Source organism: Myotis nattereri (genome assembly GCF_964212035.1).
Source record: "Myotis nattereri genome assembly, chromosome: 12".
Taxonomy (NCBI): domain Eukaryota; kingdom Metazoa; phylum Chordata; class Mammalia; order Chiroptera; family Vespertilionidae; genus Myotis; species Myotis nattereri.
Window position 1 is genome coordinate 34,119,721 of NC_138087.1, and position 274,651 is coordinate 34,394,371.

The window sequence follows — 274,651 nt, forward strand, 5'->3', positions numbered from 1 at the left end:
ATGGCAGGTGATCCACAGATAACAGCTATTCTCTTTCTTCAGCTGTTCATGGAGGCAGTGATAGTGCTGGTTTCCTCCCACGGTTAAGATATGTGGAAGCATGAGGCTAGGCCTCCTTTGCGCGGTCCTATTTTTTTTTTTTCACTTTAAGAGCCTACAATGGCCAGAGCCGGTTCAGATGCTCCTTAGGAGAGTTGGGCCATGGTCTTCTTCCTCTGCCTGGTGCACCGCGTGCATTCTCTTAAAAGCCATCTCTCGCTTTCCTCGCCTTTGTAGGTGGATGGGTATCTTTCCATTTGGAAATCTCCATCCCACACCCGGCAGGGAAGCCCAGCAGGAGACAGGCACACCCACCACGCCCAGCTCGGGCCCGCCCTGCCGCGGCGCCCACCGAGGTCCTGCCCGCAGAGCCCGGGTCTCCGCGCGGCGGGACGGGCCAATCAGAAGAAGTTTGGCCCTCTGCAGTTTCCGTCCGCTCACTAGGCGGCGCTGCGGCGGCCCCGGCTGCTCCCGGGCTGTCGCGGGCTGGGGCTGTGGGGCTGGCGGCTGAGGCTCGTGGCCATGGAGTGGGTTTCGGAGTCGGCGGCTGTGAGGCGGCACCGCGTCGGAGGCGAGCGCCGGGACGGCCCGGCCGCCGCGCCGCCACCGGAGCGGGAGGCCCGGGCGCTGGAGACCCTGGTGGACGCGCGCGGCGGCAGCGGCAGCGCGAGGACGCGGAAGCGGAGCGGGGCGGGCAGCGGCGGCGCGAGCGGGGCTGCGCGGACCGGGCTGTCCGAGGCGCGCGCCGCGCTGGGGCTGGCGCTCTACTTGCTCGCGCTGCGGACGCTCGTGCAGTTGTCGCTGCAGCAGCTCGTGCTGCACGGGGCCCCGGGCCACCCCCGGGAGTTCAACGCGCGCCAAGCCAGGTACTGGCCGCCGTCCCGCCCGCGCGTCCCCTTGCGTCCCCTCGCGTCCCCTGGCCGGAGCCCGGGCACCTCACCTGGTGCACCCACCCCTGCGGGACCGCCCGGGCTCGCCGGCGCCTCCTGACTCCACATGGGGTGGGGTGCCCTTGCGCGTCCCTCTCCTGGAGACCCCGTTTCCAGGACGCGCGGCCGGCTTGCATCGCCCCTGAGAAGCTGGTGGTGCAGGTGGGGTGGCCGAGGGGCCGCGCCGGCACGCCGCTCGCTGTGTGCCCCACCTGCAGCCGGTTTGCTGGTTAGCCGTCCCTCATCTTCTGGAGCAGCTTTCACTTCTTACGAACCCCTCTGCTTTCCAAACGAGATGCAGGAGCGTGAAATGTGTGTACCTTGCCGGTTTTGTAAATTCGGTTCCCGGGGAGGTGTCGGAAGGGGACCATGCAGTCAGTGGTCCAACTTTTTGAGGGTCACAGTCCTCACGTCTGAAAGCCAGGGAGGCGCAGCCTGGAAGACTGCACTTCAAACTTTGACAATTTCAGAAGTTCTCAGATTCCCGGCGGTTATCCTTGGGTCCCTGGTGTGTAAGGTTTAACTTTTTTTTTTTTTTTAAATTAAAAGACACCATTAAGGCCCTGACCGGTTTGGCTCAGTGGATAGAGCATCGGCCTGCGGACTAAAGGGTCCCAGGTTCGATTCCGGCCAAGGGCATGTACCTTGGTTGCGGGCACATCCCCAGTGGGGGGTGTGCAGGAGGCAGCTGATGGATGTTACTCTCTCACTGATGTTTCTAACTCTCTATCCCTCTCCCTTCCTCTCTGTAAAAAATCAATAAAATATATTTTAAAAAATAAAATAAGAGACACCATTAAGTGTGCTAGAAAGGTGATGAAGTCACATGTATTGTAGCATAAGTGTAAGCTCAGAATCTTCAGCTAGCTGAGTTTTCAACAACCACTGTGATTTTAAAAACTTTTTTTTTTTTTTTTGAATACAATGTGCTGGAAGCTTATTAAGGACTTTCCGGAACACCCTTCTCCCCCTCCTCCTTTCTCCCCACTTGGAATGCAGCGAAAAGACAAAACATTTTTTTGTTTGTGTGTTTTAGGAGTAGAGTTAGTTTTGGCCTGAATTGAAGGTATTAGGCCTTCTGTGCACAATCGGAGGGCTGAGTCCATTCCTTACAATAAAAAAAGTTTCGTTTGTTTATTTAACCTCTTGACTTAATTGTCTTTGCTCACTGGTTTCCCCAGCCCAGAATCAGTAGCCCTCCAGAGTGTGGCACAATGAAGTTGCACTCTGTGCTGTATCGTCTTCAGCATTTCCACATTTTGAATAGAATCTCTAGCCTTTGTATGAGGATTGAGAGGATTTGGGCGTGGGTGGGTAGAGAAAACTCTGAAGGGATGCATTCGTGGGAGATGAAACGATGGAACGTTCCTGAAATAATAAAAGGCAACCTTTTTAATAAAAATTATGTTTTATTTTAAAATTAAATTTATTTTTTCCAATTGCCGACATTCAATATTCTTTTGTATTAGTTTTGGGTATACAGCAGAGTGATTAGACATCATCTACTTCAAGTGTTTCCCCCAGAAAGGTACCCCTTTTTTATGTGAGAAGTGAAAGAATGTGTTTTGCGGGGTGAGGGGAATTGTAGAGGAGAAGTTGTTCTGTGCTAAGTGTTAATCATCATTCTTTTGGTGACTTCCAGGGATCATCTTGAACACATAACATCCATTGGCCCCAGGACTACAGGAAGTCCAGAAAATGAAATTCTGACTGTGCATTACCTTTTGGAACAGATTAAACTGATTGAAGTTCAAAGCAGCAGCCTTCACAAGATTTCCGTCGATGTACAACGTCCCACAGGCTCCTTTAGCATTGACTTTTTGGGAGGTTTTACAAGCTACTACGACAACATCACCAACGTTGTGGTTAAGCTGGAACCCAGAGATGGAGCCCAGCATGCTGTTCTGGCTAATTGTCATTTTGACTCTGTGGCAAACTCACCAGGTATGGACCTGTTTTTCAGTCTACTTGAAGTCATCCCAGCCCAGAAAGCTTATGAATGCCAAGCTGCTTGGCAGTTCTGGAATATCATTTTCTTGGACAAACCTTTTTAGTTTTGGCAGGTAGGATAATTAGAATAGTGTCGTGTAGTTTAAGATCTAGCCCCTCACTATTCTCTCAAGTGTTTTATTGTTATTATTATTAAACACTAGAGGCCCAGTGCATGGATTTGTGCACTGGTGGGGTCCCTCAGCCTGGCCTGTGCCCTCTCTCAGTCCAGGATCCCTCGGGGGATGTCAGAGGCCAGGTGCGTGGATTCGGCCCAATTCCCACAGGCCAGACGGAGGGACCCCACGGATGCATGAATCCGTGCACTGAGCCGGTTTCGGCCCCATCCCTGCAGGCCAGGCTGGCCTCTAGTATGCATAAAAGTCCTTTGGTTAATCTCTTCCCACCCTCCCCCTTCCCCACTTCCTCCTGAGAATCATCAGTCTGTTCCATGTTTCCATGCCTGTTGTGTTGAGCATCTGCCCCCTGGTGGTCAGTGCGCATCATAGCTACCGGTCGAATGGTCGCTTAGGCTTTTATATGTAGAGATTAGTGCCAGCAGCCCAAGGATAGGACATGGCATGTTGGTGGTAGACGAAAGCAGCTTTATCAGTGTTACCAGTATGTGTCCCTGAGTCCTGGAGTTAGGTTCTGCCTCTTCAAGTGTTTACTCACCTAGGTATTGTACTAAGCTTTGGGGACATGGGATAAAGGGGCAGTCCTTGCCTTCACAGACACAGGGTTTGGAGGACATCTTTCCTAGTAGTTCCTGTCAACCTGTAAAGTGACAGCCCACTGGGGATGCCATTCTGTTAGAATACCTCATTAATCCATAAGTCTTCCTCTGGAAATACTTTGTCAAAATAGGATACTTGATTTTACGACAGTGCCTGACACAATATTTTGAATGAATGAGAATCCCCTAAAATGAACTTTCATTTAAAAATGTAAGATTCACGAGAAAAATGTTTTTAGTGATTGTGAAAGAGATTGTAAGCAGGAAGGAATAGAAAATTGTAGCGTTTTACAATGGAATCATAGCAGGTTAGAGGTTGACAAGACCTGAGATGGCATCTGGTACAAACTCTGCCTCCCTTCACCCTTCATTTGACACAGGAATAAACAACTGATCAACACTGATCAGAGACAGAGGTAGGACCAGTTGCTGGGTTTCCTGGCCAGTCCTTTCATCTACATTTGAAAGGAAGGAGAGGTAATGCTCCCTTTGGCAATCTACTTAACCTCTTCTCTCCTCAGTTTCTGATCTGTGAAGTGGAGATAATAGTGCTTTTCTATTAGCATTTCCCCCACTATTAATTGTTATTTAATATTGACATTTCTGGGTTGCTTGAACCTACAGCAGGCCCAATAGGATAATCTAGAACTACACAAAATATAAAATAACATTTATTTGCTTGATTCATCCTAGGACACTTTTAATCAGGAAGCCTGTCAATTGCATTTAGAATGTAGCATGCTTTTTTAATTTAATGTTTTTATTGATTTTTTTTTTTTTTTAGAGAGAGAATGGAAGGAAGAGGGATAGAGAAATAGAAACATCAATGAATATTGATTGGCTGCCTCCTGCACCCCCCTGCCCCCCCCCTTACCTCCCCCGCCCAATTGGGGATTAAGCCAGCAACCTGGGCATGTGCTCTGACCAGGAATTGAACTGGTGACCTCTTGGTTCATGGGTCATGCTCAACCACTGAGCCATACTAGCCAGGCTGTAACATACTTTTTAAAAAATCATATATTTCCAAGAAGTTTACATGATAAAAGCAACTAGATTTGAAAAAAAATTTTTTGAGTTTTCAACAAAACAGTTGAGCACATTGAGTACAGAATGATCTGGTGAAAAAAGGTGAATTATTGGCTGTCAATAGAGAGGTCAGCAGGACCAATGTGAATTGCTTAGGGTAGGAGAGATTCACATGCATTTGTAGTACGAAAAGAAATGGACATCATCTCTCACTTCCATATTGGCACAATGTCCCAATGACATGCTTATTATGGAATTGTCTTGTTTCTATCAAGTATTTTTTCAAATGTTAAAAAAGTCAGTATATACCCATTTGTTTTTATAAAGTCAGAAACATCGTTGTGTGTGCCATAGAAACCAGTGGTCTTTTATGCCTGCTTCAAAGCAGTAATAAGTGTCACCTTGTCCCCACTATTATGCTTAAATTCTAGGAAGGGACAAATTAACATCAAGGTTATTTAAGAGCATTATATAAAAAAAGATGTGCATACAAGTATCAGAAACATAGTGCCAAATGTTATAAATTATATATATGGAGTCCAATAATGAAAGGATGGCATTTTTGTGAGTCATTGGAACTCATTTTATTTTATTTTTTTATTTATTTATTTTTTTTATTGCTTAAAGTATTACAAAGGGTATTACATATGTGTCCATTTTATCCCCCCGCCCTAGACAGTCCCCCAGCCTCCCCTACCCCCCAGTGTCTTATGTCCATTGGTTATGCTTATACGCATGCATACAAGTCCTTTAGTTGATCTCTTACCCCCTCCCTCCTGCCCCCCAACCCTCCCCGGCCTTCCCACTGCAGTTTGACAATCTGTTTGAGGCAGCTCTGCCTCTGTATCTATTATTGTTCAAAAGTTTATAATGGTCTCTATTATCCATGAATGAGTGAGATCATGTGGTATTTTTCCTTCATTGACTGGCTTATTTCACTTAGCATAATGCTCTCCAGTTCCATCCATGATGTTGCAAATGGTAAGAGTTCCTTCCTTTTTAGAGCAGCATAGTATTCCATCGTGTAGATGTACCACAGTTTTCTAATCCATTCATCTACTGATGGGCACTTAGGCTGTTTCCAGATCTTAGCTATGGTGAATTGTGCTGCTATGAACATAGGGGTGCATATATCCTTTCTGATTGGTGTTTCTGGTTTCTTGGGATATATTCCTAGAAGTGGGATCACAGGGTCAAATGGGAGGTCATTGGAACTCATTTTAAATTAAAATTTTATAAGATCATCTATACCAACAGTCCCAAGGACATTTCTGTCAATAATAGATTGTTAAAAATAGTTTTAAAAAACACACTCATAAAATAGATGATCACCTACATCCTTTCAGTGGGTGAACTGTTTGAAACATGGGCATTCTTTTAAGTTGTTCTCAGCAACATATCTGGACCTTCGGGATCATTACCAATTAGAAGTAATGTTACCCACAGAAAGGACTTAAATGTCTTCTTGGGTTTGCTGCGTGGTTCCAGGTTGTTGGTAGAAGAGACATTGAGTTATTTTAGGAGTGGCTTCAATTTCTGGGTTAATTCTAAATAGAAAGAGATGTTGGTTATCCACTCAGCCATTATAGATACTGCTGTCTAACTTGCCTTCACTTTCTTAAAGATATTTGACCCTCTCTGGTTCTATTCTCAGACAACAGAACTATTAAAATGAAGGAAGATAAATGGACAGTTTAACTTTTAAATCAACCCTGTATAGATATGTCTCTTTCAGTTTCCCTTTCTCTTTGAATAAAGAACATTTTTATGGCTTGATTTTTATTTTAAAGTAACTCACAGTCTCAGAGTGTAAAAACCATTAATTTCATTTGGGTCCTGGAAGGTGGCACTTTTTACTGACTGCTACATAGACTTCTGGTTTGATAGCAGTTAGGTAGTCATTACTTAGTTTCACTTGGATTTAAAATGCAATTCAGTATTCACTGCCAAGACAAGTAATAGTAGGTAATAAGTAGTTTCTTCTTGAGTAGGAGTGGAGTCTGGAATTTAATGACCCCACAACCAGCGTGCTAGCTAGCTGCAGAGCCTGCCTTAAGTTTGCAAAGAGAAGGAAAGCCCAACACTGAATGCAGGCCACAGTATTTTGTAATCCTCACAACACAGCTGTGAGGTAGATATCATTAGCCTGCTCTCTAGACCAGGAAGTTGTAGGGTAAACGACAGAGCTAGAATTTATTTCCAAGTCTTTCTTACTTTAACACCCATACTAAATTGCCCAGCCAGGGTAGCTCAGTTGGTTGAGCGTCGTCCTGTGCACACGTAGGGAAGGCAACGTATGGAAGGCACCGGATCGCTGTTTCTCTCACACAGCTGTGTTTCCCTCCCTTTCTCCCTCCAAGCATGACCCTTTGGTAAGAATTGAAACACAGAACAAAACCCATGCTAAACTCTGTAGTGCTCTGTCTCCCAGTGGGTGAACCTGAAGATGCTATTGTCTGGCTTATTACTGTGCATATTTACTTCGATTACGCTTTAAACTTATTATTATGGAAAATTTCAAATATGTATAAAAACAGAATTGTTTAATGAACCTGTTTAATGTCACCCAGCTTCAACAGTCTGATCTTGTTTCTTTACCTCCACCCCTGCCATTCTTAATTATTTTGAAGCAGATCTCGGCTGTATCGGTTTCTCTGTATTTCAGTCTAAATCACTGAAAGATAAGGATTCTTTTTTGACATGCTCATAATACTATGAATTACCTCATTAAAAAAAATAATAATTCCTTAATATCATCAAGTGTCTAATCAGTTACTTTACCTCTTATAGTGCTTTAAGAAAAACAAGGCACTAAAGCCATCTTTATAGTCACCTTTAATTCATACGTAAAGCTTCTGAATCAAGTAGTGAAGTAATTTGATGAAGTCCTCTGCTTTATCAGTGTTGGGACTAGGGATACTACTCAATTCATTAGTCTCCTTTCCTGTCTTATTAGATTTGGTGTCTTCTTTGTACCTTTTTTTTTTTTTTTTTATCACATCTCCTTGAGGAAATCTTAAAAAATGCTACACCATCCCAACTGACCCCTCTGTAAATGCGAGTGATCTGAAGATTTTATGATTTTGGCAGGAAAACAGGCAGGAAAGGAGTGGGTGGCAGGGGGAGATGATCTAGGAAGCTGTGAGCACTAGAAGTGAGAATATTATAGAGGATGTGGAATAAGGATAAAGAAGGGAATAAAGTACTTGGGGTTGATGAGATCAGATTTTATTTTTTTTAAAATATATTTTATTGATTTTTTACAGAGAGGAAGGGAGAAGGCGAGGGATAGAGAGTTAGAAACATCGATGAGAGAGAAACATGGATCAGCTGCCTCCTGCACACTCCCTACTGGGGATGTGCCTGCAACCACAGTACATGCCCTTGGCCGGAATCGAACCTGGGACCCTTTAGTCCGCAGACTGACGCTCTATCCACTGAGCCAAACCGGTTAGGGCAGATTTTATTTTATTTTAATCTTCATCCGAGGACATGCTTTTATTGATTTTAGAGAGAGAGGAAGGGAGATGGAGAAAGAGAGGAACATCTGTGTGCGAGTGAGCATTGATTGGTTGCTTCCTGCAGGCGCCCCGACCAGGATAGAACAGAAACCTGGGTTGTGCCCTGACGGGGAATCGAACCTTTGACCTTTCTTTGTATAGGATGATGCTACAACCAACTGAGCCACAACAGCTAGAGCAGAGAATGCCAGATTTTAGTACTAATTTAGGTCCAATCTGGTTGGTTATTCAACAGACATTAATATTCTGGCCTAGGTATCGGCCTAGACATTGAGATTAAGTCAGCCAGCAAACCAGACAAAGATCCCTGTTCTCGTGGCGTTTACTGCTGGTGGGTATGCTTGTCACCTGATGGTGACAGGCGGAGCTGTGCTTCTGGTCTTGTAGCTGTGTGATGCTCCCTGATGAGAAAACCCCATTCCTTGCCCTGCTGCTTCATACCGTAAAGATTTTAAAATCTGAGGAGCAAGTTTGCTTTTTTTATTTAAAGGTGCCAGTGATGATGCTGTTAGCTGTTCGGTGATGCTGGAAGTCCTCCATGTCTTGTCAACGTCTTCAGAAGCCTTGCATCATGCTGTCATATTTCTCTTTAATGGTGCGGAGGAAAATGTTTTGCAGGTGAGATTTTACTGTTGTAAGTACTAGGCTTGGATAATAATGATAGTAATAATAATAAACTTACGCATTTATCATAAAATCATATACAGAAGAAATATTGTACCTGGAAGTACTATAAAAATTCTAGTCACTTATATATACACACGAGAGGCCCAGTGCATGAAATTCATGCACTGGAAGGGTCCCTAGTGGCTGCTGGCTGCTGGCACCGGGTGAGCATTCCCTCCCTTCCCTGGTCACCTGCTGCCGCCAGCCAGGGCCTCCCTCCCTTCCCCCAGCCAGCCCCGCCCCCTGGTCGAACTCCCGGGCAAGGGGACAATTTGCATACTATGCTTTTATTATATAGGATGTTCAGCATTTGAAAACTCAACTTAGAACAGGTCATCTTGTCAGAGTTTGGTTCATGTCAGTGTGATGGCATAATTATCACCTCAGGTTTTCTTTGACTGGAGTTTCAGAGGTGTTTTGAGGCAGGCACGCAGCATGAGTACCCAGCCATGGGGATCGTCCCTTCTCACATTTGTTTGTTTTTTGTTCTTTCCTTTGCGTAGCCTCACACTTACTGAGGATGTTGTTTGGCGCCACTCGCGGAAACCAGGATGTTCTCTGTGGTGGTGACTTTCCACTCAGCAAACTGCACACAGCCATTATGCATTGAGAGAGAAGCAGATGTGTGTCTTTAGATATATTGCCTTTGAAAAAAATGATTATTTTCCTGTTCTGCCCCTTGTCAGCATAGACGTTCTGTCTTTAAGATAACCAAAATAGAGACTTTGATAATCTCAAATTGTTTAACGTATATTTGTTTTCTTTCTTTCTCATTCAGGCCAGTCATGGTTTCATTACTCAGCACTCCTGGGCCAATTCAATTCGTGCATTTATTAACCTGGAGGCAGCAGGTGTAGGAGGGAAAGAACTTGTATTCCAAACAGGTATGTGAGACTACAGGGTGGGACAAAGTAGTTTTACAGTTGTGAGTACATGAAACACAGACTGTATTCTTGTATTATTACTTATTAATTATTGTATTATTTCCCATATGAACAACTGTAAATCTACATTTGCCACACCCTGTATTTTATATTTGAATGCAGTTGCATTGTATACTTTAATGTAATTCTTGTTTTTATAAAAATGGAAAGTGTGTGAAAATAAGTTATTTCTCTAATGAAATGAACATTCTTTTTAAAGCATAAGATAGGTTTAGCTTGTCTTTGTTAAAATTCTTAACCAAATATTAATAGCACCTAATGCTTATATAGTGCTTATTATATGCCAAATGTTCAAAGTACTTCATATATATATATATATATATATATATATATATATATATATATTAGAGGCCCAGTGCATGAAATGCATGCACTGGGGGAGGGGGGAGTCCCCCTCAGCCTGGCCTGCACCCTCTCGCAGTCCAGGACCCCTTGGGGGATGTCCGCCTGTGGGCTTAGGCCTGATCAGGCCTAAGCTGGCACTCAGACATCCCTCTCGCATTCCGGGGCTCGTTCAGTCCAGGACCCCTTGCTCCTTACTGCCCGCCTGCTGTGGAGGCGGGAGAGGCTCCTGCTATCGCCCCTGCTCTCGCCAGCTGTGAGCCCGGCTTCTGGCTGAGCAGCGGAGAGCACTGCTCAACCAGAAGCTGGGCTCACTGATCCTTAGAGCTGGCCCCGCACCCTGCCCACTGGTGTGGGGGGTGGGGGGGGAGAGGCGCGATCGGGAACCGGGCTGGCTCGGGGAGTGGCCGAGGGAGGTTGAAGCGCCACAGTCACGTCCCGTCCCGCCTATGCGGAGGCACAGGGACCATGCTGCCCCCTCTCCCACTGCCTTTGCAGAAGTGGTGACGCCAGGACCGGGCCCATGCTGCCACCTCTCCTGCCACCTCTGTGAAAGGGGGCGCACTGGGACATGGCTGGCCTAGTGGCACAGGCTCGCTGCCCCCGCCCCTGCCCACTGGTTGTTCCGGAAGGATGTTCTGCTGTCCGGTCTAATTAGCATATTAGCTCTTTATTATATAGGAGATATATGCCACTTAATCCTCAAAACACCATGAAAAAATGACGGCTAAAAACAGAAAAAAGAAAATGATAAAAGCAAAAACCATGTGATTATCACTTTGTTGAACTTGTAATATGGAATTGTATGCCTCTAAATAAAATTAAATGCATATTAAAAAACAAAACAAAACCAAAAACCCCCCAGAATCCCCAAAATAAAAAATACAAATAAAAAAATAAAAAACTGACTCATGCCATGGAGCAAAGAAACACATAAGAAAGAAAGAAAATAAAAGGTCAATGAGTGGTGGTAAAACAAGTTTCTCTGATGGGGGAGAGCGAGCACATTCAACAAGCAAATCTAGAGCTGGCATACAGTTACTTTATCTGTCAACATTAGTCAGCTTTTTGCTAAATTTTATTGTAACAAACAACCCTGAATCTCAGTGGGTTACAATAAATAGCAAAGGCTTATTTCTTCCTCATGTTACATTTTGGTTCCTGGATAAGTGAAGTTAGGTTTCATGGTTATGATGTCCCATGTGGCTTATTCATTCTGAGATCCAGGCTGAAGGAGACGCCCCAGTCAGGGATGAATTGATCTCGTGGCCAAAGGGATGGACCATGTGATGTCTCTCGGTTAAATTTCATGTCTCTCCCATTCAAGATTAATTTGCCACAGCAATTCATGTGGCTGAGCCTGCAATTAATAGGGTGAAGAAATGTATGTGCTGCTTCCACAGGGAGGCATTACAAGTTACATGGGAGGGAGGCGTGAGTAACTGGGAACCAAAATACATTTTCTCTCACGATCCTAAAGAGAAAACTGCCACATTGGAAAAAAGGTTGTATATGCATGAAGATATGAGTGCAGAATTATTAATAATGATAAAAATTATAAATAGTAATAAGGAACTTTGTGGTATATTCAGTGTTTTGCAGTTATTGAAATGACCATTGTAATATCTAGCAATACAGGAAAAGCATTGAACATGATGTTTAGTGAAAGAGCAATTTACAATTATATGTACCCTGTGAGTATAGCTACATACACACAATCATACATTTTTTTTTTAAATCACTCTATTCCTTTTTTTTTTTTTTAAATATATTTTATTGATTTTTTACAGAGAGGAAGGGAGATAGAGAGTCAGAAACATCGATGAGAGAGAAACATCGATCAGCTGCCTCCTGCACATCTCCCATTGGGGATATGCCCGCAACCAAGGTACATGCCCTTGACCGGAATCGAACCCGGGACCCTCAGTCCGCAGGCCGACGCTCTATCCACTGAGCCAAACCGGTTTTGGCAACATTTTTTTAAAAAATTGAAGATATGACCCTTGCCAGTTTGGCTCAGTGGATAGAACATCGGCCTGCGGACTGAAGGGTCCTAGGTTCGATTCCAGTCAAGGGCACATGCCTGGGTTGTGGGCTTGACTCCTAGTAGGGGGCATGCAGAAGGCAACTGATCAGTGATTCTCACTCATCCCTGATGTTTCTATCTCTCTCTCCCTCTCCCTTCCTCTCTGAAATAAAAAAAATATTTTTTAAAAATTGAAGATATGAAAATAAGTTATCTTAGGATGATGGACTTTTGAGTGATTTTTAATTTTTAGACAAAACTTTTTATAGCCATAATCGGTTTGGCTCAGTGACTAGAGCGTCAGCCTGTGGACTGAAGGGTCCCAGGTGTTCGATTCCAGTCAAGGGCATGTACTTTGGTTGCGGGTACATACCCACTAGGGGGTGTGCAGGAGGCAGCTGATCGATGTTTCTCTCTCATTGATGTTTCTAACTCTCTATTCCTCTCTCTTCCTCTCTTTAAAAAATCAACAAAATATATTTTAAAAAAACTTTTTAGTGTTATTTTATAATTAAAAATAATTTTATTTTCTGAAATTTTATGTTGTCATGTTTCATTTCAGGTCCTGAAAATCCTTGGTTGGTCCAAGCTTACGTTTCCGAAGCCAAACATCCTTTTGCGTCTGTGGTGGCTCAGGAGGTTTTTCAGAGTGGCATCATTCCTTCCGATACTGACTTCCGCATCTACAGGGACTTTGGGAACATTCCAGGTATTTTGTCAGTTGTGGGCCTCAGTGTGACGATGCTTAATTAATAGCAAGTTTTACATTTTGGAAGTCTGTGAGTAAACAGCATTTTCTGGGAGCACATTCTCTGAGAGCCGTGTATTCTGACTCAGCTCCTGATATTTTCCTTTTCTTTTAAATTCTGCTCCAATTAAAATGCTTGCCTTTTTTAGAACATGTCATGTCACCTTGCCCCACAGTGTGACAGAAGGACCGAGGAGAACTGTTCAGCAGTTCATTCCCAAAAGATGGTGATAGATTTTTCGGGGACTTTTCACTTTCATTGCTGTTTTGCTTTGCCAGCAGCATTGGTGGACTGTATAGCTTATTTGACGTTAAATTTGGCTCTGGCCTGGCAAGGCTATAGATGGCAAAGTTTCGAGGATGTCCCAAGCTCAGTATTCCTGCTCCTTGCTGTGGGACTTGTAATGTGCAGTCGTGTGCCTCCTCACTCGTGTATTGATTACGTACCACAGCTATAGATTCTGTAAGCATTTGGAAGGGAATGTCATCCGTAAATGTGACAAAGCAATCATGCTGCTGCTTTGACATTCTGTCTTTTAGGAATTTAATACATTAAACAAATAGGCCTAAAACAAGTGGATCTTTACAGCAAAATGACCCTTTTTGTGTATGTTTTAGGAATAGACTTGGCTTTTATTGAGAACGGATACATTTATCACACCAAGTATGACACAGCGGACAGAATTCTAACAGATTCCATTCAGAGAGCAGGTTGGTATTCTAATTTAGACTTTTTATATGTGTTAAGATGGAATATTAGGGATGACCTATAAATCTATAAATATTTCGTGGCCTGAGCATTAGGGAGGCAGTGTATGGTGTGACTGAACTGGGGCTTTGGAGTTAGAGATCTGAGGACTTAAGTTTAGCCTTGAAGACTAGTTTAGCAATTAAGAGCATAAGACTCTTCATTGTGGGGAATTGGGAAGGGGTTGACCCAGGGTAATGGTAGGGCTGCTGAGTGATGAGAGTCTAGCCAGAATGGAAGCTGTGCATTGGAGGCGGCACCAACACATTTGGGCAGCTTGCCCAGGTGCAAAAAAGTTACATTGATTCAAGGTTGGGTGGTGAGGGCAGGTGAGAGGGTTATAGGACATGTGTCAGGAGAACCAGGACAAGGGAGTTCAAGTGCTCTCCCGAGAGATGTGGGGTAGTGAGGGCAGGTAAGTCTGATACTGAGCCTTAAAGAGTTGTTGGGATTTGGCCTAGTGGGGATTACATTCCAGGTAAGAGCACAGCATGGGGTAGGATGTGCTTGTGTGTGGGGTTGTTGGTGAGTAGATTGTCAGATTACAGTCTAAGGCAGTGGCCAGCAAACTGTGGCTCTCGAACCACATGCGGCTCTTTGGCCCCTTGAGTGTGGCTCTTCCACAAAATACTGACTTCTGCGCATGGACCATGAGGTTTCAGTCGCACTGTACGTGCATGCCCGCATGTGGTATTTTGTGGAAGAGCCACACTGAAGGGGCCAAAGAGCCGCACGTGGCTCGTGAGCCACAGTTTGCCGACCACTGGTCTAAGGGAAGCTGTACTTTCAGCAATAAAGAGAAACGAGGTAGAAGTGTGAGGGTAGAGAAAATTGCAGAAAGCTTTACAAATCATCCAGAAGATGCTGTAGAAATAAGGGGTGATGAAAGGCCTGAGTACATGAATGAATGATGGCTTTAAATGCTGTTAGTCTCATGATGCTATCTGGAGTGGATGGTGGAGAGTGGGGAGAGCCATGAATGAGGTAATTTAAGCCAGGAGACAATAACTTAAGTGTGGAATAATGAAGATCTAGACTGTGGTGCTGACAAAAGATAGAAAGGAAAGGGGAGGGGTAGAAAAGTAGATTCATTTTTAATGTAAATTCAACAAGACTTGACAAGTTAGATAGAAGGGATGAATCAGATGGACGGCAGCAAAGATGATGCCATGGACTGTAATAGGGATGTGGGAAGGTGAGCCTCATCCAGGGCAGCAACAGAGAAGGGAAGGACACCATGAACCTGTGAGACCCACAGGACGGGGGGGTGTGGGGGGGGCGTCTGTGAACCGACCAGATGAAAATACAGGTACAGTTTAGAGATCTGGGAGGAACTTGGTATATGGGTTTGGGTGTGAAAGGCGTAGAAAATACCACAAAAAGTATGGAGAATGGAAACGTTTTTTTGGAAGAGCAAAGCGAAGGTAGAAGACTACACTTGAGCTTTTAAAGTCCCATTAGCACATTTTTAGGGAGCCAGGAGAGCCAGTGTAAGAAACACTGTGGTACGACAGACAGTGTGGAGTCTTAAGTGAAAAGAAGAGAAAGTTAAGGGTGGGATGGGCAAGCGGAAGAAATGCCAATCACTCAGGCTTTTTATTACTCCCGTGTTAAAGCTCAAACTCACTCATCTTTTCATCGACATAACAAACATTCGCTACCTCTGATGTGCCGGGTTCTGCGTGATCATGACTCTCCCCGTCACCGCTGAGCAGTCTCTCTCCTCATCCAGGACTCCTGTTTCTGTGTTTGGAACTCGCCCTCCTCAGGGCCTGCATCTTTACAGTTCCCAGCCTGGACAGTCTCCCCACTGTGCGAGCTATAAATACCACTTCCTCGGGGCTGCTTCTCTGACCGCTCAGACTCCATTAGTCTCCCATGATATGTTTCTAGGGATCTCTAATACCTCTCCTTATTAATTATTTTTATTCAGATACAATGGGCATTGCTTATTAATTCTTAATAACTTGTACACTCACTTGTGGTTTGGTGTCCGTGAGCTTCACGAGAGGTTTTGTCTCTTGGCTTACCACTGAATTGTGCCTAGAGCAGCGTTTGCTGCATTACATATATAGTAAATGAAGAGGCACTAAGAAACAGCTATTGAGTTTGTCAACAGCAAGGGAACAGCTGATCGCAGTAAATACAGTTCTAATAGATGGGAAAGGATGAAGGCCATTTGGCTGAGTTTGTAGGTGGAGAGGAAACGGAGTATGAGCTTGTAGCTTATTTGAAAAATTTAATAAGAAAGTGGGGTCGAGCAATAAGGTGGTAGAAAGCTATTTCTTATCACATTCTTGCTAGGTGTTTTTTTACTCGGATACTGGATGGTTTATTCAACTTTGTCTTTCTTTTCTTTACTAATAGGTGACAACATTTTAGCAGTTCTTAAATATCTAGCTACATCTGATGTGTTGGTTTCTTCCTCTAAGTACCGGCATGGGAACATGGTCTTCTTTGATGTGCTCGGCCTGTTTGTCATTGCCTACCCCTCTCGTGTTGGCTCCATAATTAACTGCATGGTGGTAATGGCTGCTGTTCTGTACCTGGGCAAAAAGTTGTTGCAGCCCAAACATAACAGTGAGTATTTCCCCCTAAAACTACAATCCTGGCATGGGCGTAGAATTTGCCTGAAGTTTTTTAGTCAGTTTGCTTATATCTTTCCAAGACATTAAAAATCCTAAGAAAAATAATATTTGATTTGTAATGTAAGAAATTTCTTAATGAATATCAGATTAATGTGTGCATTATATTTTTAGTCTTGGTGAAGCAGACAGTTTTTATGTACTAATGCCCTCCTTAGAAGTCCCACATTGGAGCTCTTAAAAAATGGTTCGTACAGATTGACTTTTACTGAAAAGTCCCACTGAAACATCAGGTCTGCACTGCGGACCACTAGCACAGTGTTCTGACGTATGAATGAACTGCTGCCAGTTAAATTGGTCCCCTTCCGCTTGAAATGGTTTACAGTCTAAGCTGGTATCTGCTGTTATGAGATAAAATATTCAGCAGCTAATTTAAATAATCCTTAACCACCAGTTATGTTCTGTGCTGCTTCTTTTCCTGTGATAGCTTCTTTTAGCAAAATTTTAGGTGGAACTTTGTTTTCCATTCTTGCTGATAGTTCGACACACAAAGCAACCCGAACGGATGAAGAGTAAGACGACCCATTTCCCAGCTAGGAATGAATCTGAAGTAGGCCTGAAAGACTTATCTCTGAGTCTTTAACACCCAGAAAACTCTCCGTCAGTGTTACTTGAATATTATTCTTTTCTACCTTCCCTGTCCTAGTGTTTAACAAATCTTATCCCTGGGTCGTTTCAATACTTTTCAATTACATGGCAAATTTTCTGATTTAACGTTTGCCCCTTTAACTCTACTGATTGGTTATGACATTGTTTGATAAAGATGGTAGGCTCCACACTGTGTTTCTCTTCCTTAGCAGCTAACTACACGAAGGACTTCTTCTGTGGATTTGGCATCACTCTGATAGGCTGGTTCACTAGCCTGGTGACCGTCCTCATTATAGCCGTGTTCGTCTCTCTGATTGGACAGTCTCTCTCATGGTACAACCACTTCTATGTCTCCGTTTGTCTTTATGGAACTGCTGCTGCAGCCAAGATAATATTCATACATACCCTTGCAAAAAGATTTTATTATGTGGTAAGTGGTAAGCGCATTTATTGATTTCTTTTTGCTGCCTTCAAGGATTGAAGACAAACTCAGTGGGATTCATTGTACAGTCATGTGCCACTTAGCCATGGGATGCATTCTAGAAAAGGTCATTAGGCGATTTGGTCATTGTGTAAACCTCACCCAGTGCACGTACACAAACCTAGATGGCATAGCTGCTGCTGTAACTGCATGTGCTGTGCGCTCACAGAATGGCTGTGCAGCGTTACCACAAATGCTGGGCGGTGCATTGCGATGTCACTAGGCGACAGGAAATTCTCGGCTCCATTATAATGTGATGGAACTACCATCATAATGTGGTCTGTCCTTGACTTCCTCATGTGGCTTTTCCCTGGTGGAGGAAGAGCACAGATTATATACATGGCCGATTTGGCCTTTCGAGCTATCAAAAACTGTATGGCATGGTCATAGAAAACTGGCTCCCAGAGCTGTGTTAAATTTCTGAAAGGCTTCTTATTCTGAGAGTTTTCTTGCAGACTTCAAATGAGGTGACAAAGCTCTAAGTGGTGTTAGGGGTGATAGTTAGCACTGCTGCATCTGCCTCGGTTTTTGTAACCATGCTCTTGAATCTGCCAGCCCTCCCTGGGCTTACCTAATTGCTTATCTATACTAATAAAAGGGTAATATGCTAATTAGACCAGATGTCTTCTGGATGACCATCTGGACGTCCTTCCTGACAAAGTCGGCCCCAGGTGAAGTCACATGCCTCACGGTCCTGGGCACCTTAGGCTACAGCCTGGGCGAAGCCACCCACCCACGGTCACCTGCAGCTGCAGCCAGCCAGGGTGAAGCTGGCCTGGGTCCCGGGTGCCTGTGGCCGGCCAGAAGGAGGGAAATACGGGTCCTGGGTGCCTGCGGCTGGCCAGAGGAGGGAATCCTGGGTCCCGGGTGCGGGGCTGAGGCAGAGGCAGTTAAGGGTGATCAGGCTGGTAGTGGAGCAGTTAGGGGGCAATCAGGCAGGCAGGCAGAGGGGGTTAGGAGTGATCAGGCAGGCAGAGGTAGTTAGGGGAGATTAGGCAGGCAGGCAGGCAGGCAGGCGAACAGTCCCAGATTAGGAGCCAGCGGTCCCAGATTGCGAGAGGCATGTCCGACTGCCGGCAGTCGGACATCCCCCGGTGGGTACTGGATTGGAGAGGGTGCAGGTTGGGCTGAGGGACCCTCTCTCCCGTGCACGAATTTTGTGCACTGGGCCTCTAGTGTTTGAATAACTCTGTTCCCCACTGGACTGTAGGCTGCATGAGGGCAGGGATTGTTTTGTCCATTATCCCCTGGGCTGAGGCAGGGTCTGACACAGCACTAACACAGTGTTTGCTGCCTGCAAGAATAATGTACTTACAGCTGCACTTAAAGTTTTCTCCTTGGTTTCCTTCGCTTTTTTTAACCTGTATGTTGTTGATGTAGATTCTGACAGTTTCCCTGGTGTGCTGTTGGGGGCACTGCAGCATCCTATACAGTCATCCCTCAGTGTCCCTGGGGGATTGGCTTCCGGGGGGCGCCCCCTGGGATATAAAAATCCTCAGATACTCAAGTCCCTTATATAAAATGGTGAAGTATTTCACATAAACCAACTAAGCACATTCTCCTTGATACTTTAAATCAGCGGTCGCCAACCTTTCGGACCTCACGGACCACCACTGGTTGGCGACCGCTGCTTTAAATCATCTCTAACTTTACTTATAATGCCTAATACAATGTAAATGTTATGTCAACAGTTGCTGTATTGTTTAGGGAAAAGTGACAAAGAAAAAAGTCAGCGGCATGCTCAGTACACTTCAGCAACAATGTAATATTTAAAGGAATTTTTCAATCCGTTGTTGGTTGAATCCACTTAATGCAGTACCCGAAGATACGGAGGGTTGACTGTACCGTCCTTCACAGGTCATTTCTCTAGTTTGCCTGAAATTCTTTGGAAGTTGTGTAAATAGGAAAGCTTCCAGAGGTGAATGTTTTTAGGAGACTCCTTTTTCTATTTTATAACATTTTCAAAGTTTACTTATAGCCCGGTGGAGGAAAAGCAGAGATTATATACAAGTAATGATGTTTTTTTACCCCATCTTGTTAAACTCCCCTTTCCTGTGCAGCAACTTGAATTTATTGCTTCATGATAGGAGGTAGCTTTGTTTATAAAGGCTAGATCCCCACTTAAAATGTGTAGCTTCTCTGAGCACTGGGAACTGTGTTACAATAGAGTATCTTTATGAGTGGCCCATGAATACGACTCTTGAGTATTTTTCTTTCTTTCAGAACGCCAGTGACCAGTATCTGGGAGAAGTGTTTTTTGACATCGCGCTGTTTGTGAATTGTGGTTCCCTTATAGCTCTCATTTATGGAGGATTTTGCTCGGCATTTATCAGTGCTGTCTGGGTGGCGTTTCCATTGCTCACAAAGTTTTGCGTGCACAAGGACTTCAAGCAGCACGGTACGGTGTTTTTGGTTTGGGTACAAATGGGAAAATACCTTTAAATACGTAAGATAAGGCTTTCGGGGACTGTTTCTTTGATCTCTTTGGGAAGGTTTTCTAAATGTTTTTCTTTTTTTTTTTAATTTATTGATTTTTTTATGGAGAGGAAGGGAGAGAGATAGTTAGAAACATCGATGAGAGAGATACATCGATCAGCTGCCTCCTGCACATCTCCCACTGGGGATGTGCCCATAAGCCAGGTACATGCCCTTGGCTGGAATCGAACCTGGGACCCTTAAGTCCGCAGGCCGACGCTCTATCCACTGAGCCAAACTGGTTTTGGCAATGGTTTGTTTTTTTAATTTTCAGATCCCACAGATTTTTCTCTCATACCTCATACCCTATCCCATTTTCACGTTTACAAACACATGCTAATATATTATGTATTTTTTTAAAATATATTTTATTGACTTTTTTTTTACACAGAGGAAGGGAGAGGGATAGAGAGTTAGAAATATCGATGAGAGAGAAACATTGATCAGCTGCCTCCTGCACGCCCCCCACTGGGGATGTGCCAGCAACCAAGGTACTTGCCCTTGACCAGAATCAAACCTGGAACCCTTCAGTCCGCAGGCCGATGCTCTGTCCACTGAGCCAAACCGGTTAGGGCTGTATTTTGTTTCTTAATTGTACTTTAGCCTCTCTGAGTGACAGTGATTTATCTCACAGGATAACATGAACCCAAAGGGCACGAGTCACATCTAGCCCAGTTTCTGATAGGTGCCGAGGTACACCAGCACTGTAAAAATCCTTATCGCACGGACGCGTTTCGGAGATCTGTCATTTCTTTCTCTTTTTCCCTAGGTGCCCGAGGAAAATTCATTGCCTTTTACCTCCTGGGGATGTTTATTCCTTATCTCTATGCGCTATACCTCATCTGGGCGGTGTTTGAGATGTTTACCCCCATCCTGGGGAGGAGTGGTTCGGAAATCCCACCGGATGTTGTGCTGGCTTCCATTTTGGCTGGTTGTACAATGATTCTCTCCTCTTATTTTGTAAGAAAATTTTTCTTCTTTTTTAAAAAAAATATAGATATGTGATGAGTTTAGCCATGCCATTCTGTAAAATAGTGTTGCTGATAATTTATTGAGAAATTCTTAAGCAAAAGAAATAGTGAATGGCTGTGCATATTGTGGGTTTGGTGTGGTAAGAAAATGCAGAATGGGTTTTTGTTATTTTTGCCCCTCATCTGATTATATCGCTTTTCAAATAACTTTTCAAACTGCCTGAACGTGAATTTTCAGGGTGCATACCAAGTGAGGACTGGTAGGGGTGGCTTAGTGGTGAATTTTTAGAATGATTCCTAATAGTGTGCTTTGAACTTACTCATTGGAGGCTAGTGATAATACATAGCAGTTTTATTGGTGCTTGTTAGAGCGAGTAAAGGAAGACTAATTCTGATGAGGCTTTTTCCGTGACCATTTGGCTTACAGTTGAGTCTTGTCTCCTCGAGGGATGTACACCTAGGACACCCACGGTGCCTTTGCTTAGCAGTGATGAAAAAGTATCACAGGCTTGTCATTTTGCTTATTCAGTATTCTGCCCTCGGTGAGAGTCCCGCCCTTGCCACCCGTTTCCCTTCCCCGGGACTCTCCAGCGGGAAGAAAGGACATGAGCAGAGTTGATGGCTGGACCCCGTTGGTTAGAACAGGCTCCATGCCGAGTTCTGCCCTGTGAGGTGCAGACACCGTCCAGGACTCCGGACGCTGGCCTGGCCCCGCCAGGGGAGGCAGGTCTCTGTGTGGCACTTCTCGTCGGAGTTCCTAAGAATAAGAAGTACTTACTGAATACCCGTGGGCACACTCTGAAATGTGGGGCTAGGGGACCAAATAGAAAAAGTGATTGTGGCTTTACAGTGTTCTTTCCTCTGTGGAGATGATAGTGAGCTTTTTCATATTTGATTCAGTAAAGGGCTTCTGTGTGGAGGATGTTAGGATCTAGCCACAGGCCAGCAGGCCACATGCCTGACCAGCATTACCCACGCAAGTCCCTTAAGTAGCCAGTAAGTAGCTGTATACGCAACAGCATACATAGTCCTGTAGATTCCTATGCACAGTGTTGTTTGCAGTCGTCGTACTAGTCCTAAAAAAAATCTGAGCCAGTTTCAGCCATTTTATATTTGATATAATGATCAAGTCCTTATTGGTATTTGCAGAGATGGATGGAAAATCCTGAAATGTTTCTTGTTACCTTCAGGGTTTACGTATTTTGGTTTTAATATTAAGCCTCTAAATCCTCTGTACATATTACTAGATAGGTTTGCTGTTGTGAGGATTAAAGATGGTGGAACATTGTCTTGTAGAGAAGTTCTGATCTAGAGTCAGCTGAGTTATGAACTGGATCCCTCAGAGTATTAAGTCGTAGTCAGTGACTGGATATTCAGTTCTTTTCCACATGGAAGGGTTCAAAGTGAACTCTGAGAACCTCACTGTGGAAACTGAAAATGACCCCAAAGCATGGAATCTTGGAAACCATAAGAAAGGGGATTAAAGCATATTATCTTCTAAATTATATTTTCTTAGGAAAGCTTTGATTTTATTAAAAGTGCCTCTTGGCACTAACCAGTTTGGCTCAGTGGATAGAGCGTTGGCCTGTGGACTGAAGGGTCCCGGGTTTGATTGTGGTCTAGGGATATGCCTGAGTTGTGGGCTCGATCCCCAGTAGGGGGTGTGCAGGAGGCAGCTGATCAATGATTCTTTCATTGATGTTTCTCTCTCTCTCCCTCTCTGAAATCAATAAGAATATATTTTTAAAAAGTGCCTCTTGGAATACTTTAAAGCCTCATATAATTTTCATTACGTGAAACAGCTCTGCTGCTTTTTGATGCTGCGGGTTGTCATTCCCATTATTTCCTTGTGTGTTGAGTGTTAAGGATAGTGGCTTATTAATAGGGTGAGCCATCTCTTTGGTAATGGGAAATGGAAGCAGAAAGCATACTTTGGAGAGCTTTTCTTCCAGTCCTTAGGGATTTATTAAATGTATTTGCTAGAAAGCAGTTGAATTCCTGTCAAGTGATCAGTTAGCAGGTCTCCGGGGATTCTGGCGTGCTGCGGCTGTCATGGTTATGTGGGTTAAATGGGGTAGCAGATTGTTTTGCTAACTCACTGCTTTGAGGCCTGGGGAACTTAGTTCTGTGCTCACAGTAGTAAAAACGTAAGATCCTTTATCTAAGACCAGTATTGTTCTGGAGATTACACTGGATGGGATATTGGTACACTGTAGATATAAAGTTCTTTAATTTTATGTAGTAGAGTATATGGTAGGTTATTTGCTTAATTTTCTATTTTCATCTCAAAAGTATTTGCATATTTATGTTCTTTTCTACTTACTGACCCTAGAGGGTGGGTGATAAGGGGGAGAAGACAAAAGGGGGAGCTGGGATTAGATCATGGTTTCTCAAAGGGGTTCCTTCAGAACCCCTAAGGCGCCTGAGTCATGTGTGTCCCCTATAACTTTTAATGTAGTGATTTCATTACAGTTAATAAGCTTAGTTAGGATTTTGGCTGCCGCATTGAGATTGAGACACCCGTGCCGTTGGGAGGGACACTGTTACTTTGTGTTGTAGTTTTTCCTCACGTGCAGGAGCCAGGCAGAGTCTTGAAAGCCCATCCAGAGGGATCCCACACCTGGGCATTCTATGCAGGCATGATGAGTGAAGTGGGAGTCTTGTTGGAATAGGCCTGAAAGCTTACCTCCGTTTCTTTAATAAAGGCCTGATGTCACGAAGTGCTGGTAGTTAAGTCATCTGTGTTAACAGCACGTTGACAGAACAGGAAATAAAATGAGGTCATGGTTTGGTGATGGAGCTACGTCCTCCCGTCTCGGGGCCAACTGAGCAGACACACGGATTGCCCCCTTTCTCCCACTGCTGTCTGTCGGGAAGGCTCCGCCGTGGCCGCCAGCGGGGCGTTCTCCCCCATCCAGGTTCTGACGTGCGATGGGAATCCCTTATAACTAGTGCTGAGTTTCTGGGAGTGTGTGAGCGTGTGTGAGCACCTGCTGATAGATTTTCTTCATGATCTGTCGTATAGCACCTGTCATAAAATAGCTAAAGCCACCTTTCTGCCAGTGGTAATTTTTCCTTTTTTGTGTTTTGTGTTTTAGATTAACTTCATCTACCTTGCCAAAAGCACACAAAAAACCATGCTCACTTTAGCTCTGGTGTGTACAATTACATTCCTCCTTGTTTGCAGTGGAACTTTTTTCCCATACAGCTCCAATCCTGCCAGTCCAAAGCCAAAGAGAGTGTTTCTTCAGGTAAGAGCAGTTTTGCGTGAGCTATTTGAAATTCTGGAGAGGAAAGCCTTGTGTGTTTTGAGCTTCACTAGTCAACAGGAAAACCAACTGACATTCCTACTGTTGACCTTTTGAGTTGTACTCGACTATTCTGGGTAAGACAGTGAGGAAAAGACTGACCATCAGGAGGCATTCTTACCAGCTGGATACTTCCCAAGAGACCAAATTGGAAATATCTGCTCGTTGTTTTATCACTGTTCAAATTGTAAAAATGCACCCACTTTGAAAAATAAGAGCAAATATATATCATGGCGTAATGAGCTTTTAGAAGTACAGATTGTAAGAATTCCTGCAGGCCAGTAAAAATCTAAACTATCAACTGGCAAAATAAAATAGGTATTTTATTTACTTATTAAATTTATTGATTTTTAGAGGAGAGGGAGGGAGGGAGGAAGGGTGGAGGTAGGGAGGAAGAGAGAAACATTGATTTGTCGTTCCGCTTATTTATGCATTCATTGGTTGATTCTTTTTTTTTTTTTAATATATTTTATTGATTTTTCACAGAGAGGAAGGGAGAGAGATAGAAACATCGATGAGAGAGAAACATCGATCAGCTGCCTCCTGCACATCTCCCACTGGGGATGTGTCCGCAACCCAGGTACATGCCCTTGACCGGAATCGAACCTGGCACCTTTCAGTCCGCAGGCCGACGCTCTATCCACTGAGCCAAACCGGTTTTGGCCATTGGTTGATTCTTTTATGTGCCCTGACCAGGGATTGAATTCACAGTCTTGGTTTATGGGGACGATGCTCTAACCCAGCAGTCTCCAACCTTTCGGACCTCACAGACCGCCGGTTGGCGACTGCTGCTCGAACCAACTGAGCTGCTTGGCAGGGGCCTAAAATAGATATTTTTAAATGCTAGTAAAATTGATCTTAGTTAACACTCAAAGTAATATGTGACAATGAAAATATAGTGATTTGGAAAAGGTTTAATAAAATGAAATTTAGAATTTTCTTATATTTCAAGTCTTCCTGGAAACTTTTAGAACTGGCTCTATAAAGCAGGAGGAAGGACTGAGTTGCTTTATTTACAGTCATCTTCTCTGCTAGAGGTTGTTCTGAGTCACAACCTAGATAATGATTCAAGGACTTGCATAAGTAATAATATTTGAACTTAAATATCAGAGAGATTTTGAAAAAGGGCCAACCAGTCCTTGTTTATATACTGGAGGACATAGTGATACATTTTATGTGACATTTTAAAAATATATATTTATTGATTTTTTTTTTTACAGAGAAGAAGGGAGAGGGATAGAGAGTTAGGAACATTGATGAGAGAGAAACATCGATCAGCTGCCTCCTGCCCACCCCCTACTGGGGATGTGCCCACAACCAAGGTACATGCCCTTGACTGGAATCAAACCCGGGACCTTTCAGTCCACAGGCTGACACTCTATCCACTGGCCAAACCAGCTAGGGCTTATGTGACATTTTATAGTTTGCAAAAAACCTTTGGTGAAGAACAGCTAATTAAAAAAAAAAAGTTTTTATTGATTTCAGAGAGGAAGGGAGAGATAAATAGAAACATTAATGATGAGAGAGAATCATTGATTGGCTGCCTCCTGCATGGCCCCTACTGGGGATTGAGCTGGCAACCCCGGGCATGTGCCCTGACCAGGAATCGAACCGTGACCTCCTGGTTCATAGGTTGACACTCAACCACTGAGCCACACCAGCTGGGTGAGAACAGCTAATTTTTAGGAGATTTAATATTATCTGTGACTTGCTAAATGTTTTCAATTTAAAAGTATAGTTAACATACAATATTAGTTTCAGGTATACAACAGCATGTCTAATTTTTATAATTAAATCAGTACTGTTTAGGACAAACCATATTTTTATTTTTAAAAACTCCTGTTCTGATTGGAATTGGGGTTTGCGTCAGTGCCAGAAGTTGGTGAACTTTTCCTGTGAGGGGCCAGATAATATTTGAAGATCTTCCAGCTGCTGTTTTTTTTTAGAGGGAAAGCAGCCACAGACAGCACCGAAGCCCTGTGCAGCCCTTTTTCTTCTCCCGTATGATACTCTTCAGGCTGCTTTCTGCTGTTAATAAAGCTATTCCAGAAGGAACTTGGTGTCCTTTCCCAGAATTCTGTTAAGCACAAGTCCGCCACCTCTTGGTGAGCTGTGATTCCCACTTTTCTCTGCACGTGAATTAGTCTCATGCAACACTGAAAGGTAGATGTGTGTGGACTACGTAGGTCCTTATCTAAAAGGAGTTCTAGTGTCCATGGTTTTCAGAATTTATATGAAATTTAAATATATAAATATATTTGTAAGAAAAAAGCGGAAAAAAGTCAAAATGTATTTGTAAGAAATAATAAAACAACCCATCTTTGAGTTTAAAAGAAAGAACATCAACAGTCCTTAAGAAAACCCAGTTGACCCTTACCGATCCAACTCTTTCTCCATCTCCCTCCTCCCAGCCCCTAAAGCACTCACCCAGCATCTCGAAGTGTGGAGCTAATCATTACCTTAGTTTTCTTGATTTTGCCGCGCATGTATAAATCCCGGAACTACAACACATAGTTCTGCCTGCTTTTGAATTTCTTACAGGTAAAGCCATTCCATAAACATTCTTCTGCCCCAGAGCATGAGAATCGTCCACGTTGATTTGTGTCGCTGTCGTGCGTTGTTTTTCCTTGCTGAGCCGACTTCTGTTGTAGGATGACTCCCCAGTTTGCTCACTTCACTGTTAATAGGCATCTGGGTTGTTTCCGGGTTTTGCTAAGGTGGGCAGGGCAAAGGCTTCTCTAAGGTGCGTATTCCGGAGTGGGATTGCTGGCTTGAAGGGTAGGCGCGTGTTCCCTTCGTTAGGCAATGCTAAGCCGGTTCCTAAGGTGATCGTGCCAGCACACACTCCCTCCGGCAGCGTGCAAGGCGCCTGTGCTGCTCCACAGCCCCTCATTTCTGGTTTTGTCTGCGGTGGGGATACGGGTGAAGGAATTGAAACAGTAGTTTTCTCATTAGTCTTGTTCTCTTCAGCACATGACAAGGACATTTCATGACTTGGATGGAAAAGTAGTTAAACGGGACTCTGGAATATGGATCAATGGGTTTGATTACACTGGAATGTCTCACATCACCCCCCACGTCCCGGAGATCAACGACACCATCCGAGCGCAGTGCGAGGAGAGGGCCCCCCTCTGCGGTTTCCCATGGTACCTCCCAGTGCACTTTCTCATCAGGTGGGTTCACTGCTCCTCTGCTTCAGCTGGAGGTGGGTTTGTTCTCAGGTCCTATCGCTGTATCCACACGTTATTATTGACACTGGTTTACACCAAAGTCAGGTCCGTTCACACTGCTTTTCCTGTCACTGCAACGGTTCTGTTTAGTGGGATGAAGCACTCAGAAGAGTGGGTTTGCTTTTTTTTCAAATTTAGAAAGTCCTCTAGAAATCTCAGTAGTTAGAGAGGGCGGCCTCCTTCACTGAGCTACTGGACAGCAGTTAAGCATCAAGTTCAAATCACGTATTTCATTTCTGGGGAAAAATTTTGTTGTTGTTAATCCTCACCTGAGGATATTTTTTTTCCATTGCTTTTCAGAGAATGGGAGGGAGGGGGAAACATTGATGTGAGAGAAACACATCGATGGGTTGCCTTCTGCACATATCCCAACCTGGGACAGGGAGCAAACCCATAACTGAGGTATGTGCCCTTGACCAGGAATCCAATCTACAACACTAACCATTGCACTGCACTGGCCAGGGCCATTTCTGGGAAAGTTCTAGTGTTTGGCAGTGGAGGATTAGATGAGAAGAAATAGTTTGGGTAGTGGAATCAAGATCACCTACAATCCTCTATTCTTAACTTAGGGAAGGTTTTATTCTGCAATTACCTGGGCTTCAGCAGAATTGGCATTATTTATTACTAGAGGCCTGGTGCATGAATTCGTGCACAGGTGGGGTCTGGCTGGCCTGCCCAGATCAGGGGGAGGGGACACAGGAGGTTGGCTGGCCGCCCCCGCCCCCTGGTCAAACTCCCAGTGGAGGGGACAATTTGCATATTAGCCTTTCATTATATAGGATTATATTCATCAGAGTTTATTTTCATGCCCCAAAATCTGTTTCAAATATTCTGAACACAAGCATCCTAAATATTTTTGCAATAGTGAATATTGAATTCCTTTCCAAATAGGAAAAACTGGTATCTTCCTGCCTCAGAAGTTTCTCCCAGAGAACCTGTTCATTTCAGACTTATATCCAAAGAGCAGACCCCCTGGGATTCTGTAAAGCTGACCTTTGAAGCATCAGGTAAGTCATACGGCAGTTCCCTTCTTGTCTGTAGTTCTTTAAAATTTTAAGCATGAATGTTTTTTCCTTAGGTTTATAATAGTGACCAGTAGCTTAATGTTTTTAAAAGCAACTGTAGTTGATGATTTTTTAAAAGAAAATTTAACAGGCAGCACTAAAAAATACCCAAACCTTCCTCCATCCTTTATGCACAATTTGGAGAATTCCAGTAAAGGCACGTTCCTGGCAGGCAAGCTGTACATCACCCACCCTATGTTTTGTGATTACAGATGTCAAGAAATCAGAAACTTTTTTTTGACTGTTTATATGTAGGTCTGTCTGTGTACCAGTTACCACACTTTAAATTATAGAAGCTTATAGGTAATGATTGGGAGAGTTAAGATCCTTTGTAGTTTTTTTCATTGTTTTGCAGTTACTTTGAGTTTCCTTATCCATGAACCTGGAATGTCCTTTTATTTATTCAAACCTACTTTTTTGTCTCTCAAAAGTGTTAATAGAATTTTTCTTATCTAGGTTTCGTTGCTATTATAATTGGGTTTTTCTCTACCTGTATGTCTTTTAACTGGTTATAATTTGTATGTGTGAAGACAATTGACTTCTGTATGTCAATTTTTTATCTTGCTACCTCATTGGATCTTTTATTTTTTTTACTCTGGAAACTTAAGGGTTCTCCAGGTATACCAGGAATTGCCAAACTTTAAAGGGCCAGATAGTAAATATTTTAGGCTTTGCCATAATTGTAAGCCTGACGGAGTGGTTCAGTTGGTTGGAGCATCGTCCTGTACACCAAAAAGGTTGCAGGTTCAATTCCCGGTCAGCATATACCAAGGCTGTGGGTTCAGTCCCTGGTTGGGGTGTGTTCGGGATGCAACCGATGCTTCTCTCTCTAAATTTAATTTTAAAAAATCCTCAGGTGAGAATTGAAAAAAAATAGGTTAATAAATAAAAAACCCCAAAAACATAAACCATTTTTAGCCTGAGAGCTATACAAAAGCAGACCTCAGGCATAGCTTGTTGACTACTGCATAGCATCTGCAAATGCAGTATTTCTCCTTTACCAGTTCTAAGTGGTTAATACTTCCAGCATCGTGTAGAACAGCTGTGAGATGGTGGCATTCTTGCCTTGTTCTTATACAAAGTCTGTAGTGTTTTCCCAGGATAGATGATTTTTTATCATGTTAAGCATTCATCAGTTGGCACTTCTTGAAATCTTTTTTAAAATAGGGAGTTATTTTAAATTTTGTGAAAGGCCTTTTTTTTTTTTTTTTTTTTTAGCCATCTGTAAAGATGATCATAGGTCTTTTCTTCCTTGGATATTTTGATATGATATATTCCATCAGGTCGTGGCCTGTTATTTTCTTAATGTGATCTTGGATGTTTGCTAATATTTTCTTTAGAAATTTTGCATATCTCATGAATTATATTGGTCCGTGTGTGTGTGTGTTTTACATTCTATCGGGTTTAAGTACCAGTGTTATGCATTATAAATGTAAAAACATCATAAATGTGACACATCATGAAAACAGTTGGTAAGTTTTCCTTATTTTCAATGCTTTGGAAGTTTATGGAGCATTGGAACCACTTGGTTGAAAAGTTGGCTTGAATTCCTCTCTGAAACCACCTGTGTCTTTTTTTGTGGAGTAGCTTCTTAATTTTTCTAGGGTAATTGGTCTACTTAAGCTTTATGGCTATGTTCATTTTTGGTCGCCTGTATTTTTCTAGAGAAATCTCTATTTCAAATGGGTTTTCAGAGTTATTAGTGTAGAGGTCTTCAAAGCAGTCATGTGATTTACAAACTTCTGTTTATTTTTATTTCTCTTTCTGCATACTTGTTTTTGCTCCACTTCCCTCCCCCCCACGCCTCTTTCCTAATCAAGTTAGCTAGTGGTTGTCTTGTTAATTTAAAATAGTAGCAGACTTTTGTTTAAGGTGGATCTGTTTTGTTCTCTTCTCCAGTTCATTGACTTCTGCTTTTATCTATAATATTTCCTAACTTGTGCTTTCTTTTTATTTTGTCCTTTTACCCATTTTATTGAAAACAATGTTTATTGCTATGAATTCTTCTCTTATCATTGATTTACCTGTATCCAGTAGTTTCTGATATATGTAGTTATTTTCATTATTTAGAAAAATTTCCATAATTATTCTATTTCCTTTTACCCATGAGTCTTTTAAATAGGACACCCTTAATTTCCAGGTAGAAGGCTGTTTTGTTGATAATTTCAAGCTTTGATTTATGATCAGTGTCATTAGTAACCTCAATTTTATAGAATTTTGCTATTTTAGTGATCTAATATTTTACTCTTATGAATATTTTATGCTCACCCAAGATGATATATATCCGTATTATCAGCATGTAAAATTTGATACAGATTTCATATGGTCTATTTCACTGATCATTTTGTTTAGGTCTTTTATATAATTTTTTGTTCAATTGGTGTCTTAGAGTGAAATATTATAGTCTTATATGTATTTCTATATATACATTTTGCATCCCTTGTGTAGTTTTGCTTCATTAAATAGTTGCTATTTTGTGTACAGAATTAACAGTTTTTATGTGAACTTGCAGCTTTGAGTATCAAAGTACCTTTACTTTTAATGCTTTTTGTCTTGAATTCTATTTTCTCCTGACATCAAAGAGCTCTCTGTAACATTGTGTTGCCTATAATACCTTTGTTCATACCTTTATTTTCACCCTTTCGGAATCTCTAAGAATATTCCTTGAATATAGTATATGATTGGTCTGGCTTTGTAAGCCAAGCTGAAAACTTTTCTTTTAGTGGCCGTGTTAGATCTAGTCACATTTTATGACTGATGCTTTCCGTCTTTGTCAGTGTTTTGTAATTACGTGTGTAATACTCCTTTTCCTTTGATGTCTTCTTTGCTCTTTAATTATCTGGCACTTAAGGTTTATATTTCTGAGTGTCGGGGGTGGGTGTGTGCTTACTGGACTTCGCTCTCCCTCTCTGGTTTGCTACATGCAGCACTTACACAGTAGTTTCCCACCCCGGTCTCTGTTTTAGTAAAACCCTCAGTGCCAGTTCTTTCGCTATGGCTGCTGCAGTTAAAACTTGGTTTGATGACGCGTATTCTCTAGATTTCTGAAGAAAGGCTCTCGTGAGTGCTAGAATGTTTCAACGACAGGACTGAGACTTGAGCCCAGGTTTCTGCTGCACCTCATTACTTACCTAATTGATCTACACAGATTGGCAAACCTCCATTCGGTTTGCAGTGAGTGTCTTTAAAGTGATAAAAGGCATGAACTTCATAGTCTGGTTTGATGGTGGCTTACCTGCTTTTCTTGCAGATGCTGTTTTAAAGATAGTTATAACGGACCTTTCTTCCTCTTCTGTTACAGGACCAAGCCATATGTCATTGTATGTTCGACCCCACAAAGGCTCCACACTTTCTCAGTGGTCTCTCGGCAATGGCACCCCGGTCACAAGTAAAGGAGGGGACTACTTTGTATTTTACTCCCATGGACTCCAAGCCTCTGCGTGGCAGTTCTGGATAGAAGTACAGGTGGGCTCTCCCAGCACTGCTGGTGTCACTGGTCAGGTTCCCTGGTGGCAGTTGGCAAGTATCAAATACTCGGGCTCAGTATGCTGCCTTCACAGAGCTAGAAAACTAACGGCTTTTCTCTGCCAGGTCCTGGAAGAGCAGCCCGAGGGAGCCGTCACCGTGGCCATCGCTGCCCACTACTTCTCTGGGGAAGACAAGCGGTCCCCCCAGCTGGACGCCCTGAAAGAGAAGTTCCCGGACTGGACCTTCCCGTCTGCCTGGGTGTGCACCTACGACCTCTATGCGTTTTAACCTTGTGAATGGGCTGAGCCAATGCCCTGTGGGATGCTTCAGGTGACATGGTCTCTCCTTAAGCTACATGGATATTTGTAATGTAAGGCAGTGAATTTTAGCAAGTTTTGTGGGCTAGCCCTCTCGGGGCCAAGCACGGTAGTGGTTGTGCTGTGGGGTAGTGACACATGGCCTTTTTAAAACTTGAAAATGCCAGCTTTCTGGCACTTAAGCACACGTGGGTACTACCACTACACTAACATGTCATTTTATATGACCTTACGGACAAAAGCCAACAGACCACTTCAACAGCTGTCCCCGGAGAGTCATGAAAGATGCTGAAAGTACTACAAGACCATTGTTAATGAGACAAATGACATTTCCAATGAAAGCCCAAGACCATTGTTGTGTCATGGATGTGGATAAATTGCCAGTCACTGGAGTAATGATTCCCCTGGAGGCCTACTGTAGGTCACTAGGAAACTATTACAAAAGGACGGGAAGCAGCTTTGGGCTTTTGAGGCCCCAGCCTGTGCTGGGAGAAGTGTCTGCAGGCAGCTTCTAGGGTGTGCGCTGGAGCCCAGGACCCCTGGTGTGGAAGCCGGTGTTCAGCTGGTGGTTCCTCGCCTTCTGAGGAGTGGTCAGTGCAATCCTTGTTGCAATGCTCATTTCCCTCTGGAATATCTGTCCCCCCTCCCCACCTTATCGATCCTCTACCCCCTCCTGTTTTCACAGGTTCTCTTGGTCCAGAATATCAGTTGTTTGTGCAAGTACAGGACTTTCACTTCCTGCCCCAGAGCCGGGTTGCCATGGCGTCTGTTCTGGGGAGGGAGGGTGGGTAATAGTGACTGAGCATTTTATACATACTTATTCTCTTTGTTTTGTAGAAGGGAATTTTCCAAGGTTAATCCTTAAGGGCATAATTTTATTGATGCATGGGGTCCTTATTTTTGTCTGTTTTCTAACCAGCTGAACAGATTGATTTCTCAGTAACTTAGTGTCCAGCAGAACGGCTTCCCTGTAGCTGCTGGGGTTCAGACCCTGCATAATGGCAACCCTAGGACTTAAGAGGTGCTTTTTGTTTTGAAGAAGGTGGCTGTGAGCATATCACAGCAGTGCCCCTGGGTTCCTGGCGCCAGCAGTGGAAGGGCTTGGTGAGATCCCTGGCAAATTTTGCTAGCTTTCTTTTTTCTGTTGAGAGATGTAAAAAGTTGGACTAATTCTGCATTTACTAAGCATAGGCTCCTCCCCCCCCCACACACACACATACAAAACATTTTAAAGAAAAGCTACAATAAGAATTGGCACTTGGACCCATTTGAACAGAAAGATTATAGTAAGTGTGCATCACGGGAGGAAATTCTTCTTGAAACACGATGGGATTTCTGATCATGCTCCTCATATTGCCTGCCTAATTTGTGGCTCTTTAAAACTCACTGGGCCCACAAACAGGGCTGCAGCCAGAGCTGAGTGATGACATGCTGGCTGTGACATGCATGGGCACTAGAGCCATTGCTTTTTTTTTGACTTTGTAGAAACCACATATTTCTAGCCTCAAGTGCCTGACTCCTGCCACATTTATCTGTCAGGCGGTAATTAAGTGTTTATAGCTTGTATGAAATCACAGTTGTGGAGGAAAAGTTAGAAACTTAATAGCTCAATGAATTTTAAAATACAGTCAGTCCTCCATATTTGAAGGTTCCACAGATGGAAAATATGCAGGAAAAAAAGTTACATTATTGTTGACATGGACTAGCTAGGCCTACAGTGGTGGTGTCAGTAGTAAACATGTAGACTTTTTTCCTTATCCTTAAAAAATACAGTATAACTGCTGCTTACATTAGGTATTACCAGTATAAGTAATGTAGAGATGATTTAAAGTATATGGGAGGATGGACGTAGGCTATATGCAAATACTATGCTATTTTATATATGGGACTTAAGCATCTATGGATTTGGGTATCCAAGAGGGTGGTTCTAAGGGATGACTGTACAAGCATATTTTTGTGAGTAATCTGAAATTATTTTTAGGTAAAAAAGGCAAAACCCCAAATGTGTTACTTGTGATTAGTTTCCTTTGGGAAGGATGTTGTTACTCCTTTTTTCAGTAACAATCATGGTTTTCTTTTTGCCCTTGAATTGTACCTTTATATGTAAACAATTATGTTTTTAGGCTTTCTTTAGTATTATAAAGCTTCCACATTATGCAAGGTTGGTAACAAATCTCTGGGCATGCTTAATCTTCTGGGATGTTGATTTAATGGCAGAAATGGTTAAATAATTCCAATATTAGTGGCTCTATTAATAAGCACACCACTGTTGGAACCCCTCTGAAATGAAAGAATTTTGTTTTTTAAGTATCTGATAATTTGAATAACCTTTTAAAAAAAGTCTTTGCAAATTCTAAAATACATGATTTCCTACAGAATTTAAATGTAAGTAGCACATTCAGGGAAAGTGTAAATAATTGTGATTTCGAAGGAATTATTTCTTAAAATTTACTGTGTTGTCCTGAAAAAAAATTATTGATGCATGAAGTATCTGTTTACAGCATGCTAGGATTCTTAAAATGTTGCCGAGGGGGCCATAACCCAGCTTGCTGACTCAGGAAGCTACAGAAAAAATGATTATGTCTGTCCATTACTTTTCACTGGTTTCACTTGAGAATTAATTGTTGCCTTACAATGTTACTGAAATAAACTTTAATATACTAGTTAGTATATTAAAATAGAAAAATATATCTTTATTGTATTCTGTATCCTCATATTTGAAGTTTTTTAAAGTCTTGTTCTTTTTAATAGCTGTTAGAAGGCCTAGACAAGCGGTCACGAACCGGTGGTCTGTGAGGTTGGTGACCACTGGCCTCGATGGTTCCTGTGGTTATAACTGCTATTTTAATGGGCCATGTGAGCAAAGAACTCAAAATGGAAATGTTAGTTTTACTTCAACTGGTATCCTTTTGGCTGTGGAATGAGGCTGTGCATCTGAATTTCACAGAAATTAATGACCAGCTACTTGGTAAATGTTGAGTTTCAGCATATTTAGCAGTTTTAAATCATATCTATTGGCAAAGGAAATCACTGAAGGGCTAATGAAAATGGTATTTTGTTGGATAGAGCTCATTCTAATCTCCACACAAGAAAAGGACATCACTACTCAAAACAGTCCAGTACAAGGTGTAATAATAGCAGAATGACATTCCTAATACAGTTTACAGAAATTTATGGCCAATAGAGCAAAAATGCACTTAATACCTCTTTATTTAAAAAGCCTAGCCAATTTGGAAGTACATCAATATATATTTTTGATACTACTACATTATTTGATTTGTAAAAATATAACATGTTGATACTTTCATTTATCCCAAGAATGCAGAGTTGGTTTAATACCTGAAAAATCAATGCAATATACCATATTCATAAAATAAAGGACAACTACCGTATAATCATCTCAATAGATGACCAATTATTTGGTAAATATTGACAAAGCCTAACACCTTTTCATGATGAAAAAGAAACTAATAGATGGGAACTTCCTCAACCTAATAAAGTAATTTGTGGTTAAAGACTGAATATAATGCTTTCCACCTAAGTTCAGAAAGAAGACAAAGATGTACACTACTCATTTCTGTTGAATACTGTGCTGGAGGTTCTAGCAAGAGGCATCCAGATTAGCTGCAGATGACATGATCTTTAACGAAAACCCTATGGAAGCCACAAAAACTATTACAGTTAACTAATAAATCCAGCAGTGTTGTAGGATCTAATTTCAACATACTAACAAAGAGTAATTCTATTTGCAATAGCATGGAAAACAATAAAATACTTAGGAATAAGCTTACAAAAGTACAAGATTTTTATAATGCTAACTATATAAAACACTGCTGAAAGGAATTAAAGACATGTCCTAAGACCGACAAACTTAATATTAAGTTGGCAATATTCTCCAAATGATCTATAGATTGAGTTCATATCAAATCCCAGCTGCTTTTTGTGTGCACACACATAACTTGACAAGCTGATCCTGCAAGGGACCCAGAACAGCCAAAACATTCTTGAGAAAAACTTAGGACTCACACTTTCAAAACTTCCTACAAAGTAGCAACAGTAATCAAGACAGTGTGGTACTAGCAGAAACAGACACAGATCAGTGTAATGCAATCAGCCAGAAATAGACCCATACACTCACAGTCTACTGAGTTTTGACAATGGGAGAAAAACTTCAGTAAATGGTCTGGGACACTGAATCGTCACATATAAAAGAACAAAGTTAGACCCCCTCAGGACATAAATAAAATGAACTCAAATAGATCAAAGACTAACATGTGGAAACTAAAATCATGAAACCCTTAGAAGAAAATATTGGCATTAGTACCTGCTGTTGCTAACTGAAAGAGAGGATTTTCACTTTTTTGAAAAAAGCTGTTACCGTACTAACGTAGGTCTTTCAAAAAAGCCGAGTGCCACAGCACAAACTTTCAAAAAGCAGGAACACGCTACTCTTGGATAGTGGGGGAATGAAACCTGTATCTGATAAGCATCTAGTATCCAAAAGATAGAAAAACTCTTGCAAATCAACAAAAGAAAGATAAATGACCCAAATATGAAGTGAGCAAAGGATGTGAACTTTTTTATCCAAAGATACACAAATGGCTAATAATCATGAAAAGACAGTCATAAGGGAGATGCAAATCTATAATGAGATACCACCACTTATTATATTAACGCAGATGGCTATAACCAAAAATACAACAAGTGTAGACTGGAGCCCTCCTCCACTGCTAATGGGAATTAAAAAAAAAAAAATAGCCCAGGCACTCTGGGAATATGGTTAGACATTTCCTCAAAGAATTAACTCACATCACATGACTCGGCATTTCCACTCCTAGACAGAACTGAAAACATGTCCACACAGAACCTACTTGTACATGAATGTTCATAGTAGCATTATTCATGATAGTCAAAACGTGGAAACCACCCAATTCCTTAAATAACTAGATAAACAAATATAGTATGTCTATAAAATGGAGTATTATCCAGCCTTGAAAAGGAATGAAGCATTGATACAAAGATGAACATCATGCTCAGTGAAAGAAGCCAGACAGAAAAAAGCCACATATAACATTATTCCATTTATATGAAATGTCCAGAATAGGCAAATCCGTAGACACAGCAGATTTAGGAATATAGGACAACAGGAAAAAGTAATCAAATTGTTAATCTCACCTATTAGAGATGATGCCTGGTGTCCTCTACACTTTTGTATATAAAGTTTTGCTTGGTGGAAATCATATGGTATGCATGATTTTGTATCATTTTTCATGGTAGTTTAAAACATTTTCCATGCCATCAACATGAATCATTTGTTCCAATCTTGCATTGTCAAGCATCTAGGATGCCACCAACTCTTGAGGCTCCTATCCTAAATAATTCTGCATATAAATAAATATTAAGTCTGCTGAATTTCTAAGTTATTTCATAAGAAAAATTCTAAGAGGTGGAATTATATGATCAAAAGAATATTTATGTGGCTTTTAATACATATACTTTTTGCTGTTACCCTGAGATGGTGAGCAAACAAAAGTTAATGTAATGGTTTTATGGCCCTTTACCAAGTATACATTACAGAAGTAGCAGCAACTTTAATTCAAGCAAAGGTTGACTTTATATCCCCAAATGACTTCTTGTTTTGGTATTAGCAAATAATTTAAACCTTTAATAGTTATACTGAATATTTAAATTCACTGGTTAAAAATATGGCTTAAAGAGTTGATACCTGAACCAAACAAGGCAAAAAAAGATTGAGTTTTTAAATATTAAATTATATTAACAAATTATCAGATAAATTTCCTATAATTTTTTTTTTTTTTTTTGCCTTGGGGCCACCCATTCCTATTAGTTGAAAAACAAGTATTTTCTAGAGGACTCATTTATGGCATTAACCCTAGGAATATAGCTCTTATTGACGCCTGCTTGGGACAGTGCAAGATGAACCCAGCAGCACATTAGGATATTTGAAAAAATGACAGCTGTTTAAATGGTAAATCATTTTTATTGATGGAATATTCACACCAAGCACAAAAGTAATGCTAGGTCTTCTCCTAGTGGACTAGGGCAGAAGAAATTTCAGTTTAGTTTCTTGCTGAGCTCATGATGTACTCACCTGGGAAACAGTTCTATCTTAAGATTCAGGGAAAGGTGGTTTAAAACAAAGGCTTAAATAAAAGTAGCACCAGAAGGACCAGGTCAGGTACCAATAATCACATATTCCACCCATTCAGGAGTTTCTGTATGTGAAATTATTGCACTTGTGAAAAGTAAATGATAGTAAATTACCAAACCCAATAATTTAAAACAGTTTGATGAATTCTGAACTAAGCAATTTCAAAATAGTCTTGAGTTTCCCATCAAAGGAAACTTGGCTAGGACAACTAAATCTAGCCACTTCCTTTTAAAAACAAGGATAGAGGACCAAGTTTTATTTCTAAACTCTAATTGCACTAAGAGGAGAGAGGCTGTTTTACATAGTGGTATGAATTTGGTCCACATGAAATACATTGTTATTATAAAAATAAACAAGTTTGTTTTTGTAAAAAATAACATTGCATTCCTTTGTTCAAATTGCACAATACAAACAAGCTATCTAAATTAATACTGTTATAAGGTAATTAGAAGTACATACACAGGGTATGTGTTTAATCTGAAGCAATTAAGGAGTATGCAGTTTTCATAATGTATGAAAACTAAAATTAAGTCATATCTAGAAATACATAAAATATTTTAAAAATTACAATGAAGAATGCATTCTTTACATACTAATTTTTAGTTAGCCGTGATAATACAGGATTCAGTATATTTACATAAAACTCCATTTTTACTCAATTTACAAAAGCAATAAATAAGAAACTACATTAATTTGCACAAAACGTGTTTCATTTCATGATTGGTGTGACCATTTCTGTTATTTTATGACCAAGCCAATAAAATAAACCTGTCTTCCTCTATGAAGACTGCTCATATATGGAAAGAAGAGCAAGCCCTGTCTTTATTCCAAGAGTGACTATAAATGTCCATGCAGAATCCAGCATAAAACCTTACAAATTATAATAATACAAGCCCTAAAAATATGAACAGTGCCTTTGAGTATATTTATACAAGAGTATTCACAAAGATAAAATTCTTGATACAAAATGGTTTAGTGGTATCTAACACATAATTAGACAAGAACCCGTCCGACCTCCGGTCCAGCAGGAATGCAGCTGGCACACTGCCTCACAGGTATAGCGCTCCCATCATTCAGGACTGGCATGTGCTGTGCCAGGGCAGACATCTGCTTAGGAGGCCCAGTCAGAGTCCAGTGCTCTCAATCTAGGGCATTCCAGGTAGCTCAGGTACCTGACAAGCTACAGCAAGCACATGAGCATTTATTTTTAAAAAAGCAGTCTGGACACACGCTGAACCAGAAAACGTAAGAAGCTATATGTAGTGAAAAAGCAAGCTCATCTGGGGCAAAACAATCCCTATGGTTTAAGAGCTACCAATCTTAAGAATAAAACCAAAATATTCTCATGTACATCTGTACAGTATTCTTTATTACTTTCCACCAAAGCTTTAAATTTTCTTTTTAAATGAAAGATGATTTATTCTGATATATTTTTCTGGAGTCAAGGAGATTTCTTAGAGAAGAGTTAGTTAAAATTTAATACCTTACCAGAGTCTCTGAGCTGAGCTCCCTGGTTAAATCATCCAATGAGGTCACAGTGTCCTCAGTTGCACGCATGCTGCTGCTAATTAATACTGCCGTGGTGACGGCACCTCACCGTTGTTAGGACACACAACAGTCGTAAGTCCCATCCTGAAAAGTTTCCTCCTCCTCTGCGCGGGTTGTGTTCTCCTCTTTCCCGCTGACCATACCGCTACCTCCGACCTCGCCCTGGGGGATGCTTCCATGGCCTGAGGAGCCCCTGCTCTCCTCTGCCCGAGGACTAGTCTGTTCAGGAGTCTTACCCACAGTTACTGGCTGGAAAGCTTCAGGATGGACCTGCTCTTCTGTTATCTCACTGAGCTTCTGTAGTTGTGGCTTAATGATGTTCAAAAATGGCTTATATCCAGGACTAAGTAAAGGAAAGAGGAAATTAGTTCACCTGCCATATTCAAAAGGCTCCATAGAGTGTTATATATATACTAGAGGCCCAGTGCACAAAATTCGTGCATGGGTAGGATCTCTAGGCCTGGCCCGTGATTAGGATTGATCAGGGCATTCCGCTGTTGGCCAGGGCCTTCCTTCATTCTGTGCCGCCCCCCAGTGGTCAGCGCATGTTATAGCGAGTGAGGGAACTCCCGGTGGAACTCCTGAGGGAACACTTTGCATATTAGCCTTTTGTATATGCAAATATACTTTTTCTATTGATTTCAGAGAGAAAGGGAGAGATAGAAACATAATGATGAGAAAGAATCATTGATTGGCTGCCTCCTACATGCCCCCAACTGGGGATTGAGCTCGCAACCCGGGAATGTGCCCTGACAGGGAATCGAACCATGACCTCCTGGTTCATAGGTTGATGCTCAACCACTGAGCTACACTGGCCGGGCATTACAGTGTTATGGAAAAATTCGTACTAAACACAGATACAGTAAGGTCAGTGATTGATTATGAGGGGAGAGGAGGCAGCACAGGGAGGTAGGAAGGGAAGGTTTCTTAGGTGCCCTGGCCAGCATAGCATTAGCATGAGTCTTAAATTTCAGCACACTAGGAGCAAATTATCTAATATTACAATTAAAAATCATATTCCACAGTGTAAGGACCAACAGGATTTCATACCTGAAAAAGAACTTTCAGAGAATCTGAATGAATTTTCCAATTAAGGAAAACTAGATCCAAGTAAGGCAAGACCCCAAATCCACACATAATTGGTGAGTAAGGGCTAGAACCCCAGGTGCCTAACTTCTATCCACTTTTTTTTTTTTTAAACTAAAGTGTCCTTTATTGTATATGTCCTAATAGAGTTTTATTAGCATCCACTACTATCTTTAAAAAAATATGTTCTTATTGATTTGTAGAGAGAGGAAGGGAGAGGGACAGGGAGATAGAAACATTGATGAGAGAGAAACATAGATCAGCTGCCTTCTGCATGCCCCCTCCTGGGGATCCAGCCCGCAACCCAGGCATGTGCCCTGATCTGGAATCAAACTGGTGACCTCTTTGTTCATGGGTTGATGCTCAACCACTGAGCCACATTGGCCGGGCCATCCACTACTCTTAATTTGGTTTGCTAGTAACTGCCATGGAATTTGTTAAATTCATATAGACTAAGCTTTTATTTTTTCAAGTAGAAATTTTTAGATTATTTAATTCCACAGAACCACAAACCCTAAGTTCCAGTCTTAATGCATAAGCCAGTCAGAAAAAGATAAATATCACATGATCTCACTCATTTGTGGAATATAATGAACAATATAAACTGATGAACAAAAACAGATCCAGAGACAAGAGAAGCATCGATCAGACGGTCAAACCTCAGAGGGAAGGTAGGGGAGGGTGGGGGTAAGGGGGAGAGGTCAATCAAAGGACTTGTATGCATGCATATAAACCTAACCAATGGACACAGACACCAGGGGAATGAGGGCATCAGTGGGGGTGGGTGGGTGGGGGGAGCAATGGGAGGATAAGGACACATATGCAATATCTTAATAATGAAAAAGAAAAACAAAAACAAAAAACCATCATTTGTGCTGCATCAATTTTAAGTCAGTGATATGCATTCCATTTTAAAACGACCAGCCATCTCACTGGACATCACTCATCTAAATGTTTGGTACAGAACAGTAACTAAAGAACACAGCATTAAAATGAACATATTAAAGCATTTTTATATTGACCAACCTAAAATCTCTAAATAAGTAAACCAGAGCTAAGCCTTAATGGGAAAGGACAGGGTTCACCAATGAAGAGCAGAGAAACAAGCTGACAGAACCAGCACTTACCAGTCTGCAGAGGCCCATCGGTCCACCGCATGCAGCCCTGTCTTTATGTTCTGTAACATCTCTCCATCTACCTCTGTCGTCTGTATAATCACCAAAATCTGGTTGATTATTGAGGATTCTCTAAGAATCAAGCCTATGACAATGCACCAGTCCAGACATCCTGCCTCCATGAAGATGTGTAGCAAATACCTGTACAGAAACAGAAACAGAGTAACTGGGAAGGAAATATGGAGCTAAGAAGAATCTAGATGCCAGAGGGGCAATCTACCAGGAAAGTAGCCCCTGCACCTTATTTGCCCAAATATCCCAAGTAGGGATTCTGTACTTTCAGAAGGCCGAGAAACTCACCGCAGCTGGACCTGGGATTTGTGAGGCCCTTTACTGGCCAACTCCATGGAGATGTGCTCTAGCTCTGACTGCGTTAAACTGAGTGTGGAGAAGCTTTCATCCACCACTGTCCAGTCCCCATCCACCATGGAGCTGCTTTCAGTCAAGTCTGTGGCTGAACCAATACTGCATTCATCACCTGATGAAGAAGTGCCAAACGTTATAAACTAACTTCATATGGAAAATGTTTTAACTTTAGTTTTAAATATTGGCTGTTTTTTAGATGTTGATTTCTCTTGAAGAGTTTGAAACTAAAACATAAATCCATTGCTAAAATTCCCAAGCTAGATTAACAGTAGGTATTTTTAATTTATTTTTTAAATATATATTTTATTGATTTTTTACAGAGAGGAAGGGAGAGGGATAGAGAGTTAGAAACATCGATGAGAGAGAAACATCGATCAGCTGCCTCCTGCACACTCCCTACTGGGGATGTGCCTGCAACCAAGATACATGCCTTTGACCGGAATCGAACCTGGGACCCTTAGAGTCCGCAGGCCGACACTCTATCCACTGAGCCAAACCAGTCAGGGCAACAGTAGGTATTTTTTAAAAAGCCATTAGAGTTTGGCCAGTGTGGCTCAGTGGTTGAACACTGACCTATGAACCACGAGATCATGGTTCGATTCCTGACCCGGGCACATGCCTGAGTTGTGGGCTCAATCCCCACTGAGGGGTATGCAGGAGACAACCAATGATTCTCTCTCATCGTTGATATTTCTATCTCTCTCCCTCTCCCTCCCTCTGAAATCAATAAAAACGTGTATTTTTTAAAAAGCCATTAGAGAGGTAACCAGGCATTATGTGCCTTCACATGGAAAAACATGCTACTGCCTATTAAAAAAAACTATAATCTGATCAAGTCTTTAGATTCGATTACCAATTGGCAAGAAAAACAGAGGAAACAAACTAAATCACCAAGATGTAATCACCAAAATCCACATTAAGGAAAAATCCATGAAGCAGGTCTCTTCAATGAATAAGTAGAAAGAAAAAAAAAAAAAAGATGGGGAGGGGAATAATCACTAAAAAGAGAATTAAAAACATAACAATCACAATGTATCAACCTTATTTAGACCTTGAGTCAAGCCATAAAAGACAATTATGAATTAGAAATAATTGGACTCTGAAAGCTTACTGGATATTTGATGGGTTAAAATTTTAGAAGGATGATATGGTATTATGGCTAATTTTTAAAGTGTCCTTTTAGATATAAATACTGAAATATTCACAAAATACATGTTTTGGATTTGGTTAAAAAAATACCAAAAGTGGATGAAACAAATTTGGTCATGAGTTGGTAATTGAAGCTGGGTGATGGATACGTGGATCCATTATCTCAACCTTCATGTCTGAAATGATCTCTAAAAAGTTTCTTAAAAAAAAAAAGCAATGGGCCCTGGCCAGTTAGAGTGTCCGGGTTTCATTCAGGTCAAGAGCACGTACCTCATTTGCAGGCTCCTCCCTGGTCCAGGGGGCGTGTGCAGGAGGCAACCAATCGATGTATTTCTCTCACATGGATGTTTCTCTCTATCTTTTCCTCTCTCTCCCACTCTCCCCCCCCAAAAAAAATCAATGGAAAAATATCCTTGGTCGAGGATTAAGAAAAAAGAGCAATGGTACCACCTCATGTCCATTATGATGGCTAATATTAAAAAAACAAACAGCAAATAAGTGTGGGCAAGGATGTGGAGAAACCTCAACACCCTTGTCAACATTGGTGGGAACGTAAAATGGTATAGCTGCTATGGAAATATGATGGTTCCTCAAAAAAAAAATTAAAAACAGAATTATCATATGATCTGGAAATCCCACTTTTGGATATATACCCCAAAGAATTAAAAACAGTGTCAAAGAGATATATACTTTCATGTTCACTACCACATTATTCATAATAATCAAACGTGGAAGCAACCCAACTATACATCAGTAGATGGATGAACAACATGTGGTATATACATATAATGAAATATTACTCTACCTAATAAAGGAAGTTCTCATGAATGCTACAACAGGGATGAACTTTGAGAATGTTATGCTGAGTGAAATAAGCCAATTACAAAAAGACAAATACTGCATGATTCCACTTACATGAGGTACCTAAGGTAGTGAAATTCATAGAGATAGAAAATAGAATGGCCCTGACCGGTTTGGCTCAGTGGATAGAGCGTCGGCCTGCGGACTCTGGGGTCCCAGGTTCGATTCCAGTCAAGGGCATGTACCCTGGTTGCAGGCACATACCCAGTAGGGAGTGTGCAGGAGGCAGCTGATTGATGTTTCTCTCTCATCGATGTTTCTAACTCTCTATCCCTCTCCCTTCCTCTCTGTAAAAAATCAATAAAATATATATTAAAAAAAAAAAGAAAAAAGAAAATAGAATGGTATTTGCCAGCAGTTGGGGAGTGAGGAATGGGAAGTTGTTATGAATAGGTATAGGGTTTTAGTTTGTAAAATGAAAGAGTTCTGGATACTGGTAGAACAATGTGAATGGGAATTGTAAACACTAATGAACTGTATACTTAAAAATGGTTAAGAAGGTAAATTTTTTATGTATTCTACCACACTTGAAAAAAATAATGGCATCTATAAGCCTACCCACATAGCAGAAGCTCAGCTTATAGTGATGACAGGTGAATACCTGGCCATTAAGAAAACTGCAGAAAATCAGATTAGTTACTACTAGTTGCTCCTAATTATATAAACCTAAGCAACATAAATCACTTTAAAAATTCCTGAAATTTTATCTTACCCATTTCTTTAATTTTTCCCTTTATTGATTTTTAGAGAGAAAGCGAGAGGGAGAGATAGAAGCATCATTGGTGAGAATCATTAATTGGCTGCCTCCTGCATGCCCCCTACTGGGAATTGAGCCCACAACTTGGGCATGTGTCTAGACAGGGAATCAAACTGGTGACCACTTAGTTTCTAGGTTGACGCTCAATCGCTGAGCCACACCGGCCAGGCCTTACCCATTACTTTAAGAGCAGAGGTTGGCATACATATTTTGGTAAAGGGCAAGAAGAGTAAATATTTTAGGGTTTAAAATCTAAGAGGCAAAGTTAAGGATATTATGTAGGAAGTTAAAAAAAAAAAAAAAAAGAAAATGTCCACATTTTAAAATAAATGAAATAAGAAAGATAAGTGAGTACAATTTTTTATGATACAGGTATACTTATGAGAAAAATGGAATTCTTATATGGGGATAGATAACATTCTGCTTACATGAGATTCAAAGTCAGTGTTTCTGTACATTAAAATCTACTGCAAAAGTTCAATTATTAGTGCTGATTTGTAATAAGATTCTGCCTATTTCATTTTACCTAAAATAAATATGGTGGCCTACAGCCAAGGACAACTGGCCTTGTTCTAGTGACCCTCACCTGCCTGGCAGATACTAATGGGTAATCCTCAAGGAAGCATCTTCAGAGAAGAATGAAACTCTCTCTCTGAAGTGCTGCAGCACCTCAACACCCTCCCAAAGGAACTGAAGAAGAGCTAGGCCTTAAAGTGACACTCACCTTTGTTAGATAAAGGTGACAGGAAGGCGTCTTGCATTTGTGGTCCCTGGGATGAGGCTGTGTCTATCTCATGGTGGGTAGGGCCAATGTTGCTGAGCCAGCTCTGACTTCGCTGGACATTAGAGAGGCCAGCATCTATCTCAAGGTTTAAGAAACGGTCAGCTGATTGAGATTTTAACAGCTGCTCTCCCACTGCAAGGCAGGTCCAAAAACAAAAAAATGGAAATTCAACATGCACACACTGCCATTTCCAATTCAGTCCTTTCAGCTTCTCTTTCTGCACTTGCTCAATATTATAAGTTAAAAGCCAATTACTGTCCTACACTGCATCCCCCACCCGTAAACCAGGGCTATGGGGCTATAACAAAATGGACTGACTATATAATGCCACCCAAGAGTCATCTAACATCATCATATCTTACTAGAACTAGGCAAAATTTTACTCTGTTCATCTTTGATGTGATTTTCCTTGGTTCTAAGATGACATGAAGTTTCCAAATGCCATAATTAAAGGCTTTTGTTTCAATTTTCTTAAGTGACAATTAGAACAGTCTTCCTTAAAAAGACCTGAACTAAAAAACTTTCTCTCTTAACTTTTCTTTCACCAAAGTGCAGTTTCTCTTTGTCCTCTCCTAGTTTAGAAGATGGGCTCTCAAAGATGCATTTTTACCATTTCTCTGGAATGAGCTGTCAGGTAAGGAACAATTTAGCTTATTTTGATTAACCAATTCCAAAACTCCTTCCCATAGTAAGTGTGGTAGTTCTATATTCAGTCAGTTCTCAACTTGATGAGATAACAATGGCTATATTTATACATCGGACTTCAAGGTCACAGTCTCTGAGACATAGGTTCTACTTTATTCACATCCTTGATCAAAATGGTGGATGATCTGACTGATGTACAAAAACTTGGCTTTTATCTCTTCCTGAGTTTGGAATGAAAAGACTTCTTTGAATATCAAATATCAACTAACTGCAAAACGTCTAAGTTCCTGGAGTAAAATACACTCGCCTGTACCTTGACACAAGCTTGCACTACCTGTTCGGAGTTTGCCGTTCTTGAAAGGAGAACTGAGAGAAGAGGCTGGGATGATGGGAAGTGGCCACAGGAAATCTTTGTGGAGTCTCTTCAGGGCTATCACAAAGTTGTCCACCCGGGCAGCTCGGGCACGCTCCTTGCAGAGCCAACTAATGAGTTCAAAGCCCAACTGGGCTGCAAAGCAACCCAGGTCCTTGAGCCGAACTTCTTCTAAGAGACGCCGAGCGTGCCTCCAGAGCATCATGTCAATATACATGTTCTCTGCACAGTCGCTGTCCTTACTCCATCTGTAAGTGGGAACACAAGGAAGCTACAGAAAAACCTTTACTGGAAGGCTTCACATACTTTTACGTAGTAGCACTGAGTGTGCTGATAGGGAGGTGAGAGATCCAAGATCTAATTCTGATTGAAGAGGAGGATAAAGTATTAGGTCTTCTCCTCCCTGTGATACCACAACCCGCTGAACAATGCCTGGAACTCAGCAGGCTTTTACAACGTAATTGTAGAATGAATACATGGAATAGGAGAAAACAGGAGGCAAAGCCAAACGAGGCAAGAGGAAAGAAAGGGAGGACATAAATGCTATATTTAATTTAAAGACCAAGGAAAAGAGGGGAGGAAATCAGATCATAGAAACTAATAAGAAGAAAGGTGAAATGCAGTCTCATAATGTGAGTTATGTAGACAACTTAAAAAATACAAATAAAAAAATAATTAAAAAAAATTAACTTCACTAAATCCAGTCTATCTCCCCTTACCCGTGGGTGCTGGTGTGCCCACCGGGTCTGTAACAGTATGTGGTGCTTCCGTGAGAGGCAGCACTGGAGCAGGCGGCCTGGACTCAAGTCTCAGCTCTGCACTCATTAGTTGTGTGAACATAACCAAGTTTATGTTCTGGACTCTGTTTCTCCACCTGAATCATGTGGGTAACAACAGTACCTACTCTTATGTACCCTTAACAGTTGTTGAGAGGATTAAAGACCTACACTTGTAAATGCCAGAACCATGCTTACTTAGCACATAGTGAGCACTGAGTCTGCGTTCGTATTTAAATTCAGGGTATGGCTGAGAAGCTTCTGTTTGCCTGACAATTGTTTATAGGTTGCATTTCACGTGTATATAGCCCAAGATTGTGTGTATGTTGCAAGTGGGGGTGATATTAATGGCTGTGATAAGAAAAAGCAGTAAACATCACAATAAAAGAAGTTCAGTAAGCTCTGTGTGTCAGGCACTGCAGGCACAATATGAACAATATGAAGGGATTAGGGAAGAGAAAAAAATAGGAGCCGAGAACATGCAACACAAGAAGGAATCATGGATCTCACAAACGGGGAAATTCTATTTTATAATGTTCAGTGTGAGTCCGCAGCTGACCTCTCAGAAGCAACAGCCCACCCATGGGGGATGGAGGTTCCCATCTCCAGATGCACTTCCTTGTTGCTCTCCCACTGTTTTAATGGCCTCTCCAATCAGAGTCACAGGACAGTCAAGCATAGGAGGACTGAATTTTATTTATTTTTGTCCAGTAGTACAGTTAGAAAGGAGGATAAAACTGTTGACTGTAAGAAGACTTTTGGATTACCTGCAACTTTATTATATTCCTTTTTATCCTATAATCAAGTAATTTAAAGTTAATTACATTCAGAACAGGTATATCGAGACCTCTAGTACAAGTAGCAGAAAACTGAAGAAGTGAACTTTGGAGGAAGAAGGAAGGGAAGTTTTTTGAGAATTGCAAAAGGAAGTGCAAGTAGATCAAGCAGTTATTTTCATGAGATCTGACTTTACAAATGCCCTGAAATGCAATGTCACTCAATGCCCTAAAAGCATAATGGCTTTTCATCCTTTTACCTTTTTCCCGAAGGCCCAGATGGCATACTCAGTGTTTTCTGTAAGCTGAATTTACTAGCAGGTACGCTGTCAGCTGACTGGGACAAACTGATGCTGCGATTCCTGAAGAACTCAAATCCTCCGCTTGAACTGGGTTCCTGCGAGAGCACGCAACGTGCAGTGCGGTTAGAGGGGATGCCACACGGGTATATGCCCAGAGAAGCTGCCAAATTTGCAACTAACCTGAGCTGTAGGTGTGGATGGAGGTGTCTCAGATTCTCCAGAGCCAATGGCTTTAAGAAATCGAATCATGTGCCGACATAAGTCCCACTTGCCTTGCTCTAGGGCTGTGTTGAACAGAAGGGTGGCATGTTGCCTGCTTACTGCTGGGACTTCCATATTCTACAAAAACAACCAAGGAAGACAAGCATTCCTTTTATGCTGCAAATTATTTGGGAAATGATGAGCAACTCTTTATCTCCATGGTTCCCTAAACCCAGATGAGAGATGCAGCTGCAACGCTGCAGTCCCAGTTTAACAGCAAAATTAAAGGAGCACTAGAAGTATCAGACAAGAAGAGCTGAGGTGCATACTGTGCTGCGTAACATAAACTGTGAATATTAAACTCCCACTACATGCCAGAGCGTTATATAAACCTCACACACTCTCTTTCATTTCTCCTAGTGAATCGGCAATATGGTTACGTCATTCCTATTTTACAGATGAGAAAACTGAGTTAAGTAACTTGTTGAAGCAAGAATAAAAATCCAGATTTGCCAGACTCCCAAAAAGCCCAGGTCTGTTCTCCTGGGACAGCTTTCTGAGGATGGGACTTAAAAATCGTTGCTTTGGGCAGCAGTATGTAGTACTGTTACACAAACAGCATCCTAAATAATTCTTTCACAAGTTTATTTATTTGTTATCCTCACCCAAGGACATGTTTGATTTTAGAGAAAGAGGAAGGGAAAGAGAGAGCAAGAAAAACATCGATTTGAGAGACATGGATCAGTTGCCTCCTGTACTCGCCCTGACTGGAGATAGAACCTGCAACCTAAGTAAGTATGTGCCTGGACCAGGAGTCAAACCTGCAAACTTTTGGTGTTTGGGACACCACTAGAAACCAACTAACCCACACGGCCAGGGCTCTTCCGCAAATCTAACCTTACTGTCTGCTCTGGCCTTCATGGAATGGTGACTAATAGATAAGTTTAACTGTAATTAATCCACAGCAACTTAGGGATTCTGATAGAACAGAAGTTTCCAATTCCATTGCTTCAGAGATCACTGAAAGTCTAAGGAGTGACCTGAAAAACAACACCTGCATTAATTTGTTTCTATTTTTATGATTCTGTGGCTCTTTCTTTAAGATTAATCAAGGAATCAGAATTTCATGGCCGTCCAGCCTCTGCTGGAGTATCTCTGGTTTCAATCAGTTGTCACTGTAGACAGGAAATCTGCTTCAGGCAGTCTGAAACCAGGTTTATGGTTAGCTTCTTATATCAGCAACAGAACTTGGCAGTCATCGAAACTTTAGTGCAGCCTGTCAAATCCACATCAGACACACAGGAACAACAAACTATCAAGCAGCCTTGTCAAATATATAATGAAGCAAATTTTCAAGAGTCTCAAAGGACACATTTTGAGAAGAACTGCAATGAGAGTAATTACTGCGGCAGGCCTGAGTCCTCTTAACTAACTGTGGGGAGCCTCAGGTAAGGTGCTCTGCTATGACCCAGCTCTAACCAGAGTCCCTGCATCAAGTCCACACTATAAGGAAACACCTATTATGTAAGCTGGGGCGGCTCAAACCCAATAATATTCATGTTATATGTACTATAATACATATGATACTTCTTCAGTATTACTCAAAATAGTATTATAAACTCATCAGTCTGTTTTAAGCCTAATTATGGACAAACAGGATTTTTAAAACTCTGCAATGTTACTATCAAGCAATGAATACATAAGTGGAACAACACATTGATGTTTCACTCTCTGTCTCCCTTCTCTCTCTGAAAATAAATAAAATTAAAAAACCTGCAATGTTCCTTTTTAATATTCAAAGAAATTTTCTGTTATTTGATAAAAATAAGTTCTTCAAAAGCAAAGATATAAAATGAATAGAAAACAGGACTGAATTAATTCCTTAAACACAATCACAGTGTCAAAACAGGACATTTCTTTTTTCCCCAGAAGTTTAAGATCATTAATTCTTGTACCTTTATAAGAAGAGAGCTGTTACCTGTAAGATAATAAGGTAAGAGGCAGCTGTGTCCAGATCCTGAGCCATCAAACATTCCTCAAACAAGTCCTTGGGGTTTCCAACAGCTGCAAAAAGGTAGTTCCACAGGGCATATTCGGTCTTCCTGGCACAATGCACAACGGTCTGCAGGAAGAGGGGGAACTCGGTGATAAACTTTGCCACCGTGGGAAGCAGAGGGTCGGGAATGGGCTCCCGTGAGGTAGCTTCCTCTTCCAGCACTTCGTGGAGCATGAGCTCCAGCACGTGAGGGAAGTAGGGTAACGCGGAGCAGGACTGGGCCAGGAGCAAGGCCTGCTCCCCGAGGTTCCTGACCAGCAGCTGACGTAGGATGTGGTGGAGGTAGATCTGCGAGGTTCTCTCCACGACACAGAAGGGGAAGAGCACCTCCAGCTGCTCCCTAGCACTGCTTCGAGTGTACAGAGAGTCGTAGAGCACAGTGTCATTGACAGCACCGAGGACTAACGCATCTTCAAACAGAACCGCCAGCGGGTAAATGTTGATGTGGAAAGGCAGCATGATCCGCTGGGACAAGAAGGAATGGGGCTTGCGATGGTCCCTCGGGAAGAGAGGGAGCCAAACTTTCATCCCTGCCCCTCCACAGCTCAGCCAGAGGGCCTCCAGGAGGTGCCGCTTTTGTTTATTTGCTCGACACGTAGTCCATACATTTTCAACAGACTGAGCTAGTACAACAGGAGCACAGAATGGCAGCTGGAAAAGGAGACAAGAATCAGTTTTTTTTCCTATTAAATCTGTAGGTTCAGTTCCTAGGCGCTAATTTCCCAAGACTTTCAAAATGCGAGTGCAACTTTTTAGGAAAATTACGGTAACTTATTTAGAATTAGAGTTAATAATAGTCCCCTGGCCTTTCAGAATATGTGTATTTAAATTTAAAAACCAAAACCTATGAACTTCACCAGTTTATACTATTTTCCCATTAGAATTTGGAAATAATGTCTTAGCAATAACATCTGGAGTATGGAACATTTTATTATTATTTCGGGACCTTATCCTTCACCCTTCACAAATTGTTTTATTCCCTGAGGCTTACGACTATTTTCACGTACTTTCTCAATGTCCAAATCACAAGACAATACTCTCCTCTTAAATTATTTTATTCCCTCATCCTGATGCCATACATTCTTAACGTTCTAGACGATGTGTATTCACTTACCAGTTTCCTCTGGTTCGGGTTACTGTCCTTCTCCCGGATCTGCGGGCCTGACCGGTCTCTCTGCATCATGATGAGCTGCCCTGCAAGATTCAGCATAATGCTCTCTGCATCACGAGCCTGAAGAAAAAGAAATTGAATCCATACTAAATTTTAGGTATGTTTTCAGCATTTTCTCCCCAATCCCTAAGGTTTACAGTTTAAACGACCAACAATATTTATTGAGTGTGTACCCTGTGTAGCTATTCTGTTAGGCTCTGTGGGTATGTACAAGGAGATTTGACTAGGCTAGGAAATGCTTAACACAATGTAATTAATGAACATGCAAATCAATATAAAATTGAGGGCTGAGCTGAATTATCTTGGAAAAATTGAGACCTTCAGAAGTTCATAAAAATGAGAGTTCAATTCAGTGATCTAGGTGGCATAGCTAGAGAAGGCTTGAAGGATGAGGAAGACATACATGGGTAGGTGGGAAAGGTTTGGTACTCTAATTGAAGAATAAATGTAAATTACATGGATAGGCTGGAACAATTCTTTTGGGAAAGTGAGAACAATCTGTCTAGATTAGGGGTATTATGAGAAAAACAGTGGGTGGTAACAAACCTTCAGTTGTAAAAAGGAAGAGTAATTTGACTAAAAAAAACCCCACAAAACGAAAGCTTACTGATATCCTAAACAAAAAGGGTAGAAAAAGAGGACTGAAGCAAATTCTTTTTTCTTCAGTTGGACCCATGCATTCAACATTTTCTAATGATAATATTACAATATGTAAGAATAGGTGACCACAACAGCATTTTCAGGCAATTTTAATGAACTCTTCAGAAACCTATAACCCAAAAGAAGGGACAACCTGTATCCTTTAAACCTTAAATCTAAAGGAACCCTACACACCATCTCTTACCTCCCCAAATCCCTGGAAGATTATTCTCATTGGGAGATTATTCTCACGAGGGAGGCATTTGACTGTTGACTTGTTCTCACTGCTAGCTTTTTAAAAATCTTTAATATTAATGAAGCCATGCTTTGCTGTAGCCATCTTGGTCTTCCCTCTGTGGAAGACGTATTCCATCTATTTCCTATTAGACAGTTGGAACTCAATCTGCTCGTTCCCAAGTTAGATATCTCCTCGTTGTGAAATGCCCTCCTGAAGCAGGGCACCCAGCACTACTCATGCTGATTGCCTATGGTATCTGAGATATCAGGAGTCCTTTTTTTTTCCTAATATGAAAATGGCAAACATAATTAAAAGTATGGAGAATAGTATAATGAACCCCATATTCCAATCATCCTAATCCACAATTATCAAGAGTTTGTTGTATTTGTTCTATCGATCCCTTTTTTAAAATTTATTTTGCCGAAGTATTTTAAAGATAGCATGCCATTTTATTCCTATACACTTAATCTGCATCTCTAAAATATATGAATGTTTGCTTATATAATCATAATGCCAATATCACATCTAATAAAATTTACAATTCTTCCTTAGTGTCATCTCTCAGTCCATATTTAAATATCTTTACTTGTTTTAACAGTGTCTCTTTATAGTCACTCTGACTCAGGATACAAATGAACTTATGCATTACATTACCTGTTATGGCTCAAACGTCTTATTTAGAAGTCTCCTCTTACTATACTTTTCTCTCCCATGTCATTAACTTGTTCTAGCTGTTCTACACTCTGTTTCCTGTGGTGTTAAACTAAAATTCCCTGTATTTCCTGTGAATGGAAGATGACTTTATACAATTTGGGTTCAATGTTTTTGGTAGTAACTCGACATGTTGCATCATCCAGGAAGCATGCCACACCTCACTCTCCCACTCTAGTGGTAAGACTTATTAAGACTAAGGTATGACCACCTCATTCTTTCACTATAAAGCCCCAACCTTTCGTCTGATGATTTCACCTAATAACCATTGCCTGAATCAGTTATTTCCTTCGGCGACTCTTTAATTCTTACATTCCTCCCACATCTTTTACCTAGAATTCTTCTGTAAAACAGAACTTTTCCTTATCAACTAGGACTATCTGGTTACCATGACATATTTTGCAGAGGAAATGGGATCTTTATTTTAAAGGAGTTTCATGAAAGTGCCTTAATAAGAAGCAAAAGACAGACTGAGCAGACAGGGATGACAAATCTACATGGAATTTTTCTATGAAAATGGGTTCCACATTGACATGAAGTTTGGAAACCATTGGTTTAATGTAAGGAGCCTTGGAATAGAAGGTATGCAACCTGGGTCCTGGTGGGACCACTACATGCTTTTACCATAAAATATAGCATTCTCCTTCTTCTTTCCTCATCATTAACTGATGGGAGTCCTCCAGACTTAAATCCATGCTACTTCTTTCCATCTTCTTTGTCATTGCCCAAGTTTGGGCCACTAAATGCAACTCACCTAGATCATTACAATGCTTCCCAGAGACTCTCCCTACATCCTGTTTTGTCCTACTCTAGTTCATTTCCTCCTTAGAGTACATTTTATAAAGTTTACATGTAGTAATATCCAGCTTAAAATTAAGATAAAGTCTGAAGTCTGTATCAACAACAGGACTCATGTTCTGACATTCTATGCTTCAGTCACCCTGAAACTCTTCCAATTCCCTGAACGTGTCATGTTCTCTCTTATCTACGGGTCTTTGTTCTGCTGTTCCTTCTGCCTCAACTGCCCGCCGCCCCCTCCCCATACCCCCCCCCCCCCACTTTACTTAGATAACCATCACTTGTTCTTCAGGTCTCCACCTGAATGGTACAGAAATCTCTGATTGTTCAGACTACTCCGTGTTTTTGTTACACACTCTTAGAGTAACCTGTACTACTTTTGGTATACACCTTACAATTATAATTACTTATGTAATTACTTCTTTATTATTGAGCAGAAACCATGTTTATTTAGCTTGTCACTGTAACTCAGCATCTACATATAAGGCATATACTAGACACTTAGTATTTATTTAGTGAACAAATAAACAGTTCCCAATATCAACTTAAAAAACTAAATACTGAGATGACAATTTTAAAGAGCTCATAACAGAATGATACCTGCTGTGGCATTTTCAAGGTGATTCCATTCTCTGTACTCACTGATGTCAGAGTGACAGATACTACCAGGAAAGGGTGAGGAATGTAGCGTGACATGGAGACTTCCTGAAGAACCTGGATACCAGCAGTAGTATTTGGACTGTAACAACAAAAGAGAAACCCACACACCTCAAAAACAATGCTAGCAAGGTTGCTCGCCCCATGCCCCGCTATTAAAAGTATTAGTTTCATACTATGGATGACCCGGATTCCTTCTATCTATTGTTCCCTCTTCCCCAAGTATCCTTTAAGCAGCAGACTGACAAGGTTGAGTCATCCGCAGGGAGATGAGGGAGAAAGAAAGGAAGTAAGATGTAAAAGGGAAGAAAAGCTAGGGAATAATGTATAAAAACAGCTTAGTTGGTTGAGAAAGGATATAAGTTCTATCTAGACTAGTTAAGATTTCTTAATTTTTATCTTTACATTACTCCTCAATCACTATGCTACTTTACCAAATACACACTTCATGGCTGCTTAAAAAAAGAAACAAACAAATAAAAAACCTGAGAGCAAAACAAAACTCGAGAGGCATGATCTAAACGCTGCAAGCCAACCAGATGCCAAGAGGAATGCAGGCAACACACAGCAGCAACAGGACTGCCCGCTTCTCCTGCCCAGACCACAGCCACCAGCTCAGGGGAAAAGGTGCATCTGCTGAGGACATGCCTCCTAATGCCTTCAGGCTGCGGAGTCCTTAACTTTCCCCACGTGTCCGGGATACTCGGGTAGTGACTGACCACTGCTTTCAAGGTTGTGAAAAAATTAGTATCTGAAAGGTTTACTCCATCCCACACTAGATATTTTTTTCAAACGAATCCAGTAAAATTACCCGAAGAAGTTAATGCAGGCTTATTTATTTATTTACTTGTCTTGGTAGCTAAAAAATACTGTATGAATATCACTAATTAAAACTCCTTGTTTTTAAAACAAAAACCCCACTAAATATGAAATTAGAGAAACTGTTTTAAAAAATAAAAACTACAGAGGAAACATGATACACAGGAGCAAAGAGTGACTTGTCACATGCTCTGGACTTACCCCTCAGACTTCTTCTCAATACTGTAAAGGCATATTGAGCAGTCAGCTCTAAACACTACCACCATGTCCCGGAAGACACTAAGCAGTAAGCTCTCTGCTTGGGCTTTGGTGATGTGAGCAAAGGCATTGTCCAGATTCGATGTTCGCAAATAAACTCTCAGCTGCAGAAAACAGAAATAAAGAAAACTGGAATAACAAGATGCCTACTGGAGATGCTTAAATCCATGCTCTTTATCTACTGATGTTTTTCAAGTAAGAGAAGTTAAAAGGCTAATGTGAGCATTAATAATAAATGGATAATGTTTATATTTTGACAGGGAAGGCTCATTCTACAAATAATCAAAAGATGAAGTGATCAAAACTGAGACTGTACTATTAGATACTCCTTTTAGATCTGAATATTTAGACCTGATTTAAGGAGACAAACAATTTCTCAAAAATAAACACACAAATCAATAAACAACCTTTACAAACTTTTCTTCTTTTAATTTATTTTTTAACTATTTACAAACTTTATAGAGAATGTCTAACAGATAAAAATCATTAGAAAAAGTATCTAAAACTCCTTATTATCCCCTTAAATTTTTTTAAAAGTAGTAACCTGATAAAGGAATACACTATTGATAAACTCCAACATCGAGGAATCTCTAAATAATTATGAGTGAAAGAGGACCAAAAAAAGAGTATGATTCTGTTCATAAACATTTCTAGAAAAATGTAAACTAATCCAAAGTATCAGGAACAAGGTTGCCAGACAATGAGGTGATGGGGAATTGTAGTTGGGTATGTGGGACAGAAAGAAAAATTATAAGGAACCCAAAGGAAACTGTTAGGGGTAATGGATATATTTATTATCTCGACTTTGGTGACTGTTTCTTGGTGTGTAAATGTTATTACATCCTATATAATAAAAGGCTAATATGCAAATTGTCCCCTCGACCAGGAGATCAACCAGGGGGCTAGACTGGCCAGCCAACTGTCTGCGGCCCCTTCCCCTGGCCAGCTAGCCCCAATTGGGGCGGGTGGGCTGGTTGGACCCCACCAGTGCATGAATTCATGCACCGAGCCTCTAGTTAAATTATATACTTAAAAAAAAAAAGTTGTAACCTGAAATGAAAATGCCATGATTTAAAAACTAATTCTTGATTAAAAAATAAAAAGTTTTATTTATTTTCCAATAAATTACTTTTATATAAAACAAAATAGTGCTTAGTATCTTTAAAAATATAACAATGCTATTTTTTGAGAGAAAAAACTTACCTCTTCTTGATGGTCACTTATGTTATAACATGCAAGGACAATAAAATCATTCCACCAGGCTAAGCCTCCTGTCACAATCATATTTTGCTCCTTAAAAGAAAAAAGAAAAATTACCTTTATTTATGCTGCCAGAAATTACATTAATACATTAATAACATATTCTAAACAAATAATGAAAGCTGAAGTTATTTCTGCTCTAGTCTCATATTCCCAATTAAACATTACTCTAGGGCCTTTATTACTGATTCATATTCTATTGAAAAATATGAACATTTCTGTACGACAGAAAATATATCATTCAAAATTATGGGAATAATGCAGCATCATTATTACCACATTCAAAGACCCTCATTTAAATTCTGGCTTTATCATTTATCAGCTGCTTGATTCTGAATCCTAATTTCTTCTATAAAATGGTAAGTAACAACAGTGCTCTCATTGGGTTGATATGAGGATCAATGCACTAACATATATGAAAGTATCTTAAAGTGCCTGATATTAAATATTAATTTCCTATTTGTTCATGCAAAATCCAACTGCATTTGTATGCTACCCAAATATTCATATCACATGCACATAAGAAAAGCAGAAAAATGATCTCAAATTTTGTGGAAATATATCCTGATGATATCTGATGAACTCAATCTAGGATGTAAAAGTAAATCCTCAAGTTAAAAAGTTATAGTCTCTGATCTTAAAGAAAATGAAAGACAAACCAACTATCTCAACACAAAATCATAAAGTATCAAACACTTTATCAGAATTGACTCATACATAATCCAACATCACTTAATATTTGATTTTATTTCTAAATAAGCAAACAGTGATTTATATTGTAGTTATTTCATACTGTAGTCTTCTTTTACTTTAATAAATCAATTTTTAATTTAAAAAAGACTAACCTGGGTAATGTTTCCAAAAAGTTTCCATTTTTTGGTGAGTAAAGAGTAATGTGCAAAACCAAACTTGCCAACCACAGCAATATTCTGTCCAAGCTTATCAATCGCTGAAAACTGATTAAAGAAGAATAATTAAAAACTCTTCTTTACAAACCTATATTTGTTATTATATATAAAGAGCTTAGCATTGCACCAGGCAAACTGACTATTAATAAATGAAATGTAAAATTTAAAGATCTATGTATTTATATACAACTTACATTTAAGTAAATTATAGATGTTATACACTAACAATGTAAAAAGGATCAAGTATTAAAATCTTTACTTTTATTAATGCACTTAGTGAAAGGGTCAGTTCCCAGAATGCCTCTTAACAGCAAATGCTATCCAATGAAAGTTAACACCAACAAAGTAACTTACCCGTATAGGCCAATTGGTCTCTAGATAGGTGCTGGAAATCTAAAGAAAATAACACATTAGTTTGGTAAGATTTATGAAATGAATTTAAACCTTAAAGCATTAACGTTACAATATGAGATTCATTTTCTTATACAATGTTTAAAGAGTGTCCAAATATGGGTATACCTAGCAGAGTACTTGGCATTTACCATTTGTATACCAGCCAATATTTCACATCTTCTCTCTCAGTCATTTCATTCTATGTTTCTAGACACCAGGCTTTTCTTATCTTTTGACTCTACAGTTTTTGCTGGTTTTAAATATTCAATACTCAGCAAACATGGACTGACAAAAGATTTTTAGAGATGCACCCACAGGGCCGCCAAGCATTGTGTCGATGTTATCTACAGTTTGGGCTTGCTGGTCGGACCTGTCCTCAAAACAACCTTCCCTAATAAAATTAGAGCCCCTGCAAGAGTGCTGTTTTCATTATTTTTATATTTTTTCATTTCTGAATAAAAAAGCAATGCATGCTTATAAAAGAAATGCTCCTGTTATAGCACTGCTCAGGGCTAACCACTGGGTAGTTTTTACTCTATCTCTAAACCAACATCCATGTACATGTAATATTGTGTGTGAGCTACCATTTCTTATTGAGGTGTTCAACTTACTCATTTATAAGAACTTTTAGTATATTACCCATATTAACTCTTTATCTGCAACCTAAACAGTAAAAATGCCTCATGTTGTCTTTCTTACATCTGTGTACATGGGGTCTTTGTATCACTCCAATAAGAATTTTAAACTTAACGAATTCTCTATGAGCTATCAATGTAGATTAAGTAAATTATAGCTTTACAGAGACTGTGATGTTTTTCACTAGCCTACTGATTAAGACATTTTCATGAGCATGTGGTGAATAGTGGTGAAAATTAACAGAATGAGAGAACAAGGAAAGAATCTTCTGATCTTGGAAAAAGAGAACCTTCAATTTATTTAAATTTATATCCATTTTACTCAAAGAAAAAGTATTACATATTCAAAAAAAAGAAAGCCAAATTAAAAAGCCAAGAAAATGTCATCAATCCAGTGGGATTCTTTGCATGATATGAAGATAAAACGAAACCAAGTAAAAATAATATGCTGAAAACATCTGCATTAACGTGGACAAAGTTTATTTATAAAACCACTAGTTAGACTTCACTTGTTATTTAGTAAGCCAACCTATATTCTAAATAAATTACTAGCTGTTTGTACATTAGAAAAATTTAACTCCAGTGCTGGAATTAAAGATAACGGTGTCAGCCCTAACTGGTTTGGCTCAGTGGATAGAGAGTCGGCTTGCGGACTGAGGGGTCCCAGGTTCAATTCTGGTCAAGGGCATGTGCCTTGGTTGCGGGCACATCCCCAGTGGAGGGTGTGCAGGAGGCAGCTGACCGATGTTTCTCTCTCATCGATGTTTCTAGCTCTCTATTCCTCTCCCTTCCTCTCTGTGAAAAAATCAATGGAATATATTACAAAAAAAAAGAAAAAGAAAAAGGTGTCACAATATATGCTTGAAGAATGCTTAACTTGTATCTTAACGGATATGCCATACTATTCAGCCCAATAATAAAACTCACTTGATAGATGAAATTAGTTCAGAATAATGATAATCTAAGGTTATGAACAGGTGGCAAAATAAAAGATGAAAGTAGTTTTGTAGGAGGCTGTAAGCAAAATTCTTTTATTTTTTTTTTGGATGAAGAAAACAGTCACCTGAAGGATGTATCTGGAATATAACTGGGCCAGCCACCAATGACACTAAAAGGATCCCCTTCCCCAATATCTTGGTATTTCATAAACATTTATGAAATGTGTGGGTGGGTAGAGCGCGAGGTGGGTGCCAACACGAGGAGTTTCTAATCATGGAAACCTAGGTTAAATCTTTTATGATCACACTCTGATGAATATCTGTAAGAAACAGTTTATTCTTTGAAACCTCAAAAGTCTCTGGGGTGCCACAAATGGTTTATTTTCAAAACTCAAAGTGCTTTATTACTCATGTAGTTTTGTATCTGAAGATGTCATAAAATAATAAAAACTTTTATTTTTACCCCAGTAGGTCACCTTTACTGATCTGTGCCACCTGAACTTTGAGCTCTGCCCCTAATACTGAGAACAAAAAATGGCAGAAGTAAGGAAAAGCAGCAGCTAACAAAAACTGCAGAAACTCAGGTCAGGATTCCATACTCAGGCCCAAAGTCATGCCCGACCACTGAGAAACTGAGTGCTGGGGTACAGAATCTCTACTCCTAAATTCTTAGGATTCTCTTCAGTCTCAACCTAATTTTTTTCCCTTAAAGTCATTCTGCTAAAACCCTGTCTCCTGCCTAGACCCACTTCTGTCTGTAACTGGTGAGACTGTGAGAGCCCTCTTCCTAGAAGATTTGATCTGTGCCAACACCACACCTGGTACAGAGGAATGAGAGTAAATCATTTATAAATAAAATAGCCTTTAGAATCCTTGCTGCTGACATGCTTAACACATTGTAGGTGTTTATCTCCCACATTTCATGAAGCTTACTCTTTCCAAATAGTTAGCCAGGTTAACTAGAAAACCAACATTTCAGAACACTGGATGGTAATGATTCGTGCACCTTTCAGAAATAAACATTTATATTACACAAAATGCTGAGTATTAAAATAAATGGCAATCAAAGAAGGAACATACCCTAATACCACAAGCATACTGTTGTTATTTTTGTTTTTAATTTCATATTATTTGTGCTCCATCTGTCAACAAACTACTTTCAAATTTTTAAAAAATGTGTAGCTAGGGAAACTAAATTAAAACAAACAAACACCATCTCTACCAGCAACTACCAACCCTGCTTCTGATAAGTATCTGTGATGTTTTAGTTAAAGGAAAAAACATAACATAGAATCTTCTGATCAGGAAACTAACAAACACAAGGGAGAAAACTTAAACAAAACACCCAGTTATCTAGATGAGGAACAGACAGAGCAGCAGAATGAGCTGGAGCCTATTTGATGAACTCTAGCTGCACAAAAAGCATACAAACAAAGCCACTCTGATGGAGTAAGTGGGCATTTATCCTAGACAAGAGCATATGTTGAAGGGGAGAATGTTGTCTTGACCTCTGTTTCTTCAGAAAATCATTACTAATGGCTAAGGAGCTGAAAAGTAAAGCATGAAATTACATGAACGTTGTAAAACACCCCACCAAAACATCACCACGCTGCACTGACTCATGTAGCTGGAGTGCCAGCAAACAAAATACAGGGTAAATCCAAGTAAAAACATTGCCAAAAAGGCACATTCTAGGTTTTAGCTCAAGGTCAGCAACATATTACATGATTCAGTATTTAGTACCTAGGTTTTGAAATAGGTTAGACTATTACTTTAGCTTACATTATGGTAAGAACAAGTCTGACACTACTCTGCTGTGTGACCTTCGGCAACTCACCTAACTTCCCTGAGGCTCAGTTCCTCATGTATAAAATCCAGTTGGACTACATGATCTCTGAGGTCCTCCCAGCTCTAAAAATTCTATGAGTCCATTATAACTTAATTGTTGTGGGAGTACAACCCTGGCATTATTTTCATGAATTTTAAGGAACTGAAAGAAATTAGGTAAAGCTAGAGTTAAACGAGTTCATTTTTCCAAATACTATCGGTATCTGAAGAATAGAATGACAAGAATCTTGCTAGTACCTACTTCGTCTAAAGCTGTAAAATCAGTGTTAAAGGATTCTAATATGGGATACTTCATAGATGGTTAAGAATCACAGAATCACTGAATTTTTGAGCTGGAAGGAAATTCAATTTTTGTTATTGCCTGAGGGATTTTTGAGTTCCAGACCTACCTTCTTTGATCCTCTGCTCTACTTGGCTCTCTGGCAACACAGACCTGGCTAGGCAGAACTGGCATTGATGCTAGGTCAGTGTAGAATGAATAGTTCAAAGTATGGGGAAATGAAAATAGCAGAGAAATGGCTATAGGAGAGAAGGGAGCAGTGGAAAATTTTAGTCAAGGAAGTAGCTGATGCAGTTTTATTTAAAAATTGTTACTAATTATAAAATGGTATGCACATTGTTTGATTTTACTAATATAAGTTAAATACACTTTATATTTTAGTGTATACCACATGTCAATGTAGGAGATTTTCTTCCTTTAATTTTTCACCTAATGACCATTCTTCTGTCTCTCATTATCTCTATTCAGAGTCAACTGAAAGTGACATGGGAGCTGAAGTAAGCTAGTGAGGGAAGAGTACAGAATATAGAAGGCAAAGAACTGTGGAAAGAGAAACTGACTAAAACCATAATTCAAGAGTAGGCACTGATGTACCTAAGGCATTTTGATATCAAAAGGTGAAAGAACACTCTCAGGTCTGAAATTGTATATTAAAGTTTCTTTCAAGAAACTTCAATTTATTGATTAAACTAATTTTATTTGGTATCAAAATTCAAAATTTTCATATTAAATGCCAATTTATCAGAATTACTATAAGAAACTAATTTAAAGTTGTAGAATGAGTAAATAATTTGGAATAAGATTAAGTAATAACAAAATTAGTAACAATAAAGTTCTATACTGACCAGAAGTCTGCAAATTTGGTTTAAAGTCAAACAATTAAACTCAATATGTCCCAAGGACTACAAGGTCAGCTGCTGCACAGGGTACTAATCAATACTGTTAGTTTCCGTGAAATTACTACATTTTTGCCTATGCAAATTTACAGAGCTAAATTTATATCCCCCAAAAAGTTTGGAAGTAAAATAGTTTTGCTCAGTAAGAGGGCAAAACATAAACTTCCTATTTTTGAAACTGATTACTGTTAAAGGACTTAAAGAGGGTGGTAATATGCTCTATGTCAAGTGGAAAGAAAGGAAGCAGAAGACAAGAAAACAAGAACATGGAAAAGCAAAAGAGAGACATGACAGTCAAAAAGGTCAAAAAAGTTCTCAGTTTTCTAAAGCAACAGAGGAAATATTTAAAAATCTGCTCCAGGTGCTGTCTTACCAAGGATAAGTCAACAGCCAATGAAGACTTACTTGGACCACATGCCAATGTCGATGTCCGAGTAAAGTGCTTAAACTCTGAGACTCAAAACCGCCCTCTGCCAACGAGCTGGGCTTATAGTGAACTGAAGAACTCCTGGGGTTCTGAGTTTGTGAGGCCTCTCCACAGTTCAAGTACAATCGATCCTCCCCCTGAAGCAACACCTGCTCTTGGTTACTCTAGATGAGGGGGAAAAAAGGAAGCAGCAGGGCAAAGAAGGAAATAAAAACAACTCAGTATTAGGTAGGGGAAAGTAAGTAAGTACGTAAATTCAGTTTTATTACAGGAAATGTACCACATATCTTAATGGTCATTTTCCTCACAGAAGACACGACTACAAAATGATCTAATATACTATTATATTTCAATACTTGCTTCCCAGTGTAAATGAAAATTTTAAGTCCTTTTGTCATATAGATTCCAAAACATGCTCAGGTTTGCAACTGCTATAGCAGTATCTTTGATTACTACTCCAACATGGCAATGCTATGAGACTGTCCATCTGAAAACTAAACCTAACTACTCATTATCTAAGTTTATGAGTTAGTTTCATATAAAATGCCTCATGAACGGTGGTAAGAGAACATGTCTGGTTGAACAGCTTGTGTGTGTGCTCACTTGTGCCCACATGGCAGGAAGGGGTGGGTTGGGGATGGGGTAACATGATGCTGGAGGATCTTTAAGCCACAGGAGGAGGAAGGACAGGCTAAGTCCGTGGTCCTGGTTTGGAACAATTCAATGATCACTTGGTAAATGCTTGGTTAGTGCCAAGGACTGTGTCAAGTTCCGAGGATATTTAGACAAATAAGACAGCTTCTTTTCTTAATGATTATGCCCTGGTTTTCAATCAAAGACCAGTGTTCTCCAACACAGGCAAGATTCTTCACTGGCTATTCAAATCAGATTAGTGCCCCAGAGATCCTCACTGTCCCCTTGTAGTACAAATGTCTTGACATAAAGCTCAATGGTGCTTTTAAATTATTATTTGGGATGGGGAGAACAAGAAATACTCTGTTTTTCTGGGCATCCTTATTCTTCAACTATAGTAGTAAGATAAAAGATTCAGGCTATGTCCACATTCTTTGTACATGTATTGTAAATTTTAGCTGCACCAAATATTTTAAAACCCATTGGTGGCAGATATTTAGATATGCACTCCTAACATGTAATATATACTATTATTACATATTAACAATCCTATCTAATAAAAGAGAAACATGATAATTGGCGTACGACTGCTACCCTTCCCATTGGCTAATCAGCGAGATATGCAAACTAACTGCCAGCCAAGATGGCGGCTGGCAGCCAGGCAGCTTGAAACTAACATGAGGCTTGCTTGCTTCAGTGACGGAGGAAACCAATGTTCCCCGCCTGCCTTGCAGGCCTCTGAGCCTGCAGTTTGAAACATAGTTACAAATATAGAAGCTAAACAAAACCCCAGAAACCTGCTTTCATCCTGCCGGGATCTCAGAGCTGGAGTTGATACAGAGTTTCGATTATAGAACCTAAACAAACCAGATACCTGTTTTCAGGAGTGGAGGCCTAAGAGCTGGAGCCAGAGCTAAAGCTGGCCCAGAATAAAAAAAAAAAAAGAAAAAAAGGAGCAGTTGGGAGCTTTAGTCCCAGCCTGAAAACAGCCCTCAGCCCCTCACCCAGACAGGCCAGGCACCCCAGTGGGGACCCCCACCCTGATCCAGGACACCTTTCAGGGCAAACCAGCCAGCCCCCACCCATGCACCAAGCCTCTATTCTATATAGTAAAAGGGTAATATGCCTCCCAGCACCGGGATCAGCGGAGCCACGAGGCCTCCCGGAACCAGGATCAGCGTGACGGGGGCAGCGCCCAAACCCCCTGATCGCCCTGCGGCTCTGTGTGTGACAGGGGGCGGGGCCACAACCTCCCTATCTGCCCTGCTCTGTTCCTGACAGGGGAAGGCACCCCAACCCCCTGATCGGCCCTGCTCTGTGCCTGATAGGGGGAGCTCCCCAACCCCCTGATCGCCCTGCGGCTCTGTGTGTGACAGGGTGCTGCGCCCCAACCCCCCACCCCACGGGCCCTGCTCTGTGTGTGACAGGATAGAGCCATAACCTCCCCATCGGCCCTGCCCTGAGTGTGAGAGTGGTGGCGCCCCAACCCCCTGATCGGCCTTGCTCTGTGGGTGATAGAGGGCGGCGCCTCAAACCCCTGATCGGCCTTGCTCTGTGTGTGACAGGGGGCGGTGCCCCAACTCCCCTATCAGCCCTACTCTGTGAGTGACAGGGGGGAACTCCCCAACCCCCTGATCAGCCCTGCTCTGTGTGTGACAGGGTACGGAGCCCCAACCCCCGTTGGGCCCTGCTCTGTGCGTGACAGGGGGCAGCGCCCCAACCCCCTGATGGGTCCTGCTCTGTGCGTGACAGGGGGGAGCTCCCCAACTCCCTGATCGGCCCTGGTCTGTGCGTGACAGGGGGGAGCTCCCCAACCCCCTGATCGGCCCTGCTGTGTGACAGGGTACGGAGCCCCAACCCCCCTGTTGGGCCCTGCTCTGTGCGTGACAGGGGGCAGCGCCCCAACCCCGATTGGCCCTGTTCTGTGCGTGACAGGGGGTGGCGCCGCAACCTCCCCATCGACCCTGCCTTGAGTGTGACGGGGCAGTGCCCCAACGCCCCAATCGTCCCTACCCTGAGCGTGACTGAGGGTGGCATCGCAACCTCCCAATCCGCCCTGCTCTGTGCATGACAGGGGGCGGCGCCCCAACTCCCCAATCGGCCCTGCTCTGAGCCCGACCAGGGGCTGCACCTAGGGATTAGGCCTGCCCTCTGCCACCCAGGAGCAGGCCTAAGCCAGCAGGTCGTTATCTCCCAAGTGGTCCCAGACTGCGAGAGGACACAGGCCGGGCTGAGGGATGCCCCCCTCCCCACCGAGTGCACAAATTTTTGTGCACCGGGCCTCTAGTATATAATATTAATATATGTTATTTCAGACTGGTAAAACATGAAGAATTTACATTATAATTTGGGGGAATATTTCGCAAAACAGGTTCCTAGGCATCTTTTCTTCAATGTATTCCTTAACATTTCATAGTTACATAAGCTTGGGAACTGGTTTTTATACACCAGCTCCTGGACTTGCATAATGTCCACTAGCATGGAAAGGCCCTGGAGACCCACAATGAAGAAATCGCTACAGCTTTAACTCCCTTATTTCACACATAACATAACCTTTTCTTATCCTGTGTAATTGCTATGGATATTTCTCATAAAGCCTGCTGGAACACACTTTGGGAAATGCTACTGAGATAAAGACTAAATTTTATTCAAGTTATTTAAGTAAATCTGTAAACACTGCTTTTCCTCAAGTTGCTTGTGACCCTTTCTTTTAAAAAAACAACAGTAGCTCAAAAATAAAATTTTGGTGTAAATTTAATAGCAATTTAAAAAAACAATACAGAATCACAGAAAATATACAAAAGAAGATAATATGCCAATTTTAAGAGTATACTCAACACATGTGTGTCCTAGGAAAAGTCTGATTCTAATATGAAAGCCACTAAAAAAAAAAACACCACCCAAAAACAGTTATAATTAAATAAACTTACCATACAAGGGTTTACGGTGAGTGCACTCTTGATAAACTGAAACAGCAGAATGCCAGGCTGTTTAACTATACTCTTGGGCTCAGGCTCAATTTCAGTGTTTTGAGAGCCAAATCCGCTGATTACCCATAGGTGATAGCCTTCTGCACCCCAGCTCTGAGAGAGAGAGGAGGAGGAAGAAAGAGAAGGAAAACGGGGGAAAATCAAAACACTAAAAAGTTTGTTGTTCTTTCTTAGCTTCAAATATTCAAATTCTGAAATAACCAACAGCAGCATGGTTAATGACTTTTGAAGGTTAGAGAAACTATGACAAACAACCCAGACAAGAATCTGCATCCACTACAAATACCTACATCGACCACATGCCAGCTGTCTCAGTGGAAACCCCCCACCCTGCTCTCTACCTACAATAGTGAAAACACTACACATCAATCTTAACTCTTCTCCATTAATTTAACTGACTCTCAAATACAAAGACATTCCTTACAGAGGAAGACCCAGTTGCCTATCAGTGGTCGGCAAACTGCGGCTCGTGAGCCACATGAGGCTCTTTGGCCCCCTGAGTGTGGCTCTTCCACAAAATACCACGTGCAGGCACGCACTACAGTGCAATTGAAACTTCGTGGCCCATGCGCAGAAGTCGGTATTTTGTGGAAGAGCCACACTCAAGGGGCCAAACAGCCGCATGTGGCTCACGAGCCGCAGTTTGCCGACCACTGGCCTAGCTGAAGCTTGAGAAAAAAAAAAAAAAAAAAAAGGCACCCAAAACAGGTGCAGTTTGTATGGAGTAAAGAAGGATATGGAAGCAAGGTGGAGGGTTTTCACTCTACCTTGGCCAATCTATTTGGTTTTTCAGAGTATAAGTTTCTTCCTCTGTAAAATGGAAACGTTCAAATAAATTCTCCAGGCCCAGCAAATTGTAATATTCTATAAATTCCATGATAGTAAAAAACAACAACAACAAAAGAAAATCAGTGATTTCCAATCTGCAAGGCCAAGAAAACAGTAATGGTAAGTCCAAGAATTGTTACAAAATTTCAAAAGTGTAATAGTTTTGCTTTCCCGTGATAAAAGTTGCACAAGCTAACTAAAATGCTTATTAAGGTCTTAGTTTGTGACTGAAATAACTTAGTGAGGTTGATAACACTGGCTGTTGCATGCCATTCAGAAGCACTGACTGGCAGTTACAGAAATGGCATTTGTTCAAAACCTATTTTAAAATATGGAGGTAGGACTAGACATCAACTGGGGTTCTTGGTTGTGAAAGGTTAGGAACCACTATTCAAGTCCCATGGGGATTTTAATTATTAAAGAAACAGAAGGTCAGGAAACCTCTTCCCATGTAGAGCACTCATAGCACTAACATCACAGAGATGGTACGCAGAGGGACTGCAGTAAGACACTGCTTTTATGTAAAGACGGATTACACCTCACTGCTTTCTAAAGAAACACATGAAAATACTGTTGTGAAAGCAACTACAATTCTCTTGATACACATTTATGGAAAGTTCTAAAAATATGCTCAAATAATGCACAAGAGCATGTCCTCCAGGAAAAATAGTCAATGAGCATTTCATTTCATGTTAAAAGGAGGTCATGAGAAGTGGGTGCTAGTGAGCCACATAAGAAATGGAGGTATATTTAGGAAATAGAGTGGTCTCGTTTCACTATGGCACTATATTCTCAATGATGATGGGGCTTGCTAAGAAAAAACAAAATTGAATACTGAAAGTTGAACAGCTTCCTGATTAAAACAACAAACAAAACAACCTTTTTTTTTTTTTTTTTCAAAGCAAGAACTACATGAGAAGAGTTTGCTGAGACTAAAATAGCTTTGTAATTTTATCAGACCAATGTGAGGGGGAAAAAAGAAGAAAAATCCAAGTTTTCCACACTATATCAGTATTTCATAGACAGTACTTACCATAGAATTGATCTTAAGGGGATCTTTTTTGGTACCATCAGACCTATAACTAAAAGAGAATAGAAACTTAATTAAAAAGAGTCATCTAATTATATATAACTAGTGGCCGGGTGCACGAATTCATGCACATTGCAATTAATTAGAAGAAATATTTTAATATTGCTATTTGCTCTTTCTCTATAATAGAAATGTCAACCGAATTCACAATTGACAATGACAGATTGAAACACATGTGTGCGATTGGCACCAGCAAGAGCTTTATATGTATCGTGCATGCATGAATCAACTTAGACTTTTATATATATAGAATAAACTTGCTTAATTAGACCTGCTTTCTGATGTAGCTAAACATTTTCCAGCCCCAACTTCTCTTCCAGGTAACTGTCAGCAACACAGCAGTAAATATCAACATGAAACAGATTATTATTGCAGATCACGCAGGGAGAACAAAGGGTAAAATATTTAACTGCAGCAGTGCTTGACTATATTCTGTGCAGTGAGAAAACCTAGTCATTTTTAAGGTCCACCATTTCTTACTTCTTTCCAGTTGGGTCAAGTTTCTAAATTTTTTAAATCTCCGTTTTCCGGCTAATGAAAAGAAAATAGGATTCCACCAAGTCTCCAATCTACCTTCTCCAGGAATTCTGTGAGGATCAAATGAGATGAGGCATAGGAAAACGCCTCACAGACATTTGGTTAAAGTGTAAAATGTTTGCACTTGGCTATAAAGCAAGTCGTTTTCTTGGGCTGAAGAAATACTGGGCTTTGCTACGTGAAGTCATTACCCGGCACCCATAGTGACTGTTTCTGGGCTGGGCTGTGGTCCACATTTTGCGCCATGGGGTCTCAGCAGCATCGGCTGTGATTTGGTGGGGTGTCGCTCTGGGGTGGTGGTGGGGCCTGTGTCCGACTTGGGAGAAGCCGAATGTTGCTTTGTCAGTGCCAGGCCATGGTGCCGTTTCTGTGTAAATAACCCATGGTCGGAGGGATACTTAGCTTATTAACACACACACATACTAGAGGCCCGGTGCATGAAATTCATGGACTGGGGTGGGGGGGATTCCTCAGTCCGGCCTGTGCCCTCTCACAGCCCAGGACCCCTCGGGGGATGTCTGATTGTTGGTAACAGGCCTAAGCCGGCAGTCAGACATCCCTCTTGCAGTCCAGGACCCCTCACTCCTTACCACCCACCTGCTCGCTGCTCCTTACCGTTTGGCTTGCTGCTCCTTAGAGCTGCTGTGGAGGTGGGAGAGGCTCCCACTACCACCGCTGCACTCAGCAGCTGTGAGCCCAGCTTCTGGCTGAGTGGTACTCCCCTTGTGGGAGCGCACTGACCACCAGGGGGCAGCTCCTGCCTTTAGCCTCTGCCCCTGGTGGTCGGTGCATATCATAGCAACTGGTCGTTCTGGTCTAATGGTCGCTTAGGCTTTTATTATATAGATACTAATAAAAGGGTAATATGCTAATTAGACTGGACGTCTTCTGGATGTCCTTCCTGACAAAGCTGGGGGCTTGGCCGGCCTGCACCCACCCCTGGCCCCTCACCCAGGCTACCCCACCCCCCAGTGGAGACCCACCACTTCAATCAGGAGTGTGACCAGCCTATAAGCCACCCCAGGCCCCTCGCCCAGGCCAGCACCATCCTCCAGTGGGGACCCTCACCCTCATCGGGGTTGTGGCTGGCCTGTAAACCCTGCAGCCCCTGCCCCAGCGGTCCCACCCCACCCCTCAGCGAGCTCCTCCCACCCCATCTGGTACCCCCTTCAGGGCAGGCCAGCTGGCCCCCACTCATGCAGCAGGCCTCTATCCTCCTATATAATAAAAGTGTAATATGCAAATTGACCCTAAAAGTAGAACAACCACTGGACCAGTCACTATGAGGTGCACTGACCACCTCTTGGTACCTTTCTCCAGCCAGCAGGCTCCAATCGCCTGATGGTCACCACTGCAGGGCTGGGGCTGGTGAGCGGGCAGGAACAGCTGACCTCTCGGTCCCTTCCCCCAGCCATCAAGCACCGATCACCCAACAGTGAACGGGGAACTGGGGTTGGGTGGTGGCGGGGGGCAGAGCCAGCTGTGGAAGATGGCCCTGATCACAGGCCTAGGGACTGTACCCATACACAAATTTTGTGCACTGGGCCTCTAGTATAGGATATCAAAGCCTAATATGCAAATTGTCCCCGCGGGAGTTTGACCGGAAGACCGATCGCTTGCTATGACATGCGCTGACCATCAGGGAACTACAAGGAATGAAGGGAGGACCCGGTCAGCAGCTGGCAGGCCCTAATCAGCCTGATCGCTGGTTAGGCCTAGGGATTCTACCCATGCATGAATTTTGTGCACGGGGCCTCTAATTAAATAATAAGCTACTTGAAGAGAACCATATTCAACCTTGAATCTAACATGCTATCACATACACAAAGAGGTTCAATAAATAACTACATTTTTACTGAATAAACAGGAAGTTTTAAGAGGATGGATATTTGCAGTACCAATACATTCTGAACAAATTAATTCTGAACCTTACAATTGTTTTGGGGTTAATAGTCAAGGCAAAATGGTAGCTATATGACAAAGTTTCTGAGTGTGTGTGTGTGTACTGTCTGAGAGATAGTAGAGTTATTTTATCTAAAATTTGTCTTTATTGACTCACGCAAAATCTCCTCCAAGTGTACAAATCAGCTGAGCTCCAAACACACTCCATAAAGAAAAGCCTCCGCATTCCCAGGTCACCATTACAACACTATTGTCAGGAGACCACCTGACCAATTTAACTGCTCCTGTTTTGTTCCAAATATCTGTTAAGAAATTGTGAGAAGAATTCAAAATAAATGATTGCTTCAGAAATACGTATTTTTTAGTCTGTATTTTCAAGGTGAAATAAACAGAAAGGCATGCCTGCTTCAAATAATGAGATGAATCTGCTCATTTAGGGTTAAAGACTGTAAGGACATTAGCCTTGACCTGACCCCTGACCTAAGCAGAACTAACTCAGTGCCCAAGTTACTTATAAGGTTTGGCGTAGTATCAGCTTGAATAACTACAACTGTGTATATAGAGTTAAAAGTGTTTGGATTTGGCCCTGGCTGGTATGGCTCAGTTGGTTGAGCATTGTCCTGTGCACTTGAAATGTTGCTGGTTCGATCCCCGAGTGGGGTGTGTGTGGGAGGTCACCAATGTTTCTCTCTCTTTCTCTCAAATCAATAAAAAACATTTTTTTAAAGGTCTTTGGCTTTGGGTGAGTCAGTTTCTATAAAATTGGGATAAGCCCTTCCTTGAATGATTTAACATAAATGTGAAAGTACTTTGTAAAACATAAGGTATCTTAAAATGTAAAATACTTTCCCCCTGCTATCTTCATGCTCCACTGACAATATCAGAGGGATCCAAGTTAAAACACAATTGAAGTTTAATCTTACATTAGAATTAAGTAATCTCCAGTTTGGATACTCCAGGTGCTCATATTATCCTTTAATTAACAATTGTTCTTTCACCCTCATATATAGCTACTAAAGGAGAAAATTCCAATGTGTAGTAAATTCCAAATTTTGTTACTGTAAAGTCAAATAAAACATGCCAGCATTTCCATCAGCAAGTCAAGAATATCTATAGTATCAGTTGCTTTAAAATTAAGTTTTTCCACCCTAGCTGGTTTGGCTCAGTGGATAGAGCGTCAGCCTGCAGACTGAAGGGTCCCAGGTTCGAATCTGGCCAAGGGCACATGCCTGGGTTGTGGGCTCCATCCCCAGTAGGGGACCTGCTGGAGGCAGCCAATCAATGATTCTCATCATTGATGTTTCTCTCTCTCTCCCCTTCTCCCTTTCTCTCTGAAATCAATAAAGAAATATATATATACATATATATATATTTTAAAAAAATTAAGTTTTTCCATTTGCAGAATTAATACATTTTTGTTATAAGTACATGTGCTACAAAGCGGAGGTATATAGATTTTAGCCTTATAGAAGACAGGCTCTGTTAACAGAGTAAGAACTTTTTCCCTCTGCCTCACATTAGCAATTCCCAATAAAATCTACATATATAAAACACTAATACGCAAACAGACCGAACGGCAGAACAACCAAACCACCAAACAATGGGTTGCTATGATGTGCGCTGACCACCAAGGGGCACACACAGAACATGGCAGGCATCGGCCGCAGTGGGATGGTAGAGTAGGTGAGGGGGGCGTCAGACCAAGGTGGGGTGCCAGTTGCCATCATCGGAGAGAGCCTCTGGTAGTTACTGAAAATTCTTTGCTCCCATGCACCATGGTCCTGCCGGGCATTTGCACCTGCTGCTGGCGGCGGCCCCACTCGCACCCATGGTTGGCACCAGAGCTGCCGCTTGCACCCGCTGCCAGTGCCCAGTGCCGGCCCCGATTGCTTGATACCATCAGTGGGTGCGAGCAGTGGCTGCCGGCCCCGATTGCCTCTCAGGGCTTCTCCAACTCACCCTGCTCCTGAGGGGAGATCAGGGCTGGCAACCGCCAATCGCACCTGCTGCCTGCAATGGCCCTGCTTGCACCCACTGCCAGCGCCAGAGCTGCTGTTCACATCTGATGTTGGCATCCAGCGGTGGTCCCAATTGCTTGGCACTGTCAGCAGGTGGAAGCAGTGGCTGCTGGCCCCAAATGCCCAAGGGCTTCTCCACATCCCCCTGCTCCTGAGGGGCAATTGGGGCAGCAGTCGCCGCTCGCCCTGCTTGCACCCGCTGCTGGCGCCGGCCCCAATCGCTCCATACCAGCAGCAGGTGCGAGCAGGACTGGTGCCGTTAGCATGTGGGAGCGGCGGTGATGGGAGAGGGACTGCCGACAGGTGACCGGGGGCCCATGGTGGGAGGGGCCAGGCGAGGGCGTGGAGGATGGGCCAAGATCCGCCCCTGTGCCCACCCTGGCCTCGTAGCCCACAGTCCCTTTCAAAGTGCACAAATTCGTGCACTGGGCCCCTAATTCATATATATGAATAACTATGTTATTTATGTAGATGAAATATAAATGGGAACAAACAAAAGAAACATAATACCTTATTAGTATACTTTATACTTGTCCAGGAGAAACTGAAAACCAAACCAAGAAACATATGAAATCAAACCAAAGATTACAAAATGAAAGTAATCCAAAGTGCAAGAAAAAATAAGGTTTAAATGTGTTCACTGTCACGAAAAGATGTTAATGTTCACAGAAAAGGACAGGTTAAACAGTATTCCTATTATCTTACATAAAAAGAGATATACACACATATGTACCTAATATGTTTATCCATTTCTAAGTTTATGCACATATTAAAATATAGTAGAGATATTAAAAAATGTTAATGGTAGTTAACCTAATTTTTGGGTGGCAGGACTATGAAAATTTTATCTAGCTGGTAAACTACAATGACACAGATTATGAGAATGAGAAAAATGCTAAAAGTAGTTCAGTGGGAAAATGGAGAATATCTGTAATACCATCAACAATAAAATAAAAAATAAAAAAGAGTAACACTAAGACTTTTCGTTAACAGGATTGAACTTCCAAGAAAGAAAGAAAGATCTCCAGGAACACAAAGAAAAGAGAAAACTGCCTAGGGTGGGTGGTGGAAGGTGGGGAGAAAGGCTAGAAATACAGGAATAGAAGGTTGGGATGAGACCTAGCAATGACTAGGGAGTTGGAATCCACATTCCATATACAAAAAGCAAAAAGGGTCTCAGGCCAGTACGAGTCTAGGAATCAGAATGGCAGCTGCTACATCATATAAGAACTCTCAAAGCAACACAACTTGTAAAAATCAGCCAGTGGAACAAAAAAAAAACAAGGATGGCTATCTCTGTTTAAAATGAAGGACAATACAAATCTCCCTACATCTTACACAGGTTTATAGCCCAAAGTTATAAAGCTCAGGGAGGCAGAGTTCTCCCACAAGAAAGACCACAAGAGTGAGAGCCGCCGAAACCGGTTTGGCTCAGTGGATAGAGCGTCGGCCTGCGGACTGAAAGGTCCCAGGTTCGATTCCGGTCAAGGGCATGTACCTGGGTTGCGGGCACATCCCCAGTAGGAGATGTGCAGGAGGCGGCTGATCGATGTTTCTCTCCCATCGATGTTTCTAACTATCTCTCTCTCCTTTCCTCTCTGTAAAAAATCAATAAAATATATTAAAAAAAAAAAAAAAGAGTGAGAGCCAGTAGAAACCAAAGGTACAACTGGCACTCCAAGAACCCAAGTAAAGAGAACAATCTAAAAAACACAGTACAGTGCTGCCTAACAGAAGCAATCAACACAATTTCCTGCAGTGACATAAATGTTCTACATCTGTTTGGTCTAAAAGCCACTAGCCACAAGTGGCTCTGGAACATTTAGATGTGACTATGCAACTAAGGAAATAATATTTTCATTTTCTTTAATTTCAATTAGACTAATTTAAGTAGCCACATGTGGCTGGTAGCTACTGCACGGGATAGCACAACGTAAGCATGGATTAAAAAAATAAAAACCCTTTCAAGGGCCAAAACCACAATCAAAATATACATTGCTCTGTTCTTGTAAATTGCTGCAAAACTGTCCTTAGAGAAAAATACTACATGTAAGCCTCAGACTGTGCGACCCTCCTGCCAAACCTGCTGTTTCAACACTGGGCCCTGCACCTCCCAGCGACTGGGCTCACCAGCGAGTCTCAGACTGCGTGATCCACCCACCAGGCCCACTGCTTCAACCACAGACCCTGTGAAACTCAGTGCCTAGACCAGGGGTGGGCAAACTTCTTGACTCGAGGGCCACAATGGGTTCTTAAACTGGACCGGAGGGCCGGAACAAAAGCATGGATGGAGTGTTTGTGTGAACTAATATAAATTCAAAGTAAACATCATTACATAAAAGGGTACGGTCTTTTTTTTTTTTTAGTTTTATTCATTTCAAATGGGCTGGATCCAGCCCACGGGCCGTAGTTTGCCCACGGCTGGCCTAGACCCTTTGGTGAGAGGAAAAATGGGGAGACAAAGAAACAACTCCCAAAGTAAAGAAAAGGAGGACTCACCAGAAAAGGAACTAAATGAAATGGAGGCATTCAATATGTCAGAAAAATAATTCAGAGTAAGGGTCATACAGTTTCTAAACCAGCTGGATGAAAAAATCAACAACTTATGCAAGAATCAAGAGGAAATAAAGAATGATATAGCTACAATAAAAAACAAGATGGAAGGTTTCAATATTAGATTAGAAACGGAGGACCGAATTAGCGAATTAGAAGACAGGACAGAAAAACACACCCACTATAAAGAGCAATTGGAGAAAAAAAATTAGAAAGCCAGAGGAGAGCCTAAGTGAGCTTTGGGACAACATGAAACAAGTAATATACACATAACAGGGGTTCCAAAATGACAAGAAGAGGAGCAAGGATTAGAAAACCTATTTGAAGAAATAATGACAGAAAACTTCCCTGATTTGGGAAAGAAAAAAGTCACACAAGCACAGAGAATTCCAAACAAGAAGAACCCAAAAAGACCCACACTAAGACATGTTGTAATTGCATTGGCAAATGTTAATGACAAAGAGAGAATCTTAAAGGCTGCAAGAGAGAGACAGAGAGTTAACTACAAGGGATCTCCATTAGATTATCAAATGATTTCTCAACAGAATCACATCAGACCAGAAGGGAATGGAATGAAGTATACAAAGTGATGCAAAGCAAGGGACTGAATCCAAGAATACTCTATCCAGTAAGGCTATCATTCAAAATTAAAGGGGAAATCAGGAGCTTCACAAACAAAAAAAGGCTAAGGGAGTTTATCACTACCAAGCCAGCAATACAAGAAATGCTAAAGGGACTGTCATTAAAAAAGAAAAAAAAAAGAATTATAAATAGAAAAGAAATACAAGGAACATAAGCACAAAGAATAAAAATGGCTACAAATACCTACCAGAAATAACCTTAAACATAAATGGATAAGAAAACATGACCCATATATATGCTGTCTACAAGAGACCCATCTCAGAACAAGGGACTCACTCAGACTGAAAAAGGCACGGAAAAATATCTTTCAGGCAAATGGAAATGAAGAAAAGGCTGGGGTAGCAATACTTATATCTGACAAAATAGACCTCAAAGTGAAGGCCATAATAAGGAAGGCCTTCATAATACTAAAGGGAGAGATACAACAAGAGGATATAACTCTAGTAAACATATATGCAACCAATGCAAGAGCACCCAAATACATAAAAAAAACTCCTGGAAGAGACTGACAGCAATACAAACATAGTAGGGGACTTTAATACTGAATTGACATCACTGGATAAATCCGCTAGACCAGCGGTTCTCAACCTGTGGGTCGCGACCCCTTTGGGGGTCAAATGACCCTTTCACAGGGATCGCCTAAGACCATCGGAAAACACATATATAATTACATATTGTTTTTGTGATTAGTCACTATGCTTTATGTTCAATTTGTAAGAATGAAAATACATCCTGCATATCAGATATTTACATTACGATTCATAACAGTAGCAAAATTACAGTTATGAAGTAGCAACGAAAATAATTTTATGGTTGGGGGTCACCACCACATGAGGAACTGTATTAAAGGGTCGCGGCATTAGGAAGGTTGAGAACCACTGCTCTAGACAAAAATCAACAAAGCAGCAGCAATCCTAAATGACTCACTAGATCAGATGCACTTAACTCACATCTTCAGAACATTTCACCCCAAAGCAATGGAATATACATTCTTCTCAAGTATATGTGGGACATTTTCAAAGACAGAGCACATAATGGGACACAGGCAAAGTCTCTCCAAATTCAAGAAGACTGAAATCATATCAAGCACCTTCTCAGATCACAGTGGCATAATACTAGAAATCAACTACACTAAAAACAATCCAAAAAATTCAAACACTTGGAGGCTGTATAGCATGCTATTAAACAATGATTGGGTTACCAAAGAGATCAAAAAAGAAATTAAAAACATCCTGGAAACAAATGACAATGAAAACACAACAATCCAAAATTTATGGGACACAGTGAAAGCAGTACTGGGAGGGGAAGTTCATAGCATTACAGGCCTACCTCAAAAAACAAGAAAAACTGGTAAGAGATTATATAACTCTACAACTTAAAGAATTAGAGAGCAACAAGAAAAGCCCAGAGCGAGCAGAAGGAAGGAGATAATAAAGATCAGAGCAAAAATAAATGTCATAGAGACAAAAAAAACAATATAAAAGATCAATAAAACCAAGAGCTACTTCTTTGAAAGGATAAACAAGATTGACGAACCTCTAGCCAGGCTCAACAAGAAGCAAGAGAGAGGACCCAAATAAACAAAATCAGAAATGAAAGAGGCAAAATAACAATAGACCCTACAGAAATACAAAGGATTGTAAAAAAAAAACCACTATGAACAACTCTATTCCAACAAACTGGTCAACCTAGAAGAAATGGACATATTCCTAGAAAAATATGACCTTCCAAAACTCAATCAGGAAAAATAAAATCTGAATAGGCTGATAACTATGGATAAAGTTGAAGCAGTAATCAAAACACTTCCAGCAAACAAAAGCCCTGGGCCAGACGGCTTTACAGGGGAATTTTACCAAATATTCAAAGAAGAATTAAAACCTATCCTCCTCAGACTATTCCAAAAAATTCAAGAGGAAGGAATATTTCCAAGCTCTTTCTATGAAGCCAGCATTACCCTAATCCCCAAACCAGATAGACACTACAAAGAAAGAGAACTACAGGCCAATATCCCTGCTGAACAAAGATGCTATAAAATCCTCAACAAAACTCTAGCAAATCAGATCCAAAGTTACATTAGAAAGATCATACACCATGACCAAGTGGGATTTATTCCGGGGATGCGAGGCTGGTACAATATTTGCAAATCAATAAAAGTGATACATCATATAAACAAATTGAAAGACAAAAATCACATAATCATATCAATTGATGCAGAAAAAGCATTTGACAACATCCAATACCCTTTCTTGATAAAAACTCTCAGCAAAGTGGGAATAGAGGGATCATACCTCAACATAATAAAAACCTTACATGACAAACCTACAGCTAACATCCAAGAGATACAAATCAAAACAACAATGAGGCATCATCTCACACCTATCAGAAAGGTTATCATCAACAAATCAACATATGACAAGTGCTGGTGAGGATGCGGAGAAAAAGGAACCCTCGTGCACGGCTGTCTGGAATGCAGACTGATGCAGCCACTATGGACAATAATATGGAGTTTCCTCAAAAAATTAAAAATGCAACTCCCATTTGACCCAGTAATCCCACTTCTAGGAATATATTCAAAGAAACCAGAAACACCAATCAGAAAGGATATATGCACCCATAGTTCACAGTAGCGCAATTTACAATAGCTAAGATTTGGAAATAGCCTAAGTGCCCCTCAGCAGATGAGTGGATTCGAAAACTGTGGTACAGCTACACAATGGAATACTACATTGCTGTAAAAAAGAAGGAACTCTTACCACTCAAAATAGCATGGATGGACATGGAGAGCATTATGCTAAGTGAAATAAGCCAGTTGGAGGAAGATAAATATCATGTGATCTCACTCATTTGTGGAATATAATCAACAACATAAACTGATGAACAAAAATAGATCCAGAAACAGAGAAGCATCAGAACAGACCGTCAATCCTCAGAGGGAAGGCACGGGAATGTGTGTGTGTGTGTGTGTGTGTGTGTGTGTGTGTGTGTGTGTAGGGGGGGAAAGGTCGGGGGGGGGGATTTGTATGCATACCTATAAGCACAACCAATGGACACACACTAGGGGGTGAGAGCATGTGCTGGAGGGTGAGAGTGGCCGGGGAGAGGTCAATGGGGGAAAAAGGAGACATATCTAATACTTTAATCAATAAAGAATAAATTTTTAAAAATTCTACATGCTGACCTTTAAAGTCTATACAAAAAGAAGGATAAAAAACTGAAGGAGCAATGGAGCAAAAGAGGGAACAGTATTCTAACCAGTTCATTAAAAAAATCTTTCCATTGGAGCTGTAACTTGGAAGATGAAAATGTACCCTCCATGTAGAAATATGGGGCATTTCAGGTAAAGAATAGGTGAGACAAAGGCTGACTCTCAAGGACCTGCAGGTATTTTCACAGTTAAATGAACCGTAAGACTGCAGTTCCCATCCTGTGCCAAAGTATCCCACTGTGGAAAACTCACAAGGGGTTCCAGGAGATAATTTTCAATCATCTGAAATTAGCATTCACTACACATATCTGTACATTAAAATGTTAAAATCAGAAGAACAAAGAAAACTCACCAGGATACTGTTTTGCTGTTAACTCTAGTTTATGAGACAGCAGCATAGCTCCAGTGGTGTTATCTATTGTATAAACCTGTACAGAACCACTGTAAAAAACAAACAAACTTCAGTGAAAAAAGATAAATGCAAATATAAAAAGCATTATTATGGGAATGCTTATGTACTGCTGTAAGTATATAAACTAGAACAAAACGAAACTGTAAATAAGTTGTAGTCATCTCATAAGTTTGATCAGATACATATTCTGTAATCTAGCAACTTCACCTCTAGCTATACCAGAACATCCTTGTCATGTATAATGTTCATCATCGTATTCTGTAAAGTGCAAAACATGGAAATCTGAATGTTCAACAATAACAGAAAGGAAAATGAACTGTGGTATAATCATACAGTAATATACCACATAGTATTAGAAAGAAATAAAATTTAGTTGCATGCACTAAAATAGGTAGCATAGATATACAGTATAATTGTTTCTAATAGTAAAAAGCATTCAAAACATAGTAGTTAAATATACTGTGGTAAAAATGCAGCAAAGTCCTAAGGTACACTAACTGCAGACCAGTGACTGCGCTTGTGGAGAAGGGGGCAGGCAGGGCTTCATCAGCTTTGGTAATGTGCTTTCTCATGTTAGATGGTAATTTATATAAATTTTCATTTTATTATTGTTACATCTCATTATTTTTAAAATCTATACACATGATACACGCTCTTTTGGGTATAAGGTATATGTAATTATTTCATTTAAAACATCTTTACAGCCCGGCCGGTGTGGCTCAGTTGGTTGTCATCCCATGCACCAAGAGGTTGCTGGTTCTATTTCTGGTCAGGGTACATGCCTAGGTTATGGGCTTGATCCCCAGTAGGGGGCGTGCAGGAGACAGCCAATCGATGCTTCTCTCTCCATTTCCTTTTCTTTCCCCCCTCTCTCTAAAATCAATAAAAATATATTTAAAAAACAAACATCTTTACAAGGGTCAAAATTATGAAGGACCAGAAAGCAAAAGAAAATATGTTACTTCTAAAGTACATTTCAAAACTAAACTTAATGACCATTTAAAAAAACATTTCTGCTTATGAAGTTTTTAAAAATTTTTTTAACACAAATATTGTTTGGGGCTGCCAGAATATCCTGGCACTTATGCACGCTTCTCTGTGGCAAGAGAAGTCAGATGGTTCCCACAGCAACTCTGATCCACTTCCATCCAGGTCCAACTTCCCTCAAGGGTTAGGAATGGGGCAAAATAAAACACCTGCAATAACGGGCCACCTGCAGCTACCTCACAGCTCATTAATGCTCTATTTTTCTATTTATTTAAACTAATTTCTCTTGCCGAAACTGGTTTGGCTCAGTGGATAGAGCGTCAGCCTGCGGACTAAAAGGTCCCAGGTTCGATTCCGGTCAAGGGCATGTACCTGGGTTGCTGGCACGTCCCCAGTGGGGGATGTGCAGGAGGCAGCTGGTCGATGTTTCTCTCTCATCGATGTTTCTAACTCTCTATCTCTCTCCCTTCCTCTCTTTGGAAAATCAGTAAAATATATTTAAAAAAAAAATTTTCTCTTGCCACATCCTTCAAGTTAACATTAATCTGTTTTTGATTTGGGTCTTTTTTGTATCTTTGATGCCTCAGTTTAATACTCAAATGGGACCCTCTACAGATCTCTGGAGTTCTCTCCTTGTGCCACCCTCTTTGGTGTCTGTCCTGTGAGTCTCAGGTGCTTTGGTCTCCCCAAACTCTCATTTCCAGGTACTCAACTCAGGGAATCTGCCAGGCTCTATCTTCCAACCTCATGTTATGCCCTGGAAATTCTCAAAGTAATTAAAGCTGGGGCACTTCTAGAGTTTTCTTATTTTGTTTCTCATCTTTCAGAGATTGCTGTCTTTAGTTACCTGATGTCCTATTTCTTGAATTCAAAATGCCTGTTTCATATTTTTGTCCATTCTCTTGTTTTAATTTCAGGTGGCAGAGGAAATTTGATCTGTTATTGCATCTCAGTCAGAAGCCAAATGCCTAAATGTATCTTTCCAGACCACATACCCAAACACCTGGCTGAAAGACAACACTAAGTAGCTAGCAGGTTTCTGCTTTGCATCTGACACACCGTCAAGTGCTAACTCTGGGTTGCTGAGCTCTAACACGTCAGTGAGGAGTTCAAATATTTCTAATTTAAGTAGTAGGTATTAAGTCACTACTTAAAAAGACTGAAAATTAACCCTTTAAGTATTCTATAGTGCCTATACTCTTTAAATTATTTTTCTTTCCATTTCTCAGCCCATTGTAAGAGAACATTTTTTCATTAAAAGATACTATTTACTAATCTTAAAGCAAAAACATCCTATATAATAAAGAGGTAATATGCAAATTAACTCACGCCCTCACAAGATGGCTGCCTATGACAGATTGGCAGGGGGGTTAGTGAGGGACAACCAAACGACTGAACAAGCAGGCTGTGTGGGGCAACCAGGCCAGCAGAGGGTGAGGGATGACCAAACGACTGAACAGCAGGCTGCGTGGGGTGACCAGGCCAGCAGGGGGGGCTGTGAGGGGCAACCAGGCTGGCAAGGGGGGCAGTTGGGGGCGACCAGGTCAGCAGGAGGGAGCAGTTGGGAGCAACCGGTCAGCAGAGGGGGTCAGTCGGGGGTGACTAGGCTGGTGTGGGGGGGGGGCAATTAGGAGCAACCAGGCCGGCAGGGAGGGGGCAGTTGGAGGCAACCTGGCCAGCAGCAGAGGGCAGTGAGGGGTGATCAGAACGGCACTCAGAGGCAGCGAGGGGCGATTAGGCCGGCGGTGGGGGGGGTAGTTAGGGGTGACCAGGCAGGTGAGCGATTATGAGCCAGTGGTCCAGGATTGTGAGAGGGATGTCCGACTGCCGATTTAGGCCCGATCCTGGGGGTTGGGCCTAAACCGGCAGTCGGACATCCCCAAGGGGTCCCAGATTGGAGAGGGTGCAGGCTGGGCCTCTAGTCTTTCTATAACAGAGATATGGCTACTACCACCATAAGTGATCAAAGTTAGCAGTATTAATACTAGGACAACTCGACATTACTATTACACAATGCCATAGGAAGTACACAACATCATGAATGGCAAAAATGTTTAGCCAAATCTAAACAAACCTTTAAATATAAAGGTAAATGTTAGGTTGTAAGACTGATCCCCTGAAAATTGGCATCCTAAAAGAAAGATGTCTTCTTACAGGATTCTATAGGAAAACCAATTCCTAGAAAAATACAGCTACAGTCTAGTGCTCAAGGGAATTAATCCTGGTAAGTGATGGCAGAGCAGAGCTAAAAGACACTAGGCTACAATGTCACACAGCTATAACCACAAAACTTACACCCCAGCCCATGGTCATGACAGATGGGTTGGTACTCTCCCAACCAATGAACACTTTGTACACCGTAAGAGTCTACAGACACTAAATTCAAAATATTGTGGCATGTGGGGATGGTTTCCCTTTTGGGTGTGTGGCGGTTAACTGGTGAAAACTGAGACGAATAAAAGCTGAAGGCCAAGACTCTACCTTCATTACCCTGGGGAGAGCTAGAGCACCTCTCCTGGATTCTCACATCGGCCTTGATAGACCCTTGGGTGCCAGCCCTGAATGTAGGTGATGTGAAACTATATCTGCCACTGCTCATGTCTCTGAGTTCCCCCTAAATGATGACATGTGAGCTTCCTAGTCATTAACTATATTGGCTCAATAAGAACCAGCTTCAAAGTTCCAGTCCATTCAGGTGTTAGAAAAACTAATTAAATGGCATTATGAAGAAAGAATAGAAATTTAGAATGTGAGACATTCTATAAACAACTGACATGGACTCTTAAAAAAAGTTTATGTCATACAAATAAGAAAAAAAGGTGTAAGGATTGTTATAGGCAAAAGGTGACTAAAGAGAAATAATAATCTACACTAACAAAAGAGAAACATGGTAATTGGCGTACGACTGCTACCCTTTTCATTGGCTAATCAGCGAGATATGCAAATTAACTGTCAGCCAAGATGGCGGCCGGCAGCCAGGCAGCTTGAAACTAACATGAGGCTTGCTTGCCTCAGTGACGGAGGATCTTTGGAGGAAACCAACGTTCCCTGCCTGCGGCTGCAGGCCTCTGAGCGGGCAGTTTAAGAAACATTGTAACAAATACCGCTGGACTTCAGCCAGCAGATTCGCAACATTGTAAGCAAAGGCCAGAAACCTACTTTCAGCCGCGGAGGCCTAAGAGCTGGAGCCAAGCCTCAAGGTAAAGCTGGCCCAGAATAAAAAAAAAAAAGAAAAAGAAAAGAAGGAGCGGTTGGGAACTTCAGTCACTCCCAGCCTGAAAACAGCCCTCAGCCCCTCACCCAGACTGGCCAGGCACCCCAGTGGGGACCCCCACCCTGATCCAGGACACCCTTCAGGGCAAACCAGCCAGCCCCACCCATGCACCAGGCCTCTACCCTATATAGTAAAAGGGTAATATGCCTCCCGGCACTGGGATCAGTGTGACAAGGGGCAGCGCCCAAACCCCCTGATCACCCTGCGGCTCTGTGTGTGACAGGGGGCGGGGCCCCAACCCCCTGAGCAGCCCTGCTCTGTGCCTGATAGGGGGGAGCTCCCCAACCTCTCCCCCCACGGGCCCTACTCTGTGTGTGATGGGGTAGAGCCATAACCTCCCCATCGGCCCTGCCCTGAGTGTGACAGTGGCAGCGCCCCAACCCCCTGATCGGCCCTGCTCTGTGGGTGATAGAGGGCGGTGCCCCAACCCCGATTGGCCCTGCTCTGTGCGTGACAGGGGGTGGCGCCGCAACCTCCCCATTGACCCTGCCTTGAGTGTGACAGGGGACGGTGCCCCAACCCCCCAATCGGCCCTACCCTGAGCGTGACTGAGGGTGGCATCACAACCTCCCAATCTGCCCTGCTCTGTGCATGACAGGGGGCGGCGCCCCAACTCCCCAATCGGCCCTGCTCTGAGCCCGACCAGGGGCTGCACCTAGGGATTGGGCCTGCCCTCTGCCACCCGGGAGCAGGCCTAAGCCAGCAGGTCATTATCTCCCGAGGGGTCCCAGACTGCGAGAGGGCACAGGCCGGGCTGAGGGACCCCCCCCCCCGAGTGCACAAATTTTTGTGCACCGGGCCTCTAGTCAAATATAATTCACGAATTTTGCTTGATTACGGTTGGAACAAAGAAGCTATAAAAAAACCACCTTGGTTAATTTCAACAAGGCCCTGATTGGTTTTCCCAGTAGTTAGAGCATTGGCCCGTGGACCAAAGGGTCATGGGTCCAATTCCCAGTCAAGGGCATCTACCTCAGTTACAGGTTCGATACCCAGCCCCAGTCTGACGAGTGTGGGAGACAAACAATTGATGTGTCTCTTTCAAATCAATGGTTTTGTTTTTTTTTCTCTCTCTCTCTCTCTGCTCCTTCATTCTTTCTAAAAAATAAAATCAATGGGAAAAATATCCTTGGGTGAGGATAAAAGGAAAAATAATTTCAACATGAATTGAGTATCAGATCTTAAAAGGGGTTTATTAATTTTCTCATATGTGATAAAGTTATTGGGTTTTTATAAGAGAATGTCTTTTTTTTTTTTTTTTGGGGAAACCAAGAAATAATATAAATGTCCACTAACAGCAACAGCAGATAAATTATGGTATATTCATACACTGTAACATTATTTATAAATAAATCAAAAATTATTTCAGCTACAGGCAAAGAACTTGGATAAATTTTACAATATTGACTGAAAGAGTAAGACATGTAACATAGAATATAATTCTATTCATATAAAGTTCAAAATCAGGTGAAACTAAATTATGTTCTTTAAGAACACATACATGGGTGATAAAACTACAGAGACAAAGAAATGATTATCACAAAAGACAGAAAATTGGTTACCTTTAAGTGAGTCGGGGAAGGGACAAAAGTTGTGATTAGGATGTAGCCAGGGTAAAACTTGTATTGGCTGGCAATGTTCTATTTCTTGGCCCAGTTGTGAATAGATATGTGTTTGTATTAAATATATTTGTAAAATGGAATATTTGCAGTATGCACTTTCCTGAAAGTATATTTTTATTTTACAATATGAAAATTTAAAAGGATATTACAAACTTTATGCCAATAAATTTAACAGTGCATATGAAAAAAAACCCAATTTTCAGAAAAATATAAATTGCCAAAATTACTTAGGAAGAGATAGACAATCTGAATCTTCTTAAATCTATTCTTAAAACTGAATTAAACCAGTAACACAAAAAATTCCCATACAGATAATTCTAGGTTCAGATGGCTTCACTGACAAATCTGACTACAGAGAAGAGAACTGAGAAGGACAAACACTCCTCAATCTGTTTTATAAGGCAAGAGAGTTACAAACTAGGAGAGTAAGAAAAATTATAGGCAAATGTACTCATGAACATAGACTTTAAAATTCTAAACAAAATATGACCAAATCAAATTTGTGAATATGAAAAAAATACGCTTTTTCTTCTTTCTTGTACTAAGTTTACTTATATTTCTACATTTACCTCTTTAATAAAAAGCAGTGTGAGAGGATGAAGATTCCTCACTTTACAAAGAGATTGAGAGTGTAATGAAGGTGGTGATGAATTATACATGTGAATTATTTATACTAAAAAGATACTCTGACACTTGTACCTGGAGATTATACCAGATGTATGTTCTACAGAAACATTAAGTCTCATTTTTAGGGCAAATGGAATTTTATATTTAAGAAAGTTTTAAAGGCTAACGAGCACTATACATACTGTAAGGGATTACTGTAAATATCTGATACAGGGTGGGACAAATAGGTTGCCAGTTATTCATATGGAAAATACACGTTAATAAAGAATAATACAAGAATAAACTGTATTTTGTGAACTCATAACTGTAAGCCTACATCGCCCATCATGTATAATCTTTTTAATTGAGCTAAAATAGCCTGATAGTCAGATATCATTGCTGTTTTCTAATGTATCCCAAGTGCTAATAACTGTGCCTGGTACATGACAGACACAGAGATATGTACTGAATAACTATTATATTTTACTTCTAAAACATGCAATATTTGTATTAAAACAAGAAGCTGATTTTATCTATGAGCTTTAAATTTGCTCCTTCACTAAAGTATATCCACTGATTCAAAGACAATGTCAACACTGATGTCTTAAAAAAAAAAAAGATTATATAAAAAAAGGAAAAAGTATCTTCCTGATCCTGTTAAATAATAAAGAACCTACATTTTAACTGATTAAATTTTTTAAACTTGTAACTCAATTTCTTACCACTGAAGAAAAGCTCACTTTTACAAATTAAGATAATCTCCAAAATCTGCCCTTTACATTGGTTGTTCCAACCTAAAATACTGTTAGATTTGCCCTAGCTGGTTTGGGTCAGTGGATAGAGCGTTGGCCTGTGGACTAAAGGGCCCTGGTTTGATTCCTGGTCAGGGTACATGCCCAGGTTGCAGGCTCAATCCCCAGTAGGGGGTGCACAGGAGGCAGCCGATCAGTGATTCTCTCTCATCACTGATATTTCTGTCTCTCTCTCCCTCTCCCTTCATCACTGAAATCAATGAAAATATATTAAAAATAAAATAAAATACTGTTATATTTTATATTAAGGCTGATTCATATATTATAATGGGATGACAAACTTGACAACTATATTAGGAACATCTGATGTTTTAAAAAACATTTTTTGCAATAACACTTAAATTGCAGAAGTCTATATATTACCTCGCACAACCAAATGCCATTAGTCGATACTTGTTATTTACAGCTACACAAGTTCCGTCAACAACATCTTGTGGCCAAACTCCATGAAGCTGCTATAATAAAGGAAAGCAGTTAAGGTTTAAAAAGTGTTCTCCAAAACACAATGTAATCAATATAATTCTCCTTCAATAAATGTAGTTTCATAAGGTTTTATCTTATTTGGTTTCAACTGGATAGAAAAATATTCCATCAGAACTACTATCTGAATTTTCTCCCTTAAAACATCAATTTCATTAGTTGTTTCAATAAATATTCCCCAAATGAGCTCAGTCCAATGCTGATCTATTTACAGAACACTAAAAACTGGATATTTGATCTCTAAATTCAAATTAAATGATGATGACTTTCCTGTTAGGATATAAACCTCTTGACAGCACAAACTGCTAACTTGTTCACTATTATTACTCTTATAGTCAACTAGCACACAGCTCTAAGTACACAGCATAATGGTTAGACAATCATACACTTCACAAAGTGTTCCTCCTGATATTTCCAGCACCCACCTGGCACCATACATAACTATTACAATACTGTTGATTGTATTTCCTATGCTGTACTTCACATCCACATTATTTGGTATATTCTTACCAGCAATTCATAATTTGTCAATTGCTGACTATTCTCTATTATTCCTTTGCTTTATGGAATAATGGTTAATAGCATAGTATCCGGCAGCCTGATATCTTAGGTCTACCACTCATTTGCTGAAATGATTATTTCACCTTTCCAAGCTTTGGTTTTCTTTAATCTGTAAATTCCTTACCTCTTAGAGTATTTTAAAGATTAAATGAGAGTGTACACACATGTAAACCACTTAATACAATGGCTAGCATTAAATAAATGAATGTCACTATTATTAAATTTATATGCTATTTTATTCTGAATAAGAAATATAATAGGCTCAGCTCCATTGTGCTTGTCAAATCAAGGACATCTTAGATTATAAATTCTAAGGCAAAGCTCATCATGACAGTTTAGTAAGCACAAAAAAATAACACACTACAATATACACTTTACTTTTAGATGATCCCAATAGTAAACATTAGAAGACTCAATATAATTATGACTTTTTTGAAAATATATTACTACAGACTTTATTTAATTACTAAATGAGCTTTATAACGTACTATCTAAACATGGAATATTTGCTTCTTTTTGTAGAAATTTAATTTTAAATTTTAATAATAAAACTGGCATTATTTTAGATTACAAAAAATGGTAACGATTGCATTGAGCATTATTTCTTTGGATGACTGCTTACTGAAATTCATTCCTGCAACAAGTATTTTTCAGATGCCCATTATTCACCAGGCACTGCTCTAGGTGCTGAGGAAACGGCAGGTATTTAAGCACACCTAAATCCCTACTTGTATTCTGCCTTACATTTGTTAAGAGGCTGACAAATTAAAATAATTATCCAGTATATTGGAAGTTGGCAAATGCTACAGAAATAACTAATAAAGCAATTATGTGGAAGAGGGAGTATGGGGGAAGGATGTAATATTAAGTGGATTTGTCTGTGAACATGTGTTTTAAGGCAAGTACGGAAGGAGCTATATCAAGTACAAAGGCCCTATCAGAGATTGCATTTCTGGTATGTTCAAAGAACATCAAAGAGGCCTGTGCAGAAGGGGTGGAGTGAAGGAAGAGGAAGTAGAAGATGAGGTAACAGCTTTTTCTCCAATTTATATATTGGGAATCATTGGAGTGCCTTTATTTTTTAACCTTTTCAATTATGAATTATAAATACATTAGAGAAAAATACACAAAACAAAAATGTACATCTCAATAACATCACCAAGTAAACACTTGTAGAATTACCACTCTACAAGTGGTAATTGTGAGTACCCAAAGGTCTCCAACAGTGTCCTTTCTGATCAATACACCCTTGCCCCATCACAAAAGTAACCAATATCCAGACTTAGATGGGAATCACTTCCTTCTTTCTCTTTAAACCATTACCACTTAAACATGCATCCATACAAACTGTTTTTATTTTTCCTTTAAATTTACATACAATAGACTCATAGCACGTATCCTTTTGTGTCTAGCTGCTCTCACCCAATGTTTGTGAGATCCATCCACGTTGTTGCACACAGTCTTGTTTGTTCATGCCCACTGTTACCTCAAACACTGGGCTTAGCTCACTAGGCCTCTGGCCTCCTCCAGCCTGGTATTCTTTATTGTCTAATTAGCTCTCTAAAACCTTTAAGCACTTTTAAAAAACATTTTTTCTTCAGCTTTTCTAGTTGCCCTCAGCAGGTTTTGTCCTAATTATACTAGGTGTACCAGTTAATAATGCAGATTTTTTTCAATAGATGGAGTTACACATATGTTGATTTGATATGTATGCTATTTTGTTGTATTGACAGCAAGCTTCAAAACTCCATATGTGAAATTTGCTGAAAGTGTTAACATCATAGATATTTTTGCACTTAAAAATGTCGAATTTCATGCCAAAAAAAGAGCACTTGTGGGAAGTTTTAATTCATTACTTCATTTTGAAGAAAAGTGCTGCTGAATACTTTGGGAAGCTTATGGTGAACATGCTCCATCTCAAGATACTTGTGAACGCTGGTTTAAACACTTTAAAAGTGATGATTTCGATGTGAAAGACAAAGAACGTCCAGGTCAACTGGAAAAGTTTGAAGACCAACAATTACAAGCATTATTGGATGAAGATGCGTGTCAAACTCAAAAACAACTTGCAGAAAGATTAAACACTGCTCAGCAAACAATTTCCAATCGTTTACAAGTAATGGGAAAAATTTTAAGGGAAGGAAAATGGGTGCCACATCAACTGAACGAAAGACAAATGGAAAACTGAAAAGTCATCATCAGTAAATGTTGCTTCAACGGCACGAAAGAAAGTCTTTTGTGCATCAAATTGTGACTGGCGATGAAAAGTGGATTTATTTTGGGAATCTCAAACGCACAAAATCATGGGTTGATCCAGGTCAACTATCAACATTGACTGAAAGGCCAAATCACTTTGGAAAGAAGACAATGCTCTGCGTTTGGTGGGATCAGGAAGGTGTGGTGTATTATGAGCTTCTAAAACCAGGTGAAACCATTAATACTGATCGCTACCAACAACAAATAACCAATTTGAACCACGCTTTGATTGTGAAATGACCAGAATGTGCCAGAAGACATGGCAAAGTAATTTTGCTTCACGACGACACACCATCACACACTTCAAAACCAGTTAAAGACACGTTAAAAGATCTTGCCTGGGAAGTATTAACCCACCCGCTGTATTCACCAGACCTTGCTCCTTCAGATTACCACTTGTTCCGATCGATGGCACACGCACTTTCTGAGCAGCACTTCAAAATGTACGAAGTGGAAAATTGGGTCTCTGAATGGTTTGCCTCAAAACAAGAAAAGTTCTATTGGGACAATATCCACAAATTACCTGAAAGATGGGGAAAATGTGTAGCTAGCGATGGACATTACTCTGAATAAAAGCACTTTTAATGTTTCTCTTGAAATTATCGTGTTTTCTTTGATTACAAAATCTGCCATTATTAACCAATACACCTCGTACAGTCCTACTGAAGGGGTTTTGAGCAGAGGCGTGGCATAATCTGACATATTTTATTTGTTAAATATATTAAACAATGCTGAACAGAATTTTTATAAAGGATTTAAATAATATCTAATATAGACTGGTCGGTGTGGCTTAGTGGTTGGGCATCAACCTATGAACCAGGAGGTCATGGTCCAATTGCCATATGACTGGGTTGCAGACTTGATCCCCAGTAGGGGGTATGCAGGAGGCAGCTGATTAATAATTCTCTCTTATCATTGATGTTTCTATTTCTCTTTCCCTCTCCCTTCCTCTCTGAAATTAATAAAAATATATTTAAAAATGAATAATGTCAAATATAAAGATGCCAATGTGTTTCCTAACTACCGGTAATACATGTGTATTGTTTTCTTCTAATTTATATTTTCTATTTATAACATCGATATATAAAGAGCCGGGTTCCATAACTTCCAAAACGACCAAACAGACAACCGAACGTTGGAAGTCAGTCCTGAAGTCAGTGCTGGGTCGCCACTGCCACGGGGGCTGCGGATCAGGCCCAGAGAGAGGCCCAGAGACAGAAGCAGGGTCTGATCCGCAGCCTCCATAGCAGTTATTGATGAGCCCTTGCCCCTCTCTCTCTCCAGGCCTTGACAGCAGCCGTGCCTTTCTTTCTCTCCGGGCCTTGCCAGCAGCTTCGGGGGCTGCCGATCAGCCCCGCCTCTCTGACTTGATACTCAAATCTGGGTGAATTGCGAGGAGCCAATGGTTGCCTAGGAGGCAGAGCTTTTGATGTTGACTGGCATAGAAACCAACCAATCAGAATCTAATCTAGGTGAACTGCAAAGGCAGAACTAAGGTGGGGGCTGAGGAGGGGTTTTAAGGGCAACAGCTGTTTGGTGTAAGGTGTAAGAAAGTGGTTCCATTTTTTAATGACCGCTTTGGCAGTATAGTGCATATGGCTGGCTATCAATCCGGACATAGGGATTATGTATTTCTGTCTGCTAAGAGCATCTCCTCCTGCTGAAAAAGGCTTTTTCTCCCCCATTTAAGCAAGCCTATCCTATATAATCTATCTATACTAATAAAAGGGTAATATGCTAATTAGACCGGGTTGACTGGACAACCGACTTCCTTCTGGTCAAAGCCATGGTGGTGGGAGCCGAGGCAGAGGCAGTTGGGGGCAAGATCAGGCCGGCAGGGGTTAGGGGCAATCAGGCCGGCAGGGGAGGGCAGTTGGGAGCAAGATCAGGCCAGCAGGGGAGGGCAGTTGGGAGCGAGATCAGGCCTGCAGGGGAGGGCAGTTGGGGGTGAGATCAGGCCGGCAGGCAGAGGCAGTTAGGGGCGATCAGGCAGGCAGGCAGGTGAGCGGTTAGGAGCCAGTGGTCCCAGATTGCAAGAGGGATGCCTGACTGCCGGTTTAGGCCCGATCTCACAGTCGGACATACCCCAAGGAGTCCCCAATTGGAGAGGTGCAGGCTGGGCTGAGAGAAACCCCCTCTCCCCCGCACAAATTTCATGCAGCGGGCCACTAGTTTCATAATGCCCATCTATTTTCCATTATATTTTAAACCTTAATTGACTAGAAAAATTTCTTTAATCAAATACTAACAAAAATTGATACTCAGAAAAGTCATTTTCAGCTCTAATATTTTTGTTTTCAGTAAAAAACATTTAAATCCCAAACATAATTACAAATATATTTGTACCTTGTAAAAAAAAAGGTTCTTCAAAAGCTTATTTTTATTCTAATTTACATACTGATATGTTATTACAAATGTATTAGTTAGTACCTTACTACCTGAATAAAGTCAGTAATGAAAAATAGTTATTAGAAACCTTAAAGCTGATACCATGTAGAAAAAACATACCCTCAAAAACTAGCAATCAAAAACACCTTAAAATCCTTTCCAGTTAAAAAGAGCACACTGACCACTAATATTTATCTTCTCTGACTACTGGAACAGAAAAGATTTTTTCAAAAGCATTAACCGCAAGAACAAAAAATGGGAGATGAGGTAGTATCAGAAAATCCTGGAAGCTGGAAAGTATAAGGAAGGGTAGAATCCTTAACTGGCAGTAAAGAATGTTGAGAAGCAGCTAAGTTTACATTATAGGGCACACAAAGGCTTGGGAAGTTAGATGTCTCTGAAAGGCTGTACTGAAAGCAGGACTGGTTCAAAGACTGTGTAAGCAGCAGCTGGGTCTTTAAGAAGTACCTCCCCGATTTGAGCTGCTAAGAAACATTCCACTTCCACTCTAACAGAAAACTGGAGGCTTTTCTTTGAAGAAAAATAAAACAAACAAACAACCTCCAGTGATCTCTGGACCACAATGAAAACAGGGATAAGTAAAAGTTTACATTCTGAATCTGGACCCTCCAGTCTAACTCTTCCACAACTCAAATTCTAGAATACTTGGTCAGCCAGGTATATACTTTCTGGAAAGGACTGCAGGACTCTCCTCAAATGCACTTTGGATACAGAGATGGGAGGAAAGGAAATAATCCAGTTAGCTCACCATATAGTAAAGATCATAGTCAACCAAACCCCACAGAGCTTATCAACAAACCCAACATTTTATTTTGGGTCTCTACACAGCAACCAAATTCATAAATTAACTGATCATATATGAATTAACCATTCATTGTGAAATAATCACATAGAAATAAAGGAGTAAAGGATCCTCTGGATGATGATGGAGAGCCTCAATACACCTGTGTTAAAGGCATGTATAGTGAGCAACACTCCAGACTAGAGCAGGTCAGAGGCTCCAAGAGAAATTTCTTCAAGAATATGAAATGAGAGGAACCAAGATGGCGGCATAGGTAAACACTGGAGTTTGCTGCCTCAAACAACCACTTCAAAAATACAACTAAAAGACGGAACGGACATCATCCAGAACCACAGGAAGGCTGGCTGAGTGGAAGTTCTACAACTAGGAGGAAAGAGAAAAGCATACCGAGACTCAGAGGAGGCGCAGTGCTGAAGTAAAATACTAAGGTGCGGAGTGCATGCGGAGTGGGCTGGCAGCTGAGGGCGTGGTTGTTGTTTTCAATCGGGAGGGAGTCTCAGGCTCTGAGCTCCACTTCCGGGCGAGTCTCTAGGGACCCAGACTCATAAAGGAGAAACAGGACTGTCTGGCATCCCTCAGAACCCTAGGGCAGCTTTCTCTCCGTGGGGCTTGTAGCGATTATTGGGACACTGAGAAACAGAGCCTCTGAGGGCAAGACTGAGAGCAGCCATAACTGCTAACCCCGCCCTGTTGATCCCGTGGGACCTGCCCCGCCCAAGCCCTGCAGGGAAACTTTTGGTGGATAGCCTCAGGCAAAGGCTAGATTAGCACCTCCCTAGAGATCCAGGAGCCAGGAAGCCCAGAGGTCAGAGTGGGACCATCCAGTTTTCAACTCCATGGAACCATAAAAGACACACTCAGGGGGAAGACTCAGTGAGCACCAAAGCCCCATTGAAGCAAGTCTAGCCCCAGAGGGGTGTCTACAACACAGAAGTTCTCCCACTGCAGACACAGCTGATTCTCACAGCCAATTGGCCTGGAGGTCAATTCCTCACAGTGATAACTACAACAATCAAGGCTTAATTACAACAAGACTGTGCACAAAGCCCACAAGGGGGTGCACCAAGAGTGTCTACCTCAGGTAATTGGGACCCTTAGCACAGAAAGGCACTCTATCGACACAGCGAAGCATAAAAAATGCCAAGACAAAGAAACAGGACACAAACGACAGAATTGGAGGAAAGCAAACTGCTGGATATAGAGTTCAAAACCACACTTTTAAGGTCTCTCAAGAACTGTCTAGAAGCCGCCGATAAATTTAATAAGGCCCTCGAAAAGACTGGTGAGACCGCCAATAAATGTAGTGAGATCCTGAAGAAATCTAATGAGACCCTCGATGTTGTGATAAAGGACCAATTAGAAATTAAGCATACACTGACTGAAATAAAGAACATTATACAGACTCTCAACAGCAGACCAGAGGATAGCAAGAATCAAGTCAAAGATTTGAAATACGAAGAAACAAAAAACACCCAACCGGAAAAGCAAAATGAAAAAAGAATCCAAAAATACTAAGATAGTGTAAGGAGCCTCTGGGACAGCTTCAAGTGTACCAACATGCAAATTATAGGGGTGCCAGAAGAAGAGAGAGACTAAGATATTGAAAACCTCTTTGAAGAAATAATGACAGAAAACTTCCCCTACCTGGTGAAAGAAATAGACATACAAGTACAGGAAGCGCAGAGAACCCCAAACAAAAGGAACCCAAAGAGGACCACACCAAGACACATCATAATTAAAATGCCAAGAGCAAAAGACAAAGAGAGAATCCTAAAAGCGGCAAGAGAAAGAAAACCAGTTACCTACAAGGGAGTACCCATACGACTGTCAGCTGATTTCTCAACAGAAACTTTGCAGGCCAGAAGGGAGTGGCTAGAAATATTCAAAGTGATGAATACCAAGAACCTACAATCAAGACTACTTTATCCAGCAAAGCGATCATTCAGAAGTGAAGGCCAGATAAAGAGCTTCACAGATAAGAAAAAGCTAAAGGAGTTCATCACCACCAAACCAGTATTATATGAAATGCTGAAAGATATCCTTTAAGAAGAGGAAGAAGAAAAAGGTAAAGATACAAATTATGAACAACAAATACACATCTATCAACAAGTGAATCTAAAAATCAAGTGAATAAATAATCTGATGAACAGTATGAACTGGTGACTGTAATGGAATCAGGGACATAGAAAAGGAATGGACTGACTATTCTTGCGGGGGGGGGGGAAGGGGTGTGGGGTGAGGGAAGAGATTGGACAATAATCGTGCACCTATGGATGAGGACAGTGGGTGGGGAGTGAGGGCGGAGGGTGGGGTGGGAACTGGGTGGAGGGGAGTTATGGTGGGAAAAAAGAGTAACTAATGTAATAATCTGAACAATAAAAGATTTAATTAAAAAAAAAGAATATGAAATGAAAGAACACCTATCTATGTGCTTGAAAAAACAGAGAGGAAATTTACACAACCAGCAGACAGTCTGGGGTTGAGTTAGTGGTAAATACATAAAAACTAAGCAAAGTAAAAGAACTAAGAATTATTAATTCCAAGTGGGAGAAAAAATCTACAGGAAAAGAAAAATATAGCATCTCACATGGGGCAGGTACTAATATAAGTGTACAAAGCAATATCAATGTAAACAATGAATAGTAATCTAATCAAAACACAACAGCTATGCTGGAAAGTATGTGGTGGAAGCTAGGGAGAGGGAAGTATGTGGTCATTTTCCACAGTTGGAGGTACATAAACACAGCCTAAAAATGAAAAATTAAAGAAAATACACAGAGTAGTGAAGATGAACAGCAAAATACACAGTAAAGGAACAAAAAGTAGTTGCCTACAAGAATGAAAATTGGGTGTGAAGAGAGCAGGGAGGGCAGGAAATCTCATTTTTCTTTAGCGTGTCTAATAAACAATTATTGGTCTACTTATACTATATATATATGTGTGTGTATATATACATAGTTTTTATTTTAAAAATTAATTCACAGGTGAATGGGGTGGAGGAGGTTGGGGGGGAAGGGGATCTCTGTAATACTTTCAATAAAGATACTAAATAAATAAAATTAATTAACAATAACCCATAAAATCATAAATTAAAAAATGGGGGAGGGATTTAGTAACAGACTAAAATTACTCAATACACAATAAATAAAATAAACATTCAAAGTAAGCCAGTCATACCTCTGAAGTAAATCTACTGGACATTGGTGTAATAAATCCCACTTTACCATCGTTAAACACCACAGCAAACCCATCAAGTGTGGCACAGTATTCCATGTCTCTGATGTGCACATCTGCAAAGCCCAGGAGTGAACCTGCTAATAAAATAAGTACATGAAATATAATAAATAATTCCCTCAATTTTTGCTTAAAAACCCTGTAAGGATAGTTAAAAAGGCAAAAATAATGACCTAAAAACATTAAACAATGCAACCACTCCTTCCTACTGAGACACACACAAACAACTCCCTTGCATAATTAATTCCGAAGTAGAAAAATCAATGTTCATCCACTGCAATATCTAACTAGGTTATATAAAATATTAATCATCTGGTTCTACCCCATGCAGAAAGTATAACTACCTCTAGATGACTGTAGATCTAGTGAAAAGGGTACTGTGGAAAGATTAATAGCTTTCTTTCCATTTGTCATTCCTTCCCAGTGAATAAGATGAAGCTGTCCATCAGAAGTAGCAACCAGGAGATCTTCCAGCACAGACTGCAAACTGTAGGGAAGTAAGCAATTTGTTATCAGTTACCTTTTAAGAGAGTAAACTGGGAAATCAATGAGTATGAATATAATTGCCCTAGAGAATATTCATTCAGAGAAGATAATGAAACCACTTACAAAACTGTCATTTATTTACAATTTAGTTATATAGTAACTTTATGTGTAATTTAATCTAGAATCAGAAATTCTGTAAGAAATGGAAGACTATGAGCAGCCATAGTCACAATTTGATGAACTCAGTTAAAAACTAGAAATACTGGAACAACAAATTAGAAGATGGAAGGAAGAGTGGTAGCTGACAAAAGGCAGAGAAAATATAAAAAGAACAACCAATGAAAAGATGACGATCTGGAGCCATTGAGCATAGAGTAACACTCCACTCACCCTGTCCAACAGAACTTTCACCGGTGATAAAGTGTTCTGTATCTGCACTGTCGAGCACAGTAGCCACTAGCTACACATGATAACTGCACTCTTGAAATATGGCTAGTGTGACAGAACTGAATTTTAAATTTTGCTTACTTTTAACTAATTTAAACTGAAATGAATTCATTTCATTAGTGGCTACTGTACTAGAGAGCAGTTTTAGACCACTGTGTTTCCAAGGTTATCATGAGTCTCAATTTGTTCATCTACTGAACAAATATTTATTAAGCCTATGCTCTGTAGCAGGTGCTATGCTCTCTGTTGGAGATTCCAAAGTCAATAAAATAAGTTTCTCCCTTTAGAAGAACTCTCAGTTGATTATTAAAAAGTAATTACAGACAATCCTCAGGTTATGTTGGACTCGATGTACGTCGTTTTGCGGTTACTACGTCGCCATTTCCCATTTTTTATAAGAAAAAAAGGTTCCATCATTTCAATGTACGTATATATGTGCTTTATGTCTTTTATTATTTACTTACCACAAGGAAAGGTCAGGAATTGTTATCTTTCTTTTACTTTTTTTTTTTTTTTTTTACTGTTTTCACTTCATTACTGCAGTGTATGTGCTCCATGTGAGTGATGCAGGTGCTTATGTAGGTGGGTTCCGACTATGGCAAAAATCGAGTTACGTCGCACGGCGGGAACGGATCTCCAACATGACCCGAGGACCTACTGTATGTAGTATAATCTCAGCACTTATTGATATTTGCAAAGAGATTTATTTTTTTATTTTTATTTTTTCTAAAATATATTTTTATTGATTTCACAGAGAGGGGACGAGGGAGAGAGATAGAAACATCAATGATGAGAGAGAATCATTGATTGGCTGCCTCCTGCATGCCCCACACTTGGGATCTAGCAGGCATATGCCCTGGCCAGGGATCGAACCGTGACTTTCTGGTTCACAGGTCGCGTTCAACCACTAAGTCACACTGGCCAGGCTGCAAAGAGATTTAACATTTACTTACCGAGTGGCAAATAAATGCCTCCTTGATTTACTCTTACATGCCCAGGCCCTAGGGCAGTGCTAGTTATATTTGGCAATAAATGTTTGTGGAAGGAGGGGAAAAAAAGGGGAATCCATAAAGGAAACTGCGAAAGTACTGGCAGGGAGAAAGAAAAAGAGAATAGGGGAAGAAACAGCAGAAATTAGTACCAAGAAAGCCTAGGAAATAAGATGAATTTAAGAAAGAAAACTCAAGAGTATCAAAGTAGAATCAAGAATGATAAAATGTTGTGTGTCTATAATATATACTCTAATATACACTATTAAAAAAGAGTATAATTCATAAACATTTAAATCCATAATGGTAAAAAAAATGTTTTAATTCTTAAATTAAACCTTCGATTCTTTGGAAAGTTGAGTTAAGTGACTCATTCCCCAAGGATTTGAGACAATACTGAAACAGAGTAGAACATGTCCCCACAACCCAGATCCATCTCTTGAACACCAGGGCATTTGTAATCAAGTAAAATTCCCAGTTTTAACTTTCACCTTTTAAAGTATTATACGTGTTCTTTCATTTCAAATTTATATTTTTGTGATAAAGTTTATATGTAGCATGTGTTGAGCAGAATACAAAAACTTACATTTTAGATCTGCTACTACATGTGAAAAGAGGCGAATGAGCAGAACAGTCATTATTTTACCAGTGATTTTCATTCTGCAGAACTCAGCCTAGGTTTTTTTCAAACTATATTTTCTCTCTCTCCCCTGCTCCTATCTTCCTAGAATTACTGCATATGACCAGGTTATCCTGCAGCATTTTAACTGCCTGCCAGGCAAAACTCTTCTGACAAAGTTAACGTAATTAAGAATCTCTACATCATCACCCACAGTGCTGTGAAAAAATATGACCACACATGTGAGTAAACAGGAAAATGTGACCAAGAGTCAAGAGAAAAAAAATCAACCATAAACAGACACACACAAAATCCTGATGTTGGAATTAAAAGATAACGACTTTAAAATAATTGTGATAATGATTTTAAAATGATTTTAAAAATGAGGAAAAGATATATAGCCTCATTTCATTAAAACTAAACAAACTCATTAAACAAAGGCTGAAGTCAGTTGTTAAAGTACTGAATAGTTCCAAAGAAGTTAAACAGGCCTTGTTCCAAGCCACTCAAGTGCCTGTCCATCACTGATTGCCTCACTCACAAAAATCTAACTACTAAAGGATTAATGCTTGGCATCACGGGATATCAGGACCCTGTACCAGTAACCAATACCCCATGTCTTTTCATTTATACTGGTTTTTTAATATTTTGAAACCACATAAATATACTCTATATCCTCAGTGAGCCTCTCTAATTACTAACTTCATCATGAACTTTATAACAACTACCTGATATTCCAGAGGTGTTTTTAAAAAAAATATAATTCATAATTATCAATTCTCAAATAAGCAAATATATTTAATACCTAATTACTATATACTACATACGGCTTTCTTAAGTGCCTAGGATGGAACAAGATATGGAATAAACTATGGTATTTATTATCATTTATTGTGTGGTAATGGTTAGTACTTTTAGCTTTCTATCCTCAATTAATAACAAAGTTTGGATGCTTAACATTAATCCTATACTTTTTTTTCAACAAAAAATTAAAAGATGGCAATAATGTTTGGGGAAAACAAATTTAAAAACACTAGAAAATAAAAAATAAATTAATTGAAAAAAAAGATAGCAGTACTTTTGCCATCTTATGCCTATAAGCAATAGTGTAACCATTACCCATAACTTTATATGCCATATTTTTGGTAGTGGGAAGGATAATTTGTACAAGATGGCAGGAATTCTTTCTTTTAAAGGCTTTTTTTCTATCCCATTTCCATGAACCACACAATTATTACCACCAGGTGGAGGTAGAACACCATGCTGTTCCACCCTGTTTGGAACTCACAGACATTCAAAATCCCTTTGCAACAAATTACATTCTTGAAAAGAAATCTATATGCTGAAATAAAATCTGAAGTAAAGAGCAACTTTTTGACCAAGGTGATGAATAATGTGTACTCAATATTTTATAACCCTGATCACATTTAAGCAAAAACCAAACGCATTTTTTTTCTATAAGAAGAATATATAAAAAGATAGATTAAACAAGCCTGTATACAATTTCACTTAATATGGACCAGTATCTGTACTATATTCTAACAAAACAGTGAAAGAAGCTGTTCATTAGAACTGTGAATCAGAAGAATTTGAAAAACATAGGTATTACATTTTTATAGTTCAATATATTTACACTAGAGGTCGGGTGAATAAAAATTCATGCACTGGAGTGGGGGGAGTCCCTCAGCCCAGCCTGCCCCCTCTCATAGCCCGGGAGCCCTCAGGGAATGTCCTACTGATGGTTTAGGCCCGCAGTCTGGCCTCCCTCTGTGGGAGGCAACTGGGCCAATCAGGGAAAGGCGCTGCTCCCATCACCCTGCTGCTGCTGCTGCCACGATGCAGCTTTGTCCAGAAGGACATCCTGAAGACGTCTGGTTTATGTGATCTAATTAGCATAATACCCTTTTATTAGTATAGATATTACATCCATATAGTTCAGTATTTATTAACAGCATATAGTAAAAAGTCTTTTTCCCAAAACTGTCCTCCAGCCACTCAGTTCTCATGCCCAGTCTTATGTATTCTTCCAGAACAATACAAAGTCTACCACCACGTGCTCCTTTTAAAAAACAAATAATAGCATTCTTGTATAGAGCACACCTTGCTTTTTCTCCCAAAAAACATATTTGGGAAGTTTTCATCAGTAAAGAATACCCTCACTGGTTTTACAGATGCATCTTAGTCCCACTGTACAGATATAAGAAAATGTATTTAAACAGATCCCTACTGATAGATATTTAGGTAGTTTTCAACCTTTTACTACTGTTAACAATCCTATATAATAAAAGGTTAATATGCAAATTGACCAGTGAAACGACTGGTTACTATGACATGCACTGACCACCAGGGGGCAGAAGCTCGATGCAGGAGCTGTCCCCTGGTGGTCAGTGCACTCCCACAGGGGGAACACCACTTAAAAGCTGGGCAGTGGTGGTGGCAGGAGCCTCTCCAGCCTCCGTGGCAGCGCTAAGGATCCCCCAAGGGGTCCTGGACTGCGAGAGGGTGCAGGCCGGGCTGAGGGACCTCCCCGACCCCAGTGCACAAATGTCGTGTACCAGGCCTCTAGTGTACAATAAAAAACCCTGTATGTCATTCCCAATATGTATTATTATATGTGCAAGATTAATTCCTAGAAGTAGAAATGTGAGGCAAAGGTCATGAACATTTCTAACTTTAATAGATATTGCTTAATCAACTTCTATAGAAATAACATGTCAAATGTGAAGCAAATAAGAAAATAAAATTAAATTATAGGTACAGTAATTTGTTTTTCTATCAATGAATGTAAAATAATTTTTGCTATTTTGGTACTCTGGTCTTCTTATTACAAAACCCTACTGACACTTGGATCAGAAAGCTCAACCTTCTCCCAAGTACAGACATAATTCTCCAAAAGTTATAAAAGCTATAGAAACAAAGGCACTTTCTTTTTCTCAACCTTTACTCATCAGTATCTTTTAAGTAATATGGACTACGTCATATCGTTCAAACAACTTATGGATCTTACCATAAATACAAATTTCTAAAATAACATTATAGTTAGTATACCCAATTTATGGGCTTTATTATAATAATTTAAGTATAATAATGTACCATCTATAAATTTTCACATTTTCATAAGGGTTAATCAAGAATTTCTAGGGTTAAAAAAGTTATCCTCAATGAAAAGAAATGAAATCAATCTTCTTATTGATAGTATGATTAACCAACTACATCGCCTACTGTCATCACAAAATGCTATAGTTAACCAAAGTACTGTACCTTGTAATGGGTGCTTGCAAATCCAATACTTTCCTCATCTCTAAAGTTAATGCGGGAGCACACTGTTCTTCCTTAAAATGGGGTGTCCCCTTCATTTGTGGGCTTCCTCTAAAGCATAGCAAAGATAAAGAATTAAAGAAAAAGAAATTGAATTCTTATTCACTCTTTAATATATACCCAATTAAATAAAGAAAACTTAATCAGACTTTTAAATCAGGTGTTCATTCTGTAGGTTCTCAGTTGAAAAGCAGACCTACATTCTACTATAGCAGACGTATCTGTTTCTCAATTAGAAACAAATGCGTTTGACTGATGTTGGAGAGGTGGGAGTGAAGGGAGAACAAAGAATCTTAAGAAAAAACACAAGATAAAAGTGAACTCACAAGAGAACAGAGATTTTGTTTTAATTATCTGATGGCCCTTACTGAGATGAGCAACTATGGGAAGACATACACCATTCTATATAGTGCATGTCCAAAGTGATCCAAATCCTTGCCTCATCTTACCTTACTCCATAACTCATCCTTCACTTCTATCCTTTGCGTATGTATTAGAATTCAGTTCAATTCAGGGATGCAATTAGATGTTTCACAAAACACTTGGTAATAAATAGCAAAATGGCTAAATTTGAAAATTTTGTGGCATTAAATGACTGCAACTAGAGTGCTGAATCAATGTCAACATAACCAAGCTGTTCCATGCAGCCACTTAAAAGGATTATAAAACTGCCCTGGAATCCTTATCTCCACATGGCATAGGACCATCATTCTCAATGCCTGTGCTGGAATTTAATAGCTGTCTCTTTTCTTACTATCAGCTATCACGTACTCTTGGCAACAATTAGCCTGCCTAAGTCATCTCTCTTTTTCTAGTCATCGATAATCCTGGAAACCAATTTGTTAATACTGTTAAAACTATGTGCAAGGAATCTAACAAGAGCAATAGCTTCCAAAGTACTTCACTTTGTGAAAATTACTTTGATGCTCAGAAAGCTTCTTGCTTACTTTTTGAACTCAGATTATTTTCCATATAGAAGCTTGGTGACAATCTAATGACTGATGTGCTTAGTTTAGGTCTGGAAAATGTATGTTTTATTTCCTTAATATACTAATGAGGTTCTCCAGTTCTGTTCTCTTTTTCTGGAACTCCTATTAGGTTAGATATTGAAGCTTAAATTAACTTCTAATTTTCCCTTGACTTTGTCTTTTGTTCTATATCCTGAACTATTTTTTTCCAATTCTTTTATATTTGCTTATTATACTTTTTATTCCAGGAACTTTCTCACCCACCTCCCCTTTTTACTTATAGCACCCATGGTTTTCTGTTGTTTTAATTAGTATCTGAGGTTGTTTATCATTTCCTCAAAGTGTTTTTGTTTCCTGCATTGCCTATTTTCTTTGAGTTTCCCTTTTCTCTAATGCCTCTTTTTTAAATTGGCCACTTTCCTAAAATGGCTAACAATCTTTGGCCATTAGTTAACAAGAACAAGTTAACAAGAACAAGCTAATTATAAGCTCTGTGTGTTCAAGCTGGGTTTGAATTTTAAAGCAAATTTAGGTAAACCCTGGCTTTTCAATTTTAGAAAAGCAATAGCATGTTTGGGTTGGTAGAAAGGAAATGAGTTAGGTTTAGACGTGATGAACTTGACATTACCTAGAGATACATCTAAATGGATATAGCCTGCAAGGTGGGCCTGAAGCTCAAGAAAGTGGTACTGCATTAAGGAAAAATTAAAATGTAGAACAGAAGAGAACAAATAACAAAACCCTAGGGAATAAAGCATAATTTAGGTACAATATAGTAATCTAAGGTTTTGATTTATACTTAATGAATAACATCTTTATGAAGTAGATGAAATTAACTCGTTTTCAGATGAGTAAAATAAAACTCAAATAAAAGACAGCAACATGATTAATCCTGAAAGCTAAGGAAAGCCACTGAAACATTTTATGTACGGAAATGGCATGTAAATTTTATGTCAGCAAATTCATTTAGGGGAAAACTATAAAGATGGTTTAAGAAGATATTACAGCAATCCAAGAGAAAGCTAAAACTAAAGTAGTGTTGCTAGGAGAAGGAAACACCATACAGATTACATCCAAGGAAAAACACACAGGATGCACAGAAGGTGAAATAGAGGGGACTTGCTACACACTGGCTAGTAGAGCCATGAGGCAGACAGAACAAATAAAATCAAGTAAATGGTGGTGTCATTTACAGAAAAAGGAAACTGGCCATAGGCTTTCCTGGGATTAAGTTACTTAAAAATAAGAATGAATTTTTTTTACACTTAAAAAATTTTTCCCTTCTGATTTTTCAACTATAATAGACAGACCTAAAACTTATTTCAGTAATATCTTTCAGAATACTCTTCCCTGGGTGTATGTTTTATTTCCTCACCTCTGAGATCTTTTTAAATGTTATGTCTCAGTGAAGATCCTGACCACTCTATTTCAAGTTGTGTCCCCACTCACTACCCCTTGCCCTGCTTTATTTTTCTTCATAGAATGTATCTCATTTTCAATTTATTTTACTTATTTGTCCCTGTCTACTAGAAGAACACAGCTCTCTGCACAGTTTTTGCCATCCCCACCCCCTTTGTTTCACTGCTGCATCCCTAGTACCTATAATAGTCATGGAACTTGGAAAAAATTCCATACTTAAACAGAGATGGATGCATGACAATAAGTTTTCAGAAAGAGATAGGCACCCTTATCACCAGGCATTTATATATTATGTGTGTGTTTTTAAAAAAGCTTTTGGTTTATATTATTACACATCCAGACAGCCTTCAATCTGATAAGAACTATATGCAGGGCTCTCTGAAGTGGGCAGATCTTTGAACACTTCTATCATTCTTTGGGTTTAGGTGCCAGTCTTTTTTTTTTTTTTTAAATATATTTTATTGATTCCTTCACAGAGAGGAAGGGAGAGGGATAGAGAGTTAGAAACATCGATGAGAGAGAAACATTGATCAGCTGCCTCCTGCACACTCCCCACTGGGGATGTGCCCGCAACCAAGGCACATGCCCTTGACTGGAATCGAACCTGGGACCCTTCAGTCCTTAGGCTGACGCTCTATCCATTGAGCCAAACCAGCTAGGGCTTAGGTGCCAGTCTTATATCTGTGGTCAACAGGGTATTTATACAATAACATCCCTAACAATATTATTAGTAAGTGCTCATGCAATTATGAGGTAAGCTAATGGATACATAAAATGTACAAAGTTCAGCTAATGGTTGCACATGTACATTAACAGAATACATACATATTGAAATCAAAGTACATTTTGATGTTTTGATAAGATCAAGGAAATAAAAGAAAAGCAGTTAGTTTATTCGCCAGAAAATTAACACTAAAAAAAAAAAATTTTGAGGGAAACTTTCACATTTTATAACTAATTCATACCTCCTTTCTCCTCTAAACTTGATGTAATTTAGTACGTTTCTGGATTTTTGAAAAAGTTGTGTTAAGGTTAGAAACCTCAAGCCTTGGTTAGTTATCCTTTTCTTGCTTCCCACCTAGCACTAATTCAATAACAGTCTGCTAAATTCTCAAAATCTAATGAAATATACTGGAGTGGGGGACAGGAAGTTTTGATAGTTGTTTTAGAGATAATATTTATATTTTAAATATTTGATAATTAAATGTACTGAAGTTTAGAATGTACAATTTTTTTAAAAAAGAACTTTGGCATCAATAGGCTAGTCTTTTAAAAATATGAGGTTAACAGTAGAAGTGGAAAGATGAATAAGGGGGGAAATATCTGCATTCATGCAGATAACATATTTGTTGAAATTATTTTCATTATAATGAAATAAATTTGATTTGCAGTTTCAAGATCTACTAAACTCATATTTAAGGATAAATACATCAATATATTCTAAAGCTAAACACACATTTATTTTCTGATTTATCCCTGGCAATTTCTTTTATTAATTTCACTGCAAGTTGCAAGATACAACAAAGAAGCCAGACGACTTTCAGTAGATAAGTCTATCCATAGTCTGAAGGGATAGTTTAATATACAGCAGAATTTATAAAGACACAAAAGATAACAGCGAAACATTCATTAATCAAAGAATAAATGAACTTTGAGGCATAAAAAGTCATTTAATAAGACTGCTATCATTGTTGAAGGCTGACTCCCAACTCTTGCTGGAAACAGCACTCTGGAAACTATGAAAAGATCACGGAGGCATCTGACCTGTCTCAGGTGGAGCACACTGGAAAATGACATGCGGTCTGAGTTAAGATGCTGTCACATAATACTGGGAAGCGGAGGTACTCTAAAAAAACTCAAGTGATGGACTCGTAAGATTTAGAGCACAGAAATAAGAGACAATAGTTTCTATAACTGAGAAGACAACTACTAACTATTGGCCTCGATTATGATGCTTCTATTCTTCAGAACTATAATAAAACATTCCAGATCATTTCTCCTCTTTTTTATTCCCTATTTTCCAAATAAATCCTAAAGTAGACAGTTAGATAGGCATAAATATAGTTTAGGCAATGTAGTATTAGTAATAAAGAGCACAGACTTTGAAGATACAACAATTATGTCTGAGTCCTGTGCCACTTAGTAGTGTGACTATGAATGAGTCACTTGGCCTCTCTCTCCATCTCTGCTGTGGTTTGCAGAGTAACTGTACCTAACTACCTTGCAAGATTGTTACAGGGATTAAATGAACTTGAAAAACTGCGTAGAATAGCATCTTGAACTGCATAAATATTTACAATGACACAAACGATGACAATGATACACTGTCAAAAATAAAACATTTCTGCCTGGCTTGAATGGCTCAGTGGTTGAGCATCGACCTATGAACCAGGAGGTCATGGTTCGAGTCCCAGTTAGGGCACATGCCCAGGTTGCAGGCTCCATCCCCAGTAGGGGGTGTGCAGGAGGCAGCCTATCAATGATTCTCTCTCATCAATGATGTTTCTATCTCTCTCTCTCCCCCTCTCCTTCCTCTCTGAAATCAATGAAAATATTTTTTTTTTTTAAGTAAAACATTTCTAAAACCCTCCTTAAACCAATATATGAGCCACCATTTTCCAGGCTTTAAAAACCTGAAATTATATAATCCTCCAAACAATTGAAGAAGAAAGTATTTTTATTTCAATTTTACAAATAGGTTCTGCAGAAAAACTACCAACTCAGACTAAGTAACTCAACTAAAAAAGTGGTTTAAAACGCAAATATACAACAGGCTGACTCTAAGTCCTCGCATTCACTTTGCTCTGCAAAACTGTTTCCCTGTAAGAGATTTTTAGAAAGTTTATGCAGCAGTTACTAAGAGTATAACTCTGGGGAAAAAGTACCTTATTATCCAGCCAAATATAAAAAAATAAACAATTACTTAATACATGGTATATATTATATAAAACCACTTAAAATATCACAAATGAAGTAAGAATTTGGTGAAGGAAAAATACATTAGTGATAACAGCAGCTATCCTTTATTAATTTTCCCATGAGCAGGGCACTTATCTGAACATTTAATATGCATGATCTCACTTAATCCTCGGAAATAATTACTACTGTGATCTCGTTCTATGGATGAGGAAACAGGTTTTGGAGGTATTAAATAACCAAATAGAAGTCATACAGCTGAACAGAGGCAGAGCTGACATTTAATTCCAGGTCTATCTGATGCCAAAGCCTGTTCCTTTAACCACTAGTGATTCATGCTGCTCTAAGGTTATACACATTTTATTGAGCTCATGTACTCAAACTGAAAATCCCAATATGATATGTGAAAGAACACTCAAATGAAAACTAAAAACAATGCTCTTTATTAGTTCTCTAGACCAACATACACAGTCAAATACAGCCAAGTTCATGCACTGTCAGGACTACTAATTAGTTAAGTGGCCTCCCCCCAAGTCTTAGAAACAGAACGCAAGAAATTCTAAAACTTTTCTGGAACACAAAAGTGATTTTTAAAATACTATTCCAAAACAGTGTATATGTATATATGTAAGTCATGTTTGTGAGTTGGAATAAAGAAAACAGTATTTTTCACTGTTTCAAGACCCAGCCCAATTATCCTATCTAATAAAGAGTGAATATGCTAATTGACCCCCACACCATTGCAAAGATGGAGGCACCCACAGCCAATTAGGAGGGAATATGCTAATTTACTGCCCCGCCCTCAAAGATGGCGGCACCCAGTCCCCTCAGCCCTGCCGGGGCACCTGCCTCCGGAGTCCCCCAGTCCCCTCAGCACCCCAGGGCCGGCCCGAGGTGCAGGCAAGCCTCAAATATTGGCTGTCCAGCCGCCCAGGGCTGCCCGAAGTGCAGGTAACCAGGGCCGGCCAAGGCCTGTGCTACCAGCAGTGGCAGCAACAGAGGTGAGATGGGGCATCGACTTCCCCTGACCGCCAGGTCACCTCCTGCCCCTGAGGGCTTCCGGACTGTGAGAGGGGGCAGGTCAGGCTGAGGGACACCTCCCTCCAGTGCATGAATGTTCATGCACTGGGCCTCTAGTAATAGTATAAATGACTAGAGGCCTGGTGCACAAAGTTCATGCACAGGGGACGGGTCCCCTCAGCCCAGTCTGCACTCTCTCCAATCCGGGACCCTTCAGGGGATGTCCGACTGCCTTCAGGGGATGTCCTGGGGATCGGGCCTAAACCGGCAGTCAGACATCCCTCTCACAATCCTGGACCGCTGGCTCCTAACTGCTCACCTGCCTGCCTACCCTGTTGCCCCTAACTGCCCCCCCACCGCCAGCCTGGTCACCCTTTACTGCTCCCCCTGCTGGCCTGGTCGCCCCCAACTGCCTCCCTCTGCCAGCCTGGTCACCTCACGGAGCCTGCTGTTCAGTCATTTGGTTGTCCCTCACTAACCCCCTGCCAGCCCGGTCACCTGACACAGCCTGCTTGTTCAGTTGTTTGGTCATCCCTCACTAACCCCCCTGCAGGCCTGGTCGCCCCATGCAGCCTGCTTATTCAGTCGTTTGGTCGTCCCTCACTATCCCCACTGTTGGCTTGGTCGTAGGCAGCCACCTTGTGAGTGTGTGAGGATTAATTTGCATATTACCTCTTTATTATATAGGATTACAGTTAAGTTCAGATTATCCTGATTATTGCTTTTTATTGACAGGAGCATGTCTAAAGTGGACTTGGATGCAGTAGCTTAAAATGCACAAGTAAATGACATGTTAGACACTGATTACAAGTTTTTCATAAAATTCAAAAAATTACTACTTAGAATGAAAAAATAATAAGCTTTATATTTAAAATTTATAAATATATCAACTACCTATTACAATGTCCATCTTAACATTATACTTTTTCTGCCAAAAGGTCTTTGCATTGAAGATTTTTATTGAAAAATAATCAAATTAAATTCCATCATCAAAAGAATTTGTTCTTTTCAAAAGATTTCCAAAACTCAGAACAGCTCAATTAACACTTTATTTCTTACAAAAAGAAGTGAACTAACAGCATCAAGGAAAATCTGATTTCCTAAAACCTATGAGCTACATGATGTATGTTAGCCTTTCCCAAAATGTATTCTCAAGAATATTAACAAATGTTATTTAAACAAACACTTTCACAATGCCATTTTTTAAAAATTGTGGCCTTTTTGTTTTAGATTTTCAAATACATGGATTATCATTATTTTTTTTTACCACAGTAAATATAAAAAATTTTGGAAAGTTCAAGAGTTGAAAGAAGCTGGAAAATCACTATAGTTTTACCATTTAGGAGCAATAACAATATATGTATTGTTCTAGCATTTTTCTTTAGATGATTTTTTATGTTGGTTTTTTTTTTTTTTTTTACAAAGTAGTGGTCATATTACGTATATAATTTTGTATGACTTGTTTCTTCACTAGGTATTATATGATCAGATTCTCAAGTTTTAAGTTTTTCTGAGACATTATATTTAATGATGCATATTATTTTAGGAGAATGTACCACAGTTGACTCCCACCTTTGTGTATATCTACTAAAAGCGTGCAAAATACATTTTACCATTCTTCCACAACTATTTTTATATACTGAAGTGTGTCTTTTAAAACTGTTATAATGTTTTGCTTTGAGTTACTGTTTAGAGTTACTAATGCAGGTTAATTATATTTTCCCTTTTGAGATTGCTTTTGCTTATTTATCTTTCGAAACTCTGTGTTACTTAGCAATTTATATGGCTCCTTTATAAAAAGAGTAAGCTTTGGTCCTATTTACTGCAAAATTTTTCACAGTTTGTTACTTGCCCTTTTAATGTTCTTTTTCCCCCTATTCTCAGAAATGTAAATTTTCACATAATAAAATCAATTTTCCCTTTAATTTCTTACATACACGATAAACTTTGGCTGTCTTCCACCACTTAGAAATGAGATGTTTATCTATATTTTCATACACATTAATGACTTGATCTTTTTTAAAAGATATTTTTCTTTAAAATTATATGTTCTTTTATTTCTAAAGTTCTTTCAATAAAACATTCTTTCACTTCAAAAGTAAGGTTAAAAAAAGGTAAGAAGCCCTAACCCAGCCGTGGGCAAACTACGGCCCGCAGGCTGGATCCGGCCCGTTTGAAATGAATAAAACTAAAAAAAAAAAAAAAAGACCGTACCCTTTTATGTAATGATGTTTACTTTGAATTTATATTAGTTCACACAAACACTCCATCCATGCTTTTGTTCCGGCTCTCCGGTCCAGTTTAAGAACCCATTGTGGCCCTTGAGTCAAAAAGTTTGCCCACCCCTGCAACTGGTTTGGCTCAGTGGATAGATCGTCGGCCTATGGACTGAAAGGTCCCAGGTTCGATTCCGGTCAAGGGCATGTACCTTGGTTGCGGGCACATCCCCAGTGGGGGGTGTCCTGGAAGCAGCTGATCGATGTTTCTCTCTCATTGATATTTCTAACTCTCTATCCCTCTCCCTTCCTCTGTAAAATATCAATAAGATATATTAAAAAAAGAAAAGGTAAGAAAACAATGCAAAATGTACAGAATAACATAGTTTAAAGATCAAAGTCCACGTTCCCTCAAATTCTTTTCTATTCATATACAAAAATATATACACAAGAAAAAGTGCCCTTTCAACTTACTTAAAACATTTCACCTTTCCCCCTATGGTCTCTTAGCAGCTCCTTGATAAGAATGGGAGAATGCTAGAACTGGAGTATATTAATAGTAATTCTGATTGTCTAAGAAGGATAGTACATTCACCCAAGGGTCTCAGACTTATTTAACTACAGAATTCTTTACTCAAGTAATGACAGTTCAAAGACCTGGTAATTTTTTAAACACTATTTTGGAAATACTAGCTTAGCTTATTTTAATCACTTCAGACAACCCAGAATTGTAATGTTTTTGTAAATTCAAAGTGAACATATCAAATATTAAAAGAATGAAAGATGAACTTACTTGGGATACACTGGTTCATAAAGGTATTTGTCCCCTCTTGTAGATTTAATATGAAAAAACAAGATGTAGCCATTTGCCGTCTGAAAGATAAATTTTATTTAAGACTATGAGAACCAGGAGAATCACACAATAATCACTTCCAAAACAGTTCTGTCATACCAAGATGAAGGGAAATAATGAGATGAATGTGTACTGGGTACAGAATTGCACTGCTCTGCAAGTTGCTATATTCCACTCCTTTAGAAAAGTGCTCTCAGCTGTTATTTGGTGATTCAATACTTTAACATGCTGGGAGGGAAAAATATCACAATGAAACAAAGAAATTCTAAAGTAAATTGACATCTTTCCTTTATTCCCAAACAAATTACATTCTAATTCATGTTACAGTGACTCTGAAGTTGCAGTGGAACAGACTTCCATTTAGAAGGGTGTGAAGGGGAGTATTAAAGGTAGCAGTGGGAAACAGAGTTGGAATGGCAGGTTGGGGCCAGATCACAGGAGACCCTGAATACTAGGCTAAGCAGTTTGCAATGTATTTTGTATGCAATCAGAAGCCAATGCAAGATTTGAAAATAATAATGTAAGAGCTGTGACTTAGCTATACATAATTAAGATGCATTTCAAGTGGAGAAAAATACTAGCTAAAAGTTTTGAGTTCTAGGCAATCTACACAAAACATAAAAACGGCCTCTATTAAGGTCATGGCAATGAGAATAAAGAGAAAAGGATGATAGTAAACTAGAGATAGGACTTAGCAGCATATTGGTGACTAGATGGGAATGCAGAATCAAAAGATGCCAGAGTTTTTTCCTATTATAAGCAAGGTTACAATGAAAATACACATATGCCTAAATACACCAGTGCTATTCTGGCTGGTATGGCTCAGACAGTTGGAGCGTTGTCCCATACACCAAAAGGTGGTGGGTTTGATTCCTGGTCAGGGCACATACCTCAGTTTCTGGTTTGATTCCCATCAGTGTGGGTATGGGAGGCAACCAATTGATGTTTCTCACCCACATCAATGTCTGTCTCAATCTCTCTCAAATAAAAAAACACAAAATAAAATAAATAGATAAATACAATGGTGTTAGTATTTGTCAGATATAATCATAGAAATGAAGAGAGTACTTAAAATTGATTTCAATGCTCTTTGTGCCTGAATATCTATTCGTTGTTTAAAATTTAGAAAACTGCCCTAGCTGGTTTGGCTCAGTGGATCAAACGTCGGCCTGTGGATTGAAGAGTCCCCAGTTCGATTCTAGTCAAGGGCACAAGCCCGGGTTGTGGGTTCGATCCCTAATGGGGAGTGTGCAGGAAGCAGCCAATCAATGATTCTCTCTCATCATTGATGTTTCTATCTCTCTCTCCCTATCCCTTCCTCTCTGAAATCAATAAAAATATTTTTAAAAGAAGTTTAGAAAAACATTAGGAATAATTATGGCCCGCCGTAATAACTTGGAACCCTCAAGTAAACAGTTAATTCATAATGAATATATTTCATGTCACAGATTAAGAAAATGTACAATACATTTGAGGAAAAAGGACCATTAAAATTAGTAAAGCTTCAGAATCCAATTACACTTTGGTTACCAGGAAAGTTCACTTATCCAGTACCCAGTCCATGGTAACATTTATTTTTATTATACCTTGATAGATTATTTTTTAGTATAAATGGCTATTTGTAAAAAGTGGCTGCTTTGCTGAACGGGTAATACAAAAATATCAGTGAACCTTCTCAATTATTACCATACTAGAGGCCCAGTGCACGACATTCGTGCACTGGGGAGTGTGGGGGTCCCTCAGCCCAACCTGTACCTTCTCCAATCCGGGAGTTTCTGTCTGTCTTTGCAATCATATGAACAAATTGTCTGAGACCCCAACTCAGTTTGGTTTGTTGCTCACAGAATAATAGAGGCATTTTTTTTTTCTCTGCTTCATTGGTGGAGGTTTCCTGGAAGTTTTAGGATATCTTCCCTTTAATTTTTCCTAGACACTGTGACTTTACTTAGGTCTCTCACCTTTGCTTTCCCTCCATCCCCCACCACAACAGTAACTTGCTCCAGGCTCACTTTCTCTAGAGTCTAGGACAGTGGTTCTCAACCTTCCTAATGCTGCGACCCTTTAATACGCCAGGTACTCGTATGTGGGCGTATCTGCATGTGGGCGGACCCGCCTGGAGATGGATAGAGGAGCGGTGTCTCGGTTCCTAAGACCATCGAAAATGTTTTCCGATTGTCTTAGGCGACTCCTGTGAAAGGGTCGTTCAACCCCCAAAGGGGTCGCGACCCACAAGTTGAGAACCACTGGTCTAGGAGCTCCATGTGCCACCAGAACTATGATTCCCAGCATTCCTGGTGCTACCCGTGCTCTAGGCTTCTGCTTCAGGTCCTGGGGCTGCCACCAGAACTACTATTCCCAGAATTCCTGGTGCTCCCCACACTCTTGGTTTTCCTACTCTGTCTCCGTCCCATGGCCTCCCATTCTGCCAAGTCCTCCAAGCTGCTCCACTCTCTGCCAGCTCTCCCGCTCTGCTCTCCAACCGGCAGCTTGGGGGGAGTGACCAAGAAAGCCACGTCCCCACAAGCCGCCAGCTCTCTCGCTCTGCTCTCCACCCAGTGCTGTGTATGCAAATTAACCCACCATCTTTGTTGGGTTAATTTGCATACTCACTCCTGATTGGCTGATGAGCGTAGGAGAGATGGTCAATTTACATGTTTCTCTTTTATTATATAGGACTAGAGGCCCAGCGCATGAAATCGTGTGGGTAGGGTCCCTAGGCCTAGCCTCCTGTGATCAGGGCCATCTTCTGCCCGTTCGCCAGTCCCCAGGCCAAATGCCACCTCCGCCACAGGGCTGTCAGGCCAGTGGGATCACCAGTTCATCCCCGGCTGCTCAGGGGCTCAGGCCTGCAGGAAAGCGTGTGCCGGTGACTTCACCTCCATGTGCGTGCGCCGGGCCGGCCGCTGATGGAAAGCACTACCTGCTCGGGGCAGCTCACGTGGGCACCGCTGCTGCTGGAGCTTGAGGTGCTGATGGAAGCTGCGGGGCACGCCCGTGACCTACCCACCCTGGTGTGAGCAGCCCTGAGCGGGCAGCACGTTCCATCAGCAGCCAGCCAGTGCACGTGCATGGAGGTGAAGTTGCCGGTACCTGCTTTCCTGCAGGCCTGAGCCTCTGAGCAGCCGGGGATGAACTAGTGATCCCAACAGCCTGACAACCAGCCCAGTCCTCACGCCACCCACCCCGATTCCCCTGTTCACCATCACTGATCCATCAGAGCCTGCCAGCCGAGGTAGGGACCAAGAGATCAGCCAGTCAGCCAGCTCGCCAGTCCCCAGTCCCGCCCCATCCGTCACTTGTGGGATGGGGGGGGTAAGGACTGCGAAGTGGTCAATGCTACCTCATGGCAACTGGTCGAGCAGTCGTTCCGGTCATGACGCTTATGGCCTCTGGCCTCTTATTATATAGATAGATAATGATTCTTCTGCATTAGTCTACATTATAATGTAAGAAATAAAAACTTAACAATCTCTTTTGTAGGCAGAGGCAAATAAGTTGAACAGGTAAAAATGGTTTACTTTAAGTTTCTGGGTTCTGGTGAGATGGAAAGACAGTGGACACATTTTTAACCTTTTTCTTCTCAGAGTACATTTACCAAAATGTATGTGGATGGGCCTGGAGGATGCTCTTGAGTTCCCGTGGGGGAAAATGGGTGCTGAGGGACCAGGATGAGGGAAAGTTCTGCTCTGCCACTCCTCGAGGCTCTGGTTCCCTAAGTAAGCCTTAAAAGCAGAAGCCCAGGGTTGAATGTGACTGCTCCCAGAAGTGGATATTGACAGAGCTGTCCACATAATCCCATGACTCCAGCCAGCATAGAGGTTGCACTGGTGAACCACATTGCTCCCAGACGTCAGTGTCTGGAGGAGCCTTCCGTTTAAGGTCCTTCAACTAGGAGAAACTGCCTGAGAGTAGAGGAGACTCATCCTAAGCTTCAACACAGGAGAAGAGTTTGTAAGCTGTCTGCCTCTGCAAACTGAAATTTGAGCTAACACCTGCTGGTTTGCATGGCCAGAGAGACCCACAGGAAAGCCTGACCTCTATGGGTGGCAAACAGAACGCAAGAAAGGAAAATTCCGCTTTATGAGAGCTCAGTAACTTTATAATGGAAGACCTAACTACATGGCTAAAATATATGGATCCCACTAATGAGTTACATAGATGAGAGAGAAAAATGCAAGTAAATTAAGAAAAAATATATTTAGGATTTTCAAGAGATATTATTAGAAGATAAGAGTTTTCAGAGCTAAATATTTCCTAATAGAAAAATTCAACAGATGAACTGAAAAAGAGTAATTATTTTTGTGGGAGATGAACCTTTTACTCCAGAAGATTAAATGGAAACAATCTCAGAATATATAAAGATGAAATAATTACTGAAAGTTTAGAGACTTGGAGGGGAAATTTGGGAGGTTTGCAAATAGTGAGTAAAAAATCAAGAAATAACATAGGACAGGGCAAATCTTGTTCTATTCTTCTATTATTTAAAAAAAAAATAGAAGAAAAATTGCCTATCTGCAGAAACAGTTGAGTCTTCAGAGAGAAGAGGCTGAGATTCAGTTTTAAGGGGGGGAGGGGGAGGCTGTAGAAGGAGACAGAGGGAGATAGTTTAATTTAAAAAATCTATTGATAATAAGCAGAGATGACTAAATTTTAATGATAAAGAGAAAAATCATTCAGAAAAAAAGAACAGGTTGCCTGCAAAAGAAAAAGAATCAGATTAGCACTAGACCTATCATCACTAACACTGGAAAACAGAGGGCATTAGAACAGTATCTCATGGCTGGAAAAAAAGAATCTCAATCTAAGAATCTTATACTGAGACAGGATATCCTTTACCATGGTTGAAGAATGGTATGTTTAGACATTACTTATTTCATTTAATCTGTGAAGGACTACCATATGTGCAGAAAATGCTCCTGGCACTGGAGCCACAATGAAGAAACCTAACATGGAACTAGGTTTGAAAAATAAACAAACACAGGCAACCTGCAGAAGAACAACTGCAAAAGGCCAATAAACATGTGAAAAATACCAAACCTCACTAGCAATAAAACAAAAGAAAATTAAAATGACAAGACCATTTTTTATCAATCTAATGCAGGCATAAATGCAGGGTAATGGGAATCTTAAAAACATGGAAGGAGTAATTCTGGAACTGATACAATTTTATTGAAAAATAATTTGGCAATATTTATTAAAAAGGAGATATACATATACTTTGCCCCAGCAATCCCACATAGGGGTAAGTGCACTAAAGAAATAAATACACTAATATAAAAGGATACATGTATAATAATGTTTACTGTAGCACTGTGCATAGTTGCCAAATTTTTAGCAAGTAAAAAGTAGCAAAGTTAAATAAGAAACTTCCATACTATAGAATATTACAAATACTAAAATTAAATTAGAAGTATATATATTAATCTAGAAGGATAGTCATAGTATGCTAAGTAAAAAAATGAAGTTGCAGAGTAATGTGTAAATTAAGATCCCAATTTTGTGTGAAAAATGATAAAAATTCCTGTGTCTATTTATCAATTTAAAAATACACTCATCTGTAAGTCAGAATCCTATGAAGACATTCAAAATCAAGTGACAGAAGAATGTTGAAATGAAACAATGTTCACAATATGTCAAAAAAGCAGATTATCAGAAAGGATATATGCACCCATATGTTCATAGCAGCACAATTCACCATAGCTAAGATCTGGAAACAGCCTAAGTGCCCATCAGTAGATGAGTGGATTAGAAAACTGTGGTACATCTACACAATGGAATACTATGCTGCTGTAAAAAAGAAGGAACTCTTACCATTTGCAATGGCATGGATGGAACTGGAGAGCATTATGCTAAGTGAAATAAGCCAGTCAATGAAGGAAAAATACCACATGATCTCACTCATTCATGGATAATAAAGACCATTATAAACTTATGAACAATAATAGATACAGAGGCAGAGCTGCCTCAAAGATTGTCAAACTGTAGCGGGAAGGCCGGGGAGGGTTGGGGGGCAGGAGGGAGGGGGGTAAGAGATCAACCGAAGGACTTGTATGCATGCATATAAGCATAACCAATGGACATAAGACACTGGGGGGTAGGGGAGGCCAGGGGATTGTCAAGGGCGGGAAAAAAAAGGAGACATATGTAATACTCTTTGTAATACTTTAAGCAATAAAACAATTAAAAAAAATAAAAAAATGAAAAAATGAAATAAAATCACTAAGCCAAAAAAAATAAAAATCAATAAAAACATTAAAAAAAGCAAAAAAAAAGCAGTTTATACAACTTTGTGAGAGCTTTCTATAAAGAAAAAAAATTATCTACACTAATAAAAGAGAAACATGCAAATTAACCATCACTCCATCACTCCCACCAGCCAATCAGGAGCGAACATGCAAATTAACCCAACTAAGATGGCGGCGGCCACGGAGCTGGAGTGAGCAGGAGGCTTAGGTTGCCCCTGGCGATGGAGGAAGCCAAGCTTCCTGCCTGCCCTGGCTGGACCTGGCCTCTGCTCAAGGCTACAAAGTTTCAATTATAGAAGATAAATAAATCCCAGATACCTGCTTCATTCCATTCAAGGAGGCACTGGAAAAAAAAAAGGAGATGCTGGGAGCTTGGGTTGCCGGGGGGTGTGGCCAGTCTGAAAACAGCCATCAGCCCCTAACCCAGGCTGGCCAGGCACCCCAGCGGGACCCCACCACCCTGAAGGGGCTGAGGTCAGCCTGAAAACGGCCCTCAGCCCTCACCCAGTCTGGCCACACCCCAATGGGGTGAGTGTCCCCACTGGGAGGCTTGACCAGCCTGCAAACAGCCATCAGCCCCTCACCCAGACTGGCCAGGCACCCCAGTGGAGACCCCCACCCTGAAGGGGGTTTGGCCAGCCTGAAAATGGCCCTCAGCCCCTCACCCAGGCTGGCCAGGCACCCCAGCGGGAACCCCCACCCTGGTCCAGGACACCCTTCAGGGAAAACCCACTGGCCCCAACCTGTGCACCAGGACTCTATCTATACTAATAAAAGGGTAATATGCTAATTAGACTGGGAGACCTTCCAGGAGACCTTCCAGACGTTATTTTGAACAAAGCCGTGGTGACAGGGCCCTGGTAGAGGCGGTTAAAGGCTAAGAGGGAGGGCAGCTGTGAGCGATCAGGCCAGGATGGGACAGCAGTTGTGGGTGATTAGGCTAATGGGGGGCGGGGCCTTTGGGTGTAAGCAGACCCGCAGGGGGGGCCAATTGGGTGCAAGCAGGCCATCAGTGGGGGTCAGTTGGAGGTGATCAGGACAGCAGGGGGGTAATTTGGAGTAAGCAGGCCAGCAGGGGGGCAGTTGGGGGCGAGCAGGCCAGTGGGGAGGGAAGGGGCAAGCAGGCCAGCAGAGGGGACAGATGGGGGCAAGCAGGCCAGCAGGGGGGGACAGTTGGGGGCAAGCACACTGGCATGGGGAGCAGTTGGGGGTGATCAGGCAGGCGGGGGGCATTTGGGGGCAAGTAGGCTGGCGGTGGGGTGCAGTTGGGTCGAGCAGGCTGGTAGGGAGAGTTGTTAGGGGCAGAGTGGAAAGGGTGCAGGCCGGGCTGAGGGACACTCCCTCCCCCACCCCCCCGCATGCACGAATTTCGTGAACTGGGCCACTAGTGTTTCAGATAATCTTCTACTTATAAAACTCACAGATTTACCAAATCTGTTCCCCATCAAACATGACATTACCAGTCACTTATAGTAGTATCACTTTGCATTTGAAAACAAATAGACTTCGCCCTAGCCAGTTTTGCTCAGTGGATAGAGCTTTGGCCTGTGGACTAACGGGTCCTGGGTTCGATTCTGGTCAAGGGCACATACCTTGGATGCAGGCTGGATCCCTGGCCCTGGTTGGGGTGCATGACCAAGAAAAGAAGGAATAACAGTCATGCCAAAAAAGGCCGAGGCCATGTGCAGCCTATTCGTTGCACCAACTGCACTCAGTGCGTGCCCAAGGGCAAGGCCGTTAAGAAGTTTGTCATGGGAAACATAGTAGAGGCTGCAGCCATTAGGGACATCTCCGAAGTGAGTGTCTTCGACGCCAATGTGCTTCCCAAGCTGTACTAGTATGTGAAGCTGCATTACTGTGTGAGCTGTGCCATTCACAGCAAGGTAGTCAGGAATCATTCTCGTGAAGCCCGGAAGGACCAAACATGCCCACCCTGATTTAGACCTGTGGGTGCTGCCCCATGATCTCCACCAAAGCCCATGTAAGGAGCTAAGTCTTTTAAGGAGTGAAGAAAAGTTCTCTGGGGGAAAAATAAATGGAAATTGTACTTCAAAAAAAAAAAAGGAAAGAAAGAAAATTGAGTACGATTTTTCTCTGTAATACACATGCACTGCAGAGAATGAAATTAATTTATGGGAATAACATTTTTGTTTAATTGGGATTTAAAGTTGGTGTTCCCTATCATCAAAATAGACTGCAAAATTTCCTCTATTAATTCTGGTCTGTAATGAAATTTTACATACTTCATATTTGAAAACGTCTTTTCACACAAGTCCTGTCAAATACTGGTATCAATCTATGAGCCTATTATTTTAATTGACTATATATAGCAATAGGTAGGCAATTATAGAAGTCGAATAGTTTCCTCTCCTGATGTTTGCCTTTTAACATGTCCTTACCTTGTAGATTAATTACTTCCAGCTGAAGGTGAGGTGGAACACTCCTCGTTTTCATGATTAAATGGATTTTGAAATACGAAAATTTCCTTTGCGATTGCAACAAGGTCTGAAAAATTGTATAATTTGGACTCAGGAAATATATCTACTGCTAATTTTTGTTGAAAGAGAAATAGTACTTCTTTCGTTTGAACTTTTGAAAACTGTGGGAGTATGAAAAGCAGTCTGACATTACTTGCGATTCAAAAATCAGTTGTCATCAAATGACTTTACCATACATACATTTCACATACAAGCACTGTTTTGCTTTGTAGTTTTAGATTGAAGACATTAGACAGTAATACCAAGAATGCAGCAAAAGCTATCTTCCAAAGTAATTCAGTGTCTGATAATTATCTGCAGGTGGTTCTTCAAGTTAAAAAAAATTTCCATCTCAGCCCCAGAGCTCAAAAAATTCACAATAAACCTTCACCACTGACTGCTAAGCCATCAAATAGCTGTGGGGTTGAGCAAATCGGGATAGCTTGTATTTCTGAAAAAAAAACCTAAAGTAACCATAGGCTTTAAGTGCTTACATGTGCACAAACTTTGTAAATCTGTCCAACAAAATAATAAGTTTTTTTCTGTCCCACACATATTTTTACCATCATCAGTTAAAACACACCTTAGTGAATTCTACTTCAGCTTGTCCTGAATTAGTGTTTTCTTAACTTCTTTGAAAATCTTTACACCTGATGTGTTCTACCCATGCTATATTCATAGGGAGCGATTCTGTGTCACTGTACACTCTACATTGATTATTCACATAAAAAATTGAGCAGTACTGGAACATTTGTCACTTTATCAAGAACCAAGAAAACTTACTTTGGTTGCACTTCCTTTTTCATTTTGGTGAAGAATTGCTGGTATGATGAGATATTTTTTTCCCTTTATTTTTTTCCCTTATTAAATTTCCCTAAAATTTTCTAACTATTAATTTCACTGTGTTGGAAATACTGTGATTAGTACTTAATTAAGTACTAAGTTGGATAATGTTAACTTATATTCTTTTGGCTTCACTCCAGTGTTACTGCATAATAATATTTTGCCATCTAATTCAATAATAAAATAATCCACACTCCAAAGTCTATTTTCCCCTTCTTCTGACATAATAAGTATGCACTAGTAATAAAAATAATTTTTAAAAAGTCACAGTATGGAGATATGCATGGCACTTGAAACATTGAATTTATAAATGTGTTACTATAATTTATTAGAGTCCTGGTGCACGAATTGTGCACCAGTGGGGTCCCTGGGCCTGGCCTGTGGGATTGGGCTGAAACTGGCTCTCCAACATCCCCCGAGGGTTCCTGGATTGCGAGAGGGAGCAGGCCAGGCCGAGGGACACCACCGGTGCATGATCCAGGCCTGGAAGGGATGCAGGTTGGCCAGCAGGGGAGGGACAGCGGGAGGGATCCAGGGCATGTCCGGCCCATCTCGCTCAGTCCCAATCTGCCAGATCCAGCAGCAAGCTAACCTACCAGTCAGAGTGTCTGCCTCCTGGTGGTCAGTGCACATCATAGTGAGCAGTTGAGCTGCTTTAGCATATCATTAGCATATTACGCTTTGATTGGTTGAATGGACGACCGGACACTTAGCATGTTATGATAGTAAGTGCTGAGCAGGAGAGTGAAGAATGGAAGTGTCACATGTGGTCACTGTCAGGACTACTCAAGTCAGTTGTTGCAGTTTAAAAACAGTCATAGACAACATGTAAATAAATATTTTTATGCTCCAAGAAACATATTTATAAACAATGAAATTTAAACTTCATGTAATTTCCAAGTGCCAAAAATATTATCCCTCTTTGATTTTTTCAATCATTTAAATTCATAAAAATATTCTTAGTTCATGGTTCATACACAAACAGGCTGCAGGGTAGACCTGGTGTATGGCTGGTAGTCTGCAAAACTCCTACTGTAGGAAGTGAGAAACTAGTCAATTATTTTTAACCATGTGGATCATTTTCAGATGATCAATCACCAGTATATAGCATGAACTAGAAAAGAACATAAAGCAGAGAGATAAGTCAGTGTAGTAGTACACTGTGTAAGAGTACAGTAAATGGAATCTGAGCACCTAAGTTTAAATTCCTTCTCTTTAATATACACTGTCTATATATAACTTTGGATAAAACTTATTTTCTCAGAGCCTCAATATACTTATCTACTATAAAGTATAATTATATCTACTTTGAAGTGTTGACTTAAAGATTAAAGGAGATGATCCACATAAACTAGTTATAAAAGTACTTATGTAGGAGCTGCTCAATAAATATTTAACTATTTACATTATTGCTAATTCAAATTTGGTAGTGATGACAGTCCAAGAGATGACAGTGACAAAACATAAACTAAAAAGGTAAAGTTAACCAAATTTAAAAAAAATAGAAAAAAGAAATGCAGAAATAGATCCAAATGCAAATGAGAATTCAGTATGACATAAACGCAAAGTTTACCATTTTTATGAGACATCTTTGGGAATAGAGGGAAGAACTTGTATAAATTTGGGAGTACTGTGTGAATATAGATAAAAGCTTTAAAAATCTGAATTAAATAGACTTCAAGGACAAAATAGGAGTTAGAAGAATAAAAAGAAAAGGATATGGGCACTACATTTAAAATGAGAGGAAGTAGAAGAATCAAGAAAGAAGATATAATAAAAATAATCTGAATAGAAGATTTGGTTCAGCAATTTCTATCACAGAAGATAAACACTAATGGGTATAAAGACTGAAAGGAAGTCACCTAAGAGAATCAAGTTTAATGCAATGTAATAATTTCATAAGAAAACACTGTTAAAGTTGAAAAACCTACTTACTGACACAGCTATCATTGTACTATCTGGCCTCCATTCAGCTTGCTTGTAGGATCCAAACTGAGAAGATGATTTTGCAGGTTCCTTGTAGGTTACGATTAACACACTAGGCTGGAAGAAGAGAGTTGTGTTTTATTAATGTTTTATAAGAATATATACAAACAAATTTAAGAAAATTTATCATGAAGTACTCAAATATTTTAATGATTCTAAAAGTATAAGAGATAACAATCAAATACTAAATCATTAATTACCTTAAATTAGTCCAAGAAAATCAACTAAAAATAACCAAAAAGAAAGGTAATCTAAATAGGCCTATATTTATTAAAGAAATTGAATCTCTAATTAATAATCATAAAAAAATAAAAAACAGAAATAGGCCCAGACGTGCTTACTGGTGAATTCTACCAAATACTTAAGGAAGAAATTTAAGGAACAAATTCTCCACAATATCTTCCAGAAGACTGAAGCAGAGAGAACACTTCCTAACTCTTTCTACAAGGACAGCATCACCCTAATACTGAAACCTGACAAAACCATTACAAGAATGGAAAAGAACAGTCCAATATCACTCATGAACACAACTGCAAAAATTCTTAACAAAATATTATCAACTCTAATCCAACACTGTATAAGAAGAATTATAAAATACAAACAAGTGGGATTTATTCCAGGTATGCAAGGCTGAATCAACATTTGAATATCAATTAGTGTAACCCATCACAACGAGATAATGGAGAAGCAAAATACCCCAAAATGGCCAATTCAATGTTGAAGGAAAAGAACTAAGTCGGAGGGCTGACATTATCCAACTTTAAGACTTACTATCCTAATATGTAAAGAGCCAGGGTCCGTCACGACCTAAATGACTGGACGGACGACTGAACAGCAGGCTAGGGTCCCAGCCAGAGTGGCGGGAGTTAGTACTGGGTCCCGGCCACCCATGGTGCGGCGGTGGGAGGGAGCTGTGGGAACTGAGCCATGCTGCCATCGACGGGCCTCTGGGTCCCTCCCCCAGCCCGGAGGCTCCGGGGAACCAGAGCCATACTTCCATCGGACTGGACTCTTGGTCCCTACCCCAGCCCGCAGGCTCCCGGAAGCGGAGCCATAGTGCCATTGGACTGGCCTCTTGGTGTGTCCCCTCACCCCCCCCCACCCCCCCCCCCCCCGCCCACAGAACCAGAGCCATGCTGCGATGGGACTGAACCCTACCCGAGGGGGTCCCAGATTGTGAGAGCCTCTAGGCCAGTGGTTCTCAACCTTCCTAATGCCACGACCCTTTAATACAGTTCCTCATGTTGTGGTGACCCCCAACCATACAATTATTTTTGTTGCTACTTCATAACTGTAATTTTGCTACTATTATGAATCATAATGTAAATATCTGATATGCAGGATGTATTTTCATTGTTAGAAATTGAACATAATTAAAGCATAGTGATTAATCACAAAAACAATATGTAATTATATGTGTTTTCCGATGGTCTTAGGCGACCCCTGTGAAAGGGTCGTTCGATCCCCAAAGGGGTTGCGACCCACAGGTTGAGAACCGCTGCTCTAGTCTATAATAAAAGCATAATATGCTAATTAGACCAGACATCCTTCTGGACGAAGCCAGGGCTGTGAGGGAAGCTCAGGTCCCGGGTGCCTGCTGGTGGCTGGAGGGAAGCATGGGTCCCCGGTGCCGGAGGGATGCCGGTGCTGGCAGCCAGGGGAAGGAAGGCCTACTCTTGCATGAATTTCATGCATCAGACCTCCAGTAAAGATATACTGGCAAAAAAAAAAGAAAGAAAAAAAGAAAGAAAAAGAAAATATAGCAATTGAACAGAATAGAGAGTCCAGAAATAGACCCATATAAATATAGCCAAGTGACTTTTAATAAAAGAACAAAGATAACACAATAGAAATTGGATGATCATTTCAACAATGGTGTTGGAATAACTGGACATCCACTTTCTGCACACAAGAAGGTTCCACAGGGTTATCTTGTACTTTCTCTGCTCTTGCATTAGAATTAGCCATTTTTTTCCAGGCAATCCTGTTTCTCTTTTTTTCTGTTAATTCTCACCCAAGGATACTTTCTCCATTGACTTTTAGAGAGAGTGGAAGGGAGGGAGGGAGAGAAAGAAACATTGATGTATGAGGGACACATAGATTGGTTGCCTTCCACAGGTGCCCTGACCAGGAGTAGGGATTGAACCTGCAACTCAGGTATGCGCCCTTAACCCAGAATCAAACCACTGAACAACACCGGCCAGGGCTCCTCTTTCTTTTTATTAGAGAACTAGGGACCCAGTGCACGAAGATTCATGCACTGGGGGTGGGTCCCTCAACCCGACCTGCACCCTCTCCAATCTCGGAGCCCTCAGGGGAGCCCTCTCCAATCCGGGAGTTTCTGTCTGTCCTTGCAATCATATGAACAAATTGTCTGAGATCCCAACCCAGTTTGGTTTGTTGCTCACAGAATAATAGAGGCTTCTTTTTTTTTTCTTTGCTTCATTGGTGGAGATTTCCTGGAAATTTTAGGATATTTTCCCTTTAATTTTTCCTAGACACTCTGACTTTACTTACATCTCTCACCTTTGCTTTCCCTCCATCCCCCACCGCAATAGTAACTTGCTCCAGGCTCACTCTGCTCTAGTGTCTAGGACAGTGGTTCTCAACTTTCTGGCCCTTTAAATACAGTTCCTCAAGTTGTGACCCAACCATAAAATTATTTTCGTTGCTACTTCATAACTGTAATGTTGCTACTGTTATGAACTGTAATGTAAATATCTGATATGCAGGATGGTCTTAGGCGACCTCTGTGAAAGGGTTGTTCAGCCGCCAAAGGGGTCATGACCCACAGGTTGAGAACCACTGGTCTAGGAGATCCGTTTGCCACCAGAACGTTTCCCAGCATTCCTGGTGTTCCCGCGGTCTGGGCTTCTGCTTCAGGTCCTGGGGCTGCCACCAGAACTACTATTCCCAGAATTCCTGATGCTCCACGCGCTCTTGGTTTTCCCTTCCTGCTCTGTCTCCGTCCCATGGCCTCCCACTCTGCCAAGTCCTCCACGCCGCCAGCTCTCCTTCTCTGCTCTCCATCTGGTGGCTTGGGGAGCCAAGTTCCCCAAGCCACTCCACTCTCTGCTGGCTCTCCTGCTCTGCTCTCTTCCCGGTGGCTTGGGGTAGCGACCGAGAGAGCCATGTCCCCCATGCTGCCGGCTCTCCCGCTCTGCTCTCCACCAGGCACCTGTGCATGCAAATTAACCCACCATCTTTGTTGGGTTAATTTGCATACTCACTCCTGATTGGTTAGTGAGCGTATCAGAGGGACGGCCAATTTACATGTTTCTCTTTAATTATATAGGATTGTATTTAGAAAACAAGATCTGGAAACAAGATACTTGTTGCTAGTGAGATGTCTTCTAGGTCAGTGATGGTGAACCTTTTGAGCTCGGCGTGTCAGCATTTAGAAAAACCCTAACTAACTCTGATGCCGTGTCACATACAGAAATTTTTTGATATTTGCAACCATAATAAAACAAAGACTTATATTTTTGATATTTATTTTATATATTTAAATGCCATTTAACAAAGAAAAGTCAACCAAAAAAATGAGTTCACGTGTCACCTCTGACACGTGTGTCATAGGTTCGCCATCACTGTTCTAGGTCCTCTCAGAAAACACATTGTAAAATACATGTACCTATACTATCCCATATATACACATATACTTCTTTATATTTCTCTCTATATATACAGTATATGCATGTTGTTATACACAGAAATACATGTGGTTATAATCAAGCACAAGGTGGTTCATGCCAGCTTTCTCCCTTACTTACTTTTAACTTTTTTAAGACAGGGAGAAACCGGGCTATTATTTCGTACAATTAATTTAGTTCTTTGTTTAACCCTACTATCCTATCTAATAAAAGACAAACAGGGTAATTGACCGTACCTTCACTACACCTCCCATTGGCTAATCAGTGTGATATGCAAATTAACTGCCAACAAAGATGGTGGTTAATTTGCACACGTAGGCTCCAAGCGGAGGAGCGAAGACTGAAGGTGAGCCAGAGCAGCGGAGATGGAAGGCGGCTCCAGCCGGGGTGAAGACGGAGGATGGAAGGCGGTTCCAGCCAGAGCGAAGGCCTGGGTCCCAGGTGCTGGAGGAAAACCGGTGCCCGCAGCCAGGAGAAGGGAAGGCCTATTGCATGAATCTCTTCGTGCAACAGGCCTCTAGTCCTATATAATAAAAGCCTAATATGCTAAGTGTCACGTCGACCGATCAGCCTTTCAACCAACCAAAGCATAATATGCTAATGATATGCTAAAGCTGCTCAACCACTCACTATGACATGCACGGACCACCAGGAGGCAGACACTCCGACTGGTGGGTTAGCTTGCTGCTGGGGTCCAGCCGATCAGGTCTGAGCAAGATGGGCCAGACAAGCCCTGGAGCCTTCCCGCAATCCCTCCCCAGCTGGCCAACCTCCCATACCCCTCCCCAGCCCTGATAGTGCACCAGTGGGGTCCCTCGGCCTGGCCTGTTCCCTCTCACAATTCGGGACCCCTCAGGGGATGCCAGAAAGCCAGTTTGGGAACGATCCTGCAGGCCAGGCCGAGGGACCCCACTGGTTCATGAATTTGTGCACTGGGCCTCTAGTATATATAGAATAGTTTGGAATTGTTATCTATAACCCTATAAGAAACTAATTTACAACCAGAATAGTTTTTATGAATAGCTTTTAGTTTAACCTTAAAATAACCAGTTAAAACACTGTTTTCCAAAGTTATATAGGCCATCTCCTTAACACATTGTGTACCACATAGAAATTTCTAAGACATACGCCAGGGACCGCACATTTTTGGGCAAACTGCACCTTATTTAAATCATCATAATGCACTTTAGGTGTTGTTTTTCAATAATTATAACATTCTTATTTACAAAAACAAACAATTAAAGTTCCTAGTACTTTTTTAATGTATGGTACTGCGTAAAACATTTTCCTCTATGAAGAGGGACCAAACAAAATTTACATAAGTATCTAGATTCGCTCCTTTTTCCATGGGCGTGAAAAACGAGAACACTCATGAGCGGTCCTTAACAGATGGCGCGCGAAACACGAGAAAACTCCTGAGCGGTACGAAATGTGTTAAAAGCTTTCTTTAATGTCTAAAAATGAAATACAAAAGTTTCTAAGAAGCTAACAATACTCCAAACACATTAAAACTCTAGGCATTAGCTGTTTTTACTTCAAATATCAACTAAAAGTTAAAAACAAGTACCTTGGGAGTAGTGACATCAGCAAGATGGCAGAATAGAAAACCTGGACTCTGTCCCCCACACACAGATTCAGCAACAATTCACAGAAAAAAAATCTGCTTCTGAGTAATCCAGAAACTAGTTGAAAGGCACCTGAATGCTGGGTACACATGAAATTACTCATCAACACTGGCCATGTGGTCCAGGGGGAAGAGCACTGATCTCAGAGGAAATTACTCATCAAACTTGGTAGGGAGATTCAGAACATCCCTGACAGAATTCCTACTCCCAACATAGTGCCAAGAAATCCTCCAATTCCCAGCTAATCCCCAAGGAGCAAAAGACGTAAACTGCATGTCCAATGCCCCTACCTTTCCACTGGCTTCTGTCTTGCCAGTCTTGGAAGGCTGACAGCACCAGCATAATCTAGCCACCCGAGGGAGAATAGAGACAGTGGCGTGGACGGATAGTCATCATGTCTCATCAGCACTGAGAGAACAGAAAAAGATTCACAGCTCTTTCCTGGGCAAAGAAATCATTCGTGCACAAACTTCTATGGAGGCTACCCAAAGGAATGACTTCTGTCTTGCTGTTCTTAGAGTGCTGATGAGATCTAGAAAAGTCTAGCTGTCTGTGGGGGAAGTGAGAATAGAAACAGAGATTTAGGCAGGCAGTTGCCATAGCCCTTCCTCCTGGCTTAGCACAGAACAAGTAGACAATAAACCCCAGCTCCCAACTTCTCTCTGGAGAACAAGATAGTCCACAGCTTCAATACCCAAACTTTTCTGGGGGCTGCCCAAAGTGGGAGGGGTTTCAGCCTTGCCTTTCACAGGGCACTGATGAAACCTGCCCAATCTAGTGAGAACAGAGACAGAGGTGTACAAGTTGCCACAGCCCCTACCCAGCTCAGCACAGAGCATGGGGGGAAAACTTCAGGTCCCAGCTTACCCCTAGGGAGGGAAAGAGTTGGATCCAACTTTTCAGGATGCCTGATGAACCATTTCAGTCTCACTTGCTTTAGTGCATTTAGGAAATCCAGCATACCCTAGACACCAGAGAACTGCAAAGAATAAAGGAAGTGCGTTGGATTAACATGAGGTTTAAGAGGCTATAAGAAATCTCTGGCTGGCTGATGGTGGGAGACATTTAATATATGAGGCTAGTTTGTGAAGAATGGGAGAGGTGGCTGCTCTAACACACAGCCACCAACACAGAGAGTTAATGAAGATGAAAAAAACAAGCAAGCATGTTCCAAACAAAGGAAAGAAATCTCCAGAAACAAACTCCAATGAAACAGAGATACATGATTTACCAGACGGGTAATTCAAAATAACCAGCAGAAAGATACTAACTAAGGTCAGGAGAACAATGGATGAACAAAGTGAATTTCAACAAAGAGATAGAAAATTTTAAAAAGTTACAAACAGAAATCATGGAGCTAAAGATAATTATCTCGAGTTCAACAAAAGACTAGATCACGCATAAAAAAAGGATGCGCAAACTCTAAGAAAGGTCATTTGAAATCATTAAATCTTAAGAGTGAATCAAGTTTAAGGGACCAACAAACAGACTAATATACACATAGAAGAGAGAAATGACCAGAAAGCTTATTCCAAGAAATAATGACTGAAAACAGAAATGGACATCCAAATCAAAGCCCTCTAAAAAGAACTCAAATCCGCACTGAGAGAAATTATAAACTGTCAAAAGTAAAAGCAAAGAGAATATTTTGAAAACAGAATAAAAAGGCAACTTGTCATCAGGGAATCCTCATAAAACTGTAAGTGGATTTCTGAGCAGAAACCTCGCAGGCCAGAGAGGAGTGAAATGATATATTCAAAGTGCTAAAAGAAAAAAGCTGCCAAACAAGAATATTATTACACCTGGCAAAAATGTCCTTCAAAAATAAAAGATAGTCTTTCCTAAACAAACAAAAACTCAGGAAGTTTTAGACCTACTTACCAGAAATGCTAAAGGAGGTTCTTTATGTTGACATGAAAGGTCACTAAACAGCAATACAATAGCATAAACAAGTATAAAAGTGGTTGCTATAGGTCACTAGGTAGACAAATAATAGAATATTGTAATACTGTAATGGTTAGGTCACAAAACAAATCTTAACAAATTTCAGAAGATTGAGATCATATCAACTATCTTTTCTGACCACAATGGAATGCTACTTGAAGCCAACAGCAAAAAAGTAGAAAAATTCACAAACATGTGGAAATTAAACATGCTCTTCAACAACAAAGGGATCAAAGAAAAAATCAAAAGGAAACTTAGAAATTATCTTGAAATACAGGCTAAAATGCAATATACCAAAATCTATGGGATGCAGCAAAAGCAGTACTAAGAAGAAAGCTTATAGTGGTAAACGTCTACATTTAAAAAGATCTCAAAACAACCTGATTTTATACCTCAAGGAACTAGAAAAAGGACGAGTCCAAAGTTAAACAAAACTAGAGTAGAAATAAGTAGAGAATACTAAAACAATATAGAAATAACTAAAGAGTCGGTTTTTAAAAAGATAAAATTGAGGAAACTTCAGTTAGACTTGAGGCAGGATAGTCAGATGTTAGGGGACATTTGTTGGGAAAAGGGAAACTGTGGCAAACGGTTAGACAAATAGAGCCAAACAAGTCAAGCAATTTGCAACCAGATAGTAAATCATAAGCGCTTATTCTCCCTAACCAAGGTCACTAGAAAACAAATAGTTTACACCTCTCCTCCCCAACCAAAGAGTTAATAGCTTAAATCACCCTGGTCAGGGAGATAGAAAATAGAGGCCCAATTAGAGCATTACTGTCAGCCAAATGCGAAGACCAATGGAGTCCAGGGAGTAAGTAACAAAAAACTCAATGAGAGAGTCAAACAAACCCAAGATAGAGGCAAAGCTGACCAGAAATGACCCTAGTCTCTCTATGGTGTGGCTCAGTTGGTTGGGTGTTGTTTTGTACAACAAAACAAAAGGTGGCGGGGCATGTAAGGGAGGCAACGTAATGATGTTTCTCTCATTGATGTTTCTCTCTTTCTCCCTCCTACCCTTTGTCTCTCTTCCCCTCCCCCTTCCTCTCTCTCAAATCAATAAACATATCCTCAGGTAAGGATTAAAAAAACACACAATAAATACCAAAATCTGAGTGGCTTAAAACAACCAAAATTTATATTGTCCCAGTTTGGAGACAAGAAGTCCAAAATCAAAGTATCAACAGGGCCAGGACAGCTCTATGGGAAAATTCTTCCTTATTTTGTGTAGCTTCTTGTGTTTCTTGGCTTATATAAAAATATCACTCCAATCACAAGGCAATCTTCTCCCTGTGTGTCTTCACAAATGTCTTCACCCTGTGCATGTCTTTTTCTGTGTTCAAATTTCCCCTTTTTATAAAGACAATGTCATATTGAATTAGAGCCTAATCTAATGAACTCATTTTAACTTCCCTGCCTTTATAAATAGGAGCACATTCCTGTACTGGGGGTAGAATTTCAACATATCTTTATGGGGGAACATGCATCAACCTTTAACATTCCCTCTTTGTAAATGCTCCATAATATTGAGAAGTAGGATGCTAAGAGTAAATAAAAATATCTTATGACTGTATGTCAAACTTTCTGCAATGAGAAAAATGTTTTATATCTTATCTATAGAGTACATGGTTGTCCCATATGACTACTGAGCACCTGCAATGTGGCTGGTGTAAGAAACTGATTTTTTTACTTATTAATAAATTAAAATTTGTAATAACATGTGACTATTGGTTTCCATATTGGATAGACCAAAGTAGGTTCTAGAGAACTGATGATTATTTACTTAAATAAAAAGACTGAAGACCAATTCAGCCTCAAATATGCTGTGCTAAAGTTCAACAAGTCTCTTCATTACAGAAGTTTAGGAAATTTTGGTGGGCTGATGTACTCTGTAAATCTTCAATAGAATACAGTATGTATCATTTCCCAAGCTTACATGGTTAAACAACTCATCCTTCCCCTAGATTTATCACATAGTATCAAGAGTTCCTGCCTGGCCAGTGTGGGTCAATGGTGAGCATCAACTAATGAACCAGGTCACTGTTCAATTCCTGGTCAGGGCATCTGCTCGGGTTGTGGGCTTGACCCCCAAAAGGTGGAAACAACCCAAATGTCCATCAGCAGGTGAATGGATAAATACAAAGTGATATATCCATACAAAGGAATATTATTCACTCATGAAAGGAATGAAGTACTGATACATGCTACAACATGGATGAATCTTAAAGCATTAGGCTAAGTTGCTGGGAGCCGGTCCATGCTTGCTGTTTCAAGGGACCTGGCATATATGGCATACTATTCTTAATATGTTTGCTCACCTTCTTGGCACTATGTGTTTTAACCAAGGTCTCTGAGAAAGGTTGTTTCCCCAGGTAGGGATTTTCCCCTGAAGTTAGGGAGGGAATAAAACCTCTTAACTAAATGCCAGGTGGGTAATTAATCACTTTAACTACTAACAATCATGCTTAAGCTACATAATCTTTACTCCCTGGAATGGAGATAAGAAACGCCTTAACCTTTGTAATAGAGATTGATAGGATTGGAATCAACTGGTATAAATACAGATGTAAGAACACAGAACTTAGAACACAGAAAGAAGAAGACAGAACCAAGAGAGACAGAACCTAGGCACAGAACCTACACAGAAACTAGACACAGAAACTGGACACAGAACCTAGAGACAGAAGGACTTCGCTGGAGAGAACATGGCAAAAGATCCTGGACAGAAACTGGCAACAGAACCTAGAAACAGAACCTAGCGAGGGAACATGGCTACAGAACCTGGCTGGAGAACCTAGCGAGGGAACTTGGCTACAGAACCTGGCTGGAGAACCTAGCAAGACAACATGGACACAGAACCTGGCTGGAGATCCTAACCAGAACTTGGCTAGAGATCCTGGCTAGGCTGCTGATCAACTGAACGCTGTCTCCATGTCATTCCTTCTTCGCCGACTCCGTCTATGCCTTTGGGGACCCCTGGAACTGCTGGGGCTGGACCCCGGCACTAAGTGAAAAAAAGCCAGACACAAAAGGCCACATATTGTATGATTTTGTTTACATGAAATCTCCAGAATAGGCAAATTATAGACACAGTGGGGCAAAAGTAGTTTATATGGAACATAATATAGTAATTAATAAATAATACAGTAAATCCTAAAGATCATTTGTTACAGTACAGTTTCAATAGTTTAAGTCTCAGGATCACATAATTTAAAATACTATAAAACAGAGGTGAAGGAATTAAGACAAAAAACTTCACAGACAAGAGTCTAATGATTACCAAAGAGAAAGGGGGTGGGGGTAGAAGAGGATAAATGAAAGGGATAAATGGTGATGGAAGGAGACCTGATTTGAGGTGTTGAACACACAATACAATATACAGATGATGTATTATATAATCGTACACCTGAAACCTATTTAATTTTATTAACCAACTAGAGACCCAATGCACAAAATTCATGCAAGGGTCTTGGCCCTCGCAGCCCCAGCTTCATCCAGAAGGTCGTCCGGAAAGTCATTCTGCTGTTTGGTCTAATTAGCATATTAGCTCTTTATTATATAGGATGTCACCCCAATAAGTTCAATTAAAATACTATAAAACAAAACTCCCAACTGCTCCTTTGAAATAATTTATTCAAAAGCTCCTACTTAAGATAACAGTAATATATCACTTCCTGCTATATATAGCTTAGTCATTGATGACAAGAACTGCAGAACATTCTGGAAGGACAGGGCTTGGAACAAGGCCAACCACTACATAGGGGAAAAGGGCAGCAGACCAATTGGAAGTGGGCATACAGGACTTACTGGAGTGATGGAAATGTCCTGAATCTTGATGGGAATAGTGGTTAGACAAGTATATACACTTTCCCAGCAAACAAAAGCCCAGGTCCAGAGAACTTCACATGGGAGTTTTACCAAACATTCAAAGAAGAACTAACACCTATACTCCTCAAACTATTCAAAAAATTCAAGAGGAAGGAACACTACCAAACCCTTTTTAAGGGGCCAGCATTATCCTAATTCCAAAACCAATTAAGACACCACAAAGAAAGAGAATTACAGGCTAATATCCTGATGAACATAGATGCTAAAATCCTCAATAAAATATTAGCAAATTGGACCCAGCAATATATTACAAAAAAAATCATACACCATGACCAAGTGGTATGTATTCCAGGGATGCAAGGCTGGTACAATATTCAAAAATCAATAAACGTGATACATCACATACACAAATTGAAAGATAAAAATCACATGACCATATCAATAAAGCAGAAAAAGCAGTTGACGAAGTCCAACACCCATTTCTGATAAAAACTCTCAGTAAAGTGGGAATTGAGGGAGCAAATCTCAACATAATAAAGGCCATATATGACAAACCTACAGTGAACATCATACTTAACACGTAAAAACTAAAACCATTTCCCCTAAAAACAGGAACAAGAAAGGGATGTCCACTTTCACCACTCTTATTCAACACTAGAGGCTGGGTGCACAAATTTGTGCACAGGTGGGGTCTGGCCGGCCCACCCCAATTGGGGCCGATTTGGCTGGGCTGGCCAGGGGGAGAGGCTGCGGGCAGTTGGCGGGCCGGCCCTACTTCTGGTGGAACTCCCAGTTGAACTCTCAGTTGAACTCCCAGTTGAGGGAACAATCTGCATATTAGCCTTTTATTAGATAGGATAGTACTAGAAGTCCTAGCCACAGCGATCAGACAAGAAGAAATTAAAGGCATCCAAATTGGAAAGGAGGAAGTAAAACTCATTATTTGCAGATGACATGATATTGAACATAAAAAACCGTACAGACTCCTGAAAAAAAAAAACTACTAGATTTAATACATGAATTTGGCAATGTAGCAGGATACAAAATCAACACCCAAAAATCGATGGCATTTTTATACACTAACTAGAGGCCTGGTGCACAAATTTGTGCACCACTGGGGTCCTTAAGCCTGGCCTGCAGGATCAGGCCAAAACTGGCTCTCTGACATCCCTCAAGGGGTCCCGGATTGCCAGAGGGCACAGGCCAGGCCGAGGGACCCTACTGGTGCATGATCGCGGCCAGGGGGACGGGGAGGACACGAGAGGTTGGCCAGCTGGGGAGGGACTGCAGGAAGGCTCCAGTGCGTGTCCAGCCCATCTCGCTCAGTCCAAATCAGCTGAACCTCAGCAGCAAGGTAACCTACCACTCAGAGTGTCTGGCCGCTGGTGATCAGTGCACATCATAGTGACTGGTCAACCGGTTGACTCTGCCCCCAGGTGGTCAGTGCACATCATAGCAAGTGGTTGAGCGGCCTTAGCATATCATTAGCATATTATGCTTTGATTAGTTGAACGGACAACCAGATGACCGGACACTTAACATATTAGGTTTTTATTATACAGGATAGTGAACTCTTAGAGAAAGTAAACAAGCAATCCCATTTACCATTGCAACAAAAAAATCATAATACAGTGGGACCTTGACTTACGAGTTTAATTCATTCAGAGACCGAGCTCGTTAACTCAAATTATTCTGTCAACTCAATGCAAAAAAATCGGCCGAGAGACAGCTGGTATCTCAAAAAACTTGTTAGTCGGGACATTCATAAGTCAAGGCCCCCCTGTACTTAGGAATAAACTTAACCAAGGAGGCAAAAGATGTGTACTCGAAAAATTACAGGACGTTGAAAAAAGAGGTAGAGGAAGACATAAACAAGTGGAAGACTATATTGTGTTCATGGATTGGTAGAATCAGCATCATTAAAATGTCAATGCTACCCAAGGCAATCTGCAGATTCAATGAAATACCTATTAAAATACCAAAAGCATATTTCAGATCTAGAACAAATACTCCAAAAATTTATATGGAACTCAACAAAGACCCCAAATAGCCACAGCAATCTTGAGGGGGGAAAAAAACAAAGTTGGAGGAATCATAATACCGGATTTCAAGTTATACCACAGAGCCACCATAATCAAAACAGCCTGGTACTGGCACAAGAACAGGCATATAGATCAATGGAATAGAACAGAGACCCCAGAAATCAACCCAAGCCATTAATATTTAATGGTGTTGGGAAACATAGACAGATAAGCATTTCAGTTCAGTGCTATGTATGTACACAATTGGACATAATTAGAGGTGGAAATTTCTATACACAAATTCTATATAGAGCTGAAGGTAAATAATCTCTATAATTTTTCTCAATTTCCTACCATATAGTTAAATGTCAACTCTGGGTCAGAAGACAACATACCTCAACATCATGATATTAATAATGCAGACTCTAAGTATTACTATATGGCTCACAGTCTTCACTATTACATATTATTTACATGCTATATAAAGAAAAATACATTAATAGGCTTCAGAAAGAGTTTTGTAAAAACTGGGTACTTTTTAAAGTGGACTTAAAAGTTTATTTAACAGAGACTGTTCACTGAAAAATTAACTTAGAGAAGATTACCTAATTTTCATATTCCAGAAAAATAAACATTTTAAAATATACTAAATAGTACACATTATTCTAGCTTGAAATATACATCCATGTTGAAAGAATTTTCTTCTTCCTATATATACTCTTTCCAATGCAGTTTCATAAGTTTTCCCTAATTCAACACAATAACGGTAAAACCCAGACTGAACCTGCCTTAAAGCCTCATTTTCCTCATTTATAAAATGAAAAAGAAATGTATATAATGGGAAGAAAACCATTCCAGTTCACAGTATCCTTTCATTTAAAGGACATCTATAATAATAAAAGCGTAATATGCAAATCAACCGAACAGCAGAACGACTGTTTGGACAACCTTCTGGACGACCATGCTATGACATGCACTGGCACCAGGCCAGCCAAGGCAGGTGCAATGTGATTGGTTGGGAGGGGGCCTCCGCCATCGCCCCACGATTGATTGCCCCGCAGAGGGAGGCCCAGGCCACCCGACTGGCGGCGCTGCAGTGGGTGGGGGGACCTCCCGCTGTGAGGCAATCAATCTGGGGGCCCTGCGATTGATCGCCCCACAGAGGGAGGTCCAGGCCACTGGCCAGTGACGCTGTGGCGGGTGTGCAGGGCTGGCCAGTGATAGCCCTGCAGAGGGAGGCCCAGGTCAGCCAAGCAATCATACCCCACGCCTGTCGCCCACAGAGGGAGGCAACCGGTGGCAGGGGAAGGGGAAGCAGCACCGCACAGGTGGCAAGCAGTGGCAGTGGCGGGGGCGGGCCAGCTTCGGCAGCCAGGGGAAGGAAAGCCCTGATCACCAGCCAGGCCTAGGGACCCTACCCAAGGTGTCCCAGATTGCAAGAGGGCGCAGGCCATGCTAAGGGATTACCCGCCCCTCCCCCCCCCCCATACGAATTTCGTGCACCAGGCCTCTAGTAATATACTAAACGGTTCTGAGTATTGTGCTTGGAATTTAGTGAGCATTTCTTAAACAATCTTTCATGTGAATATAACTGTTTGAATACGTTTTTTAAAGTCAGCTGTTGCTAAGACAGCTTTCAAAGAGATTTTTTTTCAAGTTGCATCATTCCTACTTTATATGAGAAACTAGAGGCCCAGTGCACAAAAATTTGTGCACTTGGGGGGGGGGGTCCCTCAGCCTGGCCTATGCCCTCTCGCAGTCTGGGACCCCTCAGGGGATGACCACCTGCTGGCTTAGGCCCGATCCCCAGGGGATGGGGCCTAGGATGGCAATCAGACATCTTTCTGGCAGCCCGGCAGCCCTCAGGGGATGTCCACTTGCCAGCGGGGAGCAGGCCTAAGCTGCAGTTGGACATCCTTAGCGCTGCGGAGGAGGCGGGAGAGGCTCCCACCACCACCACTGTACTGGCAGCCATCAGCCTGGCTTGTGGCTGAGCAGAGCTCCCCCTGTGGGAGCGCACTGACCACCAGGGGGCAGCTCCTGCATTGAGCGTCTGCCCCCTGGTGGTCAGTGTGTGTCATAGTGACTAGTCATTCCCAGTCGTTCTGCTGTTAGGGTCAGTTTGCATATTACCCTTTGATTATATAGGATAGAGGCCTGGTGCATGGGTGGGGGCCGGCTGGTTTGCCCTGAAGGGTGTCTGGATCAGGGTGGGGGTCCCGCTGGGGTGCCTGGCCAGCCTGGGTGAGGGGCTGATGGGTGTTTGTAGGCTGGTCACACCCCCTTCAGGGTGAGGATGCGCACTGGGGTGCCTGGCCAGCCTGGGTGAGGGGCTGATGGCTGTTTTCAGCTGGTCACACCCCCTTTAGGGTGGGGGGTCCCCACTGGGGTGCCTGGCCAGTCTGGGTGAGGGGCTGAGGGCCGTTTTCAGGCCAGCCAAGCCCCCCGGCAACCCAAGCTCCCAGCCTCTCTTTTTCTTTTTTTTTATTCTGGAGTTTATTTACCTTCTATAATTGAAACTTTGTAGCCTTGAGTGGAGCTCAGAGCTGGCCAGGGCGGGCGGGAAGCTTGGCTTCCTCCATCGCCAGAGGCAACCCAAGTCTCCTGCTCGCTCCAGCTCCGTGGCCACAGCTGGCTGAAAGCAGGTATCTGGGGTTTATCTTCTATAATTGAAACTTTGTTGCCTTGAGTGGAGCTCAGAGCCAGCCGCGGCAAGCAGGAAGCTTGGCTTCCTCCATCACTGGGGCAATCAAGCCTCCTGCTTGCTCCAGCTCCATGGCTGCCGGCCGCCATCTTGGTTGGGTTAATTTGCATATAGTTGCTCTGATGGGTTGGTGGGCGTGGGTTAAGGTGCTGTGAAGGTACGGTCAATTTGCATATTTGCATTTTATTAGTGTAGATAGCACAGAACAACCTCCACAAAATAAGCTTTAGCATTAAATGTGGATTTGTATCTCAGCTCTGCCACTTACTAAATAATTTCTCCTATCATAAAATTATTTAAGTCTCACTTTTTCTATTCGGAAATAAAATTAAGACCAAACACCAGCCCTAACCGGTTAGGCTCAGTGGATAGAGCATCGGCCTGAAGGGTCCCAGATTCGATTCCGGTCAAGGGCATGTACCTTGGTTGCGGGCACATCCCCAGTAGGGGGTGTGCAGGAGGCAGCTTATCGATGTTTCTCTCTCATCGATGTTTCTAACTCTCTATTCCTCTCCCTTCTTCTCTGTAAAAAATCAATAAAAATTTTTAAAAAAGACCAAACTCCAAAAGTTACTGTAAGAAGTACATTAAATAAGATATATGATTGATAGTGAACAAAAATTGTATCATCCTTGTGCTTCAAAAACAAGCGATACTGCAGATGTAAAGGAAATGATAACAATCATAGCAATGGCAAACAAATGAGACCTAACAACTATTAAATATTGTATTATAAATAGCCAAACTGCAAACATACTGTCTCCTTACTACCTACCCTCCACACAACACACACACAGAGGAACCAAACAGCTCAGTCTCCCCAAGGACAAGGCAGCAGCCATTACATCAAAAACTGAATAGGCTTGAAGAGGTAACTAAGAAGTATTTCTTCTAAATGTATGACTGAGAATTATGACACCAATAACTAATTTGATCAGTTTTAATCCACTAAGGAAAACATAAAACTGCCAGCAAAAGTCAAATTACAACGGCAGAGTAGAAGTTGGCAAGTCCTCTCCCCAAAAACAAACTTAAAACTAAACAGAGTCAAAACAAATATTTATAATATTTGGAAATTGATCAAAGGCAAACAACAAGTTAAAATCCTTTTGTTCCTGAAAAACTGCTGAACTTTAGGTAAGAACAGTGGGAATAAGTGGTATTCTTGTTGGGACTGTGCTAATCCCCTCCCCAAAGCTTGGCAAACAGCAGAGCCATCAGGATGGACCTGTCAGTGAAAAAATAGCAGCTTTGCTGCTAGAGGTGGGCTGCTTTGATATGGAGTAGAGGGCAATACCCTAACATTGTCAGTTAAAATAGGAAACTCCCTAGAAAACAAGCAGTCCTGCTAACAAGAGGTTGCAGACCCCATTTGGGCAAGGAGCATATCCCTCAACCAGCTAGAAATTTATCACTGGTGCACTGGGAGACAATACTTACCCACAGGAAAAACCCTGAAGGACCCAAGCTCTCCACTCATTCCTGTCTGACAGGGAGACTGTGTACATGCAAAGACAAGACAAAGAAAGGCCAAGCTCGCCACACATCACTGGCTCACTGGGAGACTGTTCACAAGGAAATCCCAGAAGGGTCCGGTAGGAAGTAAAAGCTGGAACAGACATACCAACATTCTGAATTTTGCATCTACTCTCCAACCCACGAAGCAATCAACAGAGAATGGATGCCTTACAAGCTTAAGATATTTCAAAAAAACAAAAACAACCTGTAAACACTCACTATGTAAACACAGAGGCAACCCCTTGGAAACCATGATAAAAATAAAATAAACAGAGATGTGACTCAGTGGTTGCATACCGCAGAGAAGATAGATTTTGTAGGTTAACTCCATGTAAGTTACTAGGAAATACTTAAAAAAAAAAAAAAAGCAGCAACAATGACTCTGGGGGGAGTGGGGTGGGGGGAGGGGAATAAAATAGACTTAGGAGCTGTTATAATAAATTATCTAAAATGCCCAATTATCGAAAATCTTGCCATCCCAAATATCGATGGGCACAGGCCACTTCCAGTGTAGCCAAGGCAGCTAACACTGCCACTAACCTATTGCAGCCTCTGCCTCTAGAGCTTGCGGATGAGAATTCACACGGCCGTGAAGAGTGACAAGGAAACTGTTGGCCTACTTCTAGGATTTGATGACTTTTGAAATCACAACCGAAGGAAGAGAATTACTAAATTAGACCAGATTTTGCTAAAAGGAAATAATATAACAATGCTGGTTCCTAGAGAAGGACCTGAACTATGAATGGATTTCCCTTGACTTATGCTACATTCTGTTTTGCTTTATATGATAAAAAATATATAAACCTTTTTTAAACCTTTCAATGTCTGTCTGGATCTGTGAAACTAAGTTTCCCATTTAAGGGGAATGCTTTTGTAAATGCCATTATTATAAGTTAATAATGACTATCTTGGGAAAGAGAAGTTTGCTCTTTGAAGACTAAAATAAAGGTAGTTTTGGCTTAAAAAAACCTAAATATAAATAAAATGCCCAATTATCAATCAAAATTCAAAAGAAAATACGAAACTAGAAAGTGTAACCCAGATGGAAGGAAAAAGAAACTATCTCTGAGTAGGCCCAGAATAGCAGATGAATTCAAAACAATTACAGGTATGATAATATATTACAGAAACAAAGGAAAGTATGTTTAAAGAATCAAAGGAAAATATGATAATACCTCAACATGCGGGGAATTTCAAAAAAGAAATAAAAAAAAGAATTCTAGAGTTTAAAAGTTTAATACCTGAAATGGAAACTTCATTATATAGGCTCCACTGCATATTTGAGATGGCAAAAGAATCCAAAAGCATTAAAATAGTTCAAAAAAGTTATCCATTCTAAAAAAAACAAACAGAGAAAGGACAGAGTGGAGAGAGATCTGTGAAACATCCAAGTGCACCAACATATGTATAATGGGGCTTCAGGAGACAAAATTAGATAAAAATATATTTGAAGAAATAATGATTGCAAATGTCCCAAGTTTGATGAAAGACTTATTAAGCCCCAGCTTCAGAATGCTTGACCAAACCTAAGTGGGATCAACATTTACATACATACACCATACACAAACCACTGAAAGCCAACCATCAGAAAATGTTGCAAGAGCAAAAGTAAAATGCCTGATCACACACAAGAGAACAAAAAATATAATTAATGGATGATTTGTTATCAGAAACAATGAAGGTCAGAAAGCAATAACATGTCATATTTAAATGCTGAAATAGAAAAACTGTCAACCATGAATTCTGTATCCAACAAAACTATTCTTCAAAACTGTAGGCAGAGCAAACATTCCTAGGTAAAGAGATTAGGATTTGTTGCTAGCAAACCGGCCTAACAAGAAATACTAAAAGAAATCCCTCAGAAAAAAAATGAAAATGACATCAAATGGTATGCAGAAAAGTGTTAATAAAACAGGCCTGAGACTGCTATACTAAAAAGGGTCTGTCTGGCAGTTTTCCTAAAAAGCTAAACATAATTTACCATATGACCTAGCAGTTCCATTTCTAGATATCTCTCCACAATAAATGGTAATATATATCCACACAGATTATAAACAAATGTTTATATAGCAGCATTACTCATGATGGTCCCAAATTAGAAACAATCCAAATACCCATCAACTGGTGAATGGATTTAAAACTGTGATCTATTCATACAATGGAATAATACTCAGCAATAAAAAGAAATACCACAAAAGCATTATGCTAAATAAAAGCCAGACACAAAAGACCACATTATTATATGATTATATTACATGAAATTTCCAAAAAAGTCAAATCCAAAGGGACAAAAAGCAGCTCAATGGTTTCGGGAGCAGAGGATGAATGCAAATGGGGATAACGCTTTTTGGATTATTATAAATGTTCTTAATCTAGACTGTGATGATGGTAGTACAACTCTATAAGTTTACTCAAAATTACTGTGCACTTATACATTCATAAACCTCAATAAAGCTGTTAGACAATGAAATCACAGCAAATCCTATTGTAAAACCACAATATAACCAAAATTTCATATGTAAATTTATGATTTATGATTGAAATAAAAAATCACTTTGGGAAACACGTAGGTTTATAATGGCAACTCAAAGAAAAATAATTATTATAATGACCTTAAAAGAAAAATAAGATACCTTGACTCCAACCAATTAATGCTTGCTGGTCAATAAACAAAACAAAACAAAAAAAAAAAACACTTTAACTTGTAGCAGGTCTGAATTCCAGAATATTTAAAAATATTTTTAAATTATAAATTTATTTTTTCTAATTTCATAAAGTGCATAATAAATGCTTTATTTAGCATTATGTGAGATGCTTTAACACAGCATTTCCTATACCAGCATTTTAGGTGACAAACACTGTATTAAATGTTTAATAATATAGTGAGAAAGTAATTTTTTCAATTCCCTTTTTAACCCTTTAAATTTAGATAAGGAGGAAATCTGTATAAAGTGCTAGTTTACTTGTAAACCTTTCTCATGTATCTGCTAATTGCCCTTTTTAAGAAAAGGGCAAGAGCCTTTTAACAGTGTTTCTCAACCTTCCTAATGCCGCAACCCTCTAATACAGTTCCTCATGTTGTGGTGACCCCCAACCATAAAATTATTTTCGTTGCTACTTCATAACTATAATTTTGCTACTGTTATGAACTGTAAATATCTGATACGCAGGATGTATTTTCATTGTTCACGACCCACAGGTTGAGAATCGCTGCCAGGAAGCGATTTTCCTAACATTGTTTTCATTGTATGCCCCTCAAACAGTAACCCTCTACTCATACAAGTGGTGCTAGCTTTTCCATTTTGTAGTAATGATATAAATTGATGTATTTTGAAAGATAATCTCAAGTTTAAGAGTTAGACTGGATATGTACTATGAGAACAGGACAAAAATCATGAATGAGGCATGTGAAGGACCTAAATTCAGGAAACTGCTTCCTATGATGTAAGGCACCAAGTGCACAGAAAACTCAGAATTTATGTTTACCTATAATAAGGATCATGTCAATGATTCAAAAGCACCTAAAGAAGAGTGAAATACCTTTATTTGTTTATGCTGCTTTTTTGTGTGTCTTTCTTTTTCCATAGAGTATCCTATATAATCCTATATAATAAAAGTCTAATATGTGAACTGTCCCCTCGACTGGGAGTTCGACCAGGGGGTGGGGCCAGCCAGCCAACCTTCGCCCTCCCCCCCCCACCACCACCCCCACCAGCCCCAGAATCAGGTCACATAATTACCATTTCTTTTTTGTGGTGAGAACATTAAGATCTATGTCCTTAGCAACTTTCAAATATATAATACAGTACTATTAACTATAAATCACAATGTTGTGCATTAGATCCCCAGAACTTACTCATATTACCGGTGGAAGTTTGTACTCCCTGACCAACATCCCTTTTCCCCAACTCACCCAGTCCCTGGTAACCACCATTCTAACCTCTGTTTCAATGACTTCAGCTTTTTTAGATTCCACATATAAGTGATACCATGTAGTATTTGTCTTTGTCTGACTTATTTCACTTAGCATAATGCTCTCAAGGTCCATCCATGTTGTTATAAATGGCAAGACGTCCTTCTTTTTAGAGGCTGAATAATATTCCATTGTGTATATATATACATCTTTATCCATTCATCCAATGACAGATATTTAGGTTTCCATATCTTGGCTATTGTAAATAACATAAACTACTTTTCTAATATAATGTGGACTATGTGTAAAAAATAGTACTTAATTCACCTGCACTGATATAATCCTCTTTAAAGAAGTTTTTCTAAATTTAAACTGAAATTTACCATACCATATTTTTAAAATTACACATCAACACCTAAAAATCTTCCAATTATTAAACCTTCAAAAAATTCTATGCTACACATAGGGCAGATATCCTGAATTCATTTATTTATTTTACAAATACTTATTAAGCACTTTTTATGCAAGGCATTATTAATAATACAAAATAAGATCATTTCTGCCCTCCAGACAGTTATAATCTAGATAGAGAAATAAAGTATGTGGTAAACTTACAATACAGTTTATAAAAAAATGTACATTCTGGTTATGATAAAGAATGACTCATATAGAAAGCAGAATTTCAACAGAAGCTAAAGGATGAATAATATGCTGATAGGCAGAGATGGTGCAAGAAAGCATTCCAACAGGGGAGTGTCTCTGATATCAAACTAGGTAGAGTTTGAACTTCATTCTTTAACCAACACTGAACCCTAACAGACTTCCAAACAGTGGTTCATAAGGAAGATTCTCTGAAGGCAGCAAGAGAATAGATGTGGAAGAGTAAGAAATGGGAGAGTTGGGAAACCATGGGACAAATTAAATGTCCTTCCTGAGATCACACGGTTAAGCACATACCTGATCCTACAACTTGTTTCTCTGAACACCTAACTCACTATTTTCTATTATTAGCATACACCAAGGAGAACAAGATTCTAATTAGAGTTGCTAAAGACACATAATTTACTTCATAAGCTAATTTTATTAGTAATCTTCACAGTGATAACTCACAAATTTTCATTTACTATCATATTAACACACTAATATCTTTGGATAAAATGTTTTGCTACATAAGAGCATGCCCCTTCATCCCTTTCATACTGGTATATAGCCCATTTAGGCTTTCTTTCCCAGGAGGTGTTCAAGAATACTGCTTAGGCTAATATATATATTTGAAACAATCAATGTCCTGAAAATTGAGATAAGACTAATTTAGAATTAGAGCATTCTAAGGTATCATTTTGTGATTCACATTTACATATGCAGACTTCCATATTAACAGTTAAATGTATATTATAGGAATAATTCTAGTATCTTTGGTACAATACAAAACAATTCATTTCACAAAACACTCATGTCAGTCATGAATCATAACGTGTTTTAAACAGCAGCTTCATTCTCAAAGCTGACGCAAGTCCTTTTACAATACCCTTGGCAGAAATACATCATCAGTAGTTCCATAAAGTCACATCTCTACCACCCCAATTTAACATATACATACCAAATCTTTTTTGAGCACCCTTTTTAGGGGTTCCAAAATATCTAAATGATCTTTGTTGTAAACTCTTGAGTAGTGTTTAGAACTTCTAAGTAGAATCACAAAGTATAAAAACCAAATTTATATAAAGTTACACTGAAAACAAGTTACAATCTCACACTAAAAATGAAATGAAAAAGCAAAGTATCTACAGAAACTCTTGTTCATTAACACATCTAAATAGCAGTATACTATATTTCTCAAATTTGGAGTCTGGGAAGAATTTTGAAGAGATATGACTCTATAACACTGGGACTCCATTAGATACTTAGGCTATATAATCTATAATAAAAGTATAATATGCTAATTAGACCAGATATCCTTCCGGATGGCCTTCCAGATGAAGCTGTTGCCAGCAGCCGGGGGAAGGAAAGCCTACTCTTGCATGAATTTCATGCATCGGGCCTCTAGTGGTAGTTATAAGGAATAAGTAAAAGTTCACGAAAAAATCCATGAAATGTACAGAAGTTATTCTTAGTGATTTCACTTTGTTTCCACAGTTTAATGACTAATCAACCTTTTATATATAACAATTCTTTTGGATATTAAAAAAGCCAGCTTAGGCCCAGCCTGGTGTGGCTCAGCACTTGAGTACTGACCCAGGAACCAAGAGGTCACAGGGTCAATTCCTGGTCAGGGCACATGCCCAGCTAGTAGGGCTCAATCCCCAGTAGGTAGTGTGCAGAAGGCAGCTGATCAATGATATTTTTCTCTATCCCTCTCCCTTCCTCTCTCTCTCAAAATCAATAAATATATATGTGTACATATATATTTTTTAAAAAACCAGCTTAGACTATAAATGCATGTTTCTTCCACAAGGCTATTTTTCTTTTAAAAAAAGATACATCCTCCTAAGTGAGTTTAACTTACTAACACCCAAATTTGAAGTAAGCAAATTGTATATCCTCTCATCTCTTTGATGTCTCTCTCCTTGTCTCCAAAAGCCTTCAAGCAGCTTTTAAAACCTCAACTATTCCTCAAAACCCTTTAGATCTTCAAAATTCACTTTATTTTATAAAATTACTTGCATATACAACCTCTCCAAAATCAAAGCTTTCATGTTCTCACCCAAACACACTATTTTACACCAATTCACTCTAAATTATGTGGGACTGATAGCTCCTCAATTTAGCTAGAGGTGTCTTCATGTTTTAAAAAAGTTTAACGTAAATTTATTTTAACATACACAGTTTCAGTAAGTTTAGACATTTAAAAACCAAAATAAAAACTTTGATTTAGTGGGGGAAGTGGGAGGGGGGGGGGAAGCATATCTCAAGAAAAGGAGGCTGGAAACGGGAGTCTGACACCTGTTCCTCATTCACCCAGTTATAGGCACCTGTTCCTCATTCACCCAGTTATATCATTAAAGACCTTAAAACCATCTGGTTCAATACTTCATTTTTAAAGGACAAAGCTGATGCCAAAGAGCAAGACTAACCACTCATAAACCTACAGTACTTTATGGTCTCTCCCCCACCCCCAAGGTATTCTTGCATTTCATTTTACCTTATACTTCTGAACCCATGGCTTCCCTACAATCTAACTTTTTATACACAGGACCTTAATGGTGGTGGCCCCAGGACTTCTGTAGAAAGTAGCTATCTGTATGTAGGGTAGGAGTTTGAATGAAAGGAATATGAGTACTTTTAAATTCTAGACTGTCTTAGATATACATAGTATTTACATGGTAACTCCAAAAGCAAGCAAACACACACAGATATTCTCAATATTCACAAAACTGAGGCATATTTTTGTTTCTTTTACAGAGGATTAAAGTAACTTACAGGCTTCTGGTCTATTCATCCCTCATATTAAGTTTATTCTGCTAAACATAAGTTACGTCTGCCTTTTTAGAGATAAGGGAAGCTAAATATTAGTCTTTTAAAACGTGTTACATTAGTCCTAACCGGTTTGGCTCAGTGGATAGAGCGTCGGCCTGCGGACTGAAAGGTCCCAGGTTTGATTCTGGTCAAGGGCATGTACCTTGGTTGTGGGCACATCCCCAGTAGGAGGTGTGTAGGAGGCAGCTGATCGAAGTTTCTTTCTCATCGATGGTTCTAACACTCTATCCCTCTCACTTCCTCTCTATAAAATATCAATAAAATATATTTTAAAAAAATAAAACATGTTACATTAGAGTGAAATTAACCACTAAACCAGCGGTTCTCAACCTGTGGGTCGCGACCCCTTTGGGGGTCAAACAACCCTTTCACAGGGGTCGCCTAAGACCATCGGAAAACACATATATAATTACATATTGTTTTTGTGATTAATCACTATGCTTTAATTATGTTCAATTTGTAACAATGAAATTGGGGTCACCACAACATGAGGAGCTGTATTAAAGGGTCGCGGCATTAGGAAGATTGAGAACCACTGCACTAAACTTAGAAAACAACTGAAACAATTTAAAATTCAAGGTATAATTATTTTTTTTCATGTATTTAAAATAATTAGATACTCCCAAATAAAAAATTTATTTAACTGGCATACACAATGTAAATGAATTAGTATATCATTTAAGAACCAAATGATATATATATTCAAAAATGCAACAAGCAACAGACAGAAGTCATGTTGTCGTATTTATAACAGCCTATTTTGTTTTAATATATATATTTAGAAATTAAATCAGCCAAAACTTAATGGTAAAAATCTGATTTACAGTTTAGCTACGATAGTTATATAAGGAGATACATTACCAGAAATGTCTAAATTTCATCATCACTTTTACTAGGGTTGTGTGTGAGGATAGCCAAAGACCTTGTAGGCATTCAAATGGCTAAACACAGCAAGCTGGGGGTTTTAACTAATTTAACTAAAACCAGTATTTCATATAGATCTAATAAAGCCAAGGTCACAACCTACTTCCAGATGGTCAAGCAACCTCTGAAGAGAGAAAAACTTCACTCGGACATCGACTAGTACTGCCTTCTTTAAAAAAAAAAAAAAATAGAACAACACTTTTATACCCTATTCTGTAGCTTTGTAGACAGCTCTCAAAAAAATAGTGTATCCCATCCACTATTTACTTTTGCAACTTTTTCTTTTATCTACTCGGTAATTAGATACAAAGAAAAAAACAAACAAACCAACCCACAGGATTCCCAGAAAACAAGAACAGAACTCAGCTTCATGCTCTACCCAAATCTTATTCCTTCCCGGTGTGACTACCTCGGCGCAGCGCGGACAGACTAGAGCTCCAGCTCTGCTCCTGGAACTTCTCTCCCTCCGCTCCCCACACACAACCCTCTGCCCAAGGGTCCAAGAGCAGCACAGAAAAGGACTAGCCTCGAAGTGGGGAGATGCCGGGGAGCAGCGAGGAGCTGTAGAACCCGGCCTTTAGGGGGGAAATGGAAAACTCTGGCGGAGCTGTCGCTGCTGCAGGTAAGTTGTCAGAGGCCTGTGAAGTCTGGCACCGGGTACGCAGCCCACAGGCTTTCCCTGACTCCAAACCAACGGCCTTCAAACCGGAGGGCTGGGGACAGGCAGCGGCCGGATTTCTCATGGTGGGAAGTTTAATAAACAATCTGCTCCGGGGAAGGGGGAGGGCAAATCGGGGCTCAGCCACGGGAGCGCGCGGGGTCTGCCCGGTGCAGGGCGGTCGGTCCAACGCGGTGGCACCGGGGTTTTCAGCAGCAGCGGCGGCGGCGGCTGCATCCACCCCGGAGCACCCGTCGCAGGACTTGCCCGGACCCGGGTCCGAGGAGGGGGACGGCCCAGCCCAGGGGTCGGGGTCCCGGACTCGGGTGGAAGTTGAGGGCTGGGCGGCACCGGGGCACGGGGAGGGAGCGGGAGGCGGCGGCGGCTCTACTCACGCGGCTGTACCAGATGCTGAGGCGGGCCGCGGCCAGCACGGCGAGGAGAGTCCTCTGCGGGTCGGACTGGACGTGGACGGGCGCCTCGGCCGGGCTGCCCACCGGGCAGAGCAGCCTCTTGGGCCAGCCGCTCAGGAAATACATGGTCCGCGCGGAGCCGCCGACGCCGCGGCGCCCGGCGGCCCCCAGCCCCGTCCGTCCGTCCCACTCAGCGGCCCGGGGCCGGACGCCCGCCTCCCGCACCGCCGCCTGGGGCTCGGGGCATCTGCCCGCGGGCCGGGCCGGGCCACCGCGATGCCAAGCTCCGAGGGCACCTCCGCGCTGACGGGGCCCAGTGTGGGGGAGGGAGAGTCGGGACTCGGAGGGGCGGAGGAGCGCGGGGGCCCGCCCCGGCCCCGCCCCGTCCTCGGACCGCGCGGGCGTCAGCACCCCGCGCCGCGTGGGAAGGCGGCCGCGCGCGCGCACTGGCGGCCTCTCCCTGCCCCTCCTCCGCCCCGGAAGCTCCGCCCTCATCGTCTCGTGCGGCCTCCGCGCGGCGTGCGGACGCCAGCGGTTTTGCCCTCTCCTGCCCGCCTGCACCTCCCGCTCCCCAGCCGCCGCGCGCAGGCCGGGCCGGGAGGGCGGGGCGGTCACGTGGGGCTCGGAGGCAAGTCCGGCAGAGCCAGGCGGGACCCTGCGGGGAGATGTCTGGGCCTGCGGTCCACGCCCCGCCCCCGGCCCAGCCCAGCCCAATCAGGCTTCCCCTGTGGACGGGGGCGGGGGGAGGGGGGGGACAGAAGAAGGGGAGGAGGGAGACGGATCACGTGACCATCCCTTCCTGCTTTCCCACGCCGGGTTCCTGGCCGCGACTTCAGTGCCGGGCTGCTGGGTCCTGGGCCCCGAGGTCCCTCCTTGTGTGCCAGGGGCTGCGGTGAAAATTGGTGGGGAGGTTCCTGCCCTCGTGGAGTTGACAGCCTCCTAGAGGGAGCCTTGATTCAATCCGTAAATAACCGACGACGCAAGTGCCGGGAGTCCTGTCCTCTGTCCTTCAGGAGTTCTGAATCTAGTATATATTTTTTAGTTCAGTTTGCATGCATCTGTCCTTTTACCACGCATAATGTGAGACAAGGCGAGGCTGTCTGGGGCATGTACCCGAGAAGACTTGGCTTTCGTTTTAGAGCTGGAAGGGACTTTAGACATTATGCAGTTCAGTGTTTTAACTTCCGGACCACAGGGATCACCTCACCTGTTTCTTTTAAAGCAGTGGTTCTCAACCTTGGCTGCACATTCGAATCACCTGGGAATCTTTTTAAAATCCTGATTTCTGGGGCCCCAAACAAAGAAACAGAATTTCCGGCGGATGAGGCCCAGAAATCAGGATTTTAAAAAGGTTCCCAGGTGATTCGAATGTGCAGCCAAGGTTGAGAACCACTGTTTTAAAGCATTTTAGACTCACCGATTACCTGTGAATAGGAGGATAGCACGAGTGGGGGATAGAGTGTGGAGTGGGAGGAGGGGGGTCTAGAATAAAAGACTTGTTTCTCATTGTTTGCCTTTTTAGTACATTTTGAATTTTTCCATATGTGTATATTACTTTTCAATTAAAAACACTTGAGTTAGCTCAGGTTGAAAACAAGAGGTTAACTCGAATAAAAAAAGCGGTAACATAAACAACAAAAAACGTCAGTAACTTAATCCATATCAGAGGTAGCATTGTAGCTAGTATTCATAACAAAATATGTAACTTTACATAATTCTCCTAAACATTCGCCGCATTCCTCAGAACGTGATCAAAGAACCAGATTCCTCAAATCAAAGTTGAAACTGTTTCACCACTCGCCCGCCTCTTGTGGTCAGACTGCGAGACTGTGTCTCCTTCCTGGTGGTCCTCCCATCCCCCCAAGCCAGCACAGCAGCCTGGAGTATAGTAAGAATAGTAAACAATGAAAATAATTGTCAAATGAAATAATTGGATGAAACCCTGATCCAGCTGAACTACACCATTAGGCAAATAAGCCCAGAGAGGTTTCTCGACTTGCCAATATAAAATTGTAGAATAACAGTTGCATCATACTTTCTTCTAACTTACTCAGATTCATTTATGCACTTGGCAGAAAGAGAGGGGACATGAACATAAGTTACATTGCAGCAATTCCACTGGCAATTTTACTGAGACGGTATCTGTCTCAGCTCTTGGTCAGAGGGTCTTTGCTCTCAGACTCCTAAGTGTGAGCATCTTTCTGCACTCCTGCAGTTCAAGGAACTTCTGAGTGACTTACTGCAGTCAGTTTTAACTTCACTTGTTTTGATGACTTTAGCATTTAATTCATCTGCCACACTCCTTTGTAACAGTTACAGTTTACAAAATATTTTCAAATGTATGACTTGATTTAGTTCCACAGTAAATCTTCAAGATAGGTGTGATGTCACCCTCAATTTCTTAATGAGGAAACAGGGTCAGAGTGGTAGAAGAGCCTCAGGTCACAGGGGTGGAAAAGAACTTGTCTTCCTTCTACAGACCTGGTGATTTTTAGACTGGATTGAACTGACTTGTGGTCATTGCTTCTTTCAGTGAGAGGGTGAGGGGGAGATTCTCTGGATCTTTCTCCCTGAGGGGGGTGGGGGGTGGGGGGGGAGGGGTGTAAAATATCTGACTCTTCACAACCCTTTTCTGAAACCGGTTTGGCTCAGTGGATAGAGCGTCGGCCTGCGGACTGAAAGGTCCCAGGTTCGATTCCGGTCAAGGGCATGTACCTGGGTTGCGGGCATATCCCCAGTAGGAGATGTGCAGGAGGCAGCTGATCGATGTTTCTCTCTCATCGATGTTTCTAACTCTCTCTCTCCCTTCCTCTCTGTAAAAAATCAATAAAATATAAAAAAAGTTCCCCCATTGTGATGGAAACCTTATGGACTGTATTTTTCAACTTTTAAGTATCATTCCAATCTATATATATGAAAGGCTAAATGTCTGTCTGACCAGTAGCTATGATGCATACTGACCACCAGGGGGCAGACACTCAACACAGGAGCTGCCATGATGCGCACTGGCCATTTAAAAGGAAAGGGCACCATGGACCTGGCGCTGACAAACCAACACTCGGCTTCCCCAAGTGGGACACAGGCCCCTGCCACCACCCTGGAGCGACATCCTGCCAAATCGCAGCCAATGCTGCCAAGAACCCATGGCACAAAATGCAGCCCACAGCCCAGCCCAGAAACGGTGGCTGTGGGCGCTGGGTAGTGATGTCACGTAGCAATGCCCAGCTTCCTCTCCCTAGTGACTAGCCTCCTTGGAGTTTCTTCAGCCCAGGAAAATGGGCTTTATAGCCAGGTGGAAACATTTTACACTTTAACCAAATGTTTGTGAAGCATTTTCACGTGCCTCATCTCATTTGATCATCACAGAAGTCCTGGAGTAGGTAGATAGGAGACTTGGTAGAATCCTATTTTCTTTTCATTAGCCGGAAAACGGCGATTTAGAAAGTTTAGAAACTTGACCCGACTGGAAAGAAGTAAGAAATGGTGGACCTTGAAAATGACTTCAGGTTTTCTCACTGTGCAGAATATAGGCAAACACTGCTACAGTTAAATATTTTACCCTTTATTCTCCCTGGGTGATCTACAATAATAATCTGCTTCGTGTTGATATTTACTGCTGTGTTGCTGACAATTACCTGAAAGAGAAGTTGGGGTGCTTCACTGGGCTGGAAAAAGTTTAGCTAAATCAGAAAGCAGGTCTAATTAAGCACATTTATTCTATATCTATAAAAGGCTAAGTTGACTCGAGCATGCACGATACATATAAAGCTCTCACTGGTGCCAATCACACACATGTGTTTCCATCTGTCATTGTCAATTGTAAATTTGGTTGACATTTTTACTATAGAGAAAGGGCGAATAGCGATATTAAAATATTTCTTCTAATTTCCTTTAAATGTGCACGAATCCATGCACCGAGACACTAGTGTTCTTTTATAAAATACATTAGCAGTTCCCATATCCTGGATCTTGCTTCTCTTCCTTCCCCTACCCCATCACTATCACACTCTAGTCAAACTTATTAAACTCTATTCTGAACTAAGACTAAATGGATAAAAGAAAATTAATATGTGCATGTTTTCATAAACTAACAGGTTTGTTTTTTTTTATTACAAGAAATAATTTTGGGCCCAGCTGGTGTGGCTCAGTGATTGAGCACCAATCTATGAATCAGGAGATTGCAGTTGGATTCCAGCTCAGGATACATGCCCAGGTTTTGGCCTGATCCCTAATAGGGAGCATGAGGCAGCCAATCAATGGTTATCTCTCATCATTGGTGTTTCTATATCTCTCTCCCTCTCCCTTCCTCTCTGAAATCAAAAATAAGTGGGGAGAAAAAAAAGAAGAAATAATGTTGGTAAGGGTACACAGGAACATGTACATTTATAAACTCTTGGTGAGAATATAATTTGGTGCAATTTTTCTAAAGGGCAGTTAGCATTACATCTAAAGAAAAAAAGAGAGATCTTAAAAATATGCATACCCTTGGCCCCAATTATTTTTTGCCTATGATTATTTTCTAAGGAAATAAATACTGATATGTACAGAGCTTTAGCTTTAACAGTGTACCCCACAAAGGTGTAGCTAAAAGGAAATAATCTAAATGTTTTCCAAAAGACATTAATTATAGTCCTTCCTTACAATGGAATATTTTGTAAGAATAAAAAATTATCTTGGGAAAGAATATTTAACTATATAGAAGTATTTCACTATATACTCTGAAGTAATGAAAGCAGATTAAAGACAGTATGTAAAATATCCTATGTTTACACACACACACACAAAGTGCTTAGGAAAAAAAAGGGAAGAAAATGCTCTATAATATTGGTGCTTACCACTGATTGCAGGTGTTTGTGATGTTCTTTTTTGTATTTTCCAAATTGTCTGTAATGAAGTCACGACTTCTGCAATGAGGAAAAAAAGTTACGTAAAACAGAGTTAAATTGCTCATGACTGAAAATGTCCCAATTGTCCTGCTCTCAGTCGGCCCAGCAGTGCTGGCAAACCATTGGGAGTGATGTTGTAATGTGGCATTTCAGGCACAGTCCCAAGACTGGTGAGGAGAGGCTTTGGAGAAAAGGTACCAAGTCACAAGACTGAAAGTAAGCCCTGTGTACTTCACACAGTCACAGACTTCTGATGACAGCACAGAACTGGAACCAGAACTTGGTTCTGAGCACACTACTCCCAGTCTTTGGTGACCTCCATAAGAGCTGATGATAATATTTACTGATGATGATGTTGCTTTAGTGTATGACTTTTCAATATGCTTTTAATATTCAAACTTATACTTTCATTATGTGCATCTGATGTATTTGCTTCTGCGTTAGACTGTGTGTGTGTGTGTGTGTGTGTACCACACTATCATATATGTTAAGTGACCACTGAAAATGTCCCTGTTCTTCATATGTATATGATTTATTTTAACAAAAATAGTTCATATGTGACTATGCTGGATTCTTGATTATCATTTTTCCCCTTCTGAAGATTGGTAATGAATATTTCAGCTTAAATGATATGATGTCTGTGTTTTGCTTCAAAATAATCGGGGTGAGTGCAGAAGTTGGAAATATATATGAAACAAGCTTGTCTATGAGTTGATAATTTTTGAAGCTAAGTGATGGGTTCTTGGGAATTTAGTGTGTTATTCATGCTCCTTTTCTATATGGTTGAAATTTTCAATAATAGAAAGTGTAAACCTTTAAATTAAAAAGAACATCTTAGTAACTCTGGTCATTTGTGACGAACCAGTCTACCTTGTCCACAATCCTCCTTACAGTAAAGTGTTAACTATAACTTGAAAACTTGTAATTAACCATAAAGGCAGGATGGTTTCTTATTAATAAGCCTCAATGGAAAATAAAGCAAAGAAGCACCTTGTTCCTAATCAAGCAAAATGGGAAAAGCATCACGATTCTTTCTCTTAACTTCAGTCTTTTTAGATATTAAAACATCGTTGGAAACAGATCTGATTCCATTCAAATTAGCAGCCAACAATAACAATTGTTCTGTTTGACTATGTCTCAATGAGTTTCCAGTATAAAAAAATGCTATACCTGTGCATTCTTTATTAAAATAGCAAGAGGAGTTGGAAAGAAAAAACGTTTAACCTTACAATGTGAAGCAGTAAAAAGTTCACCACAATTCTAATCAGATCTTTCTCTCTTCTTTCTCCTTCTCTACCTCTACTTCCTCCTCCTCCTCCTCCTCGTCCTTCTCCCTCTCTATTTAGACATATATGCCTTCATTAATTTGGACCAAAATTCATATTCATTACACTATCCAAATATTATAAAAGGGCAACATTGTTCTTTTTATTATCTTTTTTTTACAATGTATATTCTTCTAATGTGGTAAACACAAAACAAAATTTACCACCTCAGCCATTTTTAAATGTACAGTTCAATAGCACAAGTATATATCTACATTGTTGTGAAACAGGTTATAAGAACTTTTTTTCTTGCAAAACTGAAACTCTGTATACATTAAACAATAACTTCTCTTTTCCCTCTCCCCTCAGACCCTGATAACCACCATTCTACTTTCTGTTTCTGTGAATTTGACTACTTCAGGTGCCTCAGATAAGTGGAACCATACAGTATTTGTCTTTTTTGTGACTGGCTTTCTCACTTAGTATATATACGACATTTGATTATCCATTCATCCAGTGGTGGCTACTTGGGTAGCTTCTACATTTTGGCTATTGTGAATGAAGCTGCTATGAACATTGCTGTACAAATAACTATTCAAGTTCCTGCTTTCAATTCTTTTTGGGTAAATACCCAGAAGTGGGATTGCTGGATTATATGGTAGTTCTATTTTTAATTTTTTTAGGAACCTCCATACTGTTCTCTATAAAAGTTGCACCATTTTATTATCTTACCAGTAGCTCACAAAGGTTCCAATTTCTCCATATCCTCACCAACACGTGTTATTTGCTGGTGTTTTTTTTTAAAATATTAGCCATCTAGATGGATGTAAGAGCATATCTGTTTTGGTTTTGATTTGCATAACTGTGATTATTAGTGATGCTGAACATTTTTTCACATAGTTGGTCATTTGTATACCTTTAAAAAAATCTTTATTGTTGAAAGTATTACGAATGTACCGTTTTTGCTCCCTTTACCTCTTCTAGCTCTCCCTTGCCCTCACCCCAGGCCTTCACAATCCTATTGTCTGTGTCCATGCTGTATATCATTTTTGAAGAAATGCGATGTCTCATCAGCAGGTGTACACCAAAAGATAAAGTTCAAGGGCAAAACTTTGAGTTTAAGTTTTGGATTATGTAATTTTATATTACCATCAATTATGAACATAGTTAATTCTTATGCTGAAAGGATTGCAAGAATCTTACAAGTATGACCTCTTAGAATGGACCTTAAATATTATATAGTCCAATTTCCAGACGCAACAGAAATATAAGTGAATTTCATAGCATGAATTTATATGTATTTCAAACATAGAAATAATTTATAAAACCACTAAAGGATTAATATAAAAGTACATATCTATCAAATTGAATACTCAATAAACTTGATTAAGAGTACCTGAAAAGATATATGGAAAAGTGACTGCATATTTTTTTAAAAAAAAGATTAGAGGGATAGCCAGCAATATATTTACTATAGTCATAGCTAAAAAGTATAATTATTGAATGGTTTTAAAATTTTTTATTTTTAGCATTTTCTTTTTTATATATATTTTTATTGACTCCCCCCCCCCTTTTCCTAATAGAGAGAGGAAGGGAGAGGGAGAGAGAGGGAGAAACACCAGTGCGAGGGAAACATTAACTGGCTGCCTACTGGGGATGGAGCCTGCAACATGGGCATGTGCCCTGACGGGGAATCAAACCAGTGACTTCTTGGTGTGTGGGACGATGCTCAACCAGCTGAGCCACATGGGCCAGGGCCATTCTTAGCATTTTCTAATTTTTAATTTTATAATCAGAAAATAATAAGTGCTATTTTTAAAAATGATGTTAATTAAGGAGATTAGTTTTCCCAAAGTGTGGTCCACTCATCGCCTACATCAGAATTACCTGGCTGTACATTTAAAATGCAGATTCCTTAGCCAAGTCCCAGGCTTCCTTAATCAAAATTTCTTGATGGTATGGCCCCAAGAATTAGCATTTTAAACAAATACCCTGATGATTTCTCATGCATATTAATAAGGTCCATAAGAGTTGATTAAGATTAAATAAACTAAAGTACCCCCTCTCAGTGCTGTCTTTATATTCAGGCTAGAATCTTTTTACTAAATCTCCCAATTCTCCCACCAGCATGTAAACAAGTTAGAAAGTCCACTAGATTTCTAAGAAATGTGGGCATGATTCCTCCTCCAGCAATTCTGAATTTTCCTGATTTCCTGATAAAAGAGCTATCTGAAGGATAGAACAACCCTGCTATAGAGACCTGATGAGATCAAATGTTTGAAGGGATCTTAGGTCATTCAATAGCAACATCATGACTGAGCCCATGCTGATGGGCTTTCTGGTCCATGCAGATCACCTTCGTGTGGCCCTACTAGCCCTCAAAGCTACTCCTAACTGTTCCTCATCTGTAAAGTGAAGACGGTGATAATACTCATCTTTTCAGATTTTTCTTTTTCTTTTTCTTTTTTTATTTTAATGCTAGAAACCAAGAGCTCAGAGTAAATCCATGCCCTTAGCAGTATGTTTTGGATTAGCCATGAAGAACTTCCTGATGATTGGTGCTGTTACACAAATCATCAGCATCTATGTGCTAGCTACTACTTTAAGCACTTGACTTAATATTTACCCTCTAGACAATCACACGAGGTAGTTATTATTATCCCTATTTCTACAAATGAAGAAAGTGAGGCTTAGAGAGCCTCAGGGTTTACAGAGTTAGGAAGTGGTGGTCAACACTTGAACCTAGAACCTCACCACTTAAAAAACTTCACTATGCTGCCTCTTTTCATAAACTTACTTTCCCACTAACTAAATATACACAATACTTCTGGTTTCTTAACTACCTTTTCTTAATTCTTTTTTTTTAAATATATTTTATTGATTTTTTTACAGAGAGGAAGGGAGACAGATAGAGAGTTAGAAACATTGATGAGAGAGAAACATCGATCAGCTGCCTCCTGCACATCTCCCACTGGGGATGTGCCCACAACCCAGGTACATGCCCTTGACCGGAATCGAACCTGGGACCTTTCAGTCCGCAGGCAGACGCTCTATCCACTGAGCCAAACCAGTTTCGGCTTCTTAATTCTTAAGAACTTTTTTCTTACCCAAACTTTCATGCAGAAAAATTAATGAATGAAATCAGGATTTTCACATTCACCTGGAGAATAACATTCTTTGTGTCTTCAGCAAAAATGAAATAATAGCTCTAACTCGTTTGGCTCGTGGATAGAGCATTAGCCTTCGGACTTAAGGGTCCCGGGTTTGATTCCAGTCAAGGGCACCTGGCCGAGTTGTGGGCTGATCCCCAGTAGGGTGGGGGTCGGGGGGCGTGCGGTATGGGAGGCAGCCAATCAGTGGTTCTATCTCATCATTGATGTTTCTATCTCTCTCCCCCTCTCCCTCTCAAAAATAAATAAATAAAAAAAAATTTTAAAAATGAAAATAACAATGTATGGACAAGGTCATGTAAATTCTTGAAAATAAGCAGTGGAAACATATCACCCATGTATGATGTTGAAGGTTATAAATGAATCAAGGAATTAACCTCTAAGCACATTGGATAGTATTTTGACATTATCCTTCATACAATATGTGATTCACCAAATGAAGAATCTCTCCCTACCCAAGTCACTCCCTAAAAACACCCATGTGATGCACTGCAGGCTGTTACTTTCCTTCCAAGATCTCGAGAACTTGATTGTGTTCTTGCCCCGTGCTGCCTTGCCTGTTGCTTCCCATCAGAGGAAAAGCTTCTGCAGGACCCTGAGGAATGGAACATAGTATCCCCACTTCTCCCCTCAATCTACCCTTCCCCCAAGCAAGCACATTGTTTCCAGAGGCTGTCTTAGGATTCCTCTGTAGAAAGGACAAGAAAATTGACAGGGATGGCAAGAGGTCCTTCCATGATTTTACCTTGACCAGTCTGGAGCAAACAGATGGGTTTATATAAGGGGGTGTGTGGATTACAAAAGGAAGTTGTCCATTGCCTGTGTATACTTTGTTGTTAAGTCCGTGTTCTTTATGGTCAAGCAGATAAAAATCAGTTTACCTATTAAAAAGCAGTACGGCCAAAACCGGTTTGGCTCAGTGGATAGAGCGTCGGCCTGCAGACTGAAGGGTCCCGGGTTCGATTCCGGTCAAGGGCATGTACCTGGGTTGCGGGCACATCCCCAGTGGGAGATGTGCAGGAGGCAGCTGATCGATGTTTCTCTCTCATCGATGTTTCTGACTCTCTATCTCTCTCCCTTCCTCTCTGTAAAAAATCAATAAAATATATTTAAAAAAAAAAAAAAAAGCAGTACGGAGAGGGAAAGCAGGGGAGGGGGGTGGTGATAAGAGATCAGCCAAAGGACTTGTATGTATGTATATAAGCATTACCAATGGACACGGCCCCGAGGGGGAGGCGGGGGGGGGGGGGGGCGGGCAGGGGGAGCATGTGCTGGAGGGTGAGAGTGGCCAGGGAGGGGTTGATGGGGGGAAAAAGGAGACATGTGTAATACTTGAAACAATAAAGCATACAAAAATTTTAAAAAGCAGTAAGGTATTATTCAGCTCTGTAACCCAACCAAATCTCTGGTGGAAATACTGTTTGACTGAAATGTGGCAAGCACACTGGGATGCTTCAAGACTCAAGGAATGCAGAAGGTGTGCTGTGATCCTCTGAAAATTATCTCGAAATACCCTACTACTGCTCATACAGTTCCCTCTTGTGGCTAGAAGAAACATCTACTAAAGGTTTTATCATCTTATCTACAGGACATTTCTTTGTTAATCATGAAAGCACTCATAACAATACCCCCAAGCAAAAGTTTTAAAACAAACTTATTCAGGCCATATAATACATTTTTAAAATGTCTAGTTTCAGGCAAAACTTAATGCAGGTACAAATTTAAATATATTTATTCGAAGACAGCCAAGGAATTAAAATGTGTGAATGCAAGTGTGTTAAGACTTTACGATGCCATTAACCTCACAAACTTACTTTCTCACTAACTAACTATACACAATCAAACAAAGCAAGAGTTTCCCAAAGCCCATTTTAGTCCCTGAAAATACATTTGTCACCACTGGAAGTCCAGTTAATAAAAAAAGACCATGGAGTCACAAGTTGAGAAACTATCCTTGAAGTGTAATAAACTTGGCAAACCAGCTCAATTCAGTTTCAGTTACACGGCACATACATTATTATGTTCAGACTATGGAGGTAAGTTATAAGTCCTCCGGAATTAGACACTGTGCACTTGTCTTTCATTTGCTGATTATTACTTCCTCAGTGCTCTATTGAGAACATGTTGGCATTCATTACTAACGGTTGTATTTCCTGGTTTCTTTTTTTTAAATATATTTTTATTGATTTCAGAGAGGAAGGGAGAGAGAGAGATAGAAACATCAATGACGAGAGAGAATCATTAATCGGCTGCCTCCTGTACGCCCCCTACAGGGGATCAAGTCAACATGTGCCCTGACCAGGAATGGAACTATGACCCCACTGGTTCATAGGTTGACGTTCAACCACTGAGCCACAGTGGGGTGTCTTATTTCTTATTAAATGTTGGACAAACATAAATAAAGAATGGAGCAAAAGAGAACTTCTGATAAAAGCTCCACCCAACCGAGCTGTCAACGAAACACTCAGTGGGTCAAAATTCAATTATCCTCCAAAACCTTTCTCTCCTGTCTCACCAAGACACCTCACCTTCGAGAACAGGGGCCCATCTATGAGAGGCTGCGTCCCATAGATGCAACCCCAGGCTCTCCCTTCCAGCAGCGTAGCACCTCCTCCACCTGGGTGCTCCTCCTTTAAAGACCCATCTTTCCTTTAATCTTTGTCTTCATTTTAGTTCCCCAAGAAGTCGACCTTGAGACAAGAATACACCAACAAATAGTTTATTTTGGTGGTGACCTCAGGAAATGCCCTCAGGGATGTAATAGAAGGGAGGGAGGACGGCCAGTAAAGGCAGTGTTTTCAAGCATGTTGGCACTATGGATAACAGGTGCTCAGTCCCTCTGGGGAATGCTGGGAATCAGTGTAGAACCCACGTCTCTTAGTTATTCTGTCTGAGAATTGAGGGAACTGGAGATTTATACAGGGGTGGGCAAACGTAGGTTTTCAGTCCTGAGAACATGAAACAGCTTATTTTTGTATTATTATTTACTAATTATAGTATTATTTATTCACGTTACAATGGTAAACCTACGTTTGCCCACCCCTGTACACCAACTCTAATGAATTATTAGTTAAGGGCTGCTCAGGGAGGCATTAAGTCTCCACACACCCAGCCTCCACACTCACGGTTGGACCTCTAGCCACTAGAGAACGCCATTGCAAGGTGCTGCCGCTGCTGGCTGCTGGTAAAGCCCCAAGGAGACATGGGCAGGGCCCCAACGGCACCTGCTCCACGGGTGTCTGAGATTTCAATCTGCAACACTGAGACCCATTATCAAAAGCCAGGGCTCACAGAATAGGGGTGAAGAAAGGTTCTGGAGTCAGACTGATTGTTTTCAAATCTGGGTTCTTCTCCAAGCTTCAAATTCCACAAAGGATTGTTGTGGGGATTGAATAATGTAATTCATGTAAAAGTATCCAGTATTGTTTGCAACTGGCACATGGTACACATTCCTTCAAATTCAAGTTATTGATATTATTACTAATACCCGATGACCTTACAGAGACCTAAAACCAAACAGAACCTTAAAACATTCTGCTTGTCCTAGCCATTTGGCTTCCGTGGATAGAGCGTTGGCCCACAGACTGAAGGGTCCCAGTTTCGCTTCCAGTCAAGGGTACCTACCTCGGATGCAGGCTCCATCCCGGCCCTGGTCAGGGTGTGTGCAGGAGGCAACCAATCTATGTGTCTTTCTTGCATCAATGTTTCTCTCTCTGTTTTCCCCCCTCCCTTCTACTCTCTACAACATAAAAAAATAAATAATGGAAAAATATCCCGGGTGAGGATTAACTAAAAAAAGAAGAAAAAAATGTACTGTTTGACCAGGCTGCCCTGCAGAGACCCAAAAGTTCCAGTCTTGCCACTGGTACGGTGTGTGCACTGGCACCAGTGAGCAGAACTGATGAAATCTCTGGGACTCTGTCCAGCTAGTCTTAAAGACATGGCCAGACCCCTGAATTATTCTCAGGGGGAGGGAATTGTCTCCAGCTGAGTGGAGCTCAATAGCAGAGTAGATACATCTCCAACAAAAGTAGGTTCTAGGGCAAGCTCACCTCAGGGTCCAGCTTACCTTCTCCACACTACTTTCCTACCCAGCTACTCAGACAGTGTTTAGTTCTTATGTTTATGAGAAAAAGGAAGGGAGGGGAGAACTAATGCTTATCCCTCTCCACAGCAAGTTCAAACACAAAAATGTAACTTCCCTTTCAATAAGCAAGTATTTTTGGAATTCCGTAGTTCAGATGAAATTACATGGTTCACATGTTCAAAGCATTTTTTCCCCAAACTGTTTTTCCTCCACGGTGTGAAGACCAGACTTTTGGAAAGACTCAAACTTTCATTAGAGTTCAGCCGTACAGGATATAAAAGCCGGGTGGGTCCCGTTTAAGTTTTTCTTTGTTACTAAACATTAATAGCAAGAACAGATTTGGGAAGTGGTGCAGAGGGCATGGGGAGCTCTTTGAAGCCCCATAAAGACATCAAACAAAAGGAAACTTAGAGAAAGGTGATACTATTTTCCAGAAATCAGAAAATGCTATTTTTTCAGGTCTCTAAGATAATAAATAAGTAGTTTATTTCAGTACAATGTGGTATTTTTCTAAATCACTTCCTGATCATGAAGATTATAATTCAAATTGCAAAATTTTTAAAATTGTTTAGCTACGAATACTTACAGACCCTTGATTAAAAAATGTGGCCTTAATTAAAATGAACACACATCCTTCAGAATTGGTACAGATTAGAAAGGAAAAGCTGGGTCTTATATCCCCCTTGATTCATCACCCCCTTGTGCTGGGGCGGAGGACACAGCTCTCTTTCAATGTTGGCCTTAGCCAGGCCTGGTTTGATCCTAAGAGGACTTCCTAATAAACCTCCTGTTCCCTAATCTCTGCCTCAGAATCAGCTTCCCTGAGAACCCACTTTGTGGCCGGTACCCACAGCCCAGCAACACATATCTAGACACCTGAAACCATCAAGTCTAAACCCAAAAGAGTAGAGGAAGTCAAAGCAGATTATTACTGTCTCTATGTGAAATTGTCTTGTGTTCAGCTAGTTGGTAGTTTTAATTATCACTTTCAGGAGGAAATTTACCTATCTTTTTTTAAAAATAGGTAATATTTTAAAAATATTTTTTTATTGATTTCAGAGAGGAAGGGAGAGGGATAGAGAGACAGAAACATCAATGAGAGAGAATCATCGATAGACTGCTTCCTGTACGTCCCCCACTGGGGATCCAGCTCACAACTTGGGCCTATGCCCTGACTGGGCATCGAACTGTGACCTTCTGGTTCATAGGTGGACACTCAACCACTGAGCCATGTCGGCCGGGCCTCTCTTTCTTTTAAGTCACTTCAACAGATTAAGAATGGAAATGCCTTATGACCCAGTGATTTGATTCCAGTTCTGGGAATATATCTGAAGAAACCCAAAAACACTAATTAGAAAGAATATATGCACCCCTATGTTCATTGCAGCATTATTTACAGTAGCCAGGATTTGGAAGCAGCTCAAGTATCCATCAGTAGATGAGTGGATTAAAAAAAAAAGCTGTGGGATATTTACACAATGGAATACTACTCAGCTGTAAAAGAGAAGGAAGTCTTACCATTTGGGACAGCATGGATGGACCTGGAGAGGATTATGCTAAGTGAAATAAGCCAGTCAGAGAAAGACAAGTACCATATGATTTCACTCATAGATGGAATCTAAAGAACAAAATAAACAAAATAGACTCGTATAGAGAACAGCTGTCTGAAGGGGCAGGGGTTGCAGGGCTGGCTGAAAAAGGTGAAGAAATTATGCAAACGCAAAACAAAATAAGACACACAAAAAACTCACAGATACAGACAACAGTATGGTGATTACCATAAGGAAAGAGGGTGGGGGAGGTAGAAGAAGGTATAGGGGGAATAAATGGTGATGAAAGAAAACTTGACTTGGGATGGTGAACACACATTACAACATACAGATGATATAGAATTGTACACCTAAAACCTATATAATTTTATTAAACAATGCCACTCCAATAAATTCAATAAAAAGGAAAAAATAAATAAGTAAATAAATAAAACAGAACAAAAAAGCATCTCTGAATGATAACCATATCAGAGCATAACCCAATAAGCACAATGTTTATAAAAATGTGGGTGGTGGAGAATTTTATTGTAAACTATCTTTAAAAATAGAGTAAAAGTAAAGTAGCAAAAAAAGAATTGAAATGAAAGAAGTGCCAATACTTCTCACTTTGTAAAAAATACATTTCTGAAAATTGGGCTGAGTCATATTTTAAAGTCAATATTGGAAGTCACCATTTAAACATTTTTATGACAAACTGTTTTGCAGGGGAAAAAAATTGCAAATTTAAATCACCGCCTTTCAATTTGCTAGTTTATAAAACTAGATTTTTCACTCACTGAACTGATTTAAACTAAAGTATTTGTTTTTCAAAATCTAACACCACAGCAAAACATCAAATACAAAATTGCCTTAAGCTCTAATTAATTACTCTTGGCCCAAGGTTTTTAGATACAGAGGGAGAAAAAGTCACTTCTAGTTACATGTTACTATCATATTCTGGAGGAAATTAGCCAAACTCTTTCCCAGTACTGGAACTTTCTTATTTCTCAAAATAAATCCATTAACAAAGACTTATTATTCTCTCCCTTAAATAATTTTAATACTAATACTTTGTTTTGGTAATGGATTTAAAATTTATCCTGGATGGGTAGCCAAAAATAGAGAAATAAAGGTTAGGAACTTACTTATTCTGTTCTGCCGAAGAGTGGTTTCTCCCCCTACCTTAGTAGGCATAGAGTAAGCATGGATAATTTCATACTAGATTTGGCTAGAGATTGAGAACTTGGTCTTAGCTCAAAGCAAGCAGTTCACATTTAGATAAAATGAAAATTTGGATACAATGCCCAAATTTACATAAGATTATATTATAACTAGAGGCCCGGTGCATGAAATTCGTGCAGGGGGTGGGGGTGGTGTCCCTCAGCCCAGCCTGCACCCTCTACAATCTGGGACATCCCTCCCACAATCCGGGACTGCTGGCTCCTAACAGCTCGCCGACCTGCCTGCCTGATTGCCCCTAACCACTTCTGCCTGCCAGCCTGATCGCCACCTAACTGCTCCCCTGCCGGCCTGATCCCCCACTGCCCTCCCCTGCCAGCCTGGTCACCCTGGTGGAAGCTGTGTGGAGCAGCAGCCGGGACCCGTCCCCGAGCAGGGCTGAGGGAACTCCGGCAGTAGGCGCACAGAGCAGCTGGCCCCGTTCCCGCTATGCATGCTGCCATCTTGTGACGGCGTTATGGTGTGGAGGTTAATTTGCATATTACCTCTTTATTATATAAGCTGATTCAGGAGGAAATCAGTCCAAAAATCACATCTATTATCCTTTGGATAATAAAAGTACAAGTTGATCTCTTATTGCAAAGCTACCTAAGCCTACTTATGAGACATCATCAAAGGCAATAGTCACAAGCACATAGGTCAGGAATGTCCCTTGGAGAGGTGGAATAACATGTACCCAGATCCAAAATACCAACATGGACTCTCTTGAGAAGAGTGTCAGATGCATAAGTATCTTTCTTTAAAATGACTCCTAGGTTACAGATCACTTCACTGCTCTAGGCCTCTTAGACTTCTCGCGTGAAAAGGCAGGAGGCATTGTGCTCCCAATGCAGAAGGTGGAAGTGAGGGAATGGCATATTTCCTTACACTGAGGCGGTCTGTGCAGTCCCACAGTTCCTCCACCTCCTTGCAATCTTCTGCTTCAGCCTTTCCAGCTCGTGAGTCAGATGTGTTTAAGTTTCAGTCCATGAATGGCACCAAAGTTCAGAAATGCTGAGAGACTCATGCAGATTCCAGCCCATCCTTGTGGGTTCTAGTGTGTCCTTGCTTCCCTGACGTCACATCCTGACTGCCTGTCCTGGGGGCTTGAACTCCAGCACTAGACAGAAGAACACCAGCCTCCCACAGACAGTCTAACCAGCCCCCATAGCTGCATACAGCCCAATCCCTCCATAAATCCGTATTGTGTTTGTTTTTCACAGTGGTTCTGCTTCTCTAAACAAACCCTGACTGACACATTTGGGTTGGATTTTTAGGGTTTCGGTTTTTACTCTTACAAAAATGCCACTGCGAATGTCCATGTTTGTATTTTCTGGTGCACTTATGCAAGAATTCCTCTACAATGTATACCTAAGAGTACAGATTGCTGCATTATAGGGTATCCACATATTCAACTTTGTAAGATAATGTCAAATTCATTATAATGTCTGCTTCTCTCTCTCTCTCTCTCTCTCTCTCTCTCTCTCTCTCTCTCTCAGTATGGTTTGCAGCATCTTCTGAGAAGATCATGTTTTTTTCCCCCCTTTAATCTGTAATGTAGTCAATTACATTTATATATTTTTTAGTGTTTAACTACCCTTGCATTTCTGGATAAATCCAACTTGTTTATGACCTATTATCTTTTAAAAGTAAACTCCTGGGGTTTGTTTTATTGGCATTTCATTTGAATTTTATAGCTGTTTTTAAAATTGAGATTGGCCATAATATTTCTTTATTGTACTGTCCTTGCTTTGTTTTGATATAAAGGTTATATAGAATGAACCTTGTGATTGTGCCAATTTAACTCACACCAGCATTTAACTTCTTAAGAGTCCTCCTTGATCCCAGTCTTTGCAATTACTTAGTATAGCAATACTTCTTAATTTTAGCCCATCTGAAGAGTATAATATGGTTTCATATTATAATTAAAATTAATATTGCCGAAACCGGTTTGGCTCAGTGGATAGAGCGTCGGCCTGCGGAGTGAAAGGTCCCAGGTTCGATTCCGGTCAAGGGCATGTACTTGGGTTGCGGGCATATCCCCGGTGGGAGATGTGCAGGAGGCAGCTGATCGATGTTTCTCTCTCATCGACGTTTCTAACTCTCTATTTCTCTCCCTTCCTCTCTGTAAAAAATCAATAAAAAATATTTTTAAAAAATTAATATTTATATAATGCTAATGAAAATGGAGAATTTATTTCTAGTCTTCATATTTTCTCTTCTGAAAAATGGCTATTCATGCCATTACCCATTTTACTATTTCAATACTTTTACTTTTTACCTCTTTTCCCCACTTTGTTGTCTGTTACTTCTTGTCTTACAGCACTTGTTAGGAAACCCTGCATAATAGTTAGTAGAAGTAAAAGGGGTCTTTATCTTGTTCCTGATATTTAAGGGTCTGCTTCTCTCTCTCTCTCTCTCTCTCTCTCTCTCTCTCTCTCTCTCTCTCTCTCGTTTGCAGCATCTTCTGAGAAGATCATGTTTTTTTTCCCCCTTTAATCTGTAATGTAGTCAATTACATTTATATATTTTTTAGTGTTTAACTACCCTTGCATTTCTGGATAAATCCAACTTGTTTATGACCTATTATCTTTTAAAAGTAAACTCCTGGGGTTTGTTTTATTGGCATTTCATTTGAATTTTATAGCTGTTTTTAAAATTGAGATTGGCCATAATATTTCTTTATTGTACTGTCCTTGCTTTGTTTTGATATAAAGGTTATATAGAATGAATTGCATCATAGTCTCATTTTTTTTTCTCTCTGAGATAGTTTTAAAGATTGGATTGATCACTTCCTTAAAAGTGTGTAAAAATACCTGAGCTTAGTATTTTCTTTGTGGGAAGACTTTGATGACATTTCTTTAGTAGTTGTAGGACAATTCAGGTTCTCTATTTTTGAGTAAGTTCTAATAAGTTACACTTTTCAAGGAATTTGTCCATTTCATTTAAGTGTTTAAATGATTGACCTAAATTAATACATTTAAAAATGTATCTTTTATCTTTGCCTTATCTTTTATTATGTTCCTTCACTTCTAATGTTGCATATTTGTGCTTTCTCTCTTTTGCTCAATCTCTGCAGATATTTCTGTATTTATAAAACAGAACTTTTAATTTTATGCATTCTCTCTTTTGTATCTTTACTTTTTCATGAACTTCTGTGTTTATCTTTATTATCTACTTTTTTATACTTGTTTTTTTCCTATTGTTCTTCCCCTAATTTCTTAAACTGAACACATAGCACACTAATTTTCAACCTTTTTTCTTGTCTAAAATAAGCATTTAAATGAACAAGTTTCCCTTAAAGAATCATATTAACTATCCTATTGGTCTGAATCTCATCTCAGACCATTTAAGTGAGGTAGTATTTTTTATTATCATTAAGTTTTTAGTATGTAAAATTTTTCACTATCATTTCTTCTTTGACACATTAATTATAAAACATATGTAGGTTTCAATATTTTCAAATATATGGGGAATTTTACAAATTTATCTTTGCTATTTTTGCCACCCCAGATCCTATCACTTGTAGTTTGCTTTTGTAGAGTCGGTTGTAAACAGTTGCTTGTGTATCCTTTCAAAAACAGTGAATGCATTTGCAAACATAAATTAATACATATTTATTCTTTTATTAAAAAAACATGAGAGTATTCTATAACATTGTATTGGATCTTTTTTCTATTACCAGTATATCTTAGAATTGTTCTATATCAGCATCTGTAGATATACTGTATTTTTTTTTTTATTTGCCAGCATTCCATTTTATAGATGTACCATAGTTTATTAAACTAGTCCTCTGGTAATGAGACATTTCAGTTATTTCCCATCTTTTGATATTATGAACAATACTGCAACGGGTATATCTTTTACAGGCATTTTTGTCCATATGCGTGATTATGTGGGTAGGACAAATTCCTAGGAGTAGAACAGCTGGGTCAAACAGAATGCATTTTGACACATATTGCCAGACTGTTCTTAAAGCTGTTACCCCAAGTTACACTCTCATCCTACAGCGAGTGCTCATTTTCCTCACAGAAAGAGCAGACATTTTGACTGTTGTCAATTTGATATTAAAAAGAATACCCTAGCATTGCATTAACTTTCAATTAAGAAAAGAGATCATGAAAGTTATTTTTGAGACTCCTCAGAGGTTCCATGGAAGAAGAAACGTCTGCGTGGCAGTGAGGGGCGGGGGATTCTTGGAGGAGGCAGCTTTTAAGCGGCGTCGGAATAGAACTCGCAGCTGAGATGGAGGCCAAGGGCAAGACACAGAGGGTGGGAAAATGTCTTACCTAGTTTGTCCTAAGCGAGGGGGTGGGGGGAGCACATCGGAGTAGCGAGGAAACACACCTAGTTGGCTGCAAGGAATCTTGAAAGCCGGGACACTCAGCCCTGACTGTGCATTACAACCATGGGGCGGGACTGAGGGGGGGGGGGCGGGGAGGCCAGGGGGGAGACACACCATAAATAAATAAATAAATAAATAAATAAATAAATAAGTAAGTAAGTAAGTAAGTAAGTAAATAAGTAAACAATGCCTGAGTCCCATCTCAGACCCATTAAATGAGGATCTCCTGTAGGAGCTTCCTGAAACCCCCCAGCGGACAGTATTTTGCAGGGAGGGTTGAGAATCACTGCATTAAGGACGCGTGGATGATTTACAGTCTTGGATCACATGCTGTTTACCTCTAAGTTTATTTACCAGTTTGCAATATGGGGAACAATCATAACTACTTAGTTCAAAGTTGAATTTAAGTAAATTTCCAGTCACTTTGATGAAGAGAGAGTGAAAGTCCCAGGATTCCCCTGGAGTGAGACTGTGCTCTGACCTCAGTGAGGCACCGCTCTGCCACTAGGTGGAGCTATGGATGCGATTTGGTGAAAAACAGGCTTCAAAGAAATAAGCAGAATTTGGAAACGGGGAGAGACTTAGAAACCTGTTTGCTTTAACCCCCCCCCCCCCCTTATGTTTCATTTGCAAATTTCTTTTATTGCGTGTACAAAATTGACTACTTTTCAAATAAGTTACCTATGCTTATAGTTATAATTTACAAGGTAAAAAGGGTATTACAGTCTCTTCAGCAGATACTCCCTGTCTGCCTCCAGATCCCCTTGTACTCTGAGAGGCTCATCTCAAAGGCTGCATTGACAGTGCCCTCAAACTTGGGCTCCTGGCAGGGTTCTCTCATGGAGCAGCACTGGCAAGAGACCTAGGGGCAGGAGGGGAAGGGGTGGTCAGGGCATTTATTTCCCCAGCTCCTTCCCTGCTGGCTGTGGGCTCATCTAGAGAAGGCTATGGCTTCTGTTCAGTGGCCCCTTCTATACCTAGAGCTCTCTCTCTGAGTTCAGGTAACCATTTACCTTGTCCCGCAGGGCCTAGGCCTGTAATTATTCCCCAGCGCAGCTAGTCCAAAGGCAGACACATCACCGTCCTTTGTTGGGCACCTGAGCCCTATCCACACCTTTGTAAGCCATTCTTTCATTAAACTCCTTTCCATTACACCTTTTGAGCGTGCCATGTATTTCCTGCTGGGACCCTAACTAGTATAGGGCTCACTTCCTCCTTTCTCTGTTCCCCATCCACTCAGTGCTCCTGAAGCAACGGATTCCATAGGTTTCCTGTATGCACGCACACACAAGCCTAAAGGAATATATTTTATATTCCTATCACCATTATTTACTCCAATATGTATACTATGTACCCAGAGAAGCACTGTAGTTTTTTTCTGTAATAATATATTCTAGAAATCACTTCCTAGTAGTATATAGAGATTTACCTTACTCCTTTTCATGGCTGCATTATATTCCATTTTATGGAGGTACAATCATATTTTAGTCAGTCTCCTATCAATAGACATTTAGGTTGTTTCCAGTCATTTGCTATTACACAACATTGCTATAAGAAATAATCTTGTACTTGAGTCATTTCTCCTTAATTTCTGTATGAGGAAGATGAAACTGAAAAGGACTAAGTTGCCTGAGGTCAATTCCTTGCAGAGCACATGTCACAGTGACTTGCAAAATGAATCTGAATTTTGCTGAGAGTCTTCCCACAAGATGTACTGCTCTTCTTAAATTTCCACCCTTATGCTTTCATTCCCAGGGTGGTTCCAAGAATGGATTCTAGAGCCACAGTTCCAGGGTACGTTTCTTGACCTATTATTAATTGGCTGTGTGACCTTGCACAAGTCACTTAGCCTCTCGGTGTCTCAGTTTTCTCACCGATAAAATGGTTTCTACCTCAGTGTTGCCGAGACCGTTCAGTGCTTGGAACAGTGCCTGGGATATAGAAAGAGCCGTGTAAGCACTGGCTTTATTAGTGGTGTTATCATTCCTTTGGTTTGAGGCTGTGCTCTCATACTAGCATTGAAGCACAGCAAGAGAGAGCTAACTCTTTGCGTCTCATCATTCGTTTATCTTTTAAACTGAGATTATCTGAGAATATCAGATGTTTCTTGAGAGCAGATGTGGATGAAGAAATTAGAGCACTGGGGAACCTAAAGTGGTTCTAAAATAGAAGGGAGTTCCTAAAGATAACTTTGCCCACTTCACAATTTCATTTTGGTTTTCCTGTTCACGGGGGCCATCAATCGATTTAGCCTCGGGGTGCCTCAGTGGTATTACCTATAATTCACAGTTACGGAAAACAAAGGGGTGAAGGAAGTAACTTGCCCATAACCACCAGCAACTGAAAATGGAAGGACAAGAATGCAGACTTCTCTGCGTGCCCTTTCCTTCTCTCTCTCTTTCTTACTCTCCTGGCTTGCTATCTTGAGCCTCCTAGGAGGTATAGAACTCCAAATCTAGCCATCACTAAGGTTGGAAGGGCGAAATGATCATGAAACCATCACCTTGGAGGTGGTGTCTGGGCATCCTCCTGGAACAAATGGAAACAAAAGCAAAAGCAACCCTAAAAAAGATCCCAGAAAGAAAGGAAGGTGAATGTCATTTGTACACAGCCCTGCTTCACCCTCATCTCTCCTGCGTCTGCCCTTTTGCCCTGTTATTCATCCAACATTCAATTATTTAATGTATATATTGAGCACCTACTGTCTGCCAGGCACTGATATCTGCACTTTCCTAGTAACTGCAGGGCTTTCTACAGATCTTCTTTCAGATCTTCTGGGAGATCCCCAAAGATCCCTTCCCAAAGCCTTTAAAAGCCATAATCTTAGATTTCTCTCTTTCTAGCCCCAGGCAGCTCATCAGAACAGTAGGAACAGTTGAAGAAGGAAGACTCTGTAGTTTCTGTTCTCTGCTCAACTTCCCCTATTTTTTTTTTCCCAAGGGAAATCTTAAGGGGGATCCAGGTGCAAGTGGGGCTTCAGCACCCGTGGAAGATCCTTACGGAACTTGACTGCGGGCGGGCCTGGCTCTGGTTCTGGTGAGCCACTGAGGTCAAGTGGGGGTGTCTCCCATGGGCTAATTTCCCTTCAAAAGAAGATTGGGGTGAAGAGTGAGTTTGAGGTGCACAGAGAGACCTTCAGGGGAGAGGAAGCAAAAGAGAAATAACACTCTTCCCCCAAACTGTTTCTGACAATTCAGCACAGCATCCTTTAAGGTTGCAATAGTATCATCACTCTGTGATAGAAAATTATGTTACCACAAAACAGGGATGACAAAGGGAAGGTCCAGAGGGTGGTATGGTGGTGTCTGATTTGGCTTTTAAATTCTACAAGAAGACTGCAGAGAGACCAATGTAGATGCTTACCATGAGTTGGTAGCTCTGCTTAAGTGTTCTCTCTACCTTTCCCACTGCTATGTGGTTTCTCTAAAAATGTGGATACAGGACCAGGAAAGGGGAAAATCAGAAGAAACATGCAAATATTGAGGTTCTACCCTCGTGCTGTCAGAGGCAACTTTCATCTCTGAAAGGATAAAAATTAGCCTTCCTCAGAGTTACACAGCAATCATTGGAAAGAACATAAAAATCTAGACCTTCAATCTCTTTTATTTCCTTCAGAAAGTCTGTTGTAATTAAAGACTGTGGTAATTTAAGCAGGCCTGCAGATTGTTTGAACTACAAAAAAAAAAAAAAAAAAAAAAGACAAGAAGAGAAAGAGGAAAGAAATCATTTGCAATGAATTGATAGGTAGAGGATCAAATGCTTAGGTTTATCTTAGAAGTAACCCACAGTAAGACTGTTGTATCAAAAAGGGAAGTGCTAGTAGTATCAGTGCTTCTCAAAGTGTTATCCATGCATCTGAGCCAATCCCCAAACTGTTACTGGTCTACAAGGGCCTACTTGTCCAGTCCTTCGTAAGAGGCCAAACTGTGGACCACAGAGATGCCTTTATATGTAAACACTTGAGGCCTGGTGCACGAAATTAGTGCACGGATGCAGTCCCTAGGTCTGGCCCGCAATCAGGGCCAATCAGGTTCCCTGCCTCCTCCCTTCCCTGCCTCCTCCTTCCCTCGACACCCACATGCCACCACCTCAGTGCCTAGGAGCACTGCCCCCTGCCACCACCACTCGTTGCCATCTCTGGGTGATCGGTGGGGCGATTGGGCCCCTGCCCACAACCACTTCGGCCTGGTGCTGCCCACTCACCTGCTCCACCATCCTGCTGTGGTCCCACTCTCGTCGGGGCCCATCGGGGCCGGCTGCACCTCCACTGCCGCCCGCTGCCAGCGCCGTGTCGCCGACGCCCACCATGGTCCATGCTGCCCCCTGTTGGTCAGCATATGTCATAGCAAGCGGTCGAACTCCCAGTTGAGGGACAATTTGCATATTAGGCTTTTATTATATAGGATGATTTTGTATGAGTGGGGGATATATTTTTTAAGTATAAACTGTTGGGCCAGAGAGAAACCAAGATGGCGGCATAGATAAACACCGGGAAATAGTCGCCCCACACAACAATTGAAAATTATCCCAAAGGACGGAGCAAACATCGTCCAAAACAACAGGAAGGCTGGCTGAGTGTAATTTCTACAACTAGAAGAAAAGAAAAGCACGCTGAGAGCCAGAGGAGCTGCGGAGGCTGAGTGCAGAGGTACGGCGGCGGCTCGCGCGCGCGGAAAGGGGGTGGCACCTGAGGACGCGGCTGTCTTTTTGAATCACAAGCTCCCGACTGCTCTGAACTCCGGTTCCGGGAAGTCTCTGGGGACCCAGGTCTCATACGGGGAGAGGCGACTCTGTCAGGCGGCAGCGGGCGAACTTGAGGGCGGATTTCCCTCAGAGGTGCTTGCAGCCGTTACTGGGACACTGAGACGCGCGACTCCGGGCGCGGAGAATCAGCCATAGCGTCTTTCTCCGCCCCTTTGACTCCCTGAGACTCCGCCCCACCCAGGCTGCGGCAGAGGCTTTTGCATGTGAATGTACCTAACTACAGCCCAGCCAAGCAGACCCGGAACTTCCAGGAGAAGGCCCAAGGCCCCGCAGCGGCTTGCATTGCTTCACAGCTGAGCCTCTTCGTGGTTCCTGCTCTGTGGCCTCAGGCAGGGGCTGAATTAGCACCTCCTTAGAACCAGGAGCCACTGTACCCAGTGGTCAGAGGGGGTCCATTCTCCCACTTCAGACACAGCTGCTTCCCACAGCCAATTGGACTGGAGGTCTATTCCTCCCAGTGATCCTACAACAACCAAGGCACCAAGAGTGCACCAAGAGTGTCCACCCCGGGTAACTGGGGAGGCTGAGCCACTGGGCCCTACAGGACACCTGGCGCGCAGGGCCACTCTATCAACACAGGGAAGCAGCCAAAATGCGGAGACAAAGAAACAGGTCACAATTGGCAGAAACGGAGGAGGACAGACGACTGGATATAGAGTTCAAGGCCACGTTTATAAGGTTTGTCAAGAATTTTATGGAAACCGCCGATAAATTTAATGAATCCCTCAAGGAGTATAGTGAGACCATGGAGGTCATGAAAAAGGACCAACTAGAAATTAAGCATACACTGACTGAAATAAAGAATAATTTACAGAGATCCAACAGCAGACAAGAGGATCCCAAGAATCAAGTCAAAGATTTGAAATGCAAAGAAACAAAAAATACCCAACCGAAAAAGAAAAAAGAAAAGAGATTCAAAAAATACGAAGATAGTGTAAGGAACCTCTGGGACAACTTCAAGCGTACCAACATCAGAATTATAGGGGTACCAGAAGGAGAGAGAGGGCAAGATATTGAAAACCTTTTCGAAGAAATAATGACAGAAAACTTCCCCCACCTGGTGAAAGAAATGGACCTACAAGTCCAAGAAGCGCAGAGAACCCCAAACAAAAGGAATCCAAAGAGGACCACACCAAGACACATCATAATTAAAATGCCAAGAGCAAAAGACAAAGAGAGAATCTTAAAAGCAGCAAGAGAAAGACAGTCAGTTACCTACAAGGGAGTACCCATCCGACTGTCAGCTGATTTCTCAACAGAAACCATGCAGGCCAGAAGAGAGTGGCAAGAAATATTCAAAGAGATGAATAGCAAGAACCTGCAACCAAGATTACTTTATCCAGCAAAGCTATCATTCAGAATGGAAGGTCAGATAAAGAGCTTCACGGATAAGAAAAAGCTAAAGGAGTTCATCACCACCAAACCAGCATTATATGAAATGCTGAAAGGTATTCTTTAAGAAGAGGAAGAAGAAAAAGGAACTCTTACCATTTGCCACAGCATGGATGGAACTGGAGAGCGGATAAATACCACAAGATCTCACTTATTTGTGGAATATAATGAACAACATAAACTGATGAACAAGGACTGATCCAGAGACGGAGAGGCTTTGATTGGACTGTCGGGCCTTGGAGGGAAGGTAGGGGAGGGTGGGGGCAAGGGGGAAAGATCAACCAAAGGACTTATATGCAAGCATATAGGCCTAACCAATGGACACGGACAACGGGGGGGTGAGGGGATGAGCGGGGGAGGGGGGTAGAGGGTACACATATGTAATATCTTAATCAATAAAACATATTAAACTGTTGGGCCAGATGTGCAAAACAACTTGGGTTTGAAACCACAGGTTTCTGCTAACCTCTAGAGTCTAGACCAGGGGTGGGCAAACTTTTTGACTCGAGGGCCACAGTGGGTTCTTAAACTGGACCGGAGGGCCGGAACAAAAGCATGGATGGAGTGTTTGTGTGAACTAATATAAATTCAAAGTAAACATCATTACATAAAAGGGTACGGTCTTTTTTTTTTTTTTAGTTTTATTCATTTCAAACGGGCCGCATCCGGCCCGTGGGCCGTAGTTTGTCCACGGCTGGTCTAGACAATAGTTTGTTTCCTCAGGACAGATAGATATGGCGTCTTTACTCCTACCACTTGAGAAAGTTGGTCGATTTTGCCATGATCTGCCTGCAACTGCCTTTCACCACTTCCTTTTTGTGTGTGGCAGTTTTCTAGGTAGAGAGGAAGTATCTACACCTGAGCCCCCTGGCGCTCTGGTTTCAGTTACAATCGGAAGGCAGTGTCCACTGATAGGCAATAATTTATGATTACTTATGTTTTGCTTAGACTAACTCTAAAATACATTTTTCTTTGAGATTTGTGTAAAGTATTAGGAACCCAGGACTTTCCCTACTAACTGGCTGTATTACTTTGGACATAGGACTCTCAGCTTCCATTTGTCCTAAGAAAACTGGGGAGAACCCTACCTATTTTACCAAATTGTTGTAAGGGGTTAAGTGAAATAATTTATGCAGCACAGCCCAGTGTAGCATAGCAGATATCCTTATGTGTTCATTTCTTCTTGGATAACTGGGTTGGAGCTTGGGAGAAGAATGGATGCTAGGTAGAGAGGGAAAAGACAGGAATCAACAGAAATAACCTCGGATTGGCAATCTGTAATCTGTTTCAGTCGGCTGGTTCAGGATATTTTTATCCCATCATAGGAAGTAACCTGCATTTTTTACATTATTCACGCTCTGGAGAGGAAACTGCTCTAGATGAATCCCCGGTGCCCAGCAACTTGGTATCATGGGAGTGTGCCCAGTCTCTTTGTGAGGACCATTCAAGCCCCCCACAAAGACAAATGTGTAACAGAGGTGTCAGCCTTCAAAGGTTTGCACTTATAATTAATATCCAAATAACTGAGCCGCATCCCCTCACATGCCCATAAGAAAGCTAACCTCAAAAAAAAAAAAAAAAAAAAAAAAAAAGAAAGCTAACCTCGACCTCTCCTCCTCAAGGATTTCTGGGAATTCCTAAGGAATGCTTACTTCAGGTAACCACCTGGGGCCCCAGTGGCAGTGGATCTTATAATTCCTCACAACAGAGAACAGACTCTCACATTTAACCCAGTTTTACTAAGGAGATATGGGAATAACACAAAGAAATAGCAATGCAGAAAAGAAGAATATAAAACTGGGTCCTCCAAAACTTCTCCTACCCTGACCTCATAGGAAGGACATCTCCTCTCATCCCTATCTTGCTGCCATGAGACACCTACAGACAAGAATCCATTGACCATGACAGCAAGGAAACCCACTCTCAGGGCTACAATTCTACTCACAGTAAACACAACCATTTTATATAATCAGTGCCTTTTATGTACAGTGCCTTGTGTGAATGTAGCAGGTGCTCAATAAATATTTGTTCAGTGAATGAATAAATAAATGAATGGTCTCAACCTTTCCATTGCAGATTAGAATCTTAGTTTTACATGATTAAAAAGACAATTAAGTCCCCCCCCCCTTACAATGGAATAATTATCATCCATAAAAAAAGATGAAATATTGCCATTCATGACAACACGGATGGACCTTGAGAGTATTAAATAAAATAAGTTAGTTGGTAGAGGAAAGTTTAGTTGAGGATAAGATATTGGGAGCCAAGTTGAAGATGAAAGATTCCTGTCTCGTATTGATGTGAAACATGAGTGAGGCTGCACCTTAGAACCTAGGTACTGCTAGCAGGGCTGAGCTGGAAGGGAACTCAAGAGTCATTTCGTTCCATCCTCAACCCATCCTCAAAAGAACTAAAGTGACTAGTTTGAAAAATCATAGAATCTTAGGATCAGAAGGAGACCTTAAAGGCTCACCTCCTAATGGAAGAATACCTTCTAGAATAGCCTGAAAAATGGCAATTCCAAGCTATATGAATACAGGGGTGGGCAAAACTAGGTTTACAGTTGTGAGTACGAGAAACACAGAGTTTATTCTTGTACTAGAGGCCTGGTGCATGAAGTTCATGCATGGGGGAGAGGGGTGTGTCCCTCAGTCCGGCCTGTGCCTTCTCACAATCTGGGATCCCTCGGGTAGGGTCCTAGGCCTGGCTGGAGATCAGGGCCTATCCGGGCTTTCCTTCCCCTGGCTGCTGGCAGCTGGCCTCGCCCCCACTGCTGCCACTGCTTGCCATCTGTGCGGTGCTGCTCTCTCCCCCACCCCACTCCCCCTTCCCGAGCCCAGCCACCAGTCGCCTCTCTCTGTGCGAGACAGGCGTGGGGTGTGATCACTTGGCTGACCTGGGCCCTCTGCAGGGTGATCGCTGGCCAGCCCTGCACACCCACCACAGCGTCACTGGCCAGTGATCTGGGCCTCCCTCTGTGGGGCAATCGATCATGGGGCCTCCAGATTGATTGCCCTGCAGAGCGAGGCCCTGCCCACCCACTGCAGCACTACCAGCTGGGTGGCCTGGGCCTCCCTCTGCGGGGTGATCATGGGGCAATGGCGGGGGGCCCCCGACCAATGGCATCACACCCGCCTTGGGTGTCCTGCTGCCAGTGTGTGTCATAGCGTGTTGTCTGGTTGATTTCCATATTACACTTTTATTATTATAGATTATTACTTATTAATTATTGTATTATATATTTGCATATATATAATACAATAATTATTTGTCTTTATTATTATTATTATTATTATTATTATTATTATTATTTGATACCCTTCTTTATGATTTATCTTTTAGGTAACAATGGCTGGTAATTTAATCTACTTTTGCCCACCCTGTATATCCAGCAACCAGGAGATTAACCTTTGATGAATAGCTCTAGTTGTTAGTGAGCTCTTTCCAGTTCTTGGACAAAACTCTACTTCAGTGTAAGTGTACGCACTGAACTTGGCTTTCATGTCTTGGCTTAACACTTCTGTAGGTGAAATACACCCAGCTCCTTCAGGTATTCCTAGTCTATGGTGGTTTCCAACCCCATCACCATCTTGGGTGCCTCCCCCAGATCTATTCCCATCTAACAATGTCCCAATTAGCAAGTAGGGCTCAGAATAGAACAAAATACTCCACATAACAGGCTGTTCTAGACATAGTAGGCACAGCAAGACTATTTGTTTCCAGTTCTGAACAGTATCCTACTATCAGTGGTGCTAAAGTTCTTCTTAGCTATTTAGCAATTAGATTTCAGTTTGACCTACATTTGTAATTGTGGCACATTTGTAGTTCATGAGTAGGATATCACTCATATTACTTTATATCAAGCTCCCTTTTCCCATTAACTCCTAACAAACCAAGGTTCTTCCATCTAAAGTAGGTAAATAAAAAGCAAGACTTTATTTTCTACCTTCTTGATCTTGACCTAGAGACTCAACCTGGCATTTTAAATGAGAAAACTCTCATATATGTAAATGAATATTCTCCCTGCTGTATTCATCTTCATATAGCATAAGCTAATCTACTATGTCTTCATACCAGTCACCAGTAAGAGAGAGGTACACAGAAATAAGAGAATTTTTTAAGAGTTGCTTTGTCAGTCCAACCTCTTTTCCCAACCATATTAACTTATTCACATATATATAAATGCAACCCTTTGTGATGTGCTGTGATAAAAATCAAGATAGTCTGTGCCTATGACATTTCTCTAAGCTACCAAACTAGTTATGCTACTTAAAAAGATGTAGGGTAAGTTAGTCAAAAAGTTACTTAACTTCTCTAACCCATTTCCTTATCTATAAAATGCCAGTATTTGCTCTATTTTCTTTACCAGCTTTTAATTAGGAAGGCTCAACTAGTATAAGACATTTGAAAATGCTTTGCAAATTTTAACTTGCCACAGAAATCTAAATGATGATATGATGATTTGTTACTAATGCTGAATGTGAGTGACTCAGGCCTGACTTGCTTCTTTTAATGCTGTTTGCAATGTCTGTGTGAGCCCGCCAGTTTCTGACTCAATACTGAGTGTGGGTTTCTCCCTGTTGGACCTACCTCCTCCAACACCTGCAATAGATTCATACTCAGATTGTGGTTCTCTTGCTTCCTTCTGTTGTCATTTTCAGTTTCGGACCTGGATAGACATCAGGGCTTGTTGCGTGATGCCCAATTCCCTTGTGACAATTTCAACCCTGGGCAGGGTCTTCAATTCAGTGCCCAGCTGGGTGTCCAAAATACCCAGGGACACTGAGTTTGTTAGAGGAATAACTAAATAACTGAATGAAAGATGAAGGAAGGCCACTTTCATTCTCACTTTTGTACCTTTACTGTGTTTTTATTCTCTCATGAACAGACAGACAGACAGACAGACAGACAGACAAATACATGCACAGAGAAACAGACAGATAGATTGGTTGGCCTGTTTGACAGTTAGGTAGGTAGGCAGGTAGACTGACAGGTAGGTTGAATGAAATCCCATATGGGAAAGCATGATTTAAATGTTCTTGTTATACCGTTGTCCTCATTCAAGGCTGATTTTCAGCAGGTACTCACTGGTGTGGTGGCATCACTGTTGGGGATAGAACTGGATAGAACTGCCCCAGCACCCTGAGTGCTTCACCACCCAGGCCATCCCCTGAGGCTTGTCCTTCCCCCAGGCCTCCTTGATATTCCCACAACCTAACAACCCAGGAGTAACTCCAGGTTCAGCTATGAGCTTCCAGGACGATTCCCTAGCATTTGGATTGGTGTGCATTCAGATTGGTCACTTCCACTGCCAGGCAGGCTGGTGACATTTTTCACTATTAGCCCTGCCCCCATTACTTACCTACTCTCTCCCCATCACTGAAAATCTCCCAGGTCCAGGGCATGTCTCATCCCCTCCTGCTCTCCTGTGCTTCTCCCGCCCAGGCAGAGCTCCCGCCTACTCTGAATTCCTTTGAGTCTCATGGTCTGTTTCTACTCATCAGACACTTAATTGTACCTGGCCTTGCTTCTTTTATACAACTTTTCCTGTGGGCAAGGTATTTCCCCAGCTCCCATGAATTCCTCAAGCTGGAGCAGATCGAGTACAGACTGTGTATCCATTGCAACATCTCCCACAGTGCTAAGGGGGCGTTTAAAGTCCTAAAATGGAATCTGATAGAGCCTGGGGACCGTTCCCCACAACAGCCCTGAAAGGGAGGAGATGCTGTCAGGATAGCGCAATGAATCCCCTGTCTCAGCGATGAACACTCAGAACAGCAGAGTCTCTGTCAGCCTGGGCTGCAACTTGTTTTGCCTCTCGGGGACCAAAGCCTGGAGCCTGTTAGGCTGACATTTTCCTAGCAGCTTTCAAATGTCACATTCCAGCATCCAGCACTCCTTGCTCTTTACTTCTTTTCATTTTAGAACATCAAAAAAGTTTTTGTGCTTTAGAAAGGCCCCTCTCGCTCCCTTTGAATTTTCTGCTTTCAGGAGGGTGGTGCTGGAGGACAACTCCCCAGGGCACTGCTTGAGAAGACGGAGTGGCTCATCCCGTCACATGTGCGTCACATGCCCGTGGCAGCCAGTCATGCGTTGTGTGCAGAGGCAGATGCGGCATCTGGGTAAGCAGGGAGGATTCTGGCAACCCCAGTGCTTTTTCAAACGTTCACCTAAAAAACTCATCGTTTAGTTTCTCTTCAGATTCCCTTAAAAACACAGGTCAAACTTTGCACCTGACGAAAGGGGAAAAACCTGGCTTGTACATATAAAAATTTTGGCAAAAATACCACTGTATTTAATATTTGGGTGACTCTTTAAAAAACATTTTAAAATTTATTTCAGAAAGGAAGGGAGAGGGCGAGATAGAAACATCAATGATGAGACAGAGTCATGTTCCCTACTGGGAACTGAGCCCGAAACCCACAGGGAATGCAATTGTGACCTCCTGGTTCATAGGTCGATACTCAACCACTGAGTCATGCTGGCCAGGCAATGACTTTTGATTTTCGATAGACAGACAATACGATTCTAAATTTCAAAATATTAAAGAAGCTTTAGAACTTGAATAAGATAAGACACTAAGGTATAAATATTATTTTTCAGATTTAAAATGTGAAATGTGTTCCCCTGGCTGGTGTGGCTAAGTGAATAGAGTAACGGCCCTCACACTGAAGGATGGCAGGTTTGATTCCTGGTCAAGGGCACGTACCTGGGTTGCAGGTGCTATCCAGGGCCCAGTCGGAACACATGTGGGAGGCAACCAGTCAATGTATCTCTCTCACATCAATGTTTCTCTCTCTCTCTTTCTCTCTCTCTCCCTCTCTCTTTTCCTCTCTCCTCACTCCCTCCATTATCTCTAAAAATCAATGGAAAAAATATCCTCGGGTAAGGAGGCTAACAACAATAACAAAAAATGTTAAATGTGTTTTTAAAACCTTTCAAATACAGAAAACATATAGAAAAAATAAAAGTTCCTAATTATCTTATCACATCAACAGAGACAGTTACTGTTAGTATCATTCTAACTTTAGTTGAGAAAGCAAAGGAGAAGGAAGGGAAAAAAAGGAGTATGAGGTTTTAGATTTTCTTTTCAAACGTGTAAAAAAAAAAAAAAGGACTCTGGGAGTAATCCCCAAATTTTTAAAAAGAAATGACAGATATTCCTATTCCTAATAACACTTATATTGCCAGGAGTACCATTGCTGGAGTACACATGACAGTGTTTCATTGATCAATGAGCTTTACAGAGTTCAAGTTTTTATATCACAGAGGACAAATACAATATCTATGTGTATACTTTTGATATGGAATGGTTTGTGAATTTCATGTCATCTTTGTGCAGGGGCCATGCTAATCTTCTCTGTATGGTTCCAATTTTAGTATATGTACTGCTAAAGCAAGCACTTAAAATAATATTTTACAAAAGTACTATGCATTACAAAAAAACCTTATGAAATAGAAATAAGGGGGGAAATTACACACAACCCCACCACTTTAATAAAGTCATTAATATTTCAGTACACTGCTTTCCAGCCTTTTGTTCCATTCTCACTTTTTTCTTCTTATTTATTTGGACTCAACACTGCAATTGAAAGCAAGCTATTATAAGACTACCTACTTCACTGCCCCACTGTGATTCTCATTCTCTCTTTCTCTCTCTCTTCTCTTCTCTTCTCTTCTCTTCTCTTCTCTTCTCTTCTCTTCTCTTCTCTTCTCTTCTTCTTCTTCTTCTTCTTCTTCTTCTTCTTCTTCTTCTTCTTCTTCTTCTTCTTCTTCTTCTCTCTCTCTCTCTCTCTCTCTCTCTCTCTCTCTCTCTCTCTCTCCCCTCCCTTTCCTTTTGCTTATTACTCTCACGAGTCTAGAGCTTTTACAGCATGTTGAATACATAGAAATGGCTTTCATGTTGTTAGCTGAGGTTTGAATTCTGCCTCTACTGTGTGGACTTGAGAAAATTATTAAGTAACTGGTCTCAATTTTCTCATCTGTATAATTTCCTCATCCCTACTCATTGGGTTCTGTGAGCACGGAAAGAGATAATGTGTGAAAACTGAGTGACAGAGTGATAAACTCAGAGTAAGTGCTCAATATATAGAAACTATTTTTTTCACTTAAAATTATATCATAGCAACTATTTCTATATAATCTTCCTGTCATTTTTATTGCTAGATAATAGTATAATGCAAATATACAAATCACTAAGACTAATTAACTTTCATTTTGCTTGACAGGTTATCTCCAGTTTTGGGCCTCTAGATAATACTATAATTAATCTATTATTTTTCACATAATATACATTTCACTTTAATCTACAGATTTTGTTTAGAAAATCCTTGGAAAAATATGAACCTTGACATGGTTCTTGCTATATACACCTGAGCTTATTTTTTGAGCTCATTTTTTAAACTTAGAAAGTAATCTAAGTGAATATCAAGTTTTGTAACTTGCTTTTTTTCATTTATTGTTATGGTAAAGCTTTTTAAAAATCATATTTTTACATTTGCAATGGACCTCTCCATGGTCTTAGCTTTTTCTATATTTTTGGATTATTTCCTTAGAGTATATTTACATAAGTATAATTAAATGGTATGACAAATCATATGGCCTCTTATCTACAGACAAATCACTCTCCAAAATAATTGTACTAGTATGTCCTGACTTATACGACCACTGATAATTTATGAGTCTACTAATTTAAGACCACATTCTGGAACATTATGTGTTATAATTTCAAAAGCTTTGCCAATTTAATGATTGAAAAGACCTACTTAAGTTTTGCTTGATTTAAATTTTAAATTACCTGTAATGTCAGCATTTCATTTTTTGAATTTTAAAGCAAGCGGAACGGAGACACTGGGAAGCTTGATTTGACTCACAGCCTGATTATATTTCTCCTCCAGCTATATAACCCAAACTTTCAGGCATTAGCTGCTTCCCCTGTACTTGCAGCTGTTCTGTTTTAACATGGAATTCTATTTTTACAGAACAAAGCAGAAAACATGTCACTCTCTGAGTTTACTTCTCCTAAGAGGAGCCTGCTGTTGAGAATACACAGTTATAGAAAAGATGTTATAGGAGGCAGCTGATGACCAAAGAACTCTTATAAGAAAAGAGTTTCCTATTGGCATCAGCAAGGTCTTATCTTACCAGGTAAAAGTTCAGAAAAATGATTCTGCATATTCAGAATAAGTCTGAAAAACTGGATTGCACTAACCAAACTCCTAAAAGACTTTTCTACAGTTAAAAAAAATACAACTAATGTGCAGATCAGAATTTGCTTCAGAACATTCTATTTCCCTAGAAAAGTCTATATGAGAAATGAAATTATAATCAGATTCTCAGTACCCATTGAATCAGTATGGGGTGCGGAGAGGGGATGGTGGCTGAAATAATTTCAATGGCTGATGTCATCAAATATCTGAATTTGATGCATTCATTGCCACTGGAGGGACAGACTGACAGGCTTGGACAGGCTTGGGATTCACTAACACATTTTTCCATGTTGGACTCTTTTCCCTAGATTTAATGCACATTGCCTCCAAATTCAATCCTGTAATATTTGTTAAGCATCTTCTATGTGCCAATCCTTGTATTTGGTGCTAGGACTACATAAATAAATAAAAATCAGCTCCTGCTCCCAGGCACCCCACAAGCTTTTGGAGAAAATAGAACACAAATATAATTTTTAAATGCCATAACACTGTTACAGATCTAGGATCTGATTTCTTGTTACATGGCTGGTTTGCAGAGTCTTAAGTCTAGCTCTGCTATGTGAAATGAGCAATTTATCAAATTTCACTGGGTCTTATTTTGCTTATATGTAAAATGGAGACAATAATAGTTCCTGTTTTATTGAATTGTGAAGTTTAAATGAAATAATACATGTAAAGCAATTAGAACAATATCTAGTATATGGTGTGAAAATTAGCTATAATGGTAACCTCATGATGTCTACCAGCAATATTTCAAGCTCAACTAAAGGAGGAATGTATAGTCTAACCCTTCCCAGCACTTTAACACATCTATATGCCATGATAGTCAGAAATGTATCATCAAGAAAGATGGGATGATTAACTTCTGAAAATGTGACATCACAAATTTGGAAGTGGCCTTATATGATAGTGATAAATATTTTTTACAATATGTTCCTGACATCTTATGCTCTACGTTCCAGGAAAAGTCTGGATCCATTTGGGCACTTTCAACACCTCAACGCAAAAGATATCACTTTCTTATGCATCTGTCCCAACATCCAGGACACACCAGGGTTACATTCATTTCTGGTTTCCCAGGCTAGTTTTGAACTCCTTGAAGATAAAGATCATGACATACCCATCTTGAATTCCTGGCCTTTAACATAGAGCCTTGTGGGAAGTAAGAGCTCATCAATTATTGATTGATTGATTGAATAAATGGCTTTGGTGTCTGTATCTCCAGCATCCAATCTTACTCTGGGGACCTATCAGGCATCCTACTTTAAGTTCAAATATTCTGAATGGAGCTCCAGACTTAAGACACTACTTATATAGCCTTTTTTTTTTTTTGTTTCAGTAATTGGTTTAGGAGAAGAAACATGACATAAGCTTGTCCAGAGTTCATGTCTGAATTTTTTGGGGGGAATACTGGAAAAAACACTCGTTGTTGTTGTTGTTGTTGTTGTGTGTGTGTGTGTAGGGCGTTGGTGGATTTGAACATGGAAGGTTTTATAACTACTGGCAGAGATCCTGTGATTATGAAGGCAGAACTTGTTTGAAAGCAGTTAACAAAATGGAAGCAGAGTGAAGAGATGGTACAAAGACCTTAGATCTTGAAGACATTGTTAGACCCCTGTGCCCATCTGCATCTTTTATTGTTCAATTACATAAACCAATATTTCTTTTTTTCTCAAAAGCCAATTTATATCAGGTTTTCTTTCACTTGCAGTCAAATGATACAACAAATTGCAAATTCTTCTATAAGATGCATTTAAAAATAAATTTATTTGTCCTATGCTCATGGCCAAAGTAGGTGCCCAACTGTTACTGTCTTATTCAGTTAATCAACAAATAATATGTTAGGTTTTTATAACTTGGTTAGATGCCACAAAGTTTAAGAAAGTCCCTTGTACTGCAGTCTAACTGGGATCCTTAGTCTCTGTATTTTCCTCTTTCAAGGAATACATCTGTTTACCCAGAGAAGTTTTGATTCAGGAATGAGTTGGTTATTTGTGTCCTGTTCTTAGTTCAAGCCTTTCTTTCTTTACTCTGTGCTGTGGTGGTAGGGCTGGGATTCTCAAACCTCATTTATCAATCTCCCTTGTCAGCTGGTTTCCCATTAAGTTCGGGAGACAGGAAACCCTAAGGGAACTGGAATGTGGGAGGGAATTCCTTACTGTTCCCAGTTCCTGAATGTGTCGCTCTTACAGCAGTATTTGATACTAGGAGTGGTTCTAGGAAACAGACTGTCAAAAGTAGGATTCTGGGATTGATTTGCATTGAACTCAGAACTGAACATTTTGCCAATGCAAAATAGGCACTGGCAATCTGTGGCATGCAATAGCATCATGATTTCAGCTCAGATCTTCAGAACATCCAAGTTTTTCTAAGGCTGCCCTAACAGTAACTCCTATTCCTTCTAGTTATAGGACAGACATGACTGAAAACTCAGATCTAATTCACAAACTGACCTAGTTGCACATGTGGAAATTTAGGCAGTAATTTGGAAGGAATAGGACTCTGAAACCGGGAATGGGAACATTTATTTGAGCGGACTTGGGTGAAGCTGAGAATCTTGAATCCCCCACATATCCCTGAGAGTGGAAGAAGCCTCTCATTTCCCATTTGAGGATGCTAGCATTTCTTTGCTTAAAAACCTGTAATAAGTACATTTGAGGCAGTTGCTTTGCATGGGGATCCCTAACCCTACTGTTGTTAACTCCCATGGCTTTTATCTAGGGTCAGAACACAGCACATTTGGAGGGACAGGGGCATAATCTGGCTGAGGAGAAAAAGGCTTATATACCAACATAATTGCAATATTTTCTTAAATTTATATTAGAGAGCAAGAACTCGGGGGCAACTGTTTCCTAGACAGGGGTGCTCACAGAGGTCATTGTTCCTATGCTGAGGCCTCCCCATCTCAGGGCTGACTGCCAGCCATATCTGAGTTTCCATCAGCCTGGCTCACACTGTTCCCTCTGCCCTGATGATTGTATGAGACCCCAGCCCATCTAACTTGCAGCCCCACCCAAGCTGTTTGCAGTGGCTTTTCCATATGACTGTCCTGTCCTGTCTCAGGCTTCAGGCATTCCTAAAATCTCTCAAACAAGCAGCAGCTAGTGTCAGCATGGTCTATACCTATCAATAAGAGGCCCAAGACCTGGCACTAGCTTCACAGCTTGGCCTCTCCTGGGCAATTCCAAGCCCAACACAGGTAGTAGCCATCTATAGATCACTCTGTAGCTACTGATGGGTGACCCCAGGCAGTGGATGACTTTGTACCTCCCAGGAGGCCCCAGAGCCAGTGCACCCAGTGGAGAGCTTCAGACCATACCAGATTATAACTCTATACATCCACAAGTGACACTCAGTGATCGCCAAAGCACTCCGTGAGCACCAAAGCACCATTGAAACAAGTCCTGCTCCATAGAAGTGTTTCTGGCACAACAGCTCTTCCACTGTGGTCCTCACAGCCAATTGGCCTGGAGATCAATTTCTCACAGTAACACCAACAGCAATCAAAGTTCAACTACAAGACTGTGCACACACACCACACAGGGATACACCTAGAGTGCCCAGCTCAGGTGACTGGGGAGGCTGAACCACTGGGACCTACAGGACACCTACTACACAAGGCCACTCTACCAATTCCAGGAAACATAGCGGTTCTACCTAATACAAAGAAATAAACACAGGAAGTAGCCAAAATATGGAGACAAAGAAACATGTCACAAATGAAAGAACAGAAGAAATCTCCCGAAAAATAACTAAATGAAATGGAAGCAAGAAAACTACTAGATACAGAGTTCAAAACAATGGTTATAAGGTTGCTCAAGGATCTTAATGAGCGCTTCAAGGGACTTGGTGAGAATTTCAGAATAATGTACAGGGATTCAACAGCAGAGTAAAGGATTCCAAGAATCAAATCAATGATTTGGAATATGAGGAACCAAAAAATACCCAATCGGAAGAGCAAAAAGAAAAAATGAATTAAAAAAATATATGAAGATAATGTAAGGAGCCTATGAGACAACCTCAAGCATACCAACATTTGCATCATTGGCATGCTAGAAGGAGAAGAGAGAGAGACCAAGATATAGAAAACCTCTTTGAAGAAATAATGGCAGAAAACTTCTCCTACCTGGTAATTGAAATAGACTTACAAGTACAGGAAGCACAGAGAGTCCCAAACAAGAGGAATCCAGAGGCCCACACCAAGAAACATTAAAATTTAAATGCCAGTGGTTAAACACAAAGAGAAAATCTTAAAAGCAGCAAGAGAAAAGCAATTAGTTACCTACAATGGAATGCCCATATAACTGTCAGATGATTTCTCAACAGAAAATTTTCAGGCCAGAAGGGAGTGGCAGGAAATATTCAAAGTGATGAATAGCAAGGACCTACAATCAAGATTACTCTATCCAGCAAAGCTATCATTTAGAGATAAAGAGCTTCACAGATAAGAAAGAACTAAAGGAGCTCATCACCACCAAACCAGTATTACATGAAATGTTGAAAGGTATTCTTTAAGAAGAGGAAGAGAAGGAGAAGGAGAAAGAGAAGGAGGAGGAGGAGGAGAAGGAGGAGGAGGAGGAGGAGGAGAAGGAGAAGGAGAAATGAACAATAAAATGGCAATAAATACATATCTATCAACAATTAAACCTAAAAATTAAAATAAACTAACAAGAAATCTAATGAACAAAATAAACTGATGAATAAAATAGACCTAGATGCATGGAAACATGGAACAGACTGACAAATCTCAGAGGGGGGACAGGAAGAGATTAACCAAGAACTTATATGCATATATGCATTACCTATGGACACTGAAAAAAGGTGGTGAAGGCCTGGAGTGGGGTGGGAACTGGGTAGAGGGGACATCTCTAATATTCTCATCAAGATAGATTTAAGAATTTTTTATTAGAATAAACCTAGCTAATATATATATGAGGATGGATTCTAAGGGTATTAGACCAAGGAGAACAGAACAGAACATTGGGTTGGGGCCAATTTTAGGTAGCCTAGATATAATACACTTTCCATATATTTTTTTATTTAATGCTAATATAGTAATAGTCCCCAGGGAATCATGCCACTTTATATATTATGCCCTCATGTGACACCCTTCCACATTGATTTTTGGCATGGCTCTCTGACTTTCGTTGGCCAATGAGACATTAGCAAATGTGATACAGACAGAAACCTGAAAAGTACTTGCACTTTGGGGCTTGCTCTCTTTGTGCTGTTTTTGGATCAGCCTTCATGCTGAAGAAGCATGAACAATCTGCTGGAGACACATGGCCTAACTGAGAGCCAGCACCAACTCTAAGACTTGTGAGTCAAAGACCAGCATCCTCCAGCCAATCTGTCAACTGGCTGCAAATGCATAAGTGAGCCCAGATGACACCATGTAAGGCAAAAATGACTTGCACCAGCTGAGCCAAGCCCAAATTGTTTACCTCCAAAATCATAAAAGCATATATTATGAACATAAGCCACAAGTTTTATTATTCAGCAAGAGCTAGCTAAAATAGGTGCATTTGCTTGAACAGCTAGAAATGGCACAATTGGCTTACTTGGTTGGCTGAAACCTGGGAACAATAGCAATCTACATTCAATGGTGTTTGGTTGACAGAAGAATTTCTCTGACATAATGTACAGGAAGAATTCTAAAGGCTAAGAGAGATAGGAATAATGGAGTAGTTTATTATGTGTATCCTGTCCATCTTTCCTCAACCTACTGGGCCCTGAAAGTATCCAGGGAATATTCACTTCACTAAAGTATTGAGAAATGCATTAGTGAGGCAGCCCCAGCAACCTTAAACACCTCCAGGTAGACCAAGGACAATCGTGGGAAATGCTGCCATTGAGATGGGCTTCCTAATAATGAGATCCCAGAGTGGCAATCAGAACTTTTTACTCAAAGTAAAAAAAATCTCTGGTGGTGGCTGACCCTAAGAATTAAACATATGGCTGGACTACCAAAGCAATAGAAATATAACGTGAGTTCTCACAACTGAGCATCACAGCTTCTTACATTCCCAGACCTTATTAGTTCACAGATCTGAAGCTCCGGGTTGGAGAGGAAGGAGAGACCCCTTGAGAAAGGACCCTGCAACAATGCCACAAATACTTACTGTAGATCTCCCTCCAAGCCATCCCCAAATCATTCACTAAGGTGTCTGTGCATTGGGAGAAATGGAAATACCCCGGCTTTTCAGGGATTCCTAAACACTGTTCTGAAATGATGCTAATCCTTAGGAACCCCAAATGTCACTGCGGCCCATTGGTCAAATAGGAGCTTATAGTAGTCCCCCTTATCTGTGGTTTCACTTCCCACAGTTTTAGTTACCTGCAGTCAACAGTGATACAAAAATATTAAATGAAAAATTTCAGAAATAACTACTTCAAAAGTTTTAAATTGTGAGCCCTTTTGAGTATAATGATAAAATCTCACACTGATATGCTTTTTCCCGACCCATGAGTCCATCCCTTTGTCCAGCATATATGTGGGGTATATATTCACTGCCCATTTGTTACTTAGTAGCCAGCTTGGTTATCAGATTGACTGTCACAGTATCTCAGTGATTGTGTTTAAGTAAAACCCTTATTTCACTTAATAATGGCCCCAAAGCATAAGAGTAGTGATAATGGAGATTAGGATATGCCAAACAGAAGTTGTAAAATGCTTTAAGTGAAAAGGTGAGTTGAGAACAATAAGATACTTTGAAAGAGAGAGGCCACATTCACATAAATTTTATTAGAGTATATTATTCTAATTGTTCTATTTTATTATTAGTGTTGTTAGTCTCTTACTGTGCTTACTTTATCAATTAAACTTTGTCATAGGTATGTATGTATGTATGGATGGATGGATAGGGAAAATGTAGTACAGTATCTATCAGTACTGTCTGTGGCTTCAGGCATCCACTGGATGTCTTGGAACATAATGCCCATAGTTAAGGGGGGAGAGGTGTATAGTGGCCAGGTGATAGAGTTTGGGCCTAATTCCATCTTGTCATGAATCTGTGATCCATGAAGCCATTAAAGATGATAATTAGGGAGAACAGTACAGTGACAATTTGGGAAAAGAATAGAAAATTACATGTTACAGCTAACTATAGCTGAAGGTATGTACATGTCTGGAAGAAGAGCAAATGCTGACAGCAAAAATGAAAATACTTTTGCTTGGATGATGAGATCATAGGTGGTTTTTGGTTTGTTTGGTCTTTCTCAATTCCTTTAACTCTCCCAAATGTTATTTTTACTTCCCTTTTAAGAGGTACTTTTTTTTAAAGACTTAAAACTCATCTAGCTATTTTATTTTAAAAATGGCCATTTATATACTTTTTGGTCAATCATATTAAGGTCATAAAAGGTCAGAAGGTCAAGTGTAGCCATTCTCCTCAATATTCTAATGAACACTAGAGGCCCAAAGCACGAAATTCATGCAAGAATAGGCCTTTCTTCCCCCAGCTGCCAGCACTGGCTTCCCTCTGTTACCCGGGACCCGGGCTTCCCTCGCAGCCCCAGTTTTGTCCGGAAGGTCGTCCGGAAGGACATCCAGTCTAGTTAGCATATTACGCTTTTATTATTATACATGCTGTAGTATAGAACATATATCATGCTGCCTCATGGTCTTCTTCCCTGAAGAAGCCTGAATTTTGGGTTACTGGGACTGGGCATCCCTCTCACTATTTGGTACAGTGGGGCCTTGACGTACGAGTTTAATTTGTTCTGTGATGGAGCTCATAACTCAAATTACTCGTATATTAAATCAATTTTCACCATTACAATGAATTGAAATGCCATTAATCCGTTCCGGATACCCAAAAAACACCACAATTGTTTTGTTAAATGTTTTTAAATAAGAAAAATGTATTTAAAAATAACGAATATTGTATAAAAACACAATACTGAACAATAGAATGTAGTGCAATAAACTTGTTTTATTAAGTTTAATGTATAGCATTTACCTTGGAGATCAAATGACTTAAAGATGCTGATGGAGTTGGAGGAGAAAGGCTGCACTGAATAACTGAATAACTGAATCTTATTTGCTGATATTTGCCCTTTTCGCCACGCTTTCATCACTTTCAGCTACAGGAGTTTTCGATAAAAACCTGTCCAATGATATCTGTTTCATCCTCCCTTTCAGAATATTTCTGAAGTGAGTTAGGCAAGTGTCATTAAATAGCTCCATTGCACACCCAGTTGCAATTTTTTCTGGGTGTTTCTTTTGAATAAAGTCTGAAAGTTTCTCCCACATTCCCAACATTTCCTTTATCTCACTTATAGAGATAACCTCCTCCCCCTCTTCCTCCTCCGTGTCATCTATTTCCTGCAAAACCTCCGTGTGCTGCTGCGTCTGTAGCTCCTTTAGCTCCTGCGTTGTCAGTTCCTCGGAGTGCTCCTCGATGAGCTCATTGATGTCACCTTCCTTTATATCCGCGCTCGCTGCCTCACCATGTCTGACAACGGAGTGAATGCCGGTCCTCTTTTTAAAATTTCCAAACCAGCCCCGACTGGCTTTAAACGGCTCGCCCGATGCCTCGTCCATTGAAGTGCCTGGGGTCTGCTGCAGCAAATCAGTGTAAATAGCTCGTGCCTTCTCGCAGATTACAGCCTTCGTCACGGTATCTCCTGCGAGCTGCTTCTCCGTTAACCACACCATTAGCAGCTTCTCTATATTTTCATGGATAGATGTCCGCTGTTTAGAAATTATTTTAACGCCCTTGGCTGGAGTTGTAGCCTGTATCGACTCCTTCTGTTTCAGTATGGTGCAGATTGTAGAAGTGCTACGCTCGTACTGCTTCACCAAGTCGATTACACGCACACCTTGGTCATGTTTTTCAATAATTTCTTTCTTTAATTCAATGCACATCATCCGCTTCTTCTTCTCAGCACTGTCCTTCGCACTTACTTTCTTCAGATCCATGGTTGAAAAAACCAAGTTCTGCAAAATAACTGCAAGCACAAATGCGAGCACAACACTGATGCTTCAACTAAGAGCTAACCCAGGGGTGGGCAAACTTTTTGACTCGAGGGCCACAATGGGTTCTTAAACTGGACCGGAGGGCCGGAACAAAAGCATGGATGGAGTGTTTGTGTGAACTAATATAAATTCAAAGTAAACATCATTACATAAAAGGGTACGGTCTTTTTTTTTTTTTAGTTTTATTCATTTCAAACGGGCCGGATCCGGCCCACGGGCTGTAGTTTGCCCACGGCTGACCGCTTAAAGTGAACGAGTGAGACAGGTGAAGCTGGGCTGATGTTGTGGCATTCACTGTGACCTTCGCTGCGCCAACTAGCGGTGGGGTGTCTGAAGCTGGCTCGTAACCCGAATTTTAGCTCGCACCTCAAAGCAAAAAATTGGCCGAGAGACGACTCGTATCTCAAAAAACTCGTTAGTTGGGACACTCGTAAGTCAAGGCCCCACTGTATTTTGGAGAATAGCCCCAATCTAGGACCAAAGATGGCAGTATTTTGACAGAAACCATTATGCAACTGGGTTCCTAAGTTAAACACCACCAACCAAGGACTTAGCATGCAAACCACATATCTGGGGGCAGGTGGGGATTCAGAATAGGTGGGCTTGCTTCCCCAGTGGAAGGCCTTATCTGCCTGCCCTGATCTCCACAGCATTAGGAGGTACTGCTCCTCCAACAGGGACCCCAGACCAACCCAGAGGACCTGGAAAACAGCACTGGGACCCCTCCCTTCTGAAGAGGGCAGCCAAATGAAAGGCTTTCACACCTCTGGGAGCCAACTGGCCTGGTGAATATTAAACTTACTGACTTGCATGGGCCCTGGATGGGCACTTAGCCAAAATTAGAATATCTGGGATACTTTGAAGAATGAACAATTGAGTTTCATTCTTCAAAGGCATTCTTTGATTTATAAAGACGGAGAGTGGAGGAATTTAGGTATTATATGATTTGTCTGTTACTCATTTTCACACCCCTTCATTTTCATTAACTCCTCATTCTCCTTAGCCTGAGCACCAGTTCAAGAGCTTGCTTTAGGCCCTAAGACACTGTTATACTTGCTAATATACACATTTGGATAGTTCCTGGATCAACTAATGCTCTGAGCTTCATAGCCACTAAAAGGGTAAGTTAAAGTCATATAGAGACCCAGGAAATGAGCTTTCCTCTGGTGCTTTGACCATATGGCTACTCATCTGAAATCTTTTTAGGCACAGCATATTAGCATGCCAGGAATTTTAAATGTGTACATTGATTTCCAACAAGGTTAAAAACCAACAATAATCCAACAGATTGTTTGAAATGAAAGATGTAGTTAAAATAACAACAAAACTACCACTCAACATGATGTAATTACAGATAAAACAAATGCTTTGTGATTTAGACCTCACAAAAATACTCAATGGCTTTTCTCCATGATCTGTAGTTGGCCACTGTGTACTTAAATGCTTCCTGTTGATTAGAATGACTTAAATGCTTTCAAGATTCCAGTAAACCATAAAGCGCGCCATTTATGGCTTGACTTTGTAGAAAGCCCTGTCTGTGAGCTGATAGTTTCAATAGGCTTTTCCTATAGATAAAAATTACTGGCAATCTGTCCATTTCTGCAGCTAAAGATTTCCATTCATCTCTGTTCTGGGAAGTTTTTGAAAACTTAGGGAGAAATAACTCCCTTTGTTTTTACTCTGACAGCAAAGAAGGAGCCTCGGGACATGAACTGGGGTCCAGGATCCAATGTGGTCCTTTTCTAAAGTGCAATAGTGCTGGCTCAGTCACAGGTGTAGAGGTGAGAGCGGATGGGTGAAGGGGTGGGCTGCCTGCCTTCCTCTTTGCACATGGTGGCCAGGAGCTGCCTAGTCTTGTTGTAGTCTCCTGATTAAAGTGCTGGGTCATGTACGGCCATTTGAAAAGTACAAACAAGCTTTGTGAGCTAAGGGATTCTTGTTCAGAGTCCAGAGGCTTCTTGAGGATGTCCTATCAAGTCACCCCAGCTCCAGAGATCGCGTGTTCAAATCTGAGGAGAAAAGTCCATAAACAGGAAAATCACTTTTCTGATTAGAAAATGTAGAATTTGTCAAAAAAAAGATTGAAGTGAGAAACTACTGCAGGAAAAAAAGCTCATCTATCTGGAGGCAGCATGGTTCAAAACCTCTCTTTCTAACCCTCTACCACTGCCCTCGTCCAAGTCTTCAGCCTCTCTCTGCAGACTTATTGCTAGAGCCTTCTTCTCTCCATTCTCTGGGCTGCAGACAGCTCAGTGATACTGCAGCACAGTTCATGGGGCTTCCCTAGTCAGACTCTTGTAGTTCCCCACTGTGCCAGATAGTTCAGTTTGTTCCTAGAGACTCAGTCTCCACCCTGTTCTATCCCGCTCATGCCCTAGGAGGATGACATTGTAGACTATGTCACTGGCTACCATCCCATTCTTCCCCTCAGCATAGGAAAGAAAGGAGATTGCAGTGGGGAGAGAGTGAGGTTAGGGTATGCGTTCCTTAGCAAGCAACCTCCCAGACAGATTGCAGGTGGACTTTATCCCTCTGTCAAAGGCTACAGTGCCTTGTGGGTGTCCCCTCCTCTTGCTGTCCTCTCCAGGTTCTGGTAACTGCACCTTCCCTTTTCTCCTTCAGGCCTAGGGATGCTTAACTGTTCCCTGCTTTTGCTAATTCCAGGGTGCTTGATATCCCTAACCCTGCTCAAATCTTTGTAAATAGTAAAAACTTGTAAAATTGCTTTGTCACCCCTTCTATCATTTCCTTCAGAGACCTGACTGAGGCAACATGCCCAGTGAAAAAAAATCTAATCTCCTTTGCTTGGAATTTATGACTCATAATTCCCCCAACATTCTTTCCTCTTATCTCACAACTGGCTCTTTTCAACTAAGATCACATGCCTTTTCCTACAGATGCCCCAGTTCTCCCTGCCTCTCTGCTGTATCTCCTATATCCCCTCTGTTTAGATAAGAAGCTCATAAAACAAACAAATAAATACAAACCAACATAGAGATTGGGTCAGTTTCCAGGGGGCATGCAAAAAGCTGATCTCTTTTATTTTAATTTAATTTTAACTTGGACCAATAAGAACAGTTTTTTGAGTACCTTATCTCCAATACTCTATTGTAAGAATCTTGGATAACTAATGTTGTACTTAATTCACTCTTACAATTCCCACACAGTGTACCTGATGCAGAATCCTGAAAATAGCAGAAACTTAATACGTTTGAGAGTGAATGAATGAGTGAATGAATGACTAGCACTATACTAGGAATAATAAGACATTGTGTTTTTCTGTGATTATTTCATTCAAGAAAGTCACTTAACATCCCTTAGCCTTAACATCTCACTACCTTTAAAATGAGGAAGTCAGGTCTGTAAACTCTAACAAACCACAGCTTGATGACTAGAATAAATCTTTTTAAAAGAAAGCATAATATATACCTTTGGTATAAGTATCAACTACTACAGTTTACTGGTTGACATTGTGGTTACTTGTATAAGAGCAAGAAGCCATGGGCCCATATAGCACAAGCGAGTAAGGTTAGCTGCAAGAAGAATTTACACAAATGGAAAGGGCTGTGTGCCATAGACAAGGACTGAGGTGGCGTGGACTCTAGCTCCAGTTCTACCACTCAGTTATAAGATGACCTTGTGCAAGTCATCTCATCTTTTACATCCTTCCAGGTTGGCTGGGCTAGTAATCTTTGAAAGGCAACTAAGACATTGGTAGGTATTGTTGAAAGGGCATATGGTGTCTCCCTCCCTAAAGTTGACAAGGACCCAATGAAGAGTTCTATGCAATGCACTTGACTACTGGCATAAAGAGAGGTGAGTGGGGAGTAGATAAAAGGACTTCAGAAAGTTAGTTCTTCATCTAGCAAGCATCCATATGTAATTAAAAGTGATACATTGGGAAAGCTAAAAATGCATTAAAATACAGAGAAAATTCAGGAAACAAAAGAAGAAAACAATACAAGGTTCCATAACATAAAGATAATAATTATGGAATATATATATATATATATATATATATATATATATCCCATAAAGTCCCTACTGGAATTCTTAAACTCTGCCATCAAGGCAGGGGAAGGAGTGTGAATGCTGGGGAGAGCAGGGGGCAATATAGAAACCATGAGCATGGCTCTGTTTCAATAAGATTTTGTTTATAAAGACTATTGGCCCCTGGTCATAGTTTGCTTAAACCCCTTTTAGCTGATACATATAAATGAATAGTAGAGTGCTAACTCTGGTCGATTCTCATTTAATAGATGCCTAATGAAAGTACACTTTCCAACAGTGGTTCTCAACCTTCCTAATGCTGCGACCCTTTAACACAGTTCCTCATGTTGTGGTGACCCCCAACCATAAAATTATTTTCGTTGCTACTTCATAACTGTAATTTTGCTACTGTTATGAATCGTAATGTAAATATCTGATATGCAGGATGTATTTTCAGGGGTCGCAACCCACAGGTTGAGAACCGCTGTAAAATGTAATAGGCTTTCAAGGGAAGAGGAAGATCCTCACATGCTTTCTAGAAATTTGCAAGTTAGTACTTTGGGAACTGCAGATGTTACTCCTGTAAGCTTTTACCCAACATAAATGCTATAATTAATATACTTATTTTCTTTTAATAAATATATGGCATACAGGACATTAATGTTTATAACCTGGTCCTGAGAACCAAATTTTCCTAAATCTTATAATACTTGTTTTCTCAGGATAAGAAAAAAACAATTTAAAAGTAAATGACAGCTCTGGCCAATGTGGCTCAGTTAGCTGGAGTGGCATCTTATACACCAAAAGGTAGCGGATTTGACTCCTGGTCAGGGCACATACCCAGGTTGCGGGTTTGATTCCTCAGTTGGAGTCCATGCAGGAGGCAACTGATCAATATTTCTCTCACATTTATGTTTCTCTCTCCCTCCCTCTCTCAAACCTTAGTTAAAATGTTGCTATGAAGGTATCTTGTAGATATGATTAACATATACCATCAGTTGACTTTAAATAAAACAGATTATCTTCCATAATGGAGGTGGGCCTTGTTCAATCAGTTGAAGACCTTAAGAGCAACACTTGAGATTTTCCAGAAAAGAAGGAATTCTGGTTCAAGACTGTAATAGAGAGTTCCCAGACTGCTGGCCTGCTCTACAGATTTCAGACTCCTGATTGCACTTTCAACTTTTACCTGAATTGCCAGCCTACTTAAGCCTTCCCTACACACAGATTTCATACTTTCCAGTCTCCTAGTGGCTCTGTTTCTCTGGAGAAGCCTGGGGTTCATTTTGCCTCTAACAACAGGTACCAGGTTTTCTTGGCTGTCTAAGCACTGGGCCCCAGACCTGTCCTCTTTCCATTTCCAAAGTCAATATCTCCATGTCTTTTTTTTAAAATATATTTTATTGATTTTTTATTTTATTATTATTATTTTTTTTTACAGGGAGGAAGGGAGCGAGATAGTCAGAAACATTGATGAAAGAGAAACTCTGATCAGTTTCCTCCTGCACATCTCCTACTGGGGATGTGCCCACAACCCAGGTACATGTCCCCGACCGGAATCGAACCCAGGACCTTTCAGTCTGCAGGCCGACACTCTATCCACTGAGCCAAACCGGTTTCAGCAAATATCTCCATGTCTTGATCCCCCTTGTTCCCAGGGGATATTATCTGAAATGTTAAATTGGTTCTCAATAAAGAGTTAATTGTTGGTGAGCAACTTTACAGAGGAGGAACTTAAAAAGCATCTACTGGGGTGGGTAGGCTCTATCACCCTTCCTCTCTGAAATCAATAAAAATATATTTTTAAAAAGATTATGTATCTAGCTCACAGGAAAACTTGAATCTAAATCTCTTGAATTTTAGTTATACGCTCTTTTGTATAAAAATAAATAATTCAGGCCCTGGCCAACTGGCTCAGTTGGTTGGAGTGTCATCCTGTACACCAAAAGAAAGGTTTCAGGTTTGATCCCCAGTTGGGGAATGTATGGGAGACAAATGATTGATGTTTCTCACATTGATGTTTCTCTCTCTCTCTCTCTCTCTCTCTCTCTCTCTCTCTCTCTCTCTCTCTCTCTTTCTCCCCCCCTTCCTCTAAAATCAATAAAAACATATCCTTGGGTGAGGATTAAAATCACACAATAAAAACATAAATATTTCAGGCATAAAGCAAAGGGGATCATACAATGGAACAACTGTATCTCTGCCACCCAGTTTAAGAGGTTAAATGTGGTGTTTATAATTTCTGTGCTGTTTTTGTATTTTTACTTCACATGACTGTTTCCATAAACACTACTTAGTGGTTGTTTGCATGTATTTAAAAATCTCTATGATAGGCCATATGTTGTCTATATCTTTCCTCTCAAAATTATATTGTTCAGATTTAACTAACTCAAAAATACATCTAGCTTTGGTGCTTTCATTTTAATCATTGAATAGCATTCTTCATCTATTCTCCTATTGATTCATATTTTATTATTTCCAATTTGTTGCTATTAAATGTACCAGGAATATTCCTATGTGTGATTTCTATGATGTATGTTTATGTGGTGCTGGCCTCTTTACATCACACCAAGTAAGTGCCAGAGAGGGGTGAGGAAGAAAGGAGGAGCATCACTCCCTTACCTCCCAGACACTCTCTTCTCCCCTTAGAAGGTAGAGGGTGGGGGACTGTAATTGGCTGGTGGGGGTGGTGGAGCAGAATTAGGTGCATTTTTTCATTGACTTTTGATTAAGATAGTTACTTTATTTTGAATTTTAGAGACTATTAAAAAAGGGTGTGAGTTTTTTTTTGTTTGGTTTTTTTTTTTTTTCCTGTTTATAAGGAAATGTACTGGTTAAAAATGGTCATGCTATCCTGTTAATCCAAAGAAGTCACTCTATAATAGTGCAACATTCAGAACGGTGACAGGTTATAGGGTGAAAGATTTAGGAATGGCAGCAAGCCTTTGAGCATTTCTCAATTCCTCGAATAGATGTTTCTGTCTTCATTACTCAAATCCTAAGCCCCTTCCTGACTATAAATTCTCTCTAGCTAGGAAAGAAGTTTTGTGAACTGGTCATTGACAAGCTTAATTAGTGCATGGGCACATTTTGTTTGGTTGGTTTGGTATTTGAAATAGTTTTTGAAATAATGAGGGCATTTTATATAAAAATCTGGCTTTCTGTCTTCTCTAGCAATGTTAGGCTAGTGCTACATTGACAGAGACTATGCTCTCTGATTTGACACAGTCCCTACCTCTCCCTATCTATACCAATAAAAGAGAAACATGCAGATTAACCATACCTTCACAATGCCCACAAGCCATGCCCACTAGCCAATCAGGAGTGAGTATGCAAATTGGTGGGACAAAGATGGCGCAGCCACTGAGCCAGCCAGAGCCGGCAGGAGGCTTGGGTCACCCAGGTGACAAAGGAAGCCAAGCTTCCCTCCTGCCTGGGCCAGCGCCGAAGGAGGCGCCTGTGGGCGGCAGCCACAGAGCAGGCCAGAGTGCAGGGAGGCTTGGGTTGCTGGGGCCAGCTGCTGAGAGAGGGGCCTGCAAATGGCTCTCAGCTCTCACCCAGGCTGGCCAGACCCTGCAGCAGGGACCCCCACCCTGAAGGGGGTGTGGACAGCCTGAAAACAGCCATCAGCCCCTCACCCAGGCTGGCCAGTCACCCCAGCGGTGATCCCCACCCTGAAGGGGGTGTGGCCAGCCTGAAAACAGCCCTCAGCCCTTCACCCAGGCTGGCCAGGCCCCCCAGCGGGGACCCTCACATCATGGGTGCGTGACTGGCCTACAAACTGACCCAGCCCCTCGTTGCTGGCCTGCAAACCACCATAGGCCCCTTGCCCAGGCCACCCCATGCCCCAAGGGAACCCCTACTCTGATCTGGGACACCCTTCAGGGCAAACCAGCCTGCCCCCACCTGTGCACCAAGCCTCTATCTATACTAATAAAAGGGTAATATGCTAATTAGACTGGGAGACCTTCCAGGAGACCTTCTGGACAAAGCCATGGTGGCGGGGCCGAGGTAGAGGCAGTTAGGGGCCAAAAGGGGAGGGCAGTTGTGGGTGATCAGGCCAGGATGGGATGGCAGTTGTGGGTGATCAGGCCAGCGGGGGGTGGGGGGCAGTTGGAAGTGAGCAGGCAAGTGGGGGGGGGGGCAGTTGGGGGTGATTAGCCTGGCAGGCAGAGTGGTTAGGGGCAATTAGGCAGGCAGGCGAGTGGTTAGGAGCCAGCAATCCCAGATTGCGAGGGGGGTCCCAGATTGGAGAGGGTTCAGGCCGGGCTGAGGGACTGACCCCCCCCACTCCTTTCCCGGGCCACTAGTTTGATTATACGAGACCTTTTCCACTCATTTTATTACCTGCCTGGCCCTGGTACGCATCTGCGTTGATCACCTCTGCGGTCAGGCCTTTCACTATTTCTTATGCTGAGCAACTGAAGTCAGTCACACAAAGACTTCAGGTTCATGAAACACTAGGGCCTCTCCCATAGAAACTCACTGTAGGCCACGTAGACCAATTTATAGGAATGAAGGATTTTTGTTTCTTAGGAAATGGATGTTTCAGTTTCAGTGTTGAAATTTATGAGTGGAGAAGACGTTGTTGCTGATTCAGAGAAGCTCAGTGTAACCTGACCTCAAGTCCAGCCTGTGCTGCATGTGTTTCCTGGATTCCGTGCACAGTCACAGGATGTGCTGTTTAAAAATATATATTTTTAATGATTTCAGAGAGGAGGGGAGAGAGAGATAGAAACATCAATAATGAGAGAGAATCATTGATCAGCTGCCTCCTGCATACCCCACACTGGAAATTGAGCCTGAAACCCTGGCATGTGCCCTGACCAGGAATCGATCCATTACCTCCTGGTTCATAGGTCAATGCTCAACCACTGAGCCATACAGGCTGTGCAGAATGTATATTTACAACTGGCTTTCAGGGAAGTGATGGGAGAAAGAGAAGGTACAGGGGCCAATTTTACTCCTTTGAGTTACATTTTGTGCTTATGTGCTGCCATATCTTATGTGTAAGCTAGACATAGACCCTGTTAGGGTTTCCTAGGATTGTTTCCACAATTAATGACTCTAGAATTTTGGGGATATATTCAGCAGAATTCTAAAATGATTAGCTCTGAATATTTTGAGTAGCAGATGCAGTTATTTAGAAATTTCTGTAATTTGCCTATCATCATTTTGATGAACTCATATGTCACAACACATGTTATTTTGGCAAGAGGACAGCTATGTGGTCAGCATTCACTGGCGGGAAGATGCCAGTCCTCAACATGACCCAGGCCTGTCAGCCCCCACCCCACACTGCTGTCCCAGGTCTAAACTTTTCATCCAACCAGCCTGAATAGTTTCAGCAATCTAACTTCTCCTGACCTCCAGATTACATCCTTTTCTCCTACAAATTCTAGCTCCAAGTGTGTCAACCTCATGAAAAGAGTTCTATTCCCCCAGCATTATCCTTGACCCACAGTCCTCACTAAGTACTTGACAACTGTTGCAAAAACAAGGGCTATTGATTGCATCACAGCTGAATACCTTCCCCCTTGGTGTTAAATTGTAATCATGTTTCTAAATATGTGACCTCACATGTCCTGTGCAGTGTTCCCTAGCAGTGCTTAGCCTTATAGGCAGACCAAAGGCTATATAAGTATTCTGCAGCTGTTCTTTCTTGTTCTCCAAGAAAGATATGGAACAATGCAAGTTCTAGAGAACAACTAGCTGAAATGCCATTGAATAGGAAGATTCTGTACAGGCCTAAACTATTCAGTTACCCTTTATGCATTAATAGCACAGTGGCTATTTCTTAATTCATGTTGGGAGAGAATAAGAGATGAAAAAGAAAAATCATGACTACTCATAGCTCTGTTCATTTCCCTCCTGTTTGTGGTTCAACATTTTGTTGCATCTGAAAAAGAAAAATCCCAGTGATGGAATAAAATTAATGAGAAAATTGTTCTGTTTATAGGCTAAAAGATGGCGGGGAAAAACGCCAATCCAAAACAGACCAGTGGTCAAGAAGATGGCGTAGGTAAATGTGGGACTCACATCCTCCCAAAACCACATCAAAATTACAATGAAACTACAGAACAACCATCATTGAGAACCACCTGAATCTAACTGAACAGAAGTCCTATAACTAAGGATATAAAGCAGAAACCACATCGATACTAGCAGGAGGGGAAGAGACTCTGAATGAGCTGGTCCCACACCTACATGTGGTGGTAAAGATTGGGAGGGATATCTTGCTGCTGAGGTGCCCCCTGAGGAGTGAGGGGTCCTAATCCCATACCAGGCTCCCCAGCCCAGGGTTCCAGTGCCAGAAAGGGAAGTCCCCATAACTTCTGGCTGTGAAAACCAGCTTGGATTGAGGCTGAGGAAGATGGAGAGTTCCTGGAGTCTCAGGCAGTTCCTCTTAAAGGGTCCATGCACGAACTTGCTCAGACTTGCTCACTCTGAGCTCCAGTGCTGTGGTGGCAGCTTGAAAGGCATGTGAGGGAAACATTGGGAGGAACTGAATTGTGTGGTATCAGAGCAAGGGCTGGAGGGACAGCTTTCTCCTAGACAGAAGTGCTGACAGAGGCCATTGTTCCTTTGATGAACCCTCCCCCTCACAGAGCTGGCAGGCGGGCTCCATATCTGAGTCTCCATCAACCTGGCTTCACATTGTTCACCCTGCCCTGGTGATTCCCTGAGACTCCACCCCACCCAACTTGCAGGCCCACCCAAGACATTTTCAGTGGTTTTTCCATACAAACAGCCATCTTGGCTCATGCTTTGGACTTTCCTAGAATCTTTCAAACAAGCAACATCTGGCCTTGGCATAACTCCTACCTCTCACTAAGTGGCCTCAGTTCCAGCACTGCAGCATCCAGGCTTGGTTCTCATCTTGGCCTCTCCTGGGCACCTCTAAGCTCAGCATATTTAGTAGCCATCTGAAGATTGCTCTATAGCTCATGCTGGGAAGGGCACAGGTGTGGCTGACCTTGGTCTGCGCTTCCCAGGAGGCCCAAGAGTCAGCACACCCTATAGACAGCTTCAGACCACACCCAAGCACCTCCATGAGTGACACACTCAAAGGGCAGACACAGCCAGCACCAGAGCCCCACTGAAGAATGTCCTGCTCCATGGGGTGAGCCCTGCACAGCAGATCCTCCATAATAGTCACAGCCAGTCCTTGCAGCCAATTGACCTATGGGTGAATCCCTCCCATAGACATGCCAATAGCAATCAAGACTCAAATACAACAGGAGGGTGCACATAGCCTACACAGGGGGTGCACCTGGAATTCCAAGATTGGATAAGGCTGTGCCACTGGGCATCATAGGACACCTACTACCTAAGGCCACTCTACCAAGTCTAGGAGACACAGAAACAAACACAGGGGGGCAGCCAAAATGAGGAGACAAAGAAACATGTACCAATGAAAGAACAGGACAAAACTCCAGAAAAAGAACTAGACAAAATGGAGACAAGCAATCTATTAGATGCAGAGTTTAAAACACTGGTTATAAGGATGCTCAATGAACTTAGGGGAAGAGCAGTTGAAATTATGTTTCTTGTTTTCCTGATAATTTGAATAGAGAGATAAGAAACATAAAAATGGAGCTAGAAAACATTTTTTAAAAGTCAAAAATGAAGAATGACGAATACTTCATAGGGAATCAACAGTAGAGTATATAAAGCAGAGGATCAATCTGCAATTTGGAAGATAAGGAAACAGAAAACACCTAATCAGAACAGTAAAAAAAAAAGAATTAAAAAAATAGGAGGACAATGTAAGGAGCTTCTGGGACAACTTCAAACCTACCTACACTTACATCAGTCAGGGTGCTGAAAAGAGAACAGAGAGAGCAAGAAATAGAAACTTATTTGAAAAATGACAGAAAACTTCCTTAACCTGGAGAAGGAAACAGACATACAAGTCCAGAAAGTGCAGAGTGTCCCAAACAAGAAGAATCCAAAGAGGTTCATTCCAAGACACATCATAATTAAAATGCCAAAGGTTAAAGACAGAGATTCTTAAAGGCAACAAGAGCAAAGCTCTTAGTTACCTACATGGGAGCTCCCATAAGACTGCCAGCTGATTTCTCAACAGAAACTTTGCAAGCCAGTAGGAATTGGCACAAAATATTCAGAGTAATGAAAAGCAAGGACCGCCGAAACCGGTTTGGCTCAGTGGATAGAGCGTCGGCCTGCGGACTGAAAGGTCCCAGGTTCGATTCCGGTCAAGGGCATGTACCTGGCTTGCGGGCACATCCCCAGTAGGAGATGTGCAGGAGGCGGCTGATAGATGTTTCTCTCCCATCGATGTTTCTAACTCTCTATCTCTCTCCCTTCCTCTCTGTATAAAATCAATAAAATATATTAAAAAAAAGAAAAAGAAAAGCAAGGACCTATAACCAAGATTATTCCACCCAACAAAGCTATCGTTTAGAGTCAACGGCTAGACAAAGAGCTTCCCGGACAAGAAAAAAGCTAAAGGAATTCATCACTACCAAACCAGTATTATAAGAAATGTTAAAGGGTCTTCTTTAAGAAGAAAAAGGGAAAAAAAAGATAAAAATATAAATAATAAAATGGCAATAAATACATATATATAAACAATTACTTTAAATGCAAATGGATTAAATGCTCCATTCAACAGATATATAGTGGCTGAATGGATAACAAAAACAAGACCCTTACATATGCTGTCTATAAGAGACTCACTTCAGATCAAAAGACACACAGACTGCCCTAGCTGGTTTGGCTCAGTAGATAGAGCGCCGGCCTGTAGACTGAAGGGTCCCTGGTCCAATTCCAATCAAGGGCACATGCCCGGGTTGTGGGCTCGATCTCCAGTAGGGGGTGTGCAGGAGGCAGCCAATCAGTGATTCTCCCTCCTCATTGATGTTTCTATCTCTCTCTTCCTCTCCATTCCTCTCTGAAATCAATAATAATTTAAAAAAGACACAGACTGAGAGTAAAAGAATGGAAAAAATATTTCATGAAAATGGAAATTACAAAAAAGCTGGGGTAGCAATAATTATACCAGACAAAATATATTTTTAAACAAAGGCTATAATTAGACAAAAAAGGACAGTAATTCCACTTCTGGGTATTTATCAGAAGAAACCCAAAACACTAAATGAAAAAGACATATGCATCCATATGTTCATTGCAATATTATTTACAATAGCTAAGAGATGGAAGCAATTTACGTGCCCATCAGTAGATAAATGGATAAAAAAGTGGTGCACATATACAATAGAATATGACTCAGCCATAAAAAAAGAATGAAATCTTGCCATCTGCAACAACATGGATAGACTTAGATAGGTTTATGAGTGACATAAATCAAAGAGAGAAAGACAAATGCCATTTGATTTCACTTATATGTGGAATCTAAAAAACAAAACAAAGCAACAAACAGACCAGAAAGACTCATATGTAGAGAACATTTTGATGGTTGCTAGGTGGTAGGGGTGTTGGGGGAATGGGTGAAAAAAGTGGAGATATTAAGAAGTACAAATTGGTAGTTACAGAATAATCATGTAGATGTAATGTACAACATAGGGAATCTAATCAACAATACTGTAATAACTATGTATGGTGCCAGATGAGTACTAGATTTGTCAGGGCTATCACTTGTAAGTTATATAAATGTCTAATAACTGGTTTGTACACCTGGAACTAATGTGATGTTGTATGTCAACTGTAATTGAAAAATAAAAAAGTATTTTAAAAAGTAAATCCAGCCCTAGCTGGTTTGGCTCAGTGGATAGGGCATTGGCCTGTGGACTGAAGGGTCCTGGGTTTGATTCCAGTCAAAGGCACATGCCTGGGTTGCAGGCTCAACCCCCAGTAGGGGCCATGCAGGAGGCAGCTGATCAATGATTCTCTCTCTCTCTCTCTCTCCCTTTCTCTCTGAAATCAATACAAATACATTATATATATACTAGAGGCCCAATGCATGAAATTCATGCAAGAGTAGAACTTCCTCCCCTCCTCCGACCCTCCCTCCCCACCCCCCCCCACCTTGCTGCCAGCACCGGCTTCCCTCTGGCACCCAGGTCCCAGGCTTCACTCATAGTCCTGGCTTTGTCTGGAAGGATGTCTGGAAGGACATCTGGTCTAATTAGCATATTAGGCTTTTATTATTATAGATAAAAAGAGTAAATCCAAATAAATTCACATATAGAAGTCTAAATGTCTCAGTGGCTTGAGAACTCATTCTGAATAATGAGTAATGTAAAACCATACCCATTGGCAAGATTGTGAACAAAGAAGGCCCCCATTGCCATTCCTTTGTCTGACCCTGACCCCAGGCACTCAGAGGCCAAGGGATTGCTACTTTGGGATTCAGTCCAGGAAATGTCTGGCTCCAGAATTTTCTCTCCCTCTTCTGCTTCAGTATTTACTGCCACTTCCTTCCCTCTGCCCTACAGAGAGCAGAAGATCTGATCAATTAATTTGCACTAAGGTGTAAATGACTGATACTGGTTCAAAGTAACTCAGGGTGGAAGCCAAAATTTCTCATAATGGGATGCTGCTCCCCACTGTTTCCCTGGTTTCATTTTTCTCAATCCCTGATTTCACATGTTCCTTACCACTTTTATTTTCTTCCGGGGCTTGATGCCCATCTCCTGCAGTTTCCTGGTTATCTAAATTCAGTCTGCGTCTAATTCTGTTTTTGCTCTGTATACTAGATTTTTAGTAACTCTCTCATGACCATCTTGGGCCTCTAATTCAGCAATGCAGTCTCCTCCAAGAGCATTTGTACTTGAAAGGAGCCCAATGATTAACTCAGAGGGATTGCCCTGGAATGTTGGAGTTTCAGGGGAGCCTCTCTCTAATGCTTGAAGTAAGTGCTCCCATTCTCTGTTGTTCTTATACATCATAAACCTGCATATTTGGCCTTTGGTTTAAATCCCTGGAAAGACCTTGGTCAATCCTTTAGGACAGTGCCACCAAAAGTGTGGTCTACAAGCTGGTGCTGGTAGGTGAACTGTTTATTTGTTCACAATGAGATAAGTACAGAAGTGCAGGGTAAACATTTAGAACATTTTATAGTAATTATTTTACTAGGTTATATTTTTGAACATATTTATTCAAATGTCATTTTATACTTATTAACTCTCGTAAAAACTGGGCTTATTGCTTTATGTCTTTGTTTTTTTCCATTTCATTATTAGTAATTTTTCCATATTATAAAAGTACCAATTCTAACATACTAGAAATTTGAAAAAACCCAAAATGGTTCTTTAGCATAAAGAGTTTGAGAAATAGAAATCTAGAGACCTTTTTTGGAAATCTGGTCTCTATAGCTCACAATTCTTTCTGGATTCTTTTCTTGGCTTTGCCACTGGCCCAGCGGGCCAATGAACAAGTTGCTCAAGTACTTTGGGTTGAGACCTTTTCTTTCCATTGCCCAAAGATAATTATAATGTAAAATGTATTCAGATTGAGCCAATTTTTATTAAGCACTTTTGCAACAAAGGGCCACAAGTTTTGGAGTCACACCTGTGTTCAAGCCCAGCTATATAACTTCAGAAATATTTTCTGAGCTTCAGTTTCTTCATTTATAAAGTAGACGCGATTCCCTGCCTCAAGCAGTTTTTGTGAAATTAACTGCAAAGGGTCTAGCACAATGCTGTCCAATAGAACTTTCTGCAAAGATGGAAATTAGTAATATCTGCTCTGTCCCATACAGACCCACGTGACTACTAAGCACTTGCAATATTTAGGCACTTAAAATGTGACAGAGGAATTGAATTTTTATTTCAATTAAATTTAAAAACCACATGTGACTAGTATATTTTACAAAGAAGTGTAGCCTATGTACCTGCATGTAGTATGTTCAATGTTTAAAGTTTTCTTGAAGAACTGTATTTGCCAGGTAATGTTTTAGAGTTAGACACTGGACATATATTGGTGAATAAGAGAAACATAGCCCCTATACTTATGAAACTTAAAGACTAACAGATGAAACAGAACTTGACCTTATTTTTTACAATAATGTCAGTATCACCCTGGAGCCCTGATCTGTTGAAAGGTCCCTCTTAGTGGGGGATGGTAAATGAACCTTTTATGGACTGGCAACGGCTGACCTCCCCAAAAACCTCGGTGTGCAGAGCTGGTCGGAGGCATAAGCGGATAAATGTGTTGAGGAGCCAAGGAGCTTTCTGGACAGAAAGGGACTAAAATGGACTCTCTCCAATAGACTGAAGAGTTCAGAACAGAAATGACTCCAGAGAAGGAAGTCAGGACTGGTGTCCCAGGCTCCACATGAAGGTTTGAGAGCAGAAGAGGCTGGCTGCACACAGATATGGCTGAGGCAGGAAGGCCCTCCTCCCTTATCAGCCCCTGAGGGTCCTGCTTTGGGAGCGAGGCCAGAACATGTGAGGGGAGCCAGGAGAGTTGTCATCTTGCATCGCTCTGGTCTGTGTGGGGATCTGAACCAGCAAGGGTACCTTTGCATAGTGGATGGAGACACTTGGAGGGAACAGGGATGTTGCATGGCAGTAGTAGAAACCGCAGCAGCTTAAAACCAGGGCTCTCTGGTGAACTGACCTAGTTCCCCAGTAGCTTTCTCAGAAGCAGCACTGGCTCTGTGGGCTAAGTAAGCCTCCTGGCAGTTTGTGGGAGTTGGGGAAGTACATACTGTAAGAAAGAGACACTGGACTTTTTGCTAAGATGGGAAGGCTGGTGGCTTGAGGATTTAATTGGAAAATGAAAAGAGATGCAATTGCGGTTTTAGCTCAAGCTATTAAAATAGGTCCTATGTAATTGTGTGCTGAGTATACTGAAGGGAGAAGTAGGTGCTAGGCAAGCACCTGACAAGGGAATTTAATGTAATGGGTGTGGTGAGGGGGTAGATTCAGGGGAGGCTTGATGAAGTGATAGTTTAGTGGAGACTTAATGGATGACACCAACTCAGATGGACAAGGAAAAAGAAAGTAATTTAAGAAGAGCAAATACTATATGAGAAACTCAGATTTGAAAGAGGGGGATGTCTCTGAAGACTAGAAAATCCTTTATGGCTAAAGCATGGGTAACAAAGGTGATAGTGGTGCTGTATAAAACTGCATACATGAGTCACACTTCCCAATGGGTGTGTGAGCAATGGGAAGTCATGGAAGAGATCAGAACAGAAGAGACATGATAGATTTGAGAAATTAAAAGCTCATGCTAGCTAAAAGTGAAAGTCAATCATATTGGAGACAGCAGGAGTGGATGCAGGGAGATGAGTGAGGAGGGTTCTGCCCTAGTCCAGGTTGAACCTTGGTAGTGGCAGTGAGAATGGATTAATCAACTGCAAAATGTTCATTCCCAGGTCGCTTCACACTTTACAGATAGAAAAATCATCTCAAAGGAGTTAGGTGATTCGTGCAAGACCATAGAACCAATAAATGATAGCACCAGCTCCACATCTAAGCTTCTGACTTTGGTTTAAAGCTCTATCCACAGAACCAGCAGTTCTCAACCTTTTTTCGTGACACATGAGTTTTTGTGCATGGCCACCACGTTTCCACATTTGTATCCGTGTATCTCCTATGTAAGAAAGCAGATTCCAATGCACGATTGTTAGAGAGGGAGGTTATTATACAGGCAACCATGATTTCGCTCTGCTTCATTACAAACAAACAAACAAAAAAAGGAATCACTTGCAAATTTATTCACTCAGCCCTTATTAGTAACAAGCTCACCACTGCAGTTGGTGCTTGAGCCTTGCACCCAGGAGCTACTGATGTCCTCACTCACTCTAGAGATTGAGATGAGGGATGAAGGGAGGATTTTTCCCCTGCTCTACCTTTGAGTATAACTCCACTTTATTCTCCAAAAGGGAATAAGGACAGAAGGCTCTACTGCTCATTTCTGAGGTGACTAAAGGGTTCTCAGGCCCCAGGCCTGGAAATATGGTATAAAGATAATATTCTAATAAACTGCACTGCATCTGCCATGACTCTGAGGTCACAGATTTGCAGAAGTAATTCTGTTTAGTCAAAGTTTTGTCCAACAAGAACTTGTGATTCCCTCTTTATGGTGGAGCGTCCTTCCCCTCCACTTTTGTCATTTCTCTCTTCTTCCTCCTTCCCTTTTTCCTTTCTCCCTCCTCCCTTCTTTTGACAATGGTTCCTTTAAATCTACCTTAGAGGGGTTTGTGGATATTACCCAAGCTAATGCATATAGAGGGCAATGGGCAAAAATAGAGTATGATAATATTTCATAACAGATGAGAATATAGAAGTTAGGTTGTAAATGTGGGAAAACAGCCACCTAAACATCGCCCAATCCTCAAATAGTGATCACCCCAAATTCTATTGAGTTACTCCCAGATGCCATTTCTTTTTCTATAGACAAGGCTGTGTATCAATCTTGGGAAGAGCTGGTTGGGTGCTGACAAAGGGATAGTTTAGGAAAGCACCAGATGGGACTGCAGATATTCAGGCCAGCGCTCCAAGGCTGCAGGCATGCTGTGTCCCGCCCGGCTGGCACAGTAGGAGTGGGGATCTGCTGAAAGACCTCAGGGTGCCACCAAACAGGTGCTTCCACACCCCCAAATTACCTCACACACTTTTCTTCTTTTCTTACCCAACCAGGAAATTCAGATTCCTGGGGGTAAGGGGAGGGCTTAGCCCAGCTTATATACAGAATGAGGCAAGGAGAGCTGAGAGCTGAAGGAGTTGTCAGAAAGGATCCTGGCATCTTCCCACCAGTGAATGCTGACCACATAGCTGTCCAACATTGCCAAAATAACACCAATCTCATGAGGCTGATGCACTTCTCGGCTCAAAGAATAAAGCAAATGATTTCAGCCACAGAAACAAAATATTCCTTTTAAAATATTCAGTGTAAGAGTTTTATCTCACTGAAGACTAGAGCCATTTTCTTCTGGGGGAAAAATCATCAGGACAAACCCAAAGCAATTCATAACCATTGAGTGGATTTGGTATGAAACCGGGAAGCGGGAGGCCAGTGGTGAAACAGAGCCCTTCACTGCAGACACCCAGTCCACATGGGTACTGTGAATAAAACTCACCTACCTTTTCTTGAAGAAAGCTTTTGGCAGAGTTGTTTTTTCAGGACTATCATTGTAACTATGAATATTAAAGCAATAACGAAGGAAGGGATGATAATATGAAGCAGCCAAGTTGAAGGGACCTCGGGTTCCATCTCACCTGGGTGAAAGAAAAGCACCACAATTACATGGTAGCTCAGATGTAAATCAACAAGTTGGCCTTCTGAGTGGGTTATAACAAACATGGCCAACTTGCACTGAGCATCTAATTCATGCTAGGTACTTTCTATGAGCCCTGTGTGAACCAGCTCATTCACTCCTCATAACCACCCTAGGAGGCAGGTTCAACTATGACCCCATTTTACTGGTAAAAAAAGTGAGGCCTAGGAAGCTTTCCCAGAGTTATACAGTAAGCGTCAGATCGAGATATAATCTAGGCTGTCTTGTTCCAGATTCCATGCTTTGCATCATTCTGACACATGTATCATATTCTATCTCTGTATCTATGTATCTATCTACCTATCTACCTATTTACCTATCATCATCATCATCTCTTTTTATCTTTCCAGTAGGGTAGTCTCTCAGTCCAAAACTGTCTCCCTGCTCCTCTGTCATGGTGCTCAGAATCTATATTCATTACTTACTAAATTTCAAAGAATTATAGGATTCTGTGGAAGAAATAAAATCTTATAGGTAGTATTCATATACAAAATCCAGTCATTGAAAATTATAATAATTAGTTCCTTTCCTTGTCATAGCTAATGAAGGTCCTGGCACTGTGGAAAAGATGAGTTTAGTAGAGAAGTGGATGAGAAAGTAATTTGGGAGCCTGAGGAAAACCTTATAAAGAGGAGCTATGAATATCTAAAGGTTAGAATGGGGGCCCAGGCTGACCAAAGACGGGCTGAAGGGGGGTTCTCTTCAGGGAGATGGAAGGGGACCCAAGGTAAGCTGTGCCTTTTCCATAAACCTGAAGTTTGCGCCTCTGTCATGGTGCTCATGGAGTAACTTATACGAAATAAACATAGAAAAACCTGGAAACACTGCTCAGGGGAAAGGTTCAGTCCTGCCCACTGCCTCCCCTCCCCCAACACAGTGCCTTCTGAGAACCATAGGCAGTTTTAGCTGAGAAGGGCAAAGACATCATTTAATCTAAGCCCCTTATTTGAGAATTGACAAAGTAAGCTTAAAGATGAGAAATAATCTATCTAAGGTGGTGGTTCTCAACCTGTGGGTTGCGGCCCCTTTGGCGGTCGAACGACCCTTTCACAGGGGTCGCCTAAGACCATCCTGCATACCAGATATTTACATTATGATTCATAACAGTAGCAACATTACAGTTATGAAGTAGTAACGAAAATAATTTTATAGTTGGGTCACAACACGAGTAACTGAATTTAAAGGGCCAGAAGGTTGAGAACCACTGATTCTAAGCAAGTGGCAAAGCTGAAATTGCAAACCCATATCTCTCTGATCCAAAGCTGTGGCCCAATAGATACTTTTCTCTATCTAAAAGAGTGTGGTGAACACTAGGAGGAAAAGGAATAGAAAGACTGGCTCTTCCATACATTGGATAACCCAGCCTTCAAGAAAATATTTTTATTGAGGTATAATGGACATACAGCATTACATTTGTTTGGGGTGTACAACATAATGATTCAATATTTGTATATACTGTGAAATTATCACCACAGTAAGTCTAGTTACCAAACCTCAATAGATAACCCACATTGATTACAGTCGTCTCCTTCACCCCTAGGAAGTGCTATTTAAGCACTTGCCGCATGTTGTACCATGAGTCAGGGAGTCCTGGGACCCTCGCTGTTCCCACAACAGGAAAAGTGCCTACCTCAGGGCCTTTATGCGGACACTTGTCCTGTCCAGTTCCCTTATAGTCCTTTCCACATACAAAAGCTTACTCATCCCCGAAGACTTTCTAAAGTTGAACATCCAATGGAACATCAGTCTGCTTAGATTGTAAGTATTTGAAGTGCAAGGACTTTATCTAAGTCACCTCTGAATCCCCTATAAAGCCAAGCACTGCTACATGAATGGTGTCAGTAAGGATTTGTTGGGCTGAATTGACCATCTACTTAGTCCACCTACCCCAATCTTCCTTGTCAGCAGTTACCTTGTGGCAGACTGCCCCCTGTTCCTTAAATCCATTCTGCTTTTCTTCCCTAGTGTTAGCTAGGTGTTAGATGGACACATGGTTTCTCAGAGACTACATTTCTAAGCCTCCCCTATAAATAGGTGTGGCCAGACATGTAAGTTAACGTCAAGCCAAGAGAATGGGTCTTCTCAGTTTGGGCATATTTAAAACACTAAATATGCCTCTTTTTCCTTTCTAAAGGCTAAAACATGGATATGGCAGTGACTCAGCCTTGACAATTCAACAGGAATAACACCCTGGAGAATGGCAGAAAAAGATGGAAAGAACCTGGACCACAGAATGACTTTATGGGATATAGCTACTTACCTGCTCTGAACCACCTTCTAATTCTGAATATTGCATGAGGGAGAAATATACTTTTGTCTTGTTTGAGTCACTATATTTTCAGGTCTCTTAGTCTATATATATTATTCTAAACTGTTTTCTAAGATTTACATGCTACTTAATAATGATGTGGTGCTGTATGGGACAGCAATTTGTTTTATCCTTACTCAGTCCTATCCACTCAGAAGGAAACCATGCCTCTTGCTAAAGATGCCATTCTTTTTCCTGTTTCCATCTTTTCTGAGTGCCAGCGACTTTACTATTACATTTCATTGAACAGTCCCAATAGCCTTGTAAGGTGGCTACCAGTATTTATCCTCATTCAACAAAGGAGGACAAGGGACACTTCTAGGGTGGCTCAAGTTCTCAAAGCCATAGGTAGCAGAGAGGATTTGAAACTTAAGCCCATCTGACTTCAGAGCCCGCATGCTTGACTACTGCCAGAGTCACTGCCGGGCCTCCTAGAAGGCCTTCTCTGCCAGCCCTGTAAGAATCTGGGCTCCAGTCTCACTAGATGCCTCCTAATGAAAATGCAACAACCGACTGAGCAGATCAAACTCTGTTTTGAAAGGAAAATCGTCTTACTGCTCCTTAATTTCTGATGGAAAGTTAGGATGCTCGGTCATCCATTCTAGAGTCATGGGAGCACCACCCACCCCCAGAATTTCATTGCTGTCTTTGATTCATCGACTTCTGGAAAAACCTGTGGTGGGTCACAGAAATCAGTACTGAGCAGCTGAACTTATGAGAATGAGTAGAAAGGGGATAGTCATAAGACAACTTAAAATGCCTTTGAGAAATAGAAGCTAGGAACCCGTGGGAGGATGTGTGACTGTGGTTAGGTATTTGTACCACAAGCCAGGGTATCATTTGACTGCTCTGATCTGACTGTCCACACAGTCTGGAGGCTGGGATGATGGGTCTGAGATCATCTAAGACTAAGCCTTTAACCCATTAGTCTGACCTTGACTGAGCACTTACTATGAACAGAGTACTCTGTTTTTGCTTTATCTGGTTATAAAGAAGACTCATGTGAATAATTAAAATACATGGAAAATAAAATAGTAATGGAAGAGAAAAGATAAGTACAGTCACAAGCAAACAAAGAAGTGGCACAATTGGTCTCAGGAGGCAAGATGAGGGGAGACTGCTTGTATCCTGGGGTTACCTGAGCTGCCCTAGAGAGAGAGTGGGCTTGGTGAATAATGATTTTTATGTGGAATAAAATGCCTGAGCAAAGAGGTCATGGTGGTGGGAGAGGGTCAAGCAAGACCAGAGAGTACATGGTGAGGAAGGGGAGCTGACTGGAGCAGAGGATCATGTCAGGGGATAGTAGGATGACTTTAAAGCTGGGGAGGATGAGTAAAGCTAGGTTGAGAATTTCTAATTGCAAAGATTTCTCCATCTCCCTGTTGGTTGCATTCATGAGTGATATCCCAGGCTTTGATGCAGGCCCCACAGGTCTCTCCCACAACTGTTGACTATTCAGTCAGGTGTGTTGGCTCCCCAGAGAGAGAGGGGCCGCCTTACTTTATTCTTAACTTCTCGCAGCCTCAAGGCTTCCGGAGAAATGATCAGTCTGCCCTTATACTTCTCTAACCCGAAGAAAAAACACTGATGCAAAAGGCAGATTCTAGTTGTTTCCAAATTCATCTTAGCCAGGCCTGTATTTCTCTGTGTAGATCCTTATATAAGTGTTCTAGAAAACCACATTCCATCCAACACTTAACCAAACAGAAAATCCCACATAACAAAGGATAGTCGAGTAAACATAAGGACAGTCAAGGAAAAATAAAGTCCCCTGGGATTGTCAGTATTTAAGCCTCCAAAGAGGTAGTATGAATTAGTTATAGCTCTATTTTCATAAGGTGACAAGTCTGGTGGTCTTAGCTGTGATAAAAACAGAAATAAAGATTATTGAAAAGCCAGCTTGCCTAGTTAACTATTTTCATTCAAAGTTGACCCTAAAAATGATGTTTCTAATGTCTTTATTTCTATCAATATCCTTAGCATGACTCCTCTCTTTACCTCATTTCACTGCTAACATTAGTGTTGGAATTGTATAGAGACGTGTAGGTAGGTAGGGAATTGGGGGCAGTTGGGAGCTTGGCAATTGGACCAGCAGGAAAGAAAAGAATTATTATATTGGTGGAGTAATTTATCTTAATTACCATGAAGAACTTGAAAGCAATTACATAATGGAGGCAAGGAAAACTATGTCTAGAACTCAGGGATCCACCGATTCTGATTCTGGTTACTTCCATGCCCATTAATAACAATGAAAAGGCAATTGTAGCAACCTGAGCCAGCTAAGGGTAAGGCAACCAAGGGTTCAAAGTCTGAGTCCCCCAGGCAAACAAACTATTGCATGTGAAGTGCTGAGTGAGGGAAATCTAGAATGTATGGTGGATGAGCTAGATGATAAATATCAATTGGGATCAATTGCAGGAGCAGGAACAGTAGTTTGTTCCACCAATTTTTCCATATCATATCTTTTGCAGGTTCCCTGCCTGAAGGCTCAGAGACAGTGGACTTAATGTAGGGCATGAGTGGGCTTGAACAGTACAAAGATTAGACTTGTAGCCCTGCCTCACTTCCTCTCAACTTGATGCCTGAGTCCAGCCACAGATTGGGTAGAATCCTGGTTGGGCTTTGATTCACTTCATGGTCAGTGGTTCTGTCAAGTGGATATTTGCCTTCTGTCCTGGGATGACTCTGATGCTACAGATGCTGGGGGAGCTCACTCAGACCATACACATGCACAGCTCACAACTGTCAACCACTGGAGGAGAAAGCAGATGCATTAGTCCTTCCACTTGAAGTCCTATAAGTAAACATCTTAGGAGGCCATCTGTATGCTGCTCAGGGAGTCCTTGCATATTTGAGCTCCTGTTGCCAACATCAACTTCGATAATGCATCCTTATTTTGCTTTTCCTTCTTTCCTCCTAAACCTCTCATTTCTACTCCCTGGGATCAACACCTAAACAATTGCATGCCCAATAGCCCTTATCATAGGCTCAGTTTTGTAAGACAAAGGACAAGAAGTGACATATAATGACAACACAGTTAATTTTCTATAGTCAAATTAGCCAGTACTAGGGAATGTCCTTAATTCTGAGATGATATTCTTTATTTGTATGCTAGTAGAATAATGGCTCCCCTCAAAGATGTCCATGTTCTAATCCCTGAAACCTGTGAATATGTTATCCTACATTGCAAGGGGTTTCATAGATGTGATTATATTAAGGACCTTGAAATGGGTCAAGTATCCTGAATTATTGAGTCCCAGTAGTCACAAGGGTCCCTAAAAGGTAGAAAAGGGAGGCAAGAGAGTTAAAGAAAAAGATGTGATGACAGAAGCAGAGGTCTGAGTAATGCAGCTGCTGCCTTTGAAAGTGGAGGAAGGGTCCATGAGCCAAGGAATGCAGATGGCCATTAAAAGTTGGTAAAAAAAAAAAAAAAAAAAAAAAAAAACAACCCACAAGAAAATGCATTCTTCCTTGATTTGATTTGAGCTTAGTGAAGCCTTTTTCAGACTTCTGACTCCCAGAAGTGTAAAATAATAAATTTGTATTGTCCTAAGCCCACAAAGTTTGTGGTAATTTGTTATAGGACCACCAGGAGACTTGCACATTTGGTGATAAATGACTTTGTCTCTTATGAAATGATTGCGATACTAGATGTTAGTTGCTCTTGTTTGGCAAATAAATGTCCTTACTTGGCACATAAAAGAATGGTCAGGCTTCAGAAAGCATTTGAAATTTTGCTAGTGTATGAAGTTCTTAAAGTATGAGATTCGGCATAGCCAGTGAAAGCTCTGCAAGATTTTTTGTGAGAGGCCAGTTTTCCTGCAAAACCCCCAAACCATTTATCTGGCAGCAAAGCCAGGAAAGTGATATTCATCCCGCTGAGTGATTAGCTTTTGTGCTGGATATTTTCTGTTTCCTCTTCGGATCCATTATCTGCACTTCAACACTCTGTTCTGAGCTCTGAGAGGTTGATCTTTATGGACTGGATCAGTGGACTCCCTTGTTCTCTGACTGCCAGTTGGATCTAGCATAATGGGAGGCACCAGAAGGAGGTCAGAGGGTGGGAGGAGCAGGAGGTTGGGATATTTATTCACCACTTTCACCCTTTGGCAGTTGCTGTGAGTGGCAGCGTCCTCTTACTGGAGGGCACCGCTCTGCCACATGGCGCTTTCCCTACAGCTCCCTTCGCCAGGTTTCGGTCATCTCTCCAATGTGGTCATGGCTCCCCTACTGTTGAAGCCCCAGGGTCCTTCACTATCCTAGTAGTTTCTTTAAATCCTGATCATAACTTCATAAGTAGTCCCTTTATTACACTCTCCTCAAATTACTCATTCCAAGTGAGACGTGACTGATAGTCAGGAAGGGCAGCTGCTCTTACCTTGAGGGTCAATGATGGCTGAAGTAAGTTCCTTCACATCAGCATTCCAGAACTCACAGGTGAAGTTTCTGCCAGGGAGCAGCTTTAGGCGCAGGATACTCGTGACCCGGTAGAGGCCGTCAGCGGTCTCCATGTGGCTAGTGTTGGCAGAAAAACTGATATTCGGCCAGGAGACTTCTGCCAGGGGGTACCCTTCAGCCTGGCAGGTGAGCTCTACCTCATCTGTCCCTGGAACTTGAAGGATGCGAGTGTTTATTTTCTTGTAGGAAGCTGGGCGACAGAAGAAGAAAAAAAATAAGTCTTTCTTTTCTGATTCCCGTAGAGGTCTGTACCCAATACCATATGAAATAAAAAAAGTAATCATTATCAATATTAAGTAATAATGCCTTTACTTTTTAAAAACATTTTCTTTGTCCCAGATATGCTATTTTACACACATTGAGTTATTTAAGTATTACAAGACAACAAAAAATGGTATTGTTGATATTCCCAATTTTTGTTGGAGGTAACTGAAGCTAGAGAGGTTGAATGCTTTGTGTGATGAGTGACCTTAGAGTCTGATCTGCAAACCTGGAGTCTTAGGTTAAGCTGAAGGAACAAGAAACAAAAGGACTCTAGTCTAAGTCATGTTCTCCTGTGTAAATTACCAGAGAAGCCCCAGAATAAGGAGAGGGGAAAATCATAAGTTCTTATCCACTTATTAGTTTAAAATGGAGGTCATTTCCCATTTGGTATTAATTCTTGTGTATATTGCTCACGTAGTCTAGAACATGGAGAGGAGCAGGGGAGAGTGGCTCTAATTCCTGACTCCTTCCCCTTAATATAAATTATGTCATTTAAACTACACAAGGACCTTGTGAGGTAGGTAAAATTCATATTCTTATTTTGTAAATAAGGAAACAGCTGGAATCAGGGATGGATGGAGGAGGACTTGAACTCATGCTTTTCACAGCTACTGTATTCTCAATTTTGTATTGGAATCATCATCAGAGGATGATTCTCTATGCAACTGAAAATGTCTAGGGATGGAGCAATATAGAGGAAGGGTGTTTTCCAGGGGGACTTGGGAGTACCCAGAACTAGTATACAAGGAGAATCAGGTTCTGAACCAACCTACTGAAGGACTTGAACCAGTTAGACTAACCAGTCTTGGAGCCAAATACTAATAATCAGTCATGCATTCTGAATACTCATTTTGTTACTTATCTACACTTTTCCCTCCTTGGTACAATGACCTCTTATAGTCATGTTGTAGGTTATTTCTGAAGCTCTGGGGAATTTGGGGGGATGGAGGAGCATAAATGAATTTATAGGAGTAGTGTGTTGTGGGTGAAGGTCTGGCCTGCTCCCACAGGGTAGCTTGGGATAAGAAGCTGATCTTCATGGCCAAGTTGATAGGTGATTTCAGAGCTAGGAGGGTGAGGAATCAGGAGCTGGGCTAAGGCTTGCACCTGGATATCTCTCTCTCTCTCTCTCTCTCTCTCTCTCTCTCTCTCTCTCTATATATATATATATATATATATATATATATATATATATATATGGAGATGGGAGAGAGATGCTCAACTAAGAGAATCAGCAAAGTTTGGGGAAGGGACAGGATAATACGTCTACATTTATAAAACTTCAAGATGTTGCCACAGCCTCTTGTATTTGGGAAGTGGCTGAAATGGCATCACTACCAGCAACACACAATGAGGAAGTTGGATTGAGGATATTATTCTTAGGAAAAGATGAGTAAATTTTAGAATTTCAGAGGTGGGAGTGGTCTTAAAATACAACTAGCCCAACTTACTGCTCTAGAAATATCTTTAGTAACTTTGGAAGATAAATACCTTGATGCATGCACTTGGAAATATATTCTGCAGTTGTTGGGTAGAAGCTTCATGTATGTTAGTTAGGTCAAGATGGCTATGTTGTTCAACTCTTCTAGTTTTTGTTGTTGTTGTTCCATCAGTTGTGATAGAGATGACTCAAAGTCTCCAAATATAATTGTGGATTTGTTTATGTCTCCTTTTACACCTGCCAATTTTTGTTTTATATATTTTGAAGCTATGTGTTTGATGTACACACATGTCTTCCTGTTGAGTTGACTTTTTTATCATTATGAAATGTCCCTTTTTATTTTTAATATTTCTTTTCTAATATTAGTAACTTGCGAGATAACTAACTTTTCATTAGGTAAATCTATGAATGGAAGCTCTTACTTATAGAAGTATTTATTGCCATCATTATACAATAAAAAGTTAAACTTTCATTGAAAAAAGCATCCTTATGCCAAGTCAAATTTTGCCTCATGGTGACTTCAACCATTGGTTCTTGTCTGGTTTAGTAGAACAACACATGGCAATCACAGTAGTTGGAACATGGGCTTCAGAATCTGAAAGGTTTGACTGGGCTTGAGCCAAGGGCTAGTTACATGACCTGTTGAGCCTTCAGGTTTTTCATTTATAAAACTGGTACAATAATACTTATCCTTAATAGGAGTTAGAATGATTAAATGAGTTATGTGACTAAAACATAATAAATACTCAGTTAGTGTTAGTAATTATTAGCTCTTCCATATGAGAAGGCAACTTTTCCAGTATTTGAAAACAACTAATGAAACTCCATATAGTCAGTTCATTTGTAGATAAACAGATTTCTTTCTATCAACCATTTCTCACAGGACATAGTTATCAAACCCAGTGCTAGATACCAGTTTTTGGATTCACTTTCTTTTTCCCAATGTAACGTGAGCTATATTCCAGATATCATGTAAGCAGTACAAAGTCTAGTGTGACTAATTACCTCCTATATGCTGAGCACACTTTAGGCCCAACAGGCTAGGGTCATAAGATCAATTTTGTTAAATAAATGAACTACTGCCTAGCCTGGTTGGCTGTAACAGACCCCTTGGCACTTGGAGATTCTCTCCAGGTTGACCCAAGACCATCAATCACCCTTTGCTGGCCCTGACTCAACAACTACTAGTTGTTTTGTCTGTTATAGATACAGGTAACTACTACTATTCAACCCACATTTTACTATTTTATGCACAAGGTGTGTGCTGTGTGGGTCCTGGGCCTGTTTGTCCTCAGATCCATCCCTCAATTTTTCTCCTCTGCTTTTTACTGCAGGAAGACTGATTCCTGCAGGTTGTGTATTCTGGGTTCTTGACAGCCAATAGTAACATGATGGGAAGCTTGAAGGGTGAGAGAGGGGAAAATGTTAGGGTATGCTTTGTGTTATACTTGTCTCTCCAGCAACAGCTACATTTCTTCCCTGGCTCCCGCTACCACTGGACAGGCCCACTGGGATCCTAGAGTCTATCATGTGACTCTGGGCCCTATGCTCCACCAGCCTGCCTTCCTGTTTTCCCTCCAGCCCACTGGTGGTAGCAGCTTCCTAGGTAGGCTTCTCAGTCTATTCCATCAAAAGATTTCCTGATTTAAATCTCCACTGGTTTAAGTGGTTTCTGTTTTCTTTGACTATATGATTTATAAATTACTGGCAACTCTAGCATTGCTGAAATAAAGATAAGCTGTACATAGTATTGTTTGTTTTATCATCATAATGACTGTAACTAAGGTTAAAATAAAAAAGTAGGTTTCCATGTCCTAGCCTCAAACAATTCCAACAAATTTCTAATAATCACTGACAAAAATTTTTTAGGATTGCTCTCATTTGTCTGGAGAGGAACCTCAGGTTAAACAGTTTATAATTCCCAGGAGCTTTTCTCCCCTTCAAAATTCATTGTTCCTTAACTCCCTATTCCCTTCTGTTTCCCCAATGGAGAAAAGACACCAAGATCAGAGCCCCCATCAGTAAGTTCTCTTAGCAAGTGCTTTCTCTGGACCTAGAGGCTGAAAGCATAGCCATCTTTTCACTACCACATTGCTCCTCTTGGGCTGTTTCCTCCCTATACCCTTTGTCTTCCCTTCTTAGGGTGAAGACCATTTCTCTAATAATTAAGAATGGAAGCCATGCCTCCTCCATCCTCCACTTGCTGAAGTTGCACTGTCTCTCTGGGGCCTTTTTTGTTGATTTGAGGTACTTCTGCAAGTCTCAGCTCATTCCAGGTGTTGGCTGTCTCCCATCCTCAAGTCTCAGCTCATTGCAGGTGTTGGCTCTCTCCCATCCTCATCGTCATGCTTTGTCCAGGCCTTCAGGTCGGCGTGGTCCTTCTCTTCTTAGTACTTGCTCTGTGTCTGTTGGGGATTCTTTGCATAGGCTGGTTCTCAACCTGTGAGCTCAATTCCTGGGCTGTCCCAGCCTCTCAGGGCCACTGTATCCCCCCCCCCCCCCCCCCCGGCCCCCGCCATGCTCCCTGATCTCCCTTGGACAGGTTTTTCACTGTTTTTGCAGTTGCAAACTGGCTTTTCAGAAGCTACAGCCTCCTGTTACTGTTTCTTCTGCACTCTCCAGCCATCTTGCCTTCTATTTCCCCCCCTTTGCTTTTGAAATCTGTTAATCAGTTCTTTTTTCATATATTTAATATGAACTGTTGCCCAGACATTAAAGAAGGTGCAAAAAAATATTTTCAATGTTTATACCATAGGTCAGACATTTTAAGGAAAAAGCTCGTCCTTCCTTTAGTCTTATTTCATGTAAGCAAACCCTAACTAGGGCTCCAGTTCTCCTGCTTCCTTCAGAGATCCCTGATCAGGATAAAATACTCTTAGGTGATAATGGTCAACTTTTTTTTTCCCTTGCATTTCTCCGAAAAGAATTGTGATGCAGTGTGCACCCTCTCACATGTTAAGTTGATTCTTAAAGTTTTTAGTGTTTCTAGATTGGAAAAATATATGACATTTAGCAGTTTGGAAACATTTATATTTTTAATAAAACAATTATCTCACTCTTACATATGTACCTAATGTCATCTAGATATGGAAGAAAGTTTTTTATAGACACTGCCATCTGTTGAAAAGTGCATACAAAATTTTTCTCTAATGGTCAGAGCTTTACTTTGTTTCTTTTTATTCTTTGAACCTTCATTTCCATTCCACGTTTCTATAGGATTTTATCCTAATGCATCATATTTAAAGGTCTTTTATTGATTATTCCATGTTTCTTTGCAACCAAACGTGACATGTGGCTATTAAAATTAAATATTTTTTCTTGTGACCGTAAGGCTTCAAGTGTTCAAAGCTTTCTTCTGCATTGAAACCTAATTTCCATTATTATTAGCACATGTGAAATCAAAACATAAAAATATAAATATTGATAGTTATTAAACATAAATTTTTATTGGAAATGTATCTTTTATGGGATGAATGGGGCTTTCTTCCTGATTTGTTCATGAATCAGAGGATCCATATGATTTATGGTTGAAATGAGACAAGATTCAACATCAATTCTATTTCTATCTGTCATTTTTTTAATAACTATAAGGACTAAGGAATCTTGCCCATAAAAATAAGTTGGTGGGGATGGAAGTAAGGCATTTCATTCTTTGAAAGCCTTATGTTTATATGGCAACAATTACTTCATCTTTTATTATCAGGTGCTCATCTATTAGGGCCTCCTTCAATTTTGTTGAAAACAAAGAACTCGATATCTCATCTGCAATAGATTTGTTGGTCATTATAGTTTGGTAAGTTACTAATATTTCTAATTACTCTTTTGTTTAGGGTTATGGAAGTTTTTCTTCTTGTTGTTGTTGTTTTATAGAGAACCCACAATTCAGTTTTATTCAGAGCAAAGAAAAAAGATACTTTTGATCAGGGGTCCTCAAACTTTTTAAACAGGGGGCCAGTTCACTGTCCCTCAGACCATTGGGAGGGCCGGACTATAGTTTAAAAAAAAAACTATGAACAAATTCCTATGCACACTGCACATATCTTATTTTGAAGTAAAAAAACAAAACAGGAACAAATACAATATTTGTATTTGCATGTTGCCCGCGGGCCGTAGTTTGAGAACCCCTGCTTTTGATCATACTGGAAAAAACTCAGCCATAGGTTTGGAATCTGTACAACAAATTGTCACATGCAATGAGGACAAAATTCTGCTAATACAATTGATTTGCTGCTGCATTTGTCTTCTGTTTGCCTAATATTAACCATTATAAATAGAGCAGGGCAACTAGTATTTGAAACAATCCTTACAGCGTCAGACACAACTTTTCACTCTCTTCACACCACTGGTTCTCTTTGCGTACCTGGGCTTCCTCTTCTTCAGTAAAGTCATTTTTGAGATTGAAGGTCTTGCGAATCTCTTCAGGGGTTTTCCCCTTGATCATTTTGGCAACAGTCTTGTGTGTAACATCAAGCAAACCTTTGATGTCTAAATAGTTTGCAGCCAGAATAAGTTTAAATAGTGTTCCTTGGTCAACTTTGAGCAATTCTTGGTCCCAAACAGGGATATCATCTGTTCGCTTTTCTTTGTTCTCATCGTCCTCAGGAGGAGGAGGGTCATCCTTGTGGTGGCTGCACCAGGGAATGACCTTTTTAATATTGCTGCATTAACATTTGGTAGAGGAACTGGGTCATCATCGCCTTCAGCATCCATTCCCAAATCTTCTAACATGGTCTTGATAGTCACAGATTGTTTGGCAATTTCAACATCAGCTTCAAATATCTCTCCATCAGAACTCTGCAATTTAATTGCAGGCATGGCGCTCGGGCTCAAGGAGAGAGCGGGTTGGAGGCTGACGAGAGCAGGACGGTATCAGCAGAATCAAAAGAAAAAAGTGGAGAACAAGGCCACGTACCGGGTTATGGAGGTTTTTACACTGTGGGGCAATGCACTGTATTCATGATGGGTGACAGGTGGGCTTTTCTGAAGTGGAAGAAAGCAATACTAAAAGAGGAAGTGTTCTAGGGGAACCCCAAGAGCCTTGCCTGGAAGGCACATTCTCAGGCACACTCAGTTTGGGGAAAGAGTACTTGGGGAAGATGAAAATTGAGAAACTCATTTCCTAAAACTGCCTGTGCCTATGCACTCCTTAGATAAAGTCTTTGTGATCCCCATATACCCTAGTTTGGAGACTTTTAACAAGTTAAGAAATTAATTAGTTGTTTAAGTAATTAATTAATATTTAAGAAATAAATCTGCTCCACACCTGAGCCATCCCTGGTCTACGTGAGGAAGCAAGCAGAGTGCCTTCCCAAGAATAAAAAGTAGCCCTGAGCCACAGAGAAAAAGTGGGATGTTTGGCCCCTAATTGCCCCCAAATCCTAGATGCTTTACAGCATTCAAATAGAGATCAACAAACGTGGGGGCCATTAGGGGATCATGAAATGTACAGTCTTCTCTCTTCCTGTTAATTGAACTCAGACTAACTTCAGTGTTCTGGAAGTTCCTCCCAGTTTAAGTCTGGATGTAGAAAATGCAATAAAGATAGAAGGCAGGCCCTAGCTGGTTTGGTTCGGTGGATAGAGCATTGGCCAGTGGAGTGAAGGGTCCCAGGTTCAATTCTGATCAAGGGCACATGCTTGGGTTGTGGGCTTGATCCCCAGTGGGGGGCGTGCAGGAGGCAGCCGATCGATGGTTCTCTCTCATCATTGATACTTCTCTCTCTCTCTCCCTTCCTCTGTGAAGATCTCTCCAGATTTAGGTTCTTGAATCCTGCTGTAGTGGAAAGAGCCCTGAACACGGAGGAATGGGGACAGCTATTTTTTTAAACTTTCATTTTATTTTATTTTTAAAATTAATTTTAGAAAGAGAGAAAGAGGCACAGAAAAAGAGAGAGAGAGAGAGAGAGAGAGAGAGAGAGAGAGAGAGAGAGGGAGAGAGAGAGAGAGAGAAACATCAATCTGTTATTCTACCCACTCATGCATTCACTGGTTGTCTTCTGCATGTGCCCCTACTCGGGGACCGACCTGCAGCCTTGGTGCATCTCTGATGCATCGGGTCAATGCTCCAGCCAATGGCGTTACCCTGGGCTCCCTCAGGCCACCCACTTCACTTCTGTGAATTTCTGCTTCATCAGCAATTAATGAGGCTTGGACTAGAGTAGTACCCTTCAAACCTTTTAGACTGACCCAGAGTGAGGCAACAGACACAACATACAACCTCTGATGTATTTTATTCTATTCATTTTGTTCACTCATTTTATTGGGGGAAAACATCTACCTGATTACTACTCACTAAACTGATATTTTAATTCATAAATAGATGGCAAACCCTGGTTTAAATAACTCTGGACTGGGGGGAATAAGCTGTTCTCAAAGAGTAGCTTAATAATCAAGTAATGTTGTTCCTCAAACAAACTGTGAATTAGGCACAGCCAACCTTTGGCTCCTCCCCACCTTTCAAGGACTCATGTCCTGGTTTCCTCTAGCCCCATTTATTCCTACAACTCCTGCTCCTATTACCCTTACCTCAGTAGCCTGTACTCAGATGTAAAAAGTTATTTCTGAACCGGTACTTTTCCTTTCTTTGAGATAGCTCTGTCTCCTTAGAACCATCCTCCCAGCTTTAGCTCGAGCTCTCTTTAGGTCCTTGTTGGAAAGATGTTTCCACAGATTCCAGGCCTCGAAACTACTCACCTTTGACTTTTAGAGTCAGGTACTTGTAGTCCCAGGAGCTCCTATAGATGATCACGCAGCGGTACTTCCCCGCATCGCTCAGCTGGACTCGGGGGAAGTGGAATAAGGCCTTCCCCAGGGGCAGCTGCTCCTTCAGCAAAGTGGTGCTGTTCGAGGATATATTGTTTCCCAACTTTTGCAAACTGGCTTGTAGATATTCAACATCCAGGTCATCGTCAGAGTAAAAGTCACACTCCAGGGTCACGTTGCTGCCGTGTTCCGCTGTGTACAGTTCCTTAGGGATCACCACTCTGAATAAAGCTACACAGAAAACAAGATGTTCTCCCATTGTCTGCATTGACATTTCAGTTCTGTGCAGAGTGGAAGCCAAAGAGACCCAGGCCACCCCGCTTTTCTAGGGAATATCCATCATTACCTGGGCATTGCTTGGGCTCATTTCTGTCCCTTCCCCATCCAGTCTGGGCAAGAGTGGAATTCTCTACACACTGTTCTGAGGTAGTTCTTTCCTTTCAACACTCCCCACCTGTACACCTGATGGCCCTCCTACCACCTATTATCCAGGCTCATCTTTTTCCATGTGAACCAAATTACAACATTCCCTGAAACAACGTGACTTACCTTTCACCAGTGATGATAATTACAACTATCACAACTGTCACGTGTTGAGTTCTTACTGCGTGTTAAGCCTCTGCTAACTCATTTATCAAAATGCATTAACCACCTTCAATGAGCCAGGTTCAGGAATTTACACTAGAACTTTCCTCATAGCACTTTCTTCTTTTATTTTATTACACATGAAAAAATAGGAAACAGGGAAGAAAAATGGGGCTTGCAAGGAAGATTAGTTGCTGAGTCTGATATATAACAAGAATTAGAGGACTCTGGGTGCGACTTATTTAACAAATGTATTTATCACACTATGCTTTCTCTTCATGAGAGGAACGCCTGTAACTTCCTCTGGAACTCCCCATAGCACACAGCAGAACTCCCCTCTTGACCGTCTGGGCCTTTGACAAAAACACACTTTCTGCTTGCTTCCCCACTCTGCCTCGTACAGGGGTGTGTGTGTACCAGGGCTGTAGGCATAAAGCATGCTAACTCTCAGACAGGTGATGTTTTTCAGCTAATGTTCACAAGAGAAAAGAGCAATTAGCAAACATGAATCATGTATATGAGTACCTCAGAATAACTAGGAAATTAATGGTTATTTGGGAAGGCTTTTATTTTTTTTTAATTTTTATTTTTTTATATATTTTATTGATTTTTTACAGAGAGGAAGGGAGAGAGATAGAGAGTTAGAAACATCGATGAGAGAGAAACATTGATCAGCTGCCTCCTGCACATCTCCTACTGGAGATATGCCCGCAACCCAGGTACATGCCCTTGACCGGAATCGAACCTGGGACCTTTCAGTCCGCAGGCCGACGCTCTATCCACTGAGCCAAACCGGTTTCGGCTGGGAAGGCTTTTAAAGCATACTAATGCTCTGGCCCCACTTAGAATCCTTTAAAATTAAATTCTAATTCTTTTGTGAGGCTAGCATCAATTTTTTTTTATTTCCCTAATATTTAAATAACATTGAGAACCACTGGTTAGACAAATAAAACACTTGCAAACATCTTTTATCTTCCTGCCATTGAAAGTGTTGTCCTCAGTTTCACCTGGGAGCTAGTTAAGAATGCAGAATGTCAGGGCCTGCCCCAGACCTACAGGAGCAGAACCTGCATCTTAGTATTAATAGTGTGATTGATTGATGGTGTGCACATTAACATTTGAGAAGCTGAGTTAAAACTCTGGTCTGCATTGAGACTTTTAATGGGAAGTAGAGTAATAGTTAATATTTATTAAATAAAATGAGCCAGACACTGGGCTACCTTTACATCATCATCTCATTTGATGTTCCCTAAATCCTGCAAGGTAGGAGTTACTACCCCCATTTTACAGTTGGGGAAACTGAGGCTTAAAGAAGTGATACACTAGCCCAAGGTCATGGAGTCGGAATTCAAATTTATGTCTCTTGAAAACCTATACCCCTAACAAGTTTACAGATATGACTATATATCCACTGGCATGTATATACTACATCCATGAGTGAGACAGATTTTTTTTATCTTTGTACTAAGGAAAATACATTTGTTTTCTATTTTATATGCCTTGTGGCTATTAAATTAAGCTTCAGCCTAGCATTGCACTCCTGAAGTTATCAGACAAAGGAGAAAATTGGAAAATTTCCATGACTACAAAATTAAGCAGACTAAACAGGTTTTCGCCATTATTTGGGGCCCGTGACTAAGTTAAAGGGTAAAGGACTTGGCCAGGGCATGAAAAATTCACACATGCAGGTTCTTTAGGCAAATTAAAGCAGTTGCCTTGACTAATGCTGGAGCCTTTGAAAAATTTTATATAATATACACATACTTTAATAATATATTGATCCACTGAATCTACATTTTAACAAAAGATAAAAATCTATATAATCCAGTTCAACATGCATACAATTAGGGTGCACTTATAGTGCTGGCGTCTTTTTGAAAGTTCTTGAGGTAACTTTACATTTTATTTGCAATCAGGAATCAATGGGAGCCAGCACCTGTCACATCTCCAGTAAACACAAAATAAATCATTTGCATTGCCTCCCAAGATAGCTTCCTCTTTAAGCTAATTTTATACTTTTTTTTCTCTTTGACAACAGAACCATAGACTTGTTCCTACTTCCTATCTAATGTGCTTATAAGTTGGGGGGCTGCTTTAGAAAAGCCACAGTTTTTAGAAAACTCTAGTTTCTGGTTCAAGATAGAAGCCTGCTCTGGGCAGCTGACTCATGCACTCCTCTGTATAGGAACTCTGCATGGAGACAGCTTAGAAATCCATCCCCCAACCTGATTCTTCTGTGTTGTATGCCTCAGGGCGCAACAGAAGTAGTTTTGGAGAATGAAGATAGAATAAGTGGAGTGACCCAGGGTGTAAGCCCTGCCCCAGAGTGACACATCAAGCATCACCATGGTCATGTGCCCCCCCCCCCCCCGTTTTATCTATCTTTGGAAGAGGAAGAAAGAAACATCAATGAAAAGAGTAAAATTTAGGTTACTTTTTCCTCCAACTCATGACAAAAGACAAAAGTAAATATCTTTCTTAAATGTATTATAAGATGAATTACAAGATATTGTTAGGTTTTGAAATAAAACTATAAGAAACTAGAAGCCCAGCCGGTGTTGCTCAGTGGTTGGGCATCAACCATGAACTATGATGACATGGTTCAATTCCTGATCAGGGTGCATGCCTGGGTTTCAGGCTTGATTCCCAGTGCGGGGCATGCAGGAGGCAGCTGATCAAGAATTCTCCCATCATTGATGTTTCTGTCTCTCTCTCTCTCTCCCCTTTCCTCTCTGAAATCAATAAAAACATATTTAAACAAAACCAAAAACCCTTAACAATAAGAAAATAAACAATCCAATTAAAATTGTTCAAATAATTTGAATACACACTTCACCAAACAAGATATATGAATGGCCATAGGCATGTGAAAATATGCTTATCATCACTAGATATTAGGGAAATGCAAATTAAAACCAAATGAGATATTTCCACACACCTTTTAGACTGCTTAAAAAAAGAAAATGACAATGTCAATACCAAGTGTTGACAAGGATGTGGAACAATTGGAACGCTCATATTTTGCTGTTGGGAATGCAAAAATGGTATAGACACTATGGAAATGTTTAGCGGTTTCTTAAAAAGTAAATATATATTTAGCATATGACCCAGCAATCCCACTCCCAGATATTTATTTACCAAGTGAAACGAAAACCTATGTTCCCATAAACACTTATATACAAATGTTTATAGCAGCTTTACTTATGTTGCCAAAAATAGGAAACCCAAAAGTCCCTCAACTGAGGAATGAATAAACAAAATGTGGTACATACATACAGTTAAAGATACTCAACAACAAAAAGGAATGAACTATTGATACATACAACAATATGGATGAATCTCAAATGCATTATGCTAAGTGAAGGAAGCTCAACAAAAAAAGTGTTTAATGAATGGTCCCATTTATATGACATTCTGGAAAAGTTAAAACTATAGGACAGAGCAGAGTGAGTGTCTGGTCTTAAGAGTTGGGGGAGGCCTGGCCAGTGTGGCTCAGTGGTTGAACGTCAACCTATGAACCAGGAGATCATGGTTTGATTCCTGGTCAGGGCACATGCCTGGGTTGAGGGCTTGATCCCCAGTAGGGGCATGCAGGAGGCGCCGGTCAATTATTCTCTCTCATCAACTAAATGTCTTTCTCTCTCTCCCTTCCTCTCTGAAATCAATAAAAATATATTTTTTAAAAAGTGTTAGGGGGGATTTTTGTTTGTTTGACAAGAGTGACAGAACTGTTCTAAATCTTGACTGGTGGTGATTTTGACTATTCATTTGTCAAAACTCATAGATGTTTTTATAAAAAAGTAAATTTTACCATATATCAATTTAAAAATGAATATTTTAAAAATACAATGAAAATGTTTTCCACTAATTTTTATTTCAAACTTTAAACTCTTTTATAGATAATACAGTAGAACATCCTCAGAGCACACAAGTAAGAAAAGAGTTCATGATTAGTGGTTTACTTGAATTATACTGAGAATTAATTTTCATCACAATCTTTAGGAGATACACATTTCTTTAAGCATTAATCCAGAAAAAAGAAGGAAAATAACTAATGTCCATCAATAGTGGACTATTTAAATAAATAACAGCATGTCCAATAAAATATATAGAGCCCCTTAAAAATGAGAGATGTCTATATTTGCTGATATGAAAACTATAAAGGGCATGTTTGCCAATTGCTTACTAAAATTTCTTTGAATGATTTTTAGTAACTTATTTTATGGAGAAATAAAAAGGACAGATAGGATGGCACTCCAGGGAATGTTCTGGGAGGAGGTCATGTTGAGGTGGAGCAGGTGAAGAGTTTCTGGGAAGCTAGCACGGTTCTATTTCTAACCTGGGTGGTCGCATCAGTGTTTACATTTGTTTTATATGGTTTTCTGTATGTATGGTATAAAGGTTTAAATGCAAAAATAATTTAAGATATTGAATTCAGTAAAATATATACTTACCAGTGCTTACTAAAACCCAAGAACTAGAATATTACTAATAACATATATCTACTGCCTCCACCAAAGGTAATCACCTTTTTATACATTGTGTTTATCATTCTCTTGCTTATTTTTTTTAGTTTAATCTTAAATATATGTATGCCTAAGCAATATTTTGTTTGTAAAAAGGACACTGTGGTGATGTCATCTTCTGTTTTCTTTGTTTTTCCTCAATATTATGCTGCTAAAATTCTTAGATGTAGTTGCATGTTTTTGTAATTAATTTACCTGTATGGCACATAATACTCCATTCTGCTAATATACCGTAATTTATGCATTCTCCCGTTGATGGGCATTAGGTGTCTTTTTATTGACTAACAATACTGTTATAAGTATTATTTTTAAAGTTTCAAAGTAGAAATTTAAACAGACAGGGTATTACAAAATTATATTGATCCAATTCATTATTTTCCATTTCAGTGAGAGTGCAGGTCTAGGAATGCACAGGGTAATGAGGGCAGTGAGGTCATCCATCGGACCTCCCTGATAGCCAGGGCTCTCTGGGCATTGAATGCCATGGCCTGGCTGCTCTTACGTGCTTTTAAAGGATTCTTATATTTTAATAATTATATTTTAATTATACAACTAATCCTCTTGTAGATTTATTTTATTATACAAGTAAATGCAAACAATAACAGCAACCTGGTAAACATACTAAATAAAATTTCCCTTTTACCCTCATCCCGGACCTCATCTGCTTGCCAGAAGTAATCTAATCAGTCCTCAGTGTGTGTGTGTGTGTGTGTGTGTTCCCTTTCTTTCTCAGGTAGCCTCTATGAGAAACTCTTTAATTAAGGGAGACATGAAATGTCAAAACTTAAAACAAAACCTGAGGAGTAAGCATTCTAATTTAGGCAGGTATTTAATGTTTGATTGAACTAATATTATCTGCATAAATATAGAGTGGAAAGCAGAGTAGAATTCCAAGTTTCTATAAAAAGCAAGATACAATATGTGCATAGCTTCCTCTTGGTTAATTCATAAACATAATTCAACATACATATTTTTTGGTTTTGTGAATGTCCAGAGTAAATGTTTAATATGTGCCCATAATCAAACTTAATTCCAAAAACCCAATCCTGAGTGGGTGGTTTAGGGATTGTCTGTCATACTTGCTCACCATCATTGTAGCTCAGTAAGGCAGAAAGAACAGTAGCTTTGTAGGAAGCTTGCCCACGCCACCTAATTACTATGTAATGTTTGGCAAATTAAATAATTTTTCTGAGTCCCAGTTTCCTCATCTACCAAATGGTTATTATTAATGTCCTCAGTAAATATACATTCTCTTCCCTATGCCCTATTAGTATCCCTAATAGTTAGAATCTACTTTCATTTCCTTATGCTACTTATCTTAGAAAGAAAGGTACTACCATGGGAGAAAGATTCAGTAAGGGATACAAAATGATACCACTTGTTATCCTAGCTCACTGTTTTCTTAAGAGAAAATTTAAAACAATAACAAACAAAAACACACATACAAAAAGGTCTCAATGTTTCTAAGCTGCAAACCTGCAGACATTGCACAATTCCCAAGGTTTCTCCTGGAGTGCCCAGTCCTCTCAGGGGATGGGGAATAGCAGCTTCAGAACCTTCTTTTGACCTTTGGTTTTCTTATCACTTTACCAGAGGCCCGGTGCATAAATTCATGCACCAGTGGGGTCCCTCAGCTGGCCTGCAAGATCGGGCCAAAACTGGATCTCCAACATCCCCTGAGGTGTCCTGAATTGCAAGAGGGTGCAGGCCAGGCTGAGGGACCCCACCAGTGCATGATAGGGGTTGGGGAGGGACGTGGGAGGTTGGCCAGCTGAGGAGAGACCGTGGGAGGACTCCAGGGCATGTTTAGCCCATCTCGCTCAGTCCTGGTCAGCCAGACCCCAGCAGCAAGCTAACCTACCAGTCAGAGTGTCTGCTCCCTAGTGGTCAGTGCACATGATATGAGCAGTTGAGTGGCCTTAGCATATCATTAGCATATTACACTTTGATTGGTTGAATGGACAACCAGACACTTAGCATATTAGGCTTTTATTATAAAGGTTGGAAATTTAAAGTTCTATGGTAGCAAGGAGGCATCTTTGCCTTTTACATGTCTCTTAGATCGGAGGGTGCCTTAGAAAGGAAACAGGAAATGTTTCTTTAGCTGGCACTATAGGGCAGGGCTGGAGTAAGCAGCATATTGGGGTGCTCTCCAAGGATGGCCCCTAACAAACCAGGCTGTCCAGCCCAAGGGAGGAGGAGGAACGTGACTGGGTAAAGAGCAGCTTGGGATCACCTGGAAGGTAGGGAAAAGCTCTTCAAAAGGTTATCAGTGCCAAAGAAGCCCTTCTTTCTCAATCAAAGGCAGAATGTTGGGGGACTTCCCAAGCACTGGGGCTGCTATCATTGAGGGCCTAATTTCCTGCACCCACTTCTGTCTCCCTCTCTTACCTCTTGGTGTTCACCCAAAGTAACACACTCATGATCCTCACTGCACACACAAAGGGTCTTGACTTTCCTAGGAGAGCCACAAACTCTGAAACTGCTTTTTGCCTTCAACCATGAAAAGTCCTTAGATGGGAAAAAACCTGTGAGCACCCACACCTGCTGGTAGAACTCCTTTCTTCAATATCCAAAGGCATCACATTAAGGTTCATTATTCATTTAAACATTAGGAAAACTCTGATTTTCCAATTCAAGTAATCCACAATTAGCGTTTGAATGAACAATGCTACTGTTGCTTTTTAAAAGAGGAACTGAAATAAATATTCAATAATCAGCAGAATGTCTGCAAGAGACTCTTTAGAGTAGAGGTTCTCAACCTGTGGGTCGTGAGCCTTTTGGGGGTCGAAAGACCCTTTCACAGGGGTCGCCTAAGACCATCGGAAAACACATATATAATTACATATTGTTTACAGTAGCAAAATTACAGTTATGAAGTAGCAACGAAAATAATTTTATGGTTGGGGGTCAGCACAACATGAGGAACTGTATCAAAGGGTCGCGGCATTAGGAAGGTTGAGAACCACTGCTTTAGAGTAAGAGAGTTCTTTAGGTGTCCCCCTGACCTTTGTCTCCTCACTCTACCTGTCAGAAGAGAAGAGGACAGCTGCCTGGCACCTCACCTTTCAGGACAAACAAACAATGCCCTCTTGTATCAGTGCCGAGGTGCATGGTCTGAGAGGTCCTGTCTTCTTGTCACCACCTTCATTGGAGAGTGGGACTAGATGAACCAATATTCTCAGTCCCTGTTTTTGTCAGACAGGAACATGGGCATGCACAAGCCACCATTCTTTTGCTGTGCTTGTAACAGCCAGTAATCACTCTTCCCCTCAAAGAAAGCCTTTAGCCTGAGGACCACATTGTCATGGTTGGCTTCAGCTAGGGGCCATCACCTGCTCCTCTTTCTCAGGCCCCTCCCTTTGTCTGTCTTACCTCTTGTCTGATGAAGCTGTACTCCCAGGCTCAAAATTAGCAGGAGGAGGAACATGTTCTCTACCGGATCTGAAACAGACAACTGAAAGTCTCAGGCCCTTCTGAAGTTTTGCTTTCTGTAGTTTTGCTGGTCTCATGACTTGATGATTTGTTCACTCCTGAAAACAAGGAAATGACTTGTAAACAAATGTGTGGTTTTTTAAAAATATTTTTATTGATTTTAGGGAGAGAGGAGGAAGAGAGAAAGATCAATGTGAGAGGAAAACATGGACTGGCTGCCTCCTGCAAGCCCCCCACCACAGGGGATTGAGCTGCAACCTAGCACATGCCCTGACCAAAAATCAAACCAACAATCCCTGGGTGCACTGGATGATGTTCAACCAACTGAGCCACATCGGCCAGGACTCATAAACAAATCTTTTTTTAAAAAAAAAAATACATTTCCTACTTCTAGGAATATATCCCAAGAAACCAGAAACATCAATTAGAAAGGATATATGCACCCATATGTTCATAGCAGCACAGTTCACCATAGCTAAGATCTGGAAACAGCCTAAGTGCCCATCAGTAGATGAATGGATTAGAAAACTGTGGTACATCTACACAATGGAATATTATGCTGCTGTAAAAAAGAAGGAACTCTTACCATTTGCAACGGCATGGATGGAACTGGAGAGCATTATGCTAAGTGAAATAAGCCAGTCAATGAAGGAAAAATACCACATGATCTCAGTCATTCATGGATAATAGAGACCATTATAAACTTTTGAACAATAATAGATACAGAGGCAGAGCTGCCTCAAACAGATTGTCAAACTGCAACGGGAAGGCCGGGGAGGGTTGGGGGGCAGGAGGGAGGGGGGTAAGAGATCAATCGAAGGACTTGTATGCATGCATATAAGCATAACCAATGGACATAAGACACTGGGGGGTAGGGGAGGCCAGGGGATTATCAAGGGCAGGGGGAAAAAAAGATACATATGTAATACCCTTTGTAATACTTTAAGCAATTAAAAAAAAATTCAAAATAAATAAAAAAAAAACCCAAAACATTAAAAAAATAAAAAATACATTTTATTGATTTTTTACAGAGAGGAAGGAAGAGGTATAGAAAGTTAGAAACATCGATGAGAGAGAAACATCGATCAGCTAGCTGCCTCCTGCACACCCTCTACTGGGGATGTGCCCACAGCCAAGGTACATGCCCTTGACCGGAATTGAACCTGGGACCCTTGAATCTGCAGGCCAATGCTCTATCCACTGAGCCAAACCAGTTAGGGCTCATAAACAAATCTTTAAGTGGGCCATGGCAGAGTGAAGCTGGGAAGGGAAGTTATGGGCCTCGGAGAGAGGGAAGATAGGGTAAGAGGAAGCGAGGGCCTCTTTATCAATCCAAATTAGAAGCTCTTCCTCCTTTTCTAACAGACTTTTCTGAATATGAAGCAATCCTCTGACTTACCCACACTGGTGGTTATCTCTTTGTCTCTCCCACAGAGCTTTCCATACTTTCAGGAGTAGGCCCTTGAAAACCAAATCTTGCTTGTCAAATAAATAATCCAGCTGGGCCAGAACTCTGGGTGTCAGGCACTCCGTTTAGTGCTCAGGAGCACAGAACTAGATTCTCAATAAATATCTGACAGCTGACTGAGCAGGAGAAGTAGACAAGCTCTTTTGAGTGCTGTGAATGAGTTTGCCCACACTTGGGTGATCTCTTTTTAAGAGGTTTAGACAGGGAAAGCAGAGAACTGGCTATGTTGTGTCCCAACCTTTGTCCTGTTTCACCTCTTACACTTCTACCTTTGCTCAAGGTTTTTTCCTCATCCAAGGACTTTTCATGGTTGAAGGCAAAAAGGGACAGTATACGTGACTGTCAGCTAGTTTGGCCTCCAAGAGGCTGTCAACATTGTATTAGCCATGGAACCATTTCTTCAGGGGAAATAAGTTAGAGCCATACATGTAAATCAGGTTAGAAGCAGAGCTGCTCTGAGTACAATGGAGAAGGCCAGTGGAGGATTTGGATCAGAATGACATGATCTCATTTACACTTTTAAAAGAGGACTCAGCTTTGGTATAGATCAAGCACGTCAAACTCAAAGGCTAACAAGGGTTTAAGTTTATATGGGTCACAAAAAAACAAAGCTTCAATTTTCATAGAAATGGGTTTATTTTGATAGAGACATGCTGACTACAAAGGGCTGAAATAAATGAGTAATTGTTAACTGCCGGGGTCCAACCCCAGTGGGTCCAGGGGTCCCCAAAGGTGTGGACGGAGTCGGCGAAGAAGGAAGGACACAGAGACAGCGTTCAGTTGATCAGCAGCCTAGCCAGGATCTCCAGCCAAGTTCTGGTCTCGATCTCCAGAGAGGTTCTGCTTAGGATCTCCAGCCAGGTTCTGTGTCCATGTTCTCTTGCTAGGTTCTCCAGCCGGGTTCTGTAGCTATGTTCCCTCACTAGGTTCTCCAGCCAGGTTCTGTCCAGGTTCTCCAGCCAGGTTCTGTCCAGGTTCTCCAGCCAGGTTCAGTCACCAGGTTCTAGTCAGGTTCTCTTGCCAATTTCTGTAGTCAGGTTCAGTTCAGGATCTTTTGCCATGTTCTCTCGCTAGGTTCTGTCTCTAGGTTCTGAGGCCAGTTTCTGTCCAGGATCTTTTGCCATGTTCTCTCCAGCGAAGTTCTTCTGTCTCTAGAGAACGTTCTGTGTAGGTTCTGTGCCAATTTCTGTCTCTCTCCGTTCTGTCTTCTTCTAAGTTCTGACTTGTTACATCTGTATTTATACCACTTGATTCCAATCCTATCAATCTCTATTCCAAAGGTTAGGGCATTTCTTATCTCCATTCCAGGGAGTAAAAGATTATGTAGCTTAAGCATGATTGTTCGTAGTTAAAGTGATTAATTACCCGCCTGGCACTTAGTTAAGAGGCTTTATTCCCTCCCTAACTTCAGGGGAAAATCCCTACCTGGGGAAACAACCTTTCTCAGAGACCTTGGTTAAAACACATAGTGCCAAGAAGGTGAGCAAACATATTAAGAACAGTATGCCATATATGCCAGGTCCCTTGAAACAGCAAGCATGTACCGGCTGCCAGCAGTTAACATAAAATAATAGAACATTTTAACAAAAATTAATATTTTTTCTTGAACATTAACTAACCAGACACTGAATAACTGCACAAATTAATAAGCATAACATAAATAAACCTATTTTTCTTGTTCTCTGAAAGCAAAATATTTCCTGTTGCGCACACCAAACATTCTGTCCAAGACTAATGACATGGCGCCCTGACCGGTTTGGCTCAGTGGATAGAGCGTCAGCCTGGGGACTGAAGGGTCCCGGGTTCGATTTTGGCCAAGGGCATGTACCTTGGTTGCAGGCACATCCCTGGTAGGGGGTGTGTAGGAGGAGGCAGCTGATCAATGTTTCTCTCTCATCCATGTTTCTAACTCTCTGTCCCTCTCCTTTCCTCTCTGTAAAAAATCAATAAAATATATATATATATTTTTAAAAAGACTAATGATGTGGCAGTTGGCTGCTAAAATATTCGCTGCTAGTATTAGTGGAGAGAAATGGTGCGCGGACGCGTAAGGGAAATGAATGCAACATGACTATTGTAATCTGTCATTAGTGAATGTTGTAGTTCATTATTAATAATTATGTATAACAGAATATTGTAAAGATTAAGTTAGGAGATTTTTATTAAAACATTTCTTACATACCATTATATTGGCTGGGCTGCAAAAATGTTCCTTGTGGGCTGCATGTGGCCTGTGGGCTCTGAGTTTGACATGCTTGGTGTAGATAATAGACTATTGTTGGGCAGGAGACTGGGCGGGGTGATCAGTGCGGAATATTTTTGCAGAAGTGATGATAGTTTGGATTAGAGTTGTGGGGTCAGTAGAGGTGAGAAGTGGTTCTTGTTGAAAGTTTAATATATATACATATATTTAATTTGTCCTTTAAATTTATTAAAAATTTTCAACATCTTTATTGAAGTATAATTAACATATAATAGAGAATTATATGTGTAAGTGTGTTTATATGTTTGTGTCTGCATATCTATAATAATAAAAGCATAATATGCTAATTGCCAGGGCTGTGAGGGAAGCACAGGTCCCAGGTGCCAGAGGGAAGCCGGTGCTGGCAGCCACGGGAAGGAAGGCCTACTCTTGCATGAATTTCATGCATCGGGCCTCTAGTATATATTTGTTCACATGTATATATATATAAAACATAGATGATTCAGTGGTACAATTCAGTGGTTTTTAGTATATTCACAGAATTGTGTAACCTATACCACTATCTAATTTTAGATTATTTTTATCATCCCAAAAAGGAACCCCATACCCATTAGAAGAAACTCCCAAATTCCCCTTCTCTTTCCCTCCAGCCCTTGGCAACCACTAACATACTTTCTGTCTCTACAAATTTGCTTATTCTGAATATTTCATATAAATGTAATCATATAATATGTGGCTTTTTATGTCTATCTTCTTTCACCAGGCATATTTTCAAGATTCGTTTATGTTGTAGCACATATCAGTACTTCATTCCTTTTTATATCTGAACTAGAGGCCCGGTGCACAAAAATTTGTGCACTTGGGGGGAAGTGGGGGGGGCCCTCAGCCTGGCCTGTGCCCTCTCGCAGTCTGGGACCCCTCGGGAGATAACTCCCTGCTGGCTTAGGCCTGCTCCCGGGTGGCAGAGGGCAGGCCCAATCCCTAGGTGCAGCCCCTGGTCGGGCTCAGAGCAGGGCCGATTGGGGAGTTGGGGCGCCGCCCCCTGTCATGCACACAGCAGGGCAGATTGGGAGGTTGCGATGCCACCCCCAGTCACGCTCAGGGTAGGGCCGATTGGGGCGTTGGGGCACCGCCCCCTGTCACGCACGGAGCAGGGCCCATCAGGGGGTTGAGGAGCTCCCCCCGTCACTCAGAGAGTAGGGCCTATAGGGGAGTTGGGGCACTGCCCCCTGTCACACACAGAGCAGGGCGGATCAGGGGGTTGGGGTGCCGCCCTCTATCACTCACAGAGCAGGGCCGATCAGGGGGTTGGGATGCCACCACTCTCACACTCAGGGCAGGGCCGATGGGGAGGTTATGGCTCTACCCTGTCACACACAGAGCAGGGCCCTTGGGGGGGGCGGGGTTGGGGCGCTGCACCCTGTCACACACAGAGCCGCAGGGCGATTAGAGGTTGGGGAGCTCCCCCGTATTAGGCACAGAGCAGGGCTGATCAGGAGGTTGTGGCCCCACCCCCTGTCACACACAGAGCCGCAGGGCGATCAGGGGGTTTGGGTGCTGCCCCCTGTCACGCTGATCCCGGTGCCGGGAGGCCTCTCGGATCCGCTGATCCTGGTGCTGGGAGGCATATTACCCTTTTACTATATAGGAGAGAGGCCTGGTACATGGGTGGGGCTGGCTGGTTTGCCCTGAAAGGTGTTCTGGATCAGGGTGGGGGTCCCCACTGGGGTGCCTGGCCAGCCTGGGTGAGGGGATGATGGCTGTTTGCAGCTGGTCACACACCCTTCAGGGTGGGGGTCCCCACTGGGGTGCCTGGCCAGTCTGGGTGAGGGGCTGAGGGCTGTTTTCAGGCTGGCGGGTGACGGAAGCTCCCAACTGCTCCTTTTTTTCTTTTTCTTTTTTTAATTCGGGGCCAGCTTTAGCTCTGAGGCTCCAGCTCTTAGGCCTCCGCTGCTGAAAGTAGGTAATTGAAACAATGTATAACTCCAGCTCTGACTCCAGCTCTGAGATCCCAGCTCACTGAAAGCTGGTTTCTGGGTTTTTTTTTTAGCTTCTATATTTGTTAAAATGTTTCAAACCGAAGGCTCAGAGGCCGGCAAGGCAGGTGGGGAACGTTGGAATCCTCCGTCACTGAAGCAAGCAAGCCTCATGTTAGTTTCAAGCTACCTGGCTGCCGGCTGCCATCTTGGCTGACAGTTAATTTGCCTATCTCCCTGATTAGCCAATGGGAAGGGTAGCGGTCGTATGCCAATTACCATGTTTCTCTTTTATTAGATTAGATAATATTCCACTGTATGACTATACCACCACATCTTGTTTATCCATTCATCAGTTGATGGACATTTGGGTTGTTTCCACTTGTTGGCTATTCTGAATAAGTCTATGAATATTTATATATAAGTTTTAGTGTAGACATGTTTTCAGTTCTCTTGGGTTTGTAGGAGTTGCTTGTTTAAATGGTAACTCTATGTTTAACTTTTTGAGAAATTGCCAAGTTGCTTATCAAATACATGGTTAACAAATATTTTCTCCCCGTCTGCAGATTATCTTTCAGCTTCTTGATAGGTTCTATGAAGCACAAATGTTCTAATTTAATTTAATAAAGCACAATTAATTTTGATGAAGTTGATTTATCTATTTTGTCTTTTATTACTTGCACTTTAGGTGTCATATATAAGAAACCACTGCCTAATCCAAGGTAAAAAAAAAAAAAAAAAAAAAAGATTTACATATTTACATGTATGTTTTCTCCTGAGAATTTTATCACTTTTCTTCTTATATTTAGGTCTTTGATGCATTGTGAGTTAATTTTTGTATGAGGCAAGGCTCCAGATTCGCTCTTTTGCATGTGGACATCCAATTGCCCCTGAACAATTTTGTTTAAAAGATTATTCTTTCTCAATTGATTGTCTTGGCACCCTAACCAAAATCCAGTGAACTATGGATGTATGGGTTTATTTTTGGACTCTCAAGTCTACTCCATTGAGCTATGTCTATTTTATGTCAGTACCAGAGACTTGATTACAGTAGTTCTGTGGTAGGTTTTGAGATCAGGAAATGTGAGTCCATCAACTTTGCTTTTTTTCAAGATTTTGCAGATGAGTGTGTGTGTGTGTGTGTGTGTGTGTGTGTGTGTGTGGCGGGGGCGTGGGGGGCTATTGTGGCTCTCTTGCATTTACATGTGAATTTTAAAATCTGCTTATTCACACACACACACACACACACACACACACACATCTGAAATTTTGATAGGAACTACACTGTTTCTGTATGTTTATTAGAAAATATAGCCATCTAATAAATAATATTGTCTTCCAATCCATGGACAACATACAATGTCTTTCCATTTGTCATCTATACTTTCAAAGAAGACCTGATGGGAATTTCTCACAGGTTTGACAAAAATAAAAAAATCTAGTAAAATTTCTAGGTTTAGGGCTTGAGTCACTAACCTAGGGCAAATGCAGGTGCTATTTATTAAAATGGAGAAGACAGGGAGAAGCAGATTAGGGAGCAGAAATCAAGATTAGAATATGTTTGGAATATGTTTGAAATATGTTTGGTTTGAGATGTCTCTTACACATCCAAGTGAAGATGTTTAGTAGGCAGTTGAGTAATAGGTGGTCTAGAGTTTGGGGGTAGAGATATAAATTTGGGAGTCATCAAAATATAAGTGTTACTTAAAGTCATGAGGATGCATGACTTCACCTAAAGGGTGATAGGAAGAAGAGAGTGTCTGAGGACTGAGACATGGGGCATTCCAACATTTATCTATCCTTGAGAGGGAGTCTACTAGCATAAGAGGGTTGAGAGTAGAAGTAAAAAGATAAATTAGCAATATCTTTTCCTTTCTGTATTCTAATGCTTTGACATTTGATGACTCTGGGGGTACTGCCCCTCCTAGAATTAATCAATGTCTCACAAAGAAGTTCATCTTTCAAATGCACACCAACCAACCCAGAACCCATACCTCCAACCACCTTTTTTTTTTTTCCCCTTGGTTCCCACACACTGTGCCACTACTTATCCGCCCTAATCACTCCAGGGCCAGGTACCAGAGGACAAAAGACAGACTCTATGCCTCAGAGCCTACTGAAATTATTCAAATTAGCCAGTTCTAAGCCTGCCTATCCCACCTTGCCCATTCCTTCCTGTGAAAACCACAATAAAGTCTCCTGCCCACATTTCCCCTTCTCCCTCTGCCCCCATATGACCCTGATGCTTTCCTGGGTAGCCCCATGTGGTATAACATGTTCCTTTCTCTTGGGAAAGAGGATACCATCTTTTTTTTCAATGACAGCCATTTCCTGATTTGTTGACCTCACCATAGCTAAGTAATGATAAAACCTGGAATTTAAAATATCGTGCTACAAGGAGGGAGCCCCAAACTCCAGAGTTGGGTTTAACAGTGTGGAGGTCATGGGTGGCCTGATCTGTGTGGTGCTGGTGGATCTGGTGTTGGTGAAAGTCTGTGTGGATTCACAAGAAAACAGCAGGTAAAGGTATGGAGACAACAGAATATAGGCCACTCTTCAGGAAAGAGTGATGAGGCAGTAGTTAGAAGGGAATACAATGTGAGGTCCACGGTAGACTGTGTCCTTGCTTTTATTTTAGGAAGGAGATAGTACAGCAGGGACAGAAACACAATCACAATTTCCACAGGGAGTCACAATTTCCATGCTCAAGGCACACCTTAGCTAGACCTGAAGATCACTTTCCTTATTGAAAATGCAAACATATCCACAAAACATATTATTTTAAGCTGCACCTGCAGGCCTGGGACTTATCCAGCATTCTTACTTCTAGAGAACAAATGGGTAGCACATAATATGTAGTTCTGGCAACAGAAAGGACTCCTGGCTCAACCACCACTGGGCTTAACTTCCCCTTCTTCCTTGCCCATCCAAGGGGGCTTTCCTTGCACACTGCCTGCTTGAGCTACTGTTAACTGAGAGGTGGACACTGTTGTAAAGGTACTTTCCAGCCAGCAGCCTTCTCTCTTGTAGGGATAATATGCCCCACATAATGGTTAAGAGCTCTGGTTCTAAAGTCAGGCACATCTGAGTTCAAATCTTGGTTCTAGACATTATTAGCCTCTAAGACCTTGGGCAGTTTATAAAAACTCTTTGTGCCCCATTTTCCTGTAATGCCAGTAAACACCCACTTCAAGTCAGAATCTTGGGTGTCCTCTTAAGCCTACTCATCTCTCATCTTATACCTTCCCACTGCTATTGTCTTAATCCAGCTCCTCGTCATTTCTCCTTACACCATAGCACAGCCTCCTCACTGTAATTTTGACCTTCCACTTTTGCTGCTCTCTGCTCCGTCTTCCACTTTGCAAGGTGGCAGACACAAACCTTGGCATCCTCCTCCATTCCTTTCTTCTCTCACTTGCATCCAATTCATTAACAAGTCTTATACCAGTAGGCCCTTCCTTCAAATGTATCTAGACTCTGGCTGTTTCCATATCAGCCGGATTCAGTATTATCTCTTGTGGTGATTACTGCTATAGCCAGACAGCTGGACTCTATGATTCTGACCTGGCCTTCCTATAGTTGATTCTTAACACAGCAGCCAGAAAAATTGTTTAAAAAATATACATCAGGTGACTCAAAACTTTTGATGGCTCAATATTTCACTGAGAGCAAAATTCTAAATCCTTCCAAAAGCCCAGGTAAGGGGACTGTTTCAAGCCTCCTGCTTCAGAGGATTCCACTGTGGCCATGCCTCTCCCTGCAGTGTGAGGTGTCTACAGGGCTGAGAGGAGTGATCTTGAGCCTCTCCCCATCACATTCTGGGTCCTTGAGATGCTGGAATTTCATGCCCAAAGGCTCTAAGCCCATGTCTAGGCCTGTGCAGTGTCTTCCCTAGATCCATCCCTCCAAAGATGAACCTTTCTGCCAGTGTGCATATCCCCATTAACCAGGCACTTCTTTTCAAGATTTTTCTGCTTGAAACTCCCTTCTGTAAAACTGCCAGAGCACCAGCCCTCTGGCATTCCCAATTCTCCTTATCGGTCTCTCTTTTCCAAAGCATTCATTACATCATATTATACCATATAATATACTTGTTTATTATATTATAGCCTACCATCTTTCATAAGAATATGATTTTTAAATCAAGGATCTTTGTCTGTTTTGCTTACTGCTATGACTTCAGCCCCTAGAACATTGTCTAGCAGTAAGTAAACACTCTGTCAATATTTGTTGAATACATTACCCCTTTACCTAGCAGGCAGAGCAATCTCCTGAATCCTGACTGGTGAACCCTGACCATGTCACTCCTGTGTGAAAGACTTCAATAGCTCCCATTATTTACAAGGTGCCGTTCTCCGTAGCGTGGCCTGCAAAACCTTCCCTGACCTGGCCCCTCTTGCCTGAGCCACAGAAAAATGCATGCACTTTCCATGACCAGGATCTCATAGGTGCTTTGAGAATTCTAATTTCTCATGTCTGATCTCATCTTATTTTTTTCTAATCTTATTTTTCCTCTATTTCAGTTTCTTCAGGTACTTAAAAATAGTATTGCAGCCCTGGACAGTTTAGCTCAGTGGATAAAATGTTGGGCTGCCGACCAAAGGGTCCCAGGTTCAATTTCAGTCAAGGGCACATACCTGGGTTGCAGGCTCCTCCTGAGCCCAGGGCCTTGGTTGGGGCGTGAGCAGGAGGCAACCAATCAATGTGTTTTCCTCACATCGATATTTCTCTCTGTCTTTCCCTTTCTCTAAAAAATCAATGGAAAAATATCCTCAGGTGAGGATTAAAAAAGAAAAAATAGTATTGCATCTTAAGTATCTCCTTAAATAGCCTTACATTCTTATGCATTTAACACAATGAATAAGCTTCTCTTAAATGTCTTAAGCTGTTCCTTCTGTCTCTATTGTACCTACTACTCAACTCTAGTGTTTACACTAGTGTAAGTCATTTCTGGTATGTTAAATGGGTGCACTTCTGTTTCCCTGCTAGAACAAGAACTCTTTGTACTTTATTAGGCTCTTAGAACTCTTTGCTAAACCTCTGGTAATTTAGGTACTTTGTTACTAGTAACACAAAACAATGTGGGGATTTCTATAAAAATTGTTGCCTAAATTCTGGCAGAACCAGTGGCCAGAAATGTTCTGCCAGCTGCATTCTTATCTAGGGAGGATCGACCTGGAGAAGAACCTTGATAAGACAATTGACATGACTACTGACAGAACAATTGATAAGTGATCAGCCACACAGGAAAGAAAGAGAAGCAAAAAGTTGACTATAGTTTTGAGGTTAAACTATTAAGACAATATGGATACCACTGAGAGAAAAAAAAGGAGATATAAGATCAAGAAAGAGGTGTTTCTGCCCTGCCAGCATGGCTCAATAGTTGAGCATCAACCTATGAACCAGGAGGTCATAGTTTTATTCCCAGTCAGGGCATATGCCGGGTTGTGGGCTCAATCCTCAGTGTGGAGTGTGCAGGAGGCAGCTTATCAATGATTCTCTCTCATCATTGATTCTCTCTCTGTCTGTCTGTCTCCCTTCCTCTCTGAAATCAATAAAAATATACTTAAACAAATAAAAAAAAAAGGAAAGCTGATTTTTAGAGAAATGGTAAGTTGGGTTTGAGTCATGAAGTAATGCAAGGCATTCAAGAAAAATGTAAGTGTAGAGTTTTTGACATAATTGAGGGCTAGAGATAAACATAAAGAAGTTATTTCAAATATGCAGATGTTAGTTGACATTGGGGAATGAATCAACTCTCTGTGGGGGAGAATATAGAAGGTGAGACTAGAAAAAAAAGGTCTGAACTCTGAGGAATGCCCCCAAATTTGGAGAATAGGAGTAGGAGACCAGAGAAGGCAGAGAAGAAATAGTCCTAAGAATAAGAGAAGCTCCCCCACCCCAGTGTTTCAGGCCCAAGGGAGGAAAATCCCAAGAAGATAATAGAGAAATCTGGAGAATAAGAACTGGGAATCAGCCCTTAGGTGTGGTAGAGACAGCTGGAAAGCATTGAGGTGGTTGGGCTGGATAATCTTTCAGAGTTCTTTATCTATCCTGAAATACAGTGAGCTTTTTTGAAGATTAGGGGAACACATATAACCCAAATAAATCCTGCTGCCCTGGCCATGTGGCTTGTTTGGTTGAGTGACATCCCAGACACCAAAAGGTTGCAGGTTTGATTCCCGGTTAGGGCATATACCCAGGTTGTGGGTTCCATCCCTGGGCAGGGTGTGTGCAGGAAGCAACCGATCAATGTTTCTCTCTCTCTCCCTCTTCCTTCCTTTCTCTCTAAAATAGATAAATAAATAAATAAGTCTTGCTGCAGTGGGTGTGACAATAGGAGGTAAGGGTGTAGTTGCCTCATCACATGGTAACCCAGTATTAAGCAATTAAGGCATTTGGTGTATTTGGACATTGCCATGTGGAATAAAAATGACACAACAATCTATGGATCTCTTCCAATGCATTGTAAAGCAAGTCAACTCTGAAACATGACCCATCTCTGAAGATGTTAGCATCATCTCCTTCTCAAATCAACCTCAAACTGCCACCTGTATATTATACAAATAACCCCCATCTGGTGATTCATCTGCCATTTCATCAAATCAATTCATTAAACAACTCAACAAGCACTCAGTGATCACCTGTTGTGCTAGGGGCACTTGGGATTCAGAGAACCTAAAGCTCTAATTTAATGGAAAGGCTCACAAACAGTAGGAAGAAGACACCTTGAAGCAGTAGACAAGGAAGATCCTGCTGACAGTAAGAGGTTAGTTAATGAAGATGAATAAACCAGTTATGAGTGGCAAAAGTGATATGGCTCACCATTCATAGAATCTTAGGATCTTAGAAACTTGGGAGGGAGCATTTGACTCCTGATGCAACCGTGTGATTACTGCTCACACTTAATATTCTTACTGTGCACTTTGTCAAATATATTGTCCATTATTCCCTTCCACCAGACCAGAGAATTTCAGGGTCAGAAGAGCTTATTAATAGGCAATTTCACTGAAACTTGACCTCCTCACTTCAATGCTCTCTTACATGAATCCACTGTCATTTCTACTACTAGGTGTACCCAGGTGGCGAGCAATAAATACTTTCAGTTTTCTTCCATTTTACTAATCTTTCATCATTTCACATAGTAAAATAAGCCTTTTAGTAGATCCCAGATCACATTTTTGTTAAAAAATGGTTGTCTGTAGTATAAGTTAATGTAATTACCGTTTTACTTTTGTTTTTAAACAGCTTCCTTTTAGAGCATAGCTTCTAAACACAGGCTAGCCAGGAATGTTCTCTCCCTGCCAAATGGATAACTCAAAACACATCAGACACAGGAAAACAAAATTTTAAGTTCCATTAACCCTTAAAAAATTCTAAGCTGAGATAATCTCAAGAATAGTTCAATTTTTTTCATTGCACGTTTATTTTGTACATAAAAATATCTCACCTCATAAAACTGCCCAACAATAATCATAAGCATAAGGACAAGCAAGAGAAATCCTACTATTGGGGGAGCAGGCGGAAATTAGCTTGTTTGTGTCCCTGAGCACAATGTCTGAGGCAGAATTTCTCCTGCCTCCGATGCTGTGGAGAGAAAGGCTGCCCACACTTACCCCACTGCGACAGCCTCATCATGTTCCACACCACCAACTCAAAGAACCAGAAAAATCTCACCCCCCTGGATACTCACATCAGGACTTGGCACTTGCTCCTCAGGCAAAGAAACAAAAAAACAATAAAAGTTGCTCTTTGCATCAGATTCCTTCATAGAAGCCAGCAAAACAAACAGCCAAAAGAAAACAAAACAAAAACCCCAGGTTGCTGCCTAGACCACTGCAACAACCAGTAGACCCAAGCCAGGACTCCTTCTAGCTGGTCCAGGGGCACAGGAAGATGGACAGTGAAAAGCCATCAGATAATGGAAGTATATTCCATTGAGAAAAGACGTCATTGCAATTCAGTTGTGATTCAAATCACTTCTTAGGAAGGACTGAAGCCCAGCCTACTGAGTTTTGGTTTTGCTTTCAGGATCACTTCTTCCTTGTAAGCAAATAACTGACTGGTATTTGGGAAAACTGGTTGCAAAGTTACTAGAAAAGAAGGGTGAGGAAAGAATGCTAGCATGTTCTAGCTGTGTGCCAGAAATTTTACACAAGTATCTTTAATAGTTTTTTGTGGCTGTATAACAAAAGACCATAAATTGGGTGGCTTAAAACAACAGACACTGCTCTCACAGCTCCCTCATTGTTCTCTCACAGGTCTGGAAGCTAGAAATCTGCAATCAAAGTATCACAGGGCCACGCTCCCTCTGAAGGCTCCATGAAGGAATGAGTCCTTGCCTCTTCCTGGCTCCCGATAGCTTTCTGTAAGCCTTGGCATCCCTTGGTTTGTGGCTGCTTCACTCCAATCTCTTCCTCCATCTTCACATGACCTTCCCTGTGTGTGTTTCTGAGTGTCCTCTCCTCTGCTTATAATTTATCTCACCTCGTAAAACTGCCTAACAATAATAATAAGCATAAGGACAAGCAAGAGAAATCCTACTATTGGGGGAGCAGGCAGAAATTAGCTTGTTTGTGTCCCTGAGCACAACGTCTGAGGCAGAATTTCTCCTGCCTCCGATGCTGTGGAGAGAAAGGCTGCCCACACTTACCCCACTGCGACAGCCTCATCAAGTTCCACACCACCAAGCCTTATAAGGACACTAACCACTAGATTAGTGCCCACCCTAATCCAGTATGACCTCATCTTCACTAATTACATCTGTAGATACCCTACTTCTAAATAAGGTCACCTTTTAAGGCTCCAGGTGAACATGAATTTGGAGGGAACACTATTCAACCCACTACAGGACTTCATTTAATTCTTGGAGGAACTCGTGGCCTAGATTCTGTTAGACCCATTTTACATATGCCTTTCCTCAGTTGCACAGACAGTCCCAGACTTGGTATTTACGCAGCCACTCCCAACTGTAGCTACCCCATTTGTTTCTTATTTGATGGATGGAGTCAAAAGAACAAGAAGGAGGAAAGGAGAACACTGCCTTTTCAGAAGAAAAACAATAGCCTTGCCAGTGCGGCTCAGTGGTTGAGCGTCAACCTATGAACCAGGAGGTCACAGTTTGATTCCCTATCAGGGCACCTGGCTGGGTTGCAGGCTTGATCCTCAGTAAGGGGCATGCAGGAGGCAGTTGATCAATGATTCTCTCTCATCATTGATGCTTCTATCTCTCTCTCCCTCTCCCTTCCTCTCTGAACTCAATAAGAAATATATTTTTTAAAAGTCTGAAATCAATAAAAAACTTTTTTTTAAAAAAAAATCTCTAAAAATATTCAATAGAAAGAAAAACAATTAGGCAGTGGTGACTTAGAGGCAAGGCGTGGAGAGAAGACAAGAACACATTAGAAAAATGTGGCAAAGAAAACACACCCTGTCTGAGCATCAGAGTTCCATCTCTACTGACCCCACTCCTATGAGCCCAAGGGAATCATAGTGTTACCTGAGATGTTGGCCAATGGTACCAGTTATTACCAGTGAAGTTACACATTGGTTCTTGAGTTCAGCAAAAAAAAAAAAAAAAAAAGAATTCAGAGCCAAGAACTCAAATTACAAAAGAAAGTTTGCTTAGAAAGTCACAGAAGTAGAAGAACTGAGCCAGCTGGGCTGTGTAGGCACAGAAAACAAGTTAAAGAGGCAGAAGGGCCTTTGAAAAGCAAAGATAATGTGTCTTGGGGGAGGGGAGTGATAAGGAAAGATGTGGGCATGCTCTCAGAGGGAGTGCACACCCTGGGTCCTTCATCTTGATGGTTTTAAAGGCTGGGAGTTTAGGGGAGGTCTGAGGGGAGAGTCTCAAGAGAATAGCCAGCAGTTTTATGCTGATGTGCCAAAATGAGATTTCATACCCTGACTTCACACATCCTTGGGTGTGGTTGGCACAAATGGCACTAATTGAATTTTTGTTACCTATCTCACCGAATAGGATGATTTAAGCTATTTACCCTCTGGTTGCAGAGAAGTGTAAACGATTTACTTTTAAGTGTCCTTGGTTAGGGAAGATAGGGTTTTGCCATTTACTAGATGACTGTAAACTGCTTGGGCATTTAACTATCTGCCTTAGTTTCCCTATTCCATCTGTCCTGGCTTACTACTAGCCTGTCTCAGTAGGAATGAAATTGGTCATCTAGGTTTATATTCAAGTTGGCCTTTTCTTGCCAGCTAGTTTTAGTCTCACCACTGAAAAGCCCCACAGTGTAGTGGGACCACAGAGGCCTGAGGAATAGGCATACATCCCCTGCATTGCTCTGAGAGTTTAATGTCTACATGGGATCTACACACCACCCGTCAGAGTGCCTGTCCCTCTTTAGGAGGGAGACATACTTGTCACTGTTTCTCTTCTCTGTCTTGTCCAAGTTTCCTCCCATTCTGCCCCACTCCCTTTCTTCTTGCTATAGGCAGTTAGACAGCCCGGTACAGAAGGTCACCAGGGTGGAAAGCCCCAGGTACCTCGCAATGGACAATCCTATATAATAAAAGCCTAATATGCTAAGTGTCCAGTTGTCTGGTTGGCCGTTCAACCAATTAAAGCATAATATGCTAATGATATGCTAAGGCTGCTCAACCGTTCACTATAACGTGCACTGACCACCAGGGGGGCAGACAGTCAACTAGTCACTATGACATACACTGAATACCAGGGGGCAGACATTCCGACCAGTAGGTTAGCTTGCTGCTGGGGTCCAGCCAACTGGGACTGAGCAAGAAGGGCCAGACATGACCTGGAGCCCTCCTGTGGTCCCTTCCCAGCTGGTCAACCTCCCACGCCCCTCCCCAGCCCCGATCATGCACCAGTGGGGCCCCTTGGCCTGGCCTGTTCCCTCTTGCAATCTGGGCCCCCTTGGAAGATGTTGGAGAGCCGGTTTTGGACTGATCCTGCCGGCCAGGCCAAGGGACCCAACTGGTGCGCGAATTCGTGCACTGGGCCTCTAGTCAATTATAGGGTGGGACCTCACTCCCAGGGTGACTTTTCCTCCCCTAGCATATAGCTGGTCATGAGGTTTGAACCCCCTGATCTTTCCTGCCTAGAGACATCTATGTTTCCGTTGTGTTTTAGCTCTAGGCCCAGAAAAGCAACAATACCAGCCAAGGCTGACCTCAGTTCCAGCAGCATTGAATAATGACTCCCTGCCCTAATGCTGACCAATCAATCAGTGGAGACTACAACCCTGAAAGGACACAGCTGGAAAACTGCTGAATATTCTACTGAGATCTTCCCCTGGGGTCTCCCCTAAAATCTCCACCCTTAAAACCTTTAGGATGGAGGACCCTGGGAGCATGCCCAAGCCTTTTCCTCCCTTCCCCCCTTCCTACCCTCACTCCCAAACTCCAAGGGCCCTTCCATTACCTCCATAACTTATGTCCAAAGACCATTTCTTCTAGGAATTACTTCTTCTACCTCTGTGATTTACCAAATAAATGTTCTCTTACAGTTTGAATCTTGACTCTGAATTCTTTCCTAGCCAGAACCCAGGTTGCTGAACCCAGGTTTGGTCTGACCCCACCGGTCAGACACCTGGTGCTGTAGGTTCCCAGGCTCTTTCTTCATTCCGTAGGTTTTGGAAAACAGACTTATCTCAGAGCAGGGGTGTTTTCACAATAAGGCCCTTGGTGTTTTCACCACAGGGCCCACAGACAACTCAAACTAATATCTCAGCATGTTTTCCTGCCTCATAAATCTATATGCCTTAAAAAGATACCGGAGGGGGAGATATCAACATTTTAACAGGGGCCTCTATGTAGAGGACTTGTAGGTGATTTTTTCAGTTTCTTCTTTTTGTTTATATTTTATTTTCTAAATAACTTGCCATGAACACAAATGCACGTTTGTAAAGACATGGAAATAATTTTTAAAAATCAGTAATGGAAAGTTAAATTGCTAAACAGCAACAAGAAAACATTTCAAGAACTTTGCAAAGGGCGTATTTTTGTTTCTAATTTATTTAATTTAGCTTTGTTCCCTTTATATTATTATTTTTTTTTTTTGTAATGGAAGATCCCTGAGAGGCATAGCTAAATTGTGTGTGTGCTCCTAAAAACAAGACAACAGGCTCAAAATGGAGAGTTACACTATGACCCCAATCACCAAACCAAGACTTAATTATAGTTTTGGCTCTTCCCAAATGGAGTCTTAAACCAGTCCATTAAGAATTGTTTAAACAGGGGCAGGTTGGGAGCTGGCGGTGGTGGTGGCGGTGGCAGTGGCAGTGGCAGCGGCGTGGTGGTTGGTGGCTGACCTATTGCACTGTTCGTTTTCGCTGGAGTGTCTAGATGTTGGTTTTGCTGCTGCTCCTGTTCCGCCTTCTGAGCCTCCCGCCTCCCCAGCCCTTAGCTCTGGACACTCCTGCCAGCAGGGTCAGTCTACCACCTTCTGTCCTTTCTGAGAAATGCCACTGATGGCTCCTTTTCTCCTGTACCTGGCACTACAATAGTTACACACTTTGTGTCATTGAATCCCCCCCTGCAGCTGAGACAGTAACAAAGAAGTTAAGGAACTTGCTTAAAGTCACAGTTTCAAAATGCACTGGATCTTGACGTTGATTGCAGGCTGCCCACTTCGCTTCCACCTTGCTCACCACCAAACTGAATGCCTAGCCAAATGCCATATGCTTTACCAAAGTTTCCACTATTTCTTAAGACCCTGGGAGGGCGGTATTATTTCGACAGCTGAGAATCCCAAGCGACTTGCACAAGAACATCAGCTCCACCTTGTCTGATGGCAAACCCTGGGAATTCACAGTATCACAGGCGGCCTCTGTGTTTCTCTACACCCACGTCCCCGCTCCCCTTTTAAACAGTTTTATTGATGTGAACCCTGAGAAGAAATATATTTGCCAAAGAGCATGGTTAACTGGGCCCAAATTCATAACCAGTCTATGGTTATTGCTAACTGAGGCCTCTCATGTTCTCTGAATTTCGGGAAAAGTCCCAAGCTGAGCTGTCAGCCTGCCACTGTGCTGTCCCACCCGACTCAACCCTTACCAGGGACTTCCTGGCTTCATCTTTCCACCAATGGACTGAGACTTGCCCTATACTATCAAAACTGGACGAGTGTATCCTCATTTGCACCTATATCAACCAGTCAGAACTGCTCCGTAATGATCAATCAGAACGCACAATCAGGACTGTGCAGATTTGGATTCCTTATATGCATAAAAATGTATCAATTGCAGAAAAAAGTGTATGTCAAATATGTCTCCAGAAAAGGTGCCCCGCCCCTTGTCTCACCGGAGCAAATTCTTTTTTTTTTAAAGGTTAACCTTTATTTTTATATTTTTATATTTTTTTGTTATTCCTCGCCCAAGGATATTTTTCCATTGATTTTTAGGGAGTGTGGAAGAGAGAGGGAAAGACAGAGAAACTTCCATGTGAGAAAAACACATTGACTGGTTGCCTCCTGCAGGAGCCCCATCTGAAAAAGCCTGCAACCCAGGTATACGCCCTTGACCAGAATTGAATCTGGGACCCTTTGGTCTGCAGGCTGAACTCTATTCACTGAGCCAAACTGGCTAGGTCAGTGGAGCAAATTCTTGATGGATTGGCTTAAGATTCCATTTGGGGAGCGCCAAAACTATAATTAAGTCTTGGTTTGGTGACACGGGTTATAGTATAACTCTCTCCATTTTGAGCCTGAGGTCTTGTTTTTAGGAGCACACACACAATTTAGCTACGCCTCTCAAGGAGGCTGCATTTCCTGCTTTGCAAGCTGTTCACCTAAATAAAATTATCCTTTCCACATACCTCAGATGGGAAATTTTTGTTGACACACAAAAATCTACACGAATTTAAAGTCTGTTATTTGGTTTTTATATACATAAAATCAAATATGCCCCCAAAATCAGTACAATCCAGACAGTGAACATATCCATCATCCCCCAAATTTTCCTTCTGCCCAGTTGTAATCCCTCCTCCTAGTCACAGTCTTCCATAACTACTCCTCAAATAACCACAGATCTGCGTTTGGCTGCTATCAATTAGTTTACATTTTGCATTTTAGAATTGCATATAAGTGGAATAACATAATAACATATTATGGCTTGGGGGGGTAATCGGGCTTAATTATTTTGAGATTCATCCATATTGCTGAGTGTATCAATAGTTTATTTCTTTTTATTGCTGAGTAATAACCCATTATATGGATCTAGTATAATTTATCTATTCACCCATTGCTGGACTTTTAGGTTGTTTTCAGTTTCTAGCTATTACAAACAAAGCTATCAACATTGATGTACAAGTCTTTGTGTGCACATATGCTTTTATTTGGATTAATACCCAGAAGTAAAATGGCTGCCATGTGGTAGGTATATATTTAACTTTTTATAAAACAGCCTAACTATTTTTCAAAGTGGTTGTTCCATTTGACATTCCCACCAGCAGTGAATGAGAGTTCTAGATTCTCCATATTGTCACCCATACTTGTTAGACAGTCTAAAAGGTGTGTAGTGGTATCTCATTGTAGGTTTAATTTGCATTTATATAATGACTAAAAATGTTAAGCATCCTTTCGTGAACTTATTTGCCATCATATATCTGTTTAGTGAAGTGGCAATTAAAATCTTTTGTTCATTTTTTAAAAGTAGGATGCACATTCTCCCACTATTTAGTTTTGAAAGTTCTTTACATAATCTGGATATGTTTTTTTTGATATGTGATTTGCAAATATTTTCTTCCAGTTGGTGGCTTGTTTCTTTATTCCCTTAAAAGCATGTTTCAACGCTGATATTTTTAACTTTGATAATGTTTAACTTATTAATTTTTATTTATAGATTGTGCGTATGGTATCATATTTAACAAATCTTTGGCTAACCCAAAGTCCCAAAGATTTTGTTTATTTTTTCTCTACAAGTTTTATAGTATTAAATTTTAAATGTGTGACTATGATCTATACTACATTAGTTTTTATATACAATGTAAGATATAAGTTGAAGTTAATTTTTTTGCATATATATATCCAATTGTTTCAACCATTTGTTGAAAAGATTACTTTTTTTTCTGTTGAATTGCCTTAGCTACTTTGTTGAAAATCAATTGATTATATAAATGTGGGTTTATTTATAGAATCTAGTCTATTCATTGATTTATGTAGTGATCCTGACATTGATACCACATGGTCTTGATTACCATAGCTTTATAACTAAGTCTTGAAATCAGATAATTAAAATTTTCCAACTTTGTTGCTTTTTTCCCTCAAAGTTGTTATGACTATTCTACATCTTGTGCATTTTCAAATGATTTTAGAATCAGTTTGTCAGTTTCAACATCAAAAAAGCATCTGCTCTGATTTTGGTTGGGATTGCAATGAAACTACAGATCAATTTACAGCAAATTGACACCTTAAACATATTGAGTCTTCCCATCTATGAATATGGCATATCTCCATGTACTTAGGTATTGTGTAACTTCTCTCAGAAATGTTTTTTGTAGTTTTCAGTGTATAAGCCTTGCACATATTTTGTCAGATTAATTCCTAAGTATTTTGTACATTCTAGGCTATTGTAAACAGTATTATTTTAAAATTTTAATAGTTTATTGCTAATGCATAGAAATACAATTGATTTTTATATTGATCTTGTATCCTGTAAACTTGTTAAACTTATTAGTTTGAGTAGCTTTTTATACATTTTATAGTGTACTAGGGGCCCAGTGCATGAATTCGTGCACCTTGAAAGGAATTATGGGCTGCAAGGCTGCTGTAGGCCACCCTCCATGCCCCCACCATAGCCCAGGTCTCTTGTCTGCCAGCAGACCTGCTCTTGCCATTGGCACTGGCAGCAGGTGCGAGTGCCTGGCAGGACTGTGGTGTGTGGGAGCAAAGTATTTTCAGTAACCACCAGAGGCTTGCCCTGATGACAGCGACCAGCACCCCACCTTGGTCTGGCACCCCCGCTCACCTGCTCCACCATCCTGCCATGGCCAAAGCCCACCATGTTCTGTGCTCTGCCGCCTGCTGCCAATGCCTGCCATGTTTTGTGCATGCCGCTTGGTGGTCAGCACACATCATAGTGACTGGTTGTTCAGTTGTTTGGTTGTTCCGCTGTTCAGTCTATTTGCATATTAGTATTTTACATATATAGATAGACAATAATGTTATCAGTGAATAAAGACCATTTTCCTCTTCCTTTCTAATAAAAAATAGAGAATTGCTTAGTTAATCTGCTTGACAGACCCTGCCATCCCCTAAATAAGAGGTTCTCAACCTGTGGGTCGCGACCTTTGGTGGTCGAACGACCCTTTCACAGGGGTCGCCTGAGACCATCCTGCATATCAAATATTTACATTATGATTCATAACAGTAGCAACATTACAGTTATGAAGTAGCAACGAAAATAATTTTATGGTTGGGTCACACCATGAGGAACTGTATTTAAAGGGCCAGAAGGTTGAGAACCACTGCCCTAAAGGAAAGTGACTTTTCTATAACCAATTTGCTTTTCCATCTAGTATAACTTCTTTGTTCCTGTTCCCTCCTGCCTATGAAGATCTTTAGTTTCTTACAGCTCCTTGGAGCCCCTTTCCATTTGCTAAATTAGATACTTCCAGATTCATGAATAATTGAATAAATCCAATAAGATTTTTAAAATTTATTCAGTTGAATTTTTGTTTTATTTTTTCAGAACTTATTTAAAATTCATTTTCAAAAATGCTATTGTCCTTATAATGGTCTATCGCCAAAATGAGATCTGTATTAAGTTTTTTCAACAGAAATTCAGGTTTGGGATAGGATCATCATAGATATAAATTTTGTTTATAACAGTGTATTGGATGATACTCAGTCATGGAAAATTAGAATTTAGGTCATAGATATTGCATTGTAATAAGCATAATAATGATCTCACCAGTGTAAACAACCAGTCTGCAAGGCCCCTTCCACTTTATAGAAAGAAAAGTCAAGGTGAAGAGAGGTTATGCAGCTTAACCAGGATCACCTTGTGAAGACAAGGCAGAGCTTCCCAGAATATTTTCCTCCAAATGCAGTGCAATACAATGCAATATGTGCAATGCAATGCAATGCGATGCGATGTGATGTAAATGTTTATATGAAACGCTTAGCACCTGCCACATAATAGGTACTAAATCACTGTTCACTATTTCAGGTCCAAAAAATAAGTCCACTCTCTCTTCACTCTATTAGGCTGTAGGGAAGCAGGGGTTGAGGGGGAAAAGAATAAAGCCTAAGAGTGAAATGAAATGCACACAGGGTTCTGAAACATGGGCAAGAAGGCAGAGCTCAGGAAGCGGTGAGAACTACAAGGAGCCAGCAGCTTATCTAGAACCAGGCTTAGCAACCTTCTCAAAGTCAGGGACCAAGGTTGTGATAGGAGTTTATCTGGAATGTGATGGAAGGGAATGATGGCAGACCCCTCTCTTGAAATGGGGATAGGGGATTCAGAGGTGGGAGAAAGTCACAGGCAGCCAGAGGGAAGAGGGCAGAGAGGAGTCCACATGGGGGCCACCCTGAAAACTGGTCTTCCTTGACTCACGGTCAGCCCAGGGAATAGAGTTCCGTCACTTATCACACCAAAAGTCAAACGCTTGGCTTGGAATCCCACCTGACCTTTGTCTGTAAGGAAGGCCTGGCCTCACAGTGAGGGAAGGAAGGTGTGGGTAGATATTCTGACCAGAGCAACTGAGATGGTTGCTTGTTTTTAGAAGAAAAAAGGCTTAGGTTTGGCTCATTTCCTGAAAGGAATTCAGATAAAAGGGCGTCTTACTGTCAGTTTAATGGGTTGATATAAGTTACTGATTAGGTCTTTTTCCTACTCCAGCATTTCCTGAACAGGAAAAAATAACTGCAGAGATAGCTCTGTGTTGAGAAAAAGGTTACTGAAGTCAAATTTCAGTAAGGCCTAATTCCTCAGGTGAGTCTCCCAGGTATAGGATTGGGTCAGGAAATGAGAGTAGAGAAGAGGTGGGGATTGGAGAGGTTGAACTGGTTCACTGGCCTTTAACAATGAAAAATAAAAGGGAGGGACTAGCGACGAGGAGGAGGTTCTGAGGCCTAGAGGGAAGGTATCCTGTCCTCTTCCCCTCTCATTCTTAGGGAGAATAGGATGCTGGACACACATCCTTGAAGTTGTAGGGTGTTCCTACATAAAGATCAACATCTGCTTCTTGCCTGAAGTTTCTGAAGGGGGAAGTTCACTGGAGTACCCCATACCTGCGGGGCAGGAAGAGCTGTAGGGTTGTTTTCAAAGATGAAGGAAATAGGGGCAGTCTTCATCCCAGGTCGCTGAGCTCTCAGTGACCACTGAAGACCCCAACAGTTTCTGTGACTTCAGACGAAGCAGAAGGAAGTGAAATCAGAGGCACAGTCCTGGGTCCTTAACAAGCCACCGACTTCAGACTGAACCAGACAGAGCCTGGGGACATGTCCCTCCCCACTCGAGGGCAGAGCTGGAAGGTTAGCCTGTTCTGGGAAGAGAGCAGGGGATCTGAAGAGGACATATGATTGGAATTTCAAGTGGGATGGAACTCTGGCAGTTCTCCAAAATGACAAACATAAAGTCACTGTATGATCCAGCATTCTACTCTGAGGTATAGATCCAGGAGAAATAGAAATATCTGTGCACACAGAAACCTGTACATGAATTGTTACAGCAGCATTATTCACAATAGCCAAAAAGTAGAGTTCAACTGTCCAGCAAGTGATGAATGGACCAATAAATTTGGGCACATCCATAGAGTGGAATATAATTCAGCCTTAAAAAGGAATGACCAACTAATACATGCTACAACGTGGGTGAACCTTGAAAACACCATGTTCAGTGAAAGAAGCCAGTCACAAAGACCACATATTATATAATTCCATTTATATGACATGTCCATAACAGACAAATCCACAGAGGCAGAAAATAATTAGTGGTTGCCTGGGAGTGGAGGAATGGGGGAGGTAGAGGGGTGACTGACAAAGTGAATGGGGGTTCATTTCGGTATGAAAATGTTTTTAAAGTGATTGTTGTGATTGTTGCACAATTCTGTGCATATACTAAAAACCACTGAAGGGTACACTTTATAAGTACCGCGCGCTAACCGATTGCGCCACTGGAGCTCCGAAACCACTGAAAGTCCACGCTTTAAATGGGTGGACTGTATGGTATGTGAAGTATGTCTCAAAAAGCTATTAGGAAACATGGGACTGGACTGCCATAACATGTGACCTGCGCATTACGAAGCTGAACTGAGATAATGATGAAGGTCATTCTCTACCTGGCAGGCTGGGAGGGTTAACAATATTCTTGACAACAGTTATTGGAAAAGTAAAACATTTTAATGGACTCAGTTTGCTCAATCAAATTGGTGACATAAGGATGGGTGGGGCCCCCGACGGTCAGAAGCAAGACCACACCAGCACCAGCTCATGGCGTTGTCTCTCCCCCTGTTTGTCTCTACTTCTCTCTGCATCTCTCATCTGTCCTCCTCGCACTGCTGACTTCCTCATTCTTTCCCTCTAGTCAGAACCTCTTTTCTCTTCCTTGTTGATTTTGCTTTCTCAGAGTTTCTGCTGCCTCAACACCACATTTCCTATCACGAGTCTAGGAACTTCATAACCCTTCAGGGCAGGCCTAACTGCTTCTGTTGTGAGCATCTGATTGGCTGACAGCCTCCCGAAGCCCATATCTAAATCCACTGTTCTTTGGCCCACTGAGCAGTTGTGGGAGTTGGGTCACACAGATCAAAAAAAAATCTGGCTCCCCTGGGTGCCCTTTTGGACAAAGAGAGAAGGCAGGGAAACTTCTCTCAGAAAGGGGACGGGTGCTCTGATTGAAAGAGGTCATGGGGAGAAGGCAGATGCCTCTGATGGGGGCTGAGGCCTGGAATTATAGTTCAGATTCTCAGAAGGGTTTCTGCCATTGCAGCACCTCTTCTGGTTTAGAGCAGAAGATCAGGCACCTGTCCCTGCATCCCAGCCAAGGTAAACAATACCTTTGTGTCTTGTTAGGGCACAGGGACCCACCTCTTCTCTAGAAACTTATCCAGATCATAAAATTGGTGTCTAGTGGCCATATCTGTGCTATATCACTTTACTTCCTATGCCCATGCTTATCAGATTCTTTTCCCTGGGCATTTGAAGTGGGCCTAAGAGATAGTGAGTCAGTTACCTCATGTGGGAGAAAGTGCAGAATGTAACTGTGGGAGCTGATGTGCATGTGGGAAGGCGGAGCGTATGTTTGCCATGTAGCCGAGAAGTTCTTAAGATAGTAACTGGAGACAGAAGCAGACAAGAAAGAGAGGCAGCTCTGACTACCATCCTGCTCTTTGTTCCAGTCCCTTCTGCAGTCTGGGTTGTGGTCTTAGCCTCAGATTTGGCTAGATACCTATGTGCAATTATGCTTTTTTCTCAAGTGGGTCTCTGTTCCTTCAGACAATTCTAAAACACACAAGAGCTTAAGTGCCCAAGATTCACCAACTGCTGCATGCTGAGCCAGGCCTGACCTCATTTTGCAGGTAGTTGAGGGAAGAATAACAAGGCAGACCTAAGGAACTAAATAATCTACATTCTTCCCAAAGTCTCTTCTTTTCCTGATCTTGGCTCATCTCTGCTGGACCCAGAGGTCTGGGCTGGCTATAAGGCAAACCTGGTGTGGTCCCAGCAACCTGGGATCAAAGGATCCCCACAGCCTTTTTAAAATTCTGAACCCAGTTCCAGTGTCTGTGTGTAGTGTGGGTTTTTCCCATACCACCGATGAAGCAATTTTTGGACACTAACTGTGTGTCTCACAATTCAACTCAATTCTGGCACTATCTTTCTGGAAATAGATCAGATTCCATAAGATGCCCTCCAATTCAGATGCCAATCAGAAGTTCAGATATGATCTGTGCTTCTGGCTGATCAGCTATAGACTGAAGGTTCCCACGACCCCAACCTTGGGTTTGATTAACTTGCTAGAGCAGCTCACAGAACTAAAACAAAAACATTTCCTCACTAGATTACTGACTTATTACCAAGGATAATAAAGGATATGAATAACTAGCCAGATGAAAAGATACATGGGGCAATATTAATATCCCAAACAAAGGCACTTCCCAAACAACAGAGTTTAGGCCCAACACAGTGGCACATGGAAGTGCACTGCTCCCCCAACCTGGAAGCTCTCTGAACCCTTTCCTTTTACGTGTTTTTTTTTTTTTAAATATATTTTATTGATTTTTTACAGAGAGGAAGGGAGAGAGATAGAGTTAGAAACATCGATGGGAGAGAAACATCGATCAGCCGCCTCCTGCACATCTCCCACTGGGGATGTGCCCGCAGCCCAGGTACATGCCCTTGACCGGAATCGAACCTGGGACCCCTCAGTCCGCAGGCCGACGCCCTATCCACTGAGCCAAACCGGTTTCGGCCCTTTTATGTTTTTTATGGAGGCTTCATTCACAGCTATAATTGATTAAATCATTGGCAATTGGTGATTGGTTCAACCTCCAGCCCCTATCCACTGCCAGGCAGTCAGGGAGTGGGACTGAAAGTTCCAGCCCTCTAAGCTCATGGTTGGACCTCCTGGCAAGCAGCCCCCAACCCTGGGTGTGTCCCATTGTTACCTCATTCAAATAACAAAAGACACCTTTGTAACTCTCAACACTTAGGAAATTTCAAGGGTTTTAAGAGCTCTGAGACAGAAATGGACAAAAGAGCAAACATATACTGCTATTTCTTCTTTTTTAAAATATATTTTTATTGATCTCAGAGAAGGAAGGGACAGGGAAAGAGAAACATCCTATATAATAAAAGCCTAATAGGCAAATTGTTTGACCAGGAGTTTTGACCTCTTGCTATGATGTGCGCTGACCACCAGGGGGTGGTGTGGAACATGGCGAGCGTTGGTGAAATGTTCCTGGCAGCAGGCAGCAGTGGAGGCGCTGCTGGCCCTGATGGGCCCCAATGAGAGTGGTCCCATGGTGGAATAGTGGAGCAGGTGAGCGGGTGGCTCCAGGCTAAGGTGGGTGCAAGTGGGGGCCCAATCGCCCTGCTGATTGCCCCGCAGATGGTGACTAGTGGCAGTGGTAGGGGGGTGGGGCCGCCGCCCAGCTCCCAGGCACTGAGGGATCTGGGAGGGGGAGGGGGAGGCCGGCCCTGATCAATCACCCCGCAGGGGGGATGGTGGAGCAGGTTAGGGGGCAGTGCCAGGCCACGGCGGGTTGCCAGGCAGGGCTGTGGGGCTTCGAGGCTGGGGCTGTGAGCCTGGGGGGCGCGAGCTGGGGGCTGATCCCCACAGCCACCCCAAGGGACTCCACCCATGCACAAATTCATGCACTGGGCCTCTAATCAATGATAAGAGAGAATCATTGATCAACTGCCTCCTGCATGCCCTGACCAGAGATTAAGCCCACAACCTGGGCATGTGCCCTGACTGGGAATAGAACTATGACCTCCTGGTTCATGGGTTGACATTCAACCACTGAGCCACACCAGCTGGGCCAAACATATATTTCTAATTATAAATCACAATATCACACAGCTGTTTCACCCAGGGACTGCCTAACCAGGACTGATCAGGACAACATGTTCCCAGGACTAAATGAAAGGGGGAATCTACCTTCTGAAGCCCAAACCAATGCCCTTTGGCCTTAAGATTTGGGGAAGCAGATGCACAGCTTGGTCAGTGTGGAGGGGATATCTGACCTCAACCTCAGGTAAAGGAAATCAGAAGTTCTCACGTAGACTCAAATGATGATTCATCTCCTCACATACAGTCATGGGCAGGAGGAAACAGCTGGCTCATGTTTTGGGGTCAGATCAGTGGTTCCCAAATCTGGCTGCACGTCAGAATCCCCTGGGGAACTTGAAAAAAAAATAGAAATGTCTGGGCACTACCCCTGACGTTCTCGTTCAAAATCTCCATGGATGGGGTCCAGAAATATGCATTTTTTGAAACTGATCAGGTGGTACTGAGATAGCATGCCCTAATTTGTGGTTCAACCTTAGGGAATCCCTGGGTTTGATGACACTGGTCACATTGATCCTCATACAAAAAAGCGAGTAAAATGGAGAAGAGGCAGGATAGAACCCAAAGATAAATAATGGCTATTTCAACATGTGGGATACGTTGGTGGTAAAATACCTGAACTAAGACATTTTATAATACATATAGAATGCCTAGAATTTCTTGAATTAGGCAAAGTAAAATAGGGCCTCCTGGTCCCTTCTGCTTGAGTGGTAGGTGTGACTAAAAAAGGGGGCACATATTAAACCTGAAAGCCCAGGGGAGGACTGCACAAACTCAGAGACCAAAAGTAATCAAATACAGTGGGGCCTTGACTTACGAGTTTAATTCGTTCTGAGATCGAGCTCATTAAGGAGCTCGTTAACTCAAATTAGTCTATCAACTTAATGCAAAAAGTCAGCAGAGGACAGCTGGTATCTCAAAAAACTCGTTAGTCGGGACACTCGTAAGTCAAGGCCCCACTGTAAAGTGGTCTGAACATAAACATTCCTAACTAAAAGTGGGTCATGGTGGTAGTCACATCCTAGGCAAGGAAATGTGGCAATACCTAACAAAACTACCAAGACACCCACCTTTGACCCAGTAATCCCACTTCTGGAAATCTACCCTGAAGATATATCCCCAACAGTACAAAATGTGAAAGTACAAGGTTATTCATTGCAGCATTGTTTATAGTAGCAAATATTGGAAATAATAAGCACCATGTTAGGCAGAATGGTGCCTTGCCACACCTGGCCCGTGTGAATCAATAGTTGAGTGTCAACCTATGAACCTGGAGGTCATGGTTGGATTCCCTGTCAGGCACATGCCCGGGTTGTGGGCTCAGTCCCTAATGGGGGATGTACAGGAGGCAGCCGATCAACAATTCTCTTTCATCATTGATGTTTCTTTTATTTTTTTAAAATACTTTTATTGATTTCAGGGAGGAAGAGAGAGGGAGAGAGAGATAGAAACATCAATGATGAGAGAGAATCATTGATTGGCTGCCTCATGTAGCCAATCCACACTGGGGATTTAGCCCGAAATCCCCAAGCATGTGCCCTTGACTAGAATCAAACCCAGGCCCCTTCAGCCCACAGGCTGATGCTCTATCCACTGAGCCAAACCAGTTAGGGCTCATCATTGATGTTTCTATCTCTCTCTCTCTCTTTCCCTTCCTTCCTCTCTGAAAAAAAAAAAAAAAAAAAAAGAATAGTGCCCTGCCAAAAAAAATTCACATCCTAAAAAATAAACAAACTGAATTAACAAGCAAAGTAGAGACAGACTCATAGATAGAGAGCAGGCAGACAACTCTGGTGGGAAGATGTTTGTTGGGGTGGGTGGAGTGATTGAATAAAAAAGAAAAATGAGAAAGAACTCATGGACACGGAAAACAGTGTGGTGATTGGGCGGGGGTTGGGGTGGTTGAAGAGGGTAAATTGTGATGGGAAAAAATAAAATAAGTAAAATAAAATAAAAGAAAAGAAGAGAAGAAAAATCTATGTCCTGAACCTGTGGATATATTACCTTACAAGGCAAAAAAGGGAGTTTGCAGATGTGATTAACTAAAGGATTTTGAGATGAGGACATTATCCAGGATTATTAAGACAGGCCCAATATAATCACAAGGGTCCTTATAAGTGAATGATGGAGGCAAGAGAGTTAGAGTTGGAGAGACATGAAGATGCCACACTACTGGCTCAGAGAGGGGGGAAGGGAACATGAGCCAAGGAATTCAGGGGGCCTCTAGAAAAAGCTTCTCACTGTCTGAGAAAGAATTGCAAATAAAGAAGGGTAAAAGCTCCACTAAAATGTCATTCTGGATTAGAATCAGAGGTATCAATAGAAACTCATGGTTTAGAATTCAGGGTGGGGCAAAAGTAGGTCTACAGTTGTGAGTACACCAACACAATTTATTCCTATATTGTTATTTATTAATTACTAGAGGCCCGGTGCATGAAATTTGTGCACAGGGGGTGGGGTGGGTCCCTCAGCCAAGCCTGTGCCCTCTCCCATCTGGGAGCCCTCGGGGATATTCGACTAATGGCTAGGAGGGAGTGGGCCTAAGCTGGCAGTTGGATATCCTTGGATATCGCCAGCTGTGAGCCCAGATAAGGGCTTCTGGCTGAGTGGCGCTCCCCCTGTGGGAGTGCACTGACCATCAGGGGGCAGCTCCTGCATTGAGCGTCTGCCCCCTTGTGGTCAGTGTGCGTCATAGCGACCGGTCCTTTGGTCAATTTTCATATTAGCCTTTTATTATATAAACTAGAGGCCTGGTGCACAAAAATTTGTGCACTCAGGGGTGGGGGTCTCTCAGCCCGGCCTGTGCCCTCTCTCAGTCTGGGACCCCTCGGGGGATGACCACCTGCTGGCTTAGGCCCACTCCCCAGGGGGAATCAGGCCTAAGCTGGCAGTCAGACTTCCCTCTGGCAGCCCGGGAGCCCTCGGGGGATGTCCACTTGCCAGTGGGGAGCAGGCCTAAGCTGCAGTTGGACATCCTTAGCGCTGCTGAGGAAGCGGGAGAGGCTCCCGCCACCACTGCTGTACTGGCAGCTGTCAGCCTGGCTTGTGGCTGAGCAGAGCTCCCCCTGTGGCAGCGCACTGACCACCAGGGGGCAGCTCCTGCATTGACCATCTGGCCCCTGGTGGTCAGTGTGTTTCATAGTGACCAGTCATTCCCAGTCATTCTGCTGTTAGGGTCAATTTGCATATTACCCTTTTATTATATAGGATAGAGGCCTGGTGCACGGGTGGGGGCCGGCTGGTTTGCCCTGAAGGGTGTCCCGGATCAGGGTGGGGTTCTAGCTGGGGTGCCTGGCCAGCCTGGGTGAGGGGCTGAGGGCCGTTTTCAGGCTGGTCAAGCCCCCCCCCCCCCACCCTCCCTGCAATGGAAGCTCCCAGCCTCTCCTTTTTTTCTTTTTTCTTTTTTTTATTCTTGGGTTTATTTAGCTTCTATAATTGAAACTTTATAGCCTTGAGAGGACCTCAGAGCCGGCCAGGGCGGGTGGGAGAGAAGCTTGGCTTCCTCCATTGCCAGGAACAACCCAAGCCTCCTGCTTGCTCCAGCTCCGTGGCTGCCAGCCGCCATCTTGGTTGGGTTCATTTGCATATAGTTGCTCTGATTGGCTGGTGGGTGTGGCTTAAGGCATAGTGAAGGTACGGTCAATTTACATGTTTGTCTTTTATTAGTGTAGATTGTATTATTTTCCATATGAACAACTGTAACCCTACTTTTGACCCACTCTGTCTATATACTTACAGGCAGATGTAGAAATAGGTATGAGTGTATGCATATGCATGGGTTGGTATATGTGCATGTCCTTGCTGAGAGGACCAAGGAACAATGGCCATAGCAATAAGCCCACCTACAGCCCTGATCTCGATTTCTAAATACCATTCTCTAACAAAAGGAACCAGATTCCTTGAATAAGTGGTTACTTCCAGACCTGGGGCAGGGTTAACAGATGTGGAATAGCTGGCTTCAGAAAATAAGCAAGTGTTCAATAAAAGATGGATGTATCAGAAGGACATAAGAGCCAACTGAAAGGAGTTCCCAATAGCCAAAACAATTTAACCAATAAAATAAATAATGATGGTACTACATTATAACCTACAAAATAAAAAATGTCCATGATGCCATATTTATATAACTAATATAATAAATAATCATATGGAGAAGATGAGGCTTCTGCAATGAACAAATATAGATGAAATGAAGGAGAAAAATAATATCACAATTAGGCAAACACCCCAGAAATAATTGTTGCATGTAAATCCCACCCATGGATGCTAAAATGAGTGGGCAAAAGACTGAAGAGAAGCAAGATATTAACAGTCTCAAAGTATATATCCAAAGTTATTTATCACTTAGAAAAAAAAAAGAGTAACTTTACAGTGGAGAAACCTGGTGGACACTACCGTAACCAAGAGATCAAGATTAAATTAACCAGAAATACGATATCACATCAGGTGTCCTCCGAAATGATGCAACGAATAGCATTCTGTGGTTTAAGAATAACATGCCAAAAAAATCCTCAAAATCACAACCTCAATCTAATCATGAGAAAACCTGGGAAAAACCCTAAGTGAGAGAACTTAATAACTGACTAGTGCTTATCAAAAAGCCAGGGAAAGAAAGAGGAACACCACAGGCTGTAGTTGACTAATAAGACACAACAATGAAGTGCAATATAAGATCTTGAATTGGGTCCTGGATTATAAAACGGACATTATGAGAACAATTGGTGAAATTTCAAAAGGATCAGTAATTTAGTCAATAGTATATACTGATGCTGATGTTCTGGTTTTGACCATTGTAAATTGTTAACATCAGCTAGATAAGGGCGTATGTAAACTTTCTGTACTAGTTTTGCCACTTTTCTGAAAATCTAAAATTACCATATTTCAAGTAAACATTTCTTAAAATGTGGATTCATTATTTTTCTGCATTTAGTTAATTTATTCAAGAATAAAGACACTTGGGATTTTCCCCTTATGTTAAATATTTAGGATGTTTATAGAGGCTACTCTTTTTCAAATCCTACTCTACCTGCGGCCCTACATTCTTAATGACCTTAAGGAAGAAAATGAAGTAGAAACAAAACACACATGAGAAGTCTAAAGATTTAAACAGCAGCCTACCTGAAGTTCTTTTAGGAATAAGGTGGGGTATGTGTGCATTTGCACATATTATAAAGATTTATAGAAAAAAAGAAAGAATTGCTAGAGCTATAGGATCATTTTTTAATTAATAGTTTTGAGCCACAACTCTCTATAGAGTAGGCATCCATTAAATGCTTTACCGAGTTAATAAGTAAGTGACCTCTCTTGCTCAAGCAATGAAGAAATAAACCTGAATTAAAATTCACCCAGCTCAGAGTTATGAAAATAGAATTACAATTGAGGGAAGAAAAGAAAAAGAAGATCTTTCTGCCAGTCTATAACAGGATTTATTGGTCTCATTTAAGTTGTGAACAAACCTAAAGTCAGTGTGTCCCCCTGGAGAACTGAGTGTAGAAAGCATCCTGGACCCTCTGTCAGCATGGAAGGACTAGGGAGCCAAGGATCGACTTGGTGGCTTGACTTTTCTTTGTCATTTGTTTATCTTTGTAGAAATAAATGCCTATGGTACCAACAACCTTTATCAATTATTTTACTTTCATTTCCCACCATGCCTGAACAAAGGGAATATCCAGAAAGTTAAGTCTTAAGAATATTTTTATTAACTCCTCTAAGTGATCCTAGACATGCTAATACCTTGCCCCACCTTTAAGAGACTTGGCGAACATTTTTAGCAGCCTCTTTAATAATTAAGCAACTCATTATATTCTTTGCATTTAGACCCAGTCCTTCATGATGCAGTTCTATTAACTTATATTCATCTGTTTTAACTTTGATAGAGAAAGACACCAGCAGGTAGGCACTATTTTAAACATTTTAGTGGTTCCTCAGTAAGTTAGGTCATAAAATTATTATAGGATCTTGCAATTCCACTTCTAGCTATGTACTCAAAAGAACTGAAAAGCAAGTATTAAAAAAGAAAAGTACAAGAATTTCCATAGCAGCACTATTCTCAATAGCCAAAAGGTGAAAAAAAAAAAAAAAAAAACCACCTTAATTTCTATAAACCAATGAATGGATAAAGAAAAGGTGGTATGTCCATACAATGTAATGTTATTTAGCCATAAATAGGAATGAAATACTGATACGTGCTACAATATAGACGAACCTTGGAAAGATTATGTTATGTGAAAGAAGCCAGACACAAAAGGCCTTATGTTATATGAATCCATGTATATGAAATGTCCAGAATAGGCAAATCCATAGAGACAGAAAGCAGGTTAGCAGTTGCCAGGGGCTGGGGGGAGAGAGAGAAGGGGAAGTGACTGCTTAAAGGGTATGGAGTTTCCTACTGGGTGATGATAATGTTATTGAATTTAAAAGCCATGATGGTTGCACAACAGTGTAAATATACCAAATGTCACTGAGTTGTGCATTGTAAAATGGTGAATTTTATATTATACTAGGAGCTCAGTGCATGAATTTGTGCACCTTGAAAGGAACCGTGGGCCGCAAGTCTGTGGTGGGCACAGGGGTGGGTCTCGGCCCATCCTCCGTGACCCCATCCCAGCCCTCCCACCACGACCGCCTCCCCCCATCCCCTCTCTGGCAGCCTCGCTCCCGCAGCTGCCACTCCCACATACTGATGGCACCGGCCCTGCTCTCATCCACTGATGGCATGGAGCGATTGGCGCCAGCACCAGCGGTGGGTGTGAGCAGTGCCTGCTACCCTGATTGCCCCTCAAGAACAGGGGGAGGGGGAGAAGCCCTCAGGGGCAATCTGAGCCGGCAGCCATCGCTCGCACCCACTGATGACACTGAGTGATCAGGACCAGTGTCAGGCACCGGCAATGGGTGCGAGCAGCGTCTCTGACGCCAGCAGCGGGTGTGAGCAGGGCTGGTGCTGGCAGCAGGTGCGAGCACTGGTGGGACCGCGGTGCGCGGGAGCAAAGAATTTTCAGTAACCACCAGTGGCTTACCCGGATGATAGCGACAGGCGCGCCACCGTGGTCAGGCGCTCCCGCTCACCTGCTCCACCATCCCACCACAGCCAACGCCCACCATGTTTTGTGCTCCACTGCCTGCTGCCAACGCCTACCATGTTCTGCACGCGCCCCCTGGTGGACAGAGCATGCCATAGCGACCGGTTG

At 41.2% G+C, this 274,651-nt stretch overlaps 3 protein-coding genes and 2 pseudogenes across 6 annotated transcripts; 2 read left to right on the top strand and 3 right to left on the bottom strand.

The window, feature by feature from the left end:
- Nucleotides 1–561: 561 nt before the first annotated feature.
- On the top strand, nt 562–34,949 carry ERMP1 (endoplasmic reticulum metallopeptidase 1; the record flags this gene model as incomplete). Of its 2 annotated transcripts, XM_081103418.1 has the most annotated exons (15): nt 562–905; nt 2,611–2,912; nt 8,731–8,858; nt 9,685–9,790; nt 12,781–12,927; nt 13,585–13,677; nt 16,082–16,294; nt 17,157–17,377; nt 19,652–19,826; nt 20,673–20,863; nt 23,973–24,125; nt 27,153–27,355; nt 28,304–28,419; nt 31,778–31,941; nt 32,068–34,949. In XM_081103418.1, the coding sequence occupies 15 exons, from the start codon at nt 562–564 to the stop codon at nt 32,230–32,232; spliced, it is 2,721 nt and encodes a 906-aa protein (XP_080959544.1). In that variant the 3' UTR covers nt 32,233–34,949. The 2 variants fall into 2 exon arrangements, with proteins under 2 accessions (XP_080959544.1, XP_080959545.1); XM_081103419.1 differs by lacking the exons at nt 19,652–19,826; nt 20,673–20,863.
- A 3,134-nt stretch (nt 34,950–38,083) lies between these two features.
- Nucleotides 38,084–125,710, bottom strand: RIC1 (RIC1 homolog, RAB6A GEF complex partner 1; the record flags this gene model as incomplete). The annotated part of the gene is made up of 26 exons (XM_081103128.1): nt 38,084–40,324; nt 42,195–42,383; nt 42,543–42,720; nt 46,100–46,291; nt 47,139–47,425; nt 48,990–49,126; nt 49,212–49,370; nt 51,211–51,939; nt 52,403–52,519; nt 55,446–55,584; nt 56,523–56,683; nt 57,783–57,872; nt 58,685–58,795; nt 59,102–59,140; nt 64,143–64,328; nt 67,728–67,880; nt 69,649–69,697; nt 72,302–72,446; nt 80,915–81,003; nt 88,639–88,727; nt 97,961–98,094; nt 98,362–98,504; nt 103,820–103,927; nt 113,209–113,288; nt 124,769–124,876; nt 125,693–125,710. The coding sequence occupies 26 exons, from the start codon at nt 125,708–125,710 to the stop codon at nt 40,036–40,038; spliced, it is 4,119 nt and encodes a 1,372-aa protein (XP_080959254.1). The 3' UTR covers nt 38,084–40,035.
- Nucleotides 121,145–121,498, top strand: LOC308528264 (putative ribosomal protein eS26-like; annotated as a pseudogene). Its single transcript has one exon. The product of its transcript is annotated as a putative ribosomal protein eS26-like (transcript).
- Nucleotides 125,711–214,940: 89,230 nt separating the features above from the next.
- Nucleotides 214,941–253,020, bottom strand: PDCD1LG2 (programmed cell death 1 ligand 2; the record flags this gene model as incomplete). The annotated part of the gene is made up of 6 exons (XM_081103129.1): nt 252,665–253,020; nt 239,265–239,422; nt 230,710–231,009; nt 222,233–222,502; nt 215,353–215,487; nt 214,941–215,092 (listed from the first exon to the last, which is right to left on the bottom strand). Exons 2-6 carry the CDS (start codon nt 239,317–239,319, stop codon nt 214,941–214,943), a joined length of 912 nt encoding a protein of 303 aa, XP_080959255.1. The 5' UTR covers nt 239,320–239,422; nt 252,665–253,020.
- Nucleotides 227,209–228,832, bottom strand: LOC308527974 (S-phase kinase-associated protein 1-like; annotated as a pseudogene). The gene has a single exon. The product of its transcript is annotated as an S-phase kinase-associated protein 1-like (transcript).
- Nucleotides 253,021–274,651: the final 21,631 nt, after the last annotated feature.